At 45.3% G+C, this 288,358-nt stretch overlaps 1 protein-coding gene across 6 annotated transcripts; it reads right to left on the reverse strand.

Annotated features, from left to right (window-relative positions):
- Positions 1–26,488: 26,488 nt before the first annotated feature.
- LOC138246278 (CD82 antigen-like) lies at positions 26,489–200,269 on the reverse strand. Of its 6 annotated transcripts, none has more exons than XM_069200716.1 (9): positions 200,137–200,269; positions 128,078–128,167; positions 87,802–87,874; positions 75,979–76,100; positions 74,327–74,401; positions 56,426–56,527; positions 55,478–55,702; positions 54,722–54,805; positions 26,489–31,986 (listed from the first exon to the last, which is right to left on the reverse strand). In XM_069200716.1, the coding sequence occupies exons 2-9, from the start codon at positions 128,141–128,143 to the stop codon at positions 31,912–31,914; spliced, it is 822 nt and encodes a 273-aa protein (XP_069056817.1). In that variant the 5' UTR covers positions 128,144–128,167; positions 200,137–200,269; the 3' UTR covers positions 26,489–31,911. The 6 variants fall into 6 exon arrangements, with proteins under 6 accessions (XP_069056817.1, XP_069056818.1, XP_069056819.1 ...); XM_069200717.1 differs by having other exon boundaries at positions 128,078–128,178; positions 200,137–200,268; XM_069200718.1 differs by lacking the exon at positions 200,137–200,269 and adding an exon at positions 195,678–195,798.
- Between the last annotated feature and the right edge of the window lie 88,089 nt (positions 200,270–288,358).

Below are 288,358 nucleotides of genomic sequence, written 5' to 3' on the forward strand. Positions count from 1 at the left end.
TTCTTATGCGTCTTGACAAGAGATGTGCTTAACTTTAATGCTTAAAGACTTTTCCCTTCCTGAACTCTGATGCTGAATCCCGATGCCTTGCTGATCGACTGATGTCCTGAGGATGAAGACTGATTCTGCTTTGCTGATCCACTCTGAGGATAGGTATATCCAAACTGTGATTATCATGCATATTTGTTTTTTCTTTCTAAGTACCAACTGCACTGTTTTGTAAGGACCATAGTTAGATGTTTTCCAAATTTGTGTTACTAAATTGTTTTGCATGAAGCCCAACATGCTGATGCTAATGTGATGTTAGTTAAGGATTCGCATTAATTGAATTGCGATAACCAGGACTAATGTTGAAATTCTTTGCTAATCTTCATGTATGGTATCACGCTGACACAGTTGATCTTGTTACTGATTTGCACCATAACCTTAGAATGTGTTGTGGTTCAAGCTTTGATTAGATTACGTTTCTTCTGCCGTTTTGGACAGCCAGTGTTGTTTCTGTATGTGTTTCATTTGATTTTGAGATTCATTTACACGACCTTAGCATTGTTAATATAGGGAAATAAACATTCTAAACTTTTACAAAGGTGTGGTTATTCACGACTAAAAGGCCATGGTGCGTGACAATCACTGACTCCATTGATTATCGATTTTATTGATTGCTAAAGATTATTGATTATTGTGTATTGATTATGTACTGGAGCTATGGTAAGAACATCTTAATTGTGAGTCAAAAGTTTCATCGACCTATTCACGTCCCCTTGTAAGTTTACTTATTAAGGTCAGACGCACTAACAGACATGGTAGCAGACTGATGGTTAGTCTCCTTAAGAGCTTACCATAGACGTCTGGAATAGAATAATAGACGAACGGACGTGGTAGCAGTTTGATGAGTTGGTCCTTTTGAGAGTTCATAATTATTGAGATTTGGATTTTGTTTTTCAATGATGACAATTGGAGAGAAAATGAGGTTTCCTTAAGTCCAGAAATGACTTTCCCAGATCCTCGATCCTGCTAATAGTTGTTTGATGATGTGCCTGGCATTCTAGTGATAGTGTGAGTGAAATAGGGTGCGCTTGCACAGCTTATGCAAATCGCAGGTGAATTGTGAGGGTTACAAGGATTTTAGGGAGTTTGCGTATTACAAATGAAGTTGTAGTAGGAGTATGTGTACTCCGCAATGTGAGAATAGAGAAGTCGTCGAACTTCATATGATTGTGGCGCTTTGTGCTAAAAAATTGTCCACGTGATTATTGATGTACGGACCCTGCATGGTCTAAGACTCCAGAGTATATTGAAAAGTATATGAGACACTTGGGTTTATGTTGTAATCTGTCTGGTTTAGTAGGCTGATCGGGCGTGGTCTGTAAGCTTTCTGAAGCAATTGTGTTACCTTTCCAGTAATAAGCCAGCAGATTTGTTTTTGGTTTATGGTTTTTGATTAGTGCTCGCAAAATTTGCATTAATTTATGTGAATCAGAGAGTTTGGAGGACGAGCTGCAAGACTTTGTCAGCCGCAGTACGTGTGCGTGTGACGTCATTGGAGCCGCGCTGGGATAGGTCGGTTAGAGAGAAGGGTCGCACACGGATTGGCAGCCGTCCGTGAGAGGCAATTGGTTGAAAACGTAGGTGAAAGGGATCTTTGGATTAAAAGTCACTTCCTGATTTGATTTTGAATAGCAAAAAGGTAGAAAAGATGAAGTTTTTCAAAGCATTGAAAAGTGCCCTAAGGGGAGATACGTATATTACAACGAGTGTAGGTGAGGCTACACCACCAGAAGGTACACCAGCTTACATTGTAATGGAAGAGAAGGGTGTTGCGGCATGTCTTAGGCTAAAGCAATGGTGCAAATTGACAGAGAAAGATGGGAACCTAGCATTTCCTACAAATGAGACGTTCAATTTTAGGATTTTGGAGCATTTACGGATGGTGCTATAGAATTGAAGCCTCTTCCGATACCAGCACAGTTTTAGGCATTAGTGATTTGGGAGCTAGTAGCCAGACATCAACAGCAACTGAAATTTGAGAGGAGGATGAGAAAGCCAGAAAAGACTCTAGCAGAGACTAGATGGGATTGTGTTCTGAAAGCATGGAGGTTGGAGACTTTGCAATTGATTAATTTGTTTCCGGCAACTACGCCCACCACTCCTGTAGTACAGACCCAGATGCAACCCCCACAGATTCAGAGAATTTAGCCTGATGTGCCCATTATGGAGATGACTTCGAACTTAGGGCCATATTTATACTTTTTTAGCGCCGCATTTGCGTAATTGTTTGATGCAAAAGCGGAACAAACTTACAAAAAACAATAATATTTTGTAAGTTTGCGCCGCTTTTGCGTCAAACAATGATCTAAAAGCAGTGCTAAAAAAGTATAAATATGGGTCTTAGTGGTTCCAACGGAACAAATCTTCCTGAGGCCGATATTGGTTCAGACTAGCCAACTCATTTTATTGTCCCAAGTACAGCCGCAGGTAATGCCAAGATTTACTCCAGTGACAGGGACACAGTCAGAAATGACTCCGCTGATGTATGGGTAAAGAAAAGAGACAAGAGAAAAAAGGGACTCTTTGTAGCTGACTGAAAATGTGCAGCAGGATAAAGATCCATTAAAGATTTTACCAATGAGAGAGATTGCAGGGGGAAATTTTGTTCATGTCCAGTGGAGCAGAAGTGACATTCTGTCATTTACAAATGATTATCCAAAATTGAGAGAAAAGCCAGTAGAGTGGTATCAGCAGACAAACAGGTTTGTGAAACTTGCAAAGTGTTTGTGGGAGGACTTGAACTCATTACTAGAGATAGTGGTTCCAGCTGATCTGTGGATCGAGTGCAAGAGGAGTGCAGACTGGCCCACAAGTGAACCAGGGAGAGACAAGAATACAGGTGCACCGTCTCCTGAAGTAATGTAATATTACTATAAGGTGATAGAGTTCCTGAAATCGAGAATTTCGCCCAAGAATGTTGATTGGCAAAGGATTGACAGGACAACTCAGGAAGCAAAGGAGTCGATACATGCGTACTATGATTGTTGCAGGCATTCAAGCATTACAGTTGTACAGAAACAATTGAGGCAAAAGATATGCTTAATTTTGTGTTCAGATTTGTGGAAGGACTGAGACCTGAAATTAGCTAGATGATTAAGAATCATTTGAATTGCTGACAAGCAAAGCTGATTGATGAGGTATTACAATATGCGAAATACTGTAGTGACGAGATTGAGTTGAAGCAGAAAAAGTTGAAAGAGAAGGCGATGGTGATGCAGATTTAAGCCACCCAAAAGGAGTGCAAGGGAATTTTTCACAACAGTTGCCACAGCAGCAGCAGGGAAACATGATGTTTCAGCCTCAGATGAGAGGTAGAGGTCACAGAGGCAATATGAATCGCGGTCCAGACTTGAATACTGTAGTAGTTCAGAATGATGTGCAGGGAATGAAAAAGCTATTGCCATGTCACATTTGCAGAGCCGTTGGACATTGGAAGCGGGAGTGTCCAATGTTGGTGCAGGAAGGTGTTGTTCAGCAGAGTAATTACATCAATTCATTCTAGAATGTGAGAGGACCGAGAGTAAGGGGTCCTACTCCACATTTTCAGAATAATGTGAATCAAATGCAGAATTTTCAGCCAATGCTGCAGGTGCAAATGCCCCGTGCACAAATGTCACAGGTGTAGCTGATGCAACAGCAGGTTCCCATGGTACCTAGACAGCAAATTCAAATACCTCAAGCTCCAAAGGAACAGCAACAGATGATGCTTTCTCAGCAGGTCACAGGTCAGAGGCATAACAGAAATAGTAATACAGTGCACCAATTCCCGTTACAGAGTGAGAATGGAACAAATGATGAATGGACAAGTGACAGTTCAGATGAGGAGCCATGTGTGCTTGCAACTTCCCTAGAAGTAGAACACGTTCTACAGTGAGAAGTGCAGAAGTTCCAAATTTGCCCCTTTCAGGAAGAACAGTCCAGGTTGTGGGAGTAGTAAACCGGTATTTGACAAACCTGATTACAGGTCCTGTTCAAGTTGAGATTGGCAATTGTCAGGGATTGAATACATTTGTAGTCTGCGATTCAAGTCTGGTATCCCTACTGGGAAGAGACTTGGGGCCATATTTATACTTTTTGCCGCACAACTGCGCCAACGCAGTTGTGCGTCAAAACTTTTACCGCCGGCTAACGGCATTCCAACGCGCCATGCAGGCGCCTTATTTAAGGAATGACGTTAGCCGGCGCTGCGGACTGGTCTGAGTAAAAAAAAATGACTCACACCAGGCAGCGCTGGCATAGGGGAAAATGGGGGTTGTGCATCAAAAAATGGTGCAAGTCAGGTCTGAGGCAAAAATCAGGCCTCAAACCGGACTTGCGCCATTTTTTGACGCACAAGCCCCATTGCAATGACTCCTGTCTTAGCAAAGACAGGAGTCATGCCCCCTTGCCCAATGGCCATGCCGAGGGGACACCTGTCCTCTGGGCATGGCCATTGGGCACAGTGGCATGTAGGGGGGCCCAAATTAGGCCCCCCATGCCACCTTAAAAAAAAACAGAAAAATATACTTACCTTAACTTAGCTGCTCTTACCTGGGATGGGTCCCCCCCATCCATGGGTGTCCTCCATGGGTGGATGGGGGTGGCAGGGGGTGTCCCTGGGGGTAGGGGAGGGCACCTCTGGACTCCTTCCGAGCCCACAGGTCCCTTAATGCCTGCCCTGACCCAGGCGTTAAAAAACTGCGCACATCAGGCTATGCGCCGTTTTTTAAGGGCTACCCCCTTCTGTGCGTCAAAATGACGCTGGGGTGTAAATAAGGCGCACAGGCCTTAAAGTCACTTTTTGGAAGGGAACGCCTACCTTGCATATCATTAACGCAAAGCAGTTTCCTGCTTCCAAAAAATTACACTGACTGTGGAATTTTGACGTCCGCGGGGTCAAGCGTCAAAGTTTAAATATGGGGCAAGGTTTGCGCCGAATGTGGTCAAAATATTTTACGCACATTCGGCGCAAACAGAGTATAAATATGCCCCTTGCTGTGTAAAACAAGGTGTTGTTCAAATGATGGAATTGAGATGCAAACGAATAGTGATGATGAAGAGGAACAAGCCCCAGAAACAGAACATGAAACTACAAAAAAGGAATACCCTTTGATTTAATTTTTCCCCATGTTCACAGTGAAAGAGCTTCATCCTGATTTGCAGGGAACGGTAAAGGGGAAGGTGTGGGATTTGACAGGAAAAGAAGTAGGTTTGATAAAGGGAGTGGAGCCAGTCAAAGTTACTGTGAAGCCAAATGCAGTTTTTCCTCAACTTCCACAGTACCATATGCCGCAAGATGTTCCTGATGAAAGTAACCCAGATAATTGCAGATTTTGAAAAGCAAGGGGTTCTGAAAGAAATATTGAGCAGTCCATGTAACTCACCAATATTAGGGTTGAAAAAGCCCTGTGGGATGGTTCGGATTGTTCAGGAGTTGAGAAAAATAAATGAGATTGTGGTCAAATGTTGTCCTGTGGTACCAAATCCAGCTGTGATAATGCTCCAGATTCCATGTGATGCCGAGTGGTTCACTGTCATCGATTTGTCACAAGCATTCTTTTCTGTACCTCTTCATGAGGATAGTCAATATCTCTTTTGGTTCAAATTTCTGGATCAAGTCTATTGCTGGTGCAGAATTCCTCAAGGGTTTTCAGAGTCACCTTCCATATTCAATCAGATCTTGAAAAATAATTTGGAGTCATTGGAATTGCCTTTCCAATCGACCTTGGTGCAGTACATTGATGACTTGCTGATTGCCTCCAAAACAAGGGACGAGTGCACGTATGATACTATTGCCCTGTTGAACCATTTAGGAAAGAATGGTCACAAAATGTCTCTGCTGAAATTACAGTACTGTCAGAAAGTAGTGAAATATTTGGGTCACCAGATTGAGAAAGGATCAAGAAAGATATCCAGAGAAAGGATTACAACCATATTGCAGATAAATCCCCCAAATACACAGAGAGATGTCAGTTTTTTGGGGGGAATGGTAGGTTATTGTCGCCAATGGATTCCAAATTTCTCAGTCATTTTGAGACCATTGCAGAAGCTGACTCATAAGGACGTCACTGATCCCATAGTGTTAGACCAGGATGAAATGAAAGCGTTCACTGAACTGAGAGAGAGTCTGTGCAGTGCTCCAGCGCTGGGTGTGTCTGATTACACGAAACCTTTCACATTGTTTTGTCATGAACGTGATACATGTTCTTTGTCTGTCTTGACACAGGTCCATGGAGGTGTAAAACGCCAGGTAGCAAATTTTTCAGCTACTTTGGACCCAGTTGCAGCAGCCTTACCGGGTTGTTTGCGCACAGTTGCTGCAGTTGGTCAAAGCCTTACACAGTGTGAAGGCATTGTGATGGGACATCCCCTGACTGTAATGGTCCCTCACTCTACTGAGATTCTACCGACAAGGACGAAAACCCAATATTTGACCGGTATGAGGTTGACTAGATATGAAACGAGTATTCTAGGGTCACCAAATGTGTCATTGAACAGATGTACAGTGCTAAACCCGGCATCCTTACTTCATAGTAAAAATGCTGAAATTGAAAAAGAGGAAGATGTTGAGCATGATTGTCTTGAAGTAACTGACGTGCACAAAACCAAGACCTGACATTAGAAAGACCTGATTGGAAGAAAATTACCAAATTATCTTTGTCTATGGTTCTTGTCTGAGAGACAATACAGGGACACTGAGAGCAGGATATGCTGTGTGCACAATTACAGGTACCTTGGAAGCTTCTTGTCTTTGAGGAGTGTATTCTGCCCATGTAGCGGAACTGGTAGCCCTTACTAGAGCGTGCCATGTCTCTGCTCAGCTGAAAGTTACAACCTATACGGATAGCCAGTATGGAATTGGAATAGTACACAATTTTGGTCAATTGTGGTCACAGAGCTTTCCTGATCTCTTCTGGTTCACCAGTGAGAAATGGTGAGAGAATTAAAGAATTGTTACATGCTATTCAAATGCCTGAAAAGATTGCTGTGGTGAAATGCAGTGCACATCTGAAGTCACAGGACTCTGGCCCTCATTTTGAACACAGCGGGATTTCCTGCCGTGTTCAGGCTGGCGGTCTTTTCATCGACCGCCAGCCCCCTGGAAACCCCACAGGCCATATTATGTTTTGCCCGCCAGGCCGGCGGGCCGAGACGGTGTATTTATGAACATGGCGGTTCGGCGCGCCATGCCGGCAGTGACGGCTCAAGCCGCCAGCTGGCATGGCGGGCCGAACCGCCACATAATGAACTGGTTGACGCCCGCCAGCGGCAGCTGTCACCCACCGCCATGCTCCCGCCACCAGGCAGCCTGGCGGCGCGATGAAACACCATCCGCCAGGGTAGCTGTGCTACCCTGCGGATAATGTTTCATAAGCCGCCAGCCTTTTCCTGGCGGGATATCCTGATAGGAAAAGGCTGGCAGAGGGGGCACCCCTGGGGGCCCCTGCACTGCCCATGCACTTTGCATGTGCAGTGCAGGGGCCCCCGTGCAGGCCCCCGTCGCGCATGTCACTGCCCAATTTATGGGCAGTGACATGCACGACTGGTGCTGCTGCACCCGCCGCATACCAACATTGGCGGCGGCTCCTAAAGTTCCTTAATATTAGTGAGGGCGGCTCCATTAGGAGCCGCCGCCAATGTTGGTGTGCGGCGGGTGCAGCAGCACCAGTCGCGCATGTCACTGCCCATAAATTGGGCAGTGACATGCGCGACGGGGGCCTGCACGGGCAAAGTGCATGGGCAGTGCAGGGGCCCCCAGGGGTGCCCCGGGGCACCCCCTCCACCAGCCTTTTCCTGGCAGGATAACCCGCCAGGAAAAGGCTGGCGGCATATGAAACATTATCCGCAAGGTAGCACAGCTACCCTGGCGGATGGTGTTTCATCCCACCGCCAGGCTGCCAGGCGGCGGGAGCATGGCAGCCGTCAACCAGTTCATTATGTGGCGGTTCGGCCCGCCATGTCAGCTGGCGGCTTGAGCCGCCACTGCCGGCATGGCAGGCCGAACCACCATGTTCATAATGACCGCCTATGTGTCATGGGGAAATGGATAGGCAGATCAAGTCGCAAGGGTTTGCACATTGAACTGTATATCGTTCAAAGACAAGTAGGAACTGTTACCTGAAGAAGACGAAACTTGTACAAGCTATGCACTGAAAATAATTGACACTATGGAAGAACTGAAAATGTTGCAGAATAATGTTGACAGGGAGGAAAAACGTTCATGGAGCAAAATTAAATGTGTGCAAAGACAAGACGAATTGTGGGTTTCAGAAGAGGGTCAATTGGTGTTACCAAATAGTCTGTTATCTAAAATGACAAGGTACTATCATGGTCAAGCACATATTGGGAGGGATGCAATGGTTAATTTGTTCAAACATGATTGGTTCAACCCAAAGCTTAGACAAGTTGTTGAAGCAGTTTGCCATTGATGTGTCATTTGCTGAAAACTAAACGCAGGGAAAGGGACAGTGGTTAATTTGAGCCACACTGGAAGAGCAGGAGGTCCATTCAGCAGAATGCAAATGGATTTTATTGAGATGCCTGTGTGTGGAGGTTTGAGATATGTGTTGGTGATTGTATCTTTAGTCACTGGTTTGAAGTGTACCCTACACGAAGAAATGATAGTCTCAAAGTAGCGAAACTGCTGCTTAGGGAACTGATACCATGTTTTGGGTTTCCGATTTCTTTAGAAACAGATAGGGGAAGTCACTTCAACAATTAAGTAATTAAATGACTGTGTGCAGCATTGAACATTGAGCACACGTTGCATTGTAGTTACCGTTCTGAAGCATCAGGACTAGTGGAACAGATGAATGGTACATTAAAGTCAGGAGTTGAAAAGATGTGTGCGTCCACAAATTTGAAATGGCCTGACGCATTGCCTTTAGTGTTGATGTCAATGAGAAACACACCTGACAGGAAGACAGATTGTCGCCGTATGAGATCCTCATGGACACATCAATGAGGTTACCAGCGGTGCCAGCAAATGCACTTGTCAACATTACAGATGATATGGTGCTGGATTTCTGCAAAGGTCTGGCTGATGTGGTTCACTCTTTTTCTCAGCAGGTGGAAGCAACCACACTGCCACAGATCCATGACCCAGGACACAACCTGAGAGCTGGGGACTGGGTTGTGACCCGAAAGCCCATGAGAAAGACGTGTTTGGAGCCTCGTTGGAAGGGACCTTATCAGGTAGTTTTGACAACTACCACAGCTGTGAAGTGTGCTGGAATTCCGAACTGGATTCATGCAAGTCACACGTCGAAAGTGGCATGTCCACTGGATCATGAAGATGCGTTGTTGAGAGTACCAACAACAGTGAGACAAGTCTCAGGGCCAGAAGGAGAACAAAGGTGAACTGAGGCCGGATCTGAGCTCATTGAGGACGGTTCAGTCACTCCTGTGAGAGACGAGGGAGGAGACCTCCAGGATGGTGATGGAGAGCCTATCTCAATTGAGGCAGCAGGAGAGCCTAGTCAGAGGAGGGCTTTCCCAGAAGCAGATGATCTTGAAAGACAAACAGAGCAATCAGACCCAGAAGGGGAAGGAGTTGAGGTGAATCAAAGGTAAAGTGATCTGACTCCTCCTGAACCATTTGCAGGTCCATCAAGAGAAAACACACAGAGCAAGGAGAAGGTTCAAGTTCGACTCTGAAGAGAACACTGACAAAGGGTCCACTGAAAGGAGATAAGGGCCAGAGTCACAGGTGGAGAAAGGGGAAGGTGGTTGTTGAACCAATAATCGAAGAAGAAGTAGATACCACAAGAAGAGAAGATCTAAATGAAGGAGAGCTGAATGGTGATCGAAAATTGAAAATTAAGAGAATAGCAAGTTGAAGATACCCAGGTCCTGAATGGGCGTATGCAACTACAAACGAATGGCAGCAAGAGTTTATGACCTTTTGTTTTGATAGAGAAGTTCCTGGTCAGTATTTTGGCACCTGAAGGAAAGTAATGAACTGAACTGTTGAAACAATCTGAGAGACATTTTTGAGAAAGAGACTGTTGAAAGTAACCAGAAGAGACATTGATAACCTGATTTGACTTTCTGAAACCTGATTTTGACAAAGCTGCTAACCGATTTTGACAAGGGATCTTGGAAGTGAAACTGAACTGCTAAAAGAAGAGTTGTCTATTTTAGATTTTTGATGCAAATTTTTATAAATTTCTTCTGCTTTCTGATTCTTTACAGATCACGAGTAACATTAGTCAACAAGGTAGAGATGCTATGTGCTGTAAATACATGAGCATTGTTTTGGCGATTATGTGTGGGATATTGTTTGTGGTGTTGATTGTGGGTGTGTCTGTTCTTGATAAAAGGGAAGCCAACCATACTTCTGCTTTTGAAACAAGTACTGCACTAAGGGCATTAGAGAAGTTTAGGTTTGATGAGAAATATTTGCATGAGGATACTAATGCGCAGGCAGAACTTTGTTCTAATGTTTTCTATCGCTTATTGAGTGAGTGTGTTGAGACGATGGATGTGAAGAATTGCTCTGTGTGTACGCAGATTCCTTCATCAGTCGAGGAAGGAGTCACCTATCATAGTCTACCTTTAGCCTAGGGGATAAGTTGTAGTTTGTTACTAACAAGATTTTATAATCAGGAGTACATCCAGCACTTTTATTCTAATTAGGATGTAGTGTTTTTGTTTGTTCCTATAATTAGGTATTGGAGTAGAATAGCGAAAGATAATGACATAGTAATAGTTAGAGGTTTCTTTGAACCTGCATTGACGTTTGTCCCAGCTTATGCGCATATAAATAATTTGAAATGCTTGCTTACACCTTTAGAGAAAAGCTTCTTAGATCACACAGATGACAGGAGAAAAGCATTAAAAGAGAAATTGGAACAAGGCGTAGAGAAAAGGACTTGCAAGAATGATTATGCTTATAGTGCAATTAAAACGCAAGGGAAATTAGCTTTAGATGCACAGCACATAGGGAAGCTTTGTATATATAGGCCTAAATTGTGCACTGGCACTTTATTTGTGGGAACGAGTGAATGTAGGCATGTGTTTTTGTTTCAGAATAAATGGACGTTTATGTTGAATGGACAGGACTCTGCAATTCCAGGGATTTGCTACATCTGTGGTCTTAATGCTTATTACCGTCTTCCAAGAGGATGGTATGGGACATGTTATTTAGGGATAGTTCTCAAACGATTTATCAAATGGAGGATCTGAAAAGGTTTCCGAAAGTGACTGAATTACATCATAAGAGACAGGGGAGGGAATCCTCTTCTGCTATAGTGAGAGATATATTTGGAGCAGTGATTCCTTCAGTGGGAGTCATTCTGAATTCGATAAAGATTTCAAAGTTGTCTACTATTGTGGATAACATGTTGACAAATTTTTCAGGTGCCATACTCCTGATAGATACTGAATTAGCTGCTGATAGAGCTATGACTCTTCAAAATCGTCTTGCTTTAGACATTCTTTTAGCGAAGCATGATGGAGTCTGTAGAATGATTAATGCTAGGCATTGTTGTTCGTGTATACCAGATACCAGTAAAGAGATAAGAGACTTACTTATTAATCTGACTAATGCAACTGCTGATTTGAAAGAATTGAAAGAACCAGGTGTTTGGGAAAAAGTTCGTAAAGGGTTCGCTTCAATGGGAAATTGGCTCAGCAACATTTGGAATGAGGTTCTATTGAAAATATTACAGGGATTATTAATTGTTGTGGTTTGTCTATTGGGGATAAATGGGTTGTGCAAATTATGCAAAAGAATTGAATTGAAAAGGTCAAAGAATGATCAGAGGAGGGAAGAAAAGAAAAGGGAAACATTTTACAGGGAAAAGTCAAAGGGAAAATGAAATTATGAAGAGATTGAATTGTCAGAATTTTAGCTGGTGCACAAATTTGTGGGTAAATAGTGTTATGACATATTTAGTTATCAGAGGAGGGATTGCTAGTGTAGATGTTTTAATAAAAATTATTAATGAGTGTTTATGTATTTTGAATAATAATTTTATGTAGAAAATATAATAACGTAGCAAAATAATGCACGCATTTGAAAATGTGATTACGAAGAATGGCCACCAATGTTAACGAAATGTACTAATCAATGATTCACTAATATGAAATGTTGTATATATGTTAGACTAATGCAGTAATATGTCTATTAAGGGTTATGAATTAAGCTTTAGCTTTATTAATTGTAGGCCTTAATTTAGCAAGTGTCTTGCCCTACTTGCCATGCCTCATGTAAAAGCTGTATTTCTTAGCATTTAACCCCTTCGCTGCCAGGCCTTTTCCCCCTCAGGTGCCAAGCCTTTTTTTGGCTATGTGGGGCAGTTTGCGCTTAGGCCCTCATAACTGTTTCTCCACATAAGCTACCCATGGCAATTTTTTCCAACATCCTAGGAATTCTACAGGTACCCAGACTTTGTGGGTTGCTCTGAAGGAGGCCAGTAAATTAGCCAAAATACAGCGATTTTCTTTTTTTTTTTTTTTTTTTTTTTTTTTTAAATGGGAAAAAAGGGCTTCAGAAGAAGGCTTGTGGTTTTTTCCCTGAAAATTGCATCAACAAAGGGTTTGCAGTGGTAAGATCACCATCTTCCCAGCTTTCAGGAACAGGCAAAGTTGAATTTTTACATTTTACTGGGACATACCCCATTTTTACTATTTTTTGTGCTTTCAGCCTTCTTCTTGTTAGTGACAGAAATGGGTGAGAAACCATTGCTGGATCACAGAAAGCAAAACATTTCAACAAAGTAGACAAAATTCTGAATTCAGCAAGGGGTAATTTGTGTAGATCCTACAAGTGTTTCCTACAGAAAAGAACAGCTGAAATAAAAGAATATTGAAATTGAGGTGAACAAAAACAGCCATTTTTCGCCACGTTTTACTCTGTAACTTTTTCCTGCGATGTCAGATTTTTTAAAGCAATATACAGTTACGTCTGCTGGACTCTTCTGGTTGTGGGTTTATATAGGGTTTGTAGGTTTATCAAGAACCCTAGGTACCCTGGAGCCAATAAATGAGCTGCACCTTGCAATGGGTTTTCATTTTATACTGGGAATACACCAATTAATTTGCTGAAATATAAAAAGTGAAAAAAAGGTATAGAGACAACCTTCGTATTTCCAAAATGGGCACAAGATAAGGTGTTGCGAAGCAGTGGTTATTTGCACATCTCTGAATTGCCCATACTACCATGTGAATTACAGGCCATTTTTCAAATAGACATATTTTTTACACACTGTCTTACATTTGGAAGGAATAAATTTAGAGAAAGGGGCAATAACACTTGTTTTGCTATTCTGTGTTCCCCCAAGTCTCCCGATAAAAATGGTACCTCACATGTGTGGTTAGGCCTACTGCTCGCGACAGGAAACACAGAATGGACACATCACTTTTTTACATTGAAATCTGACATGTTCTTTGCAAAGTGCCTAGCTGTAGATTTTGGCCTCTAGGTCAGCTGGCACCAAGGCAAACCTATCAAACCTGTGCATTTTTTAAAACTAGACACCTAGGGGAATCCAAGATGGGGTGACTTGTGGGGCTCTGACGAGGTTCTGTTACCCAGAATCCTTTGCAAACCTCAAACTTTAGCCAAAAAAACACTTTTTCCTCTCATTTCGGTGACAGGAAGTTCTGGAATCTGAAAGGGGCCACAAATTTCCTTCCACCCAGTGTTCCCCCAAGTCTCCTGATAAAAATGGTACCTCACGTGTGTGGGTAGGCCTAGCTCCCGCGAAAGGAAATGCCCCAAAACACAACGTGGACACATCACATTTTCACAAAGAAAACAGAGCTGTTTTTTACAAAGTGCCTAGCTGTGGATTTTGGCCTCTAGCTTAGCCGGCACTTAGGGAAACCTACCAAACCTGCGCATTTTTGAAAACTAGACACCTAGGGGAATCCAGGATGGAGTGACTTGTGGGGCTTTGACCAGGTTCTGTTACCCAGAATCCTTTGCAAACCTCAAAATTTGGCCCAAAAAAATATTTTTTCCTCTCATTTTGGTGACAGAAAGTTCTGGTATCTGAGAGGAGCTCAAAATTTCCGTCCACCCAGCATTCCCCCCAAGTCTCCCAATAAAAATGGTACCTCACTTGTGTGGGTAGGCCTAGCGCCTGCAACAGGAAATGCCCCAAAACACTATCTGGACACATCAAAATTATCAAATACAAAACTACCTGTATTTTTTTTTTGGGGGGGGGGGCACCTGCCTTTTTGGTCTTGGGCTCAGCAGCCATCTAGGGAAACCTACCAAACCTAGACATTTCTGAAAACTAGACACCTGAGGGAGTCCAGGGAGGTGTGACTTGCGTGAATCCCCCAATGATTTCTTACCCATAATCCTCAGCAAACCTCAAATTTAGCTGAAAAATCACTTTTTCCCACATTTCTGTGTGGGATCCCCACACCAGGACAAATTTCCTACCACCCAACGTTCCCCTCAGTCTCCCGGTAAAAATTATACCTCACTTGTGAAGGTGGGCCAAGTGCCTGTGACAGGGAAGAGCCAAAAACATGTCAAAATTGAGGGAGAACCAAAGCTGGTCCAAAAGGGCAGTTTGAAAATATACATTTTTAGGCTGACAAGTGCAGTAGAATTTTTATTGGTATAGATGAGACAATGTTGGGTGGTAGGAATTTTGTGGATTCCTGCAGATTCCGGAAGGTGGCATCACACAAATGTGGGAAAAATGTGTGATTTCCAGCAAAGTTGGAGGTTTGCAGGGCATTGTGGGTAAGAAAATGGTGCGGGGTGCATGTGAAGCACACCACCCTGGAATCAACCAGATGTTTAGTTTTTAGATGTGTCTGTGTCTTGTGGATTTTCCTACATGGCAGCGTCCCAAAGTCAAAAAAGTTACCAAGCTCTCATGGCCCAAATGTAAAACCAAAACCTGAAATAATCAAATGTCTTCTTGCTTACTGTGGGATAAGATGTTTTAGTGTGTGGGGAGAGCTGAAAGACTGTTACCGCCTTCAGTTGGGGTAGGGGCATAACCAGGCCCATACTTGTTGGTAGCCACCACCCCATTATTATTATTATTATTATTATTTTTTATTCCATGCCCTCTAGTAGACTTTCTGCCCCTCCGGGGTGTGGATCGGGGGTAATTGCCCCGTCTGCCCACTGGTGAGCAGAACAACTTTGGCCCCATCTATTTGGGGCGGGGGTATGGCCATACCACCACCCTCTTATTTTGAAAAATAAATCTTTCCTGGTCTCTGGTGGGCTTTCTGTCCCCCTTGGGGGCAGGTGGATCTTCCAAAAATAGGCCAATCTGCCCCCAAGGGGGGCAGATATGGCCAACAGTAATGTGCCTCCATGGGGAGCGACCCTTGCCCAAGGGGCAGACCCCCCTCCCAAACAAAACACACATACACACACACCAATCCCTGGTGTCTAGTGGTTTCTGCCCCCCCCCTTGGGGGCAGATTGGCCTAACAAAAATAGGCTGATCTGCCCCCAAGGGGGGCAGAAATGGCCTAAATACAAGTTGTCCCCCGGGGAGCGACCCTTGCCTAGGGCTTCGTTCCCCATACATGAAAACATAAAGTAAATAAAAATATTTATATATATCCCTGGTGTCTAGAGGTTTCTGCTCCCCCGGAGGCAGATCGGCCTAATTATATTAGGCCAATCTGCCTCCAAGGGGGGCAGAAATGGCCTAAAAACAATTTGGCCCCCCAGGGAGCAACCGCTGCCGAAGGGGTCGCTCCCGACACATAAAAGAAAAAAAATATATCCCTGGTGTCAAGGGGTTTTTGCTGATCGGCCAGGGGGGCAGAAATGGCCTACAAATTATTTGCCCCCGTGGGGAGCGGCCCTTGCCCAAGGGACCCGTCCCCTCATGTCTATTTCAAAGTAAAAAAAAATCCCTGGTGTCTAGTGGTTTCTGGCAGAAATGGCCTAAAAACTATTTGGCCCCCCAGGGAGTGACCCTTGCCGAAGGGGTCTCTCCCTACACATAAAAGAAAAAAAATGATCCCTGCTTTCTAGGGGTTTTCTGCCCCCTCTTTGCCCCCCTGGGGAGCGGCCCTTGCCCAAGGGGCCGCTCCCTTTATGTCCATTTCCAAACAAAACAAAAAATCCTGGTGTCTAGTGGGCATTTCTGCTGCCCAATCGCATCACAATAGGGCAGCAGAAATGCTTGCAGAGACATGAAAGGAAAGGCCTTTCCTTTCCTTTCATGCATCTGCTGGCCCCCTCCTCCCGAGCGGAAGAGAAATGCTGAGCATTTCTCTTCTGCAATCGCGCTGGAAGCATGCTTCCAGCACAATGGGAGGTAACCTCTGATGAGGTCAGCAGACGTCACTAGGGGAGTCGGGGGTTGAAGGGGAAGCGATCCCCCTTCCAGCCCTGGCTTGTGGGGTGGGGGGACAGCCCTCAGGGGAGTGCTAGCGCATCCCGAGGGCCGGTAAAAGGATGTAATGTTTACGTCCATGGCGATCAAGGGGTTAATAAAATGGCTGTTCCAGAGAAAGTTAGGGCCATATTTATACTTTTCGACGCACAACTGCGCCAACGCAGTTGTGCGTCAAAAAAGTTAACGCCATTCTGAAGCGCCATGCAGGCGCCATATTTATTCAATGACTTTAGCCGGCGTTAGCCGGCGGAGCTGCCTGGTGTGCGTGAAAAAAAATGACTTACACCAGGCAGTGCCGGCGTAGGGGAAAATGGAGCTTGGGCGTAAAAAAATGGGGCAAGTCAGGCTGAGGCAAAATTTTCGCCTCAACCCGATTTGCGCCATTTTTTTAGACTCCCAACCCCCATTGAAATGACTCCTGTCTTAGCAAAGACAGGAGTCATGCCCCCTAGCCCAATGGCCATGCCCAGGGGACTTATGTCCCATGGCCATGGTCATTGGGCATAGTGGCATGTAGGGGGGCACAAATCAGGCCCCCCTATGCCACAAAAAAAAAAATACTTACCAGCACTTACCTTAATGTCCCAGGGGTGGGTCCCTCCATCCTTGGGCGTCCTCCTGGGGTGGGCAAGGGTGGCAGGGGGTGTCCCTGGGGGCATGGGAGGGCACCTCTGGGCTCCTTCCGAGCCCACAGGTCCCTTAACGCCTGCCCTGACCAGGCGCTAAAAAATGACGCAAAAGCGGCTGGACGTCATTTTTTTTGACCCGCCCACTCCCGGGCGTCATTTTTGCCCGGGAGTATAAATACGGCGCACATGCCTCGGAGTCATTTTTTAGACGGGAATGCCTACCTTGCATATCATTAACGCAAGGAAGGTGTCCACGCTAAAAAATGACGCAAACTCCATGAACTTTGGTGCTAGATGCGTCTAACGCCAAAGTATAAATATGGAGTTCGTTTTGCGTCGAATTTGCGAGAAAAAAAAACGACGCAAATCCGGCGCATAAACTGTGAATTCCTATTGCATTGTTTAAATGTGCTCATAATGGAAGCTTCTCGTGTGAACCGACTGCTAGATGATGTTCCTGCTAATGCAACATTTTATATGGAATGTGTGTGAGACCAACTTTCCTAGGACAAGAGCAATAAATATACTGACATGAGTAGAAGCTGCAACAATATTGTTACCTGACTAACCGGATGATGACATCGCAATACAAACCAATCAACGACATGTGAACGGAGTAATATTAGGAGTCGTAGATTTGGAATTTTAGTTTTATTGGACAGAGTGCAAACATACGATTAACTGGCCAATAGGGATTTTGGGGGGGGTAGTTTTCACAGTTTTGACTTAAGAAGACTCCACAGAGAGAAGACCGCATTACTGCCCATTTTTCCTGACCAAGAGGTTACCCCTTTCTAATGCATCTTGACAAGAGACGTGCTTAGCTTTAATGCTTAAAGGCTTTGCCCTTCCTGAACTCTGATGCTGAACCCTGATGCCTTGCTGATCAACTGATGTCCTGAGTACAAAGACTGATTCTGCTTTGCCGATGCACTCTGAGTATAGGTATATACAAACTGTGATTATCATGCATATTTGCTTTTTCGTTCTAGGTACCAACTGCGCTGTTTTGTTAGGACCATAGTTAGATGTTTTCCAAATTTGTGTTACTAAATTGTTTTGCATGAAGCCTAACATGCTGATGCTAATCTGATGTTAGTTAAGGATTTGCACTAATTGAATTACGATAACAGGGAACAATGTTTGCTGAAATTCTCTGCTAAACTTCATGTGTTATCTCGCTCACACAGTTGATCTTGTTACTGATTTGCACCATAACCTTAGAATGTGTTGTGGTTCGAGCTTTGATTAGATTACGTTTCTTCCGCTGCTTTGGACGGCAAGTGTTGGATCTGTATGTGTTTCATTTGATTTTGAGATTAATTTACATGACCTTAGCATTGTTAATATAGGGAAATAAACATTCTAAACTTTTAATAAAGGTGTGGTTATTCATGACTGAAAGGTCATGGTGCGTGACAATTACTGACTCCATTGATTATCGATTTTATTGATTGGTAATGATTATTGATCATTGTGTATTGATGATTGATTATGTACTGGAGCTATGGTAAGAACATCTTAATTGCAAGTCAAAAGGTTTATCGACCTATTCGCGTCCCCTTATAAGTTTACTTATTAAAGTCAGACACGCTAACAAGTCCAAAGTACCATAGAAAAAGAACCTCACACACTGAGGAATTTGAGGAAGCCCGTTAATGCGCATGCCTGGCAGCCATTTTCAGAGTTTGGGAAATCTTCCCAAAGTGAGCTCTATTGCCTTCAGAAACACATGCATTGCTTGTGAAACATGGTGGTCATATTTGATGAGGAGAAAATGAACACATGTTATTAAAGTGAGCTCCACTTCCTTCAGAAGCACACGCTTCGCATGTGCAACTCGGCGGCCATATTTGATTGGGATAAATTAACTAAATCCTTTTTATAGTTCAAAATACAGCAAGCCTGCACTCTTCTTCGGTGACAGGCACACCAGAATTTGAGTATTGCTAGAATGATATCAGTATTTAAGAGGACAAGCACACGTGTACATTAGGAACATTTAAAAACAATCAGATTAAGATTATTGTACACTTGTAAGTCTAGCCTGCATTAGCAGCTGGTGACAGGCACACCTAAAGAGTACAATAATACACAGTGACATTACTTTTAAAATAAGGTAGCTAGTGAAACAGTGTGAGGCAGCAACTGATCCATGTCGGACACGCCATGGAAATAAAATTAGCACTAGCACCATTTCTGTAAGTACCAGGAAGTCCTCCATTGAACTGGCAACAGTGGAAAGAAACTTTTGAAGCCTACATAGAGTCAATTGATGGAGACCCATTTATGTCTAAAAAGAAAAGGGAGCTTTTAATATATAATTTGGGTTCAGAAGGCAGAAATATTCTGAAAACATGAGTTAGTGTCTTCACTTTTGGAGGAGAGGATGGTGATTCTTCAACAGTGGTTGATGAATATGCATCTATTATCAACACATGGCTAAAAGATGTAATCCATGAAAACCCATACATAGTACTAGAACATCATAAATTCCTTCAACTCTCCCAAATTTCTGGGGAGTCAATTGAAGATGTTGTTGTCGCACTCAGAACACTTGCTGCTACATGCAGAGATAGACAATTCAGAGATGAGATTATCCGTGATCAATTGATTGAACAAACCAGTAGCAAGAAAGTACAAGTAAAACGTTTATCCACCAAAGACCCAGACTTAGAGACAGCTCTGAAGTTAGCTAGCAGCACTCAGCATTTTCAAATTTGCATGAAAGAAATGAATTAATGTGTTAAAACCTCTGAAGTGAAATATTTGAATATGAAGCACAATGCAAAGCAACCCACAAAAGGAGCTGGAACTAGTAGTCACTATAATCTGGAATTCTTACCAACCAAGTCTAAGACTGAAACGACTGAGAGGTATGACACCGCATGTTTCCGCTGTGGCAGTGAGTTTCTTCTAGGAAATGCCAGATTTTCTACAACTATCAAACCTGTTTTAAGTGTGGCAAGAAAGGACACTTAGCAGGCATGTGCAACACAAATTCTGAACAAAAGAGGCGCTCCTTTGCAGGCAGTCAAAAGTATTGAGGAAGATTTTGTTGACTCAGATGAGGATAAAAATGTTACAATAATGTTATCTTCAACAAGCCAGGAAGGGAGTGGAATCATGGAAATATCATCCATAGAGGGTTCACGAAAGAGGAAAGTCACATCTTGTGTAGTTTCTTTGAATAATAGGGATATAAAGTTCTTAGCAGATTCTGGTTCTCCCTTCACAATAATATGAGAGACTTTAGAAATTGGGACATTGTTGTACATTAATCTCACATAAAAACGTTTTGCATATAGGGCAAAAGAATGGAGATTGAAGGTAAAGTTGATGCTAATTTGCAATTTGATGAAAAATATGCTGTGGGGCAAGAACATATTGTCAAGGATGGGAAGAATTGATTGGGTTGGGATGAGCAAGGGGAACTGGGAATTATTTTAGACCCCAATCATCCTGACATGGTAGTATCTAAACAAAGATTGAAGGGGAGGGTTTGTGCACAACTATTGCCGGGTCTCCCCAGTTTAAGTCGGGTAAGTCATATAAAAGCTCAGGAGTGGATCAAGGATTAGCCTGAGGTATTTAGGCCCTGATGTATACTTTTTTTGTGCCACATTACCATCATTTATTGACACAAAATCGGCACAAACTTACAAAATACAGTTGTATTTGGTAAGTTTGTGCAGAATTTGCATCAAAAATTGAGGGTATTGCGGTGCAAAAAAAGTACAAATCAGGGCATTAGTGAGAAATTGGGAAAGCTTAAAGGTTTCCATCATTGCATAATTTTGAAACATGAAGCAGGGGCTGTGGCTCACAAAATACACAATGCATTAGGGTTTGCGTGAGGACTTGAGACTCAAATTAGAAATACTCTGTTTGCTAGGCATAATTGAACTTATCGAAGGCTCAGAATGGTTGCCCCCCCCATAGTACTAGGGTGTAAAGCTGAGAAGTCTATGAGACTTTGTGTGGACCTAAGAGATTTAAACTCTAACATTTGGGTAGATCGCCAACATTTACCCAGGGTGGTTTCTGCATCAGGGTGTTGTGGCATTGCCTCACTCATATCTTGGTCCCCGTGGCCCCATCACATGTGAATAAACAAACATATTCAAACAAACATCCAATTTTTTTTTTGGGTGCCCGTGGCAGTCAGCCTTCAAAGGGTAACAAAGTGGCGCAATGCGAGCATTGCACCACTTTGTAAATATGGCACGGGGATTTTGGCCTCGTTGGGCCACATTATTGTAATAAATAATTATGCTAATGTGGCGCAAGGAGGCGCTATGGCGATCTTAAATATGCCCCTTGGTACTGTCCACAAGGGTTTGTCATAATGTTCTGCACTTGCAGTATGAAAGAAGTGAAGGACCATGTAGTGGTGCTAGAACACAGAAAAAAGTGGAATAAGTGTTTTCTTTCAATAGTGCCCAAAACCAAAACTAAGTATGTCAACAGGAAAATGGGGGTACAAACTGCTGTTAGTTTTGATGATAAAGGTACCAATAGGACAATATCGGTTAGGACAAGGTCAAGTCCTGAAATGTTCAAGGATTGCAGAATGTTTTTGCTGACGATATTATGATATTCACTTTTTGTTCTATTAGATTGTCATAAGGTCTGACATTTCTGTATCATTTGTTGTGTATTTTCATTCTAGTTCATTTTTAATGTTTACTTTTTATCCATTCAGTTTTTGTTTGTGAATGAAGGGGGGTGTATAGAGTTGAAATGTTCTATGTGCGGGTTCTTTTGTCAGTGGTTGCTGCAAAGACGTTTCGCTGACTAGTAATAAACTTACCGGCTCATTTCATGGCCCGCTGGGCTTCTTTTCACTCTGTTTACCACTCTCACTTTATCCTACAGCTGTGCAAAGTTGAGAATCATTATGTTCAGCAACTTCACACATTTTATTTTAAAATAAACCATCATCTTCGCTAAGTGATAATCTGATAACGTTTCTTAACAAACATATCTGAAAATGAGTGGTCCTGTTCTGTAGCAGCCATGTTCCCACTGCTGTCCAGTACAGGAAGCAGCAGCCATTTGTATTTTACGTCCAAGCCATACACTCCTCCCCTTTTCCCACTGCTGGAAGTCTGAGGATTGGCGTCTGGGGAGTGGATAAAGGAGGGTATGTGGTCATTGTTTCTCCCCGCTGTGACGTAAGACAGCAGGTAGGCACAATAGCTGAGACTCAACCATGTAATTTTCAAGAGGCTCCGCCCTTTGACATCCATCAGAGGCACAAAGATCTACTGACTACCTGCGACCTGTCCACGTTAGGTGGAATATGTGGCTGTGAAGTTACTTACACCACCCTTGGGTAAAATTAAAAAAAGTACACCCCTCCTTTATCGCTGTCTGATTTATTTTTCCCTTCTGCTCTCTCATTCATTTCTACCACCTCTTCTCTCTCTTCTGACCACTTCCCTCTTGCACTTCCCTCTCTCTCAAGTCTGCTTCTCCCCTACTCTCGACAGTCTATAATCAACTCCATCCCTGTTCCTTTTAGGCCATCTGAAGAGAATTTTATCTGTAAGAGTTCAAAGAGACTGGTGTAAAGAAGAATTTGGAAAGAGCAACAAAGATTTTAATTATATATACCTCATGAAACCGCACTTCATCAAAACATTTAATTAGAAGTTAAGCTATGTGCATCCCCTAAACTATCCTGGTCACTGGTATGTTGGTTTTTGTATGGGTGTGTTATAGGAATTTATTTAAGGTTTTTTATATAGTGCTGCTTTACTTCTGAGTCTGTCACAGCATTCTTCACAGAACAGTTAGTAAGAGAACCTGCACTAGTAGGCTCTCGCTTTTCTTTTAGTAATTGGCTTGTGGTGAACACCAAGTACTTGACATGATCCCCGAAGAAGGTCAGGTGGACTGCTTGCAGTGTTTTGGAGAGTTTATCCCAGGTGGCTGAACGTAGAACATAGATGCCAAAATGATCCAGTCCGTGCTCTGTGCCTGGAGAGGCAAGGGATGAGGTCTTTCTGGGCCCAATCAAGATGGAATACAAGCAGGTTTTGGGTTGATGTGAAGATATCCTGCCCTTGGTGTCTTGTGACAGAGACACCAGTGAATGCACAGATATTGCCAAAAGTTAAAGACCATTAGTACATTTGCCTACATGGGCCTCTTCAGGAGGGAGGTGCTGAAGGACTGTTGCTGTCACCCACAGCTCAGTCAGCAATATTTATTGTGATCTTTGCTGATGGAGCCTCCAGTGTGATGGAAGGGCTAACACGGGAGTGATTGTGATGGGGAAGGTTGAAAGTGGGAATGATTGTGATGACGAAGAGCTGATGCAGGAATGAACATGATGCAAAAGCGCTGAAGCTGGAATGACTGTGATAAGTAAGGGCTGAAGTGAGAATGATTATGATGGGGAAGGGTTGAAGCAGGAATGGTTGTGATCGGGAAGGTCTAAGGGCATAATGATTGTGATGGAAAAGAGCTGAAGTGGGAATAATCATAATGGGGAAGGGCTGAAGAGGGAATGATTACCAGCAGCAAAGCTGCCACACATCAGGAACTGGATGAAGCCAATTAACGTTACAAGATATTGCTCCCCTGACTCATGCTGGAAGGAGGCACCATACATTACCACTTTTTTAATTAAAAAGAAATCCTTCCATTCGCTATTCCTAAACCTCTAGTCCAGGCTTCTCCAACGAGTATCTCGTGAGCTGCTGGTAGCTTTCCAGCTACCTGTGAGTAGCCAGGGCCAGCTTTAGGACTGGTGGCGCCCTGTGTGACAGTTTATTTTGGCGCCCCCTACCCCATGACCTGCTCCTCGGTTTCACTCACTGCACCAGGCATAATGTATGCAAAGGTGGCATTCCAACGTTAGGGGGGGCAAAAAAAATGGCACAAAGAAATCTGACACATTTATTTGCGTCATTTCTTTCCAGCACTTTTAACGCCTGCTCAGAAAAGGCATTAAAAGGAGGCTTCTGTTGGTTACAATGGGCCTATAGGTGCTTTGCAGGATTAGCATCAAAATTTTTATGCTGACTCTGCAAAGCTCCGGACTAGCGTAAAAAATTCTGACACTAGTTCCTTAACTACCGCCAAGGTGCGCAGTATTTTAAATTCAGCGCACACATGGTGGCATTAGGGGAGCGCTAATTGGAGCAAGAAAAATGGAGCAGCACTGTGTGCAGCACCACTTTTTTCAAATATGCCCCATAAGGGCATACTTAACAGCCCCTAGTGCCATTCTAACACCAAATTAGTGTCATTTTTTTAAAGCTAATGTGCGTTAGAAGGCAAAAAACACTGCACCATATCTACAAAGTGGCTCAATGCATGCATTGCGCTACTTTGTAAACCATTGCGTGACATTATGCCTGTGGCAGGCATAATGTATGCAAGGGGGACATCCCCCATTAGGGGGGCCAAAAAAAATGCTGCAAAGAAATCTGACAGTTTCCTTTGCGTCATTCTTTTCCGGCACTTTTAACGCCTGAGGCTTCCATTGGTTACAATGGGCCTCTGGGTGCTTTGCAGGATTAGCGTCAACATTTTTTATGCTAATCCTGCAAAGCGCAGGACTAGCATAAAAAATTCTGACACTAGTCCCCTAACTTCCGCCATGGTGCGCCGTATTTTAAATATGACGCACACATGGTGGTGTTAGGAGGGTGCCAAGGAGTGCAAGAAAAGTGGCGCTTTTCTTAAATATGCTACATAGTTCTGTTCTTTGCATCAGGCATATTAACCCTCTACGCCACTTTATGTTGAGTCAAAGCTGCCACTAGGCAAAACTCTCATCTCTCTCCTAAGCAGAAACATTAATCACAAGAGGTAGCTGGACATTTTAATTGTTTCTTGAAGGCTGGACGCACAAGAAACTTTTCAGCAGGTGCTTTTAAATCGCAAGTTTCCGAAGTAATTGCTAAACACAGCGCCCCCGTGAGGTCAGCGCCTAGTGCGGCCGCACCGCTCGCACCACCCAAAAGCCGGCCGTGTGAGTACCTCTCCTGTGTCCAGCCAGCTTTCTGAATTAGAAGCATTTTTTGGGGATCAATATATGCATTCCACAACTGAGAGTGTATTTGAAACGAAAATATGTACATTTTGAAAACGTAAGGTGAGTTTGGAGAAAAATGGTTGACATTCCAAAACTTATTTATTTATTTGAGTTATGAATTATTTGTTGTCAGGAAGACTCAGCACTAATAATAATATATGACCTTGTTTCCCTGGGCATTGCAACTATAGTTGTTTGTACTGCTCATGTCGAGGTCTACCAAACAGAACACTGTTGCCAACCCTACCCTGTAACCTTGTCTGATGTGGTCACTATCGTAACACTAATATTATTAGCAGCTCGGGAGGGTTTTCAATGAACAAAAGTAGCTCCTGCTATTGAAAATGTTAGCAGCACCTATTCTATTTTCTTTGAGTGCATGTCTGATCTCCTCTCCTCCTTCACTGTGGCTTTTGAGCCTCCCTTTTATACCCGCTGACGAGCAGTCCTTTCTTCCTCGAACTGTACAAATTGTATATTCTTGCCTCTGTTATTTGTTGGCTCTTGAATTCATGAAGGCCTCTCCTGAAACATGAGCTCACCTGTATGTATACCACTGATGTATTTAAGTGTCATCATCATATCAAGGCAAAACTGTACAAATCTTGAGAGGGTTTGCAACTCCCACCTTAATCTAAATCAGGTCCTATAATCTTCTCTTTGGTTAGACTTTTGGAGGGGAGTACCATTTGGTAGCCTGGCTAGGATTGGAATCAATAAATAATCAGGCAGACTCTCATTTTTTACAGTGGGTTTAGACAAAGCTGGGAGAACTTTCACTGAGGATGCAGATGGGGCTTGGTGCAGCATCTATGGGGTTCACAGTCCCGCAGCTCCACTAATAAATCCAGCTCAGGTGTTTTCAGGCCAGGAATTATGGGGTCTGGAGTCTGCATTTGCAATCTGATCAATTCGGCCCAGAGACACAGAGTACTATCTCTCACTCCGCTCTGAGCATCTCATAGAGCAGCCTCAAAAGCAGTGCTTAATTTGAGCTGCTGGTTAGGACCACCAGCAATACTTTTTAAGAACTGCACTTATTTTTCCTCAACAGGCTTTGATCCAGAACAAGCGAGAGAAAAACACAAAAGGGGAAAGATAGAGGAAGACAAAATGTGAAAACTGTGACAAAAGGAAAAGGCGGGGCTGTAAAAGAACCTGCAAGTGTGAGGAAAAGAGACATGAAGTGTATGGTGGTGATATGCAGAGGCATGAGATGGATTTGAGACTATACAGCCTGGTGTTCAGTACCCCGACCTTTGATGACACTAGCTGTGGGCTTCTGAGCAAGCCTTTGGGACCATGCACTAATTGTTTTACAAATTGAGAACTGCCAAAGAGGGACGTTTTTTGTGATAAATAATGTACATACCGGGCAATCATCACCCTTTACCATCCCACGATCTTCATCTTTGCAAAATAAAAAAGATTTGGAAAAGCAAGGCTCCAGTATCCTTTAATCTATTTTATTATTTTATCACATCACATGCAAAACATTTTAAAGGCATTATAAAAACATATAAAAAGTACTTATTTTTGTACTCCCTTCATTCCCCTTATGCTTCCCCCGGAGTCCCACTCACAAACAATGCAATGGAATTATTTTAACGGTTTTGGGGAGATAGCTCAGTGGGTCAATGCGCCTATTGCAAAAATGACTGTGCAGCTCCAATTTATACGTTGGAATGTTGAATTCGGAGAGTCAACAACACCTGTTATTACAACGCATTCATACAACTGTAGGGTGCTTTTATTTACATTTTTTTGTGCAGCTCAATATAACAAAGTTCATCCCAAAGTGCTTCACATTTAAGTATAAAATAATGGCATGGCTTCCACCTCTCGTATTTTAACCCTATGTATAATTAAATCATACGGACTGCCAGAATATAGGCCAGACTACCACTGGCTACTCGCCTGAGCAGGTGTAGAAGGCATCTTTAGAAGCAGTCAGAATACCTCCCATATCTCACTGGGACGTGACTTGGCCTCCCAAATTCTTTTCATTGCATGTGGAACTTTAAAGAAATGTCTATCAAGGAAAAGGCCGTATGAAACTAGTAAACATTTTATAGCTTTCTCCGCGGCATGCCCAACAGAGTTCCTTCTAAAGAAGACTTCTAAACAATGGATAGAAATGAGCACTTATCAAAAAGATTAATGATGGTATATGGGTAGAAACTTGGTAAAGTTTCCCTTAGTTTGCAGACAGTTCTAAGAGGTATTTAGAAATTATCCCCAGAAAGAGACATTCAAGCACAGAAGTCCTCAGGAAAAGAGGCATGAGCCATTTAAAATCTTGACAATGTACAGTTTTGTAATTTGGAGAAACGTGACCTTGAGGAACCACTGTCACTTGATTAGTTAGGACAGGTTTCTCTTTCCCTGACAACAAGCTCTGCTCTGTGGTATAAAGAACGGACTAAACGCAGTCTCTACAGAGAAGGTTGTTATCGTTATTCATCACTTGTATAATGCACACAGGACAACTCAGGAACGTGTGCAATAAAGAAAGATGACAACCCGCGTGGCCAGAGCTTTGTCACATGATCTGACCAGCACACTCTGTGAGCTAGCGGAACAATGTTATTAGAAAAAAAACATTACAAATAAATTCTACAATAGGAAAAATCCCCCAACTAATTCCGCTACAAAAATTACTTCGTTTGCAGCAATGAAATGGTTACGATGAATTTCTCGTAAACAACAGTGGCTTAAACTACCCTCACCCAAACTCACTTTGAGTCTCAAACACTAACTTTAGTTACAACTCTGCCTCCCTGCAGCCCTCACACTAAATCTAATCTAACACTGTTACTAACCCTGACTCTAACCCTTTTTCTGATCCTAACACTAACTCTAAAGGTTACACTGAAACTGAAACTAACCGTAACTTTCGCCCTCACGCTAAATCTAAACTTGCACTAACGCTGAAACTAACTCTAACTCTAAACCTCACTCCCATTCTACCACTAAATCCAAGTTTACACTAGCACTGAAACTAACATTAACCTTTATTACCATCCTCTAACCCAAGACCTCCCACTAATGCTAACTTTAAACTTTAAACTAAAAATGAAACTAACCTTAGCTCTAACCAGAGCCTATTTTTTTTACACAATTTTAATATTGAAAAAGTATTTCAGGACACTTTGTTGTGATCACATAGTGTAAATGATTGTTCCAAAGTTTCTGTGTAGTAATTGCACCGTTGAGTCTTTTTGTGAAAGTTTCTCTATTGCGACAAAATCCACTTGTGACATAAACTGTCTCTCTGTAAGGGAAATAAGAATAGTGCCCTGGTTTGTCAATATAGAAGGTGGAAATCTCTCATGCTGGTGATATATACCTAAAAACAAATGCATTATTTCCACAGGGAGAAAATGTTTCCACGCTTTGAATCACCAACAAAAGGTGAAGCCACTCTGGGGACAGAATGGCAGGTATGTGGATGTTTTGGGTTAGGTCTTTTCTGAATTGGATGAGATTACATCCGTTGAGTTAATAACAGCATACATGGCCTTTATCTCTAGAATGCCAATATCATCTTTTTGTGCTTCAGATCCACTGTTGGCTTCTATGTCCATGCATGTTTCTTGAGTGTAAAGAAGGCCTGAACTCCCTGCAATTCAATGGGAAATGTAGAGTGTGACGCAAGCAAATGTGAAGACAGAGAGCCTGATTTAGTTCTTGGAGGTAACTGGTCTTCTGCCACTTTTTTAACAAAAACCCCGGCTGCCGGCTGGGCGGTCTGCCTGCCAAATTTAGATTTTGTGGTTCCCATCCACAGCAACAACGCCATAGGAAATAGTGGCTAGTGGCAGGACTCCTGCCACACTCACTGCCGTGCAGATTTAGAAGTGCCTTACTATGAAGCAAATTGTAGTAGTCCAACCTCCCTTTCTGACGTTGTGGATAGGAGGGGAAAGGGGGTGAAAATTCACCTTTCTTTCTTCATTCTACTTCTGTTTCTGACTGGACACAACTGGACAACACCCTCTGTCGCTTCTGCCACTGGACCACAGAGAAAACACAACCCCCCATCACTGGACACAAAGGTAGGGAACCTGCATTGCCTGTGTATGTGGGGGGTCACTGCACATGAGCTCGGGACCACTGCAGACACCGTCAAGATCTAAATCAGGCCCTCAGTCTAGTGTGTGTCATTAGAAATCCATCCAGAATCCATTTGTATGTCAAACAGAGAACTTAGATTGTCATGCATGTTAATGGGAAATCTACAGTACCTGGCATAGTAGTTTGAAAACTAGAGCACCATACATGTCAGCGGAAATTCTATATTTCCAAGTATGTGAATAGGAACTACCATGAATGGGAGTGGAAGGCTGGAGGCATGCACATCAAGAGTCTAAAATTCCATCAATGTCTATAAGAAGCCTTGAGCATGCTGCATATCAATAGAAAGTCTTAGTAGCATGGGGCATGCATGCCTAGAGTGAAGTATTCTAGAACGTATGCATGGCAATATTCTTGTATCTAGAAGAGATGCCTGTAGCCACAGAGATGCCAAGAGGAAGTGTTGCCACAGTAAGCATTTTCCTATCTTGGTTTCTTTCATCACAATTTCAAAAAGCAGAGACAAATGCGCTCCACAATCTTTATACAAGTCTCCAGAGATAAGGACTCCCTTTCATTCGTTTATACCTGTTGTACACATCTGCTATAACACTGCTAGGTACATTAATCAAGAAAACACATTAAAAATAATACATAATTACAAATAAAGGTTCACACAACTCCAGTCTCCTTCACCGAGGATCTAGTATAGAAGCCAAGCAAGGTGTGCAGAACAGCTACATGACAGATTGTACAGAGCTCCTGTGGTGGGTGGAGGCATTGACCCTTGGGAATCACTCTTTGCATTCACAGTCACAGAGCTGCCTCTTATCCGGATAGTTAGGGGATCGTTGGAGCTCTGGGAGAAATATTGGCCCCCAATGCACTTCTATAAAGAGAAAACTCATGCATGTTAAGGGCAGCAGACACATATGTCCCCGAGACATTGGCTGCTGGTAGATGCACACAGTGGCAAATCCTGCTGAAGACACAAACATGAGCACATTTCAGACCAACTCATTTAAATGCCCACTTGCTTTTTTGTTTAAAAAGGTCCAATTAGAGGTCCAATGAGGCCCCATACTAAAGCCAAATGTAATGTTTATATGTATAGTGTGTTTGCTGGGCAGTCAGACAGAGAGACATTCAAGTTAGGTTCCAGTTACCTTTAAGATGCGCTACTCCTGGAAAATAAAACAAACTGAACACAGTACTGGAGGTTACAAAGATGATGATGATGATGATGTTCAGAAACATCTAGGACCTCAGTGAAGCAGAGAGAACTTAAATGTTGCAATTCAAGATTCCACATCTCTACATCTTTACCACAAAGCTACAGCCCCGTGACAATTACCATGGCTTACATGGTAAAAAAAAAAACACCTCTTTCATCAAATGAGCACGTACACCCACTTTTTACGATACACCACATGCCAAAGAGATTGAAGCATGGTTTTGAATACAATGTGTGCTGACCTTACTATAAAGGACATTTAAGAGTTTGCATGCGGAGAGTGGCAGTTTAGCACTGCACACAAAGGGAGGGAGGTGTTGCTCTTAGCCGGTCCATGGTAGTACAAACACAACCTAAAAGTCATGAAAGAAATTTTTGTTTCCTGAACAGCACTGGAATCTTGAGTAGATTTTATTTTGGCTGACAAGCTAGTTCTTGTAGGTGGTGACCCAACAAGAGTCCAAATAGTTACATTGGGCTGTCAGAACTTGAGGAAGAAGAAATCTGTTCATTACAATGAAAATGCTCTTGTCCGTCAGCCATAGCTGAAAGCTGATATGCTGTATCCTTGTACCTGGCTTTGCTGTAAAGCAGATTGCACAGAACATGTTTCTGTGTGGTGGCTGCATTTATTTAGCTGTTTCCTGGTTCCTAGCTGTGTGGTAAGTGGGATTAGCTTGAAAGAAGCAGCTGGCTGTGTGATCCCATAATGTATCTAAAACATAACCGGTTTCCTTTGTCACCTGTTAAAAACTACATCTGGAAAGGTGCAGACTCATCAATTTGATCATAACCAAGGTCGGGAAGACAGCATGAGCAACAGTGCAATTTGAGGATTAAGTTTGAGGGATTCAGAAGTAACCCCCAATTTAGCCCTTAGAATAAAAGTGGTATCAAACAGTCTACACCTAGTGTAGTAACAGGGTTAAGAACAGCAAGCTCTTGGCCCTGACCAGCAGGAATTCAGAGGATATTTAGAGCTTGATAGTATCTAGCTGCAGACCTCCAGTTTTCAATACTTGCATTTGAGGCCAACAGTTGTCGTACCTCCTTAAGTCATTGGAATACTGTTAGAATGATGAAACCCATTGGAAGTGAAAATGAAATGTCCGAGTTCCATGAACGCTATTGCTTTTTCTTTCCAAGCTCAGGTTGGCTCTGCTAATGTTGGTGAAATTGCCTCAAAAGTCACAGGGGGGACAGGCATGAAGGTGGTACTTCATGAGGATGTAAATTAATATTATCTCAAAGCTTAAGAACTCAAGGGATAAGTCCTTCAACTCCCACCTCTTTGGAGTCCTTATGTTGGGTTGATCATCACCTAGAGATGTGCCTTTATGTTGTATTTCTATTACCAGCCAGTCAGGTTGCATAGAGAAGGCACTGAATCCTAACAGCCTCAGAAAACCCTAAATACAAGGGGGTAATGTGTGAGTCCATGACAGTCGGCTCTTTTGGATGCTTGGGGTGAGGGAAATGTGATTTTGTCCAGACAGAAGAAAACAAGCTGCCCTTCATCTGTTGACATGCCTGCTTGTTGCAAAGAAACATCTAGTACCGGGCAAGCTTATCGTAGTCTTGATCAAGATTCCTACACAGACACATCGACAACGTCATGACAAAGAGCTGCAGGGGAGAAAGTGAGAGACAAAAGTATTACAACCACAGTACGTTTCAAGTGCACAACACAAAATACATTACATCAAGGTTCTATTAATTGAACAAAACACTTCTCACTGCCCTTTAGAGCTCAAAGAAGCATTTAAGTCAGTGCCTTACAGGTTCTATGCTTTACCTGCTCAAATACCCTATTTACCAAATGTTTGCCTAATTTCAATGGCTTTTTGAATCAAGTGCATCTGTGGTTTCATCAAACTCCTTAACACAGTCTCAGGTATCATTGGAATAACTATTTCTTATTGAAAAACAATATCTGATGTACTATAAGCAGATAAGAAAAAGGATCCTCTGCTTCAGAATGGGTAGGTCGGCCAAGAGGCTTGGCCAAGAAAATTAAGCAGGTCATTTAGGCCTCACCAGGCTGGCCACAAAGCATCAAAGACAGTAGGAGTTCACTGCTGCCTGACTTGTAGCTGTTGGCTAAGCAATATTGAAATGCGGGAGTGTGAATTGTCATGCAAGGTGCTACAACCAACACTGTGGGACAGAGTTTTCATTAAAATGTATCCCAATGCCAGACACAGTGGTCTACTTGGCAATGTGCTTGTTTTCTTTTTCAGAAAGTAGATTTGTTTCTTGAAAGAAAAACAAATGCCTCTGATGTGATGAGAGTTTTCTCCCATCAAATAGGGACATCTCTGGATTTTTCCTGTTGGTGACAACCATACCTTTCAGGGCAGTCATGAACAGGAAAACTGAAAGCCCGGTCTAACTGGTGTGGTCCTTCTGATGCTGTTGAGCCAACAGTCCTGAGGTGGATGGGTCACCAGCAAGGAGTTTCCAAATCAAGTTTCTCAGTTGGCTGTCACTCAGAGGTTTCCTCACTTCTAAATGAAGCCATGTAACCAAGAGGTTGTAATAATGGGCCATCCACTGATTTCTGACTGCCACCCCATTACCCCCTACATCTAAATTACAAAATAACGCTGCTATTCTTACTCATCCAGAAACCAAAAAGATGTAAGGTTTTATGGAGCGATTAAACACTTGGGGCGGTTAAAACTCAACCCAGCGAGACAAACCCCCACTAAAGTGCACAGGCTCCTACTAAAGTGCTTCCACCAACGAAATCTTAATTACAGTTTAATGAATGATTCACATGCCTTGCCTACGAGCAATGAAATGGCCTGTTTTTTAGAAAGGACATGTGTTTTCTTCCATGGAATCACTCTCCGCTTACCACCAGATCGACTTGCATCTGTGGCCAGGGGGAAACATCCAGAACAACGATTACATTGTTAACGCAAGCGGAACCACGCTTGCATTAACAACAACTCCCTGTTTCTCTGCCTTAATCATGCATGTGCTGAACAACGCACATGCGTGGTTAAGGCAGAGAAAGGAGAGTGCATCGGGAGAGAACGCGGTCAGATAAGTGGGGCTAGGGGTAGTTTTTAGGGGTGGGGAGGTTGCGTTATTCTTTTTAAGGGGCAGGAGAGGGGGGGTCGGGGTAATTTTGATTTTAGGGGCAAAGGTGGGGTTCGGGGGAGTTTGGTTTTAAGGGCGGGGGTTAGGAAATCGGGTAATTTTGTTTCTAGGGGCGGGGTGGGGGGCAGGGTAGTTTTACTTTTGGGGGTGGGGTTGGGGTAGGTTTTAGGGCTCAGGGTGGGTGGGGGTATTGGGGTAGTTGTTTTTGGGGGTGGGGGTCGGGTATTTTTTTTTTTAGGGCAGGGGTGGGGGAGTTGGGGTGGTTTGGTTTTTAGGGGGGAGTGGGGGCAGGGTAGTTTTGTACTTAGGGGCGGGGTGGCAGGGGTGGCAGGGTAGTTTTGATTTTAGGGGTGGGGGTCAGGGTAATTATGTTTTTAGGGTCGGGTGGGGGGTAGGTTTGTTAGTGGCAGGGGTGGGGGTAGTTTTGGGGGGGAATGGGGGTCTGTTTTTAGGGTGGAGGGGTCGGGAAGGTTTTAGGGCTCAGGGTGGGTGGGGGAATTAGGTAGTTTTCTTTTTAGGGGGTAGGGGTGGCAGGAGTTGGGGTAGTTTTGTTTGCGGGGTGGGTGGTCAGGGTAGTTTTGTTTTTAGGGGTGGGGGTCAGGGTAGTTTTGTTTTTAGTGGTGGGGTGAGGGGGTTGGGGTAGGAATTCTTTTTTTTTTTTAGGGGTGGGATGGGGGTAGGAGTAATCTTGATTTTAGAGCGAGTGGGGGGGTGGGTGTTTTTAGGGCGGGTGGGGTCGGTTTTAAGGCTCCGGGTGGGTGGGGGTGTAGGGGTACTTTTGTTTTTAGGGACCATAGTGTTTTTAGGGCGGGTGGAGGGTATGCGTGGTTGTGTTTTTAGGGCAGGGGGTGGCATGCTACTACCACGTCTTCCGTTTAACACATGCCTTTACAACAAAAAATAATTGTAAAGGCATGCGTGGTAAAGGCATTCATGGTAAGAACGCGGTCGTTGTTCCGAACGCATTGTTCAGGCATGCATGATTGGTGCATGCGTTGTTCCATCATACAACCGTGGCCAGGCCCCATGGCACCATTATTCACCGTGCAATAGTTTGTCCAGTTTGAGAGGAAGCCTTTTGGCCTGTGTGAGCGCATCTTAAGTTTTTGAGAGTGCCATATATCCATTTCTTAAGAATATGAAAGATGCTGTCAGATGATTAAAAAATTCTATGTTTTTTTTGACCAATTATGAAACAACAGATGTGAAGATATTGTCCAGGGCATGCGTAAGATTATATCTCATCTTTGAAGTTTTCTTTACATAACAATAAGCATGCCTTTCATCTCCCCCTCATTGATATAAGAACACTGAACAATGTGTGTGTAATAGACACAATGGGTCATGAAGCAACACTGCATCGCTCGCAGTTCAAGGACAATCACTTTGTTATTTCGCATATATATAAAACATGTGCTTAGATTGCATCAGTTTCCTCCCTCAACTCTCCTTTTGACTGAAAAATAATATTGCTGTGCTTCGTCCTTCTTAACTCAAGCTCGAAATTGTCCTCACTTGTTGACCAGACTAGCCATGCACAGTGCCCATGAAACTGTATTGTAACTTGATTTATAAAACACTCACACAATCAGTGCTTGGCGTTTCTGTTAATTTTCATTTGAATGAGGACATGAATATTCACTCAACACAATACTGAAAGAAAATATCTATATCATTAGGTGCCACTGTGATTCCCCTTTTCTAGTCTTAGACTGCTCATACTTAGAACAATTGTAATCTGTTCACTCTTCGTTGCTCTAATGCACTCTTGCAAGAGTACATCTAACTCGGATCATCTCGGTTACATTTTTAAATATTTTCCTCTGATGCTTTACTGCAAAGTGTCAGTCACATATTGTCTTCTGATGTTTTGCCCCATCTACTGAACATGAGGTTGATTTCTTTTCTTGAAAACAATACGTTTTGATGAAACCAAATTTAACAATATCCATTACTAGCCCCATCTTTTCTTAGGATAATCATTGAGAAGGCAATGATGTTGGAGCTTTAGGAAGTTCTAATAACCACCTTACCACTATGGGTTTTGTTTGGTGATGGGACACTTTCTCTATGCTGTTGATCATGGGGTTGTATGTCTGCGCATGGTGATGGATTTCCCACATGGCTTTGCATTGTTTTTCTCTGCCCTCATTCAATACTTTCTGGGGATTTCAACGACCCCTCCACACCCCCTTCACCCACGTGTGAAATGTGCTCCATTGTGTCACTTAGTATTTTCAAAATGTACAGGGAGATGCTGAAATATCTAGCAGCCATCTGTACTGTGTGTATGCATCAGTATACTGATGGTGCACAGTTCGATCTTGGAGTGTAATCCGAGGAGAAAGTTGTCTATGGAGTCGCCTCACAATGATTCAAGAATACATGAAAGCAGCTTTTCTGAAATAAAATCAGTCCAAAACAGACTTTTTGTCTTTGCAGGCCCACATGCTGAAAAAAATATATCGTTTGCTCAATGTTAACTATGCCTTATGAGACAGTAGAAACCCTTTTTTTCGCCGGACAATTTTCATGGTATGGTCCAGGCCCTTGTTTGATAGGAGATAGTAGTTCATGGTGGGCTACCAAAGTGTGCCTTATTACCTGTTGAAGGTGATTTAAACTCGGCTGCTTCTCTCGTTGTATAGGTACAGGAGGAGAACCACACGTCCTATGACCCCACAATGTAACTTCAATTAAGCAGAATATTATGTTTAGATTTCGAAACAACCAGTCTATTTGGCTTCTAAACTCTCATACTTTTGAGACGACTACTCTGGAACTTTTCTGCATCTCGAAATATCAAGAGTTTCCAAAAAGCATACTTGCCTGAAGGCTATTATAGTAGAGGTTTCCAGTTTTACATAGAATTGCAAGCCTAGCTCTTAACTTTCCCTTTTGCCCTAAGAACTCTTTATAGTTGTATATATTTTACTTGTGTGTTTTAACTATTCTGATTATTTGTTTTTATAGTAAGTGTTTTACATAGCTCTCAGTCATATGGTTTCAGAAAGTTTGTATTTACCCAAATTAACAATGAATGAATAAAGTACCTTGCTAAAATGCTTACTAAATGGATCTTTTCTTGAAGAAGAAAAGCGTTTTGCATGCTGTGCACCCTGTCCCTAACATTTCAAATGTAGACACTGGTGTACCATGGCTGAACTGCCGCTGTTTTTGCTCCTTCTTGATTTATACTCTGACCACCAAAGGAGGTGTTGGGAGGGGGCAGAATCATTCCACTCAAATATTTCCATCTCATTACAGAACATTCCACCTCCTTGTTCCACACTGGAATAAATGCAATATTTTCATGTTCAGGGCACCCCAACTACAATCTCCATCCTATATTTGTCCCACTCTAATGTAGAGAATGCAGCCTGAAATAATCACACTGACCTGTTTACCATATCACAGAAAATAACACTGTAGAATACAAACCCTCCACTGCAAATTACCAACATCCTTGCAACATCAAACAGTATCTGGAGGCCATTGTGCTTTAATACATGTGACGAGCTGAGCTTGAAGTCTGGCTGAAGGAATGAGGAAAGGGAAACTGGATCTGGCAGCTATGAGCACATGGCGGTTAGGCATGGGTGGGATCTAAAGGTGTCTACACCAAGGAGCACTAGACTTCCTCTAGCCATTAGAAAGTTTTTTCTCTTAGTAGATGATTATTACCACCATGCAGCTCCTCAGTCAGTGCCTAGAGATGATCAAGACTACAATAGGAAACATATACATGTCCGTACTCGAACAATCACTAGTTCAGTCTCTAAAAGATTATCTCAACTTTATACATTCTCAAACACAGTCCTTGTGAATTGGAGACCTTTTTTGTGACCAAATGTGGGCCCTCATTTAGATCTTGGTGTAGGGGAAAACTCTGTCACAAACATGATGGCTATCCCGTCCACCCTATTACAACCCTACTATATCCTATGGAGATCATAATACTTCAGAAGGGATAGACATCACATTTGTGACAGAGTATTCCATCCACTGAGGTCTACATCAGGCCCCTGGTCTTCTACAAACCCTCAATCACAGTAAACTTTAACCACAGACCAAGTCACACGTGGATCTTCTCAGCCATAGACCTTCGGTATCACAAACCATCACAACCATAAACGCTGCCATCCTAACCTCAGACTATTTCAGTCACAGATCATCTCAGCTACAACCCTCCTTGATCACAAATGAAATTCTAGACCTTCTTAGGCTCTCCTCAGATCATTCCATGCACTGATGTTCCTGATTTCAGACACAGTCTTATGTACAGTCTTATGTACTAAGGCCATGTCAATCTTGACCCTTTCAGTCTCTCTTAAAGAGTTTGTTGCACTCTCAGAGCATCTCAACTACAGACCCTTTCAATTATATACCTTGTCTCCCATACACGTTAAAGCACAGATTATCTCACCCACAATCATTCTACAGACCCATATATAACAAAGACATTTTCAACAAGAGACGTTAGTGGTCACAGACCATTTCAGCCATACATTCTCAAGCACATACAACCTCAACCCTAGTTATCTTTCAGTAAGACCATTTAGAGCTGTATACATATAGTTTAATTAACAAATTGTTTAAAACAATGATACCAGCTTCTCAACCAGAGACCCTCTCAACCTCAATCCTTATCAGCTTTCTCTGGCATTGAACTGCTCCCCACAGATCATCTCTAATATTGGTAATGTCAGCCAGACCATCGATAGTACCACCACCACAGGCCTTTTCAACCACATGCCTTCTTAACCATAGTCCCACCAAAAACCTTTTGAACTACAGACCAACTCACACAAAGACCACTTTTTTAAACCACATTCCACCTCAATCACAAACTACCTCAACTGAAGACATTCCCAACAACTGAGCTGCTTTCTCAACCACAAACTTGGATCTACAGAAATATGAAATGCCATGCCAAGTCCATCTCTTAACCCTTCGCATTCACTCTCTTAAACAGGGATGACCTTCAGCCAGTTAGCTTCTTAAACACAGAGCATCTCTACTAAGGTCCGACTTAGTCACAGATCATCTCAACCACAGACCAGTTGCATCTTATTTACCATACTTCTGAACCATAGATCCTCTCAACCAGTCTACCTAAACTATTCCCCATCTTTATCTCAAACCATCTCAAACTCAGAACTTCTGAAATGCAAAGCATCTTAATTATTGTTCCTGCCAACCACAAACATCATATGCCAAGTTTCTCAAATAGAGACTGTTTCAAATAAAGTCCTTTTCAAACACAAGCCTTTGAAATCAAAGATCATCTCAGACTCATTTCATGCAAACCACAGACCATCGGACACACAGAGCTTCTGAACTACAGATCCTGTCAAACAGAGACTGCAAAACTAGTTCCACTGCAGGCACAGACTCAGTTGACTTAAGATACTCTAAAATATAGATTTCCTCAGCTGAAGACATTCTTAAACCAGTATTCCCCACAGCCATAGACCTTCTCTTAAAACCAAAACACAGACATTCTTAACTAGAGACTGCCACATATCAGCTCAATGATATTCGTACAGAGAATCCATTTAAACAGTACAAATTCTCAAACCCTGGCTCTGTGTTTCAGCTTGAGACCATCTCAGCTACAAACCTCTCAGTCACAAATGATCTCAGCTAGAGATCTGAACACTCCTATAGCCATCACAACAAATAAGTGTCTTAACTAGGGGGCAACGTCAATCAAAAACCAGCTCAAATACCTTTTAATCCACTGTCCCTTCATCATTCCGCTTCTGCTAACATATGCCATCTCAATTACAAACTACACCATCCACAATTTCCCTCTGTTAACTGCAGACTTCATTTTCTTAGTTCTGCTCAAACGCAAATGTTTTGTACTGACCGTATCACGCAGAAACTTGACCACCCAAACTACAGACCATCGCAGAAACATATACTTTTCACGCAGATACTGCCTCAACTACACACCCTCATACATTTGGAAAAGCTCACTAATGGGTCATTTAAATGAATGGACCCTCTCAGCCATACTAGTTTACCATAAATCCACATCCAACCCATATATACACTATCCCAGCTGGACACCATCTCATCCATTAACCTGTTTTAACAAAAAATGACAATCACATAGGGCCAGATGTAGGTAAGTATTCTTTTGCGGCTTGCAATTTGCGAGTCATAGCGACTCGCAAATTGCAACTCGCAAACGTGCATGCAGAAAGGTGTCTCAGACACCTTCTGCGACTCGCTATGGGGTCGCAAAGACGCACCTGATTAATATTAATGAGGTGGGTCGCAGTTTGCGACCCCATAGCGAGTCCATGCACTCACAGGGATGGTGGCCTGCTGGAGACAGCAGACCACCATGTCCGTGACTGCTTTTTGAATAAAGCAGTTGTTTTTTTTCTTTTTGCAGCCCGTTTTCTTTAAAGGAAAACGAGATGCAAAAAGAAAAAATTCGGAAACCATTTGGTTTCGGTTTTTTCAGAGTAGGCAGTGGTTCATAGGGCCACTGCCTGCTCTGAAAATATATTTTTATTGACATCCACAAAGGGGAAGGGGTCCTATGGGGACCCCTTCCCTTTTGCGAATGAGTTACCATCCACTTCAAGTGGATGGTAACTGCGAGTTGGTTTGCGACCGCATTCGGGGTCCCAAAGCAACACAGCATGGCGATGCGCTCGCAAATAGGAAGGGAACACCCCCTTCCTATTTGCGAGTCGCAGCCTCATTGCGGTTGTGCATCGCGTTTGGCCTTTTGCGCCTCGCAAACTGCGTTTTTCGCCGTTTGAGAGGTGCAAATGGCTTCCTACATCTGGCCCACACTCCCTTGCTCATCCAAAGGCAAAGCTGCACTTAAGCACCGACAATTTCAATCAACAACTCTACAGCGTCTCAACCACAGTTCTTCATAACTACAGATCTTTTCAACCACAGACCATCAAAGACTAGCCATCTCAAACATAGGCTGCAAAAAAACATAGATATTGATAATCACAGAGCCCCTCAAACACAGGCTGTCCCTAACACAGACCATCTCAGCCAGATACTGTATCATTAACAGGCAATGTCTCACTCATAGCCCAACTGTACATGAAAAGGAAAAGTGAGAGTTGAGGACAAGGAAAGAAACAACTGGGGTTAGGGAAATCAGGCAAACAATAAGAGACAAAACGGATAAGGAAAGGCATAGAAAAAGTGCTTAACTGCCGGGAAGAAGCTGTTAGGCCAACAGAATAATTTAAAGTCATGCATGTAAGTTGAGGGATCTGAGACGATCACGAAAATATGCCTATGGACAAACAGAACACAACATATGCAGGGGATACATAAGGAAAATGCATGGAAGAAAGAAAAGAAGCTAGCAGTGTGAACAATGAAAGAGAATGCCCTGGGATAACATACTGCCAATGACAGACTGAAGAAGATGTTGCCCTACAATACCAAAAGCTGAGAAATGAAGCATATCAAGATCCACAGGTCTTCTCTTTCTTTGTGACTTTATTATGACCAATCAGGGTCTATCATCCTTGAAGCCCATCACCCTGCTCCAGCCTTCTAGCTGATATTGCTTGTTTGCTTCCTTCTTTCTGTCTATTGCCTCTCTTTACTTTGCACTCATTTCTTCAACTGATCTTGATATGTGAGACCTGCTGGACTTTAGACTATATTGATTGGTTGTATTTCTCCCTGATGAGTTTCTGGCACAGTGGGCCTTCTGGACTTTGGCCAGTGATGGAGAAGCTCAGAGTGTTTGCTCTTAGCACCAAATGATAGATCTTTCAGCAGTCTCATAGACAAAACAGCAGGACCAACCTGTAAATAATAAGTGGAGAGCAGCCTGTGAGCTATATTAAGACATTTCTGGAATCAAAATGTATGCATTATTTTGCGAGATATAGAAGTTCACCTTGAAACCCAAAGACAGGCGTCAGTCAGCAGAGTTGGACTGGTCACAAAGAACTTAGGGAACCTGTCATTAGGGGATTTGGACTGCTTTTAGTAAGGGCTTTGGGCTGAGAGGTCCTCTCCCCATTTATTTCTGATGGCAGGAATGAAGTAGGGCACACAATGGTCTAATACAGGCATAAGTGATATGCCAATGTAGCGAATACTACTGCTTTCTATTCAGAAACCTTTAAAACATATGACTTTTTTAACTAATGTTTTAGCCAATCAGCTATTTTGAGGTGGGTGATTGGACATGGAAACAAAAGGTGGCATTGAGCTGCTACATATGTTACATGTGAGGGTGAAAAGGGCTACAAAGGAGATCACTGACAGGGATAGAGATGGGAATTTTAAACAAGAAATATGCAATTGCCTGTGAACTGCTGGTGCAGAGATTACACATAGAAACAAGAACTTGCATCAGTTATTAGCTCTAGGAAGCCCAAACTAGAACCCGAGATGGATGTTTCATTATGTGAACTGAAGTAAGACGTGGATGCGAGCAGACCCCTGTGGTATTAGGTGTATGTGTTTTACTTTTATTCTTTGAAGATTATGAACTTTTCTTCCTTGTGCTGAAGACTGAGCCCAAGTAAGCAAGAGTGAAGAGGATGGAAAAAGCTCAAGCTGTAACTGCAAATGACATGTAGCTTCTCCAAAGGGTGGAGTATTCTGAAGAATAGTGAGAATATCCTTGAATGTAGCCCATAACCTCTATGGATGAATTAGTGTGTGACAACTGTACTAAGATAGTCCTAGCCATGTGAAAAGAAGGGTCTTCATGTGTAGAAGTATCTGAAACTTTAGGTTTGGTAAATCACAGTTTCCCTAATTATATTAACATTAGAGACTGATCGTGTTGGTCTTACAAGAAATGTCAAAATCACAGAGATCCTGAAGAGATCCTCTTTTCACAAAAACACAGCTGATAATATTTGCAACTGTCCAAAAAGCTCCAAAGCTGCCACACAGTCCCTAACCACAAGGGAATGCCTTCAACAGAAGGTGTTGCTTATGGACAAAATTACCCTAAAGAGGGGATTCCCACACAGCGTCTTAGCCTCAGAAGGCCAGCATCCAAAAGGGTGGAGTGTAGGGAGTAGTGAGTTGGCTAACTATGGCACAATTTCATAACCTACATAACAACTGCAAATTTCCTTCATATTATGAATCATAATATCTCAAAAGCAGACCCTTCTAAGAAGAACCTACCATAATACTAGCCCTAAACGTTTTAACCCCACTGCTAGCTTTAACTGACTATAAACCTTACCCTAACCCTAAATATACTCATAACCATAGGTATAAACCCTTCCTATATCTGCATCCTAACTATAAGCATACCACTAAACTTTCCTTCAAACTTAAGACTGTAAAACTAACCCTAACCTTAGTCCTTATCCCAATAGCACCTCTAATCCTAGCCCTAACCTTAACATTGAGCCTCATTGCAAACAATAACATAGCCCTTTGTCTAAACCTTATACTAAGTCTTACCTTATACCCAACTCTAAACCTTACTTTAACATCTGCCTTAAACCTAATGCTAAGCCTACCCCACACACTAGTCTTGTCTGTAACCTACTCTACTCTTTAGCCTATCCCTAGCCCTAACACTTACCCTTGTACTTACCTTATTCTCATTAATGGCATTGTCAGTAGTTTCCCTCTCAGTGGTGGTAAACACTGATGTAATGGCTTCTATGCATTTGTACATCAAAATAGTGAGCTCGATGTAGTGAGGATACACCCACACTAGTATCTGAAACAAACCCCCCAAAAAGTGTAGATTACTGATCACAGTAACAGTATCTGCTTTTTTATGACTGAAGGGGGTGGGATGTAAGACTAATAGAGTTTTTACTTACTTTACCTACGCAAACCTGGCTATCCGTCCTATCAGGAAACAGAATTACACCCAGATGAGTAACAAATAGGAGAGGTTCCATGACTTGTGTTTAATACCAAAGTCACCTTAGACTTATAAATGAAGTAGGCTGTGAAAACAGCCGACTTCCAGCTTCATCTGTGATGCAACACAGAAAGTGCACTTTTTTTAGTACTGCCTGCGTATTATGGGAGCAATACTAACGTCCACAATTGCATGCTTCTGATGCCTTTGTAGCTCCACACTGCCTTTCATGACCTGTCTATTTCATTATTTTTCCAGGTTGCCCAAGGTGGTGTGTGCCTCTGATAAAGCAGCTGATTGCTTTTCCTTTTTTCTGTGTAATTGCATCTCTATAGTGGTCAAGAATGGGGCTAAGTCAAATGCAGGGTGCATTATGTATGGGGTGCCATGTGGCTCATGTCTATGCCTATTGCTTTTCAGGCTCTGTGCTCTACTTTATCATGCTCCCTACATTTGCCTGGGTATATATGTTCAAATCTGTGTAAGCACTATGCAAAGTATCTGATGGTTTCTGGACGCAATTCTGGATGATATGAAGCACATTCAGGTTATTCACAGTTTGTTCAAAGGATGGGCTCAAGAGGACCTGGGTGGTCATATACAACTTAATAAAAACTAGGGACCTTATTTAGGGTTTCACTGGGCAGGAAGAGCCATCTGCAGATCCACCTCCTCTGCTGGCGGTAACCCCTGACCCAGCGCCATCCCCTAAAGAACAGCAAGATCATATTAACTGTTGCACTGTCCCACTGAAGGCTAGACTACCATCACTCATTTTCTCTATGTCTCCCATGATGCACTTTTCATTCAGAGAAACAAACTCCTGCTTTGGGAGTTTGTTTTCTCTGAACAAAAAAAGATTTGTGAGTGGACTCCTTAACCATGACGCCTTGTTGGCAAATTTCACTGCTGTGAAAGAAGCTGCCATGCTGGCAACTCCCTTAACAGCTGGGAGACCCCTTCAGACAGGCAGGGATCTCTAAATATACCACCAGCAGTCCTCCACCACGGGACAGAGGTCATGTCCCATAGGGTGGGACAGCAGGACGCCTGCCGCTACCTAAATGAAGCCCTAGGGTTTGTTGGTTGCCTTTTATAAAAGTTAATTAAGGCAATGATTTGGCAATGATCTCGTAATTATTGCAAAATTGTTATGTCAGTGCTAATGGTGAAGGCCTAGGAAATTATGCTGGATTTGTAATTATCAAAGTGGTTCAATGATGGGTATTCAATCATATAATTACTAGGTTATGGCACCAGAGAGCAACCAAACTCTAACTGCCCAAGCCATCAAAGGGCTGAAATTGATATTCCTTTTATATGCAGATGCTCTCCTGAGATGTTTACTGCTTGCAGCCATATCTAGACTTAATAACTTATTCCCTTCCATACCAGACTCTTAATGTTAATTCATAGCTAAATATTAGACCATGAGGTTTTCTGCTAGCCTATGCAACAATTTACCAGAAGAATTATCCAAAGTGGATAATCTGATAGCCTTCAGAATACTGATGATTGTTTTTCTCACAGAATATTTGCCTGGTTCAGGCCAACCACCTGTGTCAGCTAAATGCCCAATAAAGGTCTGACGTAAATGTAGTTATGAAAATGTAATAGAAATGATAGAAGCTTGAGCTGTGGAATGTGACATTTTCCCAATGAGTGGGGAATGAGGGGATCCTGTAATGACATACCATAAAAATTGTATCAGAGAAAGCAGGTAGCGAATATGCTGTACTCGTGGTGCAGGTAGAAAGGTGTGCATTCACAGCACTTTTAGCAGTTGCCACCATCCTTTAATGATGCTGTGGATTGGTCATGAGGAAGGTCACCCAAGATGATGGGTGGATGGCAACCTTCCATTGCTGTGGAGCAACAGAAGAATCATATAGGACAGCTGTGAGGGGATTCATACTAGAGTGCCCTGTGCAGGAAAACATATTGGGTCTGCCTGGGTGTTGAAATGAGGAGCAGGATGGGTATTCTAGAGCCTTACGTTTACCCATCCTCCACCACCTACTCTATTCTTTATCTCTAACGTCCTCCCACTCGCTTCCCCAGTCCCCTCTTTCCTCTGTTAATCCATTTACTTTTTATACTCATGTTCACCTTCCTGTTCCCTTTCTTGATTTTCTTATTAACTTACCAACACATCTGCTTGTTTTAGCTCTCAAAGTATTCTGCTTCCCTTCTTTCAGATGCAAGTAAGGTTTATGACAATTGTCTTTATTTTGCCTTTAATTCCTAGTTAATTGTATGTTGCGTGCATAAACTGGACCCAGGGTACTTGCTGCCCATTATGAATATTATTATGAATATTTCTCCTTGTTACAACTCCCCTGGGAAGGCATAGCAATTTGGGGCATTCCCAGATTTACCAAATCTGGTCATTCTGGGAATGCATCAAAATCAATAAAAGTTGCGTGGGAACACCCAGCAACATCCATGGACTGCCTTCCCAGGGCTGAGTAACGCAACATAGCAATCTGCGCTGCACTGTGTTACTCCAGATTTATGAAGGTGGCCTTTCCTGGCTTCATAAATCTACTTTAAGAGTTGCATCGTAGATGCACATCATTGCGTGGTGCAAGCGTGACGCAACTTGGGCTGTAAATATGCCCCTTGGTTTAGATTTAGACCGAGCCAAAACTAACAGGATTAGCTTTAAAGTTGATGCATGACAGGAAAGTAACCTAGCTAGGCATGTTCTTTTCAATCAATTCTCCCATTTGTAGAGTACTTACCATTATAACTGCTGCTTGTTTATAATAAATCGTAAAATGTGATGCACTTATTGATGCATTTATACTGCTGTGCCAATATAGTTGGGGATGAATTTAGAGCGTAACATCACTATAAGGCTGATATTAGGAACTATTACAGGTGCACCCCCGCTACCATGGGTCTACTACATGGAGGTACCGTACCACTACATCATAGGCTCTAAATCTGAAGTAGCAATTTATAAGAATATGACTATGTCAAGCAAGGTAAGGCCAACTACAGTTAATCTAGGATTTAGGGGCAGATTTATGGAAAGGGGCACTGCACCAAGTGCAGCGCCACTTTCCCTGCGCCCCTTAGTACCCCCCTACCGCCACCATGTGTGTGCCATATTTAAAATACAGTGCACCATGTCACAGGGTAGGGGGCAATAGCGTCATTTCACATGACGCTACTGATCTGCAGGAGTAGCGCCACAATATTGGCAGAGTACCAAGGGCTCCATTCTAAAGAATGGAAGCCTCCTTTTAACGCCTGCTCTTGAGCAGGCATTAAAAGTGCCATAAAACATGGCACAAGGAAATCTCATAGATTTCCTTACGCCATTGTTTCAGCTCCCCTAACGGGGGATCGCCCCCTCTGCATACATTAGGCCTAGCGCCGGCATAATGTGGTGCAAAGGGTTACAGGGTGGTGCAATGCATGCATTGCGCCAACCTGTAAATATGGTGCAGAGATTTAGGCCTTGTTGGGCCACAATAATGTCATAAATAATGACGTTAATGTGGCGCAAGGAGGCGCAAGGGGACTATAAATATCCCCCTTAGTGTTCAATTGACATGTTAATTTAAATGTATAAAGGATTATGGTTAAGGCTGGAATTAGGGAAGGTTAAGGTCAATGGTTATCTTGAGGAGTAGAGTAAGGTTACTAATGTAATTTAAGTTCATTTAAATGAATTAACGGTTACTCTCAGCATTGTTACTTGAAATAAAATAATTTAAGAATAGGGCTAGCCATTATGGTTAGTGGTAGATTTGGCTTTATGGTCGATGCACATGTAGGGTTGATGTAGTGGGTTTAAAGTGGTGGTAAATTACATTTAAAGATTACATTGCTGCTCAAGTTGTAGTTGAGGGAGAGGCTCCAATATAGTGGTAAGCCGAGGTAGTAGAACTTGAGAGGAATTAAACAATAGGAGTGATAAGGTGGTGCAGCACTGGTGACAACCTCATAAGAAAACACATATTTACTTTTTTTACAGATTAACCACTGGTTCTGGGAGGGATAAAAGGACCACTTGGACAACAGTAACTCCCCTTATTTAAATGGCAGGACCCAGTGCTGTTGATGGTGGACGCCTCAAAAATCCGCAATATAAAGAGCCGGCTCCTTGGATGGGTGAGCTGGCTCAGCGTGTTTGTGTTCCTCGTGTGTTTCTCCATTATACTGAACAAGAACGTTAAGAAGAGTTGAGGCTTTAACCCTGAAACAAAATGGACATAGTCCCTGCAAGAAGGTGCCAATACGTAACCCCTTTGCTCCAGGCGGTAGGACAGACAGGCGTGTAATGTAGACTTCATGCATTTACCATACCTTGCCAGTACTCCACGTAGAAGTCTCTGCACATTGTGGAAGCAATGAAGGGTTAATAAGAACAGGTTAAAAATAGGTAGACATACTCCGAGTAGTTTAGAATCCCTGGTTTCATGCCATGTGCTTGGGTGGCCATACTGGCAAAGAAAGGATCTCATTACAATGGACAGTGTGATTTTTCATTTCATTATTTCAGTTCCTTAGTGGCGTTGACAATTCTGGTGGACCGGCTCATGGTTTCACCTTGTAGCACTTCGAAGGTGTCCTCAGCAGATAAAACTGAACTGAGTGGGAAGGTGCGGATTGGCAATGTTGGGAGCAGAGTCTGGGTGTTGGTGGAGCCAACCATGCGTCAGCTTCATTTTGAACCTGCTCCTGTACCACCTAATGGCACCTAATGTACCATGCGCAGGACAGAAGGGCCAGGGACAGGGGCCATATTAGACTTTTATATTGTGTTTTGAGCCCACCTTTCAGCATATGGCATGAAGTGTTTAGAGAAATCTGCTGCACTGCACACCAACTCAACATGCGAGAAAAAGGGGAACTATTACTTGAGCTACGGTAATGGTGTGAACCCTCCATGGGAAAAGTCATACATGGCTGTCAGGACATCAGCATGCAACATATTTACATCCAATGGACCCCGTTCACAGATACATGTGTAAAATTACACGTCTGGATATCCGTTTGAAAGTGCTTTTATGGGGTTTTATGTGCAGTTCACAACATTTCCAGCAGTATTATTGGGAATGTCACGTCACCTACACCCTAGGCTCCCATAATCCCAGCGCATCACTGTACGTGGTGTAGACCTCTGCATTGGGAAAATGCAGCCTGATGTGCAAATGCACATTTTTTTTCTTTTTTTCTCTCCATGTAGAAAATACATTTCCCAGTAAAGAACCCCTTCTCCTAGGTCCCCTCCTGGTGTTGTGGTGATTCATTCATCTTCCTATCCTAGAAGCAGGGTTACCCCAAACTGTTGCTGGAGTAAAACGACTGGAGGTAAAGGTTTGGATTGGAGTTTGTGAATGGTCACAAATTCGTATGTTCACAAAAGTACAAGGCCAATCGCGCCTCACTCCCCACCCTTTACGTGGGGTTTAATACTATGTAATTTTACACCCTCATTGTAAAGAAGTGGGCTCAATGAATCTAAAAAGACAGAAAGTAAAGAGGAGGGTGGAAAAGAGAAAGGCAAGAGTACAGAAGGGGAGGAAACAAAGGGAGAGAAAAGAGAAAGAGAGAAAGAAAGAAAGAAAGAAAGAAAGAAAGAAAGAAAGAAAGAAAGAAAGAAAGAAAGAAAGAAAGAAAGAAAGAAAGAAAGAAAGAAAGAAAGAAAGAATATGGGAGGGAAAAGAGAAAACAAATCTCAAGACACGGCACCAAAATCCACATCTATTGTAAAGAAGTAAATATTTTTATGAGCACAAAAAAGGAGATAGTTAAAAGATATGCCAGAGCATATGGAGCAGGAAAAAGGCATTTGCACTATAGCAAAGAGTATGTCTTCTTTGGGCAAGGCACACTCAGCATCCACCAACCATTTGTCAAAGCAGTGAGATCCCTACCTTCACCTGTAATATCTGGGTCACAGGGCTAAAGTGAGCACGGTCCTCTTGGGCTTGAGTGTATGCAAGACACTCTTCAAAGAGGGTGGTTCTTTCTTCAGGCGGAGCTGACCTCAAGTGCATAGTGATACTGCCACTGTCTGGTGTGAAACTTAAATATTGAAAATAGAATATCAGTGACAGAATATCGAGGGCAAAATATCAAAACCAAAATATCGCCAGCCATGTATAGATTTTCCATACTGACTCCACATATATGTACCTTGGTGATATACATATTTTAAAGGTGTTTACTCGTGGAGTTAAGAATAGTAAATCTATACTTTCCTATATGCACTTACCTTTTGATATTCTGTCCTTCAATAACCTGCCCTCGATAATCTTGTGCCACAATATTCTAGGGGGGGGTCGACATTCACTAGTACAACCCCATCTTTTGGTAATTACTATTTAGCTTATAAATAACAGGCATTCACCCTACTATGTATGTTTGGGTTCATGAAGGCAGATGCAGGAGCAAAAACTAAACAAAGTTCTAAGAGTTGAGCTTACTGTCATGGTTTTACTCCTTGCCATTCCTGCAGCTCATCAGCAAATGCAATGCTAAGGATGGGGCAAGGGGTCCACCCTGTGACGTCACCGGCGGTCTCTGGTGTCTGGGTTCCTTAGTTTTAATTATGGTGGGGCTTTCTGACAGAGTCTAGGCCCCTCGGTCCTTGCCTGCTGTCAGTATATGAGACCCTTCAATTTAACTATGAAGCGGCACTGATGGACCTAATTCTTCAATGGCAGCAGGGCTCTAGGCCCAATGTTTGTAGCCTCCGTTCTAATGACAGTACGGCTATGATGCTTCTGTCTATGGCCCTAATTAGGGTTGAGCGCGCGCAAGTGCCCTGGACCATGTTGTAGTCTCTCTGTGGGCTTCTAACCACGCCCATGTCATGCCCATCACTTTCCTTAGCTCGTGGGCTTCCTTTAAAAAATTGATTGATTCTGTTTGTGAAAGGCATGCATATGTCATGCCTTTTCTGGTGTTTAGCCCTCCTCTAGCGCACCGGTAAACTGCTGAAAACATACGAGGCGCCATGTTTTCAGCTGCTTTATGGACTATTTTATTTTTTAATTTCATAGACAGCGCAATCTCGCTGGGCAGAAGTTGAGCGCTTTGCAAGTCCTGGAGCCCATCGGCTCGCATATGTGAAACTGTTTTACTTTTCATTATTAGTTTATGTGGCAAGAAACGTTCGGTTAGGAGCTTTCAACACTAATAGCGCTCATTCCAGCGAACGCAAGACCCGTTGCATTGCAAATGCTTGTTTTTATTAGCAGTGGAGCTCTGCTGTCCGTGTCTGTGGCCTTTAGTTTTAATCACAGCAGTGCTCTTGTACTTCTTTCTGTGCCTCTCAGTTTTAGTGACAGTGAGGCTGATACATTTGTATGTGGCCCTCAATATTCATGACAGCGGGGCCGTAGGACTTAGGGTTTTAAAACCAGTGAGAGGCATGGCTGCTGTTGGAGTCTGGACCCCCAGGTTTAATAACAGTGGGACTCGTTCTGCCGGTGTCTAGGACCCTGAGTCCTGTCCACGTGCCTTGTGCAACCAGAGTGAACCAAGCCTACTAACTGCTACACCGGAATAGAAGTCACTTCTATGGGAAACAAAAACGGAAAAGACAGAATTTCAGCTGCCAATACGTGTCTACAGAAACTCAGTTAAGTAGCTAGGTGCTGCACAGGCATTCTCTATGTAAATTCATTCTGGCACTGGAATTCTTTAAACAAGGAATTAGAAAAAATATTATGCTCAGCACCACTGTCAGGTTCTCCCTGGTACATTATGGATAATCTGTGATCATGTGTGATCAATTTAGCCACAAATAAGGCACCAGGAGACACAGCCTAATGTAAGTTGTTATATGACAAAAACAGGTCTACTCTTATCCAGAAAACACCTCCAGAAACAGGACTCTCGAAGTCAAACTACCACAGAATTCCACAGATTTTTAAGTATTTAAAATCTGACTTCCAGCATGGAAGCTTGAGAAGTCCTTTATGCTGCATTTCCCTGTGCTTGGCACGAGTCTTGTAAAGCTACCATTTGCTATTGTGTCTTGATTTCAGAATAAAAAGAATGAATGGCAGAACATTTTGTCCTGGAAGTCATTTACATCCAAAACGTGGAATGATATCCAAAGCTGAATTCATGGACCTTTAGGACATTCTCTCATGTACAGTTAAACCAGTCTCTGCCTGCAGGGCCATGAAGCACATTTAGCAGGCAGCCGTGGGACTCGTCATGTTCGTCCTACCTACATCTAACTCTGCCTCCTCCAGCTTCCAGAAGAAAACAAATTCATGTGGATAGCGTCGCTGCACAGCTCTTATTGCCTTTAGTTTGTACCATGGGTGTTAATTCAGGATACCCAGGTGTACCAACTGCCCCCACTAACCTACAGCCCTTGCAGGTCTTCCCCTCTTTGAGTGACCCATACCCCCTACCACCCCCATTACTAGTGGCAAATAAGAGGCTAGAGTGGGAGTTTTGACCAGTGATATGAATAGGGGGTCAAAGGGCACGTGATGTCACTTCTACTACCCTGGTGTTATGATGAATTAATGTATATGACTTATATGCTTTTTTTTCTCCAAATAACCGCATTTGAAGTATTTTTGCAGAGAGTTTACTTCGCTGTGAATGTCGATGCTTTCCTTTGACAGGAATTCTAAATGCTTTTTATAATACTTAAACCGAGATTAACGTAATTATTAAAACTCCCGAAATCATTTTATATATATCAAAAGCTACAATGTGTTACTAAATGCTCCCATTTGTTTTAACAATGTTCCTGTGGAACAAGGACCCGGCTAATTCCTTTTTGGAAGGATATTTAGCAGCAATCATAGCTGTATTAGAAAAATGCTGCAGACGCCACCGCAATGAAAAGCAACATTTTTAAAATTCTGTAATTCAACAAAAGTGGCCATTTCTGAATTGATAGAATTGTGTACACTGCAAAAATAAATCTGAATTTCCCTGGCCATGATAAAGAAGAGTAATCTTGCAGACAGTTCAGAGCAAAGTTTAGACAAGACCAGGCACTGTCCTGAGAGGACATCACACAAAAATGATAAGGCACCAAGGAAGCTACTCAAGATGGCGCGGAGCATGTGCTGTGCCAACCACTCACTGAGCGGCTTACGTCTGGCAGAAATGTACAAGAATATGGAGGCCATGGGCATAGCCATTTCAAAAAGACATACACCTACGCTGGGAGTGATAGCGCTGCCTTTTTTTAGAAAAGAAGAATATAACAGAAACATACAAACATGCACACACAGAATGAACACATCTGGAGCCACCTGACAGGGAAGAAAAGAATATCATCAGATGAACTCCTGCGCATGCTCCTCTCCAGGGCAAAGGCCAGGATCGCTCCCAGGATCTGCAGGAACTGTGCACCAAGAAAGGAAAGTGAACATTGCAAATGATGTGAATGGAGCTTGGCTTTGAAAAATAACTATGAAAACCTAACGTGAGTGCAAGTAGACAAGAGTAAAGACAGAAAGTTTTTCCTTTGCAAACTTTGTAACTTTGCGAGAATGTCAACCTTCACGAAGGCACCAGGAATAATGGCACTGCAGCTGCGGGAACATAAGTTTTTGTTGGAAACAAATTCGATGGTACACAAATCTTTTCTCAGCTGGAAAGCAACTCTCAAAAACAGATCAGTACCCCCTTGGGCCTGCACTACATAGTCCACTGGAAGAAGAAACGCTTCCTCTGTCCGACTGGGAGAAAGACCAATATCTTGTATATATAAGGAACAGAGATCAAGGCTCCATAATTTGACTGGCACCCAGCTCAGGCACAACTCCTCTCACGTCCCTTTCTCTCCTCCATTTGGACTATCAGGTAGAGTTGACAAAGCCGTGATTATGGCACATCTGGACTGCACTGTGCTCCCAAGAAAGCCCACTGTAAGGATGCAAAGGCTCCAAAACCAGACAGGTAGGTTCTCTTTGAACCTCAAGGGGCGAGACCACATAAATCCGACCTTGAAAGCATTACACTTGCTCCCAAAGATGCCAAGTGTAAATTACTCTGACCCATCCATAAGGCCTGCTTTGGCCAGGGACCTAGATATCCACAGAAACTACCTCTGCACCACACATCTAACCTCATCTTGTAATTTTAATCTGCATATTGACCCAACGTGGATTCAACCATCTTATACACTGAACTCACATTACTAAACTTTAAAACATACTAAGCCGTGACCTGATGGCAGAGTCTAACTACAGGCGTTATGGTAAGGGCCTGAAAACTGAACTGTTCTGGCTTGCTTCCAATTGAGCCTCCTGCAGGTGGGAAATGCAATGGAGAATTCTGGATTGGGCTCTCCTTTAAATAATTTGATATTAAGAATCTGTAACACCTATTAATGCTCTGAAGTAACCAAACAGCAACACGCAGGGCTTGATAATACTCAACAGTAAACAAATTAATTAATTAATTAATTAACAGTAAAATGTATTTACTGTTTTCTGAAGGGAGGAGTTTCCTGCCACACTCTTGGTCTGTGCCCCTCGCTTCTCAGAGCAGAGAAACAATTTGAAAGTACAATCTCTTTTATTGCATATATTCTACTCATAGAGTAGAAAGAGCATGTAGCACAAAATGTAAACATGCGGTAACTCCTGATATGGACATATTGCTTATGTCAAGTCCAGCAACCCTGGTTGACTTTGGCAGTAGGACAAGGCAAACTGTGGCATACAGGCCAGAGTCACCCGTGCTTTTTTGAAGCAGTCTCTTGTATTTGCATTAGAAGCACTGCCATCAAAAGAACGCAGGTAATAACTGAAAACTTAGAAGATCCAAATACTTGATGGTGATACAAATCAAATCACCTTTAAACTGCAACAAGCTCAAAACTCAACCTCTTACAGCATCAAAAGATTACCACATCACTGCCATTAGATCCTGTTTAGATTTAAAAGCTGTCTATCTCAAACAAAAACGCTTACGCGATCCTGAAAGTCTTTTACTGTACCAGCCAATGACGCAACTCAGTTTGGTTTCCTGAAGGTGCAGTCTCTCCTCAAGGTAAGATACAAGTGGGACAGCTGAAGCTCCTTGCACTCACTACCTTACCTCGTTGAAGCTTCTCCGCTCTGCACACCCCCTCAGAAACAGACTACAATTTCTCAAGGCAATGAAAACCTATCTAACCCATTCAGTGTACCGTTACTAAACACACCCACCCACTGACTGTCACTCCCCATTTTCCAAGAACTTATAAGCATACAGAATGATCCTCCGGGCAGCATTTAGTGCTAGATAAAACACAAAAATAAAAAAATATTATTCAACATATAGCATGAATCATGTAGATGCTGCAGTTTCAAAATGAAACCCTCCTTCGTTGAACACACAAGCTGCTCCACTCCATCAACATAATTAAGCTTCTCCAGCCAGAGAAACATTTAAGTAGAAACTCACCTCCAGAAGGGCGACGCCCAGGCACACACCAACAATGAGGAGGATGTTGCTGGACAGCCAGGACTGAACACTGTTCATACAGCCCTGCAAGAAGAGTCCAAAAAGGAAGATATTAGAAGATACATGGGCAACAGGGGAGCTACCATTCAACATAGTCCTTTTTAGGTCAAGCGGGCAAGCTCTCTGACCTGCTGTAATCTATTTGTGGGCTTTTAACCACATCCACCACACGCCCATCACTATCACTCGTTCGTGGGCTTGCCTTTCAAAAATCCTTTGTTATCATTGGTGAATGCTTTACGTTTGTCCCTTCTTGGGGCGGTTTTGTTTCTGCCTTGAACATCGACCCTGTTACATGGATAATTGCACGATAGCCAATACATTTGACTGCGAGTAAACTTCTTTTTCTTTTTGTTTCTCTCCTTTGTGCTCATGGCGGCCATGGTGCTCTAATTCGGCTTGCTTGTGTCAACTGGTCTTCTTTTCATTTTCAATTTAAGTGGCATGAAAAGTCCAGTTAGGAATTTACAACATTAACAGTTCTAACTCGAGCAAACACAAAACCCATTGGATTGCAAATGCTTGTTATTGACTAGTGTCACCCACTCCTCCCGCACCCCCAATCATGACACAACAATTAATTCAAAAACTTGATAAAGTCCTCTGTACAACCAAAGGACACATATTAAAATACATCATTTTACTCTAGCATACATAGAATGGGAAGAAGAGATTTCTTTAGAGTTTACCACTCACCACTCTATACACCGGCAGCATCTCCTTGGATGATGCTTCGCAGAAGCCCGATCGGATCCCTTTGGCATCACGAGTGCTGTTGCTGCTGATGTTTTTACTGGATGATATGGTGGACACGTTGAGACATGAGCAGGGGTAAATGTCGAGGGTGCCATTGCGTAAGTACTTCTGCTTCTCGTTCAGGCTCTGCCAGTCGTCTAGGCCAGTCCAACCGCAGCACTTGAACTACAACACGAAAAGAGCTTTCACATGGACATATCAAGGAATGGCAGGGTTTCTAATCAAATGGAAAATGCCCTCCCTTGGAGCCATTTCATTTTACATGGTTCAATCCAAGCTTCTAAAATTTAGATATATAGTTGCGAAAACATGTATTTCGTGTCAGAAGTTATATTTGCCTATAAAAAGAATTTGCCTACAAAAAGTATGATCCTGTGCTCAACAGGTACAGAGCTGTCAACAATTATGCCCCCAAAACCTGGGGAGCTCACTAGTAGTGAGTGGAGAGGGCCCAAGTATAGTGGAAAGGAGCTGAGACATACATAATGAGAAGGGGGACACATAACTAGCACAACAATGAAAACAGTGGGATATAGGGCATGGGGTTGTGTGAAAGTGGCACTAGGTTACAGGCCTCTAAACTCACACTCAACACGTTTAACTGCATAACAATGTGCAACAGTCGCATCCATGCAGTAAATCTAGTTGCAGACTGAGGTTAAAGGAAATCAGGAGACTACCTGACATTCTGGTGTCTCTGAAAGTCTAGGTCGGCCAGGGCACATTCAGAGACATGTCATATGACTGACTTTTCCCCACCCACTGGCCTTTCAGTGGCATTGGCAAGTCAGCAAGGAGCCTCATTTTTCTTAAGACTAGTTCATCTCTGCACACAGCCAGTAATGGCTGTGGAAGATTTTAGGACCAAGGACCGAGGGATGCGCTTACCGTTGACTGGACAAAATCCCAACTTTCCTCAGTGTCGCTGACTGCAGTGTCGTCATACTTCCTTATAATGTCCCTCACATAGTCTCCAACAGCTGCTTTTAACTATGGGGAAAAGGTTGGGATAAGACAGGCAATTTATTAATTACAAACAGAATGAAACAAATAATATTTATACTTTAGTCAAGTGTTAACATTTGGGCGATCATGATGACCAGCCCAAGGGGGAGACCAGGAAGGAGACTTGTTCTGGGGTGTATTCTTACTGTTTTTAACATTAAAGGTCAAGTACCTAGAAACACCAAGGTCAGGGGCGTAGCTTGGTCAATAAGATTAGGAGGGGCGAGCTTCAGATTTCACAACAATCACACAGGTTAAAATACATTATATCAGAAGGTGGGGGGGGCTAAAGGAGAAGTAGGAAGGGAAAGGAGTGTGTATTGTGAGGGGTACCTATAACTCAATATTTTCTAAAATAACCATTTGAAGACTTTTAAAACAGAGACAAGAGTGTGTGTTTTTTTGTCTGCATGTGTGTGTAGAAATCCCAAATGAAATCTGACAAACACCTCACCATACCCGACCTAAAGCACCTGTACCCACCTATTTACTATTTATTAAGGGGGTGTAACACCCCAAACACCACCCTCCTGAAACTACGCCCCGGACCAAGATACAGCACTGCCGGTGAAGAGGAACAGCAGCACTGGTGGCTCATCTAGAACAGCTCTGCCGCAGGATGCAGGATTCATCCAGGAGCAGCACTGCTAATGTATGGATGCTGCATCACTGCAAGGTTCCTCCTGAAACAGCATTGTCAGTATAATGGATCACAGAACTCCTGTATTTATCCAGGAACAGCACTGCTAGTGAAGAGGAGCTGCAGCACTGGTGGCTCATCAGGAGCAGCTCTGCTGCAGGATGCTGAATCCATCCAGGAACAGCACTGCTAATATAGTCATGCTGCATCACTACAAGGTTCCTCCGGAAAAACCATTGTCAGTATTATGGGTCACTGTTGAATGCATCCAGGATGAGCACTGCCAGTTCGCAGGCAATGCACTCCTATGGGACAGGCTCAGGAACAGCACTACAAGTATGGAAGTAATAAAACGCTGCGTGATCCAAACTGTACCAGTACTGCTCAGCAGCTATTGCACTGTGGGATGCATCCAGAGGAACCACAATGCATGCAGAGGAGCTACTGAACTGCAGGGTCCAGCACTGCCGATGTACAGTGACAGAAGGATTATGAGATAGATGTAGGAACAGTACTGTCAATGTAGATGGGCTAGGGCACTGTCAAAAACATCCAGGGACAGGACTGCCATGGTGGAAAAGATACAGGGCTGCAAGATTCAGATAGAGCGATGGCAGTGATGAGAGGCATCTGCACTGAGGTCAGCGTTACAACATTCTGAAAGTGTTAACCTCTGTCAGGCAGTGCCCTGTCATGCTATAGGTTCCAAGACGTGCTAACCTCCAGGCAGTGCCAGAAACTTCCAGCCGGGTTAATCTCACCACGGAAGTGCCCTGTCAGTGATACAGCATTCTAGATGTGTCAACACCTTCCAGACAGTGCCATGTCAGTACTACATTATTCCAGATGTACTAACCTCCAGGCAGTGCCTGGCAGAGCTACACGATTCCACATTTTTTAATATTGTCCAGGCAGTATTAACCTTTTCCAGGCAGTGCCCTGTCAGTGCTACAGGATTCCATGTGTGCTATTGTTCTTCTGGCCGTGTCCTGTCAGTGCTACAGGATTCCAGGAGTGCTAACCTGCAGGCAGTGCCCTGTCAGTGCTTCAGTGCCCTGTCAGTGCTATAGGATTCCATCAGTGCTATTCTTCTTCTGGCAGTACTCTTTCAGTGCTACGGGATTCCAGGAGTGCTAACATGCAGACAGTGCTCCATCACTGCTACAGGAATCCAACAGTGATAACCTTGCTCTGGCAGTGCCCTGTCAGTGCTACAGGATTCCAGAACCACCAGGCAGTGCCATGTCAGTGCTACAGGATTCCAGGAATGGAAATCTCCAGGCAGTGCCCTGTCAGTGCTACAGGATTGGAGGATTGCTAACCACCAGGCAGTGCCCTGTCTGTGCAACAGGACTCCAGGGGTGATACTCTCGTTACGTCAGTGCTATTAACTTCTTCCAGGCGGTGAGATGAACTGTCAGTACTATATAATTCCAGAAGTGATAATCTCCATGCAGTGTCTTGTCAGTACAATAAGATTTCAGAACTGCTAGCCTCTTGCAGTTGTTACCCTGTCAGTACTACTGAATTTCAGCAGTGCTATCCTCCTCCACATAGTGCCCTGTCATGCTACTGGACTGCAGCAGTGCTAGTGTCTGTGCAGCACGATTTCAGCACTGCCAGCCTCCTCCAGAGTGACACTGCCCTGTCCGTGCACTAGGACTCTAGCAGTGCTAACCTCCAGGCAGTGCCTTGAGTGTATAACACGGTTCCAGCACTGCTAGACTCTCAAAGGCAGTGCCTTGTTAGGTGCTAGCTTCCTCCAGGCAGTACCTGTCAGTGTTCTGGATTACAGCCCCGCTAGCCTTCTCCAGGCAGTGCCTTGAGTGTGTAACACGATTCCAGCATTGCTAGACTCTCACAGGCAGTGCCTTGTTAGGTGCTGGACTCCTCCAGGCAGTACCTGTCAGTATTCTGGATTACAGCCCCGCTAGCCTTCTCCAAGCAGTGCCTTGAGTGTGTAACACGATTCCAGCATTGCTAGACTCTCACAGGCAGTGCCTTGTTAGGTGCTGGACTCCTCCTGGCAGTACCTGGCAGTGTTTTGGATTACAGCACCGCAAGCCTCCTCCAGGCAGTGTCAATGCGTTTGAATTACGGCAGCTCTAGCCTCCCCCAGGCAGTGCACTGTACAGTGTAATATAATTCCTGCAGTGCTCACCTCTAGCCAGTGCCTTGTCAGTGGTACTGAAGTTTAGCGGTCCTAGCCTCCTCTGGGCGGCTTCTTGTTAGTGCTGTGGGATTCCAGCATATTTTTACGTAATAATCGATGTCATCGTATTAAGATTGCAATTTAAAACATACTCATAAAAATAATTTGAGTGTTTTACAAATTCTATTTGTCACCTCCCACACAATACTATTGCACGGAAGTATTACACGTAAAATTGGAATGCCCTATATTAAAACCACCAGAGCAAGTTGTAGGAGGCTGGCCTGGCTTGTAGTGGGTACCAAGGGGTACTTACACTCTGTACCAGGTCCAGTTATCCCTTATTAGTGGAGAAGAGGTGTTTCTAGCAGCTTAGGCTGACAGAAGGTAGCTATAGCAAAGCAGCTTAGGCTGAACTAGGAGACATGCAAAGCTCCTACTATACCACTGGTGTCATATGCACAATATCATAAGAAAACACAATGCACAGATATACTAAAAATAAAGGTACTTTATTTTTATGACAATATGCAAAAAGTATCTCAGTGAGAACCCTCAGTATGAGGATGCCAAATATACACAAGATATATGTACACAATACCAAAAATATGCAGTAATAGCAAAAGGAAGTAATGCAAGCAATGTAGAATTACAGTAGATTGCAATAGGAGCACATAGGTATAGGGGCAACACAAACCATATACTGCAAAAGTGGAATGCAAACCACGAATGGACCCCAAACCTATGTGAGCTTGTAGAGGGTCGCTGGGACTGTAAGAAAACAGTGAGGGTTAGAAAAATAGCCCACCCCAAGACCCTGAAAAGTAGGTGTAAAGTGCACCTATATTCCCCAGAGAGCACAGAAGTCGTGATAGGGGAATTCTGCAAGGAAGACCAACACCAGCAATGCAACCAAAGTGGATTTCCGGGCAAGAGTACCTGTGGAACAAGGGGACCAAGTCCAAGAGTCGCGACAAAGTCGAGATTGGGCAGATGCCCAGGAAATGCCAGCTGAGGGTGCAAAGAAGCTGCCACCGGATGGTAGAAGCTGTGGATTCTGCAAGAACGAAGAGGGCTAGAAACTTCCCCTTTGGAGGATGGATGTCTCACGTCGTGAAGAAGCTTGCAGAGGGCCTCCCACGCAGAAAGACCGCAAACAAGCCTTGCTAGCTGCAAGGGTCGCGGTTAGGGTTTTTGGATGCTGCTGTGGCCCAGGAGGGACCAGGATGTCGCCACTTGGATGAGGAGACAGAGGGGGCGCCCAGCAAGTCAGGGAGCCCTCACAGAAGCAGGCAGCACCCGCAGAAGTGCCGGAACAGGCACTACGAAGAGGAGTGAACCGGAGCTCACCCGAAGACACAAAAGGGAGTCCCACGACGCCGGAGGACAACTGTGCACGAAGGAAAATCTGGAAGAGTGCACAGGAGCCGGAGCAGCTGCAAATCACGCGGTACCCAGCAATGCAGTCTAGCGTGGAGAGACCATGACTTACCTCCACCAAACTTGGACTGAAGAGTCACTGGACTGTGGGAGTCACTTGGACAGAGTTGCTGAGTTCCAGGGACCATGCTCATCGTGCTGAGAGGGGACCCAGAGGACCGGTGATGCAGTCTTTTGTTGCCTGCGGTTGCAGGGAGAAGATTCCGTCGACCCACGGGAGATTTCTTCAGAGCTCCTAGTGCAGAGAGGAGGCAGACTACCCCCACAGCATGCACCACAAGGAAAACAGTCGAGAAGGCGGCAGGATCAGTGATACAAGGTTGCAGTAGTCGTCTTTGCTACTTTGTTGCGGTTTTAAAGGCTTCCTGAGCAGTCAGCGGTCGATCCTTTGGCAGAAGGTGAAGAGAGAGAGATGCTGAGGAACGCTGATGAGCACTTGCATTCGTTATCTACAGAATTCCCCAAATCAGAGACCCTAAATAGCCAGAAAAGGAGGTTTGGCTACCTAGAAAGGAGGATAGGCTAGCAACACAGGTAAGAGCCTATCAGAAGGAGTCTCTGACGTCACCTGCTAGCACTGGCCACTCAGAGCAGTCTAGTATGCCAGCAGCACCTCTGTTTCCAAGATGGCAGAGGTCTGGAGCACACTGGAGGAGCTCTGGGCACTTCCCCTGGAGGTGTAAATGTAAATGTAAATTAGCACTTGTATAGCGCACTACTCACCCGTTAGGGTCTCAAGGCGCTGTACTCATACCGCTATGGAACCCCTCCTGGCTTTTTTCCCTGTGAGGCACCCACTCCTGAGCACCCCCAGGGTGAAGCCAGGCATCCAAGCGCTGTTGGGGCCGTTGTGGAGATTAAGCAAGCTATTGCCCAGAGTTGCAGAGTGGGACCCATGAATTAGATTAGGCACCGAGGCGAGAATTATCTGGTCAAGGGGAATTGAGCCCAAGACCTGCCGAAGCGGGACTTGAACCCTGGTCTTGAGCCAGATCTCTGCTTCAGGGTCTGCCGCTCTAACCATTGAGCCACACTTCTCCAATGGTGCAGGTCAGGGGAGTGGTCACTCCCCTTTCCTTTGTCCAGTTTCGCACCAGAGCAGGGCTGGGGGATCCCTGAACCGGTGTAGGCTGGCTTATGCAGAGATGTGCACCATCTGTGCCCATCAAAGCATTTCCAGAGGCTGGGGGAGGCTACTCCTCCCCAGCCCTGACACCTTTTTCCAAAGGGAGAGGGTGTAACACCCTCTCTCTGAGGAAGTCCTTTGTTCTGCCTTCCTGGGCCAAGCCTGGCTGGACCCCAGGCGGGCAGAAACCTGTCTGAGGGGTTGGCAGCAGCAGCAGCTGCAGTGAAACCCCGGGAAAGGCAGTTTGGCAGTACCCGGGTCTGTGCTAGAGACTCAGGGGATCATGGAATTGTCTCCCCAATGCCAAGATGGCATTGGGGTGACAATTCCATGATCTTAGACATGTTACATGGCTATGTTCGGAGTTACCATTGTGACGCTGTACATAGGTAATGACCTATGTACAGTGCACGTGTGTAATGGTGTCCCCGCACTCACAAAGTCCGGGGAATTCGCCCTGAACGATGTGGGGGCACCTTGGCTAGTGCCAGGGTGCCCACACACTAAGTAACTTAGCACCCAACCTTTACCAGGTAAAGGTTAGACATATAGGTGACTTATAAGTTACTTAAGTGCAGTGGTAAATGGCTGTGAAATAACGTGGACGTTATTTCACTCAGGCTGCAGTGGCAGGCCTGTGTAAGAATTGTCAGAGCTCCCTATGAGTGGCAAAAGAAATGCTGCAGCCCATAGGGATCTCCTGGAACCCCAATACCCTGGGTATCTCAGTACCATATACTAGGGAATTATAAGGGTGTTCCAGTATGCCAATGTAAATTGGTGAAATTGGTCACTAGCCTGTTAGTGACAATTTAGAAAGCAGAGAGAGCATAACCACTGAGGTTCTGGTTAGCAGAGCCTCAGTGAGACAGTTAGTCATCACACAGGGAACACATACAGGGCACACTTATGAGCACTGGGGCCCTGGCTGGCAGGGTCCCAGTGACACATATACTAACACAACATATATACAGTGAAATATGGGGGTAACATGCCAGGCAAGATGGTACTTTCCTACACAACCCACCCCCCCCCCACCCAAACGAAGGACAATAAGACTAGCCATGACCTGTTGAGTCTTCATTGTCTAAGTGGAAATATCTGGAGAGTCCATCTGCATTGGAGTGGGTACTCCCAGGTCTATGTTCCATTGTATAGTCCATCCCCTGTAGAGATATGGACCACCTCAACAATTTAGGGTTTTCACCTTTCATTTGTTTTAGCCAAAGAAGAGGTTTGTGGTCTGTCTGAACAATGAAGTGAGTGCCAAACAGGTATGGCCTCAACTTCTTCAGTGCCTAGACCACAGCAAAGGCCTCCCTCTCTAAGGCAGACCAATGCTTTTCTCTAGGGGTCAACCTCCTGCTGATAAAAGCAACAGGTTGATCCTGGCCCTCAGAATTTAGTTGTGATAAGACTGCCCCTAATTCAGATGCATCAGTTTGAACAATGAATTTCTTGGAGTAACATGGGCTTTTTAGGACAGGTGCAGTGCACATGGCCTGTTTCAGCTCCTCAAAAGCTTTCTGACAGTTAGCTGTCCACAATACCTTTTTAGGCATTTTCTTAGAAGTGAGGTCAATAGGAGGGGCTGCTATGGAGCCATAGTTCTTTATGAACCTCCTGTAATACCCAGTGAGGCCTAAGAAGGCTCTCACCTGGGTCTGAGTTGTAGGGGGAACCCAATCTATGATAGTTTGGATTTTCCCCTGAAGTGGTGCAATCTGTTCTCCACCTACAAGGTGTCCCAGATAAACCACTTCCCCCTGCCCTATCTGGCACTTTGAAGCCTTGATAGTGAGGCCTGCCTTTTGCAGGGCCTCCAAAACGTTCCACAGGTGGACCAGGTGATCATCCCAGGTGGTGCTAAAGACAGCTATATCATCTAGATATGCTGCACTAAAAGCCTCCAACCCTTGCAGGACTGTATTCACCAACCTCTGAAAAGTGGCAGGTGCATTTTTCAAACCAAAGGGCATTACTGTGAATTGGTAGTGCCCTCCAATAGTCGAAAATGCAGTTTTTGCTTTAGCATCCTCTGATAACTTGATCTGCCAATACCCTGCAGTCAAATCAAAGGTGCTTAGATACTTGGCAGATGCCAGTGTATCTATGAGCTCATCTGCGCTGGGTATAGGGTGAGCATCAGTTTTAGTTACCTGGTTGAGACCTCTGTAATCCACACAAAACCTAATTTCCCTTTTTCCATCTTTGGAATGAGGCTTTGGTACAAGCACCACAGGAGAGGCCCATGGACGTTCAGAGTGCTCAACCACTCCCAGTTCAAGCATTTTCTGAACTTCTTGTTTTATGCAGTCTCTGACATGGTCAGGCTGCCTATAGATCTTACTTTTGACAGGCATGCTGTCGCCAGTATCTATAGTGTGCTCACACCAAGAAGTGGTGCCTGGCACAGTAGAAAAGAGTTCAGAAAACTGACCCAGGAGATTTATGCAGTGGTCTTTCTGCTCAGCAGTAAGACAATCTGCTAAAACAACACCTTCTACTAGAGCATCTTGTTCTGTGGAAGAGAAGAGATCAGGGAGAGGGTCACTCTCTTCTTCCTGTCCTTCATCTGTTGCCATGAGCAGGGTGAGATCAGCCCTGTCATAGTAGGGTTTTAGGCGATTGACATGGAGCACCCTAAGGGGACTCCTGGCAGTGCCCAAGTCAACCAAGTAGGTGACTTCTCCCTTCTTTTCAACAATAATGTGGGGTCCACTCCATTTGTCTTGAAGTGCTCTTGGGGCCACAGGCTCTAAGACCCACACCTTCTGACCTGGTTAGTACTGAATCAGAACAGCCTTCTGGTCATGCCATTGCTTCTGGAGCTCTTGGCTGGCCTGGAGGGTTTTACTGGCCTTTTTCATATACTCAGCCATTCTCAGCCACTATGTCTTGCTTAGGAGCTTTTAAAGGTTGTTCCCAACCCTCCTCTACAAGTGTTAGAGGACCTCTTACAGGGTGCCCAAATAGGAGTTCAAATGGGCTGAGGCCCACTCCTTTTTGGGGTACCTCCCTGTAAGCAAAAAGGAGGCAAGGTAACAGGACATCCCATCTCCTCCTGAGTTTTTCAGGGAGTCCCATTATCATTCCTTTGAGAGTTTTGTTAAACCTTTCAACCAGTCCATTTGTTTGTGGATGATAAGGTGTGGTGAATTTGTATGTTACACCACATTCCTTCCACATGGACTTCAAGTATGCAGACATAAAGTTGCTACCCCTGTCTGATACCACCTCTTTTGGGAAACCCACCCTAGAAAAGATTCCCAGGAGGGCTTTTGCCACTGCAGGAGCTGTAGTGGTCCTTAGAGGAATTGCTTCAGGATATCTTGTGGCATGGTCCACTACCACCAAGATAAACCTATTGCCTGAAGCAGTAGGAGGGTCAAGGGGGCCAACTATGTCAACCCCTACCCTTTCAAAGGGAACCCCAACCACAGGCAGTGGAATAAGGGGAGCCTTTGGGGTGCCACCAGTCTTGCCACTGGCTTGACAGGTGACACAGGACTTACAAAAATCTTTTGTGTCCTCTGACATCCTAGGCCAATGAAACAGGGGGACAAGCCTTTCCCATGTTTTAATTTGCCCTAGATGTCCAGCCAAGGGAATGTCGTGGGCTAGAGTTAGGAGGAACTCTCTGAATTGCAGGGGAATGACCAATCTCCTGGCTGCTCCAGGTTTTGGGTCCCTTGCCTCTGTATACAAGAGGTTGTCCTCCCAGTAAACTCTATGTGAGTCACTGACATCCCCATTTTGCTGTTTGACAGCTTGCCACACTCAGCTCCTCCCTGGCAGGCCCCCCTCCACCCAAAAGCTCAGCAGTGTCTGCTTCCAGATCCTCTGGTGAAGGTTCTGCACAGGGGGGAAATTCTTCTTCCTCAGAAGTTGAATCATCTGTAGAGGGAGGGATTGTGGGTAGGGATTTACCTCTACTAACCCTAGCTTTAGGGAGCACTTGGTCCATTGTTTCAGGAGCCAAGTCACCCTGTCCTTTTTGCTTTTTGGCCTGAGCCCTTGTCAAAGCAAAAATATGCCCAGGAATGCCCAGCATTGCTGCATGAGCCTCCAACTCCACTTCTGCCCAAGCTGATGTCTCTAAATCATTCCCTAGTAGACAGTCTACAGGTAAATCTGAGGCAACCACAGCTTTCTTTGGACCAGTAACCCCCCCCCCCCCCAGTTGAGATTCACAACAGCCATGGGGTGGCTAAGAGTGTTGTTATGAGCATCAGTCACTTGGTACTGGTGACCAAGTAGGTGTTGTTCAGGGTGTACCAGTTTCTCTATTACCATGGTAACACTGGCACCTGTGTCCCTGTAGGCCTGAACCTCAACACCATTTATTAGGGGAAGTTGCTTGTACTTATCCATATTAAGGGGACAAGCAACCAAGGTGGCCAAATCAATGGCACCTTCAGAGACTAACACAGCCTCTGTGTTCTCCCTAACAAGACCAACCCCAACTAAATTACCAAAAGTGAGCCCAGCTACTCCCTTGGTTTGGCTATTAGTAGGTTTGCTCCCACCACCACTGCTATTGCTAGGGGCACTAGGTGTAGCAGTAGGGGTTGTGGTAGTGGGAGGCTTGGTGCTTTTCTTTGGACAACTGGCATCAGCTGTCCAATGGCCTTTTACTTTACATAAATAGCACCATGGTTTCTTTACTTGATTAGAAGAGGATTTGGACCCACCACACCCACCAAAGTGTTTTTGTGGGCCTGATGAAGACTCATTTTTAGATTTGTCCCCACCCTTGTCTGAAGACTTACCATCCTTCTTCTTGCCATCCTTGTCACCCCCTGTATGAACTTTTCTGTTCACTCTTGTTTTGACCCATTTGTCTGTCTTCTTTCCCAATTCTTGGGGAGAGGTCAGATCTGAGTCCACTAGATATTGGTGTAACAAATCAGACACACAGTTATTCAGAATGTGCTCTCTCAGGATCAGATTATACAGGCTTTCATAGTCAGAAACTTTACTGCCATGGAACAACCCCTCCAAGGCCTTCACTGAATAGTCAACAAAGTCTACCCAGTCTTGTGAGGACTTTTTTCTGGTTTCTCTGAACTTAATCCTGTATTGTTCAGTGGTTAAGACAAATCCATCCAAGAGTGCATTCTTCAAAACTGTAAAATTCTTGGCATCACTTTCCTTCACAGTAAGGAGCCTATCCCTACCCTTTCCACTGAAAGATAGCCATAGGATAGCAGCCCACTGCTTTTGAGGGACCCCCTGTACAACACAGGCCCTCTCAAGTGCAGCAAACCACTTGTTAATGTCATCCCCCTCCTTGTAAGGGGGAACTATCTTATGCAGATTCCTAGAAGCATGCTCTTTCACAGGATTACTATCTGTAATACTGCTGCTGCCACCATGGGGTCCTAACCCCAACCTCTGTCTTTCTTTCTCTAAGTCTAAAGATTCCCTGTCTAGAGCCAGCTGTTGCTGTTTAAGCTTCAGCCTGGACTCTTCCACTTTCAATCTATTGAGCTCCCTTTCTAACATTCTGTCATCAGGGTGGGTGGGTTGGGCATGCTTAGACACAGAAGAATGGTGTGAATGAACAGAGGGAAAATTGTCCCTAACAGTTGGCACCCTAACAACCTGGCCTACAGGAATGACATCCCTACTGTGATGAGAGCTCACATTAGTACCAGTTATGCTAGGTGGTCTGCTAAGGGGCAGATTGGGAAGGATACCATCTAACATTCTTACTGGGGGTGCCCCAGAATCAGAGTGTTAACCATCTCCTAACTTCTCAACAGATGTGCCAGCTAAGGCCTTATCATTTTAAATGAGCATGTTATTCAACAATTCTCTAGAGGGATTCTTCCCTACCCCTAAACCTCTATCAATGCAGAGACTCCTCAACCCTTTCCAGCTAAGGTTATCATAAGCAGAGCTGGCCAGATCAAGAGTAGGATCTGTACCAGACATGATAGAAGAAAGGTTTAGGGACAGAAAAAGAGAGAAAAAGTTTCAGGACTTTTTAAGGAAACAGAAAAAAAACGTTTTCAACTTTTTAGAAACTTTTTGAAAGTTCAGAGGTACTTTTCAGCACTTAGCAATAAAGTAAGAGAAGAAAAGCAAAACTTTTTGGTTAGGTGTACATACACTGAACTTGTTTTGTATATTTTTCTCTTATGAAAAGTACAAAATGACAAAGTGGTAAGTAGTTCCAAGTACTTATCCCACCGCTGCACAACCAATGTAGGAGGCTGGCCTGGCTTGTAGTGGGTACCAAGGGGTACTTACACTTTGTACCAGGTCCAGTTATCCCTTATTAGTGTAGAAGAGGTGTTTCTAGCAGCTTAGGCTGATAGAAGGTAGATATAGCAGAGCAGCTTAGGCTGAACTAGGAGACATGCAAAGCTCCTACTATACCACTGGTGTCATATGCACAATATCATAAGAAAACACAATACACAGATATACTAAAAATAAAGGTACTTTATTTTTATGACAATATGCAAAAAGTATCTCAGTGAGTACCCTCAGTATGAGGATGCCAAATATACACAAGATATATGTACACAATACCAAAAATATGCAGTAATAGCAAAAGGAAGTAATGCAAGCAATGTAGAATTACAGTAGATTGCAATAGGAGCACATAGGTATAGGGGCAACACAAACCATATACTCCAAAAGTGGAATGCGAACCACGAATGGACCCCAAACCTATGTGAGCTTGTAGAGGGTCACTGGGACTGTAAGAAAACAGTGAGGGTTAGAAAAATAGCCCACCCCAAGACCCTGAAAAGTAAGTGTAAAGTGCACGTATATTCCCCAGAGAGCACAGAAGTCGTGATAGGGGAATTCTGCAAGGAAGACCAACACCAGCAATTCAACCAAAGTGGATTTCCGGGCAAGAGTACCTGTGGAACAAGGGGACCAAGTCCCAGAGTCACGACAAAGTCGAGATTGGGCAGATGCCCAGGAAATGCCAGCTGAGGGTGCAAAGAAGCTGCCACCGCATGGTAGAAGCTGTAGATTCTGCAAGAACGAAGAGGGCTAGAAACTTCCCCTTTGGAGGATGGATATCCCACGTCGTGAAGAAGCTTGCAGAGGTGTTCCCATGCTGAAAGACCGCAAACAAGCCTTGCTAGGTGCAAGGGTCGCGGTTAGCGTTTTTGGATGCTGCTGTGGCCCAGGAGGGACCAGGATGTCGCCACTTGGATGAGGAGACAGAGGGGGCGCCCAGCAAGTCAGGGAGCCCTCACAGAAGCAGGCAGCACCCGCAGAAGTGCCGTAACAGGCACTACGAAGAGGAGTGAACCGGAGCTCACCCGAAGACACAAAAGGGAGTCCCACGATGCCGGAGGACAACTCAGGAGGTTGTGCACTGCAGGTTAGAGTGTCGGGGACCCAGGCTTGGCTGTGCACGAAGGAAATTCTGGAAGAGTGCACAGGAGCCGGAGCAGCTGCAAATCACGCGGAACCCAGCAATGCAGTCTAGCGTGGGGAGGCAAAGACTTACCTCCACCAAACTTGGACTGAAGAGTCACTGGACTGTGGGAGTCACTTGGACAGAGTTGCTGAGTTCCAGGGACCACGCTCGTCGTGCTGAGAGGGGACCCAGAGGACCGGTGATGCAGTCTTTTGTTGCCTGCGGTTGCAGGGGGAAGATTCTGTCGACCCACGGGAGATTTCTTCAGAGCTCCTAGTGCAGAGAGGAGGCAGACTACCCCTACAGCATGCACCACCAGGAAAACAGTCGAGAAGGCGGCAGGATCAGCGATACAAGGTTGCAGTAGTCGTCTTTGCTACTTTGTTGCGGTTTTGCAGGCTTCCTGAGCAGTCAGCGGTCGATCCTTTGGCAGAAGGTGAAGAGAGAGATGCAGAGGAACTCTGATGAGCACTTGCATTCGTTATCTACAGAATTCCCCCAAAGCAGAGACCCTAAATAGCCAGAAAAGGAGGTTTGGCTACCTAGGAAGGAGGATAGGCTAGCAACACAGGTAAGAGCCTATCAGAAGGAGTCTCTGACGTCACCTGCTGGCACTGGCCACTCAGAGCGGTCCAGTGTGCCAGCAGCACCTCCGTTTCCATGATGGCAGAGGTCTGGAGCACACTGGAGGAGCTCTGGGCACCTCCCCTGGGCGGTGCAGGTCAGGGGAGTGGTCACTCCCCTTTCTTTTGTCCAGTTTCGCACCAGAGCAGGGCTGGGGGATCCCTGAACCGATGTAGACTGGCTTATGCAGAGATGGGCACCATCTGTGCCCATCAAAGCATTTCCAGAGGTTGGGGGAGGCTACTCCTCCCTAGCCCTGACACCTTTTTCCAAAGGGAGAGGGTGTAACACCCTCTCTCTGAGGAAGTCCTTTGTTCTGCCTTCCTGGGCCAAGCCTGGCTGGACCCCAGGAGGGCAGAAACCTGTCTGAGGGGTTGGCAGCAGCAGCAGCTGCAGTGAAATCCCGGGAAAGGCAGTATGGCAGTACCCGGGTCTGTGCTAGAGACTCGGGGGATCATGGAATTGTCTCCCCAATGCCAGGATGGCATTGGGGTGACAATTCCATGATCTTAGACATGTTACATGGCCATGTTCGGAGTTACCATTGTGATGCTGTACATAGGTAGTGACCTATTTACAGTGCACTTGTGTAATGGTGTCCCCGCACTCACAAAGTCCGGGGAATTTGCCCTGAACGATGTGGGGGCACCTTGGCTGGTGCCAGGGTGCCCACACACTAAGTAACTTAGCACCCAACCTTTACCAGGTAAAGGTTAGACATATAGGTGACTTATAAGTTACTTAAGTGCAGTGGTAAATGGCTGTGAAATAACGTGGACGTTATTTCACTCAGGCTGCAGTGGTAGGCCTGTGTAAGAATTGTCAGAGCTCCCTATGGGTGGCAAAAGAAATGCTGCAGCCCATAGGGATCTACTGGAACCCCAATACCCTGGGTACCTCAGTACCATATACTAGGGAATTATAAGGGTGTTCCAGTATGCCAATGTAAATTGGTGAAATTGGTCACCAGCCTGTTAGTGACAATTTAGAAAGCAGAGAGAGCATAACCACTGAGGTTCTGGTTAGCAGAGCCTCAGTAAGACAGTTAGTCATCACATAGGGAACACATACAGGGCACACTTATGAGCACTGGGGCCCTGGCTGGCAGGGTCCCAGTGACACATACACTAAAACAACATATATACAGTGAAATATGGGGGTAACATGCCAGGCAAGATGGTACTTTCCTACACAAGTGTTCTTTGGATGATCTTTTTGCAAAATCTTTGCTGATTTCAGTACTACAAAGTGGGAGACCTCTGTTAAATGTGTCTGAGGGCAGCAGTAAAGGCCTGTGTCATTACTTCTTTAAACTAGGCAATGTGTAGATAGAAGCCTCGTTGTGATGCTTTATTAAATATTTAGTGAACATAGGAGTGGGACTTCGAATGCTCCTTCCTATATATATTGAGCGGTGGTGCCATAGGTAGCCAAGAAGCACACTGTAAACACACCGCTGCTCCTTCTGAACTGATGATTTGGATTTATTTATTTTTTAATATAAGCGTGAGACAAATGCAGCATCCCCAATTGAAATACTGATGCAGTCAGCTCATTTCCCTGAGAGGGCCCCACTGCCGTAGCTGTGTCTGTGACGGAACTTGTCTGGGGAGCCGGAGAACAGCTGCAGGGTTTAGTCACAGCCATCCTGCTGACAGCAGATCACGGCAATCAATGCATGCTGGCACGTTTACTGCCGCCATCGTTATAATGATACCCGATGCCCAGGGGATGTTTTACACTGTAATTCAATTTGAACAAACAATAATGGGGGCCCTTTAATAGAAACTGCTTGGGCCAGTAGTATTTGAAAGTGTGAAATACTGCCAATAGATGCTAGCTGCTGCCCACAATGCAACGGAGCTTCACCTTGTAGAGTCAGCATTTCATTGGTGGTTAATCCAACATTTCCTCCACAAACACAAAGGTTCTTCAGTGCCACTGAGGAGCACTGACTGCACAGAAGTCAGTGCCAGTGAGGGTGTTCCTTCTGAAGATTCCAGCTAGATCTTTGCCAATACAGTTCAGCTGGATATTCTGGCCTCTGTACCTTTCACAAAGTATCCAAAAACAACCTGCTCAACCCTCTTCAGCCCAGCCTGTTGGGTATTCGCTGCCCTCATTCTTGTCTCGTACTGTATCACTTGGGCACCCTACAATCAGCAACACTGTTGATCACCTACCTGCAGCCGTGGCGTCCCTCTGACTCAGTAACTGACTCTTTTAGTATGTTAACTACGCCTTCTCAGTGTCCTGGTGCTCCTCACACTTGCCATCAAACCCTACTACATGGCTCTGTTCCCAAGGCTCAGCCATGGGGCCTTTTCACCCTGTACACCACCTCCCTAAGTAGCCTGGGATTTGCATTGGTCTTTCTCTTCACCGTCATGTGAATGCACCCAGACATTGTCACAACCTACTATCTGCCCCAGCCCTAAATCTCAGTCTATTTAACTACCGTCACCTACTTGATTACTCTCCGGTCCTCTTGTGTTGCGCTTCTCCAAAACTACTATATTTCCCTGCCTCTAACCTACAAGCCTCCTTATCCAACGCCATCCTATTCTCACCAGGTACTATGACGCTCAGACCCTCCACTAGGAACCTTGGGGTGCTATCTGCCTACATCTTGATTCCTTAATGCCAACCACAGCTACAGAGGCCGGGTACTTGCTGCTGAGTAGACAGAAGGATTTCCCTCACCTCCCACTCCTCAAAGCCAAAACCATAAGCAAAACATAACTACTGAGTCAAACCACACATCGCAACGGTCTAATGGAAGAGCTATCCCACCACCCCGCCGTGGACGAGATTACTGCATCGTGGAAACACGCTTCAGCAACTGCACCTTCCGCCCTCACATAAAAAGCCCGACACCTAAATCATTCTAACAACCCACATGGCTAGCTGGCTGCCAAACGCAAAGCCTTGAACAAAGTGTTGAACCAAACATTCAGGAAAATACATGGAATTTCACCTTAATACCTCACTGAAGCATTTTCCCACTTTTTTACACTATACCCAATAAAAACACGAAAACTATCAAACACATCTACTCCTAAGCCCCTCTGTGCTATGTTAAGATACTAGTATCAGGTGCCGGGGATCTCTTCAGCTGACCTTCTCACCGATGACCTACAAGTGACCCCTCATGTATGGTTCAGGACCATCCTGAAGACTCACCTCCTCAGCCATGGAATCACAGCCATGAATGGTCTTTTCTCTCTCCGACACCAAATTCCCATAATTTCCTACAGTGACTTCCACCTGGATGCTTTGAGGAACAGAACGGAGGTGCGCTATGAAATATCTATGTGTACTAAATGTTTCAAACATTGTACTTGCCTGTGTTCATCCCTCTCTCAGCACCAGTGCCTACAATAACTCCAACTACTGCACCCATCAGACTATGTTCCCATATACTGTCTGCCACTATGTACAGTATTTATAATGCATACTCTAAAGGATCAGTAGACAGTTAATACTAAAACACACACCACTCCCCGTTTAATTATAAATTCCATCCCAACTAGTCGCTCTGCGCGCATGCATCCTTTCATCTGAAATCACCATCCGTTGCGGTGTTTGTGAGAACATGTAAATCAGTGGTATTGAACTAGTATAGGTTGTCTCCAAAGGCGCTATTTTATAGGATAATCCTGCAACTCAATAAGCTTTTTTCCAAAACAGTCCAAATTAATAATTTCAACATTAGACCATTAATTCCGGGCTTCCACTGATCTCTAGCCAACGTCAGTAGTTCATTCTAGGAGCGCTGGTGAGTGACAGAAGTTTCTAAAGAGTAATTTTTGACGATATTTATCACTGATGAAAACGTATTTTGAGTTTACTTCTTAGTACATATACCTATTACACGGAGGTTCATATGTTGTATTTTTCCCAATATTCTTATATTGGAGCAGATATATAAGAATTCTGTCTATAGGGACTACGTTTTTACAGGTGTGACATGGAGAGTAGAATTAATCCAGAGCAAACATTTCTTAATACGGTCTATTTTCTCAATGTTAAAATGCAGGGGCAGGGAATGACATGGGCACAGGAGGACCAGCCCCATGCCACATTTGCAGGATAACTAGTGACAACCCAAATACATTTCCTTTTACATTCCGTGCAGATGGGTCTTATGAGGTATTCTGAAAACATGGCATGGATTCACCCCTCCTGGCTCTACGTTAAGGACTACTGGTGTGTTAAACGAGCTCTTATTTAGTTTCCAAAACAAGCTAAAATGGTCACAGATATAAATAATTTCCTAATAAAATCAAGTTATATAACCCCTTTAGGCAACAGCATAACATCCCCAGAAGCCCCAGAGGCAACTTCCTGAGACGATCCCATTAAACGCCCCCCTCAGCTAACCCCCGACTGGTCTCTATGTAACTTACATTATTTCTTTGGGTGTAAACCAGAACTCCAGCGGTTATCTGGGTGGCAAACAGCAGAAGCAGAAATCCAAAATACTGCAAGATAGATGGAAGGGAGACAGTAAGTCAAGACAGAATAACATCTTAATACAAATTGTGACATAAGAATGATCTCTTCACCTAAATGAATCCTGTTTTGTGAGAAGTAGAATTTTTTTTTCAGTATAACACTACCGCCTAAAAGAAGAGGCCCGCAGCAGTGTTTTTTACACCTTGCACTGGGGGATAATGTCTCTCAAAATACAAGAAGACATTATCAACAAATATTCTGGAAAGCCTATTGTTGTTAATTATTAGAAGTGCAGAACAAGGTAAAAAGAATGCACATTGAAGTAAGATCATATTACACGTCGTATTGCACAAGCAGGGTCAACACACCAATATATTTATTTATAAATATATGTACCTTTTAGTTTGCTGGTTAAATCACCAATGAATAGTCAATTGCTAGTTATATATTACCTACGAAATTAAAATATTATATATCAGAGGGAAAAAGGAGAAATGAATACTATTAAAGAGGAAGCATGTACAGGAAGGAGTCCAGACGTGCGGTCACTAATCTGGCTTCAGAGCACCGATCACGACAATCCAGCATGATGAGCTCTACAGCATCTTGAAAGACCGGCACTCTGTCTTCTGGTTCAGAATATGGAATGGCAGATGATGTGGTTGAACCAGAGCGTTGCCTGTGAGCGCAAAATGCTCAGAATCTGAACTGCTCTGAGGTCTTTGTCAGGCCATTCTACAACTGTCCCACTGACTTCCTTCTGTCCTTGCCTTTCCCTTGTATCCATCTCTCTTTTCGTACACATCTCGCGGCGTTTTCATATTCTCAAGCTCATAAAAAGACAGTGGGGCCAGATCACAAAGGTATTCATGAGTACGTGAAATGGTACTCCTTTAGTACTACTTCACTACGAGTTCTATTTCACATACTCTCATAAATAACTTTGCGAATGAGCCGCAAAATATCTCAAATTTGAATATTCAGGGACCTGCGTATACAATTAGTGTGAATGGAAAGGATTGTGCAATTATACTAATAGGGGTTGGGCGCCTGGGGGGTCACTCCAGAAAGGTATGTATGAGTAGTTGAAGTAGTACGCCGGTAGTACTACTCCGCTTCCTGGTTAATGTCTCTGTGGACTGGCAGCCAGACAAGGACCTTCACACATGTGGATGGACAGTACGAGGACTGAGAGAGTCTTGGAGACATAAGTATAAAAATGTAAAGGACTTAGGGATCAGTGACAATTCAAAGTCCTGCACTCGTGTATCTAGGACACCATGAACAGGATGACCACAACTAGGGTGACAGGACGCTGTGATGATCTGTGGCGCATGAGTACGGAAGCAGGCCATGGAGCCTGGCAGAATGTCCAACAGAGATATTTTCAGACAAGCGTTGGCTTCTGGAAGAGAAGCAGAGCTGGAGCAGTTAGTCAACCTGTTGCTGGCAAGTGGCTGATTCTGTCCTGCCCATAACTGTGTTACAAAGACCCAGAGCTCTTACAAGTTGCCTGATGTCCCTACAGGTCAGCAAGTAAGAAGACAGGCAATGAGCAGCATAAAGCTGTAAAAGAATTTCAAAGAAAGGAATGAGTACTCACAAACCCCAGCAGGCATTTGATTTCCTTGAGCGATCCGAGGCAGCCCAAGAAGCCCAGCAACATAGTGAAGGTCCCGACTCCAGAGAACAAATATGACCAGATCTTCAGGGTAGAATTTTCACCTGGAAGAAACACAGGAGATAACTGAAGGAGCAGGGTGGATAACATATCAACCAACCAGGCTTGACACCACAGCTTTATTTTCCTCAAACCCACTAAATACTCAGTTTTGCTTTACTGCAGGCAGCACACTCTTGTTCTGCTACTTTGCATGGAAAGCCAAAATTCACTGTGGTATTTTAAATAATTTAGGATTTGCATCCTACATATGGTTTCTGCATTATGGGGCGTAATACAACCAAAGAAAAAAGGGCCGTCATTTATACGTAGCTGGGGAGAAGCCCAGCAAATGTTAAGTAATGAGATCTGGAGTGGGGAAAGTTGAAGGACCAGCCCTAAAATGGATGAGAGACCACGTATTGCCACAGAATATCAGTAACCAGGAAGCCTTTGAGTCGAAATGCATGGATACGGCATTTGTTTCCAATGGCCCTGTCTTGCCATAAAGAAGACAGGGGTTCTTATCCCAGGTGATCTGTAAATTTGTGTTTGGTAGCTGAATGTAAATTTTGTTTTGCACTTACAGTAAAATATGTCCACAAATAGCTCCGAAAGACTGTATCAAACAAGAAAAGACAACAAATGATGGGCACGTTTCTTTTCCAGCATGAAGAACAAGCCAGCATCCTAACTGCATGACTGTGTATGATACACTATGGGCAATGTTTCTTTAAAATCTGATCCAGGAATAGGCTTTCTTTTATATTCTACAATGAGAAACATCCACAGGTTAGACCATGGCTTTGATCTTTAAAGGGAGTAGAAAATAGTAGTTCCTGTAGAATGTGCAGGAGCAAAACCACTGAATTGTAATGGACATAACTCTGCATCCCCTGCCCTGATGGATGGTGCAGGAGCTGGTAGTTGCCCTGACCTGTTTGTTTAGAGACATGTATGTCAAAGTGCATCCACCAGATCATTTCCTGTAGTGAGGATGGTGTTTCTTGCATGTGTGGTCTCTAAACTTGGGGGAAGAACAGATACTATGCAGATTTTCCCAGTTGTTCATTAGAGAGAGTATATATTGGCTTCCCATGGAAGCTGTGCTGTAGTCTTACACCTGGAATTTAGCAGTCCCTGGCGCCATCCATGGTCTTGACCTCTGAGCACTGATGCACTGTAAGGAGTGGGTCTTCACATCCACCGTGGGAGAACCATGTCAACCCCCTGAGGACTTTAGGAGGGGGTAAAGGGAGGAGCAACAATGCTAAATGCTCTTATCTATCTTCAAGATTGTTGCTCATCAAGACATCTGCATCTTGGATGGATAGGTTCCCTACAAGCCTTTGTGAATTCCCTTTCAAGGGAAGGTGAGAATTATAACTAATCAAGGTGAGTACTTAGAGAATAGTCAAGCCAGAGGCAAGATATGTATCTTGTGGAGAAGGATTACTCCGCCTGCTTCCAACGACTTCCTACTGTCTGTCTTGGAGGGCCATAAACTAAACACTTCAAGTGTCTATTTTTTACTCCCAAGCAGGAAAATGACATCTCAGGTTGAACTTGGCTTCCTTTCCTCCCACCAGAAAAGCATAAAAGGTCGGCTCAGTTACAAGTTAACAAAGCCCCAGGGCTGACCTTACTGGATGGTGGGCTTTAAGTTCTCCAAAACAACTACGCTATTTATTTGACTAGGGCATGGTGTAAGTGGCTGTGTTGTTTTCATTTTGCATTAAGTCTCAAGAAGACTCATCATCCTACTGCTGCCAGCACCTAATCTTCGCTCCAGATGGATAGATGGACATAGGTCCTTGTTTGATCCACCTCAAGAGGAACAACGTTAAGTTACACCGGGCCTGGAAGCACTGCTCCCAACAGCTACCCATGCTTTAGACTAGTTTTTCAGTTCTATAAGAGTACACTTGGCAACCAAGTCATGAAGGTGGTTGGCTGATCTGCTTGGCTGTGTCCTATAATAAGATATTTCGATGTGCACCCTTGAATATCGAACGCACAATATCGGTGGGACAGAATATCGAGGAAAAAATATTTAAAAAATATTGGCAGGTAAGTACGTTTAGATTTTCTATATATAACTCAACATATATGTACCTACGTGTTACATAGATCTTCAAGGTATGTAGATATGGCATTAGAAATACTAAATCTATACTTCCCTAGATTAACTTACCCTAAAATATTTTGCCCCTCACTATTCTGTCCTCGATATTCTTGTACTGCGATATGGTTGGTGTCCATATTCAGTAGTACAACCAGCTATTTCCTGTTCAAACATGCCCAGTAAGAGAGATTACCAAATCCTCCTTCCCAAAAAATTTCCATGAGCCCACTAATGGTCATTTCCAATTGTCACCGGGGCACAGGTCAGGCTAGCCTCAGATGCCTGCAGTCACCGCTCTGTGAGAAAGTCTGCACTTCAAACAGTGCAGTGCATAATGTGTGCATGTGGTTGCAGATAGCAGGCACCGCCAAGCATTTTTGGAGACTGGCCTCATTTTCCATGAGGCAACACTGACTTAGAGCAAAAGACAAAACGTCAGAAACGGAAGAAAGAAGGAGGAAGAGAAAGAGCGGGATAAAGTGACAAAGGAAGAACTTAAGGCTGAAAAATGAACTCCAAGAGTGGGATTAAAAGGTAGGAAGATGGGACATGAGGTGCAATCAAGACAATTTATCCTTGATATTCATCGACTGCAGCATTCAGCAGTACCGGTTGTGGGCTCGAAAGGACTTATATTTTTATACATTAAGCACTGCTGCTAAAACACAGTAGGACACTAGTAATGGGTTGGCCCTGCTGGCCACGGCTACTTTCACTGCAGTGAGCTGCTGCCAGGCCATGCTGCAGCATAAAAGTGCTTAGCATCTGAAAGTGGCAACACCTATATTCTGGGAATGTAGAAACTGGGAATACCTGGTATTCAGCATGTTAAACCTGCATTATGTGTCACAGGCCATGTGAAAACTTTCGATATCTACTACGGGGCATGTGGACCTGCCAATGTCTATTACTGGATATGTGGAAAATAGCAATGCCTTTTACTGGGCTAAGGAAGCTCTAAATATTAATTATTGAGCACACACAGCTGGCAATACCTGCTGCTGTGCAAGTGAACCTGGAAATAGCTTATTTACCTAGGATATGTGGATAAGTAGCAATGATTCCTGTAAAGCTGTTTCCAAATCATATCACATGACAAATATTGCTGCCTAACACACGTTAAAATGCACGATTCACACTGAATGAATGAAAATATGATATGCTCAATTTACAAGCACTCGCACAGGGCTGCAAAGGCACTCGGGCAGCGAGATAGAGACCCCAGTTTAGGGAACCAAGTATACTGAGAACAGGAGACGGGGCAGTGGGAGATGCAGAAAGGAACACTGACAGAGGAAAATGCAGATACTGTCAAAGGAAAAAGTGAACACTGACGGGGAGGTATAGTTGCAGGGACAGTGCAAATCAGATACAGGGACGGACAGAATGACACGGACACGGGACAGGGGGAGACTGACACTGGAACAGAGAGAGAGAGAGACTGGTATACACACTGGTACAGGAATACACTGGCAGAGGACAACTTGTTCCTGTCTCGCCTATCAAGACCAGTATCATCTCCAATACCAAAGCATTCAACTACACTTTCTAACACAAAATCATACTTCGGTAGAAAAATATTCCAAGTGCCTCATATATCCATGGCTATTACCAAATATAAGAATCCATTTTTATTGATGTGGGGTACATACTTGTAGTTCTACAGAATTTGAATGCCATACTCCTTTGACCATCTGAGCAAGTCCCCATCATTTTGCACTGCATCACAGAAATCTTAAACTCACCATTTGTCATCAACTTATAGCTAATCTGCTCAGAAAAATCATAGAGCTCGGCTGCCAGACCAGTGCTTTAGGGCCTGTGGGACTCCTGAGCCAACTGGGCACTGCTCGGGACAAGCGCTGCTAGTTGTCCCTGATACCACAGGAACTAGAAACTAGCGCAAGTTCGTTGCATTGCCAAGTGCTCCATTTTAGGTTCTTTAGGCTTTGACTTTTGACTTTCAAAGGTAGTGAGGCTGAAAAGTCTTGGCTCACACTTCAAGTGTGGTGTAGCGCAGAATGTCAGATACAGGAAGCACAATGATAACATATATTAATTATAATGTCCAGTCAGAATTAGATATTTTTTATGAAAAAAAACTTTTTCGCATGTTCAGTTTTGAAGCCTATATTAACAATATTCTGTACTACGTGAACCAAATAGTATTTGTGTGTAAAAGACTACGTTAATGGTGAAACATTGAATTATTTGCACAATCAAAATGCATAAAAGCAGGAATGAGAATGTGATGCGGCCTAGTAAACAACTGAACTTCTGTATCAACAAGAATACCCTACTTCACAAAAAAACAGTCACATTTTAGGACAAGCCATACCACAGAAACGGTGATGCTCTGCAGAATGGATATGGTCTACCAGATGTGTGAAAAGAAGAGTCATGATTACTGATTCTACTGAACCTGTCCCAGCAATGCAGTCCTTAACTTGTATGCACAGTTTACATTTTGAGGTATGTAGCAGATATCTTACTTAATTACCTATCTACACAATTTTGCATTTGTGGTACGTAGTAGAATGGTGCCAGACTGTTAAACTGAAAGATGCACTCTCACACTCTACTTCTACAACTTTAATGACAAATAGTGTTGGTCTTAGCCTCACCAAGAAGAAGTGAGTGACTCGCCAGTCCGCACTGGCAAACCTGGTAATCGCTACAGCATAAGAGGTGGAGATTCCTGCACGACCTCTGATTAGATTTGATCACCCCTGAAGATCATGAGTAGAAATGACTCATTCCACTGACCGTGAGTGCACCAACCGACCCATGACAGGCAGACCACCAGCATAATAGGAATGACTTGGCAAAGGCCTAGAGGGAGGACCAAAACTAAGCTGTACACATGTACAAGACATTCTCTGTCTCTAGCATCCAAGAGCGCCGATCCAGGCTGCTTTGCAAACCGAAAATGTCACCAATCACTGACAGTGCAGGCCTAAGACGTTCAGCACCAGCAACTCACTGATCCACTGGGATACAAATTCCACCCAGTCACCATCATACAAACCTGGACGCACTATGGACGAACCTCTGCAAACCCATTGACAAACCATCAACAACATTTAGAAAGTAATTTTTTACTTGCTACATCACCATCTACAATGTCTTACAGCAAACTGCTACTTGAACTTGTTAAGGACAATCGAGACTTTCATATTATTATTTCATCGTATTATTTCATATTATTTCATATTAATTTAGGGTGACCCTGTTGGTACAAACATCCTTCCAGTTCCTTTACAAGCGCATCACCACTACCACCCGCAGAGCATCTCAAAACCAGACTGGAGTCAGAGCATCAGCATTACACCAAAAGTCAAAGAAGCATCCTTGGCACTCCAAAGCAACCGGCGACAATCTGCTCACACCACTAGTTTCTTAATCCAGTCTTCAGCACTCCTTGACCATGACCCACTTGCCCCACAGTGTTTCATGGCAGACTATGCAGTGACTCTCTGGCTGTCTTGCAGCAACCTACACGGTGCACATGTAACCCCTAACACAACCTACAAGCAATGCCAAAAAGAGCATTTCAAGGACCCTTCTTGAGTGAAAGATGAGCTCAGCATTACTACACTGACGTATACTGGAGTCGGAGGTGTCCCAGAGAAGACTCCAGAAGCTCCTCAACAATGTCTAAGTCCCTCAAGCACCGTCTTTGGAAAGCAAACCTGCACAATCGATGGTATTCTGGACACAAACCCATCCCTGACAGGTGTCAGCAGTCAGGCCAACCTACCTACAAAAGAGGAGTTAGTGGGAACTTGCCCTCACTCCAATAACAAACGACCACCTTGCCCCCATATCTTTTTTCATCCTAGGGACCACAACATTACAATGCCTAGATATATTGGTTATTTTTATAGTGCTTTATGTCATCCATCATATTATAAATATGTCTAAATGCTTCCAGTGGAAAATGAAAGACCATTGATTGTGAGAATAATCATGTAATACTTCTTGAAAATGATGCGATTCACACTGCTATGCAGAGGAAAGAACTGACTGCCAGTTTGGGCTGGACTGTTCCCCTTGAAACAGGATCAAGATTGAATTGCATATGGCTGGGTCCAAACTGAAATGGCATGGTGTACAAAATAATTATAGATTTGGATGTGGCCTGAGTAATTACCAGTGGCTGAGAATAATTCAAAATTCTATCGATCACTTTTTTGTATAATGAGTATGTCGCACTAAGTCGGGTGGGTCTACTCAGACGTGGGTCCCATGCACACTGGTCACTGGAACCAAGCTATACCTGGCTGATGAGCCTTAACTAGAGCAAAACCAGCCCTGGGTTGCATGTGTTCTGGTTCAGGGAGGCCCCATCCTAGGAGTTCGGATTGGATTGTTCCCATTGACTAATGAGATTAACTCAAGCATTTTATTCATCACTTTTTTGTATACTTTACAGGAAATAATTGAAACAACCATTTAAAAAAAGAACCATATTAAAAGCCTGTTTGCTGGGTCATTAGTAAGGAACTCAGCATGTCTACGGTGAGAAGACTGCGCTACTTTATAATATTCGACATAGTCAGATCTAAAATCATAATCATCATCATCTATTCAAAATACCTCACAATAAATCTCCCATTCATTGGAGTAGCATCAACATGCTATTCTGATCATTACCACTAGATGGGGAGTATGCACTGGGTTTGAATTTTTAAGAGATTTGTGCCGCAAAAAGTCTTTAGGAAAATACTTAGGATGTTTAAGGCATTGGTTCCCAACCTGTGGTCTTTGCAGCCTTTGGGGTCCACAAAGTCTCCTCAGGGGGTCCGTGACTGCTTAGAAAATTAACTAATATTAACAGATTAATAAAGTGTAAATGAAGTGGATAAATGTACAACGGAAATTTTTAAGACATACTGGAAATGTCAAGGAATTTGAAATTGGAGGCTAAAAGGAAATTAGTATTCTTAGATTGATTTGTGGTAGCACTGTATGTGCATCACACAGAATATAGTACTGCTGATGTGTGGCTTTAATTACATTTAAAAAGGCTTTACCCTTCCAAATAAAATTATTTTTTTACTTTATTTGTTGGCAAAATAAACAATGTGTTATCATTTGTGTATGTTATTGATGGAATACTTGTGTCTGTAGTTTTTGGCAATTGTTTTGCGATTCAAATAATTAACACTGTTTAGATCGGGGTCCCCAGCTTCCAGTAATGACTGAGTGGGGGTCCCCGGATTACAATAATGATTCAATGGGGGTTCCCGGATTCCAGTAATGATAAGGTGGGGTTCCACAGAAGTCAAAAGGGTGTGAACCACTGGTTTAGGGGACTAATAAACGAAATGCTCGAATATCATCTAGTGACTGCCACTTTTAGAAAATTGTTAAACGAATACGTTTGAACCTTCCAGGCCTTATAGAAAGTGACACAAGCATCTGTAACATTTGTGTTAGGTGCTATACACACGCTGTAGGTTATGGTTTTTGAATTACGAACAGGCATAAGGGGAAATCTGAGACTCCAATACGTCAGTGCCGCTGAAGGGGTTGCCGGCTAGCAATGTATTGATTCTGTTCCAGCCCAACCGACCTACCAAAAAATCACGCATTTTTGGCAGGCCGTCCTGCATTATGGGTGGCTTTAAGTCATGATGTTGGCAGGTACCGCGAGCAGCTCATTTGCAGAAACATTGGAAGCGGCTCGTGGATAACTTTTCCTGGATACTGTCCACCCCATGAGAGACTAGAAGAAATAATGAAAAACAGATGCTAAGCTCTGAAACTGAGCCCTACCTTCGCCTCCCTACCCCGGTCTCCAACCCCTCCTCCCAGTACTCCCCGCTATGGCAACGCCTCTAGCAAAACTCTGTGACTCAACCGAGTCACGGTTGCCCCGGGGGTCAAGTGGTTCCCACCCAGCACTTGGAGGTCTCCATGGATACGAGTGCAGTCACAAGCAGGTGCATGCAAGGCACGAAGTTGTAGGGTCTTTGAGAGGATGCCTTCCAGCTGTCAATACTTCCAGGGAACGTGTGACGTACCTCGCTAGACAAGCGAAACAACACGTGGTCCATAAAGCAAGTTAAACAAGGATCGTCTGTCAGGAGACGGGCAAGTGCGCGGGTTACTGTTCTCACAGCCAAGTCTAGGCGCAGTGCCAGCCCAAACCATTAGCCAGCGTGATAACCAGGAGAGGAAATCATCAAAACGGGCCTCATTTTTTAGAAGAAATTACTTCTCTAAAATATGTGCTCATTTACAGCTTTGGTTGGTACGTTCTCCTCCCACATGCAACTTTGCGTTCCCGCCCTAAAGCGTCACGTGCTAGCACAGGGCGTGTGTCCCTGGGGGGAGACGCGCAATGAGAGACGCGCGGCGTCCTCGTGCAAATAGTGGCAGGACTTCACACTGCCAAGAGCAGGAACAATACTCTTACCGACCATGGTTGGGTAAGAAGGAGAAAACAGCACGGGGTGTGACACTGGCATAGTACTGTGTCAGACTTGAAAAAATTTCTGAACTAGAAAGGGGAGATTTTGAAAAAAAAGTGAGAATGTATTTCCTCCATTGACTTCTGAAGCATAGGCAATTTCAGGCTGGAGATAGCTAAAGTAAAGCCTTCTTTGGCTTAAAAAATTCGGAGTCTCCCGTCTGATTCTGATCTGTTAGCATGTATGCTGCATTGAAATCCTAGGAACACGAGGTGCTCCACGGTAGTGCAAGCGTCACACACTGTGTACCAGTGCAAGCTTCTCACATTCCCCACAAGTGCATACGAATTAGTTACTAAAAACAGAAGGAAGGCTAGCTCAGTAAAATCACGTGGTAACTGTGACATGAATGGTTTAGAAATATCTAAGTTCCGGGAGGCTGCACCCAAACTTCAAGTAGATTTTATATGATGGTCACCTTGTCTGGAATCCTTTAACCTCAAGGCACATCATCTGCCCTTGATGCAAATCAGAGGCCTTTCCTTAACAACCCCAGAGTCTGTGACTGGAGTTTACTGCTGGTAATAAAAGTGTCTCTGCGGCTCCACATTGCTGTATATGGGAAAAGAGGGAAAGCTTTAGAAACAGAGTATCATATGAGCCCTGGTGCCGGCTTATTCCCATAAGTGGCCACGGTTTGGGAGTAGGCACTATCAAACCCCCTCTATGTCCTAAAAGGCGTGGATTAGCAGCCACGAGCTTGGGTGTGTACCATGTTCTATCCCCACACATGCGCAGTACTTCTCACCAAAAAACATACTTCCACCTTGTGTTTTGCAAGCAACAAGTCAGCACATCAACTCTTAACCAAAGGTGACTAACTGAACAATAGTGGTAAGTTATGTCTAAAGGAGTGTGATATACTCCTACCATTGAACAAAAGCAGGGGTTCTTCATGGGATAAGACACATCCTGCAATAGTGGTGTAGGGCGCTGAACATACACCTAAATGAGGAATACAAGCACACATATATGAGGTAAAGAGTAAGATGTCACCTGGCTTTCTGGGTTCTTCTGCTGCTGGCCTCCCTAATCTACCTGTGTGCTGATCACCTTGGCTTGCCTGGCGTACCGGATCCTCCATCCATTAGGAGCTCTGAAGCAGAGGCAGTGCAGGCCAGATAGTCACAATAAGGGAATGGCCTCACCCTTCCCTTCAGTAAAGGAACTAAAGGTTTGGCCACCAATGGCCCCCACCTGGAATATTTAGACTCACGTCTTCCAGGAATGAGGACAGCACTGATCGTGGAAACATTGATTGGGTCTTGGTGCACTGCCCAACCACCCACACAGGTCATGACTGCCCCACTTACTGTTTATCGCCTATCCCTCTGCACCACGCCACCTGACAGAGTTGTGACTACCTTATTGTCTAGTATGGCCTAGGGAACCATGTCATTTTGAAGGATCAGCCACCAAAGCCTCAGGATAGACCTACTACCACCAGCACTGTTCAGTCCCAGCCCTGATCCACTGATTACTATTAAATTGCGTAATATTTCATTGCACCATTAGAATAAAGTACTTTCTTTAATAAGCTGATAAGCACTGGGATGAACAATCAAATGTGTACATTGGTTGACTGTTGAATTCTGAACTCTTAACCCGCACACTGCCTCAGCTGAGAGGCCTTTGTTTGATCTTCCTGAATATTCTGTGAGTCAAGTACTGGAAGGGTTGTACTTAACCTAGTTTGCAGAGCCACAGTAGAACAGACCTCATGACACCAGAGACGAAAACATTCAACCACTGTGGTTGGGGCCAGATAGCCCATGTCTGCCCTGTGGCCTCCATTTGAAGTTTGACACTGGCACTCTGAAATTGTAGATATACTCAGACTAATCTATTAAACAGGAGCACACAATTTGAACATTCCCATGCATCACAGAAAATACATATTCCATATATTGCCCAGGCCATATCCAAATTCTTTGTTTTTGTGTTACTCTTTCCTTCTTCATGCAGATCTCAGGTGTATACCCCAAGTGCCCTACTGAACTGAGGATCATCTGCAGCCTAAATTGCTACAAAAAGTGACCACACTAAGCCCATTGGCTCCCGGCTGAATTCAGAATCAAGTTAAAACACTGCACTTTACGCATAAAGCATACTAAAACAATGGCCCGACTACCTTCAAAAACTAAAATATATAAGAAAGTGATGGCTGGAATGCTTGAATTAATCTCTGCCACTAGTAATTACTTAGGCCGCATCCCGTTTCACCCATGACTCAAGCTATACCTCACTGACAAGTCCTAAGTAGGTCGAAACCAGTCTGGGTTGATTACGTTGCAACTGGAGGGGACCATGCCTGGCAGTTCGGTGTGGACTGAACCTACTAGAGGTGGCTCAAAGCTGATGTGCATACGGCGGGTCTCTTTCTGGAAGAGCACAGCGGTTGAAAAACGATGGTCTGGAATTCGGCCTGAACAATCACCAGTGGCTAAGATTAATTCAAGCATTCTTTCCATCACTTTTAAAAACTGTCATCCCACTATGCTCCATGCAGAAACTTACATTCCTCATAAGCCTTCTTGATCAGATAATACCCCTTTAAAAGAACCAAGTATAGAGGAAGCCCACTGGTGGTCCAAGACCTTAAATGGTTCTGCCTTAATCCCAATCTCCAAATGGAATCTTCATTTAACAAACCTAAAAACGAAAATTTCCAAATATGCTTTAAGCTAATTCCTTCCCCTACACCCGAGGGTCAGAAGATTGCCGTACTAGGTTTCACCCTACTCATCTAACTAGACTCTAACATTCATACACTCACAACTACCAAATGTCCTGTTTTCTATCCTGTAGTTCCAGTACTTTGAAGTGGCATGTGTGATGTGAAGCACTTTACAAGTCTATTAGCTAAATAACTGAACAAAACATAGTATAATAATATCTGTTGTGTTAAATGACACTCTGAATTTGTCTCCTGTATGTATAGGCGTGTTCCAGTATGTCTTTTGCGTTCTCCCTGTTCCCATCTTTAGGCCGTTTTCTTGTAAAGGCAGAGTTTTGCTGAATGTAAATAAAAAGGACTGCTGTTCCTGCTCTGTGCTTTGTATTTTTCTAAACAATATTTGTTTTGGGTGTATCCTGGATCCATGTTTGCCTCCCCAGACCACACACCTTTCCCCTTTAATAATGGTTGTTTCCACCACTCACCTATCACAGCTGAAAAACTGTTTTTGTCAAAAAGGATCCATAGTCCGAAGCTGAGCAGCAGGCCGCCCAGGACCTGCGAGAAGAACAGAGAAAAAGGTTAGAGTAGGCTCTTAAACAATTTGTGGCTCACCCATACCAAGAAGTGTCTGTTCCGTATCAGTACATTGATGATCCCCTATATTAAAACTATCACCCTGATTTCAAATATAGATTTACCCCCACCATTCAAACTTTCCGTCCAGCCCAGCAAAGCTTTCTCCTGTATCCAAATGTTTAGGCCCAAGACCTACAGTAATAAAACCTTCAAGGGTATTTGAGAAACAATAACCACCTGTTCTTATGCAGTCATAGATTATGCACAGAATTCACTGCTGAGTTTAGGATTGACTGTCACCAGGCTGTCAAGCTACCCCGCCATCTGTGTTCTCCTTTCAACTAACTTCTCTCCTCACTTTCCTGATCCCTCTTCCTTTTTATCAACCTCTGTCTTATATGATACGTGCACTTCCTGCTGTACATGTAACAACGTGAACAGCTGTATTTGAAACTTTTGGGAGGCGATGAAGTAGCATAATCAAGTCACTAAAGAATAAGGGCATTTGTGACCATGGCGTGTACAGCAGGGTGGATGTCAGGGAGGATCTTTTTGAGAAGCCATATTTGAGAAAATAAGATGTGGGAAATTCTCATAGCTTCTGCCTCCAAGGACATAGTGTGATCCAGAAGCACCCTTAGGTTGCATACCAGTTTGGAGTGTGTAGGTGGAGAGCCCTTCATTTTTACTCTTCATTCATTAAGCATGGAAGCAAAATCATGGCTTGATAGAATTTAGTTATTGATCATCCAACACCATGTTGATAGAACTTAGACTAGGGAACTAATACCTTGGGTGTATGGTTTTTGAGCCCCTGGATGTGGCCGGCAAAACAAAAATGGGAGTCATATGTCTGTGTACAGATTATTGCCCCTGCTAGCTGGAGTAATGGCACAAGGGTTCACATTTAAGGACTGAAAAGGGAAAGGCGAGAGGATAGAACCTTGTGGGAAACCACAGCCTAAAATTGTTTCTTCAGAGAAGAGCGGTGGTATCACCATTTGAGATCTCTCTGAAAGAAAGGCTCTGGTCCAATCTAGGAAAATGCCAGCAAAACAGACCCTTTTCAGACTGAATGTTTTGGTCAATGGATTTGAAAGTGACCACTACACATGTTCTGCCCACCAGACATGCTGCTTATGGACACTTTCCTCTGTGAATTTTTGTAGTTGGGAGAGCACCAGTTTTTTTCATCAGTTTGTCCCTATAAAGAGAGAAATAGGGTGGACGTTATTTCAATCATGCAGATTAGGTAAGGCCATCTTTCTCGGAGGCTTCACTGATGTCAATTTCCATAACTCTAGAAAGCTATCTCTAGCTTAGGGGCCCGTTAAAAAAGGCAAAGAGTGTTTCACAGTTAGCAAAGAGAGGAGGCTTCATAAACTGGACTGGGTAGAGATCTTCTGGGCAACCTGAAAGGTGTTGCCCCTAATAGCATGTACAAATTGGTCCTCTGCGATACGTGTGAAGGTTTGCAGACTAACTCCTGTGTGGCTAGTCCGGTAGGAACTAGAAAAATGTTCTTATAAGGGGACTACATCAGAGGTGTTGGTGTTCAGATTTTCGAGATTTTTTTCTGTAAAGAAGGCAATGATATCACATAGTGATTGTGATGGAGAAACACGTGTCCTCATTCCTCGAGTTGACTGAAGTTTGGATACAATACGGAAAAGCTCCTGTGACATATTGGGTACTAGTCTAATCTGCTCAAGCTAGAACTACAGATAGCAATTATGAATGAATAAGTGGCCTTATGTTCAATGGAGTAGTCTCAACACCATATCTTCTCAGGCCTTCTTCTTTAGTGCGAAGAAGAACCAAGCATTTCTTCTCCTGCCAAAAGGGGAAACTGCAGTTCCTGAGTGGGAAGTGTAGCATCCACGGTAAGACTGGTGCTTCTTCTTCAAGTGGCACCGACAGGCAAGCAAGTGATGTTAGAGGAGAATAGGATCATATTTGTATTTGACCCACAACAAACGAAAAGAATTGCAAGACAATATATACAGGAACGTAGACCATTTTTGGGTCAGCATAGTTGACAGATTTATTTTGGAGAGGAACAAAGGTTCTATACATGAGGAAATTTAGAATTACATTTAAATCTGTTGTGAAAACTCATACTTCCGGAGTCTTTTAGAAGTTACAGGACACTGCTAAGAAAAGTTCACACTGCTGGAGTGATAGTGCACTGCAGTCAAGAGCTCATACTACACGAATCCTTTATCACTAGAAATGCTTGCTGGCGAACGTTCATACTACTGAGGTTTCAGAGTACTGATATTACTCTACTGGGCAAAGGGTCCTGGCATGGGGCACTTGTATACTGTTCAGGACCAAATTGGGGGGGGGGAGGTAGAGACTACTGATGGGCAACACAATCATTCTCAATATTCAAGTGTACAATGTACACAATGAGCACTTAATTCATTTGCAAATACCTTTTATACGTCCTATATTCAAATACACCCTACCCACACACACAAATCAATCAATAACAACATTCGTACGTAGGAACACACTGTCTATAAACATACAACACTTAAAAACAGCATACGCACACACAATCCATACACACTATTCACACTCTCACCACTCGGACCATTTGTGCTCAAGTTTTGTCAGCATTTGTTGGAATTTCCTCTCTGACATATGGCATGCATTTGAATCTGGGCATCAGGTCATTTACAAATTTATAAAGTTGGTATGATTTGTGGTATATCTTATTTGGGCATAAAGGACAGAATCAACCAAACAAAATAGCCTCAGCAAAGCCGCTGCTAAAAAAAAGGTTTTTTACATAAAGATTGATTCAGACGCCTGTGGAAAAAGTTACAATTTGCATCTTTTTTTTAAAGCAACTCTAAGGACATCACTGAAAACTGGTTCTTTTGACACACAACCAAAAACTAGTACCCCATAAGGTTGACTACTTCGGCTTTTATTGAACCACCTGAGCTAGCCCCGAGTATGTGATTGACAGAGCCCCAGGGACTCGTGTGGCCAGCTGTTTTTGGTCCAGACAAGAGAGTTAGCCTCTGCCTTTAATATCTGCCATTTTTACGCATTTAACTCAGGCCAGGAACCTGCGTAAGGCCATTTATTTCTGTGAATATATTTGTGAACTTTTTGCAGCTGGGAGAGCACTAGCTTTTTACCAGTTTGCCCATATAAGGGACGAGAGGTACAGGGTGCAAATTATTTAAGTCTGAAGATTATGTAAGGCCATCTTTCACAGAGACTTCACTGCCACCAACTTCCATCATTTTTGAACGATGTCATTAGCTCAGGGGCCTCTCAAAAAAAGGTAGGAGTGTTTCGCCGTTAGCCAAGAGATGATTCAGTAGTTGAAAGTCACCCCCCCCCCCCACCTTTTGGTCCTCAGGCTGAGATTAAATAAAAGCCTGGGGTTGTGAGTGAATTGCACCGTAGCAATGATCTGTGTATCATTCACATCCTTCAAACAATAGACCCAATACGAGTTAACCGGATGCAGCGAGGAGAAGAGATGTACATCGAAAGCACTTGGGGACAATGCTTAGCCATAGGTTTGGAAGTTAGCCAATAGAAATGGACAGTACCACAGTCTAAGTTTGACCCTTACAAATGACCTGCCATTGGACACCGTCTGTTTTCGTGTGTTCTATAGAGTAGCGTGGTATGATGCAACACACCAAACACCACTCACAGGTCCGGTGGGTAGTGCTTATTTTGATTGCAGGTAGTGGCTACTGGCACTCATTTTTGGGGACTGAGACTCATTTTTTATCATCAGGCTTTGACCCAGAGCAAGAGAGAGAAAAGCTGAAAATGGAGAAAGAATGGAAAAAACGAAAGATTGGAAAATAGTGACAAAGGTAGCCCTCAGGTGAACATAAACCTGTAAGAGTGGGATAATGAGAAGGGAAGTCTAGGGCGGTGGTGATGCTCTGTCACTATTTTTAATTTTGCTCAACACATGTACTAGCCTACACGTTATACATACACATTTTCAAAGTGTGATTTTCTTGTTATAGTTAACCATAGATAAAGTGTGTTTACATTAAGTGAGTCCACAGTTAATGTAGGACTCAGTTTGGCTAACGCTGACAATGTGCAATTGGCTGTTGTGATTCTCTCACGCTTTCTCTTACTCCTAGAGCCTGAATCTATTGTTTTCGTTTCTGTGAGATTTATTTACCTTTGTGACCTTCACTGAAAGTTGAATAATGAGTTTTCTACACCTGTGACTGGGACAAGCTGATCGCAATGTATCATCCTTTGTGAGATATCGCCTGAGGGCAGTGCAGCTGTAAGCTTCCTTTGTGCTATATCTGGGAAGAAGAGCAAAACTACGTTATCGGAAATGCTGGATTCCGATTGGCTACCACATCTTGGGAACCATGGGGAGAACTGCATACTGCCAGAAATTGTATGCTTTAATTGCCACTGCTGAGTTAATAAGATTCAGATATGCTTTCCCACTTTCTTGAAAGGAGATGGCCCTTTCCGTGCTCGAGACTTATTACTTACCTTTGCCATTGTTCTGAGTTAAAACTCCTGCGCTGATCCATTCTCATTTACTTGACTAATTCTTAATTTGATTCTGTCTTTTAGATGTTTTATTTGCTGACACTTGCTGCTCAACTGCTCCTGATCTCACTTGAAACCTCAGTTTAGCATTAGGGAATTTCCCTTCATGGGAAACTGAATCTTATTTAGTTTGCACTGGACAATCTTTAAATACTTTGCCTTTGAATTTGCTTAGGATTATACCGAACAACGCTTTTATAAAGTGATTATTGATTTATGACTGATTTGGAAAGATTTGAGTTGTAACTTTGCTAATCTGCTAATAAACCTTCATTGTCTGCAAATATAATCCTTCCTGTAACTATTTCGGAGCCTAAGTGCTTCACTATCATTCGTGGTCAGTTGATGAGTTCACGTTAAGCCTCAATTCTTGACAAAGGCCTATTCTTTGGATTGCAGCTTGTACTTGAATTTGCACCAACGATTTGCACAACCTGTGCTACTTCAGTGGTGGAAAAAAGAGAGGTGAGGTGCAATCAAGACTAGGCAGACTTGGTATTAATCAACCAAAGAAATCCGCACCACGGACAATGAGTTCCAAAAATGAGTTTGTGCTCTGGTGTTCAATTTTTTACCAAAAATAATTGGTACTTAAACAGTGGGTGAGGGATTCAGAATGAAGTGTTTCCTAATAATATTTTGTGTTTTATATGGCGCCTAACACCCCATATTTGCCATCTGTAAGCATGGTAAATAACAGGTGTCACCAATGTTATAATACCCAGGGGAAGATTTATGGAGATTTACCAAGTGCAGTGCCACTTTACCTGTGACCTTAGCGCTCCCCTATCGCCACCATGTGTGCGCCCTATTAAAAATACGTCACAGTATAGGGGGCAATAGCATAATTTAATGTGACGCTATTGATGAACTCTGCAGATTTAGTGCCAAAATGTTGGCGCTACTCCTGCAGAGTACATAGGAGCCCATTCTAAATAATAGGAGCCCCCTTTTAGCACCTGCTCTGAGCAGGCGTTAAAAGTGCCATAAAAAATGGTGCAAGTAAATCACATAGATTTCCTTGCGCCATTTTTTCAGCCCCCTAACGGGAGAATGCCCCCTTTGCATATATTATGCCTGGCACATGCATAATGTTGCGCAAAGGGTTACAGAGTGGCGCAATGCAAAAATACAGCGCAGGATTTCGGCCTGGTTGGGCTACATTATCATCAAATATGATGACACTAACGTGGCACAAGGGGCTCATAAATATGCCCCTCAATGTCTCAACCTTAGCTTATAAGGTTGAATTTGCCAACCAGCTCAGGGCCTTATACAGAGAATCATGGCTCATATTTGTGTATTCTGGGTTCACCCTGTCACCCTCTTTTAGCTAAAGACCAATACAGCACTAAGCACAAGGCAGGAAAAGCCTATGTTGTGTAGATATTTTAAATTCAAAACTGCTGCTAGTGTGGGGAGCAGTCTTCCCAGTTTCACACCTATCTCCAAAATGGTTGCCAGCAGAATTCTGAGCCAGTTGGCGAGGATCAGAGACAAGCAACAAACGCAATGGCTGCAATGCTTGAATTAATCACAGTCACGGGCATTCTTGCCCATCACTGTGCTACTTCACTCAAGAATTAACTATATGCAAATCAGCCTTGCCTCTGTACCAGTCCAACAGATGTCTGGGAATAGCCAGCCCTCAGACTCCCTCTGAAAAAATACTTGGTGGGTGAAATGCTTAAATTAAGCTCAGCCACTGGGAGTTATGTGGGCCGCATCAAGTAATTTGCTTTTTTGCTCACTGTGCCCCCTCTAGACTGGGAGCAAATCAGCCTTGTCCTTCTCCAATAGAAACTATCCAGTCTAAACTGCCAGGTCACACCCTCACTAGAATGCAGCATGCAGTAACTGCCAGTAGCTGAGACTTATTTAAGCATTCAGCACATCACTTTCGTGTTTCACTTAGTGACCAAGATAATAGCATTAGATTGGGGACTCCTCGTCCTCATTTAGCAGTGTCCCTGCTCCAATGTAGCTTATTTACCTAAGGAACATGAAAGTTCATTGACCAAGTGTCACACAATGCAGCTTCATAAAGATTAATTCCAAGGTACGTCCTTTAAATAACTATGATAAATCAGACTGCCCAAGCCCTGTTTTTTAGGGTCGAGCCTGCGTTGCAAGCTCTCGCGCATGCGTATCGCAGCGAGACGCTTTAGTATTTAGAAAAGGGCTCGGAGCCCTGTCAACTTCACGTCAGTGTTTTTTATTGGTTCGTGGGCTTGCCTAATAAAATCTGCTTGCTTTCATTAGCCGAATGCACGCATACGTCAAGCCTTTTCCGGTGGCTAGCCCTCCTCGAGCGCAGCGACCAAGTACAGAAAACATGCGAGGCTCGCTGTTTTCCATTGGGCTCGTGGACTTCTTTTTCTCTAATTTACGAGCGCAATCTCGCTTGGCAGAAGTTGAGCGCTTTACATAGTTAATTTCACTTTTTCGGGTTATGTACATAAATGCACTTTTGCCCGATAGGTGAAAAGTCGGGTTAGGAGTTCACAACGCGATCAGCTCTAACATGAGCAAACGCGAGACCCGTTGCATTGTAAATGCTTGTTATTTATAGCATCTGAGTTTGCTACAGTCTCTCAAAGAACTCTGAAGAGCCGAAATGAATAACGATAATGCTGTGTAAAAAACACTATGTAACAGCATCAACTCATCTGAATCAGTCTGTTCACACGTTTATTTGGGAAAGAACACTTATACTTGTGTGCAAGCATGTTTTTACATATAACAAACCTATCTGCCTATCTGCCAAGCATCACAGCACTGTACCAGAAAGGGTTTTACAATGACAGAGCAAGGAGGGGTGGGGTTGTGGAGGTGAGGGTTGATGAGAATGTGCTGATGGCTTCTTCAGTGCATATTGCACTGAGAATATGGAGTTAGGAATGGCAAAGATGGAGGGCGAGGAACTGCAACAGGCAGGAGGGTGTTCAATGCAGATGGGTGAGAAAGTGTATTAGAAGTTACACAAGAGGGGGGATGGGGACATAGGGGATGTAGCATGTGAGGAAGCTAGGGATGAAGGAGATAGGTAGGAGTGGGCCCACTCCCCACAGTCTCTCAGCTGTGACAACACGACGCAAAGACCCACCGGACTGGCATCGACTGTGAGGGGTGTGTTCTTTCTTGGGTCGAAGTAGACGAGCGCTTGTGTGCACTGGAATGCATCCTCCTGATCATAGCTTCAGGCCCATAGTGTAGTCATTTTGGTTAGTTCTTATAGCGGTTGAGTTAAGGTGGCTAAAACCCTTGATAAAGCGGACACAGTAACTAACCAAGCCCAAAAAGCCCATAAGTTGGAGACGATGGAAGGGGATATACGTCCTGAACGTCTTTCACCTTTCCTGGGTCAGGAGCCACTCCTTGCGCTGAAAATTGATACCTGAAAAAGCTGATGGTCATCCTCATGAATTTGCACTTGTCGCTGTTTAGGGTGAGGCAGCTTTCCCTCAGGAAGATCAGTACTAGTGGGGATTTGGCATACACCAGGATTTCATCGCTGACATTCATAATCCTATCTAGTCCAGTCAAAACCTCTCTTATGTTCTGAAAGACAGGATATTCCAAAATTGAGCTTTCTGTAGCGGTGCAGGGCAACATGGGTAGAGAAGGTAGTGATGTATTGGGAACGGGCTGTAACATGAGTAGGTGGTATCAGGAGCAAAAGTCCATTTTAGACAAGCTCCCCCCTCCATTCAGTTCCCTGATGAAGTCATGGACTCTAGGTGTCAAAGGTCGCTCCAGTTTGATGGCTGCATTTGGGAGGTGCATGTCAATGCACAGGCGGACTTCCCCAGGCAACCACTATGGGTGGGCTGGGTCCTTCCACCCTTTTGATTATGTCTCCCTCCTCCAGTTTCTGCAGTTCTGCTTCCGTCTTTGGCCTGAGGTGGGATGCAATGCGCCGATGTCTGAGTACCACCAGCTAGATGAAATGGTCAATGTGCAGGGAAAACAAACCAATGCCTTAGAACAATTCTTGAGATTCCTGCAGGAGGTGGTCGACGGACGTTTCGTGCACTCTGAATGTGAACTGGATCAGGTTGAGGTGTTCGGCATTGCTGCCTCTCAGGAGTGTGCAAGACCCAGCATTTGCCACAAATACTGGGGTTACCACTTCTTGTTAGTCGTCAGAGATCGTGGTCATGAACTGTCTCACTATTGATAGGGGATTCTACTGTTCGTATGCGAAGACTCTGATCAGTGAAGGAGTGAGTCTTACAGTTGGTTTCAGAGTGGCGTAGACGTCTTTGGCCGTGACCTTAATTTGGCCCCAGTATCAATGATGGCGAGGACCTCTGTCCCTCCTATTCTGACAGTGCATTTTGGAGACTGGGTAGCCACCTGTGCGACATGGTGTATCACTAGGACCGTGTGGACTGTTACATTGAGGTCTTCGTCATCCATGTCTTTGTTTTGGTCAAAGTCCGCTGTTTCTAGTTTGAAGTTGTTCACTTTAGCCACACTGTTTCCTTTTCTAGCCTGGCTGGATATGCAGACTTTGGCAAAGTAGTGTAGTTTGCCACAGGCCACACACTATTTTCCTCATGCAGGGCAGTGAGACTAGCGGTGTGCTGGCCTCCATATTAACCACTTGAGCACTGTTGGGATGGACGGCCTTTGCCTGTGTCTACTCCAGGGCTTGGAGAGACCATATTGACTGGTTTTGCCTTGAACGGCTTATGAAGTACTGCTTCCATGTTAGACCGTATGTCTGGCAGTGATTTTTCATGGGGGACCTTAAGGATTTGCTCCTTGAGTTTGGCGGAGGTGCATCCCTGAATGATTTGGGGCCAGATCTCTTAAGTTTCATCTGCGTACCCACAGATGCTCGCCAGATCTTTGAGCCTTGCGTGAAAAATGTACATCGATTTTTTGGCTTTTTGGCAAGCTTGGCAAAATACAAAGCGTTCGTAGTTTGGGTTCGCCATGGGTTTAAAATGGGTGGTGATGGCTGCAACCATCATATTGTAGGTGTATGGCAGGAACGTGCAGGATATTTTGTAAGTGGCAGCCCCTGCGAGGTGGAACAGCAGTGCCCTTTCCCTCTCACCTCGACACCCCTGAGGCAGCGAAAAAAAAATTGAGGCGATCTACCCACAGTTTGCAAAGGAGGGCTTGCACCCATGGGACCCCTTCACTGATATGGCAGGCATGTGGGCCATGTTGAAGGGTGCGCTAACCTGTTCACCACGCCTGTCCACATGTGGCATGGTGGCAGACCAAGATAGTGGCAAGGAGCACCGGGTGCTACGGCAGTAGAGTGCATCAGGGTAGAGAAGGGAGGGCAGCAGTAGTGTATCTTAGGCATTGGGGTAGCATGCTAAAGCAGCTGTAGGCACCCAGGTGGCACGTTAGGGTGGGCTCCCCTTATTTGGGTGAAGTCAATAGTTGTTCTCAAGGCTGTTCAGGCCACAGTCTCACTACAGTTGGTGAGGCCAACCCCACTGCAGTTGAAGAGCCCGATAGGCAGCCAATGTGTGGGTGGGGCACCGGGACTTCCTGTTGGTGCAGGGATCGTGAGGAGAGGAGCACCACCATACAGGAGCAACAGGCGGGCCACGTCATCCAGAAGGCTCGCTCTCTCCTCTACAGACCAAAGAGGGCAACATCTGTGAGTGGGGCTGAGACCAAAGATGCGGTGCCGCAACTTTGCTGCCTGTGATGCAATGGGAGAGGGGGGCTCTGCATCAGATGGTAGGCAGTAGGATCTGCTCGGTGGCAGACTCCGGACAGTAGTGAGATTAATGATGTTGGGCCGCTCACCCTCGTCACCGCTTGCTGCGAACTGCCATGAGGCCACAGGATAGGCTAGAACCCAGGAGAGCAGACGACCAAGAATGCCCATGGACACATGTTGCTTACCAATTGGCCACAGTGGAGTCTGTGGTTAGGTACCAATGACTTAATTACCTGTGTGATAGCTATTTGAAAGAACCCTGAGGGTTAGGGACAGCACTGCTTCTCTTGCCATGTGGTATAATCAGTGGATGGGTACCAGAGGGTTTATACCCTGAGGGCGAAGGAGTGGCACTGCTCCTTTAGGTCTGTGGTAGAGTCTGTGTTTGGGTACCAGAAGGTTAATTATCTATGTGATAGGTATTTGAAAGGACCCTGAGACTTAAGGTGGCTCGCCTCTCCCCTATTTCTAAAGTTGTTATGGAGTACAGCTCTGGATCCTTTCTTTGGGGTAAGAGGAGTGGCTGGGCAAACATATTTATGGAAGAATGTGCACTTGGTTGCACAGGAGTTATAGACAGGGGAAACTAGTTTAGCTCTTGAACCCAAAAGTTCCAGCCCTGAGTTTTTATTTAACTATTGTAATTTGGGGCCAGATGTAGAAAGGTTTTTTCGCGTCGCAAATAGCAAAAATCGCTGTTTGCGAGGCGCAAAAACCACATTGCGACGCCCATTCCCATTTTGCGAGTCGGTAACCTGGTTACCGACTCGCAAAATGGGACAGCGAGTTGCAAATAGGAAGGGGTGTTCCCCTTCCTATTTGCGAGTCGCAGCACGATGCGGGATTGCTTTGTGACCGCGAACGCGGTCGCAAAGCAATTCGCAGTTACCACCAGTGTCACACTGGTGGTAACCCATTCGCAAAAGGGAAGGGGTCCCCATGGGACCCCTTTGTGAATGGCATTGGGAAAAAAAATTCAGAGCAGGCAGTGGTCCTATGGACCACTGCCTGCTCTGAAAAAATGAAACGGACACGTTTCATTTTTTCATTTTGTAATGCATCTCGTTTTCCTTTAAGGAAAACGGGCTGCATTTAAAAAAAAAAACTGCTTTATTTAAAAGCAGTCACAGACATGTTGGTCTGCTGTCTCCAGCAGGTCACCATCCCCGTGAGTGCTGCGACTCGCAAGGGGGTCGCAACTTGCGACCCACCTCATTAATATTAATGAGGTGGGCCTTTGCGACCCGCTTGTGACTTGTAGATGGTGTCAGGGACACCATCCTGCATCCGGCATTGCGACTCGCAAATTCCGAGCCACTCAGACTCGCAATTTACGAGTCACAATGCCGGAGTTTACTACATCTGGCCCTTGATTCCTAGACTACAGATCTCAGAATGCAAATAACGCTACTCAAAGCTTTTTTAGAAAGTCAACAAAACAAAGGCACTGACATGTTAATAAAAGGTAGGAAAAAAACGAGGACAGCAAACTGGGTATCCAAGTGACTCATTGAGTAACCCTCTCCTATTTGTACGCTAGGGCTCTCTCCAGAAAACGGTGGTATCTACTGAGTTTAGTGTATATGTCAACATGGGAATCTGGTACACCTTAAAATCTCACCCATGGGATGCGCCTGAGCCTGTGACGCCTAGTCAGCAGTCCGGACACAGGAAGCGAGGCCTGATGGCATGAGCTCCAGCTGGGGAACGCGTCACCTTTATGGAGAGACGGAGCTGTGCGATGACAAATACTACCCTTAGGTTATTGGTGTGCTGAGACGAAGGCCAATTATGACTCTAACTCGTCTGAGCTCTGCCTTGCAACATGACTTTTAGGTTCATAAACAGCTATGTGTTACCTTAGCATCTTTTGTATTTGATAGAGCTAGAACGTGGTAACAATTTACCTGCGTTCGGACGCTCTTTAGGTCGATGAATCTTTTGACTAAGTGGGAACTCTCTGTACTCTTAATCGATCAATCTCATCTTTTATCAATAATCAATAACGAACATAAGCAACGCCTTGAACAACATAACACTTAACAATTAATCCAGAATACATTTCGGCGAACCCTGACCTTTCAGCCAGGAATAACCACACCAGTTTATTGCAAAGTTAGTGAATTTATTTCCCTATATTAACAAAGCTAGCACGATATAGATGTGTCTCAACACCAAATGATAAACATAAATGAACATTAATAGCTGTCCATATCGTCGAAACAAGTGTAATCTATGTAGCATTTGAATCACAAGGCATTCGATAATGGCAATGCAAAGCACTAATACGATAATCTGTAATGGGCTAATTGCATACATTTAGTCAGCATAACAAGATCTCAAATTGCATCGTGCGACATATGGAATCCTCGTCTAACCTTAAATTAGCATCGGCACGTGGGACTTCATGCAAAAGCAATTTAGCAACATTAATTTAGAAAACTCCTAGCTAGGGTCCTTATCAAAATCAGCAGTTTGTCACCTAAAAGAAACACAATGCAATTTTACAATTTCCTTTCATAATTACCAATTCCGATCAGCAATCAATGAATTATTCGTCTCACAGGTATCGTTTCTCGATCAGCATAGGGCCGGGACAAAGGGGCAGGGGTGAACGGGGCAATTGCCTCACGGCGGTAAGATAATATTACTACTTCATGCAAAGGGGCAAATCAAAGTTAAAGTCTCTAGGGCAAGAATCATTAAAGTCTCTTTCTCTCGACTAGAGAAAGCATCAAAGTTTCTCAAAATGGCGTCGCAGCAAAATGGGCCATAGTAGCTACGAAGTCAAAATGGCGGGATGTCCGAAGATATAGAGAGCTTTCCTCTCGTGCCCCTGGGTTTTATAGACAACAGTTCAAGTCCAGTAGGGTCTCCATTGGTGGGTTCATAGGTTAGCTTCAAATTGACCAATCAAAAACGACAGTTCTCAAGCTTTTACTTAAGCATACATTATCCTTGGAGATGGGTACGTAATTTGCAACATTGTCTCTCGATTAGCTTACTCTCAGAGCCTCCATTGTACGCACCTGAAAGTCGACCTTGAATTAAGGAGAAAATATGCCAGGCTGGCACCAACTTTAAGATAAGCACGTGAACAGTTTCTGTGGAAAAATACAGCTTCAAGCAGAAATACACGTTTAACAGCACAATGGAAAAATACGAACATCTAAACCGTGAGACCAGGCAACTAGGCCAAAGCCTCCGCTAAAGTAATGCTAAGCTAAAACATTTCAAACAAGCAAATCGTAGCACATGTTTATGATTATGTCGGATTAGTGCAATTCTAATACACCACGTTATATAAAGCACGCGTATAAATGATGGCAAACTACTCTGAGGGCACATTTTGTCCCCGTACAATCTTTATTAATTCGGTTAATGTCACACATGATTATGTCAGCACTACGTTTATGCGTTAATAAATCAAAACTTTCATTTTCTGCTTCATCAATCCCTCCTCTGATGACTACTTGTCATCACAGAAATTTAGCCCACAAATTTTATCCCATTAAAATTCTGTCAGCTCCCTTTTCCTTTTAGTTCCCCTAGTTTGCGCTTTGTATTCTTCTGCCATTCTTTTCATAATTTTCTCCTCCTTTCTTCTTTTAATTCTTTCCATAATCATTATTATTCCCCTTTTTATTCCCCAAATTCCAAATACACAAATTATCACTATTAATATTCCTTCTATTATTTTCAATAATATTCCATTCCAAATTCCCCCAATCCAATGTCCCACTGAAGCAAGTCCCTTCCCAACCTTTTCCCACACTCCTGGTTCTTTCAGTTCTTTCAAATCTGCACTTTCTTTGGTTAGATTAGCAAGCATAGTTTTAATTTTCACACTATTATCAGGTATATAGGTGCAGCAGTGACGTGCACCAATCATTTTGCAAACGCCTCCATCCTTTGCTAAAAGAATGTCTAAAGCAAGCCTATTTTGAAGAGTCATAGCTCTTTCCGCTGCAAGTTCAGCATCCATCAGGATTATAGCACCTGAAAATTTTGTCAACATATTATCCACTATAGTAGACAGCTTTCTTATTTTGATGGAATTCAGCACAACTCCCAATGAAGGAATCATGGCTCCAAATATGTCACCTACCACAGCAGCTGCGGTCTCTCTTTTCTGGATACGATGGGATCCAGGTGTCTTTTCAATCATCGATATGTCATCCAGTTGATAAACCTTTGGAAACACTATACCCAAATAACACCTTCCCCACCATCCCTTTGGAAGACGATAATAGGCATTATGCCCACAAATGTAATACACCCCTGGAATGACAGGGTCAAGTCCGTCCATCATGAATGTCCATTTGGCCTTAAAAATAAACGTATGTTTGCATTCACTCGCTCCTACAAAAATATTATCATAGTAAGATTCACCTCGATATATACAAAACTTCCCTACATGCCAAGCATCTAAAGCAATTTTCCCTTGTGTCTTAATAGCAGCAAAATCATAATTATCTACTGAAGTTCTCTTGTATAGCTCCTTTTCTAATTTCGCTTTCATTTGAGCCCTTCTATCATCTGTGCGATCTAAAAAGCTTATTTCTACAGCAGAGACTGAGCAAGTAAGGTTCTCCCTATGAGCATGAGCCGTTTCAAAAGGTTGCATTGGCTCGAAAAAGTCCCTCATAATTTTGTAATCCCAATATTTTGCAGTCTCGCTTAGCTGCGCTATTATAGGAACATAAGCAAAGGTAACATCATAATTTGAGAAAAAATACTGTATGTTAGATTGACCATAAAACCTAGACATTACTATACTACATGTAATCCCATATGTAAGAGGCATGTGGTGATAAGTCACCCCTTCCTTTACTGATGTTGGTATCTGGGTACACACATAACAATCTTTCGCATCCATAGTCTCAACATACTCTGTTAATAAGCGATAGAAAACGTTATACGAAAGCTCCTTCTTATCGTGCAAGAGCCTCTCATCCAGTGCTAGTCTTTTCAATGGTGTTAGTTCAGTAACAGTAACAGGAGCAATAGTAGAAGCAGCAATAGTCTCATTCTCACCCTTTCCATGCATTCCAAACACAATTGCCATTATTATTAGTACACATGTTAGTACCAAGCCTATACACACGTATTTACAATATTTCTTTCTATTGTTTTGCATAGCGTACCTAGGCATGATCTGTATAGAATCAGAGAGCTAGAAGCACTTATAAATGAAACTACTTAGCAATTCAGTTACAAAGCTGAACGGGCACAATGTTCACACCGTCTTCTTCAAAAGGCCAGTCACTTATCGGTTAGCAGCATTTGTCTCAATTCGGTTTAGCAATGTCTCAGCTGGTTGTTTGTCTCACGTTAGCAAGCAATACCATTTACTTCCGTTTCAATCAACAGAGTCTATGAAACTTTTCTTTTCTATTGGTATCTCTTCTTCTTCTTCGTTCTCGATGCTTAGAGATACAAACTCATCAGTCCAATCATTGTTTACTGCATATGCCCATTCAGGACCGGAATACCTCCTGTTCGGTATCCTTTTCCTTTTCAATTTTGCTTCTCTTTTCGATTCTGCTTCGCTGGCACTCTCCTCCTTCGCCAAGTCCTTTTCTTCACTTGACGATTGTTCCACGACAGTCACTTCCTTTCTTTTCTCTTTCACTTTTGGCCTTCCTCCCTCGTTCAAACCTTCTTTGCCCTTTTCTTTTATCGGTGAGATACTTAATCTTCTTTTTGCACCGTGTCCATTTGATGGACCTGCGATCTTTTCTGTAGAGGCTTGAACTCTTTCGTTCTGTTCTGCCTCGTTCTCTCCTTCTGGGGAATCAATCACGTTCTCTTTTTCTTTTTCTGTATCGTCTGCTTCTGGGAAAGCCCCCTTCTGCTCAGGCTCTCCTGCTTTCTCACTTTCTTCGAGCCCTTCGTCACCGTTACTTTCTTCAGGCTCTGTATCACTTTCAGCTGCTTCAGGTTCCTTGTCACCTTCAGCTGCTTCAGGCTTTTTGCTACCCTCAGCTGCCTCAGGTTCTTTGTCACCTGCAGCTTCGTCGTCGCTGTCTGAACTTTCTCCTTGGTCTTCCCCAAGTGAGTCGGACTCTTCGTTCTCCAATAATATCTCTTTTTCTCCTGCTGTTGCTTGTTCGCTTTCAGTTCGCTTTTGTTCTGTCTCAACACTCGGCACTGTTTTATCAGGCACTGGTAATTTCAGTGCTTCAACTTCCTCATCTGTGGGACACAGCACCTTCTTTGTATGACTGGCGTGAATCCAGTTGGGAACCCCCGCGCACTTCACAGCGGTAGTTGTCGTCAGGATCACTTGGAAAGGGCCTTTCCAACGGGGTTCCAGGCACGACTTCCTCACGTGCTTCTTTATCACGACCCAGTCACCTGCTTTCAGTGCGTGTCCTGGACCTTGGATCGGTGGCAAGGTGGTCACTTCCACCTGGTGAGAGAAAGAGCGAACCACGTCAGCCAGACCTTTGCAGTAGTCTAACACCATATCATCTGTAATATTCAAAAGCATGTTTGCGGGAACTGCAGGAAGTCTCATAGCCCTGCCCATGAGAATTTTGTGCGGAGACAATCCAGTTTTTCTATCCGGAGTGTTTCTCATTGACATTAGCACTAAGGGCAATGCGTCAGGCCATTTCAAATTTGTTGATGCACATATTTTTGCCATTCTCGATTTCAGCGTACCATTCATCTGCTCCACCAGTCCTGATGCCTCAGGGCGATAGCTACAGTGCAGCTTTTGCTCAATGTTCAGTGCTTCGCAAAGTAACTTCATCACCTCGTTATTGAAGTGACTTCCCCTATCTGATTCTAAAGAGATCGGGAATCTGAAACGTGGTATTAACTCCCTCAATAATAGCTTGGCAACTGTAAGACTGTCATTTCTACGTGTGGGGTATGCCTCAATCCAATGACTAAAAATGCACACAATCACCAACACATATCTTAAACCTCCATGCACAGGCATCTCAATGAAGTCCATCTGCATACGACTAAAAGGACCGCTTGCCCTACCAATGTGACTCGCGTTCACAACCGTCCCCTTTCCTGGGTTCATCTGTTGGCAAGTGACACATCGATGGCAAACTGCTTCTGCAGCTTGACGAAATCTGGGGTTGAACCAATCAGTTTTGAACAATCTTATCATGGCATCTCTCCCTAGGTGAGCTTGCCCATGATAGAACCGCGCAAGCTGTGATAAGAGACTATTTGGCAGAACAAATTTTCCCTCATGTGAAACCCATAGCTCGTCTTGTCTCTTTATACATTGTGATTTAATCCAGGAATCTCTTTCATCCTCTCTGACATTATTCTGTAGTGCTTTTAGTTCTTCTATTGTATCTACGACCTTCAAGGCAAATGCTTCAGCTGGTTCGAGTTCTGGTTCACTTATTGTATTCCAATCATCCCTTAGCAATATACAATTCAAAGCGCAAAATCTTGCGACTTGATCTGCATAGGCATTTCCCAGAGACACATAATCCTGTCCTTTCGTGTGAGCACTGCACTTTACCACTGCAACTTCAGCTGGCACTTGAATGGCATGTAACAACTCCCTTATTCTCTCCCCATTTTTCACTGGGGATCCTGAAGAAGTCAGGAAACCTCTCTGTGACCACAGTTGTCCAAAGTCATGCACAATCCCAAACCCATATTGGCTATCAGTGTAAATTGTGACTTTCATCAATGCAGACAATTGACATGCTCTAGTAAGGGCTACAAGTTCTGCTACTTGTGCAGAATAGACTCCTTGGAGCCATCCCGCTTCCAAGACCCCTGTCACAGTACATACAGCATATCCTGCTTTCAAAATTCCCACCCCATCTCTTAGACATGAACCATCAACAAAAAGAATTTGGTCATTTTCATCAAGTTTTGTATCCCTGATGTCCGGTCGGGGTTTTGTGCAAAATTCAGTCACCTGAAGGCAGTCATGCTCGACGTCTTCAGCGTTCTCAATTTCAGCATTTTCTCCAGGAAGCAAGGTAGCTGGATTCAACGTAGTGCACCTTTTCAGCTGCACATTCGGTGAGCCCAGAATAGTAGTTTCATACCTTGTGAGTCTTGCTCCAGTCATGCTGCGTTCGGGAGCGGGTCAAAAGTATCTCAACTGAGTGAGGGACCATGACTGTTACTGGGTGTCCCATCACTATCCCTTCACTCTGAGTGAGGCTGATACCAACTGCTGCTACGGCGCGCAAACACCCTGGGAGTGCTGCTGCAACCGGATCCAGAGTAGCTGAAAAATACGCTACTGGTCTGTTTACGCCACCATGGGCTTGGGTCAAGACAGACAAAGAACATGCATCACGTTCATGACAAAACAATGTGAAAGGCTTCGTGTAATCAGGCATACCTAAAGCTGGAGCCCTACACATGCACTCCTTTAATTCAACAAAAGCATCCATCTCATCCCCTTTCAGTTCGATCTGATCCAAGGCATCCTTCTGGGTCAATTTCAGCAAAGGCTTCGCTAGAGACGAGAAGTTGGGAATCCACTGGCGACAATATCCCACCATTCCCAAAAACTTCCTCACCTCCTTCCTTGTCTTTGGTGGACTCATTTGAAGTACACTTGTAATTCTTTCCTTCATTATTCTCCGCGATCCTTTCTCTATCTGGTGACCCAAGTATTTCACTTTCTTCAGACAGAACTGCAATTTGGAAGGAGACACTTTATGTCCATTCCTTCCCAAATGATTCAACAGAGCAATAGTATCGGCTGTGCAGCCACTTTCTGTCTTTGATGCAACCAGTAAGTCATCAATGTACTGTACTAAAGTTGACTCGAATGGCAACTCTAACTCTTCCAAGTCTTTCTTTAGAACCTGATTGAATATCGACGGTGACTCAGAGAACCCTTGAGGAATTCGACACCAACTGTATACTCTGTCTAGGAATTTGAAACAAAAGAGGAATTGGCTATCCTCATGAAGAGGCACAGAAAAGAATGCTTGTGACAAATCGATGACTGAGAACCACTCAGCTTCGCAAGGGATCTGAAACATTATCACAGCCGGATTTGGTACGAGACGGCAGCACTTTATTATGATGTCATTTATTTTCCTCAAATCCTGTACAAGTCGGACTTTCCCACTTGGCTTTATTAGTCCCATTATCGGTGAATTACATGGGCTGCTTAATACTTCTTTCAGTACTCCCTGCTTCACGAATTCGTCAATAAGTTGGGCAACTTTCATGAGGGTATCTTGTGGCATGTGGTATTGTGGGGTCTGGGGAAAGATCGCATTGGGCTTTACCATCACTTTTACTGGTTCTACTCCTTTCATCAATCCCACCTCTTTCCCTGTCATGTCCCACACTTCCTTTCCGACTGTTTCCCGTAATTCTGCTGGGATATCTTCTTCAGTTATCATTGGTAAGAGACAGATCAGAGGATACTCTTCGTCAACTGTTTCTATCTCATCACCCCCTTCACTGTCTCCTTCTTCCCCATCACTGCTCGTCTGTATTGTTATTCCCTCGTTCGAACACATTATCGAACAACCCAATTTGCACAATAGGTCTCTTCCTAACAGTGCAATCGGGCTTGAGTCACATACCACAAACTGATGTACCCCTTGATAGTTACCAATGTTAACTGGTATCGGATCTGTTATGGGGTTCGTCAGATGCCTGTTTGCTACTCCCACCACTTGAACTGTCCTCCCTGAGAGTGGCAAATTTGGTACTTCACTGCTCTTAACAGTTGAACGTGTGGCTCCTGTGTCGACCAAGAATGAGACACGATGACCCATTACTCTTCCCTCTACGTACGGACCCTTTGATCAACTTCTAGAGATGCCGCAAGCACACAATCTCCTTCCTCTTCTGAGCTTTCACTCTCCCATACGTTGTTTATTCCACTCTCACTGTGTAATGGGAACTGTTGTACTGTGCCGTTTGTGCTCATTACCTGACCCGTTACCTGTGGAGGAACCATCATTTGCTGCTGACTCATTGGTGCCAAAGGTATTTGCATTTGCTGATTAGGTACCAAAGGTAACTGCTGCTGCATCGGCTGCATTTGCGTCATCTGCACACGGGGCATCTGCATCTGCTGCGGCTGCATAGGTTGTAATCCCTGCAATTGATTTATGGTCTGAAAATTTGGGTTTGGACCTCTCATTTTCGGTCCTCTCATTGTCTGAAATGCATTGACGTCATTGTTTTGCTGACCAACACCTACACCTGCACCTGCACCTTCCTGCACCACCATCGGGCACTCGCGTTTCCAATGACCTACGTTTCCGCACGCATGACACGGCATCACCTTCTTCATTGCCTGCACACCCGTCACAACAGTGTTCAAATCCGGACCATTATTCACAAAACCTCCTCTGCCTCTGGCCTGTGGCTGAAACGCCATGTTTCCTTGCAACTGCGGCTGCTGTTGCTGAAACGCCATGTTTCCCTGCAACTGCGGCTGCGGTTGCGGCATCTGCTGTTGGAACCCTTGCATCCCTGGCAACCCTTGCAGTCCTTGCAGACCTTGCAAGCCTGTCTGAGCTGCCTTAAGCTGCATCATCATCACCTTCTCTTTCAGCTTTTTCTGTTTTACCTCAATTTCGTCGCTACAGTATTTCGCATAAGTCAAGACTTCATCAATCGGTTTCGACTGCCAGCAGATCAAATGCGATTTTATCATCTGACTTATCTCTGGTCTCAGCCCTTCCACAAATCTGAACACAAAATGAAGCATATCTTTCGCCTCTATTGCTTCCGTGCCACTGTAATTCTTGAACGCCTTCAACAACCTCTCATAGTAACTATGAATCGATTCTTTAGCCTCTTGGGCAGTTCGATCAATCTTCTGCCAATCCACATTTTTCGCGGCAACCTTCGTCTTCAAATGCTCAATCACCTTATAGTACAGACACATCACCATAGGTGATGGTGCACCCGTCTCTCTGTCTCTCTCTGGTTCACTTGTCGGCCAACCTACAGCTCTTTTGCAATCCTCCCACAAATCTGCCGGAACCACAATCTCGAATAGAGTGTTCAGGTCTTCCCAGAGACATTTTGCAAGCTTCACAAACCTATCAGTCTGCTGATACCATTCAATCGGCTTCTCCCTCAGTTTGGGAAAATCGTTCGTAAAAGACTGAATATCACTCCTGTGCCATGGTACATGTACTAATTTTCCCCCTGCTGTCTCCCTCATTGGTAACATGGTTACTGTTTCGCTGCTCTGCGGTCTTTTCTCATTATGCTCTGTAACACTGTCCCTCCTCTTATCCTTCCTCTTTACCCATCTGCTTTCCCACTTGTCTAAGCACCTCCACACTTGGGCACTCTGCAACAATTCTCTAAGGTGTGCCTTCATGCCTGCTGATCTCATGTGTTCAAAATCTGTGGTCCCAAAATCCAACCTATAGCTCCTGCTCAAGTGTTTCGTCTTGCCTATGTCAATCCCGTTCCTGTCTGCTACTTCCTGTAAACTTTTATGCACCTTGTTTACTTCTTTCGTGATCTTTGGACATAGATACCTCAACTCCTCTTCCGTGTAGGATTCTAACCTGTTCACACCCATATTCCCTTCCACCAATTCTTGTGCTTCCATGTTCAGCCTCACCCTGCTCAAGTAATCGTCTCCTTTCCCACTGTCTGAACTTTGTGTGGAATTTAAACTGTTGAACCACTGTGACAGCTGTTGCGCATTTACCCCCATCAGTGTAGCATTCACATCGACTGCCATCGATGGTTGCGGCAACTTTTCAGTGCTCGATGTTAATGGTATTATCAGTTGGGGGCTCGACCTCACCAGTGTTGATTGAGCGCATACGGGACTAAACTCCATCAAGGACCCGGACCCAGTTGGCTGAGTCGCTATCGGGGTTATCCCTGGAGTATTTTCTATGCACCTTCTTTCTGTCCCATTCTGCAGCATTTGTCCCTGACTGCTCATACCTAAGTTAGGCTGACTATACAAAGGTACCACTGGACCTACAGTAATGGGCAGTGATATTGCATCTGGATTCTGTCCATTCCCCATATTCTGAGGCATGTTCATCCCCATATTATGGGTCATCATTGCCGGCATGCCCATCTGACTCCCCGTCATTTGAGCATGAGCGTTTCCTCCCTGCATCTGCTTTTGAGGCATCATAAACTGAGTTGATTCAGCTTGTGCCATTGTTGGGTTGTAACCATTCTGTACGCCCCTTACTGTTGGATCTAGAATCATTCCTCCACTATTATCACTGCTGTAGTACCCTGGCATCTGCGGCTGATAATTTTCTGCTGGTTTCAACACGGGCACATCTGGATACATTCTCCTAACCTGCGGTATCTGTGGGGTGAGCAGTAAACTCGGATCCTTAGATCCCGATGGTGCTCCTGGATTCTGCGTCTCACTGTTCTGTACCGATGCCGGAGGGGCAGAACTGGTACTTGGACCTTGTCCATTTTCCGCATAAGGTGGTGGACGGTCGTTCAGCAATTGCATTATCAACTCCTCATCCTCTAACTCCTCTTCTCTACTCAACTTTTCCTCGTTCTCTCTATCCTTGGAACATTTCCTGTCTGTCTTACAGGTAGCTTTCTTACCTGTCTCCTCTTCATCTTTAGTAATTGCGGGGAACAATTTTATTCCCTGCAATACATCTGACCTCCACACCTTCTGCGCATTATCCCACCTAGCATCCGCTAGTGTCTTTTCTACCTTCCTCATCCTTGTTTCAAACTTGTTTTTCTGTTGCTGTCTAGCCATGAGTTCCCAAATTGCTAGAGCCTCAAACTGTGCTGGCCTTGGAGGTAACTTCATGTCATACATCGTGAATCTCAAATTCTCTAGGACCCTTATATTGAATGTCCCATGTATCGGGAATGCTACGCTCCCATGTTTCTCTGTCCACTTGTGCCATTGCTTTAGCCAAAGACACGGAGCTACCCCTTTTTCCTCCATTACAATGTAAGCTGGTGTACCCTCGGGCGGCGTTTCCTCTCCTACGCTCGCTTTAATGTATGACTCTCCCTTCATCGCGCTCCTGAATGCTTTAAGGAATTTCATTTTCTCGTCTTTTAATTCACAAGGTTTATAATCAATAGGTCACTGTTATTCCACAAAATTTGTAATCAATAGGTGACTTTAATTCCCGGAATACTCTTCACCTGCCTTTCCCCTTCCAATCGAGTGCCACGGACTGCGTCCAATCCGTGCGCGACCCGTCTCACCCACCAACCTATCCCAGCGCGGCTCCTAGTGACGTCACACTCACACACACTGCGGCTGACAAAGCCTCGCGGCTAGTCCTCCTTCACTCAGTTCCTCCCGTAACAACTTTTTGCATGTATCGCGAGCTACCAAAAACTAAAACAGATCTGTCGGTTTACTACAGGAAGGGTAATGTAATCGCTTCAGGACCTTAGGGACTTTTCACTAACCTCGGCCACTATTCGATCTCTTTCACCAGCCTTGGCCGCTATTCGGTCTTTCTCAGTCCCCACATTCGCAAGCAAATCTGACCCGCAGACCTACGCTCAACTTGTCAATGATCTGTTCTAGTGCACTTAGAATCTTGTCAAAGCCCGAAGTCGAAGTTTCTTTCACTCCCTAACACACGTACCCACTCGTTGACCACGCCCGATCAACCTACTAAACCTCCCAGACCACAACATGGATCAACATACTCCGGAGTCTCTTGACCTCGCAGGGCCCGTCTCAACAACAACAACCACGTGGACCTTTTTATGCACAAAGCGCCAGACGCACATGAAGTTCGACGACTTCCCTACTCTCACACTCGGAGCCGCACCTCCGCTATCTCTATGAAGTTCGACGACTTCTTAGTTCTACACTCGGAGTCGCACCTCCGCTATCCTTAAAAGAAAACCCTCGCAACCTTTTCACACACTCTGCGGCAGTAAGCTGTGCAAGCGCAAAACCCTAACCTCACTCATACCATCACTAGTACCGCCAACGCTGTTTCCACATCTCCGTTCTCTCCATTCGCAAGCTCCGAGATCCCGGGAAAGTCGCGGTGGACCTAGCCCATCATCATCTTGTCAATTATTTTCATCCAAAAATCTAATTCAACTTTTAATTCGACACCATGTACTCTAATGGTACAGGGTCCCAAAAGACGAAACCATCCTCTGCTACCATCTACTGATAGAGCTAGAACGTGGTAACAATTTACCTGCGTTCGGACGCTCTTTAGGTCGATGAATCTTTTGACTAAGTGGGAACTCTCTGTACTCTTAATCGATCAATCTCATCTTTTATCAATAATCAATAACGAACATAAGCAACGCCTTGAACAACATAACACTTAACAATTAATCCAGAATACATTTCGGCGAACCCTGACCTTTCAGCCAGGAATAACCACACCAGTTTATTGCAAAGTTAGTGAATTTATTTCCCTATATTAACAAAGCTAGCACGATATAGATGTGTCTCAACACCAAATGATAAACATAAATGAACATTAATAGCTGTCCATATCGTCGAAACAAGTGTAATCTATGTAGCATTTGAATCACAAGGCATTCGATAATGGCAATGCAAAGCACTAATACGATAATCTGTAATGGGCTAATTGCATACATTTAGTCAGCATAACAAGATCTCAAATTGCATCGTGCGACATATGGAATCCTCGTCTAACCTCAAATTAGCATCGGCATGTGGGACTTCATGCAAAAGCAATTTAGCAACATTAATTTAGAAAACTCCTAGCTAGGGTCCTTATCAAAATCAGCAGTTGGTCACCTAAAAGAAACACAATGCAATTTTACAATTTCCTTTCATAATTACCAATTCCGATCAGCAATCAATGAATTCTTCGTCTCACAGGTATCGTTTCTCGATCAGCATAGGGCCGGGACAAAGGGGCAGGGGTGAACGGGGCAATTGCCTCACGGCGGTAAGATAATATTACTACTTCATGCAAAGGGGCAAATCAAAGTTAAAGTCTCTAGGGCAAGAATCATTAAAGTCTCTTTCTCTCGACTAGAGAAAGCATCAAAGTTTCTCAAAATGGCGTCGCAGCAAAATGGGCCATAGTAGCTACGAAGTCAAAATGGCGGGATGTCCGAAGATATAGAGAGCTTTCCTCTCGTGCCCCTGGGTTTTATAGACAACAGTTCAAGTCCAGTAGGGTCTCCATTGGTGGGTTCATAGGTTAGCTTCAAATTGACCAATCAAAAACGACAGTTCTCAAGCTTTTACTTAAGCATACATTATCCTTGGAGATGGGTACGTAATTTGCAACATTGTCTCTCGATTAGCTTACTCTCAGAGCCTCCATTGTCCGCACCTGCAAGTCGACCTTGAATTAAGGAGAAAATATGCCAGGCTGGCACCAACTTTAAGATAAGCACGTGAACAGTTTCTGTGGAAAAATACAGCTTCAAGCAGAAATACACGTTTAACAGCACAATGGAAAAATACGAACATCTAAACCGTGAGACCAGGCAACTAGGCCAAAGCCTCCGCTAAAGTAATGCTAAGCTAAAACATTTCAAACAAGCAAATCGTAGCACATGTTTATGATTATGTCGGATTAGTGCAATTCTAATACACCACGTTATATAAAGCACGCGTATAAATGATGGCAAACTACTCTGAGGGCACATTTTGTCCCCGTACAATCTTTATTAATTCGGTTAATGTCACACATGATTATGTCAGCACTACGTTTATGCGTTAATAAATCAAAACTTTCATTTTCTGCTTCATCATATTTAATTTGAGAACATTGCAACTGTTAGGGATTTTATGTAGTACCTATTATAGCTGGCTGCCCAGGACATACAGTTTGTTAAAGACGGGAAAGGAGAGGGCCTTTAACAATCTGTATAGCCGAAGCAGAACAATTAATAATGCTATTGGAACAGTCCACTCCCCGAGTATAGATTCTACATTAAAAATGTAGAAGCAGAAACACAAATATTGGAATGTTGGAGCTGAAGGTCCATGCCACCAATTATTGTCTATGAGCTGCTTCTTTGTCTGCAGGGGAGCTCTCAACTTTCCAATGGTCTAATTATCTTTATGCTTGATTGTGGCTCACTGTTATCATAGAATTCCCCTAATTTTAAAACAAAACAATGTAATTCATTCTGGGAAATGTGGTTACTTCATTTGCATCAAACAGACTGAAGTACCACATAGTGATGATTTGTGAAAGGAATCCTCGGACTAGAGGACTACAGTTCCTTAGAGTAATCCCATAATCTGATCCGATCTGATACGTTCATCCGGCAGTTTTGCTTTTTACCTCCACCCCTTTCTCAGTCTGTCCCCTTCAGGATACTATGACAGGCGAGGAATGTGTACCAGCATTATTGGTGCTTAGAAGGAGGCAGCGTTCTGCCAGACAAAATCCCTATCTTCATACACATCATTCCCATTGACCTTCCTGGAAATGTTCACAATTCCCATCTCCACAGCCCACGTCTCACCAGATTCTACCCTGCAGACCTACTACTAAAACAAGCATTGACACAGCCAATAGGTCTCGCCTATACAAGAGCTACTGACTTTGTTTTGCCACGTTGTGCCCCAGGGTGGCTCCTGTTCAGCATGGCTAAAGGTCAGTGGCATGGAATATCAGAGTGGAGTGGTGGAGTACAGTGTTGTAGAGTGGTGTGGAGTGGGGTGGAATAGGGTAGAGTGTGTTGGAGTGGATTGAGGTAGTGGGGTGGAGGGGACTGGAGCAGAATGGGGTGGTTTGGATTGGGGTGGATTGAAATGGGGTTAGGTGGATGGGGCTGTGGTGGATTTGATTGGAGTGGATTAGACTGAATTGGGTGAGTGGTTAGGATTGAAGTGATAGGGCTGGGGTGGGTGGACTGGATTGGGGTGAAGTGGATTGGACTGGACTGGAGTGGAGTGGGATGGATTAGATTGGACTGGAGTGGGTGGACTGGAATAGAGTGTGGTGAATTGGAGTGAGTGTGTGGATTGGAGTGAGGTGGGGTGGATTGGAGTGCGGTGGTGTGGGGTGGATTTGATTGGGGTTCAGTAGATTGGATTGGGGTGGGTTGGGGTGGGATGTGTTGGATTGGACTGCGGTGGACTGAATTTGGGTGGATTGGATTGAAGTGGGGTGGATTGCACGGAGGTGGGTGGATTGGAGTGCAGTGGGGTGGTTGGAGTGGGGTGGGGTGGGGTGGACTGGATTGGGCTGGGATTGATTGTAGTGAGGTGAGTTGGAGTGGAGAAGATTGTGTTGGTGTGGGGTGGATTGGAATGGGGTAGGCTGTATGGATTGTACTGGAGTGCACTGGACTGAACTGGGATGCGGTGGGCTGGATTGGGGTGGAGTGGATTGAGGTGGATTGGAGTGGAGTGGATTAGGGTGGATTGGATTGGTGTGGGGTGGATTGGATTGATGTGGCATTGACTGGGTTGTAGCGGGGTGGATTGTGGTGGTTTGAGGTAGGGTGAATTGTGATCGAATGGGTTGGATTGAGGTGAGGTGAGGTGAGGTGGGGTGGATTGGATTGGATTGGATTGGGATTGTAGTGGGGCAGGTTGTTGTGGATTAAAGTGGGACAGACTGGAGTGGGGCAGATTGAAATGAATTGGAGTGGGGCAGGTTGTTTTGAACTGAACTGGGGCAAATTGAAGCCAGGGAGATTGTTTTGGATTGGAGTGGGCAGATTGTTTTGGATTGGAATGGGGCAGGTTTGAATGAGCCGGATTGGAGTGGTACAGATTGTTTTGGATTGGAGTGGGCAGATTGCTTTGGATTGGAGTGGAGCAGGTTGTATTAGGGTGGATTTGAGTGGGGTGGATTGGGGTGGTGTGAACTGAATGGGAGTGGGGTGGATTGGAGTAGGGTAAATTGCGATGGATTGGGGTGAAGAGAGGTGGATTGGGTTGGAGTGAGGCATATTGTTTTGGATTGGAGTGGGGCAGATTGGAGTGGGGCAGGCTGTTTTTGATTGGAGTGGGGCAGACTGGATTGTGGAGCTTTGGAGTGGGGCAGATTATTTTGGTTGGAATGGGGCAGATTCGAGTGGGATAGATTGTATTGGATTGAAATGGGGCAGATGGGAGCGGTGCGGATTAGAGTGGGGCAGGTAGTTTTGGATTGCAGTGGGGCAGATTGTTTTGGATTGCAGTGGGGCAGATTGGAGTGGGGCAAAATGTTATGGATTGGAGTGCAGCAGATTGCAGTGGGGCAGATTGTTTTGGATTGGGGAAGATTGTTTTGGACTGGAGTGGGGCATATTGTTTTGGATTGGAGTGAGGCAGATTGGAGTCGGGCAGATTGTTTTGATTACAGTGGGGATTGCCCTGGAGTGGTGCAGATTGTTTTTGATTAGAGGGAGCGAACAGGAGCGGGCAGATTAGATTTGGGTGGGTTGGGAGGATTGAATTGGGGTGGGTTGGAGTGGACTGGATTGTGGTGGGTTGGATTGGTGTGGGGTAAAGAGGGTTGGATGGGGTGAATAGTAGTGGGGTGGATTTGAGTGGGGTGGAGTGGTGTGTACTGCATGATTATGTGTTAAAGCATCATTTCAGAGATTACACATAATAAAGAAACACTGTCGCTTTGCAATATTTCAAACAAGTTAATTGTCATCTTTTGAGAAGAGTGCCCACGAGCAAAAACAAAAGAATACATGAAAGGAAAATGAGAAAAGACGACTTGGAAAAATAAAAGAAAGTTAGCTTAAAAAATAAAACTTTGTAATATTGTTTGTCCTGCTTGGCACGTTTTTGCCAGTAACAAGCCTTCTGTTTGCGGGCACTGGAAGTTAAAAAGTACAAAATAGTACCTTGATCACGTCGGGAGCAGGAGACGGGCACTAATTAAGTTGAATCAATTAGTGCTTGATCCCTGATCCACACAGAGGAATAGAAATGATGCCAGGTGTGCCTTAACGAAGTACAAGGCTTTAAAGAACAGTGCCATGCAAACCAACAAATGGTGAGCGACAGGCGGTCTCCAAGGTATTTACTGTACACAACTGAGTCTCGCAAAGTAGCGCATGCACTCGCAGGCTCGACCCTGAAAATGTCACTGTCGGCAAGGGGAGGATGGGGCCCTGCAGGGGGTGGGGCTTAGTGCTGAGCACAGCCTGAGGCACTTACACCCACTCTTTCACCCACTCCTGTAAAAAGACAAAAACAAAAGCTTCTGAGCCTGCCATGAGCTGAAAACCAACCCTGTAAGGGTCTTCCGGCTCATCTTCTGTGCCGCCATATGACAGTTATTCACCTGGAGTCTGTGTGAAGGGGGGCGATATCACTTGCGGCACCTCGAATAATTACAAGTGCTGTCTGTTTTCCCATTATCAGAGTTATCTCACTATCAAGCTATGGTGGCGTCTGGCACACGTTAATGAGAGTGTTTTCCAACACTTGAGCTGCAGGCCATGTGGTCTTGGCCATGGGAACACACAATCATAAGAAATACCAACAGTTCCAGGTGGATCAGAAGTGCAATCTGGGATGGGCATGGTATGCAAAAGAAGCAGTAATCCAGTAAATACACACACCTGCTTGCTCAGCGAAGCCTAACTGTGTTTATCCACACACCCGAGACAGGAATCTCGAGCTGGACCTTGTTAGGAATGAGTTGTTCAACCAGTCCAAATGTTGTTCTTTCACCTGTGACTTTTACTTTTATAAATGCTGGACTACAACATGGGATCTCTGCTGGGCCTGTCTATCATACTATCATTCCACATCATACCAGAGACTTATACCTAAAACAGCCCAGCATAAGAGCATTATAAAGACGTAAAAAAAGGCGATTCAGCAATTACTAGGAAGTTTCAGGGAACCTCTGGAGAAGAAGATGGGATTTCAGATTGATCCTAAAAAATGTGCTAGAGGGTAGAAGAGCAAAATATTTAAATCAAAACATCGCACGTTAAGGAGGGAGAATGTTTAAAGAGAAGACAGATGACAAAATGAAAAACTAATTTCAGAAGCGTAACTTGCAGAAATAGCTATCAGCAAGGTGGATCGGTCGGCTCAATAAAATGGAATAAGGAGAGATTTTGGGGCCAAGAATAACATGCAGGTCAAAACTGCAAAGGATGTAAATTCAAAAGCAGCAGGTGTGAGAAATGGTGCAAACGCTGAGGCAGAAAAAGTGACGAGAATCATAGAAAACACTGAGATGTCAAGCAAGGGGAAACAAGAAAGATGCCAGAAAAGGAAGAAGACACAAGAGAGAGGAGGGCAAAAACAATATGAGGTTGCAATTAGGAAAATTATAATTTTTTTTGAAGGGTTGATCTGCACAGTAGACATTTAAGATGTAATTGCTAAAAGACAAAAGCAAATTGAATCATGAGGAAAAGGAAGAGCTATGAGACGTTGTATAAAAGAGGTAAGGAATGTGGAAAAGTGATGATCCCTGAGAGGAGAGAGGGATAGATAGAAAACAGAAGATGACCCAGGACTGAACCCTGATGGTATCCCCTAAAGAAGAGGAAGAGTGAGGAAAAATAAGCCCAAGAAATGAGTCTGTGTGACGGCCAACCTTAGCTGTCACAGTTGCTGAACGCCCCAAGTCCCCTCCCCTGGGAGGTAAAGTTTCATGTTGCATTGGCCTTTCTATGGAAGAGGATCGATGTGTATTGGTCGTCTAATATTCCTGCTGTGAGCATAGAGTGGCAAGGAGAAATCTCAAGGCGCGATTCGCAGGCATCAATCAAAGTAAGTTTGGTGATCAGGCGTTTGACGCTCATTTATCTGTAAGCCCTCCAGTGATGTAGAGGGGTAGACTGCATATCTGTCTATCTGTAACGATATGCCCTGCTCAGAAGAGTAACACTGCACATTACTATCGTGACTGACTTACATTTGTAAGAACATCAGTTACATTGTGACATGTGAGGGTCTAAGGCTGGGACAGGGACAAAAAGGGCCTGATTACAACTTTGGAGGAAGGTGTTAATCCGTCCCAAATGTGACGGATATACCACCAGCCGTATAACGAGTCCATTATATCCTATGGAACTCGTAATACAGCTGGTGGTAAATCCGTCACATTTGGGACGGATTAACACCTCCTCCAAAGTTGTAATCAGGCCCAAAATCTCCAGTCCTGGAAAATATTGACAATGGGACAGGTGGATCCACTTGCATACAGGACACGGTATCATGTTCGACAGGGGGATGTAGAGTGGGATAGGCAAAGCATTACGAATGTGTTAGAGAGAAACACACATTAAATAACCTGAAAGTAAGAGAAGCATACACTGACATGGGGAGAGAGAATACACTGACACTGAGTTAGAGACACTCACATTCAGTAATGGGGGCACATACACTTAGACATGGTGCCAGTGGGCAGGAAGTCTGGGGCTAAAACCAACGAAGTACAAGTACACTGATGAACGCACAGAGAATAAACTGATATTGAAGCAAAGAGACACTGGAACATAACCAACACATTATAGTGAATCAAACACATTTGTCACAGTAACTGGGAAGGGAGGAATAGAAAATGTAAACCGTGTGAAATCTGTAGGGGTCACTGGGTGAGGGGTGTGATGTCCGCTACCACCCTGTTGCCCGTACTTCGGTTAAATGACATCCATGGTTAAAGACAGCTGCACTGGGACTTGTAAAACACCTACATTTGAAGCACTGACTATAGAACAAGGAATCTACCAACTCCGAGAAAGAGATATGCCAATAGTGGGCCTGAAATGCACTGGGATGGAGTCCACTACACTGAAGCAGGACCACACTGGCAGTGAGGCAGTGAAAGATCTGCACAGGCACCGGGGTATACTATCAGTGAGTTTTGGGGTGCTGTGGATACTGGGACAGAAATTCACTGACACTGGGACTGGCACACATGTACACTGGGACAGCAAATGAGATGGCACTATGAAACATGAAAAAGAGATAATACAGTGACACAAGGAAAGAGGATACAGAGATACTGGGAGAGCGAACAAACAGACATAAGGAGAATGTGTCACTGATTCACCAAGCTATATGACAGGAGATGCCTGAGAGAACTCTAGATGGGCTGCAACCTATTTTCACAAACTGATAGAAAGTTTTTTTAAGTCTAATAACCTCAATCAAGTAATTCTGTATGAAGCACAGAAGCACATACTACTTAAGTCTTCTAAAAGATCATTTCTTTTGTGTGCCACTGGAAACCCCACTTAACAACCATAGGTACGGACCAATGAAACGTTTGTGCAGTAGACCATTGTCAAAAGTCATATTCAGCCATCCCCAAACTAGGGAAAGATCCTAGGAAATTCCTATAATGTTATGGTAGTAGACAATGAACCATATTAGATCCCTCTTTTGCTAGCATCATTATTATAGATCTCCGTAAATGTATTTCATTGATCAATACTACTCCCTTGTTTAGTTCCAACCAAAATGCTACTACTGGGTTGCCTTCCACAATATGGAGGAACATAATAACATCCTGCAAGAATACTGAGTGTGGAGTATCTACCTATCGACCACTGTATCCTGAAGGTTAACTTACATAGGTAAGTTTACATGTACTATTCTTCGCTCCACATCTATGCGTGTGTCAGGTACATATCGCCAGGATATGGAGATGTGGAGTTAAGTATAGTAAACCTACACTTGTCTGTATATATGTACCATTATGATACAGCAGGAGACGATATTATTTCTTGCAGAACAACATTTCTTTCTCATAGAAAACCCTCAGCTGTTCTATTCTGATGACCTATTATTAATTAATGACACCTCGGTGGGCTTATAAAATGGCGCAGGGGGTGCTCACCAACTATGTATAAAAACATAATTTGCTTCTGCAAATTGTCTCAGAAGGAGAGCCCACGTCACAGGTTTCTGTCCGATCAACCAACATCACAAGCTGGTACCCAATGCTCAAATCGCATCAGCGTGTGCTGTCCTCTGCGGTCCACAGGACAGGGGCTAAAACCCTTTTCCACACCTTCGCCCAGGAGGATGTGTCCGCGCGGTGTGAGCGTTCTGTAAAAGGGAATGGAGTCTAATGCTCGACACGAGGCGAGCTAATGCAGAGAGGAAATACCACTGTAAAAGCCTGTCATGATGAGTCATGTGTTCACGGAGGGGCGGTGGGGTACACCAATCAAGGGCATAGCAAGCCTAGGAATAGGCCCGGCCATTTTCCACAGTGAACTCGCTGCTGCCGGCAGAAGTGGTGAAGGGGTGGGTGGGTGCGTTTGGGCAACGGATTACACACAATGCTGACGAGAAACAGATTGCTCCGTGGTCCCGGAGGACCACCAGATGAGAGATATGTGTGTTTGTTAATGTGTACGTACGTACATTGGCAGAAAGGCAGGGAGGACAGGCCCAACTAATCGAGTTGGTGTTCTGCCTGCCGTAAACAATGCAGCGGACAACAGTCTCCAGCTCAGTTTGTTTCTCTCATAATTACTCGCCTTTGCCAGTCTCAGGCCTTTTTACGTCCAGCATTAGCCAAGACCTCTGTTTTTTCCACCAAAAGCATTAATTAAAAATATTAACATATATGGATAGAAAACAAGGCCTTTCGGTGAGTATTCTCCATCCACGGGTCTGTTGTAATGTCATTCACAGTTTACTTCCTCCCACCACAGCATAAAACTTGAGGCAGTGAGGAAGCTCATTGCAGCCATTGGGCCCCTCTGGCTGTGAATGACGGCGTTTGACCAGTGCGCAATGTGCACATCTGCCTACAAAATAGTGCACTTCATTGCAACGGCTTATGGGCCAATCTCTCCTTTTATATACGTTTTTTGCCTTGCCCAGAAATCAGTCCCTCTTCAGTAATCACTAAGTTACAGAGGCCCTCCAGCCAGCCTTTGTTGGCATCACAGACAGTGGGAATGGCTTCTAGGCACCGTGCATCATTGACACTTGGAAAGTACAATTTGTGTTCTTCAGGATCAAAATGCCATTTAAGGCGTATTCCGGTGCTGACAGTCATATACACTATACGATTTATCAATGCTGTGCCATGTCATCATGGATGGGCCATAGGCTGCTGTGTAGATATCTATAGTGCAGCAAGTTCAGTGGCACTGAGGTCCCAAAGACTCAGAGCTCCACTAACCTAGCGTATTATTATATCACAAAACTGCACTAAGGGGGCCTATGTTCCTTGCTGACACTCAAACTCATGGCATCATTGCTACACCACTGGCAGTGAGCAGCTAACAGGTCCACATACAAAAAATAATGATCATGTTCATTTTGATAGCTAGTGGTTTCCCCTTCTCGCCCGTGTATCAGAAGTTGGCAAATTCAGAAGCTGAGGAATGCAATCCAGGAACCACTCATATCGATTTGCTTAGACTGCCATTCCCTTCCAGGTTGCTACAGCATAATGCACGGTGTTGGATACCCCGTTACCCTGTGCTGTGCAGCAGGGTGGGGCAGAACAGCCTCTCCTAATTAAAAAAAACGTAGTAGCTAAAGCTGGTGGCAGGCCTTTTTAGGTCTCCCCCAAGAAAGCACACGTCATGTCGTTCGAGAGACATTTTGTTAGTTTACATCGGCCTTTGAGCAGTTCCTTGCTTACCACTTTTGGCTTCTTCATCCTTCTCATTTCCTTGTTCTTTTTGATCAGCCCATGCCAGCTTCACTTCCTCTTTTTGGTGCATGGTGTCCTTCCACTACTTGTGCGCTTCCAGGGGTACTTTTGTTTTTGGTGTAGCATGTGTTTGGAGGCCGCCTCCCTCCCCTACTGCTCCATGTTGTTGTTGCCCCATTGTTGTTACTTTCCACGCCGTTGTTGCTCCACTGTTGTTGCTTGCATGCCCAGTTGTTGTTGCCCCACTGTTTCTTACCCCATTGTTATTGCCCCTTGGCAGTTGCTTACCCCATTGTTTTTGGCCTGTTGTTTCCTGCCCCGTTGTTGTTGCTTGCCTTGTTGTTTCCTGTCCCATTGTTGCTCCATCACTGCTACCCTGTTGTTGCACAATTGTTGCTTGCCCCATCTTTGTTGCCCAGTTGCTGCTTGCCCTGTCGCTATTTGCCCCCCTTCTGTAACATTGGTTGCATTGTCCATCCCCTGTTCTTGTTTGTCCCCAACCTCACCACCGTTCCATGGTCTTGCTTGCCCCAATTTGTTTCTTTCCCCACCCCTCCCCCAGGAAAAGCAAGCATTGGAAAAGCTAATAGTTGCTGTACAAGGTGGCTCAATAGATACTGACAAAGCCAAAATATCTTGTATAGGCAAGAACTATTGGCTTTGCTAATGGTTGTTTATCAAAGTAACAGAAATGGCACAGAGAATGGGGCAGCCCTGGAGCGTCTGTTTGCTATGTTTTTACTGCTCTTTATTTCCCTTTCATGAAGTGGATTCAGGATGCCAGGAGAGGATGCCTCTACTCCATTGCCTGGTTGATTGTAAACCAGCGGCTAGCAAATGGGCCATGAGCCCTAAAGCAAACAAAGGAAATTGGACCCCTCTCTCATGATTTGAAAGCGAAAAACAGTCATAATTGGGGTACAGAGGGCCTCTCGTTCCCCTGGGCCCTGGTGACTATTGATAGCTACACCCCTGTTTTTTACATAAACCAATTACATTCTTCACGCAATAGTTTTAAAAGCATCAAAAATATTGTTATTGGTGCCGTAATGAGGAGTGGGGGATGTAGGGGTGCAGTGGACTGTTTGCCCAGGCCCCACGATTTGGAGGGCTTCCCTCCCCAAGGGGCATTTTTAGGGCGGAGGGTGGCCCTGAGGCTGCACGAGAAACAATGATCAAGAGTCTATTTAGCTTACTCCATAGTTTGGACGGACTTTGATCTTCCCAAAAGCCGTGTTTCGTGAACACTTATAATCTTTGCCTGTTTGGTGTATACTGCACATGTCTAATTCAGTCCTGAAAGACTCTGATAGGATGCAAGCATCTGAGCAGGCAAAACAGGGTGATGGTGGTGGATTCACGCTCTCAGTCTAAAATGGGAGCCACTCAAACGTTTTGGAAACTGTAAATTGTAGCTTCCTCCCACCTTACACCCTGATTTCCTCCTCGCTCGGACTCTCAGTGGTCCAGAGGGTTTTGAAAGTAGGGAGAGTCAGAGTGGTTCTGGCTCTAGACTACCGAGCTCGCTCTTTCAATACACAGCTGACAAAAAGAATCAACTTGACAAGGCGGCCAAACACAAATGTGCATGTCAACCATTAACCCACCTCTACATGACCTCAGTGTTACCGAGTACATGTACCTTGTACATATGCCAGCTATGTTTCGAAACCCACGCTTCTTGCAGCTCAGTGATGGATGTGTTCAGTATTCATAGGGCCTCAATGCAGGATCCCCATTAATCCTGCTTCAGGCAGCTGATCCCCACTAAACAGGGATTACAACACCACAAATCTACGGAGTTACTGTGGTTTTGTAATCCCTGTGTAGTTTGTGTTACAGCACAAATCGCCAACTGCTGCATGTCGAGTGTCCAGGTATAATATTTGAGAAAATGAGCTTTTCTAATGAGATTTACCGATTCTGCCAGTAATTCCTCATTTCTAAGAGGACCTTCGGAGTCCCACTTTAATCCCCAGTAACTCCTGCCCTGGAGGCACAAATGTCACCACACTACCGGTAACCTGGAGGTGGAGGGCTACCGTGGACACCGTAATGGTTCAAACAGCCCCTCTGCACAACTGTGTTAGTTGAATATTTATTCAGCAAGGGTCTCTCTAGGAAGCGCAATAGGATGCATAATAAATACCAAATGCATAATGTAAAATGGCTCACCAGATTAGTGCTTACTACTAATATGTGACCTGCCAACCCACTTTGAATCCCAGATGTGCAACTCAACCGTTCATCCTTCTATTGTCAATAAAGTGAGTGCTACTATATTAGGTTAATAGTAACACCTGCAACTTACAGTGCTAAAAATCTGCAAAAACTGTCTTGCTAAAATATTATTACGTCTCAAATAACAGAAACACCTTTTGGGGTCCACAAAATAATGACTACACTCTTCAGGGAGATGCTGTTTTGTGCTTTGGTGCCAACATTAAGGCGGACTGGATCTTTTAAAAGCTCAAGGAGAGGCATTACTTAAAAGTAGAAAGTTTAGGGTTAGTCAATGTTTCGTGTTCTGTAGGTGACTATGGATTGCACCCATTTCCAATGTGGTTTGATTTAGAGGTCAGAGTGACATCGTCACCTCCCTAAGGACTGGAAGATTTAATAATCAAGCGAGTAGATAATTGATGTTGAATGTCTGATGCTGAAATGTTTTTCAAAACGTTTGATTTGTGTGGGCTGGCAGGATGTGATAACTCGGTTGGGCAATGTGAATGTGCAATAGCGCTTTGGCCTTGCTTTGCCTGTAGGTACTGGGTGAGCCTCTGGAGGGATACAATGAATTCAGGTACACTTCTGTATTTACAAAACTCTCAAAACAATGACCTGAAATAGCACATTTCGTTGAACTATATAAGTATGAAGTTGACTTAAACATTATAGCATTGACTTGTGATGCAGTGGCCGAGCTGGTTCCAGTACTACAACCAAGCATTTAAGTTTAAGGGTCTCCAACAAAAAGAACAGGCCTGCAAAGGGAGAAACCACTGTAAGGAATGTTGAAGCATAGACTATTGCTCAACCTGCACTTACACACTCTGACGCTTAAGATTATGTAAAAGTTGATGGACTATATAGTACGTTTTATCAGGCCAGTGAGACATTGTAATTGGGCTGTTTTAATCCCCGAATTTTTGCGTAATACAAAATTCTCAAAACTTCACATTATGGTATTTTGAAGACCTTTTTTTAACCTAAGCGCACATCTCACATAAAAAAGGTCAGTTGGAGTCTAGTTTCCACATATACTTTGTATCTTTATGGTTGTCTCTGTGTGCTTGCTGACACATATATTTATATCCGAACATTTACGTGTACAATGAGGTGCATATGTGTATCTGTTTCAGTTTCTTTGCGCCTATGGTATTAGGTGTCTACTTCAGGGTGTTTTAGAAGTGTTTCAAAGATTTATATTTTTGCGCACCATTAACAATATGTAACATAAATTTACACTCACAATTTACTGTCTGCAATTGCTTTTGAAATACGTTTCCTATGACGTATAGAGATGTATTTAATAATGTGCGCGGCTCGCTTCGCTCAAAAGGAGCGGGCGGGTGCGGCACGCGAGGAGGGAGTGCGAGGGAGGACGACCTAAAGTTTAATCAAATTAAATAAAACAAACAAAAAAGACACGTATCTTTTCGGCACAGGCCCGCATCGCGCTCCTCTTCCCTGCTGGCTGCACGCAGGCCCTGTGGCCAATCCTGATGCCTCAAAGCAGCATCAGGATTGGTTGGGAGCGCCCTGGCTGGGCGCTCCCAGGCAGACTGGGAACCTGTGCAGGCTCTCTCTGGACTGGAGAGAGCCTACAGCGCATGTGTGTTTGGCCAGCCCTAGACGGCCTGTGAGGGGGAGTGTTGAGCACCCCCACTCACAGCTCCTCACCCCAGATGCCCTGCCCTTTTCACAACATCCCTTTGTTGTGAAAGTTTTGCAGCTTCTGCTGCGGGTGGGGGGGGGAGCGATGCTCCTCCGCCCTAACGGAGGAGCCGTCCCTGATCTTGAACAAGATGGACATAATCTCCGTTACTCACACGTGTCCCCTCCCTGCCCCCCACCACACATCCTCTCACTACAGGCTCTGCAGCACCCAGTTTAACTGGTCATGATAGTTTACTCTCTTTGCTGCTATTTTTCTGCTTTCGATGACCCTTATACGGTCAGATGTAATATTGTTATGTGTAACTGTTTTCCGTTTCTTCACTGGATCTAATGAATCAAGGAAAATACTATTGTCAATGTTTCATATTTGTTTGAACATCTCCGAATGACATCAGAATAGAGAGTGCTGAATAATTATTTAAGTAAATTGGATAGTGCCTGAATGTTAAGGTAATGATATTTTTCAAGTGCTCTAATTTGCTCACACCACAATGAATCAGCAGAAATGTTTATTTAGTATTTTGAGGGTGAGCCAGAAGACCTTCCTGTTCTTCTAGGGATGCAGCTTCTTTATTTTCAGAGAGACTTCATGGCATTGACTCTGTCGTGCTTATTTTTCAATTTTGTATAAAACCCTCTTAACTTTTCATTAATATAGAACTCAATTATTGGGTATACCCAAATGATTCTCTAAACTAAATTTTAATGAACTGTATTTTTATTAATTTGGATGTCTTGTGGGTGATTTAATGCGAAGATACCTTGCCTCATGAAATTGAGGTTCAACATTATCTCGAATCCAGAAAATCGTGGAAGGTTCTTATGAGGTGCACCCCTTCCCTCCCACCCACCAATTTTCTCACACAGTGTGTAGACAATTTTACATATGCCTGGCTAGCCTTCAGAAGATGTAAGGCTATAATTGCCTTTAGTTGCAGGTGACAATATGTAGCATTCATCTTACTGTATATGTCTCGCTCTATATTTCAGTGCACCTTTATTAGTGAATCTGCTAGAAAAAGAGACTGTAGTAACAGCACCTCAAATTTATACTGTCAGCTTCTTCATTAGTTCACAAATCAAATGTGAGTTTAGGCAGCAATCTCGTCCACTGTTTTCTGTGCTACTCCTGAACATCCTGTTTTAAGTAGTGATAGTCTGGACAAATTGAGAGATGTCTCGCTAGCTGAATTGGTGGGTGGTTTAGACTAGAACCATGACAAAGATAGTAAAAAATTGGAAACGCTTGGATCAGTTACCACCACTGGGAATTCTTCAGATTAGAATTCCATTACATCGTTTTATAGCTCATTTGCTGTTACTGACAGATACTGAAATGGGCCAACCATATGCAAATCAGTATTGGCCACACTTCAAAAGGAATAATCTAGCCCAAACTGCTAGGCGGTGTTTGTGTAAACAGGGGCACAAATAGTCTCAGAATCACTGCAACATTTATGATGGACCACCGGCAACACAAGATAGACCAAGATGCTTTCTATCATACAGATGGTGCGCTAAGTATGAAGTTGGTCCAATACTCACGAAGAAAAAGAGGTTGAAGACAAACAGGAAGTACTTGGTAACACTTAGGCATCCCTTCTTCTCCATCTTCTGTCAGCTATGTTTGAGAATCTGCAAATAAACTGGAAATAATAAGGGGTGAGTCGTGTGTTCAGAGTCCTGGGTCGCCATAGCAACGAGTCATTCAGAGGGTTCCTTGTACGTCATACTTCGGTTGAGAGTGGAGACAGAAAGTCAGGATTTTGACAATAACCGGGATGTTTAGAAAGCTCGCCTGGTTTGATGGTTTAAGACCCTGCCAGCGGACCTCACTCGCCTCCAATGACCAGTCCGGATTTTAACCGAGACGGCTGCACCGAAGAGAGGGCGACATTCACCGGCAGACACACACATACACACAAAACCGAGTTTCACGGGGCGGCGCTCTTCTGACGTCATAAACACTACACTGGTTCCATCCAATGACGTCAGGGAGCCGCCCAGCATTCTTCCTCAAGAGCGAGCTTTGCCCAAGGCCTTGTTTGAGATCTATAGTCCAGATGCGTTTCTGATACACTTACACCAATAGGAGTTCAAAACAAAACTTGCGTTTTAAGAATGAAAACCCCTAACCCTGTGACCCTTCAACAGGTTGGTGGAGCCTGAGTGACGTCACTGCTGTCTACCCCTCCGCCCCCCCCCCTAGCCATACATTGATACCCCGGCAGGCAGCAATGACTCCGGAAGCCACTTTGAGTTACTTTACTTTTCAGGAGAATAGGATATGATCGTATCATCACCTATTTGATAAGCTTAAAAAGCCTGGCTCAATGGCCGCACTGAAGTGCTCAGGACCTATCTGCGTAACCTGTGATTCCGTAGACAGGACGCCTGGAAAATAACAATGTAGGGCCCACGAACTGGAAAGGCGTAGCTTCCAAATAATGCAGTATTCTCAGCAAATTCGATGTGGGTTTCTGTTTTGTACACATAAATATGTTGATGATGTGTACATATAAATATGTTAACATGTGTACGTCGGTTCTTGTAACTGTGGGTCTCGTGCTGCGTCACGGGATGCACGGGCCAAGTTCTAGTTACTCGGATGCACTTTTTTTTTTTTTTTTTTTTATTGCGTTCTGGGTTCCAGTCTGTCTGACTTGCTTTCAGAGTGCTACTCGTTCCGCTGGCGAGTCTCGCAGTGTAGGAGGCCGGTCGTGGGCTCTCTCTATTTGAGACATAATAAAGTCTCCATTTGTACAGCTTCTCCGTGTCCTGCCTCTGTTTTATCCTGAGCCCACACTACAGTTTCTATTTCCAACAGTTCAATTGCTGTACACATCAAAGATTTGCATTTGAAGATTCACTGACGCATTCACAACTTTCTCCGTCTAAAATGCATTCCCTTGTTAAAACCTAATCCCTCAGCATCAGGCAGTAGTGAAGCAAAGGTTGGAACAAGCTGTCAAAGCTATGATGTCACAGATGAGGCTCAATGACGTATAATGTCACTTGCCCTACCCCTGGAATTTTGGTCACTCACTGACCATGCCTGTACTCCATTTTGATCTAGATCACACATTTTTAATACATCTAATTGAAATCTTTTGGGGGGGGGGGGGGAACGATGACAATAATTAAATAACATTCATTTTAACTAAAAACAAGGCAGCCCATATCGTTTTTTTAAATTTATAGGAAAAAACACATAAATAAATGAAAGCAAAACACGTCCATACTATAATCATCGCAAAATAACACATTTTATCATATGATAATACTTGGCAGGTGCCAGAACAAGACTATGGGGCACATCACGGGTTGGGCAGAATCGTATGCCCCTATGGATTTCAACCGCCCAATCACAAGTGAGCAGATTCTCCTGCACCTGAATTTATCAGGTGCTGAAGCTATGGGCCCAGTATTACCACCGGTGAGGTTTTGCCTGCTACAGGAGATAAAACTCATCTCAGGTACTTGGAAACCTTTTTTTCCTGCCATAACTATGGATTCCTCTCATTCTCTCCCCTCCTCCTTCCTCGAACCCACACAGAGGGCCCCGCACAGATTTACCACTTGCTTAAAGCCAGTGGTAAATATGGACTTCAAAACCCTCAAGAAAGGATAGCAGGCAGAATTCCCTGTGGTTATTTAGCCTTCACGCTGTTATCCACTCATTCTTGCACTCATCCACTCACTCATTCCTGCATTTACACACTTACCAAAATTGAACATAGTAGCCGGTATACACACACACACATATACATACACACACACACACACACACATATCTATATATATATATATATACATATATATACATCTATAGATAGATAGATAGATAGATAGATAGATAGATAGATAGATATAGATATATACTTATATAAATTCTGATTGGCCTATGCAGCTCCAGTCACTTGCTATACCAGTTGGCTGCAAACCTAGTGCAAGCAAAACTATGGAGTGACAATGTCTTTATTTAGATTTTTAACACCAAAGGGCATATTTATACTCCATTTGTGCCAAATTTGCGTCATTTTTTTTTTTAACGCAAATTCGACGCAAAACTAATTCCATATTTATATTTTGACATTAGACACGTCTGACGTCAAAATATTGGAATTTGCACCATTTTTTAGATGCCTGAACCTACTTTGCGTCAATGAGATGCAAGGTAGGCGTTCCCATCTAAAAAAAATGGTGCTAACCCCATAGCCCCATTATTTATCCCCCCATGCTAAAATGACGCATGTGTGGGAGGATGGGCTAAATAATGCTTGCTTTGCACCATTATTTAACGCCTGCGTCAGACCAGGCTTTAGGGGACCTGTGGACACTTTTCCATGGTTAAAAACCATGGAATGGGTCCACAGGTGCCCTCCTCAAGCCCCAGGAACACCCCCACCCACACCCACACCAGAGGGACACCGGAGGATGGGGGATCCCGTCCTAGGTAAGTAGGGTAAGTATAGGTAATTTTTTAAAAAAAAATTAAAGTGCCATCGGGGGCCTAACTTGGGGCCCCGTGCATTGCACAGGGTGCAATGGCCATGCCCAGGGGACACTAGTGCCCTGTGCTGGCCAATGGGGTGGTGGGCATGACTCCTGTAGTTTCTAAAACAGGAGTCATGTGGTATGGATGGTTTTGCGTCAGAAAATGACGCTGCGTTGGTTAGAGGCAATTTTGTTTTGCCTCTAACCAACCTAATGTCATTTTTGTGGTGCAAAACCCCCTTCTCCCATACCGCCACCCCCACCCCGCTAACTGAATTTTGTTTTATGCTAGCCCGCCCTTTGCACCGGCCTGAGTTTTCCATAAATATGGCGCCCCGCTGGAGCTCGGGAATGGCGCAAGCCGGTGCAAAACGCTTTGATGCAAAAATAAAATAAAACTATGCCCCCTAGTTTTTCCCGTCGGTGACTCAAGAGATGAATAAAGTAGGCACTTCAACAATATTTCTTCTCGCATCCCACTCATGTTTCTGCTTAGGTTATTGCTACATGTGGCTTTGCTGATAACTCGTTTGCTACATTTCCTGACAGGAAGCAGGGATGTCACTGGGCCTGAATGCAGATACCGAAATAAGAGGTTTTCAAAGCTGCCGAAACAATCTCCTTCTTGTTCACGATGAGCAGGAAGAGCAGAGAGTGTGGGCACATCCACCTCACTCAAAGTGCTTCCACAGGGCCATATGGTGCGATAATCTCCCAACCTTTTCCATCAACAGTAGGTGTTGTTGGACCAACTTGAATCCAGCACTTTTCTGTATATCCATCTATAAAGGGTACTTACCACCCATCAGGTGAGACTGCAAAACTTAAAATGTCCAAATGTTGTCATTTCTGGTTGTAATTCAAATTCTTTTCATTTAGGAATTAGCACTGCATGCTAAATAAGGTCTTTTGACTTTGAAAACTATGGGTCAGTTAGAGTTTGGCAGATGGTTACGCTGTCACAAATGTTACAGATATTGCATCCGCCTTAAAACAAGTAAATTATATCTTACATCATGTCGACCATTTTACAAACACATAAAGATTAAGATATAGTGCACTTTAAAGCCACCATAGCCACATGGTAAAGATGGAGATAGATAAGGTTGGAGATGGATGTCATTGTGGTGTTGCAGTAGGTGATGTAGGCTCTCTGATTACTAAGTATCTTCTGGGATCTTGTTTCAGTCTTGTTGTGCAGATTTCATGGGGGTAGATCCCCCATGGTGAGGAATGACTATGTTGAAGGGGACAAGGCTGTGGTCGGACCACGGCAGCAGTTAGGGAGTGTTCACTATGATTGTTTTTAAGTTAGGGAAGCTGGGGAACTGTAGGTGTCCGGCCTCATGGGCGGGGATGAACACTTACTGGGTGAGTCAAAGGTTGTTGGTTGTATTGGGGTCAGTGTGGTCCTCCAGGTGGTAGTTGATGTCGCCAAGGAGGATGAAGGCACTGGAGTCGAGTACCAGGAGGTCAATGAGTGATTGTGTTGTCAAAGTTGGCACCTGCTCCAGTAGGTTAGTGGCTAAAGATGTCTCTCAGGGTGTAGTGGTGATGTGGAGTTTAAAGGTCAGGTGTTCCAATTTTGTTGCTGGTGTTTGTGGAGATGGTAAAACAGAGGATTCTGTGTTTAAAAAGGATGGGGAGTCCTCCCTTGAGTCTGTTTATCCTATCCTATCTTAGGATCTTGTATCCAGGAGGCTGGGAGTTACCATGGCAATGGTAGGGGCCGACCTATAGGTCAGCCAGGTTTCAGTCAGGAGAGGGGTAGCAGAGGAGAGGTGGCAAGTGGTGAAGGAGAACATCCCTGCGATATCAGTTGGTGAGGTCCTGCTGCAACTTTGGGTGGTGTGAATCGGGTTCAGGGCGAGCGGGGTTGTGGCAGAGTAACAGTGGGGGTAGCATTGAGTGTGAAGAGGACCAGGGTCCTGGTGCTGGGCTCCGAGTGGACAGGCGTTGACAGGCTTGCCTTTGGTGTGCATTCAGCCACCATTAAGTAGGAGTGGAGCAAATCAAAGCTCTAACCTCCTCCTGCTTCCACACACTCTGCACTCTAAAAAAATCCTTCAAATGGATTCCCCCAGAGACCAGGAAGACAGTCACCCATGCACTCATCAGCAGCAGACTAGACTTCGATAACGCCCTCTACGCCGGCACCACACTCAAACTCAAACGCAAACTCCAGAGTATCCAGAACACAGCCGCACGCCTCGTCCTTGGCCTCCCCCGACACGAACAAATCTCACCACACCTCAAAACCCTTCACTGGCTCCCCATAAACAAGAGAATCACATTCAAGATCCTCATCCACGCACACAAATCCCTCCACAACACCGGTCCAACCTACCTCAACGAAAGAGTGAACTTCCACACTCCCACCCGCAACCTCCGATCAGCCAACCTCGCCCTAGCCACAGTCCCCCGCATCCAACGCACCACCACAGGAGGCAGGTCCTTCTCCTACCTCGCCCCCAAAACCTGGAACTCCCTCCCCAACAACCTCCGCAAAACCAAAGAACTTCTGCTCTTCAGAAAGAACCTCTGCAGTAAAGCTAGAGGAAACAGAGCCTTCCTGCAGAGGGCGCCTGTGATAGTTTAATGGAAAATATTAAAAAAGAAGTGAGGCAAAAGCAGGGGATGCGCAAGGGAGGATATAGAAGAGAGACTCTTCACATATCCCACTGTATCCTTCATTTGTCAATGCAAGGGTTTGATCTGAAAGAGCTCGACCCCCTTACCTTTTTGTATGAATGGAACATACATCTGCAGCAAGTGCATTCACAGAGTTAGGAAGGCGGAGAGGGGGGGATCAGAGGTGTAGTGGGCACTAATCTACAATATTATTGCCTCTGCTTGCATTACCTAAAAACGATCTGCCCCACTCCAATCAACAAACAATCTGCCCCACTGCAATCTGTCCCGATCCAAAACAGTCTGCCCCTCTGCAATCTGCTGCACTCCAATCCGAAACAATCTGCCCCTCTCCAATCTGCCCCACTGCTATCCAAAACAATCTGCCCACTTCAATCCAAAACAAACTGCCGCACTCCAGTCCACTCACTCCAATCTGCCTCACTTTAATCCAAAACAATCTGCCCCACCCAAGTTTAAGTCAAGCTCAAGTTTATTTATGTTTAGACAAAAGTCTCTAAAACAATAAATACATACTCATAAAATAGTATTCCCCTATCCCACTCCATCCTACCCATTAGAGAAACCTCTACAAACCACACAGGGCCTTACCAAAACAGCTCTACCCAACCAAGCAAATTCCTCATGTATCTCCTTCGAGCACTTCTGCCAACCAATCCCTTCATGTCCAACTTAAACCTAGTGTTTGTCATCACCATATTTGTAGTTCAAACTTGCTTTTAAGAACATTGCAAGGGCACATGCCACATCCAAAAATTCCATGTTCGTCAAAAATGCTAGTGCTTCAGTCCAATGAGAAATATCATATTTTATGAAAAGTGGTTTTAAAAATCACACAACATATCCTATAAAAGTGCAAGCGATCTAATAAGAGATCAATATTAAATTCTTGGAATCCTAGTCTACATGTACAATTATTCTCAGATTCAGAAGAACATTAAACTTCTCTGTCCTTAGATAACGCACATTCAGAGCTACCTGGAATTTTAAAAGAAATAGGTCTAAATCAGCACTGGCAAGGCAGCTATATACACAGGAAAGCCCTTTGATTATCTGAGGAATCCAACATATAATTATCTTAGGACTTACCTCTTACATACACTAAAACAGATAACCTTGACACTCTTTTACATACATTTTTCAATTAGCTTTTTGAGAGATGGGAGACCCCTGCCAGCTTAAAATGTTCCATTTATAAAGCCACAGCTATTTCCCTAATTTGTTCCTTGCCTGAAAACAATCTGCCCTACTCATATCTGCCCCTTTCAATCCCAAAAAAATCTGTCCCACTCGAATCCGTCCCTGTCCAATCTGCCCTACTCCAATCCAAAACAATACGCCCTACTGCAATCCAATCTACCCCAATCAACTCCAGTCCAATCTACCCCTTTCCAGTACAATCTTCCCTATTCCAGTCTAATCCACCCGCTCCAGTCCGATCCACACCACTCCATTCCAATCCACCCCACTCCGGTCCATCCCATTTCACTCCAATCCATCACACCCCAGTCCAATTTAACCTACTCCAATCTGTCCCACCCTACTCCAGTCCATCCCCCCACTCCAGTCCATCCAACCACACTCCAATCAAACCCACCCAACTCCATTCCAATCCACCTCACTCCAACCCAATCCAGCCACACCACCCCAGTCCATCCCACTCCAGTCCAATCCACATTACACCCTGCTCCAGTCCAATCAACCCCACTCCAAACCACCTTAATCTACCCCACTTCAATCCAGTCCACCCTTCGCCAATCAGTCCACACCAATCCAATCCACCCTACTCCAATCTAATCCACTCCAACCCACTACAATCCAATCTACCCCACTCCAGTCCTATTCACAATTCACTCCACTCCAATCCACCCACCCTACTCCAGTCCACCCCAACCCACCCCACCCCAATCCAATCCACCCTATCCCAATTCAAACCACCCACCCCATCTAATCCACCCCAATCCAATCCACACACTCAATCCGATCCACCCCATCCCTCCCCACCTTAATCTACCCCACTCAATCCAATCCACCTCACTCCAATCCACTCCACACTATCCCAATCAGATACACCCCAATTCGATCCACCTCACTCCAGTCCACCCCACGCCAATCCAATCCACCTCACCTCAATGCAATCCACTCCATCCAATCCATCCCACCCCAGCTCAGCCCACTCCAATGAAGTCCAGCCACTCCAGTCCACCCCATTTCAATCCAATCTACGCCACTCCACTCCAATCCACCCCACTCTACCCTAATCCATCCCACACACCACAGTTCATGCACTCCAATCCAGCCAGCCTACCCCACTTCAATCCACCCCACTCTAATCCACCCCACTCCGATCCATTCCACCCCAGCCCATCCCAGCTCAGTCCACCCCACTCCAATCCAATCCATCCACCTAGCCAGCCACATTGCAATTCACCACACCACAATGCAATCCACACCACTCCAATCCACCCCAATCCAACACACCTCACCCCATTTCAATCCACCCCAGTCCAATCCAATCCACCCAACTCCAATCCAATCCACCCATCCCATTCCAATCTACCCCACTCTACTCCCATCTATCCACCCTATCCCAATCCAATTCACCCCACTCCAATCCATCCAGCCTGCTCCACTCCAATCCATCCAGCCCACTGCACTCCAATCCACCCCACCCTACTCCAATCCAACCCACCCAATCCAATCCACTCCAAGCCTATCCACCCCCCTCCGGTCCAATCCACTCCACTCCAATCCAGTGAATCCAGTCCACCCCACTCCAATCTAATCCATCTCACCCTAGTCCAATCTAATCCACCTCACTCCACCCCACCCCACCTAATCCAATCCACCCCACCCCAGCCATATCACTCCACTCCAAGCCACCCACCCCAATCCAATCTAATCCACCCTACTCGAATCCACACTATCCCATCCACCTCATCCCATTTCAATCCACCCCACATCAATCCACCCCCGCCAATCCACCCCACTCTACTCAATCCACCTGATTCAACCCCAATCCATCCCACTATACTCAAATCCAATCCACCCCATTACCTCAATCCACTCCAACCAACCTCACTCCTATTCCACCCACTCCACTCTATGACACTCTCTGCCACTGAACCACTGAACTCTACTCCCCTACACTTAACTCTACAGCACTCTACTCCTCCTAGTTCACTTTACAACATTCCAACAAATTCACTCTACAACACTCTACTCCCCCACTCCACTCTGGCTCTCCATTCCACTAACTTTTAGCCATGCTGAACAGCAGCCACACTGGTGCACAACATGGCAGAACACACTGCAAAGCCAATAGCTCTTACGTAGGCGAGGCCTACTGGCTTTGCCAGTGCTTGTTTTTGTTAGACTTTATGCTGCTTTTATCTTAGCCTTATGATAATTCCCTATAATGAATAACTATAATTCTGCTTCCTGTAATGAATGTTGATCTTTAATAAACCTTCATGGTTTCTAACGATACCTGTCTCAATAAGGCTTATTGAACTGATTGTGCTGCCTGCTTTATTGTCAACCCTGACTTTGTTAGGGGGACAGTATCTCATCCATTCTTGGGCTAACATCACCCCGTAGATGCTTTATCTAATATTTTATCAGATTATTAACAGTTTCAGTAGTATCATTCGCATGCACTTTCACGCAGAATGACACATGGCTGCGTGCAAAGTCACTGCATTATTTTTCTGTTTTTAATGGTGTACAGCATCAGCTAAAAGCATTTGTTTATTGCCAGTATTGGACAGCATCAGCAAAAAGCAGTGGCAAAGCCAATAGTTTGAAAAGTTGAGACATATTGGCTTTCCCCGTGCTTGTTTCCTGATTGGATCACCACAGTGAGGGCTATTGGGTGTCTGTTACATCTGTGAGGTAAACAAGTGTGATGTGACTGAGGACTAGATTTGGAGCCATGGGAGCCTGAGTTAATGCAGGTTCTGGGGTTGGTGTATGTAGCTGCAAGGTTTTAGGAGTGGGGCAGAGAGGTCAAAAGGCAGAATGAGTTATTATATGGTATCCAAAAGTGTGAGAAGTTTAATGTATTAAGAAATCGTTTGGATAATTTTAATAGGTATGTAAATTATATAGCACACTCCTATGTGGGAAGTCATAATATCAAGATGTGGCCACATCCACAAATGTGTGTATGGTTAAAACGTGAGAGGTTTTGATCATATTTCTGTCCACGGAGTATGAGGAACCAGGTGGTACCTTTTCAGGGGTGGATGATATATTCCTGGAAATGAGGCATACCAGCTCATTTCGAAGTGCAGGAGCCAGGAGTGAGTTAGATCTGTGGTTGTGAGAAAGTAGCCTCTTTCTAGCTTGTTACCCCCACTTTTGGCCTGTTTGTGAGTGTATGTCAGGGTGTTTTCACTGTCTCACTGGGATCCTGCTAGCCAGGGCCCAATGCTCATAGTGAAAACGCTATGTTTTCAGTATGTTTGTTATGTGTCACTGGGACCCTGCTAGTCAGGACCCCAGTGCTCATAAGTTTGTGGCCTATATGTATGTGTTCCCTGTGTGGTGCCTAACTGTCTCACTGAGGCTCTGCTAACCAGAACCTCAGTGGTTATGCTCTCTCATTTCTTTCAAATTGTCTAGTGACCAATTTTACCAATTTACATTGGCTTACTGGAACACCCTTATAATTCCCTAGTATATGGTACTGAGGTACCCAGGGTATTGGGGTTCCATGAGATCCATATGGGCTGCAGCATTTCTTTTGCCACCCATAGGGAGCTCTGACAATTCTTACACAGGCCTGCCACTGCAGCCTGAGTGAAATAACGTCCACGTTATTTCACAGCCATTTTACACTACACTTAAGTAACTTATAAGTCACCTATATGTCTAACCTTTACCTGGTAAAGGTTAGGTGCAAAGTTACTTAGTGTGAGGGCACCCTGGCACTAGCCAAGGTGCCCCCACATTGTTCAGGGCCAATTCCCTGAACTTTGTGAGTGCGGGGACACCATTACACGCGTGTACTACATATAGGTCACTACCTATATGTAGCTTCACAATGGTAACTCCGAATATGGCCATGTAACATGTCTAAGATCATGGAATTGCCCCCTCTATGCCATCCTGGCATTGTTGGCACAATTCCATGATCCCAGTGGTCTGTAGCACAGACCCTGGTACTGCCAAACTACCTTTCCTGGGGTTTCACTGCAGCTGCTGCTGCTGCCAACCCCTCAGACAGGTTTCTGCCCCCCTGGGGTCAAGCCAGGCTTGTCCCAGGATGGCAGAACAAAGGACTTCCTCTGAGAGAGGGGTTACACCCTCTCCCTTTGGAAAATGGTGTGAAGGCAGGGGAGGGGTAGCCTCCCCCAGCCTCTGGAAATGCTTTCTTGGGCACAGATGTGCCCAATTCTGCATAAGCCAGTCTACACCAGTTCAGGGACCCCTTAGCCCTGCTCTGGCGCGAAACTGGACAAAGGAAAGGGGAGAGACCACTCCCCTGACCTGCACCTCCCCTGGGAGGTGTCCAGAGGTCCTCCAGTGTGCTCCAGACCTCTGCCATCTTGGAAACAGAGGTGCTGCTGGCACACTGGACTGCTCTGAGTGGCCAGTGCCACCAGGTGACGTCAGAGACTCCTTCTGATAGGCTCCTTCAGGTGTTAGTAGCCTATCCTCTCTCCTAGGTAGCCAAACCCTCTTTTCTGGCTATTTATGGTCTCTGTCTCTGGGGAAACTTTAGATAATGAATGCAAGAGCTCATCAGAGTTCCTCTGCATCTCTCTCTTCACCTTCTGCCAAGGAATCGACTACTGACCGCGCTGGAAGCCTGCAACACTGCAACATAGTAGCAAAGACGACTACTGCAACTCTGTAACGCTGATCCTGCCGCCTTCTCGACTGTTTTCCTGGTGGTGCATGCTGTGGGGGTAGTCTGCCCCCTCTCTGCACTAGAAGCTCCGAAGAAATCTCCTGTGGGTCGACGGAATCTTCCCCCTGCAACCGCAGGCACCAAAAAGCTGCATTACCGGTCCCTTGGGTCTCCTCTCAGCACGACGAGCGAGGTCCCTCGAATCCAGCAACTCTGTCCAAGTGACTCCCACAGTCCAGTGAATCTTCAGTCCAAGTTTGGTGGAGGTAAGTCCTTGCCTCCCCACGCCAGACTGCATTGTTGGTAACCGCGACTTTTGCAACTTCTCCGGCCCCTGTGCACTTCCGGCGGAAATCCTTTGTGCACAGCCAAGCCTGGGTCCACGGCACTCTAACCTGCATTGCACGACTTTCTAAGTTGGTCTCCGGCGACGTGGGACTCCTTTGTGTAACTTCGGGTGAGCACCGTTTCACGTATCCTCGTAGTGCCTGTTTCTGGCACTTCTCCGGGTGCTACCTGCTGCTAAGAGGGCTCCTTGTCTTGCTCGACGTCCCCTCTACCTCCTGGTCCAATTTGCGACCTCCTGGTCCCTCCTGGGCCACAGCAGCGTCCAAAAACGCTAACCGCACGATTTGCAGCTAGCAAGGCTTGTTGGCGTTCTTTTGGCGGGAAAACACTTCTGCACGACTCTCCACGGCGAGAGGGATCCGTCCACCAAAGGGGAAGTCTCTAGCCCTTTTCGTTCCTGCAGAAACCTCAGCTTCTTCTGTCCAGTAGAAGCTTCTTTGCATCCACAGCTGGCATTTCCTGGGCATATGCCCATCTCCGACTTGCTTGTGACTTTTGGACTTGGTCCCCTTGTTCCACAGGTACCCTAGATTGGAAATCCATCATTGTTGCATTGTTGGTTTGTGTCTTTCCTGCATTATTCCTCTATCACGACTTCTTTGTCTTTTGGGGAACTTTAGTGCACTTTGCACTCACTTTTCAGGGTCTTGGGGAGGGCTAATTTTCTAACTCTCACTATTTTCTAATAGTCCCAGCGACCCTCTACAAGGTCACATAGGTTTGGGGTCCATTCGTGGTTCGCATTCCACTTTTGGAGTATATGGTTTGTGTTGCCCCTATCCCTATGTGTCCCCATTGCATCCTATTGTTACTATACATTGTTTGCACTGTTTTCTAAGACTATACTGCATATTTTTGGTATTGTGTACATATATCTTGTGTATATTTCCTATCCTCTCACTGAGGGTACACTCTAAGATACTTTGGCATAGTGTCATAAAATAAAGTACCTTTTTTTTTAGTATAACTGTGTATTGTGTTTTCTTATGATATTGTGCAAGTGACACTTGTGGTACTGTAGTAGCTTCACACGTCTCCTAGTTCAGCCTAAGCTGCTCTGCTAAGCTACCATTATCTATCAGCCTAAGCTGCTAGACACCCTATACACTAATAAGGGATACCTGGGCCTGGTGCAAGGTGTAAGTACCCCTTGGTACTCACTACAAGCCAGTCCAGCCTCCTACAGTGGTGCAGTGTTATTCAAATTAGGGAATGTATCTTTATAAGTATTGTGCTCTGGTCCTCTCTTTTTGGCTTTGTGGGTTGAAAGGTCTTCTTGAGATAGCAACGTCTTCAGTGGTGTGCCAGCTGTTTCTAAGTTGGGGTTAATGTAGTAGGTTTTGAATATAATGATGATTTGTGCGGCTGGGGAGGTCCATTTTATTCTGTTAGGAAGCAAATGGGAGCCCGAATAGGGCATTGTCACCATCCAGATGAAAGAGTATACAGCTTTGATTGGTGATGACGCTGAAAGTGATATGTTGTGAGCTCGACTTTGTCTCTAACAATATGAAATCTTTGTGTCAAACTGTCTCATCCAATGCTCAGTGGTAGGGAAGCGGGTGAACATACGCTACCTATATTTAGAAGTAAAAACAAGGCTGGCCAACGTTGCATAACCATGCAGCTTAAAACAAGACTGGCCAACGTTGCATAACCACGCAGCTTCACAACGGTGCCTACGCCCTCCGCCAGCCTCCAAACAACCTTGCTTAGACACACATAAAAGTTGTTGATGGCGCCATAAATACCAATTCATGCTTAAAATAAACCCTTTTAAGAAAATAAAAGGAGGACATTAAAATGTGATACTTCAGAAAATACTTAGAAAATTGAGACATGCAAGTGAAACCAGAAGGTGAGCAGGGTAAAGCTCAAAATGGAAGGTGACACCCACAAAACATAGGAGGGATGAGAGTTGTGTTGTGGGCCCCAGCCTTAAAAGACTGGAACCTCATTTTTGCACCAGCTTCGGGCAAAATAAACCTTCCATTTCAGATGTACTGTGACGTGGTAGTTCCATCATGGACTTGGGCCCCTCATCAACATCTCTCATCTGCCACCAGCACACCAACAGAGCACAGAAAGGATAAATTATGTTGGAACTGTCGTAAATATACCTGTAAACAGGGCCTAGCATCCTCCTTTAAGTGGTCCATGGTGGTTGTCATTGCCTTGAGTACACTTAAGCGCGTGTAGATAAATATCTGTGACGTCATCACTATGCACCACTGTCATCACTTTTAGGGCCTATTATGCAGTTGTAGTACTAAGTGTAAAAAAAGTTGCTCATACAGCAGAAGTGTTAACAGCACCCGCATACCCGCCTCCCTTCTGTCACCCCGTCACCCCCACCCATGCTGTTATCAGGCTCTCCAAAAGCCGAACGTTTTCGCCCTCTCTAATCATGTTTCTGCATCGCTGACCTATGTAGCCTGCTGCAAACTTGAAATGCATGTTACCTCATCTTCCCTCTCCTACATGCTGCAAACTACGCTGCCACTTTACCGCTTAAATCATACAATCATGCTGCACCCCATTTTTGGAGCTGTATGTTTTCTCGACCTTTTATATAAGGCGCTCTTACACCCCTATGGGCAGAATTTTTATAGCCTAAAGCATACGCAAATGCAAATAAACAAAACTAAATGGCAAATGCAAATAAATAAAATGAAAAGACGCCTATTAATTCGCCTTTGAAATAAACTACCCCGAAAATTACCCCAGCCCTCACGAGGCGCCTTCTGGTGAATGATCCCTTTGTTTTGACACTGCTAATCTAACATAGCCAGTAAGGATAGTGACCCCTACTTGTACTGTACATTGGTTTAATCCTCCATGCCGCCATTTTGACCATGTGAGCCACGACAGAATAAACTTGTTTTGAAATTGCGAACGTGAGAGCCAAGCAACCAAGGCGCTCTACATTGGAAGGCAAGAGGGGGGGAATAAAGTATGTGGGTCATAAAATATTTAACTCTAAGCTAACACTATAAAATATTCATGAGCTAAACACACGAACTGTGGAACGAGCCATCCATAGCGCCACCGAAGCAGAGGGATTTCTCTCCCGGAACGCAGACAAGGAAAACCCTAACACAATGGCCGCTGACTCCTCGTTCAGGGCTACTACCACCTGGGCTGGTTCTCGTGTGTCACAGCCTACAAAGACCCCTACGATAGTAATTATTACAAGAACGTATTACTGGCGTAAGGCAATGCACCTGTGGAGGGGCCTGTCTAACTGGTCAACGTAACATGATAACTAGGTATTTTGAGCCCACTACAATTATCTTTTGACACAAAAATACTAGGTATGCCATGGCATTTTGAGTTCTTTGTCTCTCCCCTTTTTTTCATTAAATTCTCTCCATCCTTCCTCACTTTCTCTCTCTTAATCGATTAGTAGGTTTCTGTGCTGCTACCATGAATGTGCGTACTAGCTTTGTGCAGCGGATCACACCTTTTACCACTTTTTTCACATTTTTTACTAGACCATAGAGAAAACTCTACCCATTGAAGGTAATAAGTATTATTCTATACTTCATGGGTTCTGTGAACGTATTAGTAGCCTTCGGCTAGTGGATTTTTCCAAGACTGGCTACGCAGATGAGGACAAAGTGTCAATGACCAATTGTATAAATGAATGGACAAGACTAAATGTAACCACACATCCTGACAATTCCAGAGGTTGACAGATAAAAGCTTGTTCTCCAAAGTGAGGCATACCAGAGCATTGTCACTATTAAAATTTCAATTTTTTCCTACAGCACACTATCATGGAGTCGCGCTTGTTCTGAAGACAGTGAATTTTGGTGGAGCAGGAACTTACACACAAATGATAAATATGCCTTCTTCAGATAACACAATTGTTTTGGGCTAGTGGGGAAACAAGGTTTAGAACCCAAGCATTGTCACTTTATGAATGAAAGTTGGACCACTGAGCTACAATTCCTGTGCGTGACCATTAGTTTGAGTTAACCATTACCTCAACCTCACCATTACTTCAACATACAATTATTTTCATCTGACCTTTAATGCAACATGACCTTTAATCTCACCAGACCATTATATCCATTGGGAAAATTAAATATTCTAAATCCTGAGTTTGCCAAATTGAGCATAAGAGCCATGTAGTAATGGTAAAGTCAAGGCACAGGTTAGTTGAGGATGTGGTCACTCAACATTAATAGTGAGCTGCATTACAGCAGTGTTCTAGTAAAGACAATCTAAGATGCAGCATCTAAGTGATGGTGGTGCATGGTTCTCTATTGTGACTGCTAAGCTTTGCTTTTAAAGTACTATTTGAACATTACAAAGAAGCCATACTTTCAGTTATGCACACAAAAGTTACGTTTATACTATCAGAGTATTAATCACTGCATGTACTTGTCTTTCTAAACACAAAAGATTAAAAGTAATATTGGAAAATCATTTAAGTGGTAATGACATCAACATGTGAATTACGGATTTTACAATCAATGAAAGCTAAACTATTGAATGGATGGTCACAAGAATACCAAATACTGAGCGCCATTGCTGTATAAAGGCATTTATGTCACTGTGCTTTGGCAGCGATCAAGGCTGTTGCTGTCACCTCTACCCATCGATGAGTAACACACACACACACAGGGTACCTGTTATGTCATCTCTACGGATGTAGGCGTCCAAGCCCTTAAAAGGGCACTTCAAAGAATTTTAGGACATTGTAATAACAAAAAACAATTAACTCAGTAATTTTACACGGGACCTGATGTTCAGTTCTGTTATCCTTTTTAACAACCTGTTAGGTATCAGATGAGTGTTTTAGTAGGGCTATTTTTATCTGCATCATGAATAGATGGGAGTTGGTTTGGGATTATGGCTGGGTGAGTATTTATATTGTTTGCTCTTCACCAAAGTCAACAACAAATCGAAACAGCCGATTACCACATTGCACAGGAAGGAGAGGGAGGGTACTCACTACATTTTCATTCGCAAATTATTTCAATTTACTCACTGATTAATTTTTGCAGTGAGTAGATTATGGCCCTCGTTATGACCCTGGCGGACGGGGGAGAAGTGGGTAAAACCGCCAACAGGCCGGCGGCAAAAAATGGAATTATGACCATGGCGGTTACCGCCATAGTCATCCGCCACATCTCCACTCTGACCGCCAGGGCGATGACGACCACTGGGCTGGAGACTTCGGTCCCCAGCCCAGTGGCCATCACCAGACTGCTGGCGGTATCAGGACCCTGCATACAGCCATGGATTTCGGGTGGTTTGGAACCACCACGAAATCCATGGCGGTAGGCACTATCAGTGCCAGGGAATTCCTTCACTGGCAGTGATTGGGGTCTCCCCCACCCCGAGTCCTTCCCTCACAAAACCCACCCCCCTGCCACCCCCCAAAGGTGGCAGGACCCCCTCCCCACCCCACCCCCAACATGCACAGACACACACTCCTACATGCACACATACACTACAACAACCCATTCCCGCACACATACAAACAGACATGCACACAGACTGACCCGCACACATTTACCATACACACAACACACACCCCGCATGCATACATGCACTCACACACCTCCTCTACATACTCACATGCACACCCCCATGCACGCACACAACACAAGACACCCCCCCACCCCCCTCCCCTAACGGACGATCAACTTACCTTGTCCGTTGATCCTCTGGGAGGGGATGGGACCCATGGGGGCTGCTCCGCCGCCAGCTCCCTGTCACCAGAACACCGCCACACCGAATCATGGAACGTGATTCGGTGGGCGGTGTTCTGATGACGGGGCGGTGGAGGTGGAGCAGCCTCCACTTCACCGCCGACTGCCAGTATGGCTGCTGGCGGCTCTCCGTCCGAAAAAGGGCGGAGGGCTGCCAGCAGTCATAATATCCCGCGTGGAAAACCACCTGCACTGGTGGTCTTCAGCACGGCGGTACCTCGGCGGTCTTCGAAATGAGGGCCGAAGTTTCTGATTGCTGTAAGTAAAGCTTCTGGTGCCATGTGGATGTGGAAAGATTTTCGTTTGGTGAAGGCAACATCTGGCCGTTTCCTTTCAAACTGAAGAAACTGCAGCTCTGCTTGAGTTGTTCAGATGTTGGGGTCATTTTGACTCTTGGATCTGCCGCCATATCTGTTTTGTCAGTATTGCAGACCTCACAGGATGGGTCGTACCTGAGGCTCTTGTACAATTGCGATTTGAATACAAATATTGTAGGCCCCATGAGGAAGTGCCCCGCAAGGCGTTGGCAATGTTCAGAGGACGTCAAATTTCATTCTCTGTTCAACCAGAAAACAGTGTTCTTTTGTGCCCTTGACACCTGGATTACATCCAGTGCTTCATTTAAAGCATTACATTCAAAACCTTTAAAAAATAAGAACAAAGATTTCCATATTACAATTTGTTCAGCACATAATTTCCCACTGTGGACCATTGGAGGTATTCTTAAATTTGCCATTTGGGAGTTTTGTCTCTCTGAACGTCCCAGAAATATCCCTCTTCAGTTCTTATGCTCAGATCTAGACTCATAACTCTAATTATACGAACTGACTTCTACTTGTTTAGGAATTGGGTCTGATTACTTTCTTTCCCAAAACATTTACGGAGGTGCTGGTTACAATGGTCTTTGTAGATCTACTGTAGTGGTCCGTCTTCCAGGAGCCATTGCCTGAGATGTTGTGGAGACAAGACGTCCACAAGATCCCCCTAGAAAATAATGAGACAGTGTCCCCTTATTGAGGATAACTGTCCTGAAGTGGAACAGTGGCTGCAAGATAAGTGGTTCCTCGTGTCCAGGGGCGTAGCTTGGCCAGTAAGATTGGGGGGCTGTGATCGTCAGATTTTCCAACAATCACGCTGGCATACAGTGTTAAAACACATTATACGACAAGCAGGATGCAGGAGAGAGGTTTAAAGGGCAGTGGAAAGGGATGGGAATGCGGTTGGTAGAGGTATATGAGAGAAAACGCATTATTTAGTAAAATACCCCAAAAAAATTACAACTTTTAAAACAGAGAGTGGGGAAAGTGTGTATGCGTTTCTCTCTGCGTGTATGTAAAAATTCCTGGTAAAATTCATCAGACACCTCACAATACCTGACAGAAAGCCCCTGTACCCAACTATTTATGTGAAAATACATTTATTAGGGGGGGTTACACCCCAAACACTCCCCTGAAGCTACGCCCATGCTTGTGCCTATTACTGCCTCCCCCTTCATACTACATCATTAGTGAGCAGGTGAACTGGCATGACATTGGTAGCCCAACGGTTGGTTGCATCGTGTGGCAATCCCCTTCCAACAGACCCCGCTGGACCTAGTCTGATGGGCAGGCACTCTAAGGCACAGTTACTATCGTATAGTATATTGTAACTACTCTATTGCATTGTACCAGTGAATAAACCTTCTGTGGCACGCTAATGGATGATAGTTAGCCACCATGTGCTGTAATGACCTATGAACTGGCCTTCTGTGGCACAGTGACAGTAGGTCATGTGTTCTGTTCAATGTAGCTGGTAATGCTGGCATTCTGAGGCCCGGTAATTGAAGGGCACGTGTCCTGTGACACATTCACAGGTGAAACTGAAACTTGGTGGCACACTAACAGCTGGATTGGTATTCGTTGGCACATTAGCTGATGGGTTGGCACCCTGTGATACACCAACTGATGGGCTGGCATTCTGTAACACATTATCTGATGGACTGGCATTCTGTGATACATTAACTGATGGGCTGGCATTCTGCTATACATTAACTGATGGAGATCTCTGCTGCAGCTCCGTGACTAATGAACATTCTTCTTTCTGTATTTAGGCATTATTCCACGTTCTACATTTGTATATAATGTCTGCTGCTAACATGTGGTGCCAGCGCACTGTTCTCTGAGAAGTGAAGCTTTTACGAACAGGACTTTAAACAGGAGCCTTCAGTAGGGCAGACATTCTAGTGGGACTTGTCTTCATATTCAAGCACATCAATTCAGATGTGTTTTCATCTCTTAAAGCATCACGTAGAGTAATTGTAATATTTAATGGCGTATGAGTTATAGGATGGACAATATTTGTGTTGCGGTGTATTTTTTTTTAGATGTCTACCATTTGTCTTATGCTACTGAGTGTAAATGTGCTGTTTATACCGAGTTTAGGATGCTGCTGATGGGACACGAATGTCTTCTCAGGGTCCCCGTTATATGATACCCCGGGGGGACAGCGACAGGCCTTGAACTACTGGATTATTCTGGACTGACGTCTGTTTCGTGCGTGCTTGTACTCTGAGGTGACTGCCAAAACAGCACACCAGAGCGCTGGAGAATACATGAAACTAGACAACTTTTTGTGAAAACTCTTTCTAACCTAGGACTTTAAGTCAATATGCTTTGCATTTTTAACGGGAACCATTTGACCTATGCATTCAAAAATGTTCCTAGGGGCTTGTCATGTCTCCAATTCTCCTTCCACCCCCTCTTATCCCGGGATGACGAGCAACTTCGTGACTCTGTTCAGTGTATCTGTGAATTCTGCCACCTCTACGATTTGGCTGAAATATTACCAAGGGCTTGAGGCATAAGACCACCAGTTTAGAGCCCGGAGAGCAGAGGGCGTGGGGGGGGGGGGGGGGGGGAGGGGGGTCTACCTATTTGCATAGTGATTAAACTGAAAATCTGGCATGGAGTTCCTGGACCTACGTTGGTAAACCCTGCAATACAGGGGAAGCTGTGATATTTGGAGACAGGGAGATGTTGTTGAATGGCAGCGGGGCTGAGGTCAAAGCAGTCACAACCACGGCATCATCTGACCAGGACCGGACTAGGAACTCACAGCAGCCCTGGCAATTCTGTCGGGTGGGGGCGCAAAGATGAAGCACTGCTGCTTTTGTTACTGGAGGCCCCCATTAACAAAACTGGCCCCTACCGCGCAAAGCGGTCCCCCACCCTTCCAGGGAAATGCCCGATGCCTGCTACGGCCAGTCCGGCCCTGCATGCGACCCCACAAGCGTTGACACGTACATATTTTGTAACATGATGAACTTCCTGAGATCAGAAATAGGTCGCACTGCAGTCCCGTTGTGAGACTTCCCCTTTCGCTGCGGTGCCTGCGCCCCACCTCCCATCACGCGCGGTGAACATGGCGCAAACAGGCTGTTGCTTGTTTTTGCTTTGCTGTTCTGATCTTCCAAACCCTGCTGTTTTGCTTTTATCACGGATCAACAGGCCGCAGCATCAAGTTTCCTCTCTACGGGGCTTCTACTTCCTAGCTGGTCCGGTCTCTGTGCCGACCTACCCTGAGGTAAGAAACAAAAAGCTGTAAGTAAGAAATATTAAAGTGGAAGTTCCTTTGCAATGTATTTCCTTATGTTCCTTTGCTTGGACTTATGCACCACCGTCACACGTGCTAACATTACTGCACCTAAAATGCCCTCACCACCACTACCACCTCCACGTCTGCAGGAAAGAGCAGGAAGAGGATGAACGTCCATCTAATACCCACTACCATATTAAACCTAATGTAAGCTTGGGCTGAGAGGACCTGATGGTGGCCTTCAAACCCATTTCAAAGCATTCCCGGGCTATGCTTTTCATAAACAAGGTCAAATCTTCAGGGTCCTGGCAGTGAGTATCTTACAAGATGTCCCACCTCCAGAAATGTGATCGTGAGCATAGCACATAGACAGCTACATTTAGTGGTGTAACATTAGCCCCCGCAGCCCCTGCAGTGCGGGGCTGGGACCCGAGCTCCAGGGGGTCTCATCAGCAGAGTACACTGACTGGGATCAGTTAGTTTGATACGCTTGTGCACATGGTCACACATGCACTAGCTGGCTCTGTGCACGGGCGGCAAGCCCCTGGCCTGAGAGCTTCTGATGGAGTCCAGTGGGGCGTCCATGTACTTTGGAGAGGGGCAACCTCAAGGTTCTTTATGCCGTTGGCCATCTTCAGGACTATACCAACAGTTGCCCTTCAGGAAGCACTATCTTCAGGATCCTTCAAGTGAGTATAATACAGGAAGTCTGTCCTACAAAAACATGCCATGAACTAACATAGGCCCACAAAGAGGGACATCGTAGCAAGTGTGATGCAGGATCCACATTATGCAGAACATTGTTGGGCCTATCATAAAGGAGGTTCGCCTATTAGGAACATGGCAGTGAAGAGCACGGAAGAAGTTGTACCTCTCAAAACTCGATGGGGAGTAGCATACAGGAAGTGTCTCTTAAAGTGACATGGCAGAGAATATCATACAAAGGTTGCACCTTCAAGAACAAGAGGCGAAGAGACAAAGAGGAAATGCTTTTTGATAAAATAAACAAGGCAGCAAGCAGCAACTGATGTAAGTAAGTAAGAGACTCTGAATGCGCAGAGCGTGTCTCATGGACAACTGGACAATAATTACAATAATTGGTAAGATCAGCAAATGAGGTCAGTCTTGGGTGAGAAATAGATGAAGGGGGTCTTTTATCAGAAGCATTATACAGCAAGTGCTCACTTCAAAATCATGGAGCTTATGTCTACACAAGAAAACTTCACTTCAAAAAAATGGTAGCCAGTGTCATATAGAGGTCCTGCCAGTAGACCATGGCAGCAACTCTAATGTAGGAAGTCACACACTCAGAAACATAGACAGTACTGCCATGCTGGAAGCCACACAATAAGAAGCATCCATGCTACCGACATGCAGGACGTGTCCCTGAGGAACATTGTGATAGATTGACACACGGAAGGTGCCTTCTTAAGTAACAAGGCAGAGCAGAACTAACAAAAAAACTCCACCTTTAAGAAAACTGAGGCAACCATTCTACACAAAAGTGCCACCTTCAGAATAGATCATGGCGTGGGCATTATATTGAACGACCTGTCATCAGGAATATAGCGGCCAGTGTCATAAAGGCAATGCTAGCATCACAAAAGATGGTGAGCCTATACAATAAGTTACATCTTCAGGCCAGGGCAACAAGAGTTCTAAAAAAAAGAACTGAAACTTTCATAAACATGTCTGTGACCAACGTACAGAAAGTGAGGCTTCGGGAAAATGGTAGCAGCCAGATGTCATGTCCTTTAGAGCATGCAGGTGAGAGGAGCGAGGGCCGGGCAGTCATCCTTAAAGGGAAAGTAAGATTATTAACATTTTTCAATGGTCCTATTGGTAGTGTTGAAATGTTATTACTTTGATAAGAGATTTTTTTTTTTGTTACTTAGCCTTGAATTCTAATTTACTTACTTTCGTACTCAGATTGCTATTTGCTGAAATGTGACAAACTTGGAAGTCCATTTAATGAGTAACTAAGCAATATTCTCGTTTTAGGATACTTTATTGTGTGGGCCGAGTCCCCGCACTGCCACCATCAAAAGTGATTCTTGGCAAGCTGGAAAACACAGACCATTAAAGAGTGTTTACAGGAATACATGATGAGGACCTTAAATTGGACTCAATATTAGGTCTGGTTTGACACTGCAGCTCTCTGCCATAGCTATTTGCACTAGTCTTTTAAAAATATACATACAGTTGCCTTCAGAGGAGTGAAGATCTCTCCCACAATGCTTTTCGGTGTTTGGTTATCTTTCCCTCTTCAAGGAAATGATTTTTTTAAAAACACGAGGCACATTGTTTTCAGCAGGTGTCAAGGGCTATTTGATGAATGCAGAAGAAAAGGTTTGAAAAAAACCTTTCCCTTGCTAAAGCAATATGTTCTGCATTATAAGCAAATGCTTACTAGAAATATGATCTACCTAGTAAGTATATTAGATATCTTGTGCCATTTCAAAAGAAAAGCCTCTTTGGCGTAGAAAGAATGCTATATAAAATGCTTTTCTTTAAAAAATAACATCTGACAAAAGCTTCTAGAAAGCTTTTTTTGCATTACAACTTAATTCACCGGCATTAATCAATTGTACATTTTCAGATAATCTTTATCACTTACAGTCTCAAGAGTTTCTCAACATTTTACCATATATCTGTTGTACAATGAAGTGATTACAACGCTAAGGGCCATTGCAGTATTCAGACTTACCAATTACACATTTTTAACACTAGGTCTCAAGGGTGTCTTTTGGAATTTGCATTCTTTTCTTCGTGGCTCATGCTTCCACTGCATTTCTGAGGTCTGATCGATTGATTCTTTTCATTGTGTGTATGTCCTTCATAAAGTTTATATTTACCATTGTGGTCCTTCTACATTGCTGTCTGTATGTCTCGTTGTGGTCCTTCTTCTATACTGCTGATTGAATGTGCTATTGTGGTTCTTCTGCAATGCTGCATTCTATCTTCCACTGTAGTTCTTTCTTCTTTTATGTCCCTGATTGCATTCATTATTGTCGTCTTTTTTTAAATACTGTAATTTTTAAGAACCAATTAATCCCAACTCAATGATAAAATTACAGCCTCATTGACTATTTTTGAAATACTTTTACTTTGTAGTGCCATTAATAAAAAACATGGTTAGCTTTTTTCAAGCTCAGGACACCTACTAACAGTGAAAATGGCAGGCTTGTGAACTCACAAGGCACCTAGTAACAGCCTGTGGCACTTCAGGCTTGTGCCGTGCACTGTGAGGACACCTACTAACAGCCTGTGACGCTTCAAGCTTGTGCCGACCACTGTGAGGACACCTAGTAACAGCCTTTGAAGCTTCAGGCTTATTCCGACCACTGTGAGGACACCCAGTAACAGCCTGTGACGCATCAGGCTTGTGCCGACCACTGTGAGGACACCTAGTAACAGTCTGCGACGCGTCAAGCTTGTGCAGATCACTGTGAGGACACCCAGTAACAGCCTGTAACGCATTAGGCTTGTGCCGACCACTGTGAGGACACCTAGTAACAACCTGCGATGCATCAGGCTTGTGCCGATCACTGTGAGGACACCCAGTAATAGCCTGCGACGCTTCAAGCTTGTGCCGACCACTGTGAGGACACCTAGTAACAGCCTGGGCACTTCAGGCTTGTGCCGAACACTGTGAGGACACCTAGTAACAGCCTGCGACGCTTCAGGCTTGTGCCGATCACTGTGAGGACACCCAGTAACAGCCTGCGACGCGTCAAGCTTGTGCCGATCACTGTGAGGACACCTAGTAACAGCCTGTGACGCATTAGGCTTGTGCCGACCACTGTGAAGACACCTAGTAACAGACTGCGACGCGTCAAGCTTGTGCCGATCACTGTGAGGACACCCAGTAACAGCCTGTGACTCATCAGGCTTGTGCCAACCACTGTGAGGACACCTAGTAACAGCCTGCGACGCTTCAGGCTTGTGCCGATCACTGTGAGGACACCCAGTAACAGCCTGTGACGCATTAGGCTTGTGCCGACCACTATGAAGACACATAGTAACAGACTGCGACGCTTCAAGCTTGTGCCGACCACTGTGAGGACACCTAGTAACAGCCTGTGATGCTTCAAACTTGTGCGAATCACTGTGAGGACACCTAGTAACAGCCTGTGACACTTCAGGCTGGTGCTGATCACTGTGAGGACACCTTGTAACAGTAACAGTCTGTGGTACTTCAGGCTTGTGCTGCTCATTCTCAGGACACCGAGTAAAAGCTTAGGGGAACTGCAGTCTTGTGGTGATCACTCTGAGGAAACGTAGCAATGGCCAAACTAATACGTCTGGAGTTAGTGTATTAATGCTTGCAAATACCATTTGTGCAGGTCTGTGTTTACATGCATTAGCACATTAAGGCAGGTCAATATAGGTGTCTCCTTTTTAGTCTGTGATGTCAGGGAATAGGAAACACACCAATAAATGGATCACTTATTCGGATACAGTTAAAAGAGAGAAATTAGTATTTGGAGGTATCTTACACTCTCCTACTGGTATGAGTGCAAGAGTGGCTTGGAACCAAGAACTAATAGACTTAAAGCAGAAGTTTTCCAAAAACAGAATTTGGGAAGTGATAGTCAACATCCTCCCTCTGTTAAAACAGACTAAAATGTCTTCGAAATGATGAAGTAAGCAGTGACAAAGGCAATATGTCTGGCATTGTCCGCCAGCCTTTTAGCAATTCTTGTTTTGTCATGGGTTTTACAAAACTTTATTGGTGGGAAGCTGACGGGTGTTTGTCAATCTAAAAAAAACACTGACTAAAAGCAAATGTGATTTTTGGTCTAAAAAAAGCACACATAACCATAGTACTCAAAGAAAGAAATAAAAAATAAAGAAGGATAGAAATATGCACAGAAAGAAAGAATAATAGAAAGACAGAAGAAAGATTGGGGCCAAGGCTCCTGGGACATATAGTTCTTAAATAAGCTAATATTATCTCAAGGGCCCCACACACATCTATGCTATTTTTTGAATCCAGCATTACCAAATGTAAGTTTGACAACATATTTTTTAATGGATTGTCTTGTATGGACCATCTTGCTGTCAAAAAGGCGTCTAATTTGTTTGTGGTCTTAGAACTATAGTCAGGCTATGGTACCAGAGTTGGACCTTACAGCCCAGGAATTATTGAGATGCCTCTGCTTACTCGCCAGAGACCCTGTAAGGAATCCTGTTTTATGATTGTTTGATCAGTGCTTTTATTCTCAGGTTTTTTCAGCAGCTATTGAAGCATTATAAAGGGCCTTTATTTAGTTAATGATGCGCTTATCTAGTGCAAGCAAAACGCAAAGTTGATTGTTACGAAGAAATTCATCAGCAAAAACTGTCTTGAAGGTGCACTTTGATTTCCTTATAAATGCCAGCCAAACATATGATAAAAAGAACAGTTCCGTCACACATCTTAAGTTGATGGGATGTATGTTTACATATCAAAACCTATGCACCATTGAAGCGCCTTAGTTAGGCTTACATAATGCCCCCATGTCCAGTTCTCATCACCTCACACTACACATCAACAGTGACATCACCCATCTCATTACAATTCCATCAAAGATAGCAGCACTGGTGTGCCATCACATGTGGTGCAGAATTATGATGAAAGGCAGAAGGTACACTGACAGTTAAAGGATCTAACAAAAATGAAATAGAGAAAATACAGACAAACGTCTGTAGCACCACAGGCAGGGCATTGTTCATATTAGGAAATGGACCAAAAAAGATGTCATGGATCTTTGTAATGGAATATGTGTTTGGATGACTGTGCTGAAACACTTAACAGTTTCTGATGGCGCGTGTTGTCCTTTACATGTTCTCATAAACATTTAATGAAGGCTGTCCTGTCACTGCCAGTTAAAAGATGGCCTCTCAAAGATCCCATAAAGAAGAAGGGCCATATTACTTGTGCCTTTAGTGGATGCCCTCACAATGGTCACAAGGAGGGAGAAACTGGATTCCTACTGAGGTATCATAAAAGGAATGATATAAAGTTGAAACACAACTTCTTCACCACGTGGCATTATCAATGTTATTACTGAATTAAAATTAAATTTTTTGAATTGTGATGATGAACTCTAAACACAAGCTGGAAATTTTGGTTACATTATTATACTTTGGGGGCATTGTGCCACTTTAAGGAAATTTGTGACTGCCAGTGGTTAGACTACTTGGAATCATTCTTCCCATCATTCTTTGTGTGTTTGATGTATTGCTGTAAGCAGCAATGGATATGCAGAAATGTGGGCCCCCTCTTCACTGTACCACTGGAACCAAGCTGCACCTGTCTGAAGACACCCAAATAGGTCAAAACAGGTTTTGGGGTGCTTGTGTTCTGGTTCAGAGAGGACCTGGCTTGTTAGTTTAGGCTGAACATCTCCCTTCCATCAGCCCCCCACCGTCCGACAACGTACCCTCACATATAAAGCAAATATTACTCCAAAGCCTTAAATACATAAAATTATTCTAGATTACAATACAACTCTAACAAGCCCCACAGAAAATGACATATCTCCCCTTTTTAAAGGAACAAAATACCGACAACCAACAACAATAAAATACAAACAAAACATGAAGAATAGAGAACCCTCAACAGGGAAATAGTGAAAACAATTTACACGTTTGTTATGTACGTGATGTACTGAACGGGACCTAGCTGGGAAATGTTGCTGGTTCACTTTGTTTCCTATATATCAGAACAACTAATAAAGAAGTCTTACAAAAAAAAGATAACAGTTTACACTATGCCCTCTCCCAAGCAGAACTCTTCTTGATATAAGATGATCTTAGCACACCAAAACCTCTCCATTTTGTTATTTCTTCATCCCACACATCATCAGCTGGATAATCATCCACCAGGTCAAATTTGACATATGCACCCTCTCCTTGTGTCAGCCATTGCCTGATTACAAACACAGAGCAGACCTTGAAATCTTCTTCACAGCTCACCATTTAAGAACATCATTCTCCAGTTTTATCCTCACACAATCACCAGTCAGTCTTGAACCCCCTGCTTTTGATCCTGCAACACAGTGTACATCCTCCTATATTTTACCTAACTGCACTCTTTCCACTCCCCCTCATGCTCTTCTTTCTACATCCATTGTGGAACCACCATCCTCCTCTGACGTTCAATCATCCTGGTTTAGCACATGTGAAACCCTGGTGTCCTCTCAAAGCCACAAGTGGAGAAAACACTTGTTGTGAAGCATGGCGTGCTATAATGATGTTTACGTAACAGTTCATATGCAAGATTGTTTAAAGACAATGTGGTTGTCACCCTTTAGTGCATGCGGTCACCTACCACCTAGTTAGCATGTTCCACAAGCACACTCCCTCGAGTATAGTAGATACTGTACATTTTGTGCACTCTTCCTGTTGTCTCCAATAATGTCTTCGATTTTCCTGACACAAACTACACAATGTTGTCTGAGATTAAAAGTTGAAGCAGCATTTCTACGGAAAATACATCTGTAGGAAAGTAAATTAACCCTCTGGTGTCTGGGTTCCGAACAACTGAAACCTAGAAAAGTTATCAATAAGTACCACCACAAAAAGCTTTCTATGTTAAAGAACATAGAACAATGTAAGGAAGCCTATATCTAACTTATCTCATGGTTCTCTCATCTCTCTCATAGATACCATGGGTTCCCTACAAAACAGAAGAACTTTATCACCTCTTTTTCTCACTAAACATTTCACGTCCTTTTTTCCACTTCTCTTCCCACTAAGCATTTTTCCTAAGTGTCCTTGCAGACAAGATTGATCGACCAATTCCTAACTCAGAAAGAAAGTACAACTTTATCCACTCTTATCAAGATACCACTTTCAGTAGACAAATGAGCAGGGACAACTCAGCATAAAATGTTATCACACCTTGCAATGCAGCATGTTCCATCAAAACCAGCCTCCAGTACTCCAAAGTAACGCAATTCAAACCACTTGCTCCAGCAAGTCACAATTTTTTTTATGTCATCATACATATCTTCAGCTTTGTATTCATCACATTCTCAACTCACAAAGGTAGTTTTCAACAAGCACTCTGTTTGCAAAACTGTATTGGCTGGGAAGCTGACGGATGTTTGCAATCTAGTTTTTGGAACCTGCATTATGCTCTTCAACGGCCATTATCCAGAAATGTCCTATCCAATCTTGACAGTAATGCAGTAGATTTAGAAAAAAGGTACATTGGACCACCCAGTATGTTTATGAGCAGTTTGGAGTAAAAAATGGGATACCAAACACAGAGCTTAATTTTTGGGACCTGATGCGTACAGGCTACCATCTCTTTCTTAATTACAAAGTAAAAATATTCTTATGATATCAGTATGCATAAGTCGAAGTCATGATGTTGTCCTAGTTTTCATTTTGAATCAACAGAGCCCTGAAACCATGTTTTCTGGAAATGGATCTAGCAAAATCAATTTTGTATAAACATCACAATAACCGAGAAAGACAGTGTTTGCTCCATATTTCAAGGTGCATGGGGTTGTTTGCCACTTTCATCAATCTTTGCTTCAGTTTTGAATCCTCTGCTGAAAATACATGTCCTACAGCCTCATCTTCTATTTTACAGAATTCACAACTTTCTGCATAGCCTCAAACCCTTATTTCTCAAAACCTTTAAACGATCACCCAGACTTTCACCATGTTCTTCCCAAACACTAAAATGACAGCTTGAAATGTCAGAATACCATATATTCCCACAAAAAGTCAATACATTATTAGGTGATGAAACATAACATCTGCTGATGCCATCCCAATAGCATCTTCTTGAACTCATAAACACCAGGGACTCTGGCGGCTACAAGATGATTCCTTTGCTATATCTATTTGGCAACAGGCTGAATTTAAGTCAAACTGGTAAAAAAAAGTTGCCCCCACCTATCCTTGTAATTATACCATTGACTGAGCAATGCAAATCGCCAGCTCTTTCTTCTCTCAATAGGGGAAAACCATGGTGACTATTCTATAGGTCAAATCAACACTTCTGCTCACATTTTATCAGTTGCATCAGAGAGTTCCTTCCTCACCCTGAGAGGGTACCTTACTTTGTGTTTAACAGGGTGGGCATCTTCTGTTAACTTGATTATGTGGTTGAGTCGTAAAAACTCACGTTTTCAGATTAGACCCTTAGTTATGGGTCTGCATGTCCTTCACCAATATTGCGTCCATCCTCCTTGACCACAATCATACCCCTTTAACTCCGATACTCTACATGTCATCCCATGACCTATACCCTCGTGCCTTGTTTAAGTTTCTTATCCAAAATGCCATGGAGGATCATGCACGGACCTAATTTAGGGGTCGCCAGCGGTCACAGCCGCGACCCCTAGCTTGCCCCTTGCAACCCCTGGCACTGCCTTTGCGACCCCTGACCCAATGGGGCAACATCCGTGCCTGGAACACAGGGGTAGCTCGCCGTAATGGACGTCGTTTAGGGCTCCACTTTCCTGTTTTTCTGTCAAATTGTTTTTATTACACAAATAGTGAATAATATATTTACTATTTGTGTAATAAAAATAGAGTACAATTCGCTGGAATATGACTATAGGCAGGTAAGGTAAGTAAAACTGCTTTCAAATGTACGTGGTATGCGTGCTTGCGGGTGAGTGTGTTTATGTGAGTGAGAATGGGTGGGTGAGTGTGTGTGTATGTGTAAGCATGTGTGTGTGAGTCACAGTAAAGAGTAAAGATCGAGTGGCATGTGATGTCACTTCCGCTACCCCAGGCATTTTGGTGAATTGACGCCCAAAGAATCAGGCCAGAATGCCTGGCCTTTGTACACCAAAGAAACGTTGCCATAAAGTCTCTTCCCCTTGAGTTCATACTATTCACACCTGGCTCCTTGAGCCTGCAAGTGCAAAATATGTTTAAAATGTCACTGCATGAAAGCAGGCAAGACATATCCTCCATTTGTAAGCTCTGGGTGAGACAATAACGGGCTGTACTGCGGGGCTGGGACGACTGGAATCAAAATAAGCGGTTTCCTCCCCCCCCCCTCATCCCCCCCCGAAACTGGGTAGAAAAGACAGAAATGGAGATCAGTGGTTCCCTCGTGCCACACCTGCAGCGCTACTGACAGCTATTCCGAGACAGGAAGTGAAAGAAGTATCTACCACCCTCCCCAGAGAGATGCCACCAGAGACAGAAAACCAGAGAAGCAAGAATTGAGGAAGCTTTGACTGCAACACAGGAAATTCTCACAGAGCGGAACTCAAAATGCCCTAAAATATACAATGAAATGAAATAACACCTGCATCTCAATGTGCACACTGTATATGTATATCAATCATCTGGTCCAAGCATCCTTAAGTGACAAAGGGTGCTGAGGCAGGACAGTCACAAAGTCAGCTCGGGGTTTTATATTTCCAACGGAGCTCCCCGTGGCTGTGGTCCTAGCTAATACTTAGCGTGGAATAAGCAAAACGACATTTCCAGCAGTTCAAAGTGCTGCTGCCTAACACGTCACATGACTCTAACAGTCAATAAAGGTCGGTGCAAGTCATGAGACTGTCACCAATCTTACTTGTTAAAAGTTTGCACGTTGTCCATCAAGCGTCAGCACATTCTCCATTCCTCGTTTGATTCCATTATTTAATTCATTATTTCCTTGCAAGCTTACAGATTCCATAAGGAAAAGACACAAACAGGACTGTGTGAGCTGCTGGTGCATGACGTGGGACAACGGGAGGTCTCTCTTCCCATGAATGCGTTTCAGAGCCACTCGTGGCGGAACCTCCGCAATGGGAAAATACCGTACGGAGGTCCACGAGTTTGGCCACACCACCCCCTGACACGACTGTGGGGCCTCTACCACGAGTGCGGAGGTCCTTTGTGAATCAGGCCCTCGGTGTGCACTGGTCGGACTATGTGACACATATATCTGTAGGTTAGCTTAAACAGAGATCTCAGTCTATCCACATATGTGTGAATAGCTCATGCCATCTTGCTTTCGTTTGCATTCTGGGATATTTATAAAGGGAAAACCAAAAGGGCCAGAGCCCGAACAGGAATTAAAAACGCCTGACGCTATCTAAGTTGAGATATTTGCATCAAAATACTAGTATGCCCGTCGACTAGTCCCATCTCTTGAGGGTGATATCAGCCAGATCGGTGCATTTGGCCTACAGCGCTAAGGGCACTGGGACGCATAGACTCATATATCTGCGCGTCCTCCTCAGTGTCCACACCTGCATCCTTTCTAGTGGGTGCTCCCCAAGGACCAGCCCTAGGGACCCCTCCTCACTGATATAATATCCTCCTTTAGTGCTTAGTGTCTGTTGTCATGTAGGTACTAACATCACCAAACTCCTATCCACACCTTACTGCCCCGCCCTCAGTCCAATATACCTGAGTGGGTGACTTCTAGAAGACACTGACTGAATCTCAGGTCAGTAATCCTGAAGTCCTCCAAAACCAGCATCCTTTGTTAACTTTTATCACATCCCCCACCACAGACTCTTGGATCCAGTTAATCAACATTAGGAGAAGTTACCTAAGAACCAGCTCAAGGCTCAGTCACATAAAAGGTCCATGCTTGGGACAGCCATTGGTCCCTCCACCACTCCCTGAGCAGTGTAGCCATCTATATAGTGTGTGTTGTATGTGTTGTCTTGAGCATAGCAATGTCTCACTGCTAAGATTATCATCTTTGTTACAATGAGCAGCACTCCTCCCAGCAAGCTCGCTGCTGTTCAGTGGCTAAAAGGAATAACTGAATATCACAGTTACCACATGGCTCTAGTATGAAAGCTATGCATTACTATGTTATATTTTCCAACATTGGGGTATGTTTCATATGCACAATCTTTTGATTTTTATGAATACAGTCATGTATGTTTAACAGTTGGCAGCTCTGCAAGTGTTGAAAGTAGCTGCACTCAGCCTGACCCACAGTGCTGGAAATCACAGCAACTATGCACTGAGTGTCAAGAAAAATAAACAAGCATTGGAAGGACTAATCATTTTCACATTCGTATTGCGAGGATTTTTACCATCCTTCAATAGTGCACATAGTGCAGGTGCCGTGTGTACAGCAGGAGGGCAAGTGTCCCTAACACAGAACATGTGCAACACAGGCAGCACCAGTGACTATTGCTCACACTCAGGACAGCTGCAGAGTGTACAGCAGAACTATCTTCCTTCACATATGCGAAACAGTTCTAAACAGGCAACAGCAATGCAAGTTTGCCTTAAATACAAAGTATAGTTACATTACAAGCAATCGCACTGAGAGCTTCCCTTGCACACAAAGCAAGTCACAGTACAGGCAACAGCACTGCAAACTTCCCTTCAATACAGAGAAAGGTCATAGTATAGGCAACCGCACTGCAAGCTTCCCTTGAACAGAAAGTTACAGTACAGACAGCACTGCACGCTCCATTGACACACAGAGAAAGGTTACACTACAGTCAACTGCACTGCAAGCTTCCCATCCACACAGAGATAGGTTACAGCATAGGCAACAGCACTGCAAGCTTCCCTTACACAGAGAAAAAAAGTTACAGTGCCAGCAACAGCACTGCGAGCTACCATTCCACACAGAGAACAGTTATAGTACAGGCAGCAGCACTGCAAGCTTTATTTGCACACTGAGAAAAGGTACAGTACAGGCAACAGCACTGCAAGCTTCCCATCCCCACAGAGAAAGGTCACAATACATGCAACAGCACTGCAAACGTCCTTTGCACATATAGGAAAGTTACAGTACAGGTAACAGCCCTGCAAGCTTCCTTTGCACATAGAAGAACGTTACAGTACAGGTAACAGCCCTGCAAGCTTCCTTTGCACATATAGGAAAGTTACAGTACAGACAAAAGCACTGCAAACTTCCTTTGCACATATAGGAAAGTTACAGTACAGGAAACAGTCCTGCAAGCTTCCTTTGCACATGGAAGAAAGTTACATAAGAGGTAATAGCACTGCAAGCTTTCTTTGCGCACAAAGGAAAGTTACAGTGGAGGTAACAGCACTGCAAGCTTCCTTTGCACACAGAGGAAGATTACAGTACAAGCAACAGTACTACAAGCTTCCCTTCAACACAGGGAAAATATACAATAAAGACAGCAGTACTACAAGCTTCCTTTGCACACACAGAAAAGTCACAGCACAGACACCACCACTGAGAGCTTTCCTTAAACACAGGGAAAAGTTACAGTACTAACAAAAGATCTGCAAACTTCCCATGTAATTGGGCATCTTTAAGTTCTCATATGCATGGGATACCTTTGAAGAGGTGCTGCAGATTTTGCATGATCCACAAGGTATAGGAAACTGGAGTATTGTGCTGTTAGGGAGAGTGGTCACAATCTTGATGTGAGCTGTGACTGATCATTAGTAGCTTGAGCTAAGGAGCAAGGCTTTCTTCAGGAAAAGACCGTAGGGTATGTGTGCACCAACAGTGCTATGATATAAAGAACTACAATCCAAACAATGTTGATTAAAAACATAAACAAAATAATAAAACAAGTTGTCACACACCAAAGGAAAAATGGAGCAGAACTAGTCCAAGTTAAATAAGAGCTGAAGTTGAGTTCACAGCATGGAAGTCATTCAGGGGTGGAATGCTGTGACCCCTAGTTTGCCCTTGTGACTCCAGGCACTGCTTTTGCACCCATGCCCTTAGAGGTAGCAAAATGAAAAGTCAAGAAAGTGAACAGTATTTAGAAATGAAATATGCGCTCTTCAGAATAATAAAACACACATTTTTAAAGGTGTTGCCATGCTCTATTATTGTGAGTATATGAAAAAAACGTTTGAACAGGACCGTCACCCCTGTGTCCCACAAGTGTGATAGTTTCTTACAAGTGATCGTAAATCAAAATATATTCAAATGATGAGAGGGTAAATCTAGCCAATAGTTTATTTAATATGACCATGTGGTCAGTACGAAATAGTACTGGCCAGCTGGCCACCATTGTTTTTTAAATCACCTTTTGTGCATCTCCCTGTATTAGCTATCTATTTTCCCTTAGAAGTATACACCTCACGTCAGAGACTCAAATGTTGTGATACCATAAGAATCAAGTGCTTCAGGCATCACTTCCTAGGATTCAGGGTCAAAGCTCGCATGATGGCACTTCCCGTAATGTCAGTGAGGTCAAAGGGTGTGTCATGTCACTTTCACTTCTCCTGGCATTTTGGTGACTCGGCGTCCATATTTCAAAGTGCAGTTTGAATTGAAATCAATAGGTTGAACTGTGTTGTATCAGCTCTCCAGGCAGTGCTGAGTTCACAGCTAGGACGCGGCCCTGGAGCTTGGAATCAAAGAAGGCATAAGGATGTTTTAAAGTATCAAATTATTTTGAGGGAAACTGTCAAAGTCTCAAGCCTGCTGTCAATGCTTTGCAATAGTCAACAACCAGGGGCCGTACTGCACAAAGTGCCCGAGGGGCGTTGCGCCTGCTTTGCGAGCCCCGGGAGCACGTCGGCATTACAGAAGGGACAGTGGACGATTGTGTGGCCCCTTCTGTAATATAGAGAGTGCTGGCGCACATGTAGTGCCAGTGCTATCATAAGAGGGCATTCCCTTATTTGCATGGGGGTGTGGCCCCATGTAAATGAGGGAATCTCTTCGCCTCTGCACCAGCGACATATTATGGATGCAGGCACAAAGGCAAAGAAGCTGGCAGGAGGGGCACTTACAGTGGGACACAAAGAGGCAGATCACTGTCAGTGCGCACCTTGATAGCAGGGGGTCAAGGGAGTCCTATGGACCCCCCCAGAAATCCCCACGCCGGCGGGTGCAGTCACTCAATGCACCCACCTGCAATAGGATCTCTTAAAAGCGCTGGCAGGTTGCCGCCTGCACAGTGAAACACTGAGCGACTGCTTCAAAGCCGCTGCATATTTTGCCTGAATGCGCTGCCCCCAAAGCAGCACTAGTTCGCAGGTACCCTGAGGGCAGCACATTCAATCTAATAGGATGCATCTTCCCTGTTTGCACACAAGGCCCCTTTTTGAAGGTGCACCGTAGCGCAAACAGGGAAAGTGCACCCTATAGGTAATAAGGCCCCTGGTGCATTACCTCATGTAGCTGCAGCTCAATGCAGGTCTGGCTGCCACGGCTTAGTTAAAGCGACTGTTGAAACGATAGAATGTTCATAGCTCGATAATTCACATTTTCTTAGGAACAGTTTAAAAGTTCATTGTAAAAGTTGCAGATTTTTTCAGAGCTATTTACACTAAACCAGGCCACGTTAAGAAGTATTTCTGATCGGCTCCCACTGGAAACAGGCTTTTTCCAGCATTCATGCAGGTGTCTGCCAGAAAGGGAAGCACTTACCAGCAGTCAAACAGGTGCCTGCCAGATAGGGCAGCATCTACCAGCAGTCAGGCAGGTATCTGCCAGATAGAGCAGCATCTACCAGCAGCGAGGAAGGTGTCTGCCAGATAGGGCTGTATCTATCAGCAGTCAGGCAGGTGTCTGCCAGACAGGGAAGCCCCTTATAAGCAGTCAGGTGTCTGCCGGGCAGGGAAGCCCCTTATCAGCTGTCAGGCAAGTATGTGCCAGACAAGGTGTTGGCTAGCAGCAGACAGGCGTAGGTCCGTCTCATCTACTCAGCATCAAAGCTTCTTGGAGCAAGTGCCTCTAACATTTAGTTTTTTTTCAGAAGGGTCTAACTATCCCCAGAGTAAGAAACCGATGCTACGAGAATTTCTATTTGCAGGTCAGCAGGAAATTCTTCTATAAGGTTTTTAAATCCGAAAAATTTCCTTCCTTGAGGTGACTTAAACGGGAGTTTTAGAGGAGAAATCACGTTCCTTTTTGTTTGGGATCCCTAAAACTTTTTTTTTATAAGTGATGCTGTCCTGCCCCAGGAACCAGTGGCGGCTCCTCCGTTTGGGCGGAGGAGTGTTGCCCCGAAGCCAGCAGCAGCAGCTGCAAAACCTTTTAAGGAAAACGATAATAAACTATCTTTATTATCATTTTCTTTGAAAGGGGCAGGGCCCACGGGGTGACGTGCATTGAGGGGGAGTACTCAGCACTCCCCCTTCACAGCGCATGTGTGTTTGGCTGGCTGATTCGGGCCGGCCAAACACACATGCGCAGTAGGTTCTGTTGCTGGGCTGGCGAAAGCCTGCTCAGGCTCCCAGTCTGCCTGGGAGCACCCTGGCTGGGTGCTCCCAGCCAATCCTGAAGCTGCTCTGAGCAGCGCCAGGATTGGCGCAGGGCAAGCTGGGAACCTGTGACTGCAGCGAGTAGAGGGACAGAGAAGCGGCGAAGAAGTAAGTGATTTAAAAAAAATTACATTAAATGTTTATTCCACCCCTTCCCGTGCCTCCCCACCCTGCCCCACCCCTTTCACGACCCGCGAGCTGCTACTACCAGGAACCTGTCATGGAACATAAAATCATACTTAGAGCTCTTTGCATCTAATAACCAACCCACTAAATCCTTGTGTCAACTACGCAGAGCTGTCATATGCCACGCACCTCCATCCACCTGCCTCTCAGATCTTCCCATTGAACAATTAATAGAACCGCTCCATCAGCAAATACTTGTGGTACGCCCAGGGAAATACACCTGAATGTATCCTTAGGTCTCTAATAAGAATGGCTATGGAAATTATGGTCCTTTTCGCTCACAGATCTGTTGCTATCAGACCCAGGACAGCCCCCTGTTCTTCATGTAAAAGCTCTTTGAATTGCCAGCTGGAGAGTAAAGCAACTAACATCTGTGTAGTAAGGTTGACTCCAGGCAGAAACATCTATGCCATTGCAATATTCTTTAATCTGAGTATTGGTAGAATATAGCTCACAGCTGTAAGTGTACATGGTAAGAGTACTCTAACTTCACAAATGCACTTTTAAGGGGGTCATTGAGCAGTTTTTAGTGCCCATTACAGCATTCAAATCGGATGGGCGCATCATAGTCTTGGTGGGGAGGGAACTCCATAGCAGTTATGACTGAGTTCCCTATTTGCCAAGAATTTAATTGAACCCTATGTCTGTGATAATAATTTGAGGAATACGTTACAAATTAAATGTCACATTACATTATACATAGCAATGGGTGCATTCCTGCAGCCTAGGCTACCAGGATAATGTGCAATCTAAACTTGTTTGAGAGTTTGTACACAGTTATCCCTTCTGTCTCGAGTACAGGACTGGCAGATGTTCTGACTTTGTATCTATTAAAGCCATTGAATCTCATGATGACTTAATCTCTCTTATAAACAAGCCTCTAATGAGCTGGACTCAGTCTGGAGCTTTTTAAATCAGAACTGCAGTGTCATATTCTGTGAAGGTTGTACATAGTTACAGCTGAAGACAGGAACACAACAGTGCACTTCACTCTCCAAATAGGGCTTAGAATGGTTTACATAACAGAGATCATAAGACTGCTGCACAAACAGAACTAATAGCGTGTATGCACAAGGTAAAGGCAGCACCATAAAAGTACAAGGACAAGGACAAGGAATTACTCCGCATGACTGGGTACAAAGCCTGCCAGCTCCCCATGTCGCATAGCAAGTGCAGCATGGGCCCCAATGGAAGGAAGGAAAATTCTATGTCAGGACCGGAGCCTGCGGATTATACTTTCTCTTTCTTTACTGTCAACACACAGCACCCAATAAAAAACAACACTACATTTCCCAAGAGCTTTGCAGCCTCACTATGGCCCCCAATCAGGGCCCACCATGTAGTATATAGATCGTAATCAATAAAGTCCATCCTCTTTCTTTGCTGCTTCAATGCAGAGCTAAGTACTTTCATCTTTTACCATTATGCTATTGTTAATTATCACTATTATTGTTGTACACAGTACTGCGCAGCTTATTACCTTCAGGCGCCTTAGATTGCATGATTGCTTACCATCCTCCGAGCGTGGATTCTACATTTGTATCGCATTGTTCTCGGCCGATTTGACTGACGCTGGTCAGGAGTGACAGGGGAGGCCGTGCGATTCCCTGAAGCAGTCCCCTTTTGTCATTGCCCTCGCGTATGCACACAGTCCTGTTTTTGGGATATGTGCGAGAACGCTTCAGCAGCAAACAGAGGCTTCCCTTTTTGCTACGTGCACCCCCCCCCCCCACGCCCAGAGGGCTGTAACAGAACTGTACAGCCTGGCTCTAGGGGACTTCTGGTGCTTCCTTCTCTGCATCTTATAATTAAAAATACCGCCAGGGACGTTTTTAGCCCCATTTTAGCACCTGAATGCCCCCCAAATTCATATTATCAGTGCAAAAAGCTTTGGGACCTCTAATATATTGCATGGTATGTTGCACTCGAATAAAATGGCCCAACAATATCCAGCTGATGATCAATATGGGGATTATAATGCTGGACATTATGACCAGCAAATGGAAGAGCGCCTTGTGGAAGCTTTGTACGTCTATGTTCAGGATTTAGTAAATAAGGCTTTAGTGAAAGCCCTGCACCCATTTGCGCAACCTATTTTCAACTTTGGAGTTAAGCGCTTTGGCGCAGGCTCGGGGAACCCCGGCCCTGTAGAGGTCAATATAAATGAGCCTGGCCAGTCAACGTATGACCCTTGATCACGAGTATGATGCCTTTAGGAGCCATAAAGCTATTCCTTCCTTTCAGGCTACTTAAAATAAAAACAATGAGTCCAATTCTTCTGATTTGGATGACACTTCAACTCCTGACAATCACAAGGGCAAACACAAGCGTAAGACTCATCATACTGAGGAACCTTCGATTCCTCCCTAATAAGAATCTACAATTTGATCCTGATACTATCATACATCCCAGGTCCACGGAATGGACCCCATGTCAAGAGATGGCAGGATATGTTTAATCAAGGCTCTGAAAGAGTTTTGAGAAAGACATTCGCAACATGCTGCACCTGAGTGCCCTCGCCCTGCTCTCTGTGGCAAAGTTGCAGAGACACCAGAACTGGATCCTTAAATGGTGATCTTCTTTAAGAAGTATGCCAAGGACCCGAAAAAAGACATTAATAGAGCCTGGTGGGGATGTCGGGACAAATTATTAGATATTTCTGGACCCCTCACCAAGATTTTAGATCTAGCGGTTCAGGCCAAGGAGACACAAGAAGTGATAGAACCTGACGTTCTGTAGGAATGGGCCCAAAGAGCCATCTGTTTATTAGGAAACACCAATTGTTCGATTTCCACGGAATGTCGGAAGTCGCTCCTGTTGCATATTGATCCCAAATTGGCCAAATTAGTGCCCTCTGATGCAGGTGCAGCGGCTAATGGACTATTATTTGGGAGAGGTTCATCAAGGACCTAGCCAAATATGTGGCTACCTTCTCGGCTTTGGATAAGGCCCAAACTTCAACCAAGAAGGTGTTTAACAGTGGCCCTTTTTTTTTGCTTCGGAGGACGAGCGCCAGGCCGGTTCAGTCCCCAGACCTTCCGACCATACTATAGAAGCAGAAGGGCCTCCGGGTACCAAGCCAACTCCAACTTCTACCCTTCAAGAGGCAGAGGCTACAGAGGTCGCAATCCCAGAGGGCCTCACAGGGGAGGACAATACACCCAGAGTTCCTCTCCATTAGGTAACAATTCTTCCTTCCAGGGATGTAATGTTGGGAGGCAGAGTGAGCATGTTTGTACACAACTGGTTTTCAATCACACAAGATGTATGGGTACTAGAGACGGTAGCAGTTTACCATCTAGAATTTTATTCCACTCCTGAACAAACATTTATTCCGACCCCTCTCAGTTTTTCCCATCTAGAGAGTGCTTTTATAGATAAAGAAGTAGAAGCTCTTCCTCACTGGCAAAAAACAGAAGGTCCGACTCCCCTCCTTTCTCTCGGAAGCAACAAAGATCAGCTGCGGCATCCCTCAAGGATCCTCGCTGAGTCTATCCTCTTCAACCTCTACATGTCCTCACTGGCCGCCATCATCAGAAGCCACGCACTCAACATCGTCTCCTATGCCGACGACACCGCCAAGAACAACTTCCACGAAGTAATGAAGGCAGTCGCCGCCTGGATGAAATACAGTTGCCTCAAGCTGAACTCAGACAAAACAGAGGTCCTCATCCTCTGCTCCACACCCTCTGCCTGGAGCAATTCCTGGTGGCCTGCCGACGTCAGAAACGCCCCTACCCCCACCGACAACAGCCACAACCTCGGCATCATCCTAGACTCATCGCTCTCGATGGACCGACAGGTGAGCGCCGTCTGATCAGGATGCTTCCACACCCTGCGCATGCTTCGGAAGATCTACAAGTGGATCCCAGCTGAAACCAGAAGGACAGTCACCCAGGCCCTCGTCAGCAGCCGCGTCGACTACACCAACGTATTCTATGCCGGAACCACCGCCAAGACCCGGAAAAGGCTGCAACGCATCCAAAACGCCTCTGCCCGACTCATCACCAACGCCCCACGTCACAGCCACATTTCCACTCTTCTGAGAGACCTATACTGGCTGCCTATCGACAAGAGAATCACCTTCAAACTCCTGACACATGCCTACAAGGCCCTACACGGCACTGGACCAGCCTACCTCAACCACAGACTCTCCTTCTACACTCATGCCAGACAGCTCCGCTCCGCGGATCAGCACCTTGCCAACATCCCCTGCATCCAGAAGACCACAGCCGGAGGAAGATCCTTCTCCCACATCGCTGCCAAGACCTGGAACACCCTCCCAATCCACCTCAGACAGTCGCTCACCCTATCACAATTCAGGAAGGACCTCAAGACTTTGCTCTTCCACTGATCCTCAGCTTCCCCTTCTCCCCCAACTCCAGCGCCTTGAAACCCTTACGGGTGAGTAGTCACGCTTTACAAATCCATGATTGATTGATTGATTCTTCAAAAAGGGGCCATTGTCCCTTCTCACCCTCATCCCAGAGGGTTTATCTGTACAATCTTTCTGATCCAAAAGAAGGGAGGGGGTTCTCGCAAGGTGCTCAGTCTTTGACAGTTCAACGTGTGGATTGTTTACTGGCATTTCAAAATAGAGGGCATTCATCTTCTCCGAGACCTATTGTTAGAAGGAGACTGGATGGTTCACTTGGACCTCAAGGACGATTATCTGACCATTCATATTTTCGCTCCTCATCGTCGTTTCCTTCAGTTCTTTTGGCGGAATAGGTGTTTTACGAGTTCTCAGCCCTTCTTTCGGACTGTCTTCCGTCCCTTGGTGTTTCACCAAGATCATGCGTCCAGTTATGCAGTGGCTCACGAAAAAGGTGTGCATCTGATAGTTTATCTTGATGACATTCTCATCATGGTGCAAGAGAAGCGCCTGGTACTTCTACACCTTTCCTGAACGGTTCAGCTTCTTCCGGATCTGGGTTTTGTTATAAACACAGAGAACTCCCAGTTAGATCCCTCCCAACAGACAGATTTTCTGGGGTTCAGGAAACTCTCTTTACAAGGAGACTAGCGATCAAGAAGGAGTTGAAGAAAGCATTGTCTGTTCCTTCGATTTCCTTGAGGGTACTTGCCCAATCGGTAGGCCTCCTAGCTTTGTCCATTCAAGCCATTTTCCCAGGCCCTCTGCATTATCGGGCTCTTCAGAGATTGAAGATTATGGATCTCTGCAAGGGCCTATCCTATTCGGAACTGATTGTTTTGTCACAGAAAGCCTGAACAGAGCTTCAGTGGTGGTTGACTCATATGGACGCCTGGAATGGCCAGGCAATATTTGCCTCAGTTCTGGAGATTGTCATAGAATCGGAAGCCAGCAGATGGGGGTGGGACGCCAGATGTGGACAGATCAAGACGGGGGTCGGTGGTCCCCGGAGGAACTTCAACTGCACATCATTTGTCTAGAACTTCTAGCAGGCTTTTGCTGTGAAGACACTATCCCCGGTCAGGACGAAATGTTGTATCATCTTGAAAATGGACAACATATCAGCAGTGAGGTATATCAACAAACTTGGGGGGACGGGGTCCAAGATGGTAGCAGAAATTGCGAAGGGCTTTTGGCACTTCTGTCTAGCTCATCAAATTTCAATCACAGCGGAGTACATCCCGGGCAAAGTGAATGTAGTAGCATACTGGAATTCTCGATATCTCCGAGATGTCAGCGATTGGCTATTACACCCCAGAGTATTTCAGTTTCTGAATCATCTTTGGGGTCCTTGCTTGGTGGACCTGTTTGCATCCCGTGTGAATGCTCAACTTCCACACTTTTACAGCTGGAGACCGGATCCAGTGGCTCTCAGCTCGGATGCCTTCCTTCAGTCCTGGAAAGGGGATTTGAATTACGCGTTTCCCCTTTTTTCCATGATTCACTAAGTCCTCTCCCAGGTCCTTCGCCAGAAAGTGGAGATGATCTTGGTAACCCCATCCTGTAAAGCTCAATCGTGGTTTCCAGTGGCATTGTCCCTATGCTGTGCTGCCCCAATGCGAATTCTGAGATCAGAGGATCTTTTATTGGACCCGTTGGGGCAGCCACATCGTCTAATTCTAGAAGAGCAATTGTCGCCTATGGCATGGAGAATTTCGGGCGATCAGAACAAATCTCAGATGTTTTGGAGGACACTGGATTCTTCCTCTCTCAATCCCTGGCACCTGGTACACATAAAAGATATGTCTCCGTATGGAAACGATGGTTGGATTGGTGCAGTCAGAGGAGTGTGGTCCCCTTGGGGGCCTCAGTGCAGATGTTTGCTAATTTTTTGTCCCAGTTAGCAGCTCAAGGTTTAGCTTACAGAACGATTAACAACTTTAGGTCAGCTATTTCCGCCAAGCACCCTCGAGTTGATGGTAAGACCGTTGTGGAACATCCTTTAATATGTAAACTCCTACGTGGTATATGCTTGGTACTTCCCCCTCAACCAAAATATTAATCTTTGTGGGATGTTAATATAATTTTAAAGTTCCTTGTAGCCTGGCCAGCCAATGAAGGTTTATCACGAAAACAATTATCGGCAAAATTAACTATGTTACTTTGTCTGATTTCACGTTAGGGAATTTCGGGCGTCAAAGCACTGGACATTGAAGGTAGGGTGTTTACTCCTACGGGAGTGTATTTTCAGATTTCTAAACGCACAAAATCGAATTCTACATGTATTTCTTATCAAAGTTTTAGAAACAACTCTAAATTATGTGTGGTGATTTGTTTAAAAGTGTACGAGGATGTCACTTATAAATTCTGTAGAGACCATTCTGATCAGTTATTGATTTCATTGCAAAAATCATTTGGTCCTGTGTCTTTAGCGACTTTAGCTAGATGGGTCAGGTGGTTATTACAAGAAGCAGGCATAGATATTTCTGTTTTTGGGGCACCTCCAGTCCTGACATAGAATCAAAAATATTCTAGCTTGCGCAACAAGAATGTTCAATTCTATTAAGGACAATGAGGCGAGGATTATCCCGCCCGTTATATGGGTAACATTTGGAGTTAATGTCAATGGCATATAGTGTTATGATAAAAGATATCCCATCCAATGTAATGTTTTTATTCATATTTGGGATGTTACATCAGTCTTTCCTTTTACAGATGAGAAAACTACTTGAAAGATTTAAGGGGAGATCTTCCTGAACTTCAACTTGGTGAACAGTTCGGTTCTGAGTTGCACTGGTTGTGCTAATTTGTGTTCCTTCATCAGGAAAGCGCTTCATCAGGAAAGCGCTGTAGGTTGGCGCTACAACTAGGTTGGTCGGTGTTGGTTTGTGTCTTTGATTTTTGGACTGAGATGAGCAAAGAAAGAGGACAGACTTTGGTGAATATGTTCTATATACTAGATGGTGGGCCTTGGTTGGGAGTCATAGCGAGGCTGCAAAGCTCTTGGGAAATGTAGTGTTGTTTTTTATTGGCTGCTGTGTGTTGACAGTAAAGAAAGAGAAAGCATAATCCTCGCCTCCGTGTCCTTAATAGAACTGAAAATTATTGTTGCGCAAGCTAGACATTTTTTATTCCTCATCCCTTCAGGTCCTGGCTGGGTCGAAGAAGACAGCTATAACTGGTGATCAGTGGGCCCCTTACAGCCCAGGCCCTTGAGCCACTGCTACTGCTGTACTATTGGTACCTAGCCCCAGGGTTCGCAGGCTGTATGACTGGAGGGCAATGGTCAGAGTGGCAGCATGAAAGACAGACCAGCCTAAGGTATACGAAGAAAGTAGGGATGAGGCTCAGAGCCAGGAAACAACAGAAGACTGGCCCACAGACGCCAGAACTTGCAAGTCATTACACCAATCAGTCTGGGGCTTTATGCAGCCTTCCTTTGCATTCTGGGACTTGTAGTCTTGCTACTAATACTGCAAGTATGGGCTAAAAAAATCTAGCACACAAACTGTGTTGGCTACAGAGACTAGGACTGGCATAAGTTGTGGCACTTAGCGAGTGGCACTGGCAGCTGTGCAAGACAGCTCAGGCCTTTTAGAGATCTGTGTCCACAGCTGCTCAGTGCCAAGTGTATCATCTGGGTCTGCAGTTGTTCCTGTGTAGCACAGCTTATGACCAATTATTGCCGGAATATCAATTTTTTTCCATTCAGGCTCTATCAGTTTGCCCTGTCCATTTTGCTTTCACCTCTGAGACGTGTAGGCTTGCATTTATAAGGGTAAAACAAAACTACACATACCAGAATACAAAGAAAACAACCATTACTCTATACACTACTCATGCCTGCCATAGAACAACTTGATACCTCTAATATTATAAAGGTTTCCTAAAGTACTTCAAACACTTTAGGAGAAGGTGCGATACATAATGCATGTACATTGCTACATTCCAAATTCAATGAAGACTTCCCTAAAATGTGAAATTTGTGCTCAGGACTGACACTACATAAATACATCTGTAAGCTTCTGCCTTAGGGCTATAAGAGGCACAAGAATGCAGAAAATTCTGGGCAGCCGAGGGCATCCAAACGGGGTAATGTAATTTTGCCCAGGGATCTGCTTCACTGTGCATCAGGGCTAGTTGTGACAGACTTTGTATCAAATTTGTGCTCCTTTTGCAAAGAGTGAGCCGATCTCAGTGTGCAATGTATTCACCAGTTCTCTGCAGGAGCAATAGAAACCAATGAGTGAGGTATGCCAGGCAATGGCCCATTAAATACACCCCCAGTCTGAATGCTGGCAGCACCCACGATGTGCAGGACCCAGCCACAAAGTCCTGTCTCTCCCCTACAACCGGGGATGTCCAGGAATGGCAGAGGCCACCCCCGAAGGGGGCATCAGGGCCCGGCACATTAACAGCTGCCAGGGACCCGAAAATAACTTGATCAAGCTTCCTCAGCAGCAAAACAAAACGAGGGGCATCCCGCTCCCCCCTCAGGGAATAGGAAAAGCACGCCAAGACATCAGGCCAATGAGAGCCCAGCAAGGACAAGGCTTCTTTTGAATGCCCCAATGGGGGGACAACACCACACCCTCAACTGGGGAACGGGGGGTTAAAAGGACTGCGCTGTCCCTACAGAAGGTACTTTGTGAGTCAGGGGCAGCACGCAAAAGATTCGAGACCCACCCACACCAGAACCCAACACAGCCGCATTGTCGCAGGGCTGAGACAGCAAGCAAGCGGCGGTGAAAGGGGTACGTTGACTGGTAAGGGAGGCTCATCAGAGGGCCGTGTGAAGGAGAAAGGCCACTTACCTTGGGATGTCTTACGGAACGGTAAGTAGGTTGATGGGGGAGTAAGCGGAGCACAGCACTCGCAATCCAGACCCGCCATTTGGCAGGGCACAAAATTAACAGACAAGGTAGCAAGTTGGGCCTAACAGCAGTAAGCGGTTCCCCCCCCCTCACGATCAGAGAAAAAAACAACAAAAGACCAACAAAAATGGATGACCTCAAAAGCTGCATGGAGGATGGCCTCAACAACAAAATGGTCAGAATTAGGACAAGTGAATGACAAGGACCTGATTGATTTATAGCAGAGATGATTTAGAACACATCAATCATCGATGTTTGTGATCTGTCATGCAGTGAAATCTATGATCCTGGCGAAATGATTTATGTATGGCGGAGAGGGTTTATGAACTGTCAACTGTGAATTACAACCTGTCTCCTAATTATGATTTATGATCATGTCAATAACGATATGTGGCACTCAGAATTAATTAGAACACTCTAATAATGTTTTATGGCCTTGTCATCTTGATTCACGGCTGACCACTGTGATTTACGAGTTCAATGATGTATCGCAAGAGTCCATGAGGAAGGGCTTATGTACGTATGTATATGCTGTTTCTATAGCACGGACCTAGCCAAAAGGCAGCAGAGCGTTATATATGATCAAAGACAAGCATAAGGTCAACGAGTAAGAGAGGATGGAGCTGGGTTGAGGATGGTTAATGCACTGTTATGTAATGTTATTTAAAAAGCTGCGTCTTCAACTTTTTCATAAATCGGAGCAGCATTGGGGCGGCACTATGAATAGGGGTATGTTGTTCCTGATCCGGGGGCGCCTAGGGACCTAAACCCCATAAATAGTGTACCCGGATGGAGACACCCCAAGTAAGTAAAAGATGGTTCCCAATCTTATGGCATGGTAGAGAGGGCTGGGGACGTGAACATACATCAGCAAGGCGAGTAAAGGAGTGGACCATGTACCTAGGAATAAAATATTGAAATTCTGGGGTGTGGACTGATGGTGTTGCGCTGCCTGCTCTCACGAGCATGCCTTGATCTGTGTAAAATGGATCATTCCGCTGATGGAACAGGTCTTTGAAGTGATTTGTCATTTCTGTGCCTTCTTCTACAATCATCACTGAATCAAGGGCACCCTCTAGTAATTGCACCTCTGTACCCCAAAACATAACAAGCATTGGCAATGCCAAAAAGTCGCACATGTGACACCCTGGGCTCAGACCTATTGGCTTCACCACTGCTTTAATTTTCCCCCATGGCTGCCGTGCACAATCAAGGGAGGCATCTTGCAATGCTTTTCTTTTTTTATTAGAAAAAAACATTCCAAGATAGCTGCTGAGAATGCACAAACGCACATCGACAGACGAGTGTCTGGAGGCAGTCTGAGCCGCATAAACTGGGAGGCATGTGGGTACAGAGGATAAAGCCACTGAATCGAGAGCAAAGGTTGGACACAAAGCCACCTCTAAGTCTGTATTGGATACAAAAGGCCTGTTGCCATCAGACAGCTAGCCTAGCTGTTGGCGAGACCTAAAAACCAGCATTCCCAGACTATACGATGCACTGCTGCCAAGTGGCCTCGTATCCTGAAAGTTACCTTCAGTCAGTTCTTTCTTAGCCAACAGCGGTCTGGATCTGAGATTGCATTTCCTTCTTCCCATTCCCAGCACAGGGCTTCAGGTCCCAGCCAGCGAGGGTGATGGGTGGGGAACACGACTGCTGTAGATGGCCCTCGTGACATGGGCCCAGTTGGTGAAGAATTGTTTAGCCCCTTCTTCCAGGACCCAGGGTTTTCAACTTTTCATTTAATCAGACATAACTTTACAAGTGGGAATGATAGCAGCTGGTTCTCATTTTGAGCATCCGAGGACCATAAAACAGCTGCGCAGGAAACCTGAAGCCCCCTTTTACACAGTCTCCAAACAATGACTTTCTGGGAAACGAAACAATTTTTTTTCAGTGGGGTTGGAAGGAGATGAGTGGAGGGCACATGTTAATTCTCTCTCGCTGCTAATTCTGCCATAAGGCAGACTGGCTGACGTGTCCTCCTCAGTCTCAGAGATGGAAAATCGCAGAGAAAGCCAAGGGTAGGGGGAGGACGTTCTTATTCCTGCAGACTACAGGCGGGGAGAGTGAGCTTCCACCCAGATGTTAGTGGGCTCTGGAAATCAGACTTTGTTGGTAAGAGGAATGTCGTATATTGGTCCTGGGGGCCTGGATCCATAGCAGGCTTCCGGATATTGATAAAAAGTAAATTTACATCCGGTAAAACTATCTGGCCCCGATAAATGTTCAGTGGTTCATCAGATCTGGAAAATGTGAAATGGACCCAGACCTCAATGTTACTAGGGCCTACAAGAATGAGAAAACTAGCATGTTACTCTGGCCTAGCGCTGTAGTTCTTTCAGGAACCTTTCAAGAAATCTTTGTACATCAGGTCACACCGGTGATGGCAATCCCTCGCTCTCCCAATGTAGAGGCAGCATGATTAAGGTTGTCAGATTACTCTATGGAAGCAGGACATTTTGAGTGCTCAGTTGTTCATAAATGAATCAATCAATTAAGTTTGTAAAGCTCATCCATCTGGGTGTCCATTCACTCACTTGCTAAAGAAGTAAGGGTTGGAGAGAGTCGGCCAGTTTAAAAATTGAACAATAGATATGACGAGCATATCACGAAGCGAAAGGAGTAACGTTCCAGGCTGCAACCGTCATGTCTTGTTTTTGAGAGGACGTCATATGTAATGGAGGCTGCAGCGTGGACGTACAGCAGTCATGAGCAGAGGGTGCACCACTGGTGCACCAAAGGCAAGCCTGTCTGCGCCCGACCGTGCCCCGCCCTTGTGCAACGCCAAGAACCCTAGTCTTCCTCCACTCTTCTGCCTTGGAATTTGGTGTCCTGTCACTGTGGAGTGAACTGACAGTCTTCTGCATCACTGGAGTGCCCTGACAGGTTTCCCAGGTCCATGCGTGACAAGCTGCTCTGTCCAGTTTCTTTGGATTCTAGCAAACCAGGACTATAAATCCCAGAATGCAAAGAAAAAATCTGTACTGGATAGCTAGTCAAAATCAACGTATTTTTTCTTTGCATTCTAATCCCATTATAAAATCAGGACTACAAGTCCTAGGATGCAAAAAAAACTGGACTGGATGAGCTACTACAGCATAGGCTTTGGAAACTAGAGAACTCAGCCTTTAAAGTATTTCATTGGTGGGGTCAGGAAATTGTAAGCAAGCTCCAGATGTAGGTAAAGTTTGCAACAAGGCAAGGGTTATCTGTGCATAGGCATCGTGTGTCTGCTCTCACATTCTCTGAAGCCTATTTGTGCGTGGTTCCAGTCCTGTAAGGACCTGGCACTGATTTGTCTATTTGTATGAGGATATCCAGTGCATACATCCAAGGATGGATAAGCTACGATCCCGGTTCTTTTACACTAGTCCATGGCATTTGTTACTGTGGCTCATCCCACACTTGAGGTCTTGCTACTTATGGGCTTATGCATAAAGATGCATGTTGCAGTGGTTTAGGACAAACCAGTGAATAACTGTTAGAAATGGGGCTTCTGGTTGGCTATGGTATGCACCTAACCCAGGCCGAACCCACCACTCTAGTCAGGGCAAATAAATGACACACCAAAGATAACCTGTGGTCACCCCCTGGTAGCTTGGTGCAAAGCAGTCAGGCTTATCCTCAGAGGTAATGTGTAAAGCATTTGCACAACACACTCACACTAGTGACACACTAAATACACAACAAAAGAAACTCCACACATAATGGTGGGGCGGGGCAGGGGACCACACCACGCTGTAGGCATGCGATATGACAATCACCGGGGAAGCACTTCAAAGGAACCCTTTCAAGTGTAAAAAAACCTCTTTCAACCCAGCCCTAGCTGACGACATCAGTAGGGGGTAAATCAGCGCTTTGTGTGAGGGCAGGACATAACCTACTGACATGTAAGGTGTGAACAACCTCTCCCAACCCAGGAAGACTGTTAGTATGCAGATGACTCTTCTGTCACACCCAGTCCTTCCTGTGCTGTGGCTGTCTGGAAAGTAGGCACAACGTGTAGCTGTCACTCTTTCCTAGACATGGAATGGAGTCAGGCTCCAAAGCACTTAAAGTTATATGCCCACTTTCTAAAAGTGTAATTTCTAAAATAGTAATGTAAAGTCAAACTACACCAGTAAGCAGGGTTTCTCACTACCATTCCAGCATATCAAATATGCCAATACCACACCTCATAGGTCAGAAACTACCACTTAAAAAAGATATGGGAATTCCTAATGGTAGGCAAAGAGAGGAGCAGTCCTCAAAGTAGTGAAAAGCAAAATAGGCTGTTTGTCACTAATACGGCATGTAAAATATAAACATACATGTCCTACCTTCCTTTTACATACACAGCACCGTGCCCACAGGCCTACCTAGGGCCTACCTCAGGTGTGACGTAGGTGTAGTATAGGGGGAGTTTGGGCCTTAGCAAGTAGTTTAAAATACCAAGTCAACCTGGCAGCAAACTGCGCACACAGGCCCTGCAGTAGCAAGCCTGTGACAGGTTTGAAAGGCTACTGCTGTGGATTGCACAATCAGCGCTGCAGGCCGACTAGTAGCATGGATAGAGGGTATGCCACTCAAAAAGGAACTTACAAGTAAATTAAATATGCCAAACATGTGTGAGCCAATCATACCATGTTTAAGGGGAGAGAGCACATACACTTTAGCACTGATTAGCAGTCGTAAAGTGCCCAGAGTCATAAAGCCAACACAAAGGTCAGAAAAATAGTAAGAGGGAGGCAAAAATTTGGGAATAACCCCACAGAAAGGGCCATTTCCAACAATGACTTCTGCATAGTTCTCCATGTAAAGACAGTGTAGCATTCAAGCATTCTATGAAACATATGCTACGTTGTAGAACAATGAAATACTTCAGGTGGAAAGATATGGGAAAACATTAAATACAAAATGAGGTTTACCACAGAGCTACAGTGAAGCAACTACTGGCATAGCCAATAGGGCTGATGTTGGATGCTAACACTTTGGATTTGCCAATGGTTATTTTGTTTGTGAATGACTTTGGAACAAAGTCACGCACCATATGAAAACAATCACTGTTTAATAGCCAAAATATATGTTTTCATGTAAAAACATAGCACCAGCAGCCCTTACCACAGAAGGGCATTGCTTATTGTTCAGATGTGCACATTGTGCAAGAGCCGTATGCCGTGATTCACAGTCAGGTAAGCCAATGGCTGAAGTGGGTGGAAGCAGAATGTGAATGGTGCCACAGCAGACCAATGATTGAAGAGAGATGCAGCCCCCCCTCCTAGGCCAATATTATTATTATTAATTTATACTTTGGGAGAAGGGGCTGCGCAGATCTCCTCCCCAGGCAGATTTCAGCCCCAGGGACCCCATCCCCTGGGACCTGGTCAATAAAGGGTTGGTGCCCTAGAGTCCACCCACTGCATCCTTGTTGGGAGCCGTGGAGAGAGCTCAAAGGCCCTTGTGCCCCCAGACAGCTCAATGCCTCCAGCGGGAGCCAGCACTGCTCCCTCCCACAGGAAGCAGCTAAAAATGCTGCTCCCTGCGGACAGGAGCGATATTTGCATCTACTGCCTGCTTCAGTGCGGACAGGAAAACAGATGAAAAGGCCACTCTCAGTGGGCAGGAGCATTTTTCATGCTCCTGCATGTTGGGAGTGGACTTAGGCCCTCATTACGATCTCAGCAGTTAAATCCACGCTGGCAGTCAATAGAAGGCAGCCAGCGTGACTACCTCCCGCTGGCCATATAATGTTTTCCATGCTGGACCAGCGGGCGGAAACAGTGTTTCCGCTCACCGGCCCAGGGGGGAAAAGGGCTGTAACATTGACAGCAGCTCCAAATGGAGTCGCCGCCAATGTTGGTGTGCGGCGGGTGCAGCTGCACCCATCTCGCAGATCACTGCCCATAAATCGGGCAGTGACCTGCGCGATGGGGCACTGCACTGGGGCCCCGGAGTATCCCTCCGCCAGGGAAAGGCTGGTTGCAGAAGGGATCCTTATCCGAGGGGCACCGCTGCTTGCCGGAAAAAGATTCCCTCCACCTTCGGGCTGCCTGTCAGCGGCAGCCTGGCGGTGGAGGAGGGACCTGTGTCCATAATATGGTGGTTCAGACCGCCATGCCGGTGGCGGTCTTTGCACCCACCGCCGGCATGGCGGTCCGCACGGCCGGGGTTCATAATGACCCCCTTAGTGTTTGCTCTCGCTTGGCAGGAGTTTTGAAATTGTTCCCGCCAAGCAGGAGCAAACACAGGTCTCCCTGTCCGTGCCAGTGCAGGCAGGAAAACCACTATATCATGGGGGTGGGCACCCCGGGACACAGCAGGTGCTGGTCCTGGGGGATGGGGACCCCAGGGCCATTATTGGCTCCAGGAGGGGGGCACTTGGCCCCCTCACTATTTAAAGCAAAACCTGGACCCAGGGAATGGGGGGTCCCCAGGGTGGAACACAGCCCAAGGCAGAGGAGGTGGAGTAGCCCCTGTCTCCCTCTTTTGCTAAGGCCAGGACCCAGGTGATGGGGTTCCTGGGCCCAAATTTGACACAGGGAGGGGGGACTCACCCTCACCATTTGAGTTTGACAGCTGGGCCCCACGGGATGGGGTCACTGGGACCAAAAGCAGCCTGGGGAGGGGGGCTACGTCTGCCCCCTCCCCATTATATAATGATTACTAACCCAGTCCCAAAATGGCTTCCGCCACCTCCTGGTTGAAATGGTGGTAGCCACTCAGATCTCATTTTGGGACTCCCCCTTATTCTTGGCCCCCACTTGATGAATCGCCCCAAAACTTTCCAGTCAGCAGCTCAAGTGAATGGCAAACTAGTTTTGAAAATTTCGCAAAGATTCGTCAAACAGTGACAAAGTTAGTAGCAAAACAAATAAAAGGCTACCTGGAGGAGTTGTGGTTGGAGTGGATTAGGAAGTGAAGGTGTTCCATGGTGGTGCATTGTTCTTCTGGGATGGCCTTGACACGTAGTGAGGACTTGTGTACGATAGTGAGCCCTCTGCCCGGCAAGGAGGGGTGGTCCCCCTTTAGGATGCTGTATCCGTCGGGAACGGCAATGGCGATATCTGGTCCTGAGGTCGGGTTGGTCCAGGTCTCGGTAAAGAAAGCGATGTCCGGTCGGGCAGTGTCGATCAAATCCCAGAGTTCGGTGGCATGTTTGTGGAGGGAGCGGATGTTCAGGAGCAAGCAGTTGATGGGGTTGTCGAGGTTGGTGGTATCTCTGTGTGCGGAGAGAACCTTCAACTTGTTGAGGCTGGCGCTGAAGTTGCAGTTCCAGCAGGTGAAAGGTCCATGAGTTTCCTTGAAGGAGATGATGCAGCAGTTGCTGAGACGTCCGGTGTTGAGGCGGAGGAGAGTCTCAGCGCCATAACAGAGGCAGGCCAGGGGGTGGTTTAACGGAGATCCAGGGTTCCTGGCGCTGGCTGTGGTCCGGGCGTGGCTGCGCTGTGGCCTCCATTAAGAAGGGGAGGGGGCAAGAGGGAGCGGTCAGCTGGGAAGTGGGAGGGCGGGAAAAGTGCTTTGTGGTGGGAGGAGGGAGAAAGGAAAAGAAAAGGCAGAGTCACAGACAAAAAGTTTTAAAAAATAAATAAAATGGGTGAGGGTAGAGATACTCTGACCCCTTAGAACTATCGAACTGGTGGGGGGTCCCAGAGGGTCTGTGAGTGGGTGCATGTGGGTGTCAGTGGGTCTGTGAGTGGGTGCTTGAGTGTTTGCTAGAGCAAAAAAAACAATTTGTAAAATTATTTTTTGATGCGAGTTTGAGAGTTTTGCGGCAAAAATGTTTTTTTTTTTAAAGTAGCGCGGGCTCCTGCGCTCGTGTTTTCTTATAGGCCCCCAGGGGACCAAACCCCCCCGGGCTTCTATGATATCATTCGTGTGGGCCCGCAGCCTCCTGCTGCCCTCGGGACCACCACCTTCCCAGTGCTTATAATTAAATATATGTAGAGGGGCCCGCAACCCCCCAGCGCCCCAGGGACCATCACCCACCGGGGAAAAGTGAAAAAAAAGTGAAGGGGGTCCATTTCGGATCCCCGCTAGCCCTGGGGACATCACCCCCCCCCGGGCTATGCCTACGTTGGAGGCTCCTCAAGGCCATCCTCGAGGAGCGTCTGATGGCCCTGTGGACCACCACCCCACAGGGCTTATAATTAAATATATGCAGTGGGGCCTGCAGCCCCCTGCACCCCGAGGACCATCGCCCACCTGGGAAAAGTGAAAAAAAAGTGAAGGGGGTCCATTTCGGACCCCCGCTAGCCCTGGGGTCGTCATCCGCCCGGGCTATGCCTACGTTGGAGGCTCCTCGAGGCCACCCTCGAGAAGCTTCTGATGGCCCTGTGGACCACCACCCCACAGGGCCGGCTCCTACGATCGGGTGCCAATCCCCTGGTCATAGCTGTTTTCTGTGGCTTGGCTGCTTGACAGCGGGACCTTTACAGCAAGTCCTGTTGTCAAACAGCAGAGCTTTCATCTCTGCAGGGGACAGAGATTAAATGCTTCAGCAAGCACAGAGCTGCTGTCAAAGCAGCTCTGTGCTTACTGAAGCAATGACTCTGCAGGAGAAGCCTTAAGGCTTCCCCTGCAGTGCCAGGTAGCCCATAAGGGCTTTTTAATAAAAAAAAATTAAAAAATTAAAAAAGTAGGGACTGCGAGGGAGCCCTGAGGGCTCCCTTGCAGTCCTACATAGCCCATTAAGAGATATAAAAAGAAAGTTAACAAAAAAGAAAAACCCCATAGCCCAGTGTGACAGTCACAGACTTTTACACTGAGCAATGGGGGTTTGAGTCCAGCTGGACTCATTTCCAATGTTTTTGTTTTTTTAATAAAATAAAATTATACATTTTTAAGAAATATTAAATACATTTTTTTGCTAAATCCAACAAAAATCTCATTCTAAGTGTATGAGATCTTAAAGCCTCAAAAAACTCTTTCTCTCTCACTTTCTTTCTCTCTTTTTCTTTCTCTCTTTGTCTCTCTTCCAATAAACTTCTCCCACTCAAACACCCAGTTAGATACTCCCACTCAGTGACCCACTCAGACACTCATGCACCCACTCACAGGCCCACTCAAACATTCAAGCACCCACTCACAGACCCACTGACACCCTCATGCACCCACACACTAACGTACCCACTAAAACACTGATGTACGCACTTTCACACCCTGACAATCTGACAATCTGACAGCCACCCTCACCTCTGCTACACCCTCTCACACCTATTCTCACACCCAGAGAAGCTGCTGCTAACTCCGCCACGCATGGCAAAAGGGCTGTGCACATCGTGGGTTTGGGTGGTTAGTGGGTGTTGGCCGCAGGGTCAGGCTGCAGGCCAAGTCTTGCGGGCAACTTCCTCTGTGCATGGGTAAAGGATGTGCATGGCTGGGTGCTTATAGGGGGTTGGCCTCATGGCCTTGGCCTCTGTGGTCAACCGCCACCGCGCCCTAAGGTAACTATATTTCACACCTTCGCTATATAGAGCTAATTACTCCACGTATTATATCATTGATGACATATTCTATGCTGTCTTTCATATTGTCACTGCAACATTTGCAATAAAATTGTTGATGAGACAACTGTGCATGGCAAAGGCTCTAGTTAAAGTTACCTTAGGGCACGCGTTTTAGTTACTTGAAAGAAGTGTAACTAGAACTGCTGAATTTCTATGGTTTTGTGCAAGTAATTTCAGATCCTAACTATAACGTCCCTGTAACCTTTGATTTTTTCAGTGAATATATATTACCTAGTCACAGTCACCCCTTAGACAGTTATAATTAGGACCTAGTTTCTATAGAAAAGGTGTTTTTTTAAATGCTTATATCCCAAAATTTGCGTCAGCTGCTGTCTGAAAAGTTTAGGCGTGATCCGTCAAGCAGGCTGAGAAAAAAAAAAAATATATATATACATATATATAAACAAAAGGCCTTAGCCAACTCCAGACCTAAAAAGAAGACAGAGATAAGTAGGGTGTGTGATGTTGCAGCAGAAAGGGAAGGGGCAGGCTAGATAGGCCTGGTGTGGTTTGGCTGCTGTTAACATCGATATCTATGTATGGGTTTTCAAACTCAGCCCTCTGGCAGGGAGCCACGTGAATTCTACCCCTGGGGTTTATGGGTTCGGTTCTTGCGCTCACTGACTGCAGAAACGATCTGATTAACCTGCGGCTGCGTTTTCCACCCATATGAGCTCATCGAGAATTAGCCTGAAACCCCCTCCCCCAAGATGTTCCATACCGGAAAACAAACCCTTTCAATGTGCATTAACTGCTTCCTCTCCAGGGCACCGAATAAGCCACAAACTGAAGTAGCTTAGGGCAGTCACTTTGAAAATTCAGCACTCAGGTTTCGACCAGGGTTCGGCCAAAGGGGATCGAAAGAGATCACAAGTTGTCTTACGTGCCTTCATGTGCATGCACATTCATGTATATGTACATTTTCCTATTATAAATGCAGGCCTGCCAAATCAATGTGGATAGACAAAACCTGGCTGGACTGGATGAGTTTGTCAATCTTGACTTGAAACAATGGCGGATGTCTGGTTGAAATGAACAAGCTGCTCGAACCTGAGATGGGATTATATGATATCTCTTGCATACTATTAGGACAAGCCACACCTCACATGAGATAGTCAGCATCTCAGACTGGACAAGCTGCTCACATCTGAAATGTGTCAATGTAAAGTCTCATCTAGGGCTGTCCTACTCACACCACAGATGGGAGAGTTTAGGATCTTTTAAATGATAGAAATGATGACATCTCGCGTGGGATAATTTGACATCTCTAGTTGGGGACAGCTACTCACTCCTGACATGGGGTAACCTTACATCTCTTGTAAATTAGACATACTCACACCTCCCACGAGATGAGATGACATTTCTGAACTGGACAAGATGCTCACATCTCAATTGTGAACTTGAAATCTCCTGCATCGAAGATCTACTCGCACCTCATATTGGATAACTTAAGATCTCTTGCATCGAAGATCTACTCACTCCTCCATTTGGATAACTTGAGATCTCTGGAATGGACGAGCTACTCACGTCGTACATGGGATAACTTGCAATGTGTGTACAGTGTACACTATTCACACTAGCATAGGAGAATATGTGATCTCTGGACAGGATGAGCTTCTCAGACCACACATGGGATAACCAGACATCTCTGGGTTGGACAACAATGCACTGGGGCCCATCTGACAATCAGTCGGCTTAGAAAGACACAGCAAGGTCACAAGAAGTTCTAGTGCGCTTGGCTTTCACTTAAAAACCTGGAGTGTTTTAGGTAGGTCTGTAGGCCTTAGTAGAGTATAATAGCCTGGACTGGCGGCAACATCTAAGAATTACGGCCTGATTTAGATGTCAGCAGATGGGTTACTCCATCACAACGGTGACGGATAGCCCACCTTTCGAAATATAAATCCCATGATATTTTATGGGATTTATATTCTGGCAGACGGTCTATCCGTCACCATTTTGATGGAGTAACCCGTCCGCCGAGAATTAAATCAGGCCTTTTGTGTTAAACTGGAGAGAGCCAAGCCACTGTGCATTATTAAACCACCACTACGGAGAGAAGACACTTAAGAATGCATGCACAAAAGAAGGTGGTAGTAGGAGACATTCATTCAAGTCCTCCAAGTGAACACGCACAGTACGACAGACGAGAAGTGCCCAGTGGAATAACAATGGGATGATAGGAGAACTAATGGGAGCAAAGGCACTTTGGCCCATATTTATACTTTTTTAGCGCCGCACTTGCGTCATTTTTTTACGCTAAAGCGTCATTTTTGTATCAAAAAGTGGCGCAAATGCGACGCTAAAAAAGTATAAATATGGGCCTTTGTATATTAAATCCGATCTACTAATGTATGCACATGCAGAACTGGGGTGAGCAGGGGGAGGGGCTCCATTCCAGATGCGTCACGCGTGCATGCGGCACCATGGCAGCGCCGCCACTTATGATACTCTCTTTCTAGTGGGTCTGCTACTCCACAGTCCTTGGTTAGATTGTGCAAACAAAAGCTAATGTTTAACGCGTGTTTTCGTCCGCGGTTCAGCGAGATGGCTCTCAGGTTTAGAGGAACGGTCTTTGATACCGTTGTGTGGGTTACAGAAAAAAAACTACACCAAATAAAGCAGTCCTGAATAAACACTGAGCACATCATAGGAGGCTCTGGTTAGCTGCATCTCCAGCTCGTGGAGAGCACGTGCTCGCAGAGCTGCGGGAGGGTGAGGGGGGCAAGTGGAGTACCCTGAAGGAGACATCTTCAACCCGTCCTGACTTTTTAACCAAGACTGCTACCAGAACTGCAGGCCTGTAACTGGAAAAGCAAAAATCACGAGTCCCGGAATGAAAAGTTTTCTTGAGGAAAAGCCCAGAGATGGTGTCACGCGGTGTCACGCGTGACACAAGGCACGGGCCACTGAATGGCTCTCTTAGAGGCGGTTTAAGAGGAACCCTTGACACAAATATTAGTGGTGGCCTCTTGGATATACAACAGTGCAAGGACTATCCGTTTTCCATATTATGGGCTGCTGATAAAGTGTATTCCTTCTTGTTCACTTCAGGTTGGAAATGTTTGTCTTTTGTTCTTTTTTAAACCCTCAGTCAGACATAATTGTTGTCCTCTTTACCCAGGGCTGGAGGTAACTTGTGTTAAGCCTCTTTGTCCTTGGATGAAGATAACTTTTGACCTTTTTGTGGTTTTAACTATGGACAGCTTTTAATTGTCTGTTGTTGAAGATCTATTGTGGACAATGTTTATACCTACAGTAGACCGTCCCATAAGGGTCTCTGGATCTCGCTAGACAGCTAGTTAAGCGGGTAATGGATCACCAAGTGCAGCAGGGTGTCAGTGCAGTAATGCTCCTACTTTCCACAGTGGCATCTTAGATGTTGAGGGCCCCTGTGAAAACATATTTTGGGGGCCCTTTCAAAGAGCAATTGTCGAATTTTATTACCCATTTCAAGTCCCCAAGATGCCATACAATACTAAACCATGATGCATTGTCACACGGTTACACAAACACAGATGAAATACCTCTCGCCTTGGTTGTCCTAAATCCTTAAGATAACACACTGGTTATGAGAGACAGAGTTAGAGGTAACTGGGCAGAGCGGGAGAGAGGTTCACTTAAAGATTTAGAATAGACAGAGATCGAATACAGAGAAAACTCAGTTTAGCTGCGGACCCCATGGAAAGCAGGGCCCCCGGGCAACAGATCATTTTGCCCATCCCTTGAAACGTCTCTTACTTTCCGGCCAATCACCACCCATCTCCTCTGCACTTCATAGCAGTCGATCTCTCAGCAGCCCACCTCGCCCCTTGGGGGGCTCAGAGTTCCCAGTATCAAGAGCCCTTTTGTTGTGTTTTTCTAGCCACCTGCTTCCGGTCTCATGGGGTGGATATAGCTGATTCAAGGCAGCGGGCTGATTTTTTGTCTTCTCTGGCTGGCTGGAGGCTTACACAGAGTCAAGACAGCAGTGGCATGGCAGGACAGCAGACCTCCAGCAGGAACTTCAGGCATAAGTATAGGTAGGAGGAAGTGAGCACCTGCAACTCCACACTCTGGTTGCACCAAAACAACAAACGTCCATGCAAATCTGAGTGCAAGAGGTGACAAGTGAGCTGCTGGAGATTCACATTATGTTCACAAAGCCAGGCAGCTAACTGCCCAGTGCCTCAGTGACCAGTGCATCTCTCAGTTCAAAATATTTGACAGACTGAGTCAGTCTTTCTGTTCTCTGAGAGGGGTCTTAGAAACTTATCTCCCCATAACATATTGCAGGGACAGTGCAGAGGCCCGGCTGCACTGTATAAAGGCTGCTGTTCCTAAGCTAGGCCCTAAAGCAAAGAAGAACATTAAGAAATAGCCATTGATGAGGTTGTTCTGTGTGGCAACCCTCATCGTCTATCTTGCAAGCTCCATTTGTAAACAAAAGTAAATTTTCACAAACAACTACTTGAAACAATAACAGGCGCACCAGTAGTATTCGGGAAGGATTTACTGTACACATTTTTTCTAATGGTCACAAAATATCAGGACAACGCCAAATGCCCCCAATAACTCTCAAATATTAAGTTTACTAAAAAAAAAGATCAAATGGTACCAAAGTCCTTCACAAGTCTCTGGACTTAATTTACAGAGGGAGAGTAGTAGGGAACTCTCACTGGGGTACAGCATCCAGTTTAGGACATCTTCATTCCTCACTCCTCATCCCTACTTCTCATCGCTGCTTCTCATCCATCATCCCTACTTCTCATCCATCATCCCTATTTCTAATCCCTGCGTCTCATCCATGCTTCTTATCCATCACCCCTACTTCTCATCCATCATCCCTGCTTCTCTTCCATCATCCCTACGTCTCATCCATCATCCCTGCTTCTCATCCATCATCCTTACTCCTCATCCCTCATCCCTGCTTCTCATCCATCATACATCATCCCTACTTCTCACTTCTCATCCATCATCCCTACTTCTCATCCATCATCCCTGCTTCTCATCCATCATACATCATCACTACTTCTCATCCATCATCCCTACTTCTTATCCATCCTCCTTGCTTCTCTTCCGTCATTCCTACTCCTCATCCCTGCTTCTCATCCCTACTTCTCATCCCTACTTCTCATCCATCTTCCATCAGTAGGCTTCTCATGCCTCAGCCATCATCCCTACTCCTCATCCATCATTCCTACTCCTCATTCCTCATCCCTCAGTCATACCAACACATTTTCAGTTTTGTGAAACATACCTAAAACACTGATTGGTTAGGAACAGCCAATCGGAGTTATGAGAGAGAGCTGCATTCTTACAGCTCTGCTGGTTTGGGAAATACAAGGAGCCCACAGCTAGGGCCATAAATCAGCTCTTGGAGAAAGGGTTATACAGTTCATCAAAAATCTTTCTGGTTTCAGAAAAGAAAAAAAAAACAGCTCTCAGACATGAAAGCAGCCTCAGATGTAAACATGTTATTTGTTACAAATAAAAAGCAGGTTCAGAGTTAAACATTTTATTTGTTACAAATAAAAATGAAACCAGAAAAGGTTTGGATGAATTGGATTGCACTGTCACCAGAGTTGATTTTAAACATTTTCTTTCTACATATGAAACTGAAACCAGAAATGTTTTCGGTTGAACTGTAGATGACCTCTATAACCCTTTCTCCAAGAGCTGATTTATGGCCCTTGCTGGGGCTCCTTGTATTTCCCAACCCAGCAGAGCTTTCTGCAGAGGCCTGTGCAAACAGAACAAGCATTTGCAATGCAACGGTCTCGCGTTTGCTCATGTTAGAGCTGATAGCGTTGTAAACTCATAACCCGACTTTTCACCTATCGGCAAAAGTGCATTTATGCACATAACCCGAAAAGTGCAATTAACTATGTAAAGCACTCGACTTCTGCCAAGCGAAATCGCGCTAGTAAATTAGAGAAAAAGTAGTCCACGAGCCGGACAGAAAACATCGAGCCTCACATGTTTTATGTACTTGGTCGATGCGCTCGAGGAGGGCTAGCCACCGGAAAAGGCATGACGTATGCATGCCTTAAACTAATGAAAGCAAGCAGATTTTAATAGGCAAGCCCACGAACCAATGAAAAACACCGACGTGACGTTGACAGGGCTCCAAAACTGAAAATGTGTTGGTATGACTGAAGGATGAGGAATGAGGAGTAGGGATGTTGGATGAGGAGTAGGGATGATGACTGAGGCATGGGAAGTAGGAATGATGGAAGATGAATGAGAAGTAGGGATGAGAAGCAAGGATGAGGGATTAGAAGTAGGGATGATGGAAGAAAAGTAGGGATGATGGAAGAGAAGTAGGGATGAGAAGCAGGGATGAGGAGTAGGGATGATGGATGAGAAGCAGGGATGATGGATGAGAAGTAGGTATGATGGATGAGAATTAGGGATGATGGATGATGGATGAGAAGTAGGGGTGATGGACGAGAAGCAGGGATGATGGAAGAGAAGTAGGGGTGATGGATGAGAAGTAGGGATGATGTATGAGAAGTAGGGATGATGTATGATGGATGAGAACTAGGGATGATATATGATGGATGAGAAGTAGGGATGATTGATGAGAAGTAGGGATGATGGATGAGAAGCAGGGATGAGACGCAGGGATGAGAAGTAGGGATGATGGAAGAGAAGTAGGGATGATGGATGAGAAGTAGGGATGATATATGATGGATGAGAAGTAGGGATAATGGATGAGAAGTAGGGATGATGGAAGAGAAGCAGGGATGATGGATGAGAAGTAGGGATGATGTATGATGGATGAGAAGTAGGGATGATGGATGAGAAGCAGGGTTGAGAAGTAGGGATGAGGAGTGATGAATGAGGATGTCCTAAAATGGATGCTGTACTGGGGAGCAACCACGCATCTCAAAAGTAGGAATAAACTGCCACCACCCAGGGCTGGTGCAGATATGGTAGAGGGGGCTACCTCAGTGAAATTACAAGGGTGTGAGGCCCATGGAGGTTCTCTCAAATGGGTCTTCCTGACAATTCCAGATCTCCATTTCGAGTGACTCCGGGGAATTGGGTTCCATAAACCATGCCAAAAAGAAAAAATCAGGTGGAACAGCTAGAGACAAAGGAACACTGTGCAGATCTGACACATTCATCCAGTGGTGCAGAAAAGAATTATCGGGATATGTGTTGGTCCTTTTCTTAACTCTGGCATAGAGATTATCGGTGTTCTTTTTCTTTGCCACAGGATCAAGATTATTTTTGTCCCTTTTCTTTATTCTAGGGCAGAAATAATTGTATTTCTCCTTTACCCTGGGGTGGAGGGCTGGTGTAAGATTTGGAAAGAGGAAGAATTGGAGTAGGAGCATAAAAGATTATCACAGAAAAATCAGGACATTGCTTTTGCATCCTTTTTCCTTGTCGAAGCCCTCACTCGTGAGGCGTACCGAAGCATGCTGAGGCTTCAGCCCAAATCAAACCACCATAAAACCACACTAGGCCAGGACATGCTGTCAAACACATGCTCAAAAGCACAGAAGCCAATTCACCTCTCAACTGACCAAAGAACTCAACCACTGTTCTTGGCGCAAGCGCACAATTTTAGTATTATGCACTTGGGTCCATATTTTCAAGCGGCCTGCTCCGCGATGCTTCACTTTTTGTGACGTACCGGCAGCGCAGGCTGCACACCCATATCTACAATCTACAAAACCATATGTGTGGTTTCACATGGCCCTGTAGAAGTGGAGTAAGGCAACGCAGCGCAAGTCGCTGCGTTGAGTTACTTTGCATCTGGGAGGCGTTTCCATGGGTATTGCGAGGGTGTACCCACGCAACACCAATAGATTTTGACGCATTCCCAGATTTACAAGGTATCATAAACCTGGGTAACCGTCAAAAGCCTATGCCTCCCCAGAGGTGGCATAAGAGTGGCTCATCAGGAAGATATAGCTTTATTTCTCCCCGTTTCTTCCTCGTTCTGTGTGTGCTGCATTCTGCAGCATACATAGAAGGAGGAAAACGCCTCCACCACTTGTTTTTGTGCAGGAAGGTGCCCCTTCTTGCACAAAAACAATCATTAACACAACGCAGGCACCTTTGCACCATGGTGCAAAGGTACCTGCATTGGCACATGGCAGCAATTTGAGCGCTAGCACAGTGGAGAGGGCAGAATTTTGCCATATCTTGTAGATACAACACATTCCTGCCTTTTCCTGTGGCACATGGCGGGACAGCAAGGCATGTGCTGCACTGCCCTGCACCACGAGCCCTGTAAATATGGCCCTAGGAGTCTAAAGAAGAACTAGTTCTAAAAAACTTCCTAGGTTTAAGGCTGGAGGCTCTGCTTCCACTGGACAAAGGACTAAGACCTCACAACACCTAGTGATGCCTCCATGGATCCGTACACGGTCAAGTTCATGGAAGCCTGCAAAATGTATAAGCAAATGATGCATGGGGCAAATTAAAGCCAGGTTAACCCCCCCAGAAGCTTATGGTTCTGTCATTCCTCCACCACTTTCTAATGCAAATCCAAATGGAAAGAAATGAGGAGACCTCTCAGGATATTGGGTCCACCGCTCTAGATTGAACTCACTCTATCACTGAGGGCCTTTTTCAACCTGTTTCTCCAGAAAGAGCCGAAACTTTGCTGTTCAGTTAAATATCCAGAGTGTAGACTGCAGGTCAGTTCTGGCCAGTCACTCTTGTCCTGCCTATGTAGGATCTGAAATAGCCTGCCTGTATCAACAAGAACACCCCTCACACGCCGCTCACTACAGTCTGAATAATGGAATATTCCAGAATCACTCTAAATAGCTGCATTTCAGAATCTGCTGCAAATCGAGACGTCAGCAAGTGGATAAGCAAATCCTGTCCGGTCACATGTATTGTAGAACTCCACATAAGTGCGTCCTGGACAAATGCTGGTATTATCCCTTTTAATGTACTGCGGGTCTCACACGAAGGGCCCTCACAGTCCACTACTTGCGCTCAGGAGAACCCCGGGTTCTGTCTGGAGAAGTGATGGTACTGATCTATTAAATTAAGTTGCAGATTTCTAGAGAAGTACCAGCCCTGCCCTATTATTCCTTTCCACATCTCGTGTGAACTGTCAGCACATTCCAATCAAATATACTGCAGATGTCTGGAGAAGTGCCAACAATGTCCCAAACAAAAGTGCAATACAGATCCAGAAAAGCTTGCTCTGGGGAAGTGTGAATACAACCCAATGAAATACACTGAGAATTTCTAGAAAAGGGCCATTACTATCTCCCATACATGCAGCACATTTCTCTAAACACAGACTGCAGACCTGTGGAAAAGGGTCAATAATGTTTCAATATAGGTTCTGGATAGCTCTGCACTGACTGTCCCAATAACTATATAGAGGTGTCCTGACAAATGCACGCGGCAGTGGTGCAGGCATGGCCCCATTATAGACACGCTTACCTCTAGAGAACTGCCAGTACTGTCCTAATAACTATACCAGAGGGCTCCAAACAAATGCACGCTGCAGTGCTGCAGGCATGGTCTCATTATAGACACTACATACCTCTAGAGAACTGCCAGTACAGTCCTAATAACTATACCAGAGGGCTCCAGACAAATGCACGCTACAGTGTTGCAGGCATGGCCCCATTATAGACATTGCAAGCCTCTAGAGAAATGGCAGTACTGTCCCAATCACTTTACCAGGGGTCTCCAGACAATAGCACACTGCAGTGGTGTGGGCATAGTCCCATTGCACTGCAAACTTCTAGAGAACTGCCAGTACTCCAATCAATTCACCAGAGGTCTCGTCTCGTGACAAATGCACACTACATTGGTGCAGGCATGGTCCCATTATAGAACTGCCAGCGCTGTCCCAATAAATATATCACAGGTCTCCAGATAAATGCATGATGCAGTGGTGCTGTGGTGCAGGCATGGTCCCACTATAAACACTGCAAACCTCTAGAGAACTGCCAGTACTGTCTCAATAGCTATACCTGAGGGTCCAAACAAATGCATGCTGCATTGGTGCAGGCATGGTCCCATTATAGACACTGCATACCTCTAGAGAACTGCCGGTACTGTCCTAATAACTATACCAGAGGTCTCCAAATAAATGCATGATGCAGTATTGCAGGCATGGCCCCATGAAACTGCAAATCTCGATAGAACTGCCAATACTGTCCCAATAACTATGCCAGAGGGCTCCAGACAAATGCACGCTGCAGTGGTGCAAGCATGGTCCCATTATAGACTCTGCATACCTCTAAAGAACTGCCAGCGCTGTCTCAATAACTATGCCAGAGGGCTCCAGACAAATGCACGCTGCAGTGCTGCAGGCATGGTCCCATGAAACTGCAAACCTCGATAGAACTGCCAATACTGTCTCAATAACTATGCCAGAGGGCTCCAGACAAATGCATGCTGCAGTGGAGCAGGCATGGTCCCATTATATACACTGCAAACCTCCAGAGAACTGCCAGTACAGTCCTAATAACTATACCAGAGGGCTCCAGATAAATGTACGCTACAGTGGTGCAGGCATGGTCCCATTATAGAAACTGCAAACCTCTGGAGAACTGCCAGTACTGTCCTAATAACTATACCAAAGGTCTCCAGATAAATGCATGCTGCAGTGGTGCAAGCATGGTCCCATTATAGACAACGCAGATCTCTAGAGAACTGCCAGTACTGTCCCAATAAATACACCATGGGTCTCCAGAAAAATGCACATTACAGTGTTGCAGGCATGGCCCCATTATAGACATTGCAAGCCTCTAGAGAAATGGCAGTACTGTCCCAATCACTTTACCAGGGGTCTCCAGACAATAGCACACTGCAGTGGTGTGGGCATAGTCCCATTGCACTGCAAACTTCTAGAGAACTGCCAGTACTCCAATCAATTCACCAGAGGTCTCCAGTCACATGCACGCTACATTGGTGCAGGCATGGTCCCATTATAGACCTGCCAGTGCTGTCCCAATAAATACACCACACGTCTCCAGATAAATGCATGATGCAGTGGTGCAAGCATGGTCCCACTATAGACACTGCAAACCTCTAGAAAACTGCCAGTACTGTCCCAATAACTATACCAGAGGGCTCCAGGCAAATGCACGCTGCAGTGGTGCAAGCATGGTCCCATTATAGACACTGCATACCTCTAGAGAACTGCCGGTACTGTCCCAATAACTATACCAGAGGACTCAAGATAAATGCACGCTGCAGTGGTGCAGGCATGGTCCAACTATAGACACTGCAAACCTCTAGAGAACTGCCAGTACTGTCCTAATAACTATACAGGGGTCTCCAGACAAATGCACACTTCATTGGTGCAGGCATGGTCCCATTATAGAACTCCCAGCGCTGTCCCAATAAATATATCACAGGTCTCCAGATAAATGCATGATGCAGTGGTGCAAGCATGGTCCCATGATACTGAGTATCAATCAATCAATCGATTTTTGTAAAGCGCGGCTACTCACTCGTGAGGGTCTCAAGGCGCTGGGACGAACTGTGCTGGTACTGTCCCTTTTCATGCAGTGCATTCCTCTGGTGTACTATTGGAAATTTTCTCTGGAGAAGCACTGCCATTCTCCCCTTAAATGCACTGCAGATTGCTAGAGAAGTGTCCATACTCAGTGCACGCAGATCTCTGCATGGACTGCCCCGTTTGTGTACTGCAGGTCTCTGGAGACGCGTCGGTTTGGTCCTATTTTGTGCACGGCATGAATCTGGTTTGTAAAGTGCCGCTGCTCTCAGTCATTCTGTTGGAGACCCTAGCGGACACGCCTGGACTCTTCTGTTTGGTGTGGTGCATAACTCTAAAAAGTGTTGGCACTGTCCTATTAATGCGCTACAGTTGTAGAGGCTGCCACGGGGCGGGTTTGTCTCATTAAAGGTACCACAGACAGATCTCTTTAGAAGTCCGATAAAATCCAATGTAGGTCTCCCCGGAAGTGTCCATTAAACGTATGTCAGATTTCTGCTACACCCCTAAAACACTTTAAAGAAACACGATACATCGTGGCAATTTCTTCTCAGTTCACTGCAGCGCATTTTTTACGATTCGTGTTTCAAACTGTTCAATCTTCTTAATATAAAAGCATTTACAGCAGGGATGTGGAATTCCTATCGCCCGACGCCCGGGACATCTTGTTTGGGGTCAAGGGCAACAAGTTTTTATGTTTACTTTGTCCTTGGGACAAGTAGGCCCAACCCTCTGCAGCACAAACCCTTTGGCTGCCTGTTTACAGAGAGTGAATTTCTCTGCAGTTGAGGTAATGTGTTTCCAAAAGATAATGCTGTTCGAACTTGTATTTATGGTTCATTATTTGAAAACCTTCATTATTAGAGTGAGTGCTGTAAATAAATCTTTTAAGGTCACACTTCACTACTGACGTTGGTTCCAGTACAAAAAAAAAAAACGTGTATACACATGTTTGAAAAGTTTAGACTATGAGGCTAAGTATAATGCTCCCAGAATGCTCTCTGATTAGATGCAAATGAAGTGTCATTTAGTAAAATGTTTTGATGCATGCTAGTATTTCCCAAAATTATTTCTAATGGAAAATCAGTGTAACCATTTTCAACACGATTATGGGAAGCATGAAAATAAACAAACACTGACAAAGCCAACTGATCTGACATATTTTTATAAGTCTTTTAGTTTCATCAATGCGTGTCTTGTTTTTACATGGCTTTTGTAACACTTTATTGTTGTGGGAGCTACCAGGCCCTCAACATTGTAACAAACACTGGCAAAACCCCCCCAAAACGTTTTTGAACTCTAAAAGCACACATTGCCACCAGTGGCATAACAAAGGCCCTGCAGCCGCCCTCCAGGGGGCCCCTTCAGCACAGCACCTGCCCTGAGTGAGTTTGGAGAGGGGGCTCCTCCATGTTCTTTGCAAAGGGGCACCCTCCAGTTTCATTACGTCACTGATTGCCACTGTAGTTCCTGACACTGAACAAAACTACTTTGTGTGCCAATATGCTCCTTGTGGAAGAGAAGAATGCGATCACTCACAGTAAAGCCAGCCGAAAGAGAGAGAAATAGAAGTTTAATAAAAACAAAATGTCTTTGTTAACACCAGACCTAATTAGGGACCAAGACCCACATGTAGGTAGCTTTTTGCATGTCGCAAACAGCGACTTTCGCGAATTGCGACGTGCAAAAAGCACATTGCGATGCACAAACCCAGTTTTGCGATTCGGTAACCTGGTTACCGAATCGCAAAACGGGTTTGCGACTCGCAATTAGGAAGGGGTGTTCCCTTCCTAATTGCGACTCGCAGTGCAATGTAGGATTGTTTTGCGAACGCGGGTGCAAACCAATCGCAGTTTGCACCCATTTCAAATGGGTGCTAACACTTTCACAAAAGGGAAGGGGTCCCTCTGGGACCCCTTCCCCATTGTGAATGTCACTGTAAACATTTTTAAATGAAACGAAAACGTTTCATTTTTCATTTTTGTAATGCATCTCGTTTTCCTTTAAGGAAAACGGGCTGCATTACAAAAAAAAAAAAACTGCTTTATTGAAAAGCAGTCACAGACATGGTGGTCTGCTGTCTCCTGCAGGCCACCATCCCTGTGAGGCCGCCATTCGCAAGGGGGTCGCAAATTGCGACCCACCTCATGATTATTCATGAGGTGTGCATTTGCGAAGCCCTTGCAAATCACAGATGGTGTCAGGGACACCATCCTACATTTGGATTTGCGGGTCGCAAATCTGAACCTACCTACATGTGGCCCCAAATTCTTAAAGAAAGTCACAAAAGTGCACCCATGGTATATGTCGTACCCCTATAAAATATTTGTGAACTGTATTTTAGCATGGGTAAATACGCATGTGTAGATTTGCTCATTTGAAAATCTATTGAGCATTTGCAAGTTCATTTTCCCTCCAGACACTTTCTTCCCAACCCTGGAAGAAGTTCTAATTCTGCCATTGTCAGGAGTAAATGTCCAACCTTTCTTATTATGGGAAAATATTAGAGAGAAGCTGGTGAAAATCTTTAAAACATGCAGGTTAGTAGGTTTGCAGACTCCAAGGCATTCCAGCCCTGGAACTATTGCTTACTGCTTCCTTCAGCCCCAGTATGCAGATCTGCAGAAAGGTGGAAAAATAAGGAAATTGCTACAGTAGGGATTGAAACTGCAAGTATTCAAGCCCTACTATGGTAGTAGCCCTGGCATAATCAGAGAGGCTATTATCAGAGCTCTTACATAATGAGATTGCTGCCATAATTTGGCGCCACACTACATGGCACCAAAGGGACAAGTAGATCTCTTTACAGGACAAGTAGATTTGAGAAGCAACCTGTCCAGTGGACAAGTAGATATTTTAATAAATTCCACACCCCTGTACAGGTTCCGTGAATCATTTGTTTACAGCCAGAAAATAGCGCAGCTGCAACAACACTTTCTCTCGGTGCTGACTTCACTTGACAAGTTCATTAGAGGGGAGGGGGCGGGGTGGAAAGGAGACTTGGAAACCGACATGGTTTGTATTCTGGTCTTGTAGACTTGGGGGAAGGTGGGGCGCTGAACTGGCTGCTCCATTTTGAAATTGAGGGGGGCGGAGGGAAGTGGGGGCAAAGTAAGCTGACCCCCGCCTCGCCCTTCCCCTTGAGTTCCTGTTACTCTCATGAATACGTTCTTTGTATTAGCCCATCAACATGCAGCAAGTGTTTTCAGCAATGTCCCTCGGGGGCTTGAGGGGGAGGCGGGAGGAAGCAAAGCAGAGGCGATTCCCAGGTACCCCACCCAGTCTGGAGAAAAAAATGGACAATGCAGGCCGCGCCCCTGTCATATGCACCACGATGCACAACTCTATAGCTATTCGTTGGAGTGGGTATACTGCATGGTGCCAACATGCCAACTTCCACCCACTTCAGGGAGCTTTAACATACTATGAATGTTTCATCTACATAACACTTCTCGGCACACACGTCCTTTTTGTGGCACTTAAAATAATACAGGAAACGTATTTTATTAACTTTGTAAGGCTGGGATCCGGTGGAATGTAGGTTGCAGCTGCGAACAGATCTCAGCAACAAGCGCATTGACCCGCTCAACTGGATTACTGCCAGGGACAGCCCCACTCAGTGGAGCTCGCGCTTCCTGCAAACACCCCCCACCTTCAAAGCCCCTCCCCGGCCCACATCCACCCCCCGCCGCAGAGCTCTGAGACAGACCAATCACACAGAAATATAGAGCGGAAACCTAGAACCACAGGCACTGGCAGCAAGAAGTGGGCTTCAGTGTGCTATCACCGCCGCTGCTGCAGGGCACCCTTTGTTAAATGGTGTATGAGGATCCCTTGATGCTGGACAGCGGAGCGACCCACCGGCAGCCAGTGTTGCGCTACATAAATAACTGAGTGCAACAACATGAAAAGCATACTCAGTTGTGTGCCGAAGAGCACAGTCACACCATTAGCTGGCTAAGCTGCTACTCCAAAAACTAAATGAGTGCACAGGTCTTTGTGCATTTTCATGCACATCTGGCTAAGAAAAGTAGTATTTGTGAATATCTTTGCACAGTGTACAGTGTGAAGCCATCACCAGTCCCTAACAGCGCTAAACTGGATCTTTAAAAGCGATTTTCTAAGCCAAAGTCAGGACGTTTACAGACTATTTAACAATTATATTTTAGAGTCTATTGCGAGGGCCTCGAGACGATCCAGCTTAAATACTTCAGGAACAGTACATTCTGTTACTGTTTATCTACGCAGCCTTCCATCGCGAACTAGCGGTGTACTCTCGACGGGGTGATACCGCTATTAAATCATCAAGGAAAGAATTTAAAAGTTGGGGCGCATGGTGAAAGTAGACCACATCCCTCGATGTACCCCTTCAGACCACAGATCGCAGTGACAGCGCTAGCTGGGGCGAGCGCGGAATATAGAAATACACTAATAAATAAAATGAAATCGCTTACCAGCCTTGGTAGTGGGGTTTCTCTGTTGTTCTGCCGCCCGGACGATGGACCGACCCCAGAGGTGGACTGGATCTGTCAGTTACACTTCCTGGTGTCTGTCTGCCCGGCTCTCTCGTGCAGTTTGAAAGTGCTGGCTCAGCAGTGCTCACTCACACCGAACCTCTCCACACTGGCCCCTCCCTGGGGGCGGGGTCATGATAATTCCCTACCGGGACCAGAGGTATGCAAACACCAGCCGTCTGATTTGTCCACTCGGGTCGCATCTCTACGCCAAGGCTTAAGGTGGAGTAGAGGGAGTTACAAACAGAGATGCCAAGTTTGTGAAACTCATGAAAATAAAGTTGGTTCACGTTGGCAGCCCCATATCCCTGAAAGATCAGCAAGGCTGGGACCGAGTCAGTCACTTTACGAGGATTCCCAGTGAGAGGAGGTATGGCCGTGAAAGAGTAAGTCGCGACAGGGTTTCTCTTACATGTAGAAGGCCGATAGGGTTGAGGGAGACCCATTCAGACCAGTGACGTGTAATGTCGGTAGGGCTGGGGTTGAGAAAGCAACCTGTCAGAAGTCAGTCCGAAGACACTGGTTCTGAGCACGGTAGAGCGAGTCAGCTGTTAGAAGGATGGGTTTTTAAACGACGGTAGATCGAGCGCTACCTGCCAAGCGAGGACCCACCCGGCCCTAATTATTGTATTCCAAGTTCATGTACACTGGTGTGTTCGTCATGACGCACGCTAAGAGAGGGAGTGTGTATTAGTCTTCCCCGGGGTTTTGAGGGGTGTTGGTTTAGCCTGTGAAGTGAACAGGAGTTAATAAAAAGGTCGGAGGAGGTCCCTCGGCAGATCAGAAAGCAGTTAACGTCTCTGCGTGTTTAATGTTTGCAGCGATGCCCTGTTAGGCCCCTAATGCACAGAACGTTACATACACGAGTCTCTGCAGTCATGGGTGAGTTTTACAGTATCCTATACATGAACCCTGGAGTCCTAGGGGCGGCTCCTCCATAAGGGCGGAGGAGCGTTGCCCCCTCCACCCCCCACACACAGGAAGCTGCACACCTTTCAGAACAAAAGGATAATTGTTAGAAATTGGGTTTTTGGTTGGCAGTCAGGTTACCCCCTGTCTAAGCAAAAACCCTCACTCTAGTCAGGGTAAGTCACACACAATCCAAGATTATCCTGTGCCCACCCTCTGGTAGCTTGGCACTAGCAGTCAGGCTTAACTTAGAAGGCAATGTGTAAAGTATTTGTGCAATAAATCATACAATACCACCATATACCACCATAAAAATACACCACACAGTGTTTAGAAAAATATATAATATTTATCAGGATAATTGTAGGTCAAAACGAATAAAGTTGCAATGTGAAATTGTAGAGATATCACTGAAAAGTGATATAAAGTGTCTTAATGCTTTAAAAAGCAAACAAAGTCTCTTTCAAGCACAAAGTACCTGGTTTGGAGTGGAAAATCTCCTCAGAGGGGCACAGAAGAAGCGATACGTGGAAAAATGATGTGTGCGTCGATATCTCCCCAGCACACACAGACTTGCGTCGTTATTTTTCAGGCGGGGAAGTCGTGCGTCGTTTTCTGGCACGCGGACGTCTCTTTCTGTGGATCGCAGTGATTACCAGATGTCCCGGGTCTGTGTGTGGATTCTCCTGCTTGTTTTCCGGCTGCGTGTCGTTCTGCGGGGCTGCACGTCGAAGTTTCGCTCTCACGGCAGGCGTCGCGTTGATTTCTCCTCTGGAGGTCAGGCGGCGTTGTCCTTGCGAGGCCGTGCGTCGAAGTTCCGGTTGTCCCAAAGGCGTCGCGTCGATCAGCGGCGGTGTGCGGCGTTTTTCTCCCCGCGGAACAAGCTATGCATCGAAAATTTCGGCGCACGAAGCGTCCAAGTGAAAAAGAGAAGTCTTTTTGGTCCTGAGACTTCAGGGAACAGGAGGCAAGCTCTATCCAAGCCCTTGGAGAGCACTTTCACAGCCAGACAAGAGTTCAGCAAGGCAGCAGGCCAACAGCAAGGCAGCAGTCCTTAGTAGAAAGCAGACAGATGAGTCCTTTGAGCAGCCAGGCACTTCTTCTTGGCATGATGTAGTTTCTGGTTCAGGTTTCTTCTCCAGCAAGTGTCTGATGAGGTAGGGCAGAGGCCCTGTTTTATACCCAAATGTGCCTTTGAAGTGGGGGAGACTTCAAAGAGTGGCTAAGAAGTGCACCAGGTCCCCTTTCAGTTCAATCCTGTCTGCCAGGGTCCCAGTAGGGGGTGTGGCAGTCCTTTGTGTGAGAGCAGGCCCTCACCCTCCCAGCCCAGGAAGACCCATTCAAAATGCAGATGTATGCAAGTGAGGCTGAGTACCCTGTGTTTGGGGTGTGTCGAGTGAATGCACAAGGAGCTGTCAACTAAGCCCAGCCAGACGTGGATTGTAAGGCACAGAAAGATTTAAGTGCAAAGAAATGCTCACTTTCTAAAAGTGGCATTTCTAGAATAGTAATATTAAATCCAACTTCACCAGTCAGCAGGATTTTATATTACCATTCTGGCCATACTAAATATGACCTTCCTACTCCTTTCAGATCAGCAGCTACCACTTCAATACTGTATGAGGGCAGCCCCAATGTTAGCCTATGAAGGGAGCAGGCCTCACAGTAGTGCAAAAACGAATTTAGGAGTTTTACACTACCAGGACATGTAAACTACACAGGTACATGTCCTGCCTTTTACCCACACAGCACCCTGCTCTAGGGGTTACCTAGGGCACACATTAGAGGTGACTTATATGTGGAGAAAGGGGAGGTTTCGGCTTGGCAAGTATTTTTAAATGCCAAGTCGAGGTGACAGTGAAACTGCACACACAGGCCTTGCAATGGCAGGCCTGAGACAAGGAAAAGGGGCTACTTAAGTGGGTGGCACAACCAGTGCTGCAGGCCCACTAGTAGCATTTAATCTACAGGCCCTAGGCACATAGAGTGCACATTACTAGGGACTTATAAGTAAATTAAATAGTCCAATCAGGTATGATTCAAGGTTACCATGTTTTAAGGAAGAGAGCATATGCACTTTAGCACTGGTTAGCAGTGGTAAAGTGCGCAGAGTCTAAAAGCCAGCAAAAACAGTGTCCAAAAAGTGGAGGGAGGCAGGCAAAAAGTTAGGGGTGACCACCCTAAGGCTGTCCGGTCTAACATGTGTCCCCCCCAGCTGAAAGTGGGGAGAGCTACCCGACCTCCTGGGAGCTCTCATCGCTAAGGCGGAAGTATCTGGAGAGACCATCAGCATTGGCGTGGTCAACCCCGGGGCGATGTTCCACCGTAAAGTCCATCCCCTGTAGGGAAATGGACCACCTCAAGAGTTTTGGATTCTCACCCCTCATCTGCATGAGCCATCTGAGGGGCCTGTGGTCTGTCTGAACCCGGAAGTGAGTCCCAAACAGGTAGGGTTTTAGCTTCTTTAGTGCCCAGACCACAGCAAGCTTCTCTTTCAATAGCACTCCACCTCTGTTCCTGTGGTAATAGCCTTCTGCTAATAAAGACTACTGGTTGGTCTAGGCCCTCCTCATTTAGCTGTGCTAGGACTGCCCCTATGCCATGCTCTGAAGTGTCTGTCTGCACGATAAATTCCTGGGAGTAGTCAGGGGCCTTGAGCACGGGGGCCGTGCACATGGCTTCCTTCAGAGAGTCAAAGGCTTTCTGACAAGCCTCTGTCCAATTCACCAGCCTAGGTTGTTTCTTGGAAGTGAGTTCTGTCAAGGGTGACACAATGGTACCATAGCCCTTGACAAATCTGCGGTAGTATCCTGTGAGGCCTAAAAAGGCTCTCACCTCAGTCTGAGTTCTAGGTGGTTGCCAGGCCTTGATAGTTTCAATCTTGGCCTGGAGTGGCTGCACCTTGCCACCACCCACTAGGTGTCCCAAGTACACCACGGAACCCTGCCCAATCTGGCACTTACTAGCCTTGATGGTCAGGCCTGCCTGTTGCAGGGCCTGAAGTACCTCCTTGAGGTGGAGCAGGTGTTCCTCCCAGCTGGAACTGTAGACAGCTATGTCATCCAGGTAGGCTGCACAGAAGGCATCCTTGCCAGCTAGGACCCCGTTAACCAACCGTTGGAAGGTAGCGGGGGCATTTTTCAATCCAAATGGCATCACCCGGAACTGGTAATGGCCATCAGGGGTTGAAAATGCGGGTCTCTCTTTAGCCCCCTCAGTCAGGGCGATCTGCCAGTACCCTGAAGTAAGATCAAACGTACTCAGGAACTTGGCAGCGCCCAGCCTGTCAACGAGCTCATCAGCTCGGGGGATGGGGTGAGCATCAGTCCGTGTGACTGAGTTGAGACACCAGTAGTCCACACAGAACCAGAGTTCTGGCTTCGCACCTGGGGCAGTAGCCTTAGGGACCAACACCACTGGGCTGGCCCAGGGACTACTGGATTTCTTGATAACCCTTAAAGCTAACATCTTGGAGACCTCCTCCTTGATGCTGGCTTTCACCTTATCCGATAACCTGTAAATTTTGTTCTTCACAGGGAGACTGTCACCGGTGTCAATGTCGTGAACACAGAGGTGGGTCAGTCCAGGAGTAAGGGAGAACAGGGGGGAGAACTGCTCCAACAGCTCATAGCAGTCTCCTTTCTGGTTTAGAGTCAGAGAGAATGACCCCTTTCACTGACCCATTACCTTCTTGGGCAGAGAGGAGGTCGGGAGAGGTTCACTCTCCTCTTCCATTCCTTCATCTGTGACCAGAAGCATGTTGACCTCAGACCTCTCAAAATGAGCCTTTAGTCGGTTGACATGGAGCACCCTTAGGGGTTTGGAGGTCCACTAGGTAAGTGGCCTCCCCTTTCCGCTCCTTTACTTCAAATGGGCCAGACCAGCGGTCCTGGAGAGCTCTAGGCTCTACTGGCTCCATTACCCACACTTTGTCTCCAGGTTGAAACTCTACCAGGGTGGCCTTCTGGTCATACCAGCGCTTCATTACCTCTTGACTGGCCTCAAGGTTACTTTGGGCCTCTTTCCAGAAGCGGGTCATCTGGTTGCGGAGGGCCAACATGTAGCTGACCACATCCTGAGGGGGCGCCTTTGGAGCTTTCTCCAACCCCTCCTTGACAATGCTTAAGGGTCCCCTGACAGGGTACCCATAGAGAAGCTCAAAGGGACTGAACCCCACCCCCCTCTGGGGGACCTCTCTGTAAGCAAAGAGAAGGCATGGTAAGAGGACGTCCCACTTACGCCTCATGGCCTCAGGGAGGCCACCAATCATGCCTTTCAAGGTCTTGTTGAATCTCTCCACAAGACCATTAGATTGGGAGTGATAGGGTGTGGTGAACTTGTAGGTTACACCACACGCATCCCACAGAGACTTCATGTATGCAGACATGAAGTTAGTGCCTCTGTCAGACACTATCTCCTTTGGGAATCCCACAGGGGTAAATATCCCCATCAGAGTTCTGGTCACCACCGGTGCAGTTACGGTCCTCAGAGGGATTGCCTTTGGGTAACGGGTGGCATGGTCCACCAAAACCAGGATGAACCTGTTGCCTAAGGCAGTTTTGGGGTCCAATGGACCAACAATCTCGATGCCCACCCTTTCAAAGGGGGTGCCAACGACAGGAAGTGGGATCAGGGGGGTTTTAACCCTTTTTCCTGCTTTACCACTGGCCTGGCAGGTAGGACAAGATCTACAGAACTTATCTGAGTTTGTCCTCATTTTGGGCCAATAAAAGTGGGTGATAAGCCTGTCAAAGGTCTTGCCTTGCCCCAAATGTCCTGCCAGGGGAATGTCGTGAGCCAGACCAGGTTCGGTAACACTGGGGGACCACCAGCACACGCGCTGCCCCAAAGGCCGGAACCTTAGGCTCACTGTAGAGGAGATCATTCTCCCAATATATGTGGTGATCGCCAGAGGCTTCACCTGCCGCCTGGTCTGAGGCTTGCTTCCTCAGACCCTCTAGAGTGGGACATTCTTTCTGCGCCTTGCAGAATTCCTCCTTGGTGGGTCCACCCTCAACTTGCCAGCCAGCAAGCTCAGGTAGGTCACCTAGGGTGGCAATGTCTTCCCCAGTTGGTTCGGGAGCCTCCTCCTCAGGAGCCCCGTCAACCACTGCGGGAACTTCTGGGACCGGTTTCCCGCGCCCCTTGCCCCTCCTCTTGGCAGTTCTCTGGGCCATTGTTCCAGGCTCCAGACGACTTTGACTTCCCTCTCGGTCAGCCATGGACCGTGTGGTCATGCAGACCCACTCAGGTAACCCTAACATCTCCAGGTGAGGTCTGAGCTCCACTTCTTTCCAAGCAGTATGCTCAAGATCATTGCCTAACAGACAATCTACAGGCATGGCAGGACTCACAGCTACTTTCAGAGTACCAGAGACCCCCCCCCCACTCAAAGGGAACCAGAGCCACCGGTAGGTGACTCTCACGATTGTCAGCGACTATGACCTGGTGGAATGTATTAGGGACTATCTGCTCTGTTGACACCAGCTGACTCTTGATAGTAGTCATACTGGCTCCTGTGTCACGCAGAGCCTCCACCTTCTGCCCATCAATGGTGACCCACTGCCTGTACTTGGAAGTATTTTGGGGCATGTGGGCTTTGGGCACCATTTCTCCTTCTCCCAGGGACACTAGGGAAATCTCTACCTGTTCCCAAAGCTATCTGGGTCCATCTCCCCCCGAGCGCTACACTAGTCAACCCAGGTTTCTGTCCGGTAGTGGACGGTGCTCTCTTGGAGCACTGGGAGTCGCCTTTATAGTGACCATACTGGTAACACTCCATGCATTTGGGGTTGGATTTCCCTGACCTATCATATGTTCCTGGCTTTTTCCCAAATCTGGAAAAGGAATGGTTGCCACCCCCTCCCTGGGAATTCTTTTGGGGGGCCTTTGGAGAGTTCCTTATCTGTAAGTTTATCTCCCCCCTCTTTCTTCTGTTGGGAACCCTGACCACCTTTGTGGGTGTCCCCCCCAGGTACCTTCTTGGACACTCTGGTGCTAACCCAGAGGTCCGCCTCCTCAGCAAGCTTCCTGGGATCAGTCAGCTTACTATCCACTAAGTGCTGGCGCAACTCTGTAAAAGTACTATTAAGCATATGCTCTCTCAGAATCAAGTCACATAACCCTTTATAATCATCTACTTTGTTGCCCCGCACCCATCCATTCAGTGCCTTACTGGAAAAGTCAAAGAAATCTACCCATGTTTGTGTGGTTTGTTTGGTGCTGTCCCTGAACCTCTGACGGTATCCCTCAGGGGTCAGCCCAAACTTGCCAAGTAAAGTGGCTTTCTGAAGTGGGTATGTGTTTTGATCAGGTTGATCCGATGTGAGAAGTGTGTCCCTCCCCAATGGCGGCACATAACCCCACATAGCTACCCCCCATTGCCCTTCAGGAACCTCATGAGCCCTTAGTGCAACTTCATAAGCAGCTAACCATTTATATATGTCATCTCCCACCACAAAACTGGGCACCACATTTTTGGGTATACAAACCTTTTTTTCTCCAGCAGGTCCTGTCAGTATGCTGCCACCATTATTGCTGGATTCAGACTGCTTTGCCTTGAGATCCAGCTCCATGAGACTCAGTTCATGAGCCAATAACAGTTTCTTTTCAGCCAAGGCTCTCTCAGCTGCAGCTTCAGCTCTTTCAGCTTGAATCTGTTTGGCTGCTCTTTCAGCCTCAGCTTGCTTGGCTTCTCTCTCTGCCCTTCTTTCCTCCTGTTGAGCCTCAATTTTCAGTTTTGCCATTTGCAATTGGAACTCACTTTCCTCTCTCCTTTCCTCTGCGGTCAGGCTTTGCACAGAGACACTGCTCCCTGGTCTGGAAGGGGGCACAATTGCAGTGGTAACACCATCCACAGATAGCAACAAATCCTCTGAGGGGCCATTTTCTGGATCCTCTTCCTCATCATCCTCTTCTAAATGGGCTTCTGCCCAGGCCCTCAGCGCCACTTGCAAGTCCTCCTTTTTGGAGGCCTCTTCGGTGGGTACCCTCATTGCCCTGCAGAATCCTTTTAGTTGTTTGACCGTATATGTATCCAACAGGACTAGGTCAAAGTCTCCTATCTGAGACCAAGTCAGAGACATGTTGAGTGAGGATTTAGGGCCAGATGTAGCAAATAAAAAATTAGCGAGTTGCAAAGTGCGCGTCAATGCGACTCGTAATTTGCAACTCGCAAATTGGTATGCAGTACGGTGTCTCAGACACCGACTGCAACTCGCTATGGGGTCGCAATGACCCACCTCATCAATATTCATGAGGTGGGCCGCAAATTGCGGCCCCATAGCGAGTATAGGCACTCGCAAACATGGAGGCCTGCTGTCGTCAGCAGACCTCCATGTTCGTGACTGCTTTCAATAAAGCAGTTTTTATTTTTTTAAGTGTAGCCCGTTTTCCTTAAAGGAAAACGAGCTGCACTTAAAAAAAAAACGAAACCTTTAGTTTCGGTATTTTTTCAGGGCAGGGAGTGGTCCCTTGGATCACTCCCTGCCCTGAAAAAATATTTTGGGGTCCATTCACAAAGTGGAAGGGGTCCCATGGGGACCCCTTCCAAATTGCGAGTGGGTTACCATCCACTTGAAGTGGATGGTAACTGCGATGCCATTTGCGACCGCGTACGCGGTCGCAAATGGTATTGCATACCACTCAGACTCGCAAATAGGAAGGGAACACCCCTTCCTATTTGCGATTCTGAAATGCATATTGCGAGTCGGTCCCGACTCGCAATATGCATTTCTGCATAGCAAAGAGGCCCTTTGCTACATCTGGCCCTTAGTTTTTGAAAATTGTCAGGAAAAACGAATTTGCAAAAAGAGATAAAAATCAAGTTGACATTCAACTGTGGCTAGGTAGTGAAATACTTAGCTACTGTATGTCACAAGTCCTATCCTCACCGCTGATCACCAATGTTAAAAATGGGGTTTTTGGTTGGCAGTCAGGTTACCCCCTGTCCAAGCAAAAACCCTCACTCTAGTCAGGGTAAGTCACACACAATCCAAGATTATCCTGTGCCCACCCTCTGGTAGCTTGGCACGAGCAGTCAGGCTTAACTTAGAAGGCAATGTGTAAAGTATTTGTGCAATAAATCATACAATACCACCATATAGCACCACCAAAATACACCACACAGTGTTTAGAAAAATAAATAATATTTATCAGGATAATTGTAGGTCAAAACGAATAAAGTTGCAATGTGAAATTGTAGAGATATCACTGAAAAGTGATATAAAGGCCCTCATTCTGACCTTGGCGGGCGGCGGAGGCCGCCCGCCAAAGTCCCAGGGTCAGGTTACCGTTCCGCGGTCGAAAGACCGCGGCGGTAATTCTGACTTTCCCGCTGGGCTGGCGGGCGGTCGCCTTCAGACCGCCAGCCAGCCCAGCGGGAAAGAGGCTTCCACGATGAAGCCGGCTCGGAATCGAGCCGGCGGAGTGGAAGCTGTGCGACGGGTGCAGTTGCACCCGTCGCGTATTTCACTGTCTGCGCAGCAGACAGTGAAATACATGTAGGGGCCCTCTTACGGGGGCCCCTGCAATGCCCATGCCAGTGGCATGGGCACTGCAGGGGCCCCCAGGGGCCCCGCGACCCCCCCTACCGCCATCCGGATCTCGGCGGTCCGACCGCCGGGATCTGGATGGCGGTAGGGGGGGTCGGAATCCCCGCGGCGGTGCAGCAAGCTGCGCCGCCGCGGAGGATTCAATGGGGCCGCGGTACACTGGCGGGACCCCGCCAGTGGTGCCGGTCCGACCGCGGCTTTACCGCCGCGGTCGGAATCCCCATTGGAGCACCGCCGGCCTGTCGGCGGTGCTCCCGCGGTCCTCCGCCCTGGCGGTCAAAGACCGCCAGGGTCAGAATGACCACCAAAGTGTCTTAAGTCTTTAAAAAGCAAACAAAGTCTCTTTCAAGCACAAAGTACCTGGTTTGGAGTGGAAAATCTCCTCAGAGGGCCACAGAAGAAGAGATACGTGGAAAAATGGTGCGTGCGTTGATTTCTCCCCAGCACACACAGACTTGCGTCGTTATTTTTCACGCGGGGAAGTCGTGCGTCGTTTTCCGGCGCGCGGACAGTCTCTTTCTGTGGATCGCGAGGATTACCAGATGTCCCAGGTCTGTGTGTGGATTCTCCTGCTTGTTTTCCGGCTGCGCGTCGTTCTGCGGGGTTGCACGTCGAAGTTTCGCTCTCACGGCAGGCGTCGCGTTGATTTCTCCTCTAGAGGTCGGGCGGCGTTGTCCTTGCGAGGCCGTGCGTCGAAGTTCCGGTCGTCCCAAAGGCGTCACGTCGATCAGCGTCGGTGTGCGGCGTTTTTCTCCCCGCGGAACAAGCTATGCGTCGAAAATTTCGGCGCACGAAGCGTCCAAGTGAAAAAGAGAAGTCTTTTTGGTCCTGAGACTTCAGGGAACAGGAGGCAAGCTCTATCCAAGCCCTTGGAGAGCACTTTCACAGCCAGACAAGAGTTCAGCAAGGCAGCAGGCCAACAGCAAGGCAGCAGTCCTTAGTAGAAAGCAGACAGATGAGTCCTTTGAGCAGCCAGGCAGTTCTTCTTGGCAGGATGTAGTTTCTGGTTCAGGTTTCTTCACCAGCAAGTGTCTGATGAGGTAGGGCAGAGGCCCTGTTTTATACCCAAATGTGCCTTTGAAATGGGGGAGACTTCAAAGAGTGGCTAAGAAGTGCACCAGGTCCCCTTTCAGTTCAATCCTGTCTGCCAGGGTCCCAGTAGGGGGTGTGGCAGTCCTTTGTGTGAGAGCAGGCCCTCACCCTCCCAGCCCAGGAAGACCCATTCAAAATGCAGATGTATGCAAGTGAGGCTGAGTACCCTGTGTTTGGGGTGTGTCGAGTGAATGCACAAGGAGCTGTCAACTAAGCCCAGCCAGACGTGGATTGTAAGGCACAGAAAGATTTAAGTGCAAAGAAATGCTCACTTTCTAAAAGTGGCATTTCTAGAATAGTAATATTAAGTCCAACTTCACCAGTCAGCAGGATTTTATATTACCATTCTGGCCATACTAAATATGACCTTCCTACTCCTTTCAGATCAGCAGCTACCACTTCAATACTGTATGAGGGCAGCCCCAATGTTAGCCTATGAAGGGAGCAGGCCTCACAGTAGTGCAAAAACGAATTTAGGAGTTTTGCACTACCAGGACATGTAAACTACACAGGTACATGTCCTGCCTTTTACTCACATAGCACCCTGCTCTAGGGGTCACCTAGGGCACACATTAGAGGTGACTTATATGTGGAGAAAGGGGAGGTTTAGGCTTGGCAAGTACTTTTAAATGCCAAGTCGAGGTGACAGTGAAACTGCACACACAGGCCTTGCAATGGCAGGCCTGAGACAAGGAAAAGGGGCTACTTAAGTGGGTGGCACAACCAGTGGTGCAGGCCCACTAGTAGCATTTAATCTACAGGCCCTAGGCACATAGAGTGCACATTACTAGGGACTTATAAGTAAATTAAATAGTCCAATCAGGTATGATTCAAGGTTACCATGTTTTAAGGGAGAGAGCATATGCACTTTAGCACTGGTTAGAGTCTAAAAGCCAGCAAAAACAGTGTCCAAAAAGTGGAGGGAGGCAGGCAAAAAGTTAGGGGTGACCACCCTAAGGCTGTCCGGTCTAACAATAATAAACTATGATTATTATCCTTTTGTTCTGAAAGGAGCGGGGCCATGGGGGTGACGTGCACTGAGAGAGAGTGCTGAGCACTCTCCCTCAGAGCGCATTTGTGTTTGGCCAGCCGTCCCTGGCTGGCCAAATAACACATGCGCAGTAGGCTGTCTCCAGCCCGGTGAGAGAGCCTACACAGGCTCCCAGTCTTCCCAGTCTGCCTGGGAGCACCCTGGTTCGGGCGCTCACAGCCAATCCTGATGCTGCCTTAAGCAGAGTCAGGATTGGCGCAGGGCAGGCTGGGAGCCTGTGCCTGCAGCAGAAGGCAGCAGAGACAGAGGAGCGGCTAAGCCTGTGTTCAGATAAGTTTTTATTATTTAAAAAATATTAATTTCATGTATTCGACCCTGTCCCGCTCTTCCCCTCCCTGTCGCACCGTACCCGCCCGCCCCTTTTAAGAGCTGTGAGCCGCAACTGCCCTGGATGCCGGAGCAACTGCCACCCCCAAGGACACTGACGGACCATTCTCCTGCCACCATTGCCGCCTCACATTCTCCGCACGCCAAACGCCAATCCAGACCACCTCAAATGCATCCTCCTTAACATCTGCACCCTGCACAAACACGCCGTGGAGATTTGGGACCCGATAGACACCACCTGCCCAGACATCGCCTTCTTCACCAAGACATGGACTAACATAACATCTGGTCATGACATAGCCATCATCCACAGACTACAAGCTTCTACACAAGGACCCTCCTTCCAGACCAGTAGGCGGCATAGCCATCGCCCACGAGACTACCCTCCGACTGACGATAAACACACAGGAATTCCCCCCATCATGGAGCACCTGCACTTCCAAGTGCACACCACCGCAAAGACTACCACCTGTGGCACCCTCATCTACAGACCACCCGGACCACGACCAGCATTCAGCAATGCCATCGTCGACCTCAGAGCCCCCCAGGCCCTCGCCTCCAGCAACTACCTTCTCCTGGACAATGTCAATTTCCATTTCAACGATCACAGCGACCTTAACACCTCAACCCTACTCGAGAACCTGGACACAATCAGGCTAATGTAACTGGTTACTTCACCAACACACAGCGCCGGACACACACTCGGCCTAATTTTCTCCACCAGCAGCGTCACCATCAGCGACTCAACCCCACTACACTGGACCGTCCACCACTGCATCCATTTGTCCATCTCCACACCCACAGCGCACTCCCACTCGACATGCCCCGCCTACAGAAAATGGAACCCAATCTCAGAGGAGCAACTCACGAGCACCCTCAGCAACTCTCCTCCCCTCTACACAACAGACTCCAACACCTCAGGCCAGAACCTCCGCAAATGGATCACAAACTGTGCCAATAACCTGGCCCCTCTCCGAATGACCACAGGGAAACACTCCTCCAAACAAAAAGCCAGCTGGTTCACCCCTGCACTCCAGGAATCAAAGTGCTCAAGCAGGAGGCTGTACAAGAAGTGGAGAAACATCAGATCCCCTCAAGACCTGCAACCTTCAAAGCCGCCACAAGATCCCACAACAGCCTGATTAGGTCCACCAGGAAGGATGCCCTGCAGTACTGTATCAACTCCACCTCTCACAACACTAAAGAACTTTTCAACGTCATTGAAGAATTCGCTAAACCACAAGCCGAGACCACTAACATCCCTCCATCTCAGGAGCTCTGCGACCGGCTGGCCACCTTCTTCCACAGGAAGATCAAGGACATTTACAACAGTTTTGGACCACAAGACTCTTTGAACCCACCAACAATACCCCTGCCAGGATCAGCCGAAACCCTTCAACTCCTGCACACCTGGACCCGCGTCACAACGTACGACACCCTTTCCACCATGAGCAGCATCCACTCCGGAACCCAGTCCGACCACTGCCTATACTACATTTTCAACAAGGCTAGCATCGCGATTGCACCAGTACTGTGCAAGACCATCAACTGCTCCCTAGAAGCAGCAACCTACCCCAAAGACTGGAAGCACACTGAGATTTACCCTCTTTTAAAGAAACCCACAGCTGACCCGATCGGCCTCAAGAACTACCGCCCCATCTCACTGCAACCCTTCCCAGCTAAAGTCGCAGAGAAATCAATCAACACTCAGCTACGCCAACACATCGAGAACAACATCCTGGACGTCTCCCAATCAGGCTACAGAGCCAACCACAGTACCAAAACCGCCCTGCTCACAGCCACAGATGACATTCGCTCCCTCCTCAACCGAGGACAGAGAGCAGCCCTCATCCTACTCGATCTCTCAGCCGCCTTCGATACAGTATCTCACCGTACACTATGCGGCAGACTCCACGCATACGATGGAAGGCCCTTCAATGGATTCACTTCTTCATGATAGGTGGAACACAGAAAGTCAGGCTCCCGCTCCATCTGGCAGAACCCACCAACATTAGCTGCAGAGTACCCCAAAGGTCGTCGCTGAGCCCCACACTGTTCAAAATCTACATGATCCCCCTCACCCCATCGTCAGGAACTACAGTATAAATATCGTCTCCTACGATGACGACACCCAACTGATCCTCTCCCTGACCAAAAACCCATCAACAGTCAGGAAGAACTTCAGAGACGGGATGGAAGCAGTAGCCAACTGGATGAGGGAAAGCTGTCTCAAGCTTAACTCGGACAAAACCAAGATCCTTGTCCTGGGACCCTAACTGTTGGGCTGAGACAACTCCTGGTGGCCCTCAACAGTCAGCAAACCCCCCCACCCCTACAGACCACACACGCAACCTCAGTGTCATCCTCGACTCAGTGCTCACCATGACAAGGCAGGTCAACTCCGTTGCCTCCACCTGCTTCCACATCCTCCGACTCCTACGAAAGATTGTCAGATGGATACCAACCGACTGCCGGAACACTGTGACACACGCCCTTATCACAAGCAGACTTGACTATGGCAACACCCTCTATGCTGGAACCTCCAAGAAGAACCTGAACAAGCTGCAACTGATTCAGAACACCACCGCCAGACTCATCCTAGACACCCCCTGCCAAGTACACATCACAGAACATCACAGAACACCTGAAGAACCTCCACTGGCTCCCCGTTGAGAAGCAGATCGACTTCAAACTCCTCATAGATGCCTACAGAGCCCTCCACGACGATGGACCCAACCACCTCAACAACCTCATATATTGGTTCTCCCCTCCCAGACCCCTCTGCTCATCCCAACAGTCACTCGCCCACATACCCCAAATAAAAAAGACCTCAGCTAGAGGAACATCTTATTCATACCTGGCAGCACAAGGCTGGAACACCTTGCCACCGCACCTCAGACAGTCATCGCTGCCTCAGTTCAGGAAGGACCTTAAAGCATGGCTATTCAACTGATCTCTAAGATCACACCTCAGCGTCTTGAGACCGTATTGGTGAGTAGTGGGGTATACAAGCTTGTGATTGATTTACTGATTGATATACACACATGGTGTGACATCCCTGTACTCAGTCATCCTTTCATCCACACACTTTCTCATTCTTCCATCCATCCACTTAACCAGTCACAACAAAACACTTGCAGAAACTCAACAAGCATGCACAAGATAAACCAAAAGAATAAAAGTGAAAATGGGGAAAAATGTCCATGTCTAAATATAGCGAGCACATGATTCCTATAAAAAAAACAATTAAACGTAGCAGTGCCTAGTCATCTTGCAATGGTGTTGGAAATAGTGTCTTGAGGGTGAAGAGGTTTGAGTCATTTGGGCACAGCCTTGTCTGTAAACACCCAGCCAGTCCTTGGCCTGCAGATAAGTACACAGCCTCTGCATACCCATGAGGCTCTGGCTTGGCTGGTCCTGGTGTAAGTTCCCCTTGAGCGTATTGACATGCGATTCAGACGGCGCAATTGGTCAGGTAAGCCCACCTTGGGTGTTCCATTGTACTCACTGGTGGCTAGCCCACGGGGGGAACAGGAGGTAAGAGAGATTTTAAGGGTGAGAAGAGGTAAAATGAGTTAAAGGTGATTTTGGGGTTCAGGGTTGGGTATAGTATAAAGAGAGTTTATGGTGATTTTAGGGTTAAGGGGTGAGTATAGTATAATGAGAGACAAGGCTGATTTTAGAGTTTTCAGCGGTGGGTATAGGTAAAGAGAGTTAAGGGTCATTTAAGTGTTTAGGGGTGGGTAGAGGGTAATGGGGGTAAGGGCGATTTTAGGGCTTAATGGTAAAGGGAGGTAAGGGGGAATTTAGGGTTTAGGAGTGGGTAGAGCTAAACGGATATAAGAGTAATTTTAGGGTTGAGGAAAAGAAAGAGGTAAAGAGAGGTTAGCAGTAAAAAAAGAAGGGGTTTGGGGAGTCCCTCCAAAAATATAAAAACATATATATATATTTTTTTATTTTGGGGGGGACTCCCCAACTCCACTGTGAGAAAACAGGACTGATAGCATTTTTCACTTTTTGCAGGTGTTTTCTTGACTCTGATGGTGCCCTGGGTACTGTTAACCAGTCCCAGGGCTTGTGCTCTGTGTAAAATCAGTATGCAAATTAGGTGAATTATAATTGGCTATGTCAACCTACCTATAAGTCCCTAGTATGTGGTAGGGCATGTAGGTTTAGGGACCCCAGCATAGGTGGTGCCCCCATTTGTGCACTGCTGAGGTGCCCAGGGTCATTTTAAAAGCAGGCCTGCCTTGCTGGCTGCTTTTAAATTAAAGATATATGAAAATTCGACTTTAGAATGAAAAGTACTTCCAAAGTCTTAAACTACCTTATTTTTACATATAAGTCATTCCTAAGGAGTGCCCTAAGTGCCCCTAGGGTTTGGGTGCCACGTAACTATCAGCAGCGACCTTAAAACATTGTTTTATAAGCCCTGGTGAGGTAAAATAGCCAAACTTGTTTTTCGCTCCCTGTAGTGAATAATCTCCACAGGCTAACATTAGGAGACTTTATTTTAATTAACAAAGTCTCCGTAAGAGACAGATAACTTGACTTTGGTATAAAAATTGTTATAATAAATTCCACAACTTGCCATTGTTGAATTTAATATAACTAGTTCAGGTAAAGAGTTTTAAAACTCTACCTGGAAGTTGCCAACCTCAGCTCTGTAGTGCGCTTCTCTGACTGGCCAGCCTCTGGCAGCCTGGCAAGTCTGCCTTGATGAGGTGTGAAGGGGCCTGGGCTGAACACCATTTTCTGCAACCCCAGAAACATAGGTGCCCTCTTGATTAGATTAGGACAGGGCAGGAGAGGGCTGTGTTTAGGAATTTTGGCCACACCAGTGAGTGGGCTCAACCAGATCTAACCTCAAAAAATAATTTTCAGCCATGTTGGATTTTTGAAGAATGTTGCTCCCTGGGATTGATTTTTACCACACTTCCAAAGAAGTGGTCATCCAAGGAAGAAGGAGCTTGCATGTGATTGGCCAGTCAGGTCTCCCTGCTTTCTACCCCAGGGGCAAAGATAAATATGGCAGAGCTGCACCCACACCTCAGATCCCTACAAAGAACAAGCCAAAGAAGAAGAAGGACTGCCCTGCTCGACCCCTGACCAGCACCTGGACACTGCACTCTAAAGGACTGCACCAGCTGGACACTTGGGCTTCATCACTAAAAGCACTTTGCCTGTCTTCTACTGCTGAAGGGACTCCCCGTTTGCTACAGGTACAAGGGAGCTGCCCAGAATCCACTGCATCAAGTCCTGCAAGCAGAGCCCAGCTGACCAGCATCCAGTGGCCAATTGAGGAGTCTGACCAGGTGCATTCTGGGAATTGTAGTTCCAACTCTCAAGGAGCAACTCAGAGCTTCTGGAACCTTGGATCAAGTTGTGGACACTTCAAGGACCCAAACAGGACCGCTGGAAGAAGATCCAGAATTTTGGAGATGTTTGGACAACTCCATAAGTTGAAGAGGTGCATTGTGGGAGTTGTAGTCCCAGGCCCCAAGAGGCAAACCAGAGCCTCTGAACCCTTGGCTGGTGTTGTGGACCACTTTCCTGAATCAATAAACACTTTGAAAGTAAGTGTAACAGTCTTACCTTGTGGATGGCCTAAACTCTGGACTTTGTGACTGTCCAGTGTGACCTTTATTTAACCCTTTGAGCGCTAGTTGCCTCTATGCGCTAGAAAACATTAATTCTTTTAGAAAACGTATCTCCGGTTCCGCTTATCCTAGTTTAATCATTTTGGTGTCATTTTAAATATAAAGATATAATCTAGTTTTTTATAAATTGGCAGTGGAGTTTTATTGTGTTTTGTGTTTCACTTATTTAAAGTTTTGTGATTTTTAAATGCTTTACACACTTGTCTCCTAAGTTAAGCCTTGTCGCTCTTTGCCAAGCTACCAAGGGTTGAGCTGGGTTTAACTGGACCTAAGTGGGGATTAGTGGCCTATTGCTAGGAGTAGTACTTACCTGGCCTTACCAATAATCTAATTTCCAACATCCCCTTTTATATGTATATTAAAATATATAATACTTATATCACCAAGTGGCGACCTAGTTTCTCTGTTTTGCTAATAACTTTGGCGTCATTTGATGAATCTTCAGGGCATTTTCCAAGAAAATATGATGCTCTCTTTATCTGCCTGGAAAGTTTCAGGGTGATCTGTCGAGCAGGGGGTGAGAAAAAAGGGAGGTCCCAAAATGCTTTTTCCCCATTCATTTTTCCATAGGTATTTTGAACAGCAATAGCGGCCAAACCACTGGACGGAAGTACACCACATTTAGCAGAAAGGTAGCTCTTGGGCCAGAAAGCAATCCTTTTGTTATTTGGTGTAAATCTGTCGAGTAGTTTTTTAGTAATTAAATTAAAAATACATTTGCGTGGAAATCTGATTGGCTGTCAACACTTCAGCAAGGAAGTGTTGGCAGCCATGTTGGGTCTCATCTTCAGCCAAGTCCCAGGAAAAAAAAGGAAAAAAAGAAGAAAAGAAGCCAGGGTAGAGTCATCCTGACCCTTTATCTCTAGTGCTGGTATCCAGGGGGACCCTCCAGGGCTTAAAATGCATTTTTTTTAAAAATGTTTGGCACGGATCGTCTAAAAAAAATTAAAAAAAACAAGTGTGAGCTCCTGCGCTTGTTTTGTAAACAGCTCCAGGGTGGACCAGGTCCCAGGGGCAATAAAATTTTGCATGGGTGCCCGTCCACCCCCGCAGCCCCTGAGACCACATAATCCCTGGTGCATTGAACAAATATAAGGCGGGCCCCTTGTCCCCTGTGTACCTCCTGGGGACTGCCACCTCCCCAGGGCTTTAAACTAATATGATGTGGAGGGCTGTGTGGTCCCCCCGCAGCCCCGGGGACCACCACCTCCCTGGGGCAATGCTTGTTGGAGGGAGGCGGCACAGCCCTCCTCGTGGAGATAATAATGGCCCTGGGGATCGCCACCCCTCTGTCAAACAGCTCCTGCTGGCAGAAAGCGGAGTTTTCATCAGATATGCGTGCAGGGAAACAGATGAAAACATTGCTCCCACAAGCAGGGAGCTGCTTTTTAAAGCACCTCCCTGCTTGCGGGAGCAGTGCCAGCTCCCACAGTATGCGGGGAGATAGCTAGGATCACGGGAGCCTTGAAGCTCCGAGAGAGAGAGAGAGAGAGACGCTCGCACTGAAAGTTGAGGGTTCTACTCCAGGGATATCCATGGTAATTTTCATTCTTTAATTTCTTTTAAACTTCAAAAAGTTTAAGGTTCATACTGAAAGGTGATCGTACTCTTTTAAGTTGACAAATACATTTTTCTTTTTAATTTGTCCTGAACTATCTCATTCTAAGTATAACATTCATCAAAGCCTTAAAAACTCCCTATCTCCCTCCATCCCTCTCTCTCTTTCTCTCTCTCTCTCTCACTTGCTCTTTTTCAGTTTCTTTCTCCCACTCTCACAACCACTAAGACCCTTACTCACCCACTCAGAAACTCACTGTAAGGAAATGCCTCCTTGGCATGGTTACCCCCTGACATTTTGCCTTTGCTGATGCTAAGTTTTGATTTGAAAGTGTGCTGAGGCCTGCTAACCAGGCCCCAGCACCAGTGTTCTTTCCCTAACCTGTACTTTTGTTTCCACAATTGGCACACCCTGGCATCCAGGTAAGTCCCTTGTAACTGGTACCCCTGGTACCAAGGGCCCTGATGCCAGGAAAGGTCTCTCAGGGATGCAGCATGTATTATGCCACCCTGGGGACCCCTCACTCAGCACAGACACACTGCTTGCCAGCTTGTGTGTGCTGGTGAGGACAAAACGAGTATGTCGACATGGCACTCCCCTCAGGGTGCCATGCCAGCCTCACACTGCCTATGCAGTATAGATAAGTCACCCCTCTAGCAGGCCTTACAGCCCTAAGGCAGGGTGCACTATACCATAGGTGAGGGCACCAGTGCATGAGCACTGTGCCCCTACAGTGTCTAAGCAAAACCTTAGACATTATAAGTGCAGGGTAGCCATAAGAGTATATGGTCTGGGAGTCTGTCATGCACGAACTCCACAGCACCATAATGGCTACACTGAAAACTGTGAAGTTTGGTATCAAACTTCTCAGCACAATAAATGCACACTGATGCCAGTGTACATTTTATTGTAACATACACCCCAGAGGGCACCTTAGAGGTGCCCCCTGAAACCTTAACCGACTATCCGTGTAGGCTGACTAGTTCTAGCAGCCTGCCACACACCAGACATGTTGCTGGCCACATGGGGAGAGTGCCTTTGTCACTCTATGGCTAGTAACAAAGCCTGTACTGGGTGGAGGTGCTTCACACCTCCCCCTGCAGGAACTGTAACACCTGGCGGTGAGCCTCAAAGGCTCACCCCCTTTGTTACAGCACCGCAGGGCACTCCAGCTAGTGGAGTTGCCCGCCCCCTCCGGCCAAGGCCCCACTTTTGGCGGCAAGGCCAGAGTAAATAATGAGAACAACAAGGAGGAGTCACTGGCCAGTCAGGACAGCCCCTAAGGTGTCCTGAGCTGAGGTGACTCTAAATTTTAGAAATCCTCCATCTTGCAGATGGAGGATTCCCCCAATAGGATTAGGGATGTGCCCCCCCCCCTCAGGGAGGAGGCACAAAGAGGGTGTACCCACCCTCAGGGCTAGTAGCCATTGGCTACTAACCCCCCAGACCTAAACACACCCTTAAATTTAGTATTTAAGGGCTCCCCAGAACCTAGGAACTCAGATTCCTACAACCTAAGAAGAAGAGGACTGCTAAGCTGAAAAACCCTGCAGAGAAGACGGAGACACCAACTGCTTTGGCCCCAGCTCTACCGGCCTGTCTCCCCCTCTTCTAAAAGACACTGCTCCAGCGACGCTTCCCCAGGGACCAGCGACCTCTGAATCCTCAGAGGACTGCCCTGCTCTAGAAGGACCAAGAATGCCGGAGGACAGCGGCTCTGTTCACCCAAGACTGCAACTTTGTAACAAAGGAGCAACTTTAAAACAACCTGCGTTTCCCGCCGGAAGCGTGAGACTTGCTACTCTGCACCCGACGCCCCCGGCTCGACTTGTGGAGAACAAACACTTCAGGGAGGACTCCCCGGCGACTGCGAGACCGTGAGTAGCCAGAGTTTCCCCCCATGAGCCCCCACATCGACGCCTGCAGAGGGAATCCCGAGGCTCCCCCTGACCGCGACTGCCTGCTCCTCAGATCCCGACGCCTGATAAAGACTCTGCACCCGCAGCCCCCAGGACCTGAAGGATCCGAACTCCAGTGCAAGAGTGACCCCCAGGAGGCCCTCTCCCTTGCCCAGGTGGTGGCTACCCTGAGGAGCCCCCCCCCCCCTTGCCTGCCTGCATCGCTGAAGAGACCCCTTGGTCTCCCATTGAAACCTATTGAAAACCCGACGCGTGTTTGCACACTGCACCCGGCCGCCCCCGCGCTGCTGAGGGTGTACTTTCTGTGCTGACTTGTGTCCCCCCCGGTGCCCGACAAAACCCCCCTGGTCTGCCCTCCGAAGACGCGGGTACTTACCTGCTGGCAGACTGGAACCGGGGCACCCCCTTCTCCATTGAAGCCTATGCGTTTTGGGCACCACTTTGACCTCTGCACCTGACCGGCCCTGAGCTGCTGGTGTGATAACTTTGGGGTTGCTCTGAACCCCCAACAGTGGGCTACCTTGGACCCAAACTTGAACCCCGTAGGTGGTTTACTTACCTGCAAAAACTAACAAACACTTACCTCCCCCAGGAACTGTTGAAAATTGCACTGTCTAGTTTTAAAATAGCTATATGTGATTTATGTGAAAACTGTATATGCTATTTTGCTAATTCAAAGCTCCTAAAGTACCTACCTGCAATACCTTTCATTTGAAGTATTACATGTAAATCTTGAACCTGTGGTTCTTAAAATAAACTAAGAAAATATATTTTTCTATACAAAAACCTATTGGCCTGGAATTGTCTCTGAGTGTGTGTTCCTCATTTATTGCCTGTGTATGTACAACAAATGCTTAACACTACTCCTTTAATAAGCCTACTGCTCGACCACACTACCACAAAATAGAGCATTAGTATTATCTCTTTTTGCCACTATCTTACCTCTAAGGGGAACCCTTGGACTCTGTCCATACTATTCCTTACTTTGAAATAGTGCATACAGAGCCAACTTCCTACATTGGTGGATCAGCGGTGGGGTACAAGACTTTGCATTTGCTGGACTACTCAGCCAATACCTGATCACATGACTAAATTCCAAAAATTGTCATTAGAAACTGATTTTTGAAATTTGAGCTATTTTTCTAAATTTTTTAAAAGTCCTGCTAGGGCCTTGTGTTAGTCCCTGTTAGCATTTCTTTTAGAGTTTAAAAGTTTTGTGAAAGTTTGAATTAAGTTCTAGAGATAGTTTTAGATTCGTAAAAAGTATTCCAACTTTTAGAAACATAGTGGGTCATTCCGACCCTGGCGGTCATGGACCGCCAGGGCCGGGGACCGCGGATGCACCGCCAACAGGCTGGCGGTGCATCCATGGGCATTCTGACCGCGGCGGTACAGCCGCGGTCAGAATCGGGAAACCGGCGGTGTCCCGCCGGTGGGGATTCCGACCCCCTTACCGCCATCCTGTTCCTGGCGGTTTTCGCCGCCAGGAACAGGATGGCGGTAACGGGTGTCGTGGGACCAAGATTTTCAGTGTCTGTCAAGCAGACACTGAAAATCGCGACGGGTGCAACTGCACCCGTCGCACCCCTTCCACTCCGCCGGCTCCATTCGGAGCCGGCATCCTCATGGAAGGGGGTTTCCCGCTGGGCTGGCGGGCGGCCTTCTGGCGGTCGCCCGCCAGCCCAGCAGGAAACTCAGAATTACCGCGGCGGTCTTTTGACCGCGCAGCGGTATTCTGACGGAGGGACTTTGGTGGGCGGCCTCCGCCGCCCGCCAAAGTCAGAATGACCCCCATAATGTCTAATGCAGAGGAGAATGTGTTGGAACTCAACCTCACACCTTACCTCCATCTTAAAATGAGGGAGCTAAGGTCTCTCTGCAAAATAAAGAAAATACCAGTTGGCATAAGCCCTTCCAAAGTACAGCTCCAGGAGCTGCTGGCAGGGTTTGAAAAAGCCAACCCCTCTGAGGATGACCTCCCAGAGGATGAAGTTAGTGACTTGGAGGAGAATTCCTCCCCTCCAGTCCTAATTAGGGAGATCAGGGCCCCTCAAGCCCTGACTCCAACTGTGATAGTCAGAGATGCTGCTTCCCTCACAGGAGGGTCCAGCACCTCTGTAATCACTGAGGATAGCCTCAGTGAAGATGGCCTCCTGCTAGCCAGGATGGTCAAAAGATTGGCTTTAGAGAGACAGCTCCTAGCCATAGAAAGGGAAAGACAAGAGATGGGTTTTGGTCCCATCCATGGTGGCAGCAACATAAATAGGGTCAGAGATTCTCCTGACATGTTGAAAATCCCAAAAGGGATTGTAACTAAATATGAAGAGGGTGATGACATCACCAAATGGTTCACAGCTTTTGAGAGGGCTTGTGCAACCAGAAAAGTAAACAGATCTCACTGGGGTGCTCTCCTTTGGGAAATGTTCACTGGAAAGTGTAGGGATAGACTCCTCACACTCTCTGGAAAAGATGCAGAATCCTATGACCTCATGAAGGCTACCCTGATTGAGGGCTTTGGATTCTCCACTGAGGAGTATAGAATTAGGTTCAGGGGGGCTCAAAAATCCTCAAGCCAGACCTGGGTTGATTTTGTGGACTACTCAGTGAAAACACTGGATGGTTGGATTCAAGGCAGTGGTGTAAATGATTATGATGGGCTGTACAATTTATTTGTGAAAGAACACCTATTAAGTAATTGTTCAAATGATAAACTGCATCAGCATCTGGTAGACCTAGGACCAATTTCTCCCCAAGAATTGGGAAAGAAGGCGGACCATTGGGTCAAGACTAGGGTGACCAAGACTTCCACAGGGGGTGACCAAAAGAAAGGGGTCACAAAGCCCCCCCAGGGGAAGAGTGCTGAGACATCCAAAGGTAAAAATAGTAAAGAGTCTTCTACAGGCCCCCAAAAACCTGCACAGGAGGGTGGGCCCAGAGCCTCTTCACAAAACAATTTTGGGTACAAGGGTAAAAACTTTGATCCCAAAAAGGCCTGGTGTTGTAGCTGTAATCAGCCTGGACACCAAACTGGAGACAAGGCCTGTCCCAAGAAAAGTACCACTTCTAACTCCACTCCAGCTAACACTGGAATGGCTAGTCTCCAAGTGGGATCAACAGTGTGCCCAGAGCAAATCAGGTGTCACATTGAAGCTACATTAGTCTCTGAGGGTGGGGTGGATTTAGCCACACTGGCTGCCTGGCCTCCTAACATGCAAAAATACAGGCAGCAGCTCTTAATTAATGGGACAAGTGTAGAAGGCCTGAGGGATACAGGTGCCAGTGTCACCATGGTGACAGAGAAACTGGTTTCCCCTGGTCAATACCTGGCTGGACAAACTTATCCAGTCACCAACGCTGACAATCAGACTAAAGTACATCACATGGCTATGGTAACTTTAGAGTGGGGAGGGGTCAATGGCCTGAAACAGGTGGTGGTCTCCTCAAATATCCCTGTAGATTGTTTGCTTGGAAATGACCTGGAGTCCTCAGCATGGGCTGAGGTAGAACTGAAAACCCATGCAGCCATGCTGGGTATCCCTGAACTGGTGTGTGTCAAGACAAGGGCACAGTGCAAGGCTCAGGGTGAAAAAGTAGTGTTGGAGCCAGGAAAAAGGGCCCAACCAACCAAGAGAAAAGGAAAGACAACTGGGGAACCAGTTGCAACACAACAACAAAAAGGAAACCTCTCTTCTCAGGAAGAAGTTCTGCCCTCTGAGGGAACTGAGCCTATGGAGTTAGGACCTTATCAGGTTGAGCTCTTAGGCCCAGGGGGACCCTCAAGGGAGCAGTTGTGTAAGGGGCAAGAAACCTGTCCCTCTCTTGAAGGCCTTAGGCAGCAATATGCTGAAGAGTCCAATGGAAAGAAAACAGGAACACATAGGGTCTATTGGGAAGATGGACACCTGTACACTGAGGCAAGAGATCCCAAACCTGGTGCCACTAGGAGAGTGGTAGTGCCTCAGGAGTTTAGAGAGTTCATTCTGACCTTAGCCCATGATATTCCTCTTGCTGGGCATTTGGGACAGACCAAGACGTGGGAGAGATTAGTCAACCACTTCTATTGGCCCAACATGTCCCAGAAGGTCAAGGAGTTTTGTGTCTCCTGTGCCACCTGTCAAGCCAGTGGTAAGACAGGTGGGCACCCAAAGGCCTCCCTCATTCCACTTCCAGTGGTGGGGGTCCCCTTTGAAAGAGTGGGTGTGGACATAGTGGGTCCACTGGAACCTCCCACAGCCTCAGGGAACCTATACATACTAGTAGTAGTGGATCATGCTACTAGATACCCTGAAGCAATTCCCCTTAGGTCGACTACTGCCCCTGCAGTAGCCAAGGCCCTCATTGGTATTTTTACCAGAGTGGGTTTTCCTAAGGAGGTGGTGTCTGACAGAGGTACCAACTTCATGTCAGCATACCTAAAGCACATGTGGAATGAGTGTGGGGTGACTTACAAATTCACCACACCATACCATCCACAAACCAATGGTCTTGTTGAGAGATTCAACAAAACATTGAAAGGCATGATCATGGGGCTCCCTGAAAAACTCAAAAGGAGATGGGATGTCCTCTTGCCATGTCTGCTTTTCGCTTACAGAGAGGTGCCTCAGAAGGGAGTAGGGTTCTCACCCTTTGAACTTCTGTTTGGCCACCCTGTAAGGGGACCCCTAGCTCTTGTGAAAGAAGGCTGGGAGAGACCTCTTCATGAGCCTAAGCAAGATATAGTGGACTATGTACTTGGCCTACGTTCAAGGATGGCAGAGTACATGGAAAAGGCAAGCAAAAACCTTGAGGCCAGCCAACAGCTCCAGAAGTTTTGGTATGACCAAAAGGCTGCAATGGTTGAATTCCAACCAGGGCAGAAAGTCTGGGTTCTGGACCTGTGGCTCCCAGGGCACTTCAGGACAGATGGAGTGGCCCTTACCCAGTGCTAGAGAAGAAGAGTCAGGTCACCTACCTGGTGGACCTAGGCACTAGCAAGAGGGTGATCCATGTGAACCGCCTTAAGCTCTTCCATGACAGGGCTGATGTGAATCTGTTGATAGTAACAGATGAGGACCAGGAAGCTGAGAGTGAACCTCTCCCTCATCTCCTCTCCTCAGACCCTAAAGATGGCTCAGTTGATGGAGTGATCTACTCAGACACCCTCTCTGGCCAACAGCAATCTGACTGCAGGAACGTCCTGCAACAGTTTGCTGAGCTCTTTTCCCTAACCCCTGGTCAGACACACCTGTGTACCCATGATGTGGACACAGGAGACAGCATGCCTGTCAAAAACAAAATATTCAGACAGTCTGATCAAGTTAAGGAAAGCATCAAGGTGGAAGCCCACAAGATGCTGGAATTGGGAGTCATTGAGCACTCTGACAGCCCCTGGGCTAGCCCAGTGGTCTTAGTCCCCAAACCTCACACCAAAGATGGAAAGAGAGAGATGAGGTTTTGTGTGGACTACAGAGGACTTAATTCTGTCACCAAGACAGATGCCCATCCCATTCCAAGAGCTGATGAACTGATTGACAAATTAGGTGCTGCCAAATTCTTAAGTACCTTTGACTTAACAGCAGGGTACTGGCAAATCAAAATGGCACCAGGAGCAAAAGAAAAGACAGCATTCTCCACACCTGATGGGCATTATCAGTTTACTGTTATGCCCTTTGTTTTAAAGAATGCCCCTGCCACCTTCCAAAGGTTGGTGAATCAAGTCCTTGCTGGCTTGGAGTCCTTTAGTGCAGCTTATCTTGACGATATTGCTGTCTTTAGCTCCAGCTGGCAGGATCACCTGGTCCACCTGAAGAAGGTTTTGAAGGCTCTGCAATCAGCAGGCCTCTCTATCAAGGCATCCAAATGCCAGATAGGGCAGGGAACAGTGGTTTACTTAGGTCACTTTGTAGGTGGAGGCCAAGTTCAGCCACTCCAGCCTAAGATCCAGACTATCCTGGACTGGGTAGCTCCAAAAACCCAGACTCAAGTCAGGGCATTCCTTGGCTTGACTGGGTATTACAGGAGGTTTGTGAAGGGATATGGATCCATAGTGACAGCCCTCACGGAACTTACCTCCAAGAAAATGCCCAAGAAGGTAAACTGGACTGTAGAATGCCAACAGGCCTTTGACACCCTGAAACAAGCAATGTGCACAGCACCAGTTCTTAAAGCTCCAGATTACTCCAAGCAGTTCATTGTGCAGACAGATGCCTCTGAACATGGGATAGGGGCAGTTTTGTCCCAAACAAATGAAGATGGCCTTGACCAGCCTGTTGCTTTCATTAGCAGGAGGTTACTCCCCAGGGAGCAGCGTTGGAGTGCCATTGAGAGGGAGGCCTTTGCTGTGTTTTGGTCCCTGAAGAAGCTGAGACCATACCTCTTTGGTACTCACTTTGTAGTTCAGACTCACCACAGACCTCTCAGATGGCTGATGCAAATGAAAGGTGAAAATCCAAAACTGTTGAGGTGGTCCATCTCCCTACAGGGAATGGACTTTATAGTGGAACACAGACCTGGGACTGCCCATGCCAATGCAGATGGCCTTTCCAGGTTCTTCCACTTAGAAAATTAAGACTCTCTTGGGAAAGGTTAGTCTCATCCTCTTTCGTTTGGGGGGGGGGTTGTGTAAGGAAATGCCTCCTTGGCATGGTTACCCCTTGACTTTTTGCCTTTGCTGATGCTAAGTTTTGATTTGAAAGTGTGCTGAGGCTTGCTAACCAGGCCCCAGCACCAGTGTTCTTTCCCTAACCTGTACTTTTGTTTCCACAATTGGCACACCCTGGCATCCAGGTAAGTCCCTTGTAACTGGTACCCCTGGTACCAAGGGCCCTGATGCCAGGGAAGGTCTCTCAGGGATGCAGCATGTATTATGCCACCCTGGGGACCCCTCACTCAGCACAGACACACTGCTTGCCAGCTTGTGTGTGCTGGTGAGGACAAAACGAGTAAGTCGACATGGCACTCCCCTCAGGGTGCCATGCCAGCCTCACACTGCCTATGCAGTATAGATAAGTCACCCCTCTAGCAGGCCTTACAGCCCTAAGGCAGGGTGCACTATACCAGTGGTTCCCAATCTGTGGTCCGGGGACCCCTAGTGGTCCGCGACGCCTTCTCAGGGGTCCACGACTTCTTTGAAAATTAAATAATATTAATAGATTTGGTCCCCAGCTTTCAGTAATGGCTCAGTGGGGGGTCCCCAGATTCCAATAATGATTTAGTTGGGGTCCCTGGGTTCCGGAAATGATAAAGTGGGGGTCCACAGACGTCAAAAGGTTGGGAACCACTGCACTATACCATAGGTGAGAGCAAAACCTTAGACATTGTAAGTGCAGGGTAGCCATAAGAGTATATGGTCTGGGAGTCTGTCATGCATGAACTCCACAGCACCATAATGGCTATACTGAAAACTGTGAAGTTTGGTATCAAACTTCTCAGCACAATAAATGCACACTGAGGCCAATGTACATTTTATTGTAACATACACCCCAGAGGGCACCTTAGAGGTGCCCCCTGAAACCTTAACCGACTATCCGTGTAGGCTGACTAGTTCTAGCAGCCTGCCACACACCAGATATGTTGCTGGCCACATGGGGAGAGTGCCTTTGTCACTCTGTGGCTAGTAACAAAGCCTGTACTGGGTGGAGGTGCTTCACACCTCCCCCTGCAGGAACTGTAACACCTGGCGGTGAGCCTCAAAGGCTCACCCCCTTTGTTACAGCACCACAGGGCACTCCAGCTAGTGTAGTTGCCCGCCCCCTCCGGCCAAGGCCCCACTTTTGGCGGCAAGGCCGGAGGAAATAATGAGAACAACAAGGAGGAGTCACTGGCCAGTCAGGACAGCCCCTAAGGTGTCCTGAGCTGAGGTGAGTCTAACTTTTAGAAATCCTCCATCTTGCAGATGGAGGATTACCCCAATAGGATTAGGGATGTGCCCCCCTCCCCTCAGGGAGGAGGCACAAAGAGGGTGTACCCACCCTCAGGGCTAGTAGCCATTGGCTACTAACCCACCAGACCTAAACACACCCTTAAATTTAGTATTTAAGGGCTCCCCAGAACCTAGGAACTCAGATTCCTGCAACCTAAGAAGAAGAGGACTGCTAAGCTGAAAAACCCTGCAGAGAAGACGGAGACACCAACTGCTTTGGCCCCAGCTCTACCGGCCTGTCTCCCCCCCTTCTGAAAGACACTGCTCCAGCGACGCTTTTCCCAGGGACCAGCGACCTCTGAATCCTCAGAGGACTGCCCTGCTCTAGAAGGACCAAGAACTCCCGAGGATAGCGGCTCTGTTCACCCAAGACTGCAACTTTGTAACAAAGGAGCAACTTTAAAACAACCTGCGTTTCCCGCCGGAAGCGTGAGACTTGCTACTCTGCACCCGACGCCCCCGGCTCGACTTGTGGAGAACAAACACTTCAGGGAGGACTCCCCGGCGACTGCGAGACCGTGAATAGCCAGAGTTCCCCCCTCTGAGCCCCCACAGTGACGCCTGCAGAGGGAATCCCGAGGCTCCCCCTGACTGCGACTGCCTGCTCCTCAGATCCCGACGCCTGGTAAAGACTCTGCACCCGCAGCCCCCAGGACCTGAAGGATCCGAACTCCAATGCAGGAGTGACCCCCAGGAGGCCCTCTCCCTTGCCCAGGTGGTGGCTACCCCGAGGAGCCCCCCCCTTGCCTGCCTGCATCGCTGAAGAGACCCCTTGGTCTCCCATTGAAACCTATTGAAAACCCGACGCGTGTTTGCACACTGCACCCGGCCGCCCCCGCGCTGCTGAGGGTGTACTTTCTGTGCTGACTTGTGTCCCCCTCGGTGCCCTACAAAACCCCCCTGGTCTGCCCTCCGAAGACACGGGTACTTACCTGCTGGCAGACTGGAACCGGGGCACCCCTTCTCCATTGAAGCCTATGAGTTTTGGGCACCACTTTGACCTCTGCACCTGACCGGCCCTGAGCTGCTGGTGTGGTAACTTTGGGGTTGCTCTGAACCCCCAACGGTGGGCTACCTTGGACCCAAACTTGAACCCCGTAGGTGGTTTACTTTCCTGCAAAAACTAACAAATACTTACCTCCCCCAGGAACTGTTGAAAATTGCACTGTCTAGTTTTAAAATAGCTATATGTGATTTATTTGAAAACTGTATATGCTATTTTGCTAATTCAAAGTTCCTAAAGTACCTACCTGCAATACCTTTCATTTGAAGTATTACATGTAAATCTTGAACCTGTGGTTCTTAAAATAAACTAAGAAAATATATTTTTCTATACAAAAACCTATTGGCCTGGAATTGTCTCTGAGTGTGTGTTCCTCATTTATTGCCTGTGTATGTACAACAAATGCTTAACACTACTCCTTTGATAAGCCTACTGCTCGACCACACTACCACAAAATAGAGCATTAGTATTATCTCTTTTTGCCACTATCTTACCTCTAAGGGGAACCCTTGGACTCTGTGCATACTATTCCTTACTTTGAAATAGTGCATACAGAGCCAACTTCCTACACTCACGCACACACTCACAGACCCATTAAGACACTCACCCACCCACTCACAGACCCACTCAGACTCTCACACACCCTCTTACAGACTTACTGAAACCCTCACACACCCATCTCATAGGCCCACACAGACACTGATGCACCCACTAAAACACTGATGCACCCACTCTCACACCCAGACAGAAACTCTCATAGCCACTCTCACCCCCAGATACACCCTCTCACACCTATTCTCACCCTCAGAGCGTCAGGCAGCGGCCAGCTCCCACCGCTTACGGCCAAAGGGCCGTGCGCAGCGTGGGGTTGGGTGGTTAGGGGGATTGGCTGCAGAGTCTGGCAGCAGGCCTGGCCCTGCAGCCAACCCCTACTGCGCACGGCTAAAGGCTGTGCACAGCGCAAGGTTGGGTGCTTATAGAGTGTTGGCCTCTGGGCCTGGCCTTGTGGCCAGGCCCTGCAGCCAGCTGCCGCCGTGCACGGCCAAAGGCCATGCGCAGCAGTGGTTGGATTAATGTATAGTAATGAAAATTACTGTACATTAACAAAACGATAGAAATTCACTGAAAAAACAACCAAAGATTACAGGGATGTTAGTTAGAAAACAGAATTAAAAAAAAACATAGAAATTCACTGAAAAGCTAAAGGTCACAGAGATATTATAGTTAGGCTCACATTTTAAATGTACAAAACCATAGAAATTCACCTGTTATAGTTAGAGTTATTTAAAGTAACTATAACTCGTGCCCTATGGTAACTATAACCCGCGCACTTGCCATGCAGTGCTAATTACCCCACAAATTACAGCACTCATGACATCTTTGATAACATCATTGATAATATCATATATATATGTATAATAATATAATTTATATCTATCTCTCTATATATTTCTATCTATCTATATATATATATGTGTAATAATATAATATCTATCTATCCCAACAGTAGCACCCCCTGGAATCCTGGATCTGTGAGGGGTGGAGCGTCACACCAACGGAGCGCCCCGGCAGTGAACACAAAAAAATTATATATTACCCATACATGTGGGTGTACATAAATAAAAAGTGAAATGAAGAAAGGACACATTGCTTCAAATGCTATAGAGAGTGTTACAAATGTGTCAGCCTATTTATAGTGTGACAAGTGCCTATGTTAAGTATACCAGAACATTAAGCATGCTGATTAATGCAAGCACAGATAAAACGAGCAGCATATAAAACATAACAATCAACTGTGGTATGCAACTGCTAGTTAACGCAAGAAAAAAAATATTTTTAATTAAATCGAGCAGCAAAATATACATGTCAGTCAAACTTAATCCAATCAGACTTTAATACCATTCTGCCTGAAAGGAACCTCAGGTATGGATAATTAAAAACAATAAATAACGGATGCATCTAGCTCCCCATAGCTTTTTCCTGATGATCTTGCCAATAGAAACACCACGTCTGCTGCCACCCAGGCCAAATCCACAGACTCCAATGGTTCAAATGTATTTTCTTGTAAATCATTAAGAACCACAAAGGGTCCCATGCAGCTGTAAGCGAAGGGACCACTTGTCTTTTTCAACGTAAACTTTTCAAAACCTTGAAAACCAAAAAAATAATCTAAACATGCCCACATGGCTATCTACAACATCTAATCGCTGCCCAATCTGCTGACAGCTACAAAGGGAAAAAACCCAACAGAAAACATCACACAAAAACCTAAAATAAGTAATTGGTCGCAAGACCTCTGATCCACCCTTCTTTTAGCACCAGTTTCCACAATGTTTCCAGTGTCTTGCATATAATGCTGATGGCTGATGTTGATGGCTTCCTTCCATCGTACCTCCTTTGAACAATCTAAATCTTGTAGGTTTGCTGTTCAGAATCCAAGCCGTGAAACATAAGGTCTAAGTTTGAAAAAGAAGGATGTTTATTAATATATATTGCAACAAATATTACATAATATGTATAAAGTTGCATATAAAGTATTGCGAACAAAAAGATCATAAATAACGTTGCTTATTGAGATCAAATAACGTTGCATATAAAGAGTATGTAACATAATAAAAGGAGGAGAGAGAGAAAAGAAAGAAAGGAAGAAAATAAGGAATACCATTGAAGGGATAAAAGAGGAGAGTGAAAAAATAAGTGTATAAGACATCAGTAACATGTCATCAATAAAAATTACAACTGGAATGAACAGAAAAAATATGTGAATACATTTAAAGGTTTGGGAAGCTCAAAGCGAAAAAGGTGGAGAATGCCAGAGGTGCTCGCACATCAACGTAGGTTTATCTACTGTCCATCTGTAAGAGTCTTTTTATGAGTAGCAAATAGTCATGGGTGCCAGGCTAGCCATACACCCGCCACTACGGGTGTCAGAGGACCAGACACTTCTGGAAAAGTGAGTGGTTGCCTATACAATGAAAACACAAAGGCCAGGGCACACCCCAGGTAGAAACTCCATGTAGTTGGTCCAAGTAGTATTTCAGGAATTCAGTCGAAGTCCGGCAAACAGGTGATACTGGATGTTTATTGCAGATGAGAAAACAGTGGTCAAAGTTCCAATCGAATTTGACCATGCAACTAGACAAGTTCATACAGCAAAACAAGCCGACATGTGTTTCGTCTTATAGACTTTGTCAAGGCTTCGGGTTTGCGGACACATGTAGGTATGAAGAATTGAACTGGAGTTCCAGAAAATTGGTAGGTGTAGAACTTCCAGTGGATCAATCATGAGAAGTAAATGTAACAAAGATGGCCATGATAAGCCTTGTAGACTGAGGCAGAGTGACACGCTGATCGTGGGAAGCTCCTCTAGGAGGAGTTGGTAACAAGCACATTTTTTAGCACAACTATCCAAAAAGACAGTAACAGGTGACCAAATAATATCTTTCTTAATAACAAGTGAGACTGGGGTAACGTATGCTGTATCTAATCGATGATTGTAACATACACTATATCACCAGGATTGAAAAGATAGTTGGGAGGATTGTTTCCAGTTATTAGTAATTTGTTGAAAGGCAACTGCAATTAATAAATCTAAAATAATAGTGTTAGAAGTATTGGTTTGCCAAACATCAGAAAGACTCCCAAGAAAAATATGAAAGGGTGAACATGGGAATGTTGTATGGAAAATGGTATTAATGTGAGACCAGACTTTAAACCGAAATTCGTGAGTATACAGGCAAGAGAAAAGTAAGTGGTAAAAATCTGCAGAGGGAGCAGAACATGACCAACAACTTGACAAGGATTCCGGGTTCAATTTGTGTAGTTTAACTGGGGTAAGCGTAAATCTATTATATATAACAAAAAGAGAGTTTGAGTAGTGGAAACAGATCATGATGTTTTGCGTAATTTCAACCACATTTTGTCACAAATTGTGGTGGACCATGAAATCTGAAAGACTTGTTCCCATTGCAATTCAACTCTGATTTACCTCTGGGTTCTGGAGGTTTAGTGAGTAGTTTGTAGATAGAGGAGGCATTAGGCTTAGCAGTTAAAATCAAAATAAGTTGCTTATTGCGCATCGGAGTAGGCATATGTGATGGTAATGAAGTTAAAACATGAGCAGTGCGTTGAATTAATATGTTGAAGTTATTACAATATGAGTTTGGCAAGTTAAAAAATATTCATGCTCGAGAAAAAGTAAGAAAATAATTATTTGATCGGAGCTGATGATCCCAGAGTAAACCTTTATCTCTCCATGATTTTCAATAAATGTATCTATTGTTGATTGTTAAAAGAGTACTGTGCCAAAGACAAGAATGAAGAAATTGTTCTCTGTCTGAAAGATATGAGAAGAGTATTGACTTCAATCATTTATAGGTGGTTTATGAATAGGGAATGATAAATAGTGTGTTTTTTGAGGAAATGAGAAAAAATCCCTAAAAGAAACAGGATAATTCAATATCTTTCCAAAGGGGAGAGAATTCCGATTCTGATAAACACTTGGAAACTTGTGAGAGGAGAAACGCAGTATGGTAAGACTGAAAATCAGGTAAATTCACACCTCCTTGGCATTTAGGGCGTTTAAGTTTGGGAAGGGACATGCAAGGGTTTTTCTTATTCTATAAAAGGAAGAAAGTATAGAATAAAAGTTTTTAATAAAGAAAGCAGGAATAGTGAGAGGAATACGAGAGATGGCACAGAGAATTACAGGAGCAAGCATCATTTTAATAGGGTCAAGTGTACCATACCATGATAGATAAAGAGGGTGTCGGTGTCATCTAGCAGTAGAAGCGGATAAAGTGGTAGTAACTGCATCTAGGTTCAAAGATATTGGGCCTGATTATGACCTTGGCAGATGGAATATTCCATCACAAACGTGACGGATATCCCGCCCGCAGTTTAACAAATTCTTTAGGATATAACGGAACTTGTAATACGACGGATGGGATATCCGTCATGTTTGTGACAGAGTATCCTATCCACCAAGGTCCTAATCAGGCCCATCATGTGTTTAATGAAGGTCGAAAGTCAAAGTCCTAGAAATTTAATTTTATGAAGGTTTCATGCAAAGTTGAATTGAGAGAAATCTTGTTTAAAACATAAAATATTAAGAGTAAGAATTTCACATTTGCCATTATTTAATTTATAACCACAAACAGCAGAAAAAGAGGTCACTTTTGCAAGGAAAGCTGGAAGAGAGGATTGAGGTCTGGATAAAAACAAAAATATATGGTCGGCTTAGGCATAAATTAGCGTGAGTTTTCCCATTCTGAAAGACAGTAATATGTGGATTTTGTCCAAACTTTGCAAGAAAAGGTTCCAATGCGAGGATAAAAAGAAGTGTAGAAAGTGGGCAACCATGTCTCACACCTTTCCTTTAAGAGAAAGAAGAGGAAATTAGGCCATTTGCAAAAATGAAAGCTGTTGGAACAAAGTACAATAATAATATGTAGGAGATTAATTCGGGGCCAAAACAAGATAATGTATAGAAAATAAATGACCAATCCATGTGATCAAAAGCTTTTTTAGCATTAAGGGAGATGGCTGCCAGTGAGTGAATCATTTATTTGATTTACTTAGTATATTAAAGAAAACACTAGTATTATCAGAGACTTGTCTGCCTTAGATGAAACCTGTCACAGCCCAATTCCTCTGGATCTGTACTTCGCTGATCAAGGGCCCACCTCCCAGCAACACCAACTCAGATGCCGTTATATCGCTGATGATTGGAGTGGCCAGGCGGGGGGAAGGGAGAATAGGAAGGGAACAGCTAGGAGGGAGATCTGAAAAGGAAGATTGTTATTTGCAAAGAAAACAAAGTTCAATCATAATTATATATATGTATACATATATATATAAACGTCCTCCAGTAGAGCACTCTTGCTCGTTTTAGTATTAACAATTTAACTGCAATAAATCAACATTTCCTAGAGATGGGAAGAAATCCAAATAATGGCACGCCAGACCAAAAACCATTATTGTAAATTATAATCACCAAACATTGTTGTCAAGAGCGTATGCCAGAAGCTCAAAAGGAATAAAGCAATCCTTCCTTTAGCGGAAACCAAATTAGCAACTTAGACACAAAATAACATTCGTTTTTTTCTTTCAGAAAGTAATTTGCGATCTTCTTAATGTGCGAAATATCGTTCAAACATTCAACAATGTCCCGTGATTTCTTCAAAAAAGTACACACGCACACACGCGCATTCTCAACTTCTGAGTCTGATAATAAATGGTTAACCTCACAACCTTTATAATGAAAGTTATTGTTGAGTAATTGCAGTGGAATATTCATGAAACAAAATTAAAGTATCCTCGATACTTATTGTCTTTTATGAAACCGCTAATCTCCTGAATCATAGGAGAAGCGGAAACTAAGTATCAACAAGCCGCTCGTCTCAGCCGATCAAAGTAGAAACGGAAACAAAGTATCTTTATTTGACAAAGAACTTGAAAAGGCTGGCGGGGGAAGCCCCGTCAGAACGAACTCACCGGGAGTGAGTTAGTCCAACTCGCTAACACAGGAATCCAATGATGATCTTACCGAACAGGAAGGTTCCAAAATAGTAAGCACTGGAACCTGGGTGTGGCTGGTATTTATAGAGCAGCCACATCCTAGAAATGGCTACAGCTAAAGGCTTCTGGGAATTGAAGTCCCAGTAAATGAGAGTGCTTTTAAATGGGGGCAATGCAACCACCATCGAGTACTGCCTCCAGGCAGATGAGACTTACCACATAGATGACTAGTAGAGCGCGATCTGTGGTAAGAGATGGCACCACATAAGCGAACCTTTTTCAGGATATCTGCATGGAGGGCATTGCTGGAACCGCTCCAAATTGTGTGACCACGTTTGCGACCGTGCTGGTTCCAAATCCTGACAAAACCGGACTGTTCTTTACCTATAAAAAAGGATCTAAACAAAAAACATAAATTTTAGCGAATATCTCATAATCAGAATTGACTTAGGAGACCGGCCTATAGCTCTTACATAGATGTGATCTCATCCATCTTTGGGGATGAGGCAGATTAGCACCTCTTGGAAGGTGCCACTGGAGACTTCAGATGAAATGAAGTGAGAGAATAAATGATGGAGTTTTGGAAGCAAAAGTTTAGAAAAATGCAAATACAATTCAATAGGAAAGCCGTCGGGCCCAGGAACCTTACCTGTTTTTATTAATTTCATTATTTGAGAAATTTCATTAAGGGAACTATATACTTCTAATGAAGAAAACTTTATGTTAATATCAGAGTATTTCTGAATGGAAGAAATATATGGTTGTGTGGCATCAGAGTCTGGAATGGATTTGGGGGTGTAAAGGATTCCCTTAAAATATATGCATCTCTATAAACAGGCTGTGTGTTTGGTTTTAGAATAGATTCAGTCTTAGTGTGTTCTTTTCTAATTTTAAGGTAAGTAACAAGTAATTTACCTTCTTTTCTTCTGACATCCATAATATGTAGGACTTCCTTTAAGCAGGTAGAAGGTAGCATTTTCTGTAAAAAGTTTGTTTTATTTAAATTTCTCTACCACAAGGTCATTAAGATGAATCTTTTAATGAGTGGTAGTACAAAGAGTTTCCAAATGCTTAATGCATTTCAAAATGTCAAACACCTTCTGGGAGTTTAATTTTTTTATTGTTGGAAACATAGGTGACAATAAAGTTCCTAGCCGATGCCTTAAATGAGTCCCATACAGCAGGAAAGGAGATATTGGAGGATGAGTTGAGAACAAAGCATTCAGTAATGAAGGACAAACAATTGGAAGTGAAAACTGGATCCAGTAACAAGGAGGTGTTGAAAGGCTATCTCCTATTCTCTGTATTAGTGGAAAGTAATCCTAAATCTAATATTACCAGGGCATGATCTGAAATGAGTATGGAACCAATGTGTTCATGAATAATATGTTTTGATAATGGTTTGGAGAAAAAAAGATCATTATTTCTGGACTGAGATTGGTGAGTGGGGGAAAACAAAGTGTGCTCTCACATCAGTGGGTTACATAGTCTCCATGTATCAACAAGAGATCGTTGGTTGATAAGGATGGTAAATTGTGTGTGCATGGTGGATGGAACAAAGCTTGTGATAGAGGTTCGATCTATAAAGGGGTCGAAAACCAAATTGCGGTTGCCACCAAAAAATCACATAGTCTGTAGAAATGGATAACAATTTAGTAGAAATAGCAGGTCAAAATGTATTATCAATCTTATTAGGTGTGTATATGAGAGATAGGTATATTGTGGACTCAGAGGTGAGCAATCACCCATCTTCATCATCTGATTCCTGGGAGATGAGTAAAATGTAAAGTTTTTTAGACAAAGAACAATAACAAGAACAATTTCTCTTCCTAGAACTGGGCAGGAGAAAACATTTCCTACTCATTGTCGTTTGAGTTTTTGAACTTCTGAAACAGCTATATGGGATACTTGTAAGAGTACAATATCTGTATTAAGTCTGGATAAAGGCATGAGTACTCGTTGTCTTTTGATAGGTGAACCCAAATCTTTAACATTCCAAGTAATAACACGTAACATCATTTAATAAACAGCATAGATATCAAGAGCATAAAATTACTTTTAATAATTAACTGAAAAACATACTATAATGGTAAAGAGCACTCTCGGAGAAAGATAAAATACATATGAAGAAGCAAAAAGGGAGATATATATATATATGAAAGGGGATGACAGAAGACGAGGATAGAGAAAAGGATGTGACAGAAGAAGAGGAGAGAAGAAAGAAAGAAATGGAAGAAAGAGAAATAGCCATATTCCATATAACAAATAAACAGAGTAACATACTAAAGACACAAACATAAATCGAGGGTGGTGAAGCCATACTGGTAAGATGATGCGACTGGCACGGACTCAAGGGCACGTTGGGAGGGAGAGTAAACCATCCAACGACTGTGATAATGTGGTGGTCAGACTGCTGGGTCCTAATCAGGCCCTTAGTGTGTGGTGTCAAAGAAATAGAGGTATATCTGAAAGACCTTGTTTAACCCATAAACAAGATAACATGAAAATAGGTAAAATATTAAATTGAAAAATCCTCCAACACCACTTGTAAAAGTTGCGTATCTTAAAGTGGAAGGAGACGTTGAGTCAAGAAGAGAACCCAAGGAATTGCCAATAGTAGTGAACACTACGGAACATAGAGAAAAAATGATGCCAGGATAAATTCATTTCAGTCGTTTATCAAAAGTAATTGAATAAGATCACAGAAGTCAGAAAGAAAGAAAGAGGCTCTCCAGAATGCACAATTATTCATAAGCTGACTGGATAAAACAATGTTATAACACAGCTGCATGAGACATCTCCTCATAAGCATAAGTTCCATCTTTATTGATATGGAAACCAGGTATATAAGTTGGAAATGTCACTGTGGAAAAGCTGGTTATTCATCTTGTATGCAATGGAATGCATAGAAAACCATTGTGTTTGTAGCCCCAATGAAATGTAAATGCAAAGAATTTAATTCCAGTTCTGAGGAGCTAACATTGTTATTTTTGGCATTATTATAAAAAAATATATTATGATGCACAGAGAAAGAATGTCAGCAAAATTATCTAGGAATAGCAATAACAGGCAGTAATTACATTGCTCGTAGAGCGCTGTGTGTTGTGATGGAAAAAAGTTCAAAGCAGCAAAAAGAACACGGCGGGCATGATTCCTGACAGAGAAACACGCCGACGAACATGACGACAACACACAGTAATGCCGCTCACTGGAGCAAATTGAGGGTGTGTCTGTATTCAGGCAGCCTTCATGAGTTCGATGATCTTGGTGGAGAGAATGCAGGAATGCGTAGTCTGTAAGGAAGGAACACGACCGTCCCAGGCCTCCGCAAAGCCTCGCTGACATGGCAGCCATTTTCCACAGCATCAAACTACACCCCTATCTCAAATATAAGATAAACAACTGTACCAGCGACAGTGATGGAGACTGAAGAGGTGGAGGGTGAAGAGGGAGTTGAAGATATCGCCCCTGGACAATTGCTTCAGTAACAGAAACTGAGGTCACCTGGGCCAAAATGGAGTCACAGGAATCACCTTTGGCTACTTGCTTTGAACCTTCTGCAACACCCTCAGAAGTAAAGGTATTGGAGGAACCTCAAACAGAAACCCTGTTGGCCACTGATATGGCACTGCCTCCACTGCCCACATATTCTCGTGTCTCTGAGCAAAAATGAGGGAGAAGGGCGCTGCTTGCAGTGGCAAAGCGATCCAACCAGGGTGTCCCGAGCTAGCTCACTATCTACTGAGAAGTCTCCCTATTGAGATGATATGATACTGAAGTTGGCAAATTGCGAATCACCCTGTCATACTCATGTTCTCCACCCCGGAATAGACATTTCTCTCAGCTTCATAAGATGCTGTTCTACCCACATGAAAATGACCATGGATAACCTTCCGACTCTCTGTTCCTTGCACCCCTGTCTGTTTAGGTTTGCTTTCGCCACTTGGTTGTCAGTGCTTACCAAGACCTTAGCATTCTCTATCTGGGGCACAAAGGTCTGAAAGGCATACCACTTTGTGATCAACTCCTTCCGATTTGAAGGAATTTATTCTTTCTGCCCTTGACCGCTTTCCTTTTGCTTCTAACCCCTCAACATTAGCACCCAAACCCCTGGCACTTGCACTGGTCGTTCCAACCTTTGAGCTTTGGTAATAAAATCGCACCTCGTTTCTCAAGTTCCCTGGATCCAGCCACCACTGTAAGTGATCCCTTATGTTCTTTGACACTGAAATCATTACTTATATACTCTTGTGTCACTAGAAACAAACTCTCCAACAGATGATACACACCGGTTTCAAGTGGTAATGAGACCGAGGAACTACAGCTGCTGTTGCTGACATTAAACCTTGAACTGTCAACCACTCTCTGTCTGTCACTTGCTGCAATGACCTTATCTGGGCCACGTTTGTCTGAAGTGACTAAACCCTACTCTTTGGCCAGAACACATACCTCTGGGTGTCTATGAGTGCCCGATAAATGCCTTTAACTGGTCTAGGACCAGGCTGACTTTCTGATAGTTCACCATGAATCCCAGATCCTCCAGAAAGGAGCACAGCATCTTCACACTGGACTCCACCTTCATAAAAAAAAGAGCCAGAAATCAACCAGTCATTCAAATAGGGAAACAACTGCACACCTTGGAACTGCAAGAATGAAACAACTGGTGCAAGTACGTTCATGAACACCTTTGGTGACGAGGACAGTCCAATGGGGAGTGCTCTGAAATGGAAATGATGTTCCTGAATTGCAAACCTCAGTAATTGCTGGCTTTCTTCCCTTTCTTCTCTTTCATTCTTTAGGACATGAAAACACGTGTCCTGCAAGTTCAAGGTCACTAGCAAATCCTGCTTTGACATAATTGAAATCACCCTCTGCAACATCATCATTATGAATGTTGTGTCCTATAGAAACATATTTATCCATTTGAAGTCCAGAACTGGCATGTACTTTATTCTTGGTTTTGGCGCCAAGAAGATGATTGAATAAACATCATACTCAGAGTCTGGTAGTGGCTCCCTTCTGAAACACTGCCTGCGCACCACCCGACACTGCCTGTCTCTTTATCAAATCCTTTGGAACTGGGGTATATTATGGGAGCTATGTTTTCGGGGTTCACATGCAAACTCTGTGGAATACCCTTCTGTATCAATTATTGTTATTATTATTTTAACAAGGAGCAAAACAGTACAATAAATAGATGGTGCTGTAAGACTTGGCTCTATGGATAACATAGTTAGAACCAAACCTACATTGCACATGAAAAAAACATTCTGCCCTGTTCAGCCAGTCTTGCCGATTACCCATGGGCCCCAATCGTACTGTATTTTGGGAATACGACCTCCACCTCCACTACCCATTAGTTCGATATTACTCGAAACTCATCTGAATAAAAGTCCTTTATTTGGACTCCTACTGCCATGCCAGAAAAAGTCAAGATGAACCAGGTTGCTGATTGTCTGACTATGGCCTGGATTTTGGGAAGAGCGCAGCCCCCCATCCTCAGGTCCTGCCTCAATCAGGATGTTTCTTATCCCTCACGTTTCCTTCTGGAGATAATGACCTCTTTGTCAGAGGGGGTTGAAAACGGAAAACACATCTTTCTCCCCTTTGTTGATTTTTTAACCACGTCATTCAGCTGAGAATCAAATTAATTGCCAGCTAGCAAAGGAAGTGAATGTATTAAATATCTTTGTGACCGCTCCACCTTCCAGAGTTTGATGGTGTTCACAAGGAATCAAAAACCATGTCTGACAAAGATTGTGCCAGAGGTTCCATCTTTCCTTTCCCAACACCTCTATCAGATCTTCCCCTTATCGTAAACAGCTAAAGAGCAACTGATAGTGTTTTAACAGCTCCTGTGAAACCAAGGCAGCGTCGCTATTTCTTCTTAACGCAAAATGTGATGCTGAATTACTCCTTATAAAAGCACTCTCTATGAGAAGACTCATTAGAAGCCAAAAATGAAGTAAATGCCATACAGGCCAAGAAGGTATCAACACTCAGCACCTGGGGAAAATTCACATCAAATTGTTACACAGGATATCTCTTTATCAAAAACATTAAAAAGGTCTTTCCAAATCTTCCTTTTCCCCCAATGCCTTGGCTTTCACAACTTCATGGAACAACCATGAGTCTGGCTGAGGAGCTGCATACTGTGCAAAGAAATCCTTCCCAGCCGTTTGAGCCTTTTCCTAGAACTTCAGTGTGCCCCTTATATGAGCTGTCACCCCCACCAACTGACACCCTTGAATATATTTTCCTTTATCACCCCCAGCAGTGTCCCCCTCAGAATCCAGTTTTTGACTCTTGTCATGTGGTTAATTAACTGGTGTAGTCACTGCTTCCTTTATCAACACTCTAACTCTGTCCTTGCAGTAGAGACCACCTCGTCAAACTCTAGATCACCAGGAGGTTCCTGATGATTCTTCTTATTCTACTTCTGAGCACTTCACTTGGACCCCAATACAACCTGCAGAGCCTCCTCTGTTACGGTATATAGAAACAAAATTGATGGGTAGAGGCTCCAGGGATCGCTATCCTTGATAAAAGGGTACAATCTAAGCGCTCAGAAGTCCCCATCAAATGGGAAACCCCCTAACCCATTAAAGCAAGGTCCATAAAGAAATAAGGGACAGAGCTGGTTGACCAAATAAATAATCCTTCTTTTAATTTCAGTTCATTCAGAAGACAACGTCTTGATATAAAGTAGTCTTTATTCTTCTCAGTATGGACTCTAAAATATAGCTGTGAATGATGAAACAACAGAACAGCCAACACGTGTTTCACTCCTCACTCGGCGCACAGGCCTGGGGCTTTCTTAAGGCTGACCAAATAAGAACTCAAAACAACCCAATAAAACAGTGCAATTCAAAAAACCCCAACCAAAATCATTGGAAACAAGCATGGGGGTAGGAGGAGAAAGATCACCCTGAACCCAAGCCCAAAGGAAAAACCAACAATGATTAAGGATAAGAGAAAAAAGAAACAAATCCAGTTGAAGCATAAATCTTTCAAATATGAAAACAATATTAAAGTACTGAAATGGTGAACCATGCTGTATCCATAATGGCATAAAAATCGATGCCAAGGTGAAAAGGAAGCGTCATGTAACACATGGTATAAATATTCTTTGATTTCAGACACAATGCAGGCAATACAATCATTTTCCATCAGGCTAACTACTCTTTATAAAGGGCCAGTAATTATTTAATTCACCTGTTAATTAACATCCGACTTCTATAAAAAATGAGCTGCCACTAAGGCTAACACTCCACTCTTATGGAGAATTCTACTTTGGCACAATCCATAGAGCAGAGCCTTTAAAATGTATTAATGTTTAATTATTTATTTGCACTGGGAGTAGATTTAAAACAGACCCCTCTTCACAATATTTTTCTCATAATTATTAGCACCACAAGAGATCTCTAATGTACCCACATGACCTTTGAAGACAGGAAGGCCTAAATCTTTAATTTTTCAGAGTGAGAGTTTAAGGCCTTAAATGTTATGCCACAAGAGACTGTCCGAGTGAGACTCATTCAAGCAGGTTTGTTTTAATTTCAGTCGTTCTTCACAGTGAACTGCCACTGTTATCCCTAGCCCTGCACCACCCTGGGCGCGCACTTGAACGCATGATACGCCCTGGGGTCAGGAACCAACACCTGCAGCTCCTAGTCCACCACAGAGCTCACCTCGCTTCATCACTGCATCCCGCCCCAGTCCAGCACGTGAGCTCTGCATCGCTGGGCAAGCACCACCAGCACTGCTGGCCGAGCACACACAAAATGTTATGCTATGATATATTGTGTTGTTGTGTTGTGTTATGTTATGTGTTTTCATAGTGTACTAATCACAACTGAGGGTATCTAGGTGCCCTGTAGCAGGTGTGTGAGGCCGGCCTTGGGGGTTTATTCTAAAAGCCAGGTTTTCAGCTTCTTAAGAAAGACAAAAAGAAAGGAGGTGTGTTGTGGGAGGTCTTTCCAGGCTTTACAGGCCAGGAAGGAGAAAGAGTGCCCCCGCCCTTTTTATGTGTATGTGTGGGGTGTGTGCTAGTGAGAGACGGCAGAGCAGCGGTGTCTGGAAGGTTGATGTAAGTGAATGCGGCTCTTCAGATAGAAAGGGCCAGTGTTGTGGAGTGCTTTGTAAGTGTGCATGAAGAGCTTAAAGGGTGCATGCTTGTGTACCAGGAGCCAGTGAAGTTCTTTGAGGTGTGGTATGATGTGAGCTCAGTGAGAGAGGTTGGGGACTAGTCTGGCAGCAGCTTTTTTGACAGTCTACAGTCTTCTTATGAGCAGGTTGGTAATCCCTGCATACAGGGTGTTTCCGTAGTCTAGACTACTTTAGTGAGGGTTTGGGTGATCATTTTCCTGGTGTTGTCTGATAGCCACTTGAAGATTTTCTTCAGCATCCTTTGGGTGTTGAAGCAGGCCAAGACCACTGCATTGACTTGGGCAGTCTTGTCCAGGGTGTTGTCTAATATGATTTCCAGGTTTATCTCTTGCAAGCAGGGTGTGGGGTGGGTCCAAAGTCTGTGGGTCACCAGATGGAGTCACATGGAGAGACGTTCTTCTCAAAGACTACCACCTCGATCTTGTCCAAGTTCAGCTTAAGGCAACTGGATTTCATTTGGGTGGCTACTTCTTTTGGCAGGAACGTGTTCCTGGTTTTGGGCATTTTTGGCAGAGAGGGACAGTATCAGTTTTGTGTCATTGGTGTAAGTGAGGATGTTTATGTTGTGAACTCATATGACATCAGCCAGCAGGGTCATGCAGATGTTGAAGAACATTGGGCTGAGCAAGGAGCCCTGTGGGACTCAGAAAATAAGATTTTGTGCTTCAGAGGCAGAGGGGGACATGCTGATGACTTGGGCTCTTCCAGAAAGGAAGGAGCAGATCCACTGGAGGGGAGTTTCTCTGCTGTGGTTGGGTCTGAATCTTGATTGTATAGTGTTGAGAAGCTGGTGTTTGGCGAAGTGTTGATGGCTTTTTCTAGGACTTTGGCTGGGTAGGGAAGAAGGGACATCAGCTGGTAATTGGCAAGTTTTGGAAGGGTGGGCAGAGTTTATTTTAGGAGGGCATTGTTGGCTGCATGTTTCCATGGTTCTGGAAAGTGGATGTATAAATGGAGGTGTTGAGGATAAGGATGAGGGCCTCACTGATAAGGATAGCTCCTTTGTCAATGGCGTAGTAGGGGCAGAAGCCCCAAACTCTAAAACCATCTTTAACTTAGAGAAATGTTTAGACAGCTATGCCTCTCAATAGGATGTAGTAGTGTTGTGTCTAAAACCTCCCGACTGTGGTCAATGCCCACGAGCCCCCCTCCAGTACACATAGGCAGACAGATTATATTGGCTTCTTTGCCAAATAATCCAGGACCCCAGCTGCACACGTTGTTCCATACTTCTAACAACTCTCATTGGGCCGGTCAGAACAGTTTCTCTGTCATTGGAAGCATCCCAGAGCTCAAGCCGAGAGAGTCTTTTGCAGACTCTGCCTTTGAGTTCGACAGCACAAGAGGGCCCCAGGCTGGCTGTTTGAAAGTGGCATTACATCACCACTGGTCTCACTGCTCTAGCCCTTTCTGTTTATATCTACGAGGACCAGGAGTGACTTGTCAGCGTGTGGGCCCTCTGCTTTCATCATTTACCTCTTTTTCACCCAGCGGGTTGCCAGACTTCTGTCCCCATACACTGCCTCTCCATCCTGGTCCAGCCATCTTCAAACATCTCTAGGGGTCTCAAAGAAATACACTGATTCATTCTCTACTGCTCGGAGTTTAGAAAGGTATAGATGTGCATACGGGAGGCCCAGTTTTGCTTTAACTTCCAGAAATAAGCTGCTCGTCTTCTGGACCTGCAGCGTGAGGTCAGTGAAGAGATTAATCTTATTGCCAAGTACCATGACCCAGGAGGCCAGTTTCCAATGGTCTGTCCTGAGCAGTCCCAAATTCAGGGCTACTACGTCTATCTTGACCTCTAAGGAAGGCATCAGTTCCATGATGGCTCCCAGGAACTTGCCCAGCTGGTCAGCTTGGTTTGCCAGGGTGCTGCCTATAGACCTAAGCGTAAGCTCTCCAGCCCCCATCTCATCATGCTGACGCTGGGTTTGGGGTACTTTCACTGTGGGGGTGTTGTCTAGGCCTGGGTTTCACCATGTTTTGGGTGAGAGTACCTTAGTTCTTCCCCACCTCTGTGTTGCTCCCTTCTGTACCCCCAGGTAGCCATGCGACACTGAGATATCCCAGCTCCCATGCCTCTCCCTCCGTCTCTGACTCAGCCCCGTTACTACAGTCAACCAGCCTCCCAGATGTCCTGCCCATAAAATGCCACTCCTCGGTGTTGCTTCCTGATCGCACAGCGCCCCGGGATAGGCTTGCTGTGGGTTCAAGGTAGGGGAGGAAGAGTAATCCATGCTGGTGTTAGTGCGGGCTGGATCTTGAATGCAGCTAGCTCCCGCCTGGGCTTTTGGGTCTGTGCGGGGAAGGAAGTCAGGTAATGCTGGAGAAACATAGTCCCCACCAAGTCTTCAGCGGGGTGCAGCCTGGATTCCACCTGCCTCCACTCAGCTCACACCCGGTTTACTGCAGCAACATCCTCTGTGGCTCCCAAAAGCACGGGTGGGGAGTTAGACCCCACAATACCACACTCGGTCTGTAGCCTGGTTAAACTGTTCCCCAACCAGGCCTCTCAGTGGGTAGGAACCTCCACTAGACTGCTGCTAGCATGCCTACATTTCATCCGTCCAGCACTGGCTTCGATCGGGGGAGGGCATGGCCAGGAGAACAGTGCAGAGACCTTTACCACTTGGACCGGTCTTCTCCATAAGTCCCACGACTCTCCGTTCTCTCCTCACGGCTCAGCACCACTCTGCCATCTTGGAGGGAGTCAGTCTTGACCCCGTTGGCGGCCTTGTAGCCACCCCTCCTCCGCTTCTTCTCCAACAGCAGTCCTCAGCAGTCCCAGACGGCCTCCTCAGGGTGCAGGATGTTGCAGGAGGGCCGTAGCCGTTCAGGATATTAGGCCGGAGTGGGGATTAGCAGCAGGAGATCCAAGATGTGTGTCCTATACCACCTTGGCCTTGGCCATGCCCCCTTGAAGGCGTCTTTTTCAACATAACATAACTTTGCTAACATCAGTTTTTCTCATCATCCCTTACCCCTCAAACTCGAAGGACACCAGGATTCCAGCACAGTAGGTAGCAGGAAGTGCCTCGGGTGGGGAGGGGCTTTATGGGTGGTCAGAAATAAGGAAAGGACCACATCATTATTTGTGGGTGTGCGAGGGCACTGCAGAAAAAGCATTAGGACTGGGAGAGAGGGGGGCAATGAGGAGGTAATGGGGTATTCTTGAGAGGAACCAGGTATCTCTGAAAAACTGAGCGACGACTATTAGATTTGGTCTCCAGTATTTCCACTGTTTATGCAGCGTTGAGCACAGTTTATTAGCAGAGAGACAGTACAATAATAAAAAATGGGAAGTGAAATCGCTCACTGTTTATTCTTAGTAGCAATTTAGTGTTGAATGATGTATTTTCATATTTGGACTGAGTAACCAAATAATGGTGAAAAGCACAAAAATTAAGATTGAGAAAAAGATAGTGGGGCTTTCTCATGTGCTTTAAAATATAGCAACATCGGAAACCATTATATTTCTAGGGCTTGTGACATTAAACAATTTAAGAACTAAACTGATAAAAAAAAAGAATGTTAACAAATCTATTAAGGCACCTAAACGCAAGATAAAAGTATAACTACACAAAATGTTGAGAAGTGGTTTGACTGAAATGGAAGCGGTCCAGATGAGCAATGTGTCTGTTGTGGAATCTGGAATAGAGTACAGCAGTTGGGAAAAAAAATGAAATTTGGTATTGTGTATTAAAATAAATGACAGAATGTAAATTGACGTCCCATAAATGTTCAAATCAGCCTACGGGATGAGTTATACAGAGCACTGTACACTCTCTCCACCGTTACGCCATGCAAGAACTGATAGTGCATGACAATTACATATATACAATTCTCAACACATATCCTAAATAATAATATACCAGTGATCAGTATCTTCTATATCGTGTAGCAGATACGATTTGGATAAACATCACCAGAGTACGTTTTTATCTGATTGTCTGCATTAAACAATATCTTGAATCCATTGATCCCTTTTGGTCACTTTCTTCTGCATCCATACCATTGCCACATGTCTTTTTGCAAGTATAAGAGCATGGGTGCAAAGTGTTGAATAATTTAGGTAGATCCAATGTTTCTCCTAGTATGGCAAGCTCTGGTGAGCGCAGCACAGGGTAGTCCAGGATATTACTCAGTAATTCAAAAGTACTAGGCCAGTAAAATAATAATTTGGGCATGCCCAGGCCACATGAATAAAGTTAACATTCACTAGCCCACATCTCGTACACTTTACTCTCCAATTCAGGGTGAATTTGGCCATCCTATTTGAGGTCTAACAGTAGTGGTGCAAAAATTTAAAGTGAATCAGCTTATGCTTATAGTTGAATGTGTTTCCTTCACCTAAGCACAGCAATAGGCCCACCAATGGTGAGTTAACGGGTGTCTAGCTCCTCCTACCACCCCTGGCTGTCAATGGAGAAGCTATCACATGGGTGACAACCTCAGAGCACAGAAAGGAGATAAAGTCAAGAGTTGTGTTGCTGCACTATTTTCGAGTAGTAAACAAAGAACTTATTATATGCAAATGTTTTATATTAGGCATGTTAAACAGTTTTAAAATAAGAATTGTCAATAATTTGCTGCAATTAAAAAAGGAGTAATTCCCAAGTTATGCTCTAGTCATTTTTAGGTTTCGCCTGCATAGGTTTTGCGCTGTGCTTGCAAAATCTCTTGTAAAGAAAAAAAGTCTTAAAAGGGACATAAAGCCCATTCATTACTATTAGTTGGCTCCCATGTCACTCTTGTTTCCTTGCTTCCTACAGTAGTGTGCCTCCTTCTTGCCTCTGGCTTCCTCCTGGGCTTCTGTCTCTTTGTCCTTGCCATGGAGCCTGGACAGAGTACTGTTTCCTGTGGCCAATGCCCTTCCACTGGCCGCAGGCTCCTCACTGTACTCTTTTTTTTTTACTCTTCATTACCACCCCACCATCATTCTCTTTAACCCACTCACCCCCGTCTTTATTTCCCACCCTAATCGAGCACCAGTTACATTACATATGGTTCTTTTCATTTTTGGATTTTAGTCATGGGGAGATTAAGGGCCATATGTACGAACACATTTTCCCATTGACACAGAATGGGAAAAACCCTTTGCTACATCTGGCCCTAAGTGATTTGCCTAGAATCACAGGATGTTGAGCCGATGCCAAAATTCATACTTGGTTATCCAGTTGGCACCTCTGGCCCTTACGTTCCTTTAATCTCATCCTCTCCTCAGAGGAGGGGGTTGCTTGCCACCTTCAACCCCCATGCACCGACTTAATGCATTTTGCACGACAGCACATGCTGCTGTGCAATATGTCTTAAAGTAAATAAAAACGAAGTAGTAGGAAACGGTCAATGCTGGCCACGTAATAGCTTTTTGTTTTTGTTTACTTTAAGTCATGTTGCACAGCAGCCGGCACTGCTGTGCAACATCTTTAAAGAACATTAACAAAGCCAACTAGCTTGTGCAGAGCTATGGAACTTTGTTAATGGTTTTTAAAGATGTTGCACAGCAGTGCTATTATGCGGTCAGTGCATTGAGTCATGTTGGATTGCAGCTCACACTGCTGTGAAACATCTTTAAAAAACATTAACAAAGCCAAGTAGCTCACCTATGAATATTTGGCTTGATTAAAGTTTTTTAAAGATGTTAGCTTAAATAAAATAAAAACAGCACTATAAAAAAAGCACAGTGAAGATGGTTGCTCCACAGCACTTTGTTTTTATTTATTTTGAGTTATGTTGCATAGCAGCTCGCGATGCTGTGCAACATCTTTAAAAAACATTGACAACACCATTAGGTCTTGCAAAGGCGAAACTCATTGGCTTTGCCAATGCTTGATCCGGGAAGTGCTGATCTTATTTCTAGTTTCAGTTGACTAACAGAATGAGGGAACTTAGGAAGCTCTACATGGAGTGCCTTGGGTAAGCACGTTGCTGTTCCTCGAAAATCTACCTCTTGGATTTTCTAATCAGCTCTTCTATAGGTGCTTTTGGGAGCATTCTTCTGAAGTATGAGATTCTAGCTGACATGCTGCATTGTACTTTCTGGTGTGGCATGGCTCCTTCTTAGAATGTCGGCTTAGTTTTGTATTCAGTGCGGTTGTCTTCTTATTGAAGACACACTTGTAAACTTTGTAAGGAGCCACATTTCGCCTTGCCACATATTATCAAAGTTTTGAACAGGACACTGTGGAGTGTCCAGTCTTGGCCCCTTGAGAGTTAGTACTCTGCAGAATATGTGAAGTTTGCAAGAATTGCTAATTTCATGCTAGTAAGCCTTTGAGTCATGTTGGCTCTTGTTGGAGAGCCTGAACCTGATAAGGTTTTAGATGACGTATAGTAAGGGGGCACTGAGGGTCACATCCGCTGCAGTTCCTGGTGGGAGTTTTTTCTACTACTGTTGCCACTGGCAATATCTGCATGTCCCTGGTTCTTCTTGTTTAGATAATTTCTATCAATAACTTGTTCCGTACCACAATGAAATACGTTTCTGGTGTAAGCAACTGTAGACTAGAATCATGTTAGGGATATTTTTGTCAGACTTTGGTTAACATTTGGGGTGAGGTACTGTCTCCAGTAGTTGCTCAGGAGGAATGCAATGATAGTATACGGTGTAAGGATTAGATTAACCTTTGGCATCAACATAACCTATAGATATTTTGTGTCATGCAAAAAGACTAGTATCTAAATAGACCAATCCACTTGTTGCTATCTGACCCGGGCTCTATCGTAATTGGCCTCAAATGAAGCCTAGATGCCAGTCTACTGTTTCCATAGATTATCTTTGGTGCTTTGGGCTTTTTTTGGTGCTATTGGCCTGTACAACTTCAGAAAGTCATATCTCCTGTTACCTTTATTGGACTTTTGTCACTTCATAAATTTTTCTCTTTATTTTACAATTAGGTGTGACATTTTATTTTGTTTTGTGTGAATATTATTTACTGTGTATGCACTGCTTAAGTACTTTACAGATTGCCTTTGACTTAAGCCTGACTGCTTTCATGTCACGTTATTAGGGGTTGTTCACAGGTTTAATTTATTTAATGGGTGTGACACCTAGCACCACACCACCGCAGGTCATGTGACATCTAGCAGGTCCTTTGATCTGCTACATGTGAACCAATTAAAGAGCCTTATCCTTTGAGGTGGACTCTTGTCCATCCCAAATAGTAATACACTTTCGACAGATCTTCTATGTTGCTGTTCATTGTATTGTATTTACAGTCTACGTTAAAGCTGAAGGAGAAATTCAGTAATGGCTCAGGTCATAAGGTAAACCTGTTAACACTAACAATAAAATCCTTAGTAGCTTACAGGATCTGTAAAGATAATATGAATGATAGTACCTAAACTGAAAATATAAGGGACAGTGTAAGTCACCACAGAAGAGAGTAGAAGTATGAATGCTAAAGTTGTTGAAATATTGGAATGAGCCATTATTGAGGTTGATTGAGACCCTCAGGGTGGTAAATGAGATGCTAATATATCAATCAAAAAAGCATGTTAGGGTCTGTATAGAAGCTAAGAAACCTAAACTAGTCACTATTTTCTTTAATGAAGGCATTTTCAGTAAATAAGTATGGACATATTAAAAATAGAGAAAAATATTTTCAAAAAAGGGTGCCAGGATAATCAGATTTGAAATAGATAGGCAAAACATGTGAAAGTAGTGTTAAATGGGTTAAGAAAAGTTTAAATCCAATACCACAAGTCTTTTAGTCAACTAATGTAATGTAGGGGGTCAGTTAAAATCATGGACGAGATTCAATAACTAAATCAAGCATACTAAAAACAAGATCTGTACACTTTGAAAAAATATTTCTTGATGAAGAAGGTTTATTCTCGAATCATTCAAAATTGTATACAATATTGTATTCATGTTTTTGTTGCTGTAACGTGACATTGAGCGATGTCAAGCTAGTTGAAGTTCTGAAAAATTAAAATATTGATGATCCATTATACCAGTAGTGACCGTTCATTTTAGGAGGGTGGGGCGGAACACACAGGCACATATGCACACTCACACTCACTCATTCACGCACACACACACACACACATCCATTCACAACACTCATTATCAAATATTCAAACATGCACGCACACACGCACCAAACATTCATTAAAAAAACACATACACACCCATTTACCTTCATCTCTGCCTCGAAGGTCCCAGGAGGGTTGGGACTGCTGCTTTCCCTCACTGGCTAACCTAAGGTCATCCAATGAAGGAAGGCAGCAGTCCCAACTTGTCACAGAGTGGGATAGGGTCAATGAGACAGCTGACTCCACCCCTCCCTGTGATTAGGTGTCACTGATTGACATTCGGCCGTGGGTGGTTCAGGGTTTAAAACTGAAGTGCCCAGGTCCCAAGCAATGGGTGACATTTCCCCTTGTCATGAGGGGGAGGGCCTCGAGGCACCTTTGCTAGGCTGAAGAGGTCACACCCACAGGGCTGTGACTTCTTCAGTCCAGCAAAGTTCGGCTCAGGAAGCCGGGAGCCTGCGCAGATATCGTATGTCTAGCTCCTGGCTGTCTGACCTGAAAATAAAGAGTGTCTGTCAGGCTGACCTTTGCTCAGCCTGACATACACTCTTCTTGATGGGTAAAAGGTGGGAGAGTGTGGCTCCTCAGCCCCAGAGGCCAGGCTGCGGCTGCATTATCCAAACTGGAAGTTGGCTTCTATTCTTATAAGACTAATAAAGACATTTTAAGAGCTGCAAATGATATATGTTGATGTCCTTCCAGTCATAGAAAGATTGTTCAATCATTGAACAATTCTGACATTGCTTGATAGATTAACAACAGAATATTAATTGTGAAGAAAGATTTAGAATGGACCAAATAATAGCTATCACCAAAACTGATAAAGACAGATTCATACAAATGGAACATTTTGAAATATAAAATAACAGCCAGCAACTGGAACTTTTGCTGTAATTAATGCTAAAGTACTACCATAAAACCTTATGACCCCTAATAATCTGTTGACCCCTAATAATCTGTCCTTGAATATGGTTCAATGGAGTATTACTGTAATTAGCCAACACAAAGAAGGACTAGATTTCATATTGGATTTTAATAAACCAATGATAGTTATCCTGCAAGAGACATGGAATAACCTAACAAAGAGAAATGAGGACACCGCTGGAGGACTAATGATGTTAGTACCAACCCAATTAAAAATAGAAGCAAATTATTTTTGGCCTCAAAGATAAACTGAGTATGGACAATAGGGATATGCAAAAGGACTTAAGAACAATTACAATCTACGTTCTGGCAGGAAAAAAACTATTTCATCATTATCTAACGTGTCTAATCTTTTTATGTGAAGATATGGAATCAAAATACCCAATGGCCGCAGTACTGTAATGGGTAATAGTAACACAGAAAATGTATATTAACACTACTGCTACCAATGATCACTTTATTAGAAGTCAGGAAACTATTTCATGGGAATACTAATACAATATTGGAGATAAGAACAAACAACAAGAGAGGAAAACAGCTACATTCCTGGTGTAAGATGTGTGATTTAATACAAATTAATGGTATGATAAAAAGTAGTCAACAGCAGAAGACACCTTTTATATTATCAAATCAAGTTTTCTAATTGATTATACTATAATATAATTGGATGTTATGTATTTGACAAGGAAATTCAGAGAGCCAGGAGATTCTCGTAGTGGACACAGAACTTTGTTGTTGTCACTGGTTTCTAAACTACACAAACCTAAGTGGTGGAGGTAAGGATCGAATCTTGAAATTTTAAAAGAGAATAAAGTTCATAGACAGATCAGAGACAAAAAATGTGTATTGAAGGAATACAAATATTATGATCAAATATTGAAGAGATGAGGCCAGAGAATGTACTGGCAGTGTACACACCTTCATAACGGAAATGATGACTCTCTCAAATAAGAAGAGGGAAATAATGAAAAACAGCCCTATAAAGTGAAAGAAGAGATTTTAATATATATGCTGAAAAGAAGAATACAAAGCACACTAGGCAGGCATATACATTCAGTGACAATGAAACTGCTCTATTATATAAGGTATATCACAAACAATTTCAGAAATATATGAGGAAAATTAAATAGGAAAACAAAATGTTGGAAAGTAATAATAACTTCTCTTAAGGAGTAAAATAATGAAACTTTTTGGAATTTAGTTGGAAAATGTATGGGTAGACATACACAAATGTCAGCAATCTAAATAGAGGAAAATATTGATATGCTGTATTTCAGAGATGTTCAGCTTAAAAACTTAATCACAAATAGCTTTATAGCCAACAATAACTACAATGAAAAATGTAAAACTAAGATCCCTGTCCAAAGACATGGGGATGCTAGAAACAAAGTGTAGGAAGTTGGCTCTGTATGTGCTATTTCAAAGTAAGGAATAGCATGCACAGAGTCCAAGGGTTCCCCTTAGAGGTAAAATAGTGGTAAAAAGAGATAATACTAATGCTCTATTTTGTGGTAGTGTGGTCGAGCAGTAGGCTTATCCAAGGAGTAGTGTTAAGCATTTGTTGTACATACACATAGACAATAAATGAGGTACACACACTCAGAGACAAATCCAGCCAATAGGTTTTTGTATAGAAAAATATCTTTTCTTAGTTTATTTTAAGAACCACAGGTTCAAATTTAACATGTAATATCTTGTTTGAAAGGTATTGCAGGTAAGTACATTAGGAACTTTGAATCATCTCAATTGCATGTATACTTTTCAAGTTATTGACAAATAGCTACTTTAAAAGTGGACACAGTGCAATTTTCACAGTTCCTAGGGGAGGTAAGTTTTTGTTAGTTTTACCAGGTAAGTACGACACTTACAGGGTTCAGTTCTTGGTCCAAGGTAGCCCACCGTTGGGGGTTCAGAGCAACCCCAAAGTCACCACACCAGCAGCTCAGGGCCGGTCAGGTGCAGAGTTCAAAGTGGTGCCCAAAACACAAAGGCTAGAATGGAGAGAAGGGGGTGCCCCGGTTCCGGTCTGCTTGCAGGTAAGTACCCGCGTCTTCGGAGGGCAGACCAGGGGGGTTTGGTAGGGCACCGGGGGGGACACAAGCCCACACAGAAATTTCACCCTCAGCAGCGCGGGGGCGGCCGGGTGCAGTGTAGAAACAAGCGTCGGGTTCGCAATGTTAGTCTATGAGAGATCTCGAGATCTCTTCAGCGCTGCAGGCAGGCAAGGGGGGGGTTCCTCGGGGAAACCTCCACTTGGGCGAGGGAGAGGGACTCCTGGGGGTCACTTCTCCAGTGAAAGTCCGGTCCTTCAGGTCCTGGGGGCTGCGGGTGCAGGGTCTCTCCCAGGCGTCGGGACTTAGGATTCAGAGAGTCGCGGTCAGGGGAAGCCTCGGGATTCCCTCTGCAGGCGGCGCTGTGGGGGCTCAGGGGGGTCAGGCTTTGGTACTCACAGTATCAGAGTAGTCCTGGGGTCCCTCCTGAGGTGTTGGATCTCCACCAGCCGAGCCGGGGTCGCCGGGTGCAGTGTTGCAAGTCTCACGCTTCTTGCGGGGAGCTTGCAGGGTTCTTTCAAGGCTGCTGGAAACAAAGTTGCAGCCTTTCTTGGAGCAGGTCCGCTGTCCTCGGGAGTTTCTTGTCTTTTCGAAGCAGGGGCAGTCCTCAGAGGATGTCGAGGTCGCTGGTCCCTTTGGAAGGCGTCGCTGGAGCAGGATCTTTGGAAGGCAGGAGACAGGCCGGTGAGTTTCTGGAGCCAAGGCAGTTGTCGTCTTCTGGTCTTCCTCTGCAGGGGTTTTCAGCTAGGCAGTCCTTCTTCTTGTAGTTGCAGGAATCTAATTTTCTAGGGTTCAGGGTAGCCCTTAAATACTAAATTTAAGGGCGTGTTTAGGTCTGGGGGGTTAGTAGCCAATGGCTACTAGCCCTGAGGGTGGGTACACCCTCTTTGTGCCTCCTCCCAAGGGGAGGGGGTCACAATCCTAACCCTATTGGGGGAATCCTCCATCTGCAAGATGGAGGATTTCTAAAAGTCAGAGTCACCTCAGCTCAGGACACCTTAGGGGCTTTCCTGACTGGCCAGTGACTCCTCCTTGTTGCTTTCTTTGTTCCCTCCAGCCTTGCCGCCAAAAGTGGGGGCCGTGGCCGGAGGGGGCGGGCAACTCCACTAAGCTGGAGTGCCCTGCTGGGCTGTGACAAAGGGGTGAGCCTTTGAGGCTCACCGCCAGGTGTCACAGCTCCTGCCTGGGGGAGGTGTTAGCATCTCCACCCAGTGCAGGCTTTGTTACTGGCCTCAGAGTGACAAAGGCACTCTCCCCATGGGGCCAGCAACATGTCTCTGGTGTGGCAGGCTGCTGGAACTAGTCAGCCTACACAGACAGTCGGTTAAGTTTCAGGGGGCACCTCTAAGGTGCCCTCTGTGGTGTATTTTACAATAAAATGTACACTGGCATCAGTGTGCATTTATTGTGCTGAGAAGTTTGATACCAAACTTCCCAGTTTTCAGTGTAGCCATTATGGTGCTGTGGAGTTCGTGTTTGACAGACTCCCAGACCATATACTCTTATGGCTACCCTGCACTTACAATGTCTAAGGTTTTGTTTAGACACTGTAGGGGTACCATGCTCATGCACTGGTACCCTCACCTATGGTATAGTGCACCCTGCCTTAGGGCTGTAAGGCCTGCTAGAGGGGTGTCTTACCTATACTGCATAGGCAGTGAGAGGCTGGCATGGCACCCTGAGGGGAGTGCCATGTCGACTTACTCGTTTTTGTCCTCACTAGCACACACAAGCTGGCAAGCAGTGTGTCTGTGCTGAGTGAGAGGTCTCCAGGGTGGCATAAGATATGCTGCAGCCCTTAGAGACCTTCCTTGGCATCAGGGCCCTTGGTACTAGAAGTACCAGTTACAAGGGACTTATCTGGATGCCAGGGTCTGTCAATTGTGGATACAAAAGTACAGGTTAGGGAAAGAACACTGGTGCTGGGGCCTGGTTAGCAGGCCTCAGCACACTTTCAATTGTAAACATAGCATCAGCAAAGGCAAAAAGTCAGGGGGCAACCATGCCAAGGAGGCATTTCCTTACACAACCCCCCCCCCAAACGAAAGAGGATGAGACTAACCTTTCCCAAGAGAGTCTTCATTTTCTAAGTGGAAGAACCTGGAAAGGCCATCTGCATTGGCATGGGCAGTCCCAGGTCTGTGTTCCACTATAAAGTCCATTCCCTGTAGGGAGATGGACCACCTCAACAGTTTAGGATTTTCACCTTTCATTTGCATCAGCCATTTGAGAGGTCTGTGGTCAGTTTGAACTAGGAAGTGAGTCCCAAAGAGGTATGGTCTCAGCTTCTTCAGGGACCAAACCACAGCAAAGGCCTCCCTCTCAATGGCACTCCAACGCTGCTCCCTGGGGAGTAACCTTCTGCTAATGAAAGCAACAGGTTGGTCAAGGCCATCATCATTTGTTTGGGACAAAACTGCCCCTATCCCATGTTCAGAGGCATCAGTCTGCACAATGAACTGCTTAGAATAATCTGGAGCTTTTAGAACTGGTGCTGAGCACATTCCTTGTTTCAGGGTGTCAAAGGCCTGTTGGCATTCCACAGTCCAGTTCACTTTCTTGGGCATTTTCTTGGAGGTGAGTTCAGTGAGGGCTGTCACAATGGATCCATATCCCTTCACAAACCTCCTGTAATACCCAGTCAAGCCAAGGAATGCCCTGACTTGAGTCTGGGTTTTTGGAGCTACCCAGTCCAGAATAGTCTGGATCTTGGGTTGGAGTGGCTGAACTTGGCCTCCACCTACAAGGTGTCCCAAGTAAACCACAGTTCCCTGCCCTATCTGGCATTTGGATGCCTTGATAGAGAGGCCTGCAGATTGCAGAGCCTTCAAAACCTTCTTCTGGTGGACCAGGTGATCCTGCCAGGTGGAGCTAAAGACAGCAATATCATCAAGATAAGCTGTGCTAAAGGACTCCAAGCCAGCAAGGACTTGATTCACCAACCTTTGGAAGGTGGCAGGGGCATTCTTTAAACCAAAGGGCATAACAGTAAACTGATAATGCCCATCAGGTGTGGAGAATGCTGTTTTCTCTTTTGCTCCAGGTGCCATTTTTATTTGCCAGTACCCTGCTGTCAAGTCAAAGGTACTTAAGAATTTGGCAGCACCTAATTTATCTATGAGCTCATCAGCTCTTGGAATTGGATGAGCATCTGTCTTGGTGACAGAATTGAGCCCTCTGTAGTCCACACAAAACCTCATCTCTTTCTTTCCATCTTTGGTGTGGGGTTTGGGGACTAAGACCACTGGGCTAGCCCAGGGGCTGTCAGAGCGCTCAATTACTCCCAATTCCAGCATCTTGTGGACTTCCACCTTGATGCTTTCCTTAACATGGTCAGATTGTCTAAATATTTTGTTCTTGACAGGCATGCTGTCTCCTGTGTCCACATCATGGGTACACAGGTGTGTCTGACGAGGGGTTAAGGAGAAGAGTTCAGGAAACTGTTGTAGGACTCTCCTACAATCAGCTTGCTGTTGGCCAGAGAGGGTGTCTGAGTAGATCACTCCATCTACTGTGCCATCTTTTGGGTCTGATGACAGAAGATCAGGGAGAGGTTCACTCTCTGCCTCCTGATCCTCATCTGTTACCATCAACAGATTCACATCAGCCCTGTCATGGAAGAGCTTAAGGCGGTTCACATGGATCACCCTCTTGGGGCTCCTGCTTGTGCCCAGGTCCACCAGGTAGGTGACCTGACTCTTCCTTTCTAGTACTGGGTAAGGGCCACTCCATTTGTCCTGGAGTGCCCTGGGAGCCACAGGCTCCAGAACCCAGACTTTCTGCCCTGGCTGGAACTCAACCAGTGCAGCCTTTTGGTCATACCAAAACTTCTGGAGCTGTTGGCTGGCCTCAAGGTTTTTGGTTGCCTTTTCCATGTACTCTGCCATTCTAGAGCGAAGGCCAAGTACATAGTCCACTATGTCTTGTTTAGGCTCATGGAGAGGTCTCTCCCAGCCTTCTTTAACAAGAGCAAGTGGTCCTCTTACAGGATGACCAAACAGAAGTTCAAAGGGTGAGAATCCTACTCCCTTCTGTGGCACCTCTCTGTAAGCGAAAAGCAGACATGGCAAGAGGACATCCCATCTCCTTTTGAGTTTTTCTGGGAGCCCCATGATCATGCCCTTTAATGTCTTGTTGAATCTCTCAACTAAGCCATTGGTTTGTGGATGGTAAGGTGTAGTGAATTTATAAGTCACTCCACACTCATTCCACATATGTTTCAGGTATGCTGACATGAAGTTGGTACCTCTGTCAGACACCACCTCCTTAGGGAAACCCACTCTGGTAAAGATACCAATGAGGGCCTTGGCTACTGCAGGGGCAGTAGTCGACCTAAGGGGAATAGCTTCAGGATACCTGGTAGCATGATCCACTACTACCAGGATATACATATTTCCTGAGGCTGTGGGAGGTTCCAGTGGACAAACTATGTCCACACCCACTCTTTCAAAGGGGACCCCCACCACTGGAAGTGGAATGAGGGGGGCCTTTGGGTGCCCACCTGTCTTACCACTGGCTTGACAGGTGGGGCAGGAGAGGCAAAACTCCTTAACCATGTTGGACATATTGGGCCAGTAGAAGTGGTTGACTAACCTCTCCCACGTCTTGGTTTGTCCCAAATGTCCAGCAAGGGGAATGTCATGGGCCAATGTTAGGATGAACTCTCTGAACAGCTGAGGCACTACCACTCTCCTAGTGGCACCAGGTTTGGGGTCTCTGGCCTCAGTGTACAGGAGTCCATCCTCCCAATAGACCCTATGGGTTCCATTTTTCTTGCCCTTGGACTCTTCAGCAGCTTGCTGCCTAAGGCCTTCAAGAGAGGGACAGGTTTCTTGTCCCTTACACAGCTCCTCCCTTGAGGGTCCCCCTGGGCCTAAGAGCTCAACCTGATAAGGTTCAAGCCCCAAAGGCTCAGTTCCCTCATAGGGCAGAACTTCTTCCTGAGAAGAGAGGTTCCCTTTCTTTTGCTGTGTTGCAGTTGGTTTCCCAACAGACTTTCCTGTTCTCTTGGTAGGCTGGGCCATTCTTCCAGACTCCAGCTCTACTTGTTCACCCTGTGCCTTGCATTGTGCTCTTGTTTTCACACACACCAGTTCAGGGATACCCAGCATTGCTGCATGGGTTTTCAGTTCTACCTCAGCCCATGCTGAGGACTCCAGGTCATTTCCAAGCAGACAGTCCACTGGGATATTTGAGGAGACCACCACCTGTTTCAGGCCATTGACCCCTCCCCATTCTAAAGTAACCATTGCCATGGGATGTACTTTTCTCTGATTGTCAGCGTTGGTGACTGTGTATGTTTTTCCAGTCAGGTATTGGCCAGGGGAAACCAGTTTCTCTGTCACCATGGTGACACTGGCACCTGTATCCCTCAGGCCCTCTATTCTAGTCCCATTAATTAAGAGTTGCTGTCTGTATTTTTGCATGTTAGGCGGCCAGACAGCTAGTGTGGCTAAATCCACCCCACCCTCAGAAACTAGAGTAGCTTCAGTGTGGACCCTGATTTGCTCTGGGCACACTGTTGATCCCACTTGGAGACTAGCCATACCAGTGTTACCTGGATGGGAGTTTGGAGTGGAACCTTTCTTGGGACAGGCCTTGTCTCCAGTTTGGTGTCCATGCTGTTTACAGCTATGACACCAGGCCTTTTTGGGATCAAAGTTTTTACCCTTGTACCCATTGTTTTGTGAAGAGGCTCTGGGCCCACCCTCCTGTGCAGGTTTTTGGGGGCCTGTAGAAGACTCTTTACTATTTTTAGTTTTGGTTGTCTCATCACTCTTCCCCTGGGGAGTCTTTGTGACCCCTTTCTTTTGGTCACCCCCTGTTGAAGTCTTGGACACCCTTGTCTTGACCCAATGGTCCGCCTTCTTTCCCAATTCTTGGGGAGAAATTGGTCCTAGGTCTACCAGATGCTGATGCAGTTTATCATTGAAACAATTACTTAACAGGTGTTCTTTCACAAATAAATTGTACAGCCCATCATAATTACTTACACCACTGCCTTGAATCCAACCATCTAGTGTTTTCACTGAGTAGTCTACAAAGTCAACCCAGGTCTGGCTCGAGGATTTTTGAGCCCCCCTGAATCTAATCCTATACTCCTCAGTGGAGAATCCAAAGCCCTCAATCAGGGTACCCTTCATGAGGTCATAAGATTCTGCATCTTGTCCAGAGAGTGTGAGGAGTCTATCCCTACACTTTCCTGTGAACATTTCCCAAAGGAGAGCACCCCAGTGAGATCTGTTCACTTTTCTGGTTACACAAGCCCTCTCAAAAGCTGTGAACCATTTGGTGATGTCATCACCATCTTCATATTTAGTTACAATCCCTTTAGGGATTTTCAACATGTCAGGAGAATCTCCGACCCTATTTATGTTGCTGCCACCATTGATGGGTCCTAGGCCCATCTCTTGTCTTTCCCTCTCTATGGCTAGGATCTGTCTTTCCAAAGCCAATCTTTTGGCCATCCTGGCTAACTGGATGTCCTCTTCACTGGGGCTATCCTCAGTGATTTCAGAGGTGTTGGTCTCTCATGTGAGGGAACCAGCATCTCTGACTATTATTTTTGGAGTCAGGGTTTGAGGGACCCTGTTCTCCCTAGATAGGACTGGTAGGGGGGAATTTTCCTCCAAGTCACTATCCTCTTCCTCTGAGTTGCCACCCTCAGAGGGGTTGGCCTTTTCAAACTCTGCCAAAAGCTCCTGGAGCTGTATTTTGGTAGGTTTGGGGCCCATTGTTATTTTCTTTATTTTACAGAGTGACCTTAGCTCCCTCATCTTAAGATGGAGGTAAGGTGTGGTGTCGAGTTCCACCACAGTCACATCTGTGCTAGACATTTTGCTTCTAAAAGTTGGAATACTTTTTAAGAATCTACAACTGGTTCTAGAATCTAATTCAAACTTTTACAAACTTTTAAACTCTAAAAGAAATGCTAAACAGGATCTAACACAAGGCCCTAGCAGGTCTTTTAAGAATTTAGAAAACTTTTCAAATTGCAAAAATCAATTTCTAATGACAATTTTGGAATTTGTCGTGTGATCAGGTATTGGCTGAGTAGTCCAGCAAATGCAAAGTCTTGTACCCCACCGCTGATCCACCAATGTAGGAAGTTGGCTCTGTATGTGCTATTTCAAAGTAAGGAATAGCATGCACAGAGTCCAAGGGTTCCCCTTAGAGGTAAAATAGTGGTAAAAAGAGATAATACTAATGCTCTATTTTGTGGTAGTGTGGTCGAGCAGTAGGCTTATCCAAGGAGTAGTGTTAAGCATTTGTTGTACATACACATAGACAATAAATGAGGTACACACACTCAGAGACAAATCCAGCCAATAGGTTTTTGTATAGAAAAATATCTTTTCTTAGTTTATTTTAAGAACCACAGGTTCAAATTTAACATGTAATATCTTGTTTGAAAGGTATTGCAGGTAAGTACATTAGGAACTTTGAATCATCTCAATTGCATGTATACTTTTCAAGTTATTGACAAATAGCTACTTTAAAAGTGGACACAGTGCAATTTTCACAGTTCCTGGGGGAGGTAAGTTTTTGTTAGTTTTACCAGGTAAGTACGACACTTACAGGGTTCAGTTCTTGGTCCAAGGTAGCCCACCGTTGGGGGTTCAGAGCAACCCCAAAGTCACCACACCAGCAGCTCAGGGCCGGTCAGGTGCAGAGTTCAAAGTGGTGCCCAAAACACATAGGCTAGAATGGAGAGAAGGGGGTGCCCCGGTTCCGGTCTGCTTGCAGGTAAGTACCCGCGTCTTCGGAGGGCAGACCAGGGGGGTTTGGTAGGGCACCGGGGGGGACACAAGCCCACACAGAAATTTCACCCTCAGCAGCGCGGGGGCGGCCGGGTGCAGTGTAGAAACAAGCGTCGGGTTCGCAATGTTAGTCTATGAGAGATCTCGGGATCTCTTCAGCGCTGCAGGCAGGCAAGGGGGGGGTTCCTCGGGGAAACCTCCACTTGGGCGAGGGAGAGGGACTCCTGGGGGTCACTTCTCCAGTGAAAGTCCGGTCCTTCAGGTCCTGGGGGCTGCGGGTGCAGGGTCTCTCCCAGGCGTCGGGACTTAGGATTCAGAGAGTCGCGGTCAGGGGAAGCCTCGGGATTCCCTCTGCAGGCGGCGCTGTGGGGGCTCAGGGGGGTCAGGCTTTGGTACTCACAGTATCAGAGTAGTCCTGGGGTCCCTCCTGAGGTGTTGGATCTCCACCAGCCGAGCCGGGGTCGCCGGGTGCAGTGTTGCAAGTCTCACGCTTCTTGCGGGGAGCTTGCAGGGTTCTTTCAAGGCTGCTGGAAACAAAGTTGCAGCCTTTCTTGGAGCAGGTCCGCTGTCCTCAGGAGTTTCTTGTCTTTTCGAAGCAGGGGCAGTCCTCAGAGGATGTCGAGGTCGCTGGTCCCTTTGGAAGGCGTCGCTGGAGCAGGATCTTTGGAAGGCAGGAGACAGGCCGGTGAGTTTCTGGAGCCAAGGCAGTTGTCGTCTTCTGGTCTTCCTCTGCAGGGGTTTTCAGCTAGGCAGTCCTTCTTCTTGTAGTTGCAGGAATCTAATTTTCTAGGGTTCAGGGTAGCCCTTAAATACTAAATTTAAGGGCGTGTTTAGGTCTGGGGGGTTAGTAGCCAATGGCTACTAGCCCTGAGGGTGGGTACACCCTCTTTGTGCCTCCTCCCAAGGGGAGGGGGTCACAATCCTAACCCTATTGGGGGAATCCTCCATCTGCAAGATGGAGGATTTCTAAAAGTCAGAGTCACCTCAGCTCAGGACACCTTAGGGGCTGTCCTGACTGGCCAGTGACTCCTCCTTGTTGCTTTCTTTGTTCCCTCCAGCCTTGCCGCCAAAAGTGGGGGCCGTGGCCGGAGGGGGCGGGCAACTCCACTAAGCTGGAGTGCCCTACTGGGCTGTGACAAAGGGGTGAGCCTTTGAGGCTCACCGCCAGGTGTCACAGCTCCTGCCTGGGGGAGGTGTTAGCATCTCCACCCAGTGCAGGCTTTGTTACTGGCCTCAGAGTGACAAAGGCACTCTCCCCATGGGGCCAGCAACATGTCTCTGGTGTGGCAGGCTGCTGGAACTAGTCAGCCTACACAGACAGTCGGTTAAGTTTCAGGGGGCACCTCTAAGGTGCCCTCTGTGGTGTATTTTACAATAAAATGTACACTGGCATCAGTGTGCATTTATTGTGCTGAGAAGTTTGATACCAAACTTCCCAGTTTTCAGTGTAGCCATTATGGTGCTGTGGAGTTCGTGTTTGACAGACTCCCAGACCATATACTCTTATGGCTACCCTGCACTTACAATGTCTAAGGTTTTGTTTAGACACTGTAGGGGTACCATGCTCATGCACTGGTACCCTCACCTATGGTATAGTGCACCCTGCCTTAGGGCTGTAAGGCCTGCTAGAGGGGTGTCTTACCTATACTGCATAGGCAGTGAGAGGCTGGCATGGCACCCTGAGGGGAGTGCCATGTCGACTTACTCGTTTTTGTCCTCACTAGCACACACAAGCTGGCAAGCAGTGTGTCTGTGCTGAGTGAGAGGTCTCCAGGGTGGCATAAGATATGCTGCAGCCCTTAGAGACCTTCCTTGGCATCAGGGCCCTTGGTACTAGAAGTACCAGTTACAAGGGACTTATCTGGATGCCAGGGTCTGTCAATTGTGGATACAAAAGTACAGGTTAGGGAAAGAACACTGGTGCTGGGGCCTGGTTAGCAGGCCTCAGCACACTTTCAATTGTAAACATAGCATCAGCAAAGGCAAAAAGTCAGGGGGCAACCATGCCAAGGAGGCATTTCCTTACACAAAGGATACACAGAAACAAAGGATATGATATTAGGGACTACATCACTAAATGAAATAAAGAAATATTAAAATGCAATTAAAGCCTCTTATCCTCGTCCTAGTGGAGTTGCTTCTTACATTTAAAAATTGAAACCTCACATTTAGTCTGCATTGTTATACCCTTTGTTCCAGGCAATTTTGAGTATAAATAAGATCCCAGATTCCCGGAAAGGGTGCATAAGAATTCCTATCCATGAAAAGGGGGATCAAAGTAAACCGGAAATTGAAGGATGGTAACATTAATGGATGTAGCTGGAAAATCTTGACTATACATTTATTTTAATGAAGCACCTAGAAGATTGAGAAGATTTATCAGAATGATTGCCAATATATCAAATTGTCTTTAGGTCTGACCATTTAACCATTTGTGGATTGTGAAGGCATCTACATATGGCTTTTATTGATTTAACAAATGCAGTTGATTTAGTTGATTGGAACATACTGTGGAGGAAAACTGCAGTTTGGTGAATACCTGTAAGCCTATTCAAGTTGATAATGGAACTTCACAAAGAGTCTTGGCCTCTAATTCAGTTAAGTGAAAAAGGAACAGTAACAAAGAGAATGAAGCACCACACAACCTCAGACAATGCTGTATCTTATCCCCTTTGTTGTTCTTGATATGAGATAACTAGTCTGATGTTTTCCAGCTAAATTAGCTACAACTTATTTACAAATCATATTTTATGAAACTGACACTGTACTATTGGACTGTACTCCTATAGGCCTTCAAAGATCACTTCATAGATTCTCTACTAATTGTAAGAAAAATTCCTTAGTAATGGCTTTCCGCAAAAGAAGAGCTAAGTATAACGTTGTTGGAAACGAAACCCCCCTTTAACTGGAAAAAAGTGGATAGCTGTGTTTACCTGTGTTTTGGGATTAAAATTTTAAGCAGCATGTAGACTCTATAGTATGAAGTGCAAATAAGGTGGCAAGTGTTTTGGGGCAATAAGATCCTAGGTTAGTCTACAAATCATTAGAAGAGCTGAAACAAACTTATGAGGTGAAAATTGTTTGTTACTGTGTGGTGATGAAACCCTGGATCAAAAGACTGTTAAAAGAAATGAAACAACAGAAATGTCAATCTGGAAGAAATGGTTTTATTACCACAAGGTTGCTAGGGGTGTGTTGAAGACTTGACTCAGGAGTGGTCGGTATTACTCATGATTTTTATAAAAGAATGTTAAACAATTTCTCTTGTCTCATACCTGGAGAAAAATACTCTGTTCAATATTTATTGAAATACTATACTGAAAATGCACACAGGCTACAATGGAATACAAGTATATTCAAAATCAACCCCAACTAGACATTTTGGATATGGCAGTAAATGATTTACACCCCAGAAACTGGGAAGGTCCAGTTTCTGGGTGAAGGGTGGAGAGAGAAGGGGAGGGGTGTGGGAGGGCCATGCCTTCCAAGGGGCTCATCTGGTCCACTGAAAGCACACTTGAAATTAGAAGTGTGTCCGTTTGTGTTTTTTTAAGCCGTAAATACTTTGGTTCATGAATGTGAAAAACATTAGGAGTAGATGCTAATGTTCCCTCCCCAGCCACAAAAGAACAGTAGGGTATGGAAGTGCACTGCAATTACACGAAAAGACAGAGAATGCAAATTCCTATCCGAGGGTAATTAAGAGTCAGAAAGCAAAATGACAGAAGCTAAACAAAGAATTGTATCTTGCACAAGAAAGTGAACATTTCCCGTATGCAGCTAAGGAAAATATATTTTAGCAGCAGGTTGTTTTATTTTCTTCCTACTGTGAGGAAGTTACTAACTTGCATTACTCTGGACTGGACTGAGAACAGAAGCAGCCATGGCAAATGTTATCCGGCCAGCCCTCATACTGCACACAGAGAGCGCTGTGAGCGAGCCGGACCACTTTAGCTGGGTAGGGGGACATGTGTATTACCCCAGCAAGTCGTTGAAAAAAAACCTGCAAATATCATGTGACATTTTTCACTACAGAACCTTTTTCAATCATTGAATGAATATATGGAGACTGGCCACATGAATGAATAATTGGATGAGTGAGGAGTTGGTGGATGAAGGAATTCAAAATGACAGTGAATAAACACTTTTAGCTACGTAGAGCAATTGGTCTCACTGCACTGACCGGTGGTGGGTGGTCTGGTTTGCATTTTAGCTTTTGCATTAAAACACCACCCTCCCCAAACACTACCACCACCAATCCTTGTGAAACATGCATAGCCCAGACGTAGTTAACACAGTGTGCTGATTTAGTGCCTCAAATAATTAATCATTAAAAAAAGGCAAAAACAGACAACTAGAGAGCGGCAAAACTGCACAAAATGAAACTAGGAAACTTTACATCAATCCTGGATTCCACTTGACCACGTGTGATCCTAGGCAAATATTTTATTACACAGTGCTGTCTTTTCATCACATGAGAAAACCTTGAAAGACATCACTTCAGGGTGTGCCCCCCTCAAAACAAAATACTATAATCTCAGTCTATAGTAGTATAAGCAGGATAGGCGGGGCAAAACACAATTTACTTTATTCTTGTTTCACTAATAGCATTGTTATCAGGACAGAGTTGATGGGGTCATGAATGTTTCTAAGATCATGATTAAAGTCTGTCACTTCTAAAAATTGTTAGTCAATGCGATGGTATAATGTAATATACTAAAGTGAAATTAGTTGTAAGGGTCACACTATAAAAAATACACTGTTTTGAACTTGAGGAGTCTATATCATAGATGTACTTGACTCCCTAAGCCAAGTAGCAGCGGACCCCTATCTACCTTCCCCCTAAGGCTCTGAAGGTCAGCTGTGGTCATGATGACTCTGCAGGCGACAGGAAAAAATCAAAAGTAAAAATGAAATTATTTTGAAACAAGCGTGGCCTGACTGGCATGCTTTAAATTCATTGTTTGTTTATAAACTGAAGAAACACTGCAAGCTTGAAACAAGACAGACCCACCACCAGTAGTGAAATTGGCCCCCACCCTGCCAGTTCACAAGAAAAATACCTGGCGCCAGTGTGGCCGTTCCAGCTTCTATTAAAGAATAGGGGGCAGCCATATATTTCTATGTGTTAAACTTTTAAATGAATTATTCCTCTACATTGGCAAAACCAGCCTAACCTTTAAAAACATTGACTCTATAAAAAGAGAATAACAGAAAAGGCAGCTTAACTGCAAATGAATTATAGCGATTTTGTTAAGAATGGCTCCTCCTTTGCAGCGCTATGAAATGGCAGAACCTGTATTACCAACCGCTATGTTAAAAAAACAAGTTATTCCCAGTCTGCCCCAACACGTACAAGACAAAACACCCTAGGTAAGAGGATGTGGTGTAAGGGCCAGAGTTGCCGACCTTGGAGCTGGGGAACACGGTTTGAGTCTCGTTGCCGGATCAATATCCTGTGATTCTGGGCAAATCAGTGAATCTCCTCTTGCTACCAAAAATGAATGTGTTCTTGTATAATATAACCAGTGCTCATGTCAAGTGCTGTAAAACCTTTGTATTGAGTTCTCCCAAACTGAACTCTATTTGAAGAGGCTCAATTTACATCCAAAGGCTAGATGTTTTTGCTATCAAGCTTGAGGATGTGAAGTCCTTAGGTCTGAAGTCACAACTCCTTTTCTACCACTTTGGTGGCAACACCTTTCGCTTTCTTCTTGCCCAGAACAAACCTACGTACTTAGTTGGTGACCCTCCAGAGGTTATCAAGAGCATGTTCTAGCTCCTAGTGTTAAACTCTACTCAATTCAGTTGGTTAATGCACCCACTGCAGAGGTCTTGACAGAACAAGAATGTCACAGATTATAATCCTCACATAGCTTTTTCACCTCCTCATCTCTGCAAGGGCAATGCAAATTAATTATAGCGATTTTGTTAAGAATGGCACCTGCTTTGCAGCGTTATGAAATGGCAGAACATGTATTACCAAGCGCTATGTAAAAAAAATGAGTTATTCTCAGACTTCCCCAACAAGCATCAGACAAAGAACCCTAGTGGAGGGAATGTGGTGTAAGGGCCAGAGCTGCCAATTTTGTAGCTGGGGAACACAGTTCAAGTCTTTGGTGCCGGCTCAACGTCCTGTGGTTCTGGGCAAAACAGTTAATCGCTCCTTGCTACCAAAAAATGAATGTGTTCTTGTGGAACATAACTGGTGCTAGTGCTGTAATACCTTTATATCAATTTTGCACTACATAAAACTGCAAAAAATATAAATAAATAAATTAATTAATAAATAAAGCACTTTAAAACCTTTGTGTTGAGTTTGTGCTACATAAAAGTGCAAAAAAAAAAATCCTGACATAGATTCTTTATCTCTGCAAGGTCGATGCAAATGAATTATAGCGATTTTGTTAACTATGGCGCCTGCTTTGCAGCACTATGAAATGGCAGAACCTGTATTAACAAGCGCTACATAAAAAATAAAACAAGTTATTCCCAGATTGCTCCAACACGCACCAGACAAAGATATCTAGGAGAAAGGATGAGGCGTAAGGGCCAGAGCTGCTGACTGTGGAGCTGGGGAACATGGGTCGAGTCTCAGTGCCGACTCAACATCCTGTGATTCTGGGCAAATTGCTCAATCTCCCCTTGCTACCAAAAATGATTGTGTAATGTAACCGGTGCTCATGTAAAGCGCTTTAATACCTTACTCGATTCAAAGTTATTACAGCGCTTTACATGAGCCACCAGTTACATCACACAATGATTTTTGGTAGCAAGGGGAGATTAAGCGTTTTGCTTTATTTATTTTTTTGCAGTTTTATAAAACTGCAAAACAAGTAAATAAATAAAGCGCTCCAATATCTTCATGTCGAGTTCACAATACATAAAACTGCAGAAAAAATAAATCAATAAGACCCTGCAGACATCACAAAGAAACAGCAAGATACCTGAAACCAAGGAAGATGAAGAAACAACATACCGCCATGAGTGAAGCAACGAGGGACAAGAAAAAATAGTGGGCAGACACAAAGCTATCTGGCCGATCATGCAATAATCCATGTAACAGGGTCAGTCTCCAAGGTGGTAACAAAACAGCCTCAATGTGGGACAAACATAAAGCATTTACCAACAACATCAAGAGAATTTTATAAGGCAGGCCCAGGAACAAATGAAAGTGATGGGTGTGGTAAAGCCCAGAGATTAGATTACAACGGATCAAAAAGCAGCGCTTGTGCATTGTTATGCTCGACCTAAAAATAAACTGCATCATGAGAATTAAAGACCATTCTGTAAATCACTCTGCCTAATTCCCATTCAATTTAGGTGTATTTAGTCAGGCATCCATGCCAGCATTTCCAGAATTGTGGTTTTTGATGGAGTCATATCTTTGAGCATTTAATCCTTCTGAGACTCATAAAATCATTGGCACGACCAATAAAAAACGTGCTATTTTCAATACTATAAAATACTGAAATGTGGTACATCCAGTGCTTAATTTGAGCTGGTGGTTTCCGGTGCGGAGCACCAGTACTTAATTTTGAGGGCTGGCACCTATTTTTCTGCCTAAAGCATTTACTGCGAGCAAGAGACACATATGGGAAAGATGAGGAAGAGAAAGGCGTCACAAAGGGAGAAAGCTGAACGCTGCAAGAGTGAGCTGAAAGGGCAAGAAGTGGCTGTATATGGACTAAAGAGGCCCGAGATGGTTTAGGATTACACTGCTTTATTAATCCATGCTTGCACATTTAAATGCATCAGCCGCGTCTTTCAGAGAGGAGCTTTGGGCACCGGCAGTTTTTTTTTTTACAAATTAAGCACTAGCTACATTAATTTGTTTACTGAACAAATAAACGGGCAAAAGGAAATTAAAGTAACAATAGATGCACAGCGCACGACATGCACTGGAAAAAACAGTAGGTCGTGCCCTTCAGTGGCTTTACCCAACTTTTTCGTTTTGCCTATGTTTTTTTGCTAATGCAGCTATATGTGGGGGAAAAATTAAAACTGTACAGCATCAGCAAAAAACACAACGAAAGATAGCTGAGTAATGACTTATATGAGTGAGCGCATCATGCCATGGAAATCATTTTTTAATCTTTTAATTTACCGTTCAAGATTAAATAAACTATGCATGAACGATGAAGGAGTGGCCTGGTAGCAGTTGGGCCCTCGAAAAATATTTTGTGTTTGCCCGTACTAAATGCATCTTCCTGGCGTACAAAATCCAGAATCCCAGGGCTGGGTCTGTCTAGCAGGCTTCTTTTGATTTGGACCTGGATTTATGCAGGAAAAGTAATCTATATGTGCATGTTGTCCCTCCAGGTTGGCGATGTTGTTAGTGTTCTGTGAGTTAGGCTATTAATCGTTAGGAATTAATATATTTTACAATGGTATAGTATGACAATATTACTAGAAAGAGTTTTAGCGTGAATGTATTTATTAATCTTTTTTAAATAAATGTCATTGATTATCTTGTAACTGTTTGTCCTGCCTAAATAGACATATTATGAAACATTAAAAGAAATACATTTTTAATTTGAAATTTGTATTGTTGTTGTTTTAAAGTTCCAGCATAGCTGCCACCTTTAAAAGCAAAGTGTTGCCCATCTTGGAGCAGTAACACAGTGACGGATGGCAGCTATGTAAACATCGCACCTCGTGGCCATCTTGGAAGGGTACTTTACACAGTGTATACTTGTATTAATACCAGTGGCAGCTCGCAGAAGGGAAAAGGGGCGGGCGGTGGTGGTGGGGGGGACAAAAAATAAAATAATAATTAAATAAATAACTTAACTTATGCGCCGGTGATCTGCTCCACTCCGCTCCTCTCCTGTACTGCCGCCACAGGCTCCCAGCCTGCCCTGCGTCCAATCCCAATACTGGCAGCATTAAAGCAGCTTAAGGATGGAGCACCTAGCTAGGGCGCTCCGAGGCACAGTGAAAGTCTCTGCCTGTTGTTTCCAACCCAGCATTGATAATAAACATAGTTTTTTATCATTTTATAGTAAAAGTTTTGCAGCTGCTGCTGCTTCTTGGTGGGGGGTGCGGGGGACAATGCTCCTCCGCCATAGCAGAGGAGCTGCCCCAGATGTTTTTAAAAATTATATTTACAATTTTATTGCCAGTTATTAACAGTTAGTACATTCGTGCATATAGTAACATCTCTAACAGTTCATCTCACTTTCTACTTCACCCTGGTCCCACTCACAGATGTCTTTAATCCAGATATATATGAATCCCCTATTGCTATTCTTGCCGAGCTTTTCTATCTCGTTCTGCACTGGTTATCATTAGAGGCACACCTTTGTTCCATTTCTGTATCCTTTCATATTTCCATCACCCATCCTCCCCATACTTTTTCATATTTCTTCATGCATCTTCTACTCTTGTACACCTCTTTTTCTATAATTCTACAATATTTCATTCCTATTTCCCAGTTCTGATATGTAGGGGGCGTTGCCGAGCCCGAACTCTCTGGGCTCTATCTCTCTTGGCTACCATGCAGCCAGTGTTAATGAGTGTTCTTTGATGACATGTATAGTCTGAGGTGTCCCATATACCCAGTAACGCTATCCTTGGTGTCAGTCTAAGGGTCCCGTCGATTGCAGTCACCAGTGTGCTTTCCACCTTCCCCCAGTACCCCTGAAGGCATGGGCAGCTCCATAAAATGTGTAGAAAAAAGCCTTCCATTCCGCAGTTTCTCTTGCGTCCCACGCTATCCATCCTCTTATATAAAAAGGTCAGAGTGTGGTAGAACCTGTGTAGTATTTTAAGCTGGATAAGCTGAAAGATAGCTTTTATTGCTACATTCTTTGGGAATTCCACTGCCTCAGGCCAATCATCCTCTTCTAGGTTTCCTGCATCCATTTCCCACCTTTCCCGCAGTTTCTTCAGTGTATCTTGTGTATTCCTCACCAGAGTACCATATGTCATCAACAGTTTCCTGTCTACCTTCCCAGCCAGCAGCCTATTTTCCAATGGGGAATTTTCTTGCTTCTCCTCCTCTGGAGGGATTCTGGTTTTCAGGGCGTTGGATAGTTGCCTGTAGTGGTGCCAAGGGGACCCGGTCATCTTATATTCTGTCTGTAGGTATAAGAATGGGACTATCCCATTTGCATCCCATACTTCCGCTAGCATGGATATGCCAATGTCATTTCATCCTTTGAAACCCTGCAGAGACGAGACCTCTTTTAGCCTTGTGCCTTCCCATAATGGGGTTTTGGGAGTTAGTCTCCCACTGCATCCCATCTCCTTCGTCAGTTTCCTCCAAATATCAATCACCCTTTGTGTCGCCGAGTACATATTCGGAGGAGTTCTTCCTCCGTATAGTGCATGCAAGTAACTGTGTGTCCCCATTCCTAGTTTATCACCCCAGAACGCTGGGTCATCAACCTCCGCATGAGCCCAATCATTTACTACACTGACTTGCGCTGCTTCGTAATATTTCCGCACATTGGGCAGTGCAATTCTCCCTTCAAACCTAGATCTTTCCAATGTTTTCAGAGATATTCTAGGTTGCCCTCCTGCTCATAACAACTGTCTTACCTCTATCTTAGTAAAAATCCTATCTGGTATTTTATACAGTGTGTTTTGCATAACGTATAGCATTCTAGGGAGCGCTATAATTTTAAACATGGCTGCCTTCCTAAGAGGGATAGTGGCAGCGACTGCCAATGTTTCACATCTTGCTCTAGTCATTGCAGTAGGGGTGTCATATTCACCTCATCATACTCAGCCTCAGTGTGCGTTATCCATATCCCTAGGTATTTAAATTTGGTTTGCTCCATCCCGGGTGGCAATCTGAGGTGTGTATTATTCATATAATCTCCCAGAGGGAACACTAGTAATTTATACCAGTTAACTGCAAAACCTGAATGTGTGCCATATGTGTTGAATATTTGTTGGAGCCTGTCCATTGTTTGTGTCATGTTGGATAAGTATAGGAGGATATCGTCTGCGTATAACGAAATGCAGTCCTCTGGGCCCTGATTTCCCGTCCAACACCAAATTAGGGGATCCACTCTTATCCAAGCAGCCAGAGCTTCAATAGTCAATGCAAACAACATCGGCAATAGTGGGCGCCCCTGTCTGGTGCTCCTCATGATAGAAGTTTTCTGAGAAAGATGGCCGTTGACCCGCACCCTAGCAATAGGGCGGTGATAGAGGAGTCTAACCCATTTTATGTAGTTCGGCCCAAAGCCCATCCCTTCTGAAACCCCAAACAGATAGCTCCACTCCACTGAATCAAATGCTTTGTTTGCATCTAGGGATACAATTGCTTTGCCCGCCGGTGTCTCTTGTGCCAGAGCCATTTTATTGTGGAGGCGCCTGAGGTTCAGCCGGGTCGATTGGCCCGGCATGAATCCATTTTGGTCCTGGTGTACTAATTCTAAGATCACCATTTTTAACCTATTTGCCAGTACATTAGCCAGTATTTTTATATTCCCATTGATTAATGAACTGGGTTTATATGAGTCACATCTGTCCGGCAGTTTCCCTGCCTTTGGGATTAAGATCACTGTCGTTGTGCCCATATCTTCTGGCAGTTTACCTATTCTGTACACTTCCCTCAGGGCCTTATGCAGTAGGACCTTCACTTGTGTTCGCAGTCTATTGAGTAATTTGATTGGGAGTCCGTTCAATCCGAGGGCTTTGCCTGATTGCATCTGCTCCAGGTCTTGTGTGATTTCCTCTACTGTAATATCTTCTTCTAAAGCTACTTTGTGGGTGTCTCTTAGTTTCTTTATTGGGCAGTCAGCAATGAACGCTCGGATTTCTACTTCGGGGGCTGTTATGTGGGAGTTATAAAAGTGTTCCAAATATGTGACAAATTCCTCAGCTATCTCTCCACTTGTGCGTATCAGGTTCCGTGATGTCTGCCTAATCTCTTTAATCGTCATTTTGTCCCTTTCCTTTCCTCTTATCCATGCCAAAAGTTTCCCTGTTTTATTTCCTCCTTCACAGATTCTTTTCTACTTTGCTATGTGAGGTTTTTGCCTCGTTTTTTGCTAACGTTTGGTATTAGACTCTTTTCAGGTCAACTGCACTCTTACTAATGGGATCCCCCTTCTCTGCATATGTCTCATCTAGGTGTATGTTTTCTTCCTCTAGTTTATCCAGTGCTGCCCTCCTTCCCTGTCTATTCTGTATCTCCCCAGAAATAATCATGTCTCTTATCGTTGCCTTGTATGGCTCCCATAATGTCATTTCACTTTGCACCGAATTTCTGTTTTCCGTAAAGTAAAGCTCAGAGTCAGTGGTCAAGCATTTGACCTCTTGTTTGTGAGTGAGTCACCATGTTTCCAGTCTCCATGGTTGGTTTGGCCTTTGAATTTGTAGATCAAGGGACATCCACAGTGGGGAGTGATGGCTTATATCTCTAGCTAAATATTTTGCCTCTCTCAATCTATTGAGTGTGTCACCTGTGGTGAAAAAGTAGACTAAGCGGGAGTGCATTGAGTGTGCCCAGGAGTAAAAGGAGTAGCATGTTTCTTCTGGGTGTAGGCTTCTCCATATGTCACATAGACCTGTTGCTTTTGTAAACCCTTCTAATTTTCCTCTTGTCCAACTTCCCTCTTGACGGGAGCTATTTCTGTCTCTACTAGTATCCATTACAAGGTTAAAATCTCCTCCCAGTACCACTATGGCATATGGGGATTCTACTAGTAATTCTCCTACCTTTTTAAGCAACCCGTTTTGAAGGCCTGGTGGGGCATATACATTCACTAGAAGTATATCCTCTCCTTCCAGTACCCCCAGTACAGCTGTGTATATTCCCTGTCTGTCAGTCCGGGTTTGTTTTTCGGGAAATGGCAGTGATCTCTTGATCAAAATTGCCACGCCTCTTGACCCAGAGGTGAATTGTGCCTAGCTGCCCAGTCTGTATCTCCCTTTACCCATGCACTGATGTTGTGGGTCTATCAGGTGTATCTCCTGAAGGAACATTAAATCCGTTTTTTGTCTACTGAGTGCTCTTTGAATAAGGCTCAGTTTAACTCTGTTTCCCAGCCCATTAGCATTACATCTTTGTATCTATACACTTTGGGGGTCATTCCGACCCTGGTGGTCGGTGACCTCCAGGGTCACCGACCACGGGAGCACCGCCAACAGGCTGGCGGTGCTCCGTCGAGCATTCTGACCGCGGGGGTTCAGCCGCGGTCAGAAACGGAAAGTCGGCGGTCTCCCGCCGACTTTCCGCTGCTCGGGAGAATCCTCCATGGCGGCGGAGCGCGCTCCGCCGCCATGGGGATTCTGACACCCCCTACCGCCATCCTGTTCCTGGCGGGTCTCCCGCCAGGAACAGGATGGCGGTAGGGGGTGCCGCGGGGCCCCTGTGGGCCCCTGCAGTGCCCATGCCAATGGCATGGGCACTGCAGGGGCCCCTGTAAGAGGGCCCCACAAAGTATTTCAGTGTCTGCAAAGCAGACACTGAAATACGCGACGGGTCAGGGATTCTGACACCCCCTACCGCCATCCTGTTCCTGGCGGGTCTCCCGCCAGGAACAGGATGGCGGTAGGGGGTGCCGCGGGGCCCCTGTGGGCCCCTGCAGTGCCCATGCCAATGGCATGGGCACTGCAGGGGCCCCCGTAAGAGGGCCCCACAAAGTATTTCAGTGTCTGCAAAGCAGACACTGAAATACGCGACGGGTGCAACTGCACCCGTCGCACCTTCCCACTACGCCGGCTCCATTCGGAGCCGGCGTCCTCGTGGGAAGGTAGATTTGCCCTGGGCTGGCGGGCGGCCTTTTGGCGGCCGCCCGCCAGCCCAGGGCAAATCTCAAAATACCCTCAGCGGTCTTGTGACCGCGGAGCGGTATTTTGTCGGGGGAACATTGGCGGGCGGCCTCCGCCGCCCGCCAATGTTGGAATCACCCCCTTTGTGTCCGCATCATGGTGGATGTAGTCGGTGTGTGTTTGCGTGGCCTTCTCTGTGTTTTGGTGTGGGACCATGTTTCGTTTCATTGTGAGACTGCACCCCTTTGTAACTTGCTCCCCTCCCTCCCTTACCGTGTGGTTATTCCTGAACTAACCACCCCCCAACTTACGGTATGTGTTATCCCCAACCTTAAAACCAAACAAACATTTTGTGCTTTGATCACCTGGGCGTGGTTGCCCCCCATTGACCATGTGTCCATAAGGGGTGGTTCTCTGCTCCCCCATTTCGTATCAAACGTCTGTGTGTTCCAGCCGTTCTGCCGGTGGGGGATTGGAGCCCAAGGCCTGATCTGGCCCTTTCCATCCTTTCTAGCTCTCGTCACCTTTTTACCCCACATGTTCTGATGTCATAGGTGTCACTACTGGTAGTTGTTCCTCTTCTGTTTCCTGGCCGGTTTCCGTGCAGTCAGAGTCGCTTTCATTGCTTTCAGCTGGTAGTACCCTCCATTTGTCATCCGTTTGGGTGATCATGTGCAATTGCAATTCTTTGACAACCTTATTCTGCGTCTCTATTATCTGTTCTTTAGTTGGTGTTGCGGCACTCTTTCTCTTTCTATTGCCCTAGCATTGGATTGATGTGCGGCTTTTCCCATTTCCCTTTGTTGTCCTCAGTGGTGGCCCTGTTCTCAGGCCCTGGTCTTCTAGCCATGTCCAAGCCAGCTTCCTGTGCAGTTTGCAGAAAATATGTTTTCTCTTTTAGTTCCACTCTTAGTTTTGCTGGGTATATTAGGGAATATTTTATTCCTTGTTGTTGCAGTACTTTATTTATTGGTACATACACCCCTCTTTGGCTTTGTACCAAGTTTGTGTAGTCTGGATATATGTGGTGTAGGAAGTTGGCTCTGTATATACTTTCTCAAAGTAAGAGATGGTGTGCACGTCCAAGGGTTCCCCTTAGAAGTAAGATAGTGGCAAAATTAGATAATTCTAATGCTCTATTTTGTGGTAGTGTGGTTGAGCAGTAGGATTATCAGAGGATAGTGTTAAGAATTTGTTGTACACACACAGGCAATAAATGAGGAACACACACTCAAAGACTTAACTTCAGGCCAATAGTTTTTATATAGAAAAATATTTATTTTAGAACCACAAGATTCAAGATTTGAAGTAAATACATAAAATGCAAGGTACTCCACACAGGTAAGTTAGCAACTTTGAATTAGAGCAGTAACATACGCAGTGTTAGTTAAAATGGCAATAAGCTATTTTAAAAGTGGACACAGTGCAAAAATCAACAGTTCCTGAGGGAGGTAAGTAATGGTTAGTTTTTTTCAGGTAAGTAAGGCACTTACAAGTTCAAGTTCCTGGGCATAGGCAGCCCACCGTTGGGGGTTCAAGCAACCCCAAAGTTACCGCACCACAACCACAGGGCCGGTCAGGTGCAGAGGTCAAAGGAGGGCCCAAAACACATAGGTGCCTCTGAGGAACAGGGGTGCTCCAGTTCCAGTCTGCCTACAGATAAGTACCTGCGTCTTTGGAGGGCAGACCAGGGGGGTTTTGCAGAGCACTGGGGGGGACACAAGTAGGCACACAAAACACACCCTCAGTGGCACAGTGTGCAAAGCAGGCGTCGGGTTTGTAGTAGAAATCAATGGAGGGACCCGGGGGTCACTCTAGCGGTGCAGGCAGGGCACAGGAGGGGCTTCTCGGGCCAGCCACTGACTGGGCTAGGCAGAGGGTCGCCTGATGGTCACTCCTGCACTGACGTTCGGTTCCTTCTGGTCCTGGAGGATGCGGGTGCAGTGCTTGGTCCAGGCGGTGGGTTCCTGGTTACAGGCAATCGCGGTCAGGGGGAGCCTCTGGATTCTCTCTGCATGCGTCGCTGTGGGGATCCAGGGGGGACGTCTCGGGTTACTCACGAGGTCGCAGTCACCCAGGAGTCCTCCCGGTAGTGTTGGTTCTCTGGAGCACAAGCTGGGGGCGTCAGGTGCAGAGTGTGAAGTCTCACGCTTCCGGCGGGAAGAGTGAGTTCTTTAAAAGTTGTTAGAAAGTTGCAAAAATGTTGCTGTAGGTGAACAGTGCCGCTGTTCTCGGGAGTTTATTCCTTCGGATTTCAGGGCAGTCCTCTGAGGCTTCAGAGGTCGCTGGTCCCTGTTGGATGCATCGCTGTGCAGTTTTCTTCGAGTCAGGAGAAAGGCCGGTAGGGCTGGGGCCAAAGCAGTTGTCGTCTCCGTCGTCTCTGCAGGGCTTTCAGGTCAGCAGTCCTTCTTCTTGCTTCAGGTTGCAGGAATCTGATTTCCTGGGTTCTGGGGTGCCCCTAAATACTGAATTTAGGGGTGTGTTTAGGTCAGGAGGGAAGTAGCCAATGGCTACTGTCCTGGAGGGTGGCTACACCCTCTTTGTGCCTCCTCTCGGAGGGAAGGGGGGGCACATCCCTAATCCTATTGGTGGAATCCTCCAAACTCAAGATGGAGGATTTCTAAAGGCAGGGGTCACCTCAGCTCAGGACACCTTTTTCCCATTATCTCCTCCAGCCTTGCCGCCAAAAGTGGGGGAGGTGGCCGGAGGGGCAGGCATCTCCACTAGCTGGGATGCCCTGGGGTGCTGTAATAAAAGGCATGAGCCTTTGAGGCTCACCTCCAGGTGTTACAGTTCCTGCAAGGGGAGGTGAGAAGCACCTTCACCCAGTACAGACTTTGTTCCTGGCCACAGAGTGACAAAGGCACTCTCCCCATGTGGCCAGCAACTCATCTGGTTGTGGCTGGCAGAAACTGGTCAGCCTAGCACTAGGAGTCAGACTGGTATTCAGGGGGCATCTCTAAGATGCCCCCTGGGTGCGTTTTACAATAAATCCCACACTGGCATCAGTGTGCATTTATTGTGCTGAGATGTTTGATACCAAGCTTCCCAGATTTCAGTGTAGCCATTATGGAACTGTGGAGTTCGTGTTTTACAAACTCCCAGACCATATACTCTTTATGGCTACCCTGCACTTACAATGTCTAAGGTTTTGCTTAGACACTGTAGGGGCATAGTGCTCATGCACATATGCCCTCACCTGTGGTATAGTGCACCCTGCCTTAGGGCTGTAAGACCTGCTAGAGGGGTGACTTACCTATGCCACAGGCAGTGTGAGGTTGGCATGGCACTCTGAGGGGAGTTCCATGTCGACTTAGTCTTTTTCTCCCCACCAGGACACACAAGCTGTGAGGCAGTGTGCATGTGCTAAGTGAGGTAACCCCAGGGTGGCATAATACATGCTGCATCCCCTAGAGACCTTCCTTGGCAACAGGGCCCTTGGTACCAGGGGTACCATTTACAAGGGACTTATCTGTGTGCCAGGGCTGTGCCAATTGTGGAAACAAAGGTACAGTTTAGGGAAAGAACACTGGTGCTGGGGACTGGTTGGCAGGGTCGTAGCACACTTTCAATCATAACTGGCCTCAACTAAAGGCAAAAAGTCAGGGGGTAACCATGCCAAGGATGCATTTCCTTACGTGTGGATTTCAGCATTTTCAATAGACCAAGGGCCGTGTTTTCTCGCCATCTGTAGAATGACTTCTCTGTCCCTGAAATTAATCAGTCTTACTATTATTGTTCTGGGGGAGCTCCTGATTGCTGAGTCCTGGTTGGAATTCTCTGGGCTCTTTCTACAGAAAATAATTTGGACGACTTGCCTTGTAGTACATTATTTAGTAGCCAGTCTTCCACATACAATTCGATATTATGTCCTTCTGCTTGTTCCGGCACCCCTCTAGTCTCACATTGTGGAGTCTTGACCTTCCCTCTGTGTCCTCCAGCCTGGTTGTCACCTGTTGTAACCCCAGTTCCAGTGCCTTACATTTAGTTATAAGATCCGCTACTTTTGGTATGGTCGTCTCTATCTGTTCCTCCGTTTCTTTGACCTGATCCATTCATTTTCGATGGTCAACTCGGAGCAGACCCACTTCGCTTGCCACCACTGCTAGTTGGGTCTCCAAGGACTGTTTTGTGTCTTTGATTGCCTGTAAGATAGTCGCTGTGTGGCTTTCCATTGCTCCTAGTTCCTTCTCCTTGTCCATATCGTCCACTCCCGGTGGGATGCTTTTCCCTCCTGCGCGGGGTCTCACCATTTCGTTATGTGTCTTGTCTGTGTATTTACTCTTTTCCTTCTTAAACTACTTCGCGATGTTGTGCTCTGTGTTGCTGTGTTGTATTCTGCCCGCCGATGGCCCTCTTTCCTCCACCGCCGGTGTGCATTAGGACTATGCATCCTGCAGTCTTCCCGCTGAGGCTAGGGTGATGACTAATGCTGCTCTTCCTCCATGTGCAAGCCCTGTGTCTTCGGTGCCTTCGCACTGCCGAAGGGGGCTCAGTGCCCTGCCTGCTTGTGGTGTTTGCGGAGCTTCTGCCTCTTTCCCAATCCTCCCTCCATGGCTCCGGAGTGTGCAGGGGGAAAAGGTATCCCTCTCCAGTTGCCCATGGCCGCCGGACACGCCTTCTCACCTCCGAATCCCACAGTGCCTTCTTCTTTCGGGCTACTCGCCTCCCGTTGCCTTTCTACTTATAGATGTGTCTGTTTCTGTCTTTGTCCGCTTCTCCTCAGTTCGACTCCGCTGCAGTGTCTCTTGGCGGCCGCCATATTGTTTTCGGCTTTCGAGGTCTCGCCCTCCGATTTCTCCCGTTTTTCCCAGCACCACCATGTCTCCGGCTGGGCAGCGTGTTAGAAGGCTAAATCTACGTTATTTAGAGTGTACCTATCCATATTTACAGGATTTATGAGCGTGGGGCCGCCGTCCCTTCCTGGAGCTCTAAACTATGCGTGCTACGCCATGCGCAGCCAGACCATGCAACCTGAGCTGCCTCAGATTAATACAAGATGCCAGACAACCTGCTGCTAAACGTGGAGGTGATCTTGAAACGATAAAATAACGATACATTATCAACAACACTGTTCCAAAATGACCACCAGATTTAAACAAAGCCGTGACACAGCATGCAGCACACTATAAATTAATTGGTTGGTAAGCAAGCAGCCTGTAGCACTGTCTAGGGGGCTGATGGACGCACTAATAATAAATAAACAAAGGAGAAGAAAAAATAATAAAAGATGAACTATACAAGGAGAAAATGAAAAACTAGAGAATAGGCCCAAAAGCTCTTGTACTGAAACGCATTTAATTGTATTCAAATGTGATTAGGAAAAGTGCCATGACCGGCAAGGCAATAGAGCTGGATGTTCGAGTGATCATACCTCCATGCAGCAGCATACAGCTCCAGCACCTGGAGACCCTCACAGGTGATTTGATGGGATTGATAGAGCTAATGGTTGAAGTGTGCGGACTCATTGCCCATTGCTGTATGCTATCATGAGGCAGTCAATGTGAACAGCACTTAAACAGAGTACTGGCAGAAGAGGGATGACCCGAATACCCTCAATGTAGGTGTATGTATGCCTGTTTTAATGATTTCTTTTGTTAGAAGAGCATGGCTGACAACTAAATCTGTCAGGCCCTTCAATGAGGGTTTGGCAAGGATGATTAAAGTGCATACCTTCAAACCACTGGTTTTGTCAAAATTGTTAGGTAACCAACACCAAACTTATACCTACTAAGGTAATCAGAGAGATTCAATGCAACATATTAACTATTTCCAGTGTAAAAATAACTGAGTTTTGGGGTGGCTCCTGGAAAAGTTTGCTTTAGGGCCTCCCTTTCTATGGCTGGCCAATGCGTTTCCATGGTCCTGGCCCTCAGTTTTAGATTGTGATAATACTGCTTCAACCCCTACCTCAGAAACATCTGTCTGAACTATGAACTGCTTGGGTAGTCAGGGCTTCTTTAAATAGGTGCAGAGCTATTGGCCTGATTAAGATCTTTAAAAGCTTTTTGACAGCTAGCAGTCCATAAAACTTTCTTGGGCATTCTCTTTGAGGTGAGGTCATTAAGCGTGACTACAATGGAGCCAGAGTTTTTAATGAACCTCCTGTAATACCCAGTGAGGCCTAATAAGGCTCTTACTTGAGTTTGAGTAGTAGGGGAAGTCCAATGAATAATAGTTTGGATCTTCCCCCGCAGTGGTGGAATTCACCTACTAGGTGGCCCAGATATACAACCTTCTCCTGCCCTATCTGGCACTTAGAGCCCTTGATAGTGAGGCCTGCTTTTTGCAGAGCCTCCAAAACATTCCACAGGTTGATCAGGTGATCCTCCGAGGTGGAGCTAAAGACAGCTATATCATCCTGATAAGCTGCACATAGGATTCCAATTCTTGGGGGACTGTATTCACCAGCCTCTGAAATGTGACAGGTGCATTTTGCAGACCAAAGGTCATCACAGTGAAGTGATAATGCCCTCCAATGGTTGGAAATGGTGTCTTGGGTTTAGCATCATTTGATAATTTGATCTGCCAATATCCAGCAGTCAAATCAAATGTGCTCAGATACTTTGCAGATGCCAGTGTATCTATTAGCTCATCTGCCCTAGACATAGGATGAGCATCTGTCTTTGTGACAGTGTTGAGCCCTGTATAGTCAACACAAAACCTCATTTCTTCCTTCCCATTCTGGGAGTAAGGTTTTTGGACCAGGACCACTGGGCTAGCCCAGGGGCTGTCTGAGTGCTCAATTACTCCTAGGTCCACCATCTTTTGCACTTCTGCTTTGATGTGTCTCTAACATGGTCAGGTATATGGTATAGATTTGACTTTTTATGGGCAAACTGTCCCCTGTGTGAATGGTGCATTCACACCATGTGGTTTGTCCAGGTGTTAGAGAGAACAGTCCTGAGAACTGCCCCAGGAGGTTCCTGCAGTCTTCCCTCTGTGACTCAGAAAGGCAGTCAGCAAGGACTACCCCATCAACTGAGACATTAGCTGCAGTGTGGGAGAAGAGTTCAGGGAGAGGGTCACTCACTTCTTCCTGTCCCTCATCAGTAGCCATGAGCAGGGTCATATCAGCCCTGTCATAGTAGGGCTTCAGGCAGTTCACATGAAGCACCATGAGGGAGCTTCTGGGGGTGCCTAGGTCTACCAAGTAGGTAACATCACCCTTCTTTTCCACTAATGTGTGGGGACCACTCCACTTACCCACATCTTCTGTCCTGGCTGGTAAACAATTAGTACACTCTTCTGGTCATGCCACTGCTTCTGCAGTTCCTGGCTGGCCTGAAGGTTTTAAGTGGCTTTTTTCTTGTACTCAGACATCCTTGATCTGAAGCCAAGTACATAGTCCACTATGTCCTGTTTAGGGGGCTTGAGAGGTTGCTCCCAGCCCTCCCTCACAAGAGCAAAAGGACCCCTAGGAGGTCGCCCAAACAGAAGTTCAAAGGGGCTGTAGCCACTCCCTTCTGCGGGACCTCACTGTAGGCAAAAAGGAGGCATGGCAGTAGGACATCCTATCTCCTCCTGAGTTTTTCAGAGTCCCATGATCATGCCTTTGACGGTTTTGTTAAATCTCTCTACCAGACCATTGGTTTGGGGGTTCTAAGGGGTGGTGAACTTATAAGTTACCCCACACTACTTCCACATGGCATTGAGATATGCAGACATGAAGTTGGTACCTCTGTCTGATACTACCTCTTTAGGAAAGCCCAATCTTAAAAATATTCCCAGGAGCTGTAGTGGTCCTTAGAAGAATGGCTTCTGGGTATCTGGTGGCATGGTCAACCACCACCAGAATAAATCTGTTCCCAGAGGTTGTGTGTGGGTCTAGGGGGCAATAATATCCACTCCCACCCTCTCAAAGGGAACCCAAACCACTGGAAGTGGAATTAAGGGGGCCTTTTGGGTGCCACCTGTCATGTCACTGGCTTGACAGGTGACACAGAAGCAACAAAACTCCTTAGTGTCTTCTGGCATATGGGGCCAGTAAAAGTGAGGGCCAGGTCTGTCCCAAGTCTTGCTTTTCCCCAGGTGACCTGCTAGGGGAACATCATGTGCCAGGGTCAACAAATAATTCTCTATATTGCAGAGGGACTAGCAATTTCCTGGTGGCACCAGGCTTGGGGTCCCTTGGGTCTAAATACAAGAGATTGTCTTCCAATCACACCTTGTGGGTGCCACTGACATCCCCTGCCTCTTAAAGGACAGCTTGCTGCTCAAGCCCTCCAGAGTGGGACAAGTCTTCTGTGCCATACTGAATTTCTCCCTAACAGGCTCCCCTGCATCCAAGTGCTCAGCTGTGTCAGCCTGGAGCTCCTCTGGGGTAGGTTCTGCCAAGGGAGTAGATTCCTCCTCCTCAGAGGGGGAATTCTCACTGGAAGTTGGGGTAGGGAGCACCTTTTGCCCTTCCTACCCTTAGGTTTGGAAGCTCTTGGGCCATTGTTCCAGGCTCCAAGTGTCCTTGATCTTTTTGCCTTTTGGCCTGTGCTCTAGCCAGGGCAAAGATATGCCCTGGGATGCCCAGCATTTCTGCATGGGCCTCTAACTCCACTTCAGCCCAAGCTGGAGTCTCCAAGTTGTTCCCTAGTAGATACTCTACAGGTAGGTCTGTGGACCCAACTTTCTTTGGACCAGTAACTACCCAGTGTCAGTGTTCAGATCCTGTCTTTCTAACACTGGGGGGCTAGAGTTTGCATATTCCTCCTCCTGGCTACCAGCATGGTCCTGGTCATCCTGGAGAAGCAGGCCCAGAAGCAAACTCTTTTTAGGGTTCCTTCCTGTCTTCAAGTTCCTCTCTGAGCACATCTCCCTCAACTCTTGGAAAGTGAGGCACACACATTGTGTGTCCATGGCCTGGGATGTGTTCTGCTCTGAAGGCATGTTGTGTTGTTAGAGTGGTGAGGTGTTCCTAACTACCCTAACTGCTAGTCTCTCCAAAAAAGTTTGGAGCAAGGGCTATGCCTAGACCCGTCGCTTACCCAAACTTAAGAGGCTAGCTCCCTGACACTAAGTATGCTGTGTACCCCTAGTCAGTAAGTGGTCTTTTCTGTGGAAAGCACCAAGTGACAGAGTGGAAAGGCAACTGGCAGCGCTTATCCCACCCCTGCACCACAAATGTAGGAAGCTGGCCTGGTGTTTGCTGAGTACCTAAGGTACTTACACCTTATACCAGGTCCAGGTATTGGCCAGGAGGACTCAACCCATGGGTGGAGTCCCGGGGGGGACCCTCCACAGAAGAAAAGGCAGCCCCCACACGAGACCCACAGGAAGCGGAAACTGGAGTCGCAGAGGAGCCCACGCAGCACAACTGGAGAAGGGTCCCACGCCGCCGGAGAAGCACGCAGAGGGCTGTGTATCGCAGGAAGGAGTGCTGGAGGCTGGGGCTACACAAATCCTGAAGATCCCTTGGAGGAGATGCCAACAAGCCTTGGTATTTGCAAGAGATGCAGTGCATGGGTGTACTGTCCTGCGTGGGAAGGCAAAGGCTTACCTCCACCAAAGTTGGACAGCTGGCAGAGAGGACCAAGAAGAACACTCCAACTTACCACCCGTGATGCAGGATTCACGCAGCTCAGAATGAGAGGAGATCAAGGCAGCCGGTCGTCATTGCAGTTGGTGCCTGCGGTTGTAGGGGAGTGACTTCTTCACTCCAAGGGAGATTCCTCCTTCCTTCTCATGCACACTGAAGACTTGCCACCCTCATAGGATGCACAGCCAGGGAAATGTTGCAGAAGCTGGAAGGAGCCGTGGAAAAAATTTTGCAAGCACAGTCTTTGTCGTGGATACAGACTGTCAGTTCCTGGAGGGTCCAGACGCAGTTCCAGTGGCCAGAAGTCAAAGAAGGGGTTGCAGAGGAGTCCTGCTGGAATCTTGCAAGCTGAATCTGAGGACCGACCCCAGAGGAAGACCCTAAATAGCTCTGAAAGGGGGATTGGTCACTTAGCCAGGTGACCACCTATCAGGAGGGGGCATTGACATCACCTGCCTGACCTGGCCGCTCAGATGCTCCCAGAGGCCTCTTCCCACCTCGGATTTAAGATGGCAGAATCAAGAGACCCTCTGGAGGAGCTCTGGGCACCACCCCTTTCCATTGTCCAGTTTCGCACCAGAGCAGGAACTGTGGGTCCCAGAACCGTTGTAGACGGGTTTATGCATGGAGGGCACCAAATGTGCCCTTCAAAGAATATCAGTGGCTTGGGGAGGCTACCCCTCCCAAGACATGTAACACCTATTTCCAAACTTCCTTTGTTCTGCCTTCCTGGGCTTGAGTGGATCAAGCAGCAGGAGGGCAGAAACCTGTCTGAGGGGTGGCAGCAGCTTGGGCTGCCCGGAAAACCCCAGAAGGCTCTAAGGAGCCCCCAGAGTGCATGAAATGGGTATGATTCCGGCATGTTTGATGCCAAACATGCCTAGGTTCATAGTTACCAATATGTAGCTAAACATAGGTAGTGACCTCTGTTCAGTACACCCATAAAATGGCGTCCCGCACTCACAAAGTCCAGGAAAATGGAACTGGAGCTCGTGGGGGCACCTCTGCTAGTGCAGGGGTGCCCTCACAAACAGATACTTGCACCCTGCCCTCTGGGCTGGGAGAGCCTACCATAGGAATGACTTACAGTGACCTGGTGTGGTGATCGAAAGTGAAAAGGGCATGCACTTTTCATGCAGGCTGCAATGGCAGGCTTGCAGTCACATTTTACATGGGCTCTCCATGGGTGGCATAATACATGCTACAGCCCATGGGGATTCCCTGGTACTCCAATGCCCTGGGTACCTGATACTAGGGATTTACAAGGGGGTACCAGTATGCTAAATGTGGGGTGTGTGTTGTTCTAACAACCAAATATACAGAGAGAGAGCATAATTACTGGGGTCCTGGTTAGCAAGGTCCCACACAGTCAAATGCACTGACAACAGGCAGAAAATTGGGGTAACCATGCCAAGAAAGAGGGTACATTCATACAGGGTCCTTTGTTTCAGGATTTTTGGGAGTT

The sequence above is a fragment of the Pleurodeles waltl genome, chromosome 7, assembly GCF_031143425.1.
Source record: "Pleurodeles waltl isolate 20211129_DDA chromosome 7, aPleWal1.hap1.20221129, whole genome shotgun sequence".
Classification (NCBI taxonomy): Eukaryota; Metazoa; Chordata; class Amphibia; order Caudata; family Salamandridae; genus Pleurodeles; species Pleurodeles waltl.

What these genes read in the sequence shown, in the direction of transcription:
- LOC138246278 (XM_069200713.1), bottom strand. Translation starts at nt 128,143, where the DNA reads ATGGAGAAGAAGGGATGCCTAAGTGTTACCAAGTACTTCCTGTTTGTC. An exon ending in TCTTCAACCTCTTTTTCTTC is followed by an intron (nt 104,575 to 128,077) that starts GTGAGTATTGGA and finishes TTCTCTCACCAG; the next exon opens with GTGGAAGTGACCACCTTGCC.